Source organism: Scardinius erythrophthalmus, assembly GCF_964197995.2.
Source record: "Scardinius erythrophthalmus genome assembly, chromosome: 25".
Taxonomy (NCBI): domain Eukaryota; kingdom Metazoa; phylum Chordata; class Actinopteri; order Cypriniformes; family Leuciscidae; genus Scardinius; species Scardinius erythrophthalmus.
In genome coordinates, this window is record NC_138245.1 from 29,554,409 (window position 1) to 29,787,891 (window position 233,483).

At 37.2% G+C, this 233,483-nt stretch overlaps 5 protein-coding genes across 13 annotated transcripts in view; 3 read left to right on the forward strand and 2 right to left on the reverse strand.

The window, feature by feature from the left end:
- Positions 1-40,372: 40,372 nt before the first annotated feature.
- park7 (parkinson protein 7) lies at positions 40,373-46,943 on the forward strand. Its single transcript, XM_081357519.1, has 6 exons — positions 40,373-40,568; positions 41,856-41,957; positions 42,349-42,408; positions 42,673-42,742; positions 45,883-45,969; positions 46,478-46,943. Exons 1-6 carry the CDS (start codon positions 40,479-40,481, stop codon positions 46,636-46,638), a joined length of 570 nt encoding a protein of 189 aa, XP_081213645.1. The 5' UTR covers positions 40,373-40,478; the 3' UTR covers positions 46,639-46,943.
- A 286-nt stretch (positions 46,944-47,229) lies between these two features.
- Positions 47,230-154,831, forward strand: kcnab2a (potassium voltage-gated channel subfamily A regulatory beta subunit 2a; the record flags this gene model as incomplete). 9 transcript variants are annotated; one of them, XM_081357512.1, is made up of 17 exons in its annotated part: positions 47,247-47,426; positions 54,786-54,934; positions 88,297-88,468; positions 92,010-92,051; positions 132,739-132,782; positions 133,084-133,121; positions 134,052-134,131; positions 139,492-139,536; positions 140,468-140,512; positions 142,013-142,056; positions 142,149-142,235; positions 143,177-143,262; positions 145,245-145,365; positions 145,458-145,552; positions 147,367-147,487; positions 150,242-150,330; positions 153,480-154,831. In XM_081357512.1, 15 exons carry the CDS (start codon positions 88,392-88,394, stop codon positions 153,567-153,569), a joined length of 1,104 nt encoding a protein of 367 aa, XP_081213638.1. In that variant the 3' UTR covers positions 153,570-154,831. The 9 variants fall into 9 exon arrangements, with proteins under 9 accessions (XP_081213642.1, XP_081213638.1, XP_081213637.1 ...); XM_081357511.1 differs by having other exon boundaries at positions 54,786-54,880; XM_081357516.1 differs by lacking the exon at positions 54,786-54,934 and having other exon boundaries at positions 47,230-47,426.
- Positions 154,832-160,230: 5,399 nt separating this feature from the next.
- Positions 160,231-224,709, reverse strand: megf6b (multiple EGF-like-domains 6b). The gene is made up of 38 exons (XM_081356937.1): positions 224,456-224,709; positions 223,215-223,349; positions 221,527-221,636; positions 215,768-215,872; positions 194,062-194,184; positions 185,378-185,500; positions 184,207-184,332; positions 181,375-181,497; positions 181,128-181,250; positions 179,572-179,709; positions 179,362-179,484; positions 179,136-179,258; positions 177,974-178,132; positions 177,743-177,874; positions 175,711-175,839; positions 175,488-175,616; positions 175,189-175,323; positions 174,285-174,419; positions 174,011-174,136; positions 172,567-172,698; positions 172,363-172,491; positions 172,156-172,287; positions 171,475-171,603; positions 171,231-171,359; positions 170,858-170,986; positions 169,152-169,280; positions 168,287-168,415; positions 167,144-167,272; positions 166,469-166,597; positions 165,720-165,851; positions 164,537-164,665; positions 164,336-164,446; positions 164,131-164,259; positions 163,317-163,445; positions 163,115-163,243; positions 161,974-162,102; positions 161,768-161,896; positions 160,231-161,008 (listed from the first exon to the last, which is right to left on the reverse strand). Exons 1-38 carry the CDS (start codon positions 224,545-224,547, stop codon positions 160,980-160,982), a joined length of 4,731 nt encoding a protein of 1,576 aa, XP_081213063.1. The 5' UTR covers positions 224,548-224,709; the 3' UTR covers positions 160,231-160,979.
- Positions 224,710-226,016: 1,307 nt separating this feature from the next.
- On the forward strand, positions 226,017-231,458 carry akr7a3 (aldo-keto reductase family 7, member A3 (aflatoxin aldehyde reductase)). Its single transcript, XM_081358010.1, has 7 exons — positions 226,017-226,617; positions 227,569-227,756; positions 227,966-228,070; positions 228,199-228,295; positions 228,932-229,031; positions 229,856-229,985; positions 231,064-231,458. The coding sequence occupies exons 1-7, from the start codon at positions 226,332-226,334 to the stop codon at positions 231,223-231,225; spliced, it is 1,068 nt and encodes a 355-aa protein (XP_081214136.1). The 5' UTR covers positions 226,017-226,331; the 3' UTR covers positions 231,226-231,458.
- mrto4 (MRT4 homolog, ribosome maturation factor) overlaps positions 231,262-233,483 on the reverse strand; it is a 6,549-nt gene continuing 4,327 nt past the window's right edge. Inside the window, exons 4-8 of the mRNA XM_081358011.1 lie at positions 233,408-233,483; positions 233,189-233,256; positions 232,817-232,968; positions 232,504-232,580; positions 231,262-231,862 (exon numbers count right to left, since the gene is read on the reverse strand). The exon at positions 233,408-233,483 is cut by the window's right edge and continues 6 nt beyond it. Of these exons, the coding sequence (XP_081214137.1) occupies positions 231,704-231,862; positions 232,504-232,580; positions 232,817-232,968; positions 233,189-233,256; positions 233,408-233,483 (532 nt within the window). The 3' untranslated portion in view covers positions 231,262-231,703. The remainder of the gene's footprint in view (positions 231,863-232,503; positions 232,581-232,816; positions 232,969-233,188; positions 233,257-233,407) is intronic.

Consider the following 233,483-nt stretch of genomic DNA (forward strand, 5'->3'; position numbering starts at 1 on the left):
ATAAAAGACATTCACACTTAAAACTGAATGGAATGTGAATCGTATTGCGTAATATGATTCTGTGCTTCAGATTTTCTCTGCTTGAGGAAGAGCACATTGTGGATCCAAGATGAAATATTGACATTCGAACCGTTTGGAAGCTGAAACTTTGCAATGGAAGTGACCGATGGCTCATTTTAACGGACTGTGGGAAACACAGCAGTGTTTGGTGCTAACTGACTGCTTCTGACTCAACGAATCCTGCAACCAATCCTCGAGCGAACCAGAACTCTTAATGAATCCACCTGACCCAAACCCCGTCCCCTTCACTTTCAGCTGTCGATATCTTCATCAAACGAGCAATGAAACTCAAATCACTTCTAGTATAGAGCATCCACGGCTAACACCTTTGTTAATCAACATTTGGATATTAAAAATATGATCCATCATGCCCCTCTGGGACGTCAAACCGGGGACCTGCTTTCGTTAGCATTTGTGTTTATGCTTTCCTCCCATTTCCTTTCAGCATGTGTGTACGTTACCATGGTATAATTTATTCTGCTGTATGAAGTAGTAGCTTTAGTGGGAACCTTGTATTTGGTATTTACTACCTTCAGCCTGTTGGTGTCTTTACTGTAACACTGGCGTAAATGTTATCAATTAAAGATCTAAAACTGAAATAAGGATCAAACGTTCTGTTTCCAGAGTTTGTCTTTGGTATAAAGTATATTGAGTTTGCTTAACAAAATTTTAAAAGGTTTTAGATAGTATTTTTATGCATATTTCCATGTTTTTATATGGTTTAAATAATGCAAAGAATTTTTGTTGTTGGAACTGAAGACGTCTATGCACAATGTTAACATACATTTTGTAGTTATATGGTTCTTCGTTTCGTCCAGGTGGAGAGTATATGAATAATAATGATCAACTTTGATACAGAGACTGGAAGTTCATAGTATTTTTCAGTCACATGACTCAATTTCAAGCACAATGCTTTTTAATTTCAAGTTTTGGGCACTTGGTCTATATACATCACGAGCTGCCATATTTCAATCATCTAAAACTCTTTTATTAAAAAATGTAAAAGACATGTATAGGCAAAAACATGTTTTATTCATATTTATTATTTAATAAATGTTTAGGTTGCAGGCAACTTTTTAACCAAACTTTCTATAAAGATGATACTCAACTATGTTATGAAAGATATAACAAAATTATTTGATATACTATTTTACTTATTTCATTATGTGTAAACATGGTTATAAATGGGCAGTCCCATTCCATACTACGTATCACTGTAAAAAAAAAAAAAAAATTCAACTTAAAAAGATGTGTTCGTGCTGCCTTAAAATTTTATGTTTAGTCAACTTAAATATCCAAGTTGTCACTTGGTACAACTTCTCATTTCAATTTGACTAAACTTAAACTTTTAAGGCAGCATGAACCCTTACTTTTTTAAGTTGAAACATTTTTTTATTTTTTACAGTTGCATATTAATGTGTTCTTGGGGCAAGGTGTACTGAAAAAAGAAGTGTACATAAAAATGGGAGTAATAACATGGCAACATTTTTTTCACAGAAATTTCATAGAAATATTAATATATATTTTCTTTCCAGATTCACATATCTCCCCAAAATGCCTGATAAACATTCTGTGTAAGTCCTAGGACTTCCAAATGAAATCGATGCCCTGTTTCATAACGGAAAGTCATATTCTTACTTTAAACCCCATAATCTTTTCCTTTTCCTTTTTATTCATGGCAAACAGTTTGTAAAAGAAAAAAGTCAGACTGAAATGATAATTGCAAAATATGATCATAATTCCATAAGAGTTCTAAATGTGATCATTCAGTCAATGTCAGTCATTTTTAAAGACCATAGAGAGGGAGTTGTCATGGTGAAACATCCAAACATTTACAGCACATCCAGAGCTAAATCTGTGACATGTACTGGATGGTCAAATATAACGTCCTCTACAGAGAACAACAGTCTATGCCTGGGTCTCAGAAACACTTAACATGAAACTTTGTGCATTGCTTTTATATTCTGGGTTCGTCTGCTTGCCGCATATCCATCATCAATAAGGTGTATATTTAACTTGATCTTTTAACATCACTCTTTCACTTAATGGTTTTGCTCTCCATGTGGGCATTCCCAGGGTGTGACGTCACGTTGAATTGATGAGGTTTGAACCCTCTGTTCTTTCTAGAAACTATAAGATAACTCCATTCCTTCCAGAAAATATCAGAGTATCAGGTTCCCCTAGATCTGTTCCTTAAATCATCTATGGTCTGTCAGAGCTTCTTAGTTTTCCTTCGGTGGATGCCACCTATACTGTACATATTATACTTAGAATTGGTAAAAAAAAAATGCATGATCATGTGCATCAAGTATGTGCATTTGCATTATAGCACGTGCATCAAGAACATCCCTTAAAATGATTTAAAATCTTTTTTTCTCAATAGGTTCTTTGTGCACATGAATAGACTCTGGAACCCAAGTTACAGTATATGCACAGCTGTAGGAAGTCATTCATTCATTGTCCAGTTATGACATTCCTCCTGAACGTCTGTCAGTCTGTATGTAGTCTGGTTTGGCCTGGACTCATGTGGCAGGTTCTGCAGAATGAATGTTGGAGACGCTGTCACATAGGAACTGCTGGTATGCTGATGGCATGGATGCCGATTCCAAACCGCATGATACCAAAACCAGCTGCTGCCGTCCTAACACCGATTTTACACACACTGTAGGTGATTTCAATTTATCATGTTGATGATCGCTCAATGCATCCATTGTTGCTTTCTGATAAACTTCAAAAATAATGCTGTTTTGAATCTTTATTTATAGAGTTTCACATGACAGAACTTAGTTAAGGTTAGACACCATTCATTTTTGACAGGAGTGAAAACTGTTGATTCTACTGTTTTTTAACAACATATCGATTGTTAATCTTACAAAATGCCTTCTGGAAAAAGAAATCAGTAGACAAAAACTCCATTAAACAGTTTTGAAAGTTGTGAGTTGTGAAAATGGTGTGATCTGGGATCCTTAGTGCTTGCCATTGTAAAGACTGGAAGTCACAGCCTCATTTTCATTTCTGTCAAAAAAGAATTGCCCCGATTAAGGCCTATAGCTAATTTCTAAAACTTTCATAAGCAGCCAATTTCAAGGACAGTATCATATCTAAAATATTTGGAAATAACTACCGTAATTGCACCCATAAGTGACAGATTGATAAAGCTCAACAAAACACTCTCCTTCTGTGATCTTCATGAGACTCAAGTGCTCATAGTTGAATCCAATGATGTTTGCCATTTGCATGTTGGCAAAAAAAAATGCATAAGATACATTGAACATTCAAATATTTTAAACAATAATTCATTTTTATTTAATAAAATGCAAGTATGCATTCCTCTCAAATCATTAAGCTGAAGCCGAACTCGGCCCTTTCCAAGTAAAGGCTGGAATACACTACACAACTAGTTCAAACCAGTCTGAGGATTTTACGCGCGTAGTTTATGATGGGTACTGAATTAAAAATGTTAGCTTCAGACTATGATTCCATCCAGTCAGAGGATATGAAACACGTTTGATATTTTGAGCTGATTTTATAACACATATTGTTTTCATTTTTCATGTGTCTTGTAGTAAGTTTATGGATGATTTTGTTGTTTCCGGAACGGCTTGAAGAGTCTGTTAGAGTGTGATTCTCAGCTGTTTAGTGTATGGGCATCAGTTTTTTCTCTGTAACCGTTTACAAAGTTGGCGCGTACACTGTAAAAAAAAAAATGTTGTTTTTTTAGATTGCAAATAAAACAAAAATACTATTTCAGCCTTTCTTCTTCAAAAATGTAATGTTTAATTCAGTGTGTTTCTTTGTGAATAATTGTGAAATCTTTGAGTGAAAGTACCTTCTAGATCTAGAACATCATATACCTCAGTGATTCATTTGACATTTTATGCATTTGGCAGACGCTTTTATCCAAAGCATCATACATTGCATCCAAGGTATACATTTGATCAGTTCATGCATTCCCTTGGAATCGAACCCATGACCTTGGCGTCGCTAGTGCCATACAGTGATTCGTTTCAATGGCTTTGCACAGCATAAATCTATAGGTTGAGCTGGAGTTTTAACCACTTGACAGCCACATATGATTATGTTACCGTCTTTCAATGAGCTCTTTATCCCAAACGCTTTGTGTTTTCATCGTCAACTTCCCTTGGATGCATGTGTGAGATGTTTCAAGTCTCTTCTGGATTAAGCTAAAGCATGTGTTCTGGCTGTCCCGTCAGCTCTAACACCAATCCTCTGGCCTCTCCGTCACTGCTCTTTCTTCAATTCTCTTCCTCCACGAGGCACCGCCCAGTCGACCGTGTGTCCTCGTCTTTGTTACCCTCTCCTCTCTCCCCTTTTGATCCTGTAATTGATTGACTACAGGAGGAGGATTCAACGAGACCCACAAGAGCCAATTCCCCTCGCTTCTCTGGAGAGGTTCTGATAAAGTGCCGGCCCGTATATGTGGTCCCTACACCAGACGTATGGCCATTGAAGGTGGCTATGAGCCACGGTGGCTTAGCCGCGAGCTTTCTCCAGGGGCCCGGGTTTGTGTCCTGCCGGTAATGGGCTTGTTTAGATCAGAGGGATGGAAATGAAACTCTTGAGCCGCGGAGAGGAGCATGCCGGTGGACTCCTATCTCCCAGGACGCAGGCCCCACAGCGAGAGGCATCTGCATAGACTGAGCTGGCCGCTCGGAGAGAGGACGGCTGATAGATTTGGATCTCATTTAAGAGAGCGAGGGCTCAGGAAAGCTAGCGGTGAGGAAGCAGGACTGGACAGGCATGGAGAATGAGGAAGGTTGATGGACCTGGCCCAGCGAGAGTCAACAAACTGAGGGAAGGACAGTTTAATGAAGCCATTTTTGCCCCACTTTCAGAGTTCTGCAGAAAAAAAGAGCCGAACAACGTCAAAAACATTTCAGAGGTTGCTCATGTAGCACATAGACTTTCATTCAAGTTACTTTCTCTCCGATTAGTATAAAAACATTAAGTCTTGGAAGAATTTGATTTGAGTTCATAGTAAAATCTCTGACTTTCCAAAATTTCATGATGACTTGAGTTCTCAGTTACGTTTCATTAAAGTATGAACTTTGTCTGTTTTTCCCCAGTTGAGTTGGATTTTGAAGAGTTTGTTGGAGTTTTCCAGGTGACCGCTGTGGAGAAGAGTGGAGTTTGTGCTTAGGTTGAGGACGGATAGAAATTTGCATGATGTAATATTTGATGAGCAATAGTTGTGGAAGTTTGATTTGTTTAGTGAGAGTAACATGTTTGAGATGCTTTAACAGGTTTATTGGAGCTTGTTCAATTGAGTTTTGTTTCTGCAACAGAGTATTTTTAGTGTGTTTAAATGGAAAATTGTGTTTGCTTTATTTAAAGATGCATGTCGAAAACAGGTAAAGTCAAATTGGTCAAACACATTGCCTATATTTTTTGAGTAAATCAGGGAAGTGTATTGTTTTTACAGTGTTATCTTTCAGGTTGGTGTTGTCAAATCCGAGCACAATTAAGGCCGCATTTACAATTTTCAAGTGACCAAATTCCGATTTTTTCCTCCTATGTGGCACAGATCGGATATGACCCACGAACGTGTAAGCAGGAAAAAAGAATATGGATTCTGATGTTCTCAGATCAGTTTCAGGCCTCATTCATAAGTGAAAATAAATCTGATATGAATCAAATCAGATTTTCTGCCACGTAAGTGGACAGATCGGATATTCCCGTCAATGCGAGTCGTACGTCATTGAAAAGGCGACGGGCGAATGATTCGACCAGGCTGCAACAAAGGAAAAGTTTGTATTATCATTTCGTCTGAGTCCATTGCAAATAGCGCCATTTTTATTTCCTTTTTCGGAAGCTTTTCAGGGTCAGTACGTCTACCTTAGTTTGTTTCGCCAGTGTAAATGCAGATATGGGTCACTTTTAAAAGAAAAAGTAAGCTGGTAGACAAAAAAATCGGATGTAGTCAGCAAATCAGAATTGGGCATCAAGACCTGCAGTGTAAATGCGGCCTTTGAGACCTTTCTGAAACTCTCCATATGCTCTCCATTCAATCTCATTCCCATTTAGGCGGCACAATTAGGATACTAAAGAGATCTCATATGTGATTTTTTTTTTAACCTAGGCCTATGGATGCAAACAAAACAACAAATCGGCATGATTTCATTTGAACACATCTTGGCAGAGTGCCTTTTTTATATCTACATGTAAGAAAATGAGGTTTTAAAGAGCCACAGAGGACCTGATCCAGTCAGATTACACTGGAGGTGTTCTTCTCCGAGGCTTATGTGTCTTAAGAGAGCTGCGCTGTTTCCGACTGTCATGGCTGTCACAGTGAAAGCACTTACGGAGACCCTTAATTCTCTAAATCCCGTAATTATTCCACGATACATAATGTACCTGCGCCGCGGCCTGTCTGACGTCCTACTTTGACTCCAGCTTTGCGCAGACAGAGGCCTCTGTAAGCTGGGATTTCAGTCTCATCTTTGGCAGCGGGAGATCTCCGAAAGAACATCTTCCAATATTGCCTTTTTATGTAAGGCCTTAAATTTGCAAAAGCAAGTCGAATTAAGATATTTCAAGTCGATTCGTTTTGAATGTGTCATTGTCATCTCGGGCCGGATTGGGATAAGTCTTCGGGAGACCAGCCGCTGTCTTACTTTGTCCCCTCGTTGAAGTCGAGTGCATCTTCAACTTCTAAAGCAGAGCTTGAAGAAGTTCTCCACTTCTCGCGAGCACGTCTCACCTCGAGTTCAGAGAGGAACGTGGCGCATCTTCACGTCGGAATTGTTTATTTTTCCCATTCTGTTCTTCACACGGATGGCATCACACAAGCACGCGCGCTCACACACCTCTCTCCTCTGTAGATAAGCGGTTAGCGTGAGAATAAAGGGCCACTGAAGTTGGGAATCTGAGAGATGGTTTGCCGAGATAACGCCGCTGTGAAGCCAGGTTCGATTTACATATAAAAATCTGCGTGAGCTTGGCTCGCAGACTAATTAATATTAATAACTAAAATGCAAATGAGCTCAGACAGAGGAGGCCCTTACGGAAGAACAAACCGGGGTTTTGTTGGGGATTCACACATAAGCCTCTTCTGAACGTAAGAGGGCTGCTAACAGCCGTGACGCCTGGGCATAGAGCGCAATACACAGAGACAATTTTTCTAGATAATAGCCTATCACGCAGGATACAATTTAAATTAAAAAATGCAATTTTCACCTTGAAATGAACAAATGATTACAATTTCTATACAAATTAAGGCATCCAGGCTGTGGCTCAGTGCAGCGCCGGGGCCATGAAACTTGACATAATTGCCATGAAATACATTTTCAAATATTTGTATTTTGTCCATCGCTTTAAAACATGCCACTCTTGGCTTCTGTGGGTATGTGATCTTACCTTCTGGCGGAGAAAAAAAAAACACATAAAAAAGGAGAGAAAATCATCAGAGATAAAAAGCTCTTCAACGGGGAAGATAAAATGTGTAGGCAAACACACACACACACACACACACTGAATCGGTGCTCTGCAACCCCTGTGGCTATCTCTAAAAGCCAAATTATGGTTTCTTATCAAGGCAATCATATCTAGCAGTTATCTGCCACTATGATAGACACCCTCTCCTCCCGATATCTCATTCTCTCTGTCTGAGCACTTATTTATTTGTGATTAGGGACAGCCTTTGGAAAATAAATAATTTTGGAGGAGAGCCAGACTTTTCCCTGGATTTTGAACTTTAGAGGTTCTTTCAGATGACGGCAGATAAGTTTCTGTACGCTCCAGGCAGATCTGTAACAGGGCCAACATCGCAAGATCTCTTTCTTGCTGCCTCGTTTTCTTTCTCTCTTTTTCCTTTATTTGTTAGTGTGTGCTTCATGTTTGTTCGTTATCTAACATCTTCAGTTCATTTTTTTCCCCTTTCAGAATTTTAAACATGTTTTATGAAATTGTGTAGAGAACCGTACAGGAAGGCACACATCATCATCATCATCAGTTTATATAGTTAATCAAATACATTTTGTCTTCATTTATTAACCCTCATGTCATTTCAAACTCATATGAGTTTATTTTTTAGTGGGAAAAATCTCTGCTCTTTTCCATATACAAGCAAAAAAAAAAAAAAAAACATAATAAAAGTCATCATAAAACAGACATTGTGTAGGCTACTATATTACAATCCATGCGTTAGTGTGAGAAACAGACTTAAATTAAGTTTACTCAAAAATAAAGGTTCCAAAAGGGGCTTTTCACAGCGATGCCATAGAAGAACTTTCTTAGTGAAAACATCATTTTAATAATCTAAAGAACCCTTTTCCACCTAGTCCATGAATCTTAAAGGTTCTTCATGGAACCATCAATACAAATAAAGAATTCAATTCAAAAGAGTCAATGCAGAAGCTCTCAAATATTTGTGCTTGTGTAGGCTTAAAAATAAAAAATAAAAATAAAATAAAATAAAATAAAATAAAATAAAATAAAATAAAATAAAATAAAATAAAATAAAATAAAATAAAATAAAATAAAATAAAATAAAATAAAATAAAATATTACTTGTGAATGTCCATCAATGGAAAAAAATAATCTACCAGCTGGGGTTAACCAGCCAAACCCTGACCCTTAAGTTCCCATGACTTGTAACTAATCCAGATAAAACGTTGTCAAAATAGTTACGGTTCACATGGTTACGCGGAAGCAATAAATAATTCCGTATTATACATTTTTAAGGCCAGACAAGTAATTTGTTGTGGTCTATATGTTAAGAAAGACTACACGCCTGCGCAAATATATATTCAAACACATATACGTATAGACTAAACACGTAATATGCATGTGCACACCATCAGCGTTTTCACAGGTTTGCATTTTTAAAGCTTGCGCAGAGATAAAAAATGTATAAAAAAAAGAGAGAGAAGCATGAAGAGGGAAGTTAGCTAGAGGAGAGATGTCCTAACCACGACTAACGTTAAAATTGTATATTCTTGAGAATTTTGATATGGCCGACACACAACCAAAGAGACGATGTTCCGATGAACAATTAACAAAGAATAGGGAAAAGGAGAAGGAACATGAAGTCCCGAATTTACATCGGAAAAGAAGGAGGCGAGAACTCTGCCGGCAGAAGGGCTTCCAATCCGACATTCAGGTGGCTCTGTTTCTGCTGGACAGGAGGGTAAATCCAGTTTGTTTTTTCTAAATGGTTCATGACTGTTTCAGGAAGCACAGAAGGGAGGGGGGGGGGGGGACGGGATGAGGAGGAGGGAGGGTCGAGCTAGCCTCGGTTTTGTTTGACAATACTTTGAACGTCAACAAGAAGTGACGTCACCCAACATCGCTTAGAGCAGCTTTAATAACTAATGATTGCAACGGAAGTGAATCAATCAAAACTAACTTTAGCTGGACAATAACTTTATTCTAGAGCTGCTGTAAAGCCAAAACAATCTCTGTTACTTTAATTTCCTATTATCACTGTAAAGCTGCTTTGAAACAATCTATATTGTTAAAAGCGCTGTATAAATGAAGGTGACTAATCACGTTGCAACAAGTTTAACAAAATACAAATTAATTTTATTAGCTGTGGCATAAAACATTCTGCTCAATATTTCCATTTGTGTTCCTCAATAGGTTGAAACAATATGAGTGTGAGAATGATTCTATTATTCTTTAGTGCTTTTGTATTTATTGAGTGTATTTTTATATATAAAAGAAAGAAAAGCAGTAGGAAACCACTGAAGTAGATCGCTTTTCCAGTCACCCCTGTGATGAATCTCCAGAAGCTGTGTCTGTCTCCCCCTCTTCCTTATCACATGCTTGGACAAAATGGACTAAAGCTCTGACAGTGATGTGGACAGCGGGCCCATTAAACCCCGCTCCGCTCCCTCCCTCCTCTTTTCTCCTTGTGAAGGAGATTCTGTCGTCCAGAGGTGCACATCAGATTTCAATAGCTGACCTCTTAATGCCCGGGGTCAGCGCCGCACCGGCAACAATTTCACACTGAAGATGAAAGGGAAATGAACAGGCGGGACGCTGGGGTGACGGAGAAGTGCAGTCCGAGCCGCTCCAGTGCACTCGTGGCTCAGGGTGTTGACCTGCTAACATCAGGACAGGACAGACACACGGAGAGGCCTTTAGAGCCACAGCAGGGTAACACACCTCAGGATGGAGACACTATAACAAACAGTGTTGCGGAGGAACTGCTACTAGTGTGCATTTTCAAGTCAAGGTCATGTCTGCCTTAATATATTGACTAAAATCTCTTTTTGCAATTATAGTTTTTATTACTACAATATAGGGGTGAATTGACATCTTTTAGTATTTTGGTTTGTAAATCGAATGGATGTTGTCATTTTATCATGTCACCAACTTATTTCTCACATGAAAAAAAATTAAAGGCATTTTATTACCCTCTAGAGGTTAAAAACAAAACTACATGCATTTTGAGGAAGAACATTGTTTTGGTTGTGCTTGAATTTTGAATGAATATTATTATCCTTCTGCTCATAAAACATTCACTACTAGGCGTAAGATATAACCCGTTTAGATGGAAAGGATCTCAAGTTGACTTGCTGAAGACATTACTGTCGCTTTACCCATTATTAGACAGGTAGGCTACATCCTGGAAAATATAATCCAGCACAGAAAATGAATGAGCCTTCACTATAGATAACTCTGTTAGAGAGATACATATGACAGATTATCTGTTCAATAAAACAATACTCTCCCGTTGAGTAAAAAAACACCATCATCTCGCGTCACTTTTACAACACTTAAGATCCCTCAGTTCTCCATTTCTGAAAAGCCAAGCCGATGTTGATTCTTGTTTTATTACGAGCTCTGTCTCGTTCTCATTTCTCCAGCAGACTCTCCTCTGTTCTATCTCTCTCACACACACACACACACACACACACACACACACACACACACTCGATCTGATGTTGATTCTTGTTTAATTACGAGCTCTGTCTCGTTCTCATTTCTCCAGCTCTCCTCTGTTCAGTGTTTGTTTAAAACGGGTGATTCTCCGGAGGTTGGAGATTTCGCGGCTCCATGTCAACCTTTCTCGTTCTCTAACTTCTGACCTCTCACACCAGACAAACACACTCACACACACACCAGACACGCGTCAAAGCAGCCGGAGCAACTTTTCTTTATTTATATATGACGAGACACACACGGGCGAGTGACGTCACCATAGTACCATAGTGAATCAGGGTAAAACAAAAACAAGTTTTGGAAGAAAAATGTATGGTGTATTGACTCATTATTTAAATGTTGTTAATTTTGAATGAAAAGGTTACATGGCGTATACCTCTAAAAAATACTGTATTTCAGGTGTTTCTTCAAATTTTCCTTTACTCTAATCAAAATGTATATTGAATTGCTAATAATTGTATTTAATATAATATAAATTTCCTGACATAAGGAATATTTTCAATATAAATTGTCATCCTTTTAGTCTTTAGTAGTATTCCTTTAACATAAGACAGTTCCTTAATGACATCATCATCCAGGAAGTGACAACATTTTGGAGAGGAAACATCAACAACAAAAAATCAGTATAAGCATGGATATGATGTACTGTGCGCTGTTTTGTGGCATTAGTTTGTATGCTTGACAAAATGACAAAGCAAACAAAGCACTCGCGTCGCTTAATTAAATCGAGGTTAAACCACTGGAGTCACATGGATTACTTTAATGATGTCATTACTGCCTTTCTAGGGCTTGTCAATGGAGGGACAGAAAGATCTCAGATTTCATCAAAAAGATCTTCATTTGTGTTCAGAAGATGAACATAAGTCTTACGGGTTTGCAACAACGTGAGGGTGAGTAATTAATAAACAGAACTAACCCTTCATCATTGAACATGTGATTCATCTGTCAATAGTGTTCATTCATAGCATTTTATTTTTTCTGTTTATTTTGAAATACATATTTAAATATTACTGTTTCTGTTTATCACTGTGCTTTCAATTCAGTTAGGCCTCTATAAGTCATGATTTTTTTTTTTAACTGAACAACTGAAAGTATTTAAAGAGATTGAATGTTTCTGTAACATGTAGATTATGAACTTTTCCCCTAATTTTATTTTATTTTAAGATGATATGTTTTTTTTTGTTCTGACCAAAACAAATGCTTAAGGCCCTTCAATATGGATATATCCTTTCTTGTTATAAATTGTGTCAGTTATATATATATAAATATATCTTTAATTTAAATTGTCATTGTGAAATGTCTTTAGAGAGAGAGAGAGTGTGTGTGTGCGTCTGTGTGTGTGTGTGTAGCTGCTGGCAGACAGACTCTCATGTAACGGCTGTGATATGCCTGATTCTCCAGAGATGCTGAGGCAGGGGATCTATTCACACGTTTAAACCCTCACGGAGGGGGTCATCAGTCCTCTGAGTGCTGTCAGGGGGCATTTAGCCAGTGATCTGCCCACAACAATGAGGTCAGTTGATTGCTTGTGGCCGGGTTGTTTTGGGGTGTTTTTACTGGATCTGAAGCTTGTGAAATTGCTTCAGTGGTTGTTAACAGTGTTGGGGAGCTACTTTACAATTATAGCTTACCAAGGAACTCTCAAGTCCACATCAAAACAAAAATAAGAAACCAAAATAACCCTACACTCTTAAAGACAAAGGTTTTGTGAATATTTTGTGCAATTTTAAATGTTATTAATGGAACCATCGATGCCAACAAACAACCGGTATTTGTAAGAGTGATTTTGGCATCTATGGTTCCATGAAAAACCTTTAACATCCATGGAAACATTACATTACACAAAAGATTCTATATAGTACAAAAAGGTTCTTTAGATTATAAAAATATTCTTCACAAAAAGAAAAATAATGGTTCTTTTAATAATTGTTGACTGAAAGGTTCTTTTTGATACCCAAAACGGTTCTTCTGTTGCTTTGCTATACAAAAACGTCCTTTTGTAACCAAGGCCGTAACCAGGGTTTGAAAATTAGTGAGGTCCGAGGTGAGGTGCAGGGCCGGATTAAGAATTCAGAGGCCTCTGGGCACAATCAATGTCTTGTAGGCCCCCCCTTAGGCAGGCCTAATGTATAGTTTGTCCAAGGACATTTTAATTTTGCATTAAGAGTTTTAGTTTACTGACTTAAAAGGAACTTTGTTGTACTATGCTGGAGTAAAGTTCATAAATGATAGATCTTTCCCATATAGGATTTTGTAAAACTATGTTGGGTAAACCTCTGTCCCTCTAGGGGGGTTCGGGGGCATGCTCCCCCGCAAGAAAATTTTGTACATTTTAAGGTTAAATGCATCAATCTGGTGCTCTTTGAGAGCTCAAAATTAAGAGCTTCAACGGGCTTCAACCCATGAACTGTGCACAAATAAAAAACATTGACTTGTACCTGGACATTAAAGGGGGCTCAAACATATTTTTTAGTTATGATATGGAGTTTCAGTCTACATTACATTATAACTGGTGTTTTAGTATGCCAAACAATTAGTATAATAATATAATAATGATTTCTATAATTATTCCTATGACATAAAATCCATATAGCCTAATAAATGAAAATGAATATTTCAAAAGTATATTTTACATTACACTATAGGAAAATTACAATACTTTTGTCCTAATGTCTTCACTTGCAAGAAATAAACTCTTTGATCGCGTGAGCAAAGTGCGCACTTTTCTTTAAATCACGCAGCACAAACATAATGCCTATATAGGATACTTAAAGTCTTGTGCTGTTTTATAAAGCACAAAACCATATCACGGTTTCGATATTAGTTCGTTGGCAAAATATAACGCTAGAGACCTTTATGTTAGGCTATACATTTTACATCTCATGTGTATTGGGAAAAGGGAGAAGAGGGAGAAGAGCGAGTTCGGCAAAAGGCGGATTCGAACTCGAGTCGAACGCGTCAAAAGCTACTTAGTTTCAAGCACCTCACGCACGCCCAACGACCCGTGCAACTGTAGCTATTTAGTTGTGGGTGCCTTTTTTGCTAAAAAGACAGGCACTTAGTGCAAATTATACGCGCCATTATCGGAAATGTAAAAGAAAAAAAAGTTTATTGGCACTTTTTGGTCATTTCATGACTTTCAAATTGACATCAACTACGATGCTGTTGCATCATGCTTGTAGTTTCTTTTGCGCTTTATTTATAAATTATAATAAAGTGACATAAAGCGCTCTGCCGCATTTTTTACAGTCTATGCTCACAACACGCTCTCAAGCCCCGTTCACTGATCTACCTTCTCGCAGCGACATAAATTGCAAACACACATATGACGCGGTTTAAACGGCTAATTAATCATTCAGAGAGCTTGAAATTTTATTTTTGAATATAAAAAAATGACCGAGGTCCGGACCTCGGTGACCTCATAGCTGGCTACGGCCATGTTTGTAACCTTTATAAGAGTTTCAATTTAAGGTCATTGATTTGATTTTGACAAATCCTTGACAAATTTCTAGTACATTTCACAATTAATTACATAGAAACGCAAGTAACAGACTGAAGAAAAGTAGAAAGACTGAATTAGTATATTCTTGAAAAAAATGCTCCAATAATATTTTTATTATGCTCAATTATGCTATTTTATAGGTTCTATGTAGTTTTGGATGAGGTTTATATGCATTCAAGGTCAAAAAACACTCATAATATACATTATATATAATTTTTCTCATAATATACATTGCACATCAACTAGTTTTTCATTCGAAGAGTCGTTCGAAGAATCAGTTTCTCTAAACCCCTTGTTTCTGCAAGCCTACTGTTCTCTGATTGGTCAAACGGCCCAGCCTGTTGTGATTGGTCAACTCTGCTCTGATTGGTCAAACGGCCCAGTCTGTTGTAATTGGTCTACTCTTCTCTGATTGGTCAGATGGCCCAGTCTGTTGTGATTGGTCAACTCTGCTCTGATTGGTCAAACGACCCAGCCTGTTGTGATTGGTCAACTCTGCTCTGATTGGTCAAACAACCCAGTCTGTTGTGATTGGTCTACTCTTCTCTGATTGGTCAAACGGCCCAGTCAGTTGTGATTGGTCTACTCTTCTCTGATTGGTCAGATGGCCCAGTCTGTTGTGATTGGTCTACTCTGCTGATTGGTCAGATGGCCCAGTCTGTTGTGATTGGTCTACTCTGCTGATTGGTCAGATGGCCCAGTCCGTTGTGATTGGTCTACTCTGCTCTGATTGGTCAAACGACCCAGCCTGTTGTGATTGGTCAACTCTGCTCTGATTGGTCAAACAACCCAGTCTGTTGTGATTGGTCTACTCTTCTCTGATTGGTCAAACGGCCCAGCCTGTTGTGATTGGTCTACTCTGCTGATTGGTCAGATGGCCCAGTCTGTTGTGATTGGTCTACTCTGCTGATTGGTCAGATGGCCCAGTCTGTTGTGATTGGTCAACTCTGCTCTGATTGGTCAAACGACCCAGCCTGTTGTGATTGGTCAACTCTGCTCTGATTGGTCAAACAACCCAGTCTGTTGTGATTGGTCTACTCTTCTCTGATTGGTCAAACGGCCCAGTCAGTTGTGATTGGTCTACTCTTCTCTGATTGGTCAGATGGCCCAGTCTGTTGTGATTGGTCTACTCTGCTGATTGGTCAGATGGCCCAGTCTGTTGTGATTGGTCTACTCTGCTGATTGGTCAGATGGCCCAGTCTGTTGTGATTGGTCTACTCTGCTCTGATTGGTCAGATGGCCCAGTCCGTTGTGATTGGTCTACTCTGCTCTGATTGGTCAGATGGCCCAGTCTGTTGTGATTGGTCTACTCTGCTGATTGGTCAGATGGCCCAGTCTGTTGTGATGGGTCTACTCTGCTCTGATTGGTCAGATGGCCCAGTCTGTTGTGATTGGTCTACTCTGCTCTGATTGGTCAGATGGCCCAGTCTGTTGTGATGACCTACCTCTTACAGACCGCTTCAGAAATGAATTTCTTATTACCATATCTGAATTTCAGCTCCAGATCTTCCTCAGCACTTGATACACAGTTATACGAACAGTAACAATGACGTCGGATTTTCTGTATCGATTCCAGCGTGAGTCCTCATCCTTTTGAACAGCGTCTTTTCGACATGAGGACAACACAAAACAAACTCTTCCAGTCTCAGCTACAACTATAGAAAGTTGACATCATTTGCAGGCAGCCAATGAAGACCATTATGCAAATGTTACATTGTTATGTTGGTATGTAACAGGAAATGAGACTGCAATACTGACGACTCGTTTCGGCAGCTCAGAATCGATTTTTTTAGAAGACAATAACTTTATTTATCATGCACTTTGATCTTTGAAACTCTGCAGACCTTTTACATTCACAAACAGCTAGGCTATAATACACACTGCATGAAAGGTAATATTCGAAAAAGTATAATTGGGGAACTTTAAAGTTTGATGTGTAACTCATCTTGCAGTGTTTGTGCTACATGCATGAATGCCGAGAAGTGTGTGATGGCATGTAGTGTATATTATTTGTGTGTTTTAGCAGCTCTTCAGCTGTTCCCAACTGGCTCACTATAAACAGACTCAAAAGGCCACGCTGTCTCTCTCCCTCTCTCTCTCTCTCTCTCTCTCTCTCTGGGGGGTAGCGGCAGAGAGACTCCTTATGCATTCATGAGGAGAGTGGAGGATAAATAAAAAGGTTCATTACCACGCTAAAGTGTTACTAATGATATGTACCTGCCACCCAGCACCTCCGAAAATCTAATGTGACACACTAGAATGGAAAATCTATTCCGCCGCGGTGGGCCACCAGTGGTGCCACAGTGCGCCGTATGGAAATTTCCCACAGCCTGCCCCTCCATTTGTGTCTGTCTCTAACTAATATTTACAATTTCGCCGCTATAATGTCCTACCAGGCCCTTTATGCCGCTGTCACGACCTCCGTATTAGCCGAAAATTGGTCTTTTCAAACTTAGCAGGGGAGCGCCTCTCGCCGCTGTAGATGCAGTGCTTGGGTGCACAGCATGGGGGCATCATGGGAAGGTTCCTCGACCCCCTGCTCTAATCTGTTTCTGATATAGACCATATAGATTTCTTCTCTACCTTTTTTGATTGGAAAAACTCCATCTGCATTTAGAAAAAATCTGCATTTAGAAAAGCAAATCCTATAAAGCGATAAGACACAGGAGGCCATGCAACACAGCTGTGCCTTTAGCCTATATGATAAATAACCATGTTGAATGAACTTTTGAACGAAACCATGCTAAACAGAATATGAAGCAGCACAACTGTTTACAAAATTGATAATAATCAGAAATGTTTCTTGAGCAACAAATCATCACATTAGAATGATTTCTGAAGGATCATGTGACACTGAAGGCTGGAGTAATGATGCTGAAAATTCAGCTTTGATCACAGGAATAAATTAAAACTTAAAATATATTCAGTATGTTAATGAATCCAAACTTTTTTGACCAGTAGTGCATGGGATGTTTTTCTTTGACTGATCACAGGTGTGTGTGTGTGTATTTCCTGTTTAGAAACACTTTCTAACTTGCTTCATCCAATCAGAGTTTAGAACTGGAACTCTTCATTTTATAATTCTAAAAAAAAGCAACATTTAAAATGACAATTCAAAAGGCCAAATTTCCCATTTAGATGCTTAACAGTCCTTTATCAGAGCTGCATTAAATGATCCAGCCGTTCAATATTCAAGACTCTCGGCTCCACTCAGGCTGAGCGCTTTACAAAGGCACAAACTAACTGAGGCATTGACTTCTCAGTTTGTCGTAATTAACTTATGTAAATAGGCATCGTTATCCAGTGTTTCTAAACAGCAGTCGGGATGTATGCTCTTGTAATTATCTCATTAATACAGTAGACACGGATGGTGAAGCAACAGCCTGTTAAAAGCCTGTGTGCGGTTGCCATGGAAACCAGGCTTAAGTGGCTTATTGGTCGCTCAAGTGAGCTTGGAGCATCACATGAAGGTAAATCACTACGTGTGTGTTTGTGAGCACATAAGTGTGTGTGTGACGGCAAAAGGCCCTCGAACTGCAAAAATCATCACGTTAATTATTATTTAAATTTGCCCCATGTTCAATTAGAGATGGCAAAAGTGTGTTTGTTAGCAGGATCCGCAAGAATGGCATTGTAAATAGATAGTGTGTACACAATATTTACCTCACCAAACGTTTACTGCTCCATTATTACGTCATATTTAAATATTGATGTAAATATTGATATTGTGAATATATTCTCGGCTGAAGGGCTGGAATGACAGTCCTTAATATATTAAAATTCATTTTCATATATTTAAGGTATTAGTAAAGACTGTCATTTCATTTTGGATAGTACTGATATTTGATCTTAGTCACTTTTTTTATGATATATTGAGATACATACATCATACATTGGGACAAATCTTGCATTAGAAATATACTGACACACTCCATATTGTTAATGGTTGTAATTTCTTCTTTTGGCTAATATTGATCTGGGATGTTAGGAAATAAGATACGGTCAGGTAAAATTATTCCAAAATGACACCAATGATGTTTAGAATCATAATTGAGCAGTGCTGAATGAAAACATGCATAATTCATGTAAATGAGTTGAATAATGAACTTGCCCTTTGGACTGGGAGGAGCTAATATTTAAACCAAGATCACTTTTCCTCATTTATTGATTTTTGTTGGGTAACGAAATATATTACTTGCATTTACATCAGGGTCAGTGATTTGTCAAGTATCCCAAGGGATCTCTTCAGATCATTCACAATCTTTTCCTTAGAAGAACACTGTGTTATTTTAGTGTTATTTATACTATAGTTTATAATCAAGATTTTGAATTAGCATTTATTTATTTATTTATTTTTTCAGTTTTAATTTTCATTTTATTTTATTTTTTAGTTATTTCATTATGAGCTTTTGTCATTTTATTTATTTTAATTTAAAAATATTATCACTTTCATGTCCATTTAATAATTTTAGTGCTTGAACTTAAACTTATTTCACTTGGTTACCAATGCAACATGTCTGATTTTTGTTTAGTCTAATATTTATATTAGTTTTAGAATAATGTTTTATTTCCTCTTTATTTTAATTAACAAGTTTTAGGTAACGATAATAACCCTGGTCAGTCAAAATGGAAAAGAAACATGGAAAAGTTACCAAAGGCAATATTTCTAATTTTCATTAAGTTTGTCATCAAATATTTAATAATATTATTTCATCTTTTTTTAAATAACACAAATGTTTTAATTATTTTAGTTAACGATTATAAACCTGGTTAGTCAAGATAGACAAAGAAACAGAAGAAACTCATACAGGTTTGAAACAACACGAAGGAGTAAATGATGACAGAATTTTCATGTTTTAAGTGCACTATCCCTTTAAATGCATGAGGTCAACACCAAATAAACACCAAATGAGTTTCAAATACATATTGCATTTACCTTCATGCATGTGTGTGTGTTTGTTTGTGTGTGTGTGTGTGTGTGTGTGTGTGTGTGTGTGTGCGCGTGTGTGTGCGTGTGCGTGCGTGTGTGTGTGTGTGTGTGTGTGTGTGTGTGTGTGTGTGTGTACTTGTACAACTATCTTCGTGAGGACCAGTTTGAGTTTTAGAACATTGGAGTGAGGACAAAGAGAGTAAAGTGAGGACATTTTGGCCGGTCCTGACTTTCTGAGAGCCTTTAAAGGCCTGTTTGAGGGTCAAGACTTGGTTTTAGGGATAAGGTTATAATGAGGTTAAGGGTCGGTTTAGGGTCAGGGTTCGGGTTAGGCACTTAGTTGTGATGGGTACGGTTAGGGTAAGCGGCTAGAGATTGCATTGTGTCAATGAATGTCCTCATAAAGATAGATGTACAAGAATGTGTGTGTGTGTGTGTGTGTGTGTGTGTGTGTGTGGTCAAGCAGATGCAGCTGTTCATGTGTGTCAGTAATTAGGTAATTAGTGGGGTTCTGAGTGGGGTCTGAACCCTTCAGTGGATCTGCCTGTCAGCCTGTATTGAACTCCCTCAAACACCTCTCTGTTGCCCCCCTCAGACGGGCTGGTTAAGAGCTCCCTAATTTAATCACGGGCCTCATCAGTCCCCAGGAATGAATCAAACGTCTGTAAGCCCAACATGTCCACCGCTGTTTGACTGATTAATTCATATGACGCCAAACGGAATGTTCTGGCTTGTTTGTCATATTATTGCTGCCCAGAGCTCTGGCTCCCTGTGTTAATTGAACAGTTTGTGGGCCTCCGGTTGGTTCCAGCCGACACCCTGCGAGCGCATGACTTCAAAAGCCTCTTTTCATGATGCTGGCAGCGTGAGTTTCTAATTATGACTATAATAAAAGGTAACTGTGCTCTGGCTGGAAGCCGCTGCCAACAAGCCAAATCTGGCTATGGATGTCTCTGTCTCTTTCTCTCTTTCTCCAGCTTATGGCATCAGTGCCCCTCCTTGGCCAAGCGACACACAATAGGAAGATAATTAGGAGAAAGGGAAATCCGCCTTGTGCTGGTTTAGTGTATTTTTATAATTGCAAGATCATACAACTCATGACTTCCACAATAGCTGGCACAAGAGGGCTCCCAAAGGCCCCGTAAAACCTATTAGCCACTGTATTACAGTGTCTGCATGATACAAACACAGCGGAAGAGATGTCCTGTGATCCCGAATTGTGGTAATGTCCTTTAGGGAAGGGCTGGAGTGCACACGACATTGGCACAACAAATGTCACTTATACATTCCTCAATGCTGACTCTTAAAAATAAAGATTCTTTATCAATGGTTCCATGAAGAACCTTTAACATCCATGGAACCTTTCCATTCCACAAAAGGTCCTTTATAGTAGGAAAGGGTTCTTTAGATGATTAAAGTGCTGTTCACACTAAGAAAAACATGGTTCCTTTTAGAACTGTTGACTGAAATGTTCTTTGGGGAACCATAAATGGTTCAATAAATGGCATTACTGCAAAAAGAAAAAAGAAAAAAAACAGTAAAAAAAAACAGTTTGGAACCTTTTTTTGTGGGTTAGGGTTGGGTTAGGTTAGGGTTAGTGTGAGACTTAAACAAACTGTTGCTAATGATATTGCTAGTATTTAATGAGCTTCCAGTCGGGTTTTCGCTGGTCAAGCTGGTCTACAGTGTCCAAAAGTTTGAAAGAAAATATTTTTTCTTCAGCAAAGTTCAATTAATGTGAAAGTAACAGGATTCTTCTTTCTCGATTCTTCTGTATCAATGTTTCCATAAAATATATTAAACAGCACAACCATTTTCAACATTAATAATGCTAAGAATTTTTTCTTGAGCAGCAAATCATCATATTAGAAAGATTTCGGAAGGATCATGTGACACTGAAGACTGGAGTAATGATGCTGAAAATGCAGCTTTGATCACAGGAATAAATTACACTTTTAAATAAATTCCAAAAGAAAACAGTTATTTTAAATTGTAATAATATTTCACAATATTACAGATTTTTTGGTAATTTTGATCATAGAAATGCAGCCTTAATGAGTATAAGTTGACATTTCACAAACATTAAAAAAAATCTTACTGACCCTCAAACTTTTGAATGATAGTGGATCCATAACCAGCCCAAACATGAAAATTCTGTTAATTCATTTAGTCATAATAATGTCCAGATCTGGCCAAATTATCCATAATTTGCCAATAATGAAATAAGTCCTGGTGCGATGCATCTTGGCAATAGCAACAGTAATTGAAATGTAGGCCTAAATTATATTTGTAAACCGACTTAAATTTCAAACTGTTTCCTTGTGCAAAGCATTTTGGTTGCACTTTATTTTACAGTACGTGCACTTACATGTACCTACTGGTTAATATAATGTAATGGTTTAAGGTTAGGTTTAGGTGTAGGTTAGTCCTTAATACCCAGTTATTGCAATTGAATTAGTACATGCAACTGTAAAATAAAGTGCTGCCAACTATTATGTGGCAACTGAAGATTTGGAATGTAGTTCACAAGTTGTATGCAATACCGTTATGATGATTGATCATGCTTTGTTGTTCTTTTGTATCACTGCGTTCGTATTAAAGAGCAACAAAAACACAGAAGAAGTGTCGGTTTTAAACAACACGAGGACAGAATTTTCATTTGTAGGTGAACTCTAAGTTGCTCATGTTGGCATGTGCTTGTTAAAAGTGTTTTCTTGTCTTTATCCTCGCTAGGCAAAGGTCATCTGGATACTTTGTTCTCAAACTAAACTGATAGGAAGTCGAGCACTCGCAATCGGGTCAGAGCGACAATCCCTTCTCCTCCACAGATAAAGCCAGAGAGCTTAAACCTGTTACTGTCAGCTTTTCACCTGGATCACAATCTCTCCGGCACTCCGCATGCAAACCAATCGCCTTTATGTTCTTTTTTCCCACCGTCCCTCAGCTTACCGAGAGCTCCCTGTTAAAGTGGATGGCGAACGTAACCTATAGAGTTACGGACGGCTAAGCCAGGCTGGCGATCCGCACAATAGCAGCAGGTAATAACAGCACCAGCGCTAACCCCTGTCCTCTGCCTTTCCCCGGGCTTCATTTCCGAACAGCGGCTGCCATTTCACAGCTGTTAAGTGCTGCCTCTCTCTTTGTTGTGATTAGGGCTAAATTAATAGATGCCTCCCGGTAATCATCTTCCATTAGGCCTGTCACATCCCTGCTGTCAGGACGCCGGCTGCAGTGGACAGGGAATGTTCACCCTGTCACCGAGAAGCACATTAGCCGCGTCTTTAGCGCTGGGAAGGGAAGAAGTGCCAGTTAGTGTTGCGGCGTGATCGGTTATCGTGGGAAATGCATTTAGAGTGGTCTTCACTGGCAGGCTTTAATTGACCCGATCGTGTTTAAAATGCGCTGTGAAATGTACAGGGGGTCGAGTAATCGATTTGCCCTCTTAAAGCAGAATCCAGCAACGGGACGTTTAACGGATCGAGCACCAGATCGAGTGGAGGACGATCACAGAGATAACAAACACCTGAGACACCTGAGGTGACTGACACACTAAAATAAACACACGCACGCACCTCTCACTAGAAAGAGTTCAGCTACCTTTAATTAAAAACAATGATTAAAGCAATTGATCAGGCAAGACACTACAGGTGAATAGGGTAAAATCTTACCTTATAGATATCACCATACTTCACAGTTAATTAATCAAATCTAATTGTTTTGTTTTGTAGGCCTATTACAAGTTTTCTGAAATGTTATATTTAAATATGCAAATTATGCATTATCTAATAAAAAAATGCACTCATTTGCATTCATTTCCAGGACATAAATCCGAACATTGGACCACTGTAAAAAAAATTCTAACCTCCCCAACTCAAAATTTTCTAGTGACTGGTCACATCTAAATTTTCTAATTGGCCCAAGTGAAATTCTGTAAATTATAAAATTAAATGTACAGAATTACACTTGGGCCAATTGAAAAATTTAGATGTGACCAGTCACTAGAAAATTTTGAGTTGGGGAGGTTAGAATTTTTTTTACAGTGCAGGTTCAAAAATGTTGTTTCATTTTGTTGACATATTAAAGGGATAGTTCACCCCAAAAATGAAAATTCTGTCATTAAAGCTCCAATATGTAAAAAAATTTGACCACAAGAGGGCGCAGTTTCCAACAATAACAAAGGCGAAGCTTGATGACGCTATGAAGGAGGTGACGATGGAAGATGTCGTTTTTAATGCGTTTTCACCATCTAGCGATGTATCTAAATGGAATTAAAAAATCATGATCACGGATAAGGTCATTTATTTGTTTTTGTATTACCTGTATGTCTGATCGTATTATTTTATGTCATCATAATTAATGAACTGCAAGGAACGTGAAATGTTATGCTATATTATCCCGTTACAACTTACAGCTATTTGTCATTAATTCATATCTATTAAAATCATCTTTACTGTAACTATTACGTTACTTGTACAATAAAAAAATTTTGATTTGCTTACCTGTCTATCAATACACTCGCGAGAGCAGAGTCTCTGTCAAGTCCAAGAATGTCATTTCTTTTCCGGGACGGACAGTTATTTAAAATTGGAATTTCTCTGAAATAAAAAATCTTTGGAGACTTTTGAGATATTGTAAGTACACAACTGGAGGAAATATATCACACCGTGCAAGTTATTTTCGGAAATTTTATTACAAAATTGTTACATATTGGAGCTTTAAATCCAAACGCGTAAGACTTTCACTCATCTTCAGAACACAAATGAAGATCTTTTTGATGAAATCTGAGAACTTATGTCCTTCGATTGACATGCGACTGACACTGTGATGCTTCCTAAAGTTCCTAAAGAGATCGTAAAACAAATCCATATGAATTGAGCGGTTTACTCCAAATTTTCTGAAGAGACTCAATTGCTTTATATGATGAACAGACTGAATTTAGGCTTTTATTCATATATAAACATTGATTAGCGAACATAGTAAATGCATTAGCTAACATTAACTATTGGAAATTTGCTGTAAAGTGCTACCAAACAAAAAAAGTTAAATGAGGTGATTTGATCTTTTAGAGTAATATTTTAATCATCAGCAACACTTTCAAGGTAATATTCACATTAAAACTACTGAAGATCAGATCTATAATACAAGCAAAAGACATGTTCTGGAGCGTTTGACCTGCACTTCCACCCGCCGAAAGCCCAGAGATGAGAACATGAATGAGTGGGAAGTGTTTTCATGCAGACGTCTGTTCCTGGAGTTTAAACCTGTGATGCTGAAGTGTGGGCTGGCCGGCATAATCTAATTTGGGTGGACGGAGCGGCCAAAAAATGACACAGTTGTTCACAGTTGGCAGGATACACATGAAACGAGCCATTTCTAGGGAGACCTCGCTGATAATTGTGAAGAAAATCCGTTTCTTTCCCAATTCAGAGACCACCATTAACAATCTGAAATATCATTATTGAATATATCTTGAGATTTACACTTAGAATTTTGAGATGAAACAAATCATTTCAGCATGTTTATTCGTTTACTTTCTACACTGTTTGGATTCACTACCTTTTTCTTTTCTTTTCAGAACAACACACAGCACACCTCTGAGAAGCATGTAATGAACTGCATTAAATCCATGCGTCAATATTTATGGAAATACAGACGACGTTATTCAAAATAAAAAATATGGGGCTGACACAGTGCGTCTGTTTGCATTATGGGTAATTACAGAAGGATTGGATGTTCTGCTGAGGCCGAGCTTTAGCAGGTATGCCGATATAAGGGATTGACTTTGCCGTTCCTCATTACGGCCACATATGGGAAACCCAGCTGGGATCTGAATTGGTGAGAGGGAGAGAGAGAATCGATTTCATTTGCAGGATTATTGAAGCCACTGAGATGCGGCGTGTATGAAACATAAAGTCTCATTTTCGAGTCCTCCGCAGAGGCAGGAGAATGAAAACGTATGGCTGTTAGGGAGTTATTTTCATGCCGTGGAACAATAAGGAAATTGTGAAGTTTACCAACTTCGGCTGAAGTGGCCGACTTGTCTGTCTTGGATGGTAATTGTGTTCTATCAAGAGGCGACTAGTTTATCTGAGCTGCATAACATGCCTGAGATGAGAACGTGTTAGAGCTGGGTCTCAAATTAAACGACTGCGATTCAAAAGATAAATATTTGTTTTGAAAGGAAAGGAGTGACTTCTGACCATGATTCCCTTACTGAAACTTTATCCTATTACGAAAAAAAGTCTCACTTTATGTCAGAAACACCAAGAGGTCAAGGTTTGGCTGGTGAACATGGTTCAGTTATGAAATTAATACTTTAATTCAACAAAGATGCATTCAACTGATCAAAAGTAAAGACATTTGTCATTTTCAAATCAATGCTTTGCTTTTGAACCTAAAGAATCCTGGAAAATATGAAGCTGCACAACTGTTTTCAACATTGATAATAAACTTGAGGAGCAAATCATCATATTAGAATGATTTATGAAGGATCATGTTAGTTAGTTAGTTAGTATACTTTATTGTCCTTTTTAAGGAAGTTTGTCTTGGACTCAAAGCTGCATTAATACATAACATATACATACATACACATATGCACACACAACCAATAAAGAGCTAAAAGTGTTAACAGCATCAACAGTCACTCTTCCCACCATATAGGCAAATTGAAATGGATCCAATAATGAATTTACACTACATTTCAATCTCAGAAAAAAAAAATAATAATAAAGACATTGAAGATTGGAGTAATAAGTTAATAATAAATTCAATTTATATTAAAAAATATATATATTTTTGGTGAGCAGACTTTCAAAAACATGTTGAGCATTAGAGTAGGCCTATATATAATAAATTTTTGATGCCAAAAAATATATTGTTTTAGATTTGTTTTTCAGTGCCCTATTTGTTTTGGAGTATGAAATGAACTTTTGATGTCACACCTCATGATATAAACAGGAACTGATTCTATAAATCTGAAATGTATTTTTGTTTGGAATCTGTAAAATTACATTGACATGAGAAGCGAAGAGAACAAGCATTTTCCCATGATGTTTTAAATCTAACAGCTGGATCTTTCAGTTTCCTACTTTCTTCATCCGTGGCATGTTGTGTTTTCCCACAACCCTTGTGCCTGTCCGCCGTTCCTGCCATAAAAGCCTGATCCAAAGCTATACGAGAGATGGAAGTTTTGCTGTAGGTTTATGTCACCGCGCAGACCCAGCTGGGGCAGGAAATGATGTCATAGAGGGGCAGCTGAGAGCATTAGTGAGTGTGATGAGAATGGCACGGTGATGTAAGAAGTGGGCGGCCACACAGATCTTTCTGGAACGCCGCCCGCTCCCAATGAGCTCCCATGGCCCGAATCATAGGCATGTTATTGCACATTCTTGTGTGTGTGTGTGTGTGTGTGTGTGTGTGGTAATAATTATTAGTGCTAAATCAAGAATCACTGTTATTATTTCTCATAGTTAGCAAGTTTGTGCTACAGAAATGAATGATGCTTTTTGCATGTATAAGTATATATATGTATAGTAAGTAATTAATTTTATGCAGCAAGGATTCATTAAATTGATCAAAGTATTTGGAATTTATAATGTTTTCTAATTTCTAATTCAAATAAATGCTGTTCTTTTGAACATTCTGTTCATCAAAAAAATCCTGCAAATAGAATGTATCAGTTTCCTTAAAAAATATGAAGCAGTACAACTGATTCAACATTGATAATGATCAGAAATGTTTCATTCTATTAAAGTATTTCTGAAGGATCATGTGACACTGAAGACTGGAGTAATGATGCTGAAAATTCAGCTTTGATCACAGGAATAAATTACATTTTAAAATATATAATAGAAAAGTGTTATTTTAATAGTAGTACTATTTCAAAATATTGCAGTTTTTACTGTATTTTTGATCATATAAATGCAGCTTTGGTGAGCAGAAGACAATAAAAACATTAAACAATCTTACCAACCCTAGACTTTTAGATCATCTTTACATGATAAACGTAAGGAGAGAATATAATAGAGACTAGAGGCCACCCAGAACACCCTTGCATAGGCAAACACCTCCACTTTTAATTCAGAAAATGAAGATCTATTGGTTCAGCAATCACAAAAATGTCTAAACGCATTTATTAATAAAGGAAATGACTGAATTCCAAGATAGTGGACTCCTATTGTGGGATAAAGGCGGGAGAGACAGAGAGCTCTGGCTGTGGGATTGAAAGGGGCCAGTGTTTTGATATGGGCTGGTCGAGGGTCTGTTGTGCGGGGGAACGGGGGCCTCTGTCTGGGAGAATCACTACGGCACCGTTATGGAGCTTAAGTCTCGATCCACTCTAATAAAAAAGACTCAAACCAAACAGGCCCTAAATTGGCGTGGTCCTGGGAGCTACCTGCAGGCCTTCAGCGGTGCTTATTTAATAAGAGACGCTCCGAGGGCGGGACGTCCTGCGTGTGGAAAGCCACTGGTGAGGGGCGTTCTGTCCCGGAATGATCCATCACATTAGATCAAAGACATATACGGATAGTGTATGGTGGCCAAAAAGGAATTTTGCCATTAAACTCAGACTTAAAACTATCTGATTTTCATTGCATTAGATACAAAATTTTCAAATCAAATGTCTTTATGGAATATTGCAGTACAAATTCTTTTTCATGTCGTAATCTTTAATCAAAATAACTTCCCCTGCCTCTTGCAGTGACATCCCTTCTCTGATGATGTGGGCGGGGGCAACTCACTCACATCAGATCCACCAATAGCAAACCACAACCATCCAATCAATTCCCCATTGACAAAATCAAGTCCCGCCCTTCATTTCTCCTCATTTGAGAAGCTGTTTAACTCAGATATGCGTCACAATAGGGAAGAAAGACAATCGTAACTTCTGGTTCATGACTTAAAGCAATACAATAAAGGTTTGAAATGATCAAATAATAAAAAGAAAAATATAGAACACTTTGTTTAATATTTTGTTATCTAATAATGCAATAACATTCATGATTTTAAGAGCAGCTTAAATCGTTTTAGTATTATTTATAGTTTTATTAATATTTTGAATTAGCTTTCTTTTTTTAAATATAAAGTTTTTTGTTTAATTTATTTTTTATTTCAGTTTTAGTTTTAGCTCCATTTAAGGGTGCATTTACATGACAAAAATATAAGCCACTAAAAATCTCTCTTTTTTGTTTTTGGAAAGTTACTTGTACAGACGACAATGCAAATAATTAACACGGAGACGATAATGGTATGGTTTTTAGGGTACTCTTACACGTCAACAATGTACTAAAAACGTAAACGTTTTTCATTTGCGTTGTCAAAAGGATCCCTGTTCACACAGATCCACGAAAATGACTAAAAACGCTGTATTCTGCTGCCAGGCCAGTAGATGGCGATGTCATTTTGTAAAGAAACACTACACGCCTATAGACTGAACATGTAACACGCATACACATGACGTAATTTTTTTCACAAATTCATGTTTTTGTAGTTTACACGGATACGATAACGGTATCGTTTTTAAAAGCTTGCACTTCGAATCCCGTTTTTAAAAGTTTGCGTTTTCAGGCCCCCAAAACGCCATTGCTGTGTAAATGAATGGCCAAAAAGTTTTCTGTTTTTAGTTGAAAATTATGGAAGCTTGTTTCCGCCATTGAATAATAAATAAATAATAATAATTGCGACTTTTTATCTCACAATTCTGACTTTTTTTCTCACAATTGCGATATATCAAGTCAGAATTGTGACTTTTTTTCTCAGAATTGCAAGATATGAAGTCAGAATTGTGAGAAATAAAGTCGCAATTCTGAGAAATAAAGTCGCAATTGCGAGATATAAAGTCGCAATTCTGAGAAATAAAGTCGCAATTGCGAGATATAAAGTCGCAATTGCGGGATATAAAGTCGCAATTCTGAGAAATAAAGTCGCAATTGGGAGATATAAAGTCATAATTCTGACTTTATAACACAATTCTGAATTTATATCTCGCAATTCTGACTTTATAACACGCAATTGCGACTCTATTTCACGCAATTCTGACTTTATATCTCACAATTCTGACTTTATAACACGCAATTGTGAGATAAAAAGTCGCAGTTATCTTTTAAATGTTTTATTCTGTGGCGGAAACAAGCTTCCATAGAAAATAGTGATGTGTAACGGCCCCTTAAAATTATTTCTATTTTTGTTTAGTTTGTTTTTCATCTAATACCTATATTTTATTAGATTTTATTTCAACTTTATTTGAATTAACAAAAATGTTTTAAATAGTTTTATATGTAGGCCTTATGTAGCCCCGCCCCTTTTCAGCGCTGTGCTCCCTGTGTCTTCCTGTTTGTATTTCCACTGCATGAAAGTAAGATCTTACGGATTTATGAATGAATCACTTGTTTTAAAATCTTCCCAATCTACTGACATTTGTTATGACATCCGCTTCAAACATGACAGTGCTCATGATAACTTAGAAAATCTACTAAGTTAATTACTCACTTTGATGCCATAGAAATATACAAAGCTACTGCAAAAATGAAAGTTCAAACACAAAAATTCTTGTTTCTCTGGCGCATAATGTCCAAACACATTTTAGGGCCAGTATATTCAGAAGTAGCTCAGTTTGTCTATGTTTACCAGGTTTAATCTCCTCTGTTCATTCACCTCTCTGTGAACAGATAGACAGACGCACGGAAAGAAAGAGAAAGAGAGAGAGAGGCCACTTAAAAGACTTGTGTTTTCCCACTATGTAAAACAGAATGAAAAGTAACATTTGTTTTGCCGCCTGTTGGATAATGCGCACAATCAAGGCCACAGAGGAGGCTAAATGCATTATCCATCAGCGAGTGGCACCACGCACTTGGCCCGGATCCTGCCGCTGTTGTCACTTTAGGTTATATGAAGAGGAAAGTGCTTTAGCCAAAGACTGTAGCGCTTTTCTCTCTCCTTTGCATATGAAGTGGAGGCAGGCTATGAGAAGCCAAGCTTAAACTGCTACCCTACTGAGAGAGAGAGAGATGCTCTGAGCTCTTCTAGAACTCTGCTTTCACACACCAGGGTGTCAATAGACTTACAACACGCAGATCATTGCGCAATACGTGTGACAGGCGTGTCTAACGGAGAAGTTTCATTATAAACAGAGGCCGTTTGAGGCGCTGCTTGTCAAGAAATCTTGCAATAATTGATTTAATATAATTGATTTATATTTTAGAATTATATTATTTTTATTAGGCCTAATATTTATTTATTTATTCAAGGTTTCCGTATGGTTATGCTATCAATAGAAAGTTTAGTCTAATTCAAGTGGACTGTATTTTTATATTACAGTATCACATTGTTAGCTCAGCATCATGTTAACATCAAATCATATTGTTAATTGTTGTCCTGAAGTGAAAGCCAAGCTTATTGTTAGCACAAATGCAATCTTAAAATGTTACTCATTTAATTATCCCTTAGATTTTAAACTTGACATTTCGTAATAGTGCCACCTGCAGGTCAATCAACGAATCTCACCCTAATTAGTTTGTCTAATAATGAGTCATTATTAATGCTACTTATGCTTGAAATTGGGATTTTGATTTGAGACTCTTTAAATTAATATATTTTAAAATGGCTTGATTTCCAAAAAAATAAATGTTTTCTGAAAAGTGTTGCAAATTCACTGTGCAATCCCTTAAAATAGTATTTTAAACTAATATTTGTTGTTTTGCATTCCTTTAGTAAACCTATAGTTCTTTGACATCAGAGGCTGTTAAACTTCATAAATGTCAAATCAATACAGAGATCCATGCAAGTTTGTACTAAAAAAAAAAAAAAAAAAGCAAGTTCAACCCTCCGAAAAATGTGAGTTTTATTCCATTTCTGAGCCAGTGAGTCCCACACAAACAATCTCTGACATGGATGTACCATTGATTTCACATTCCCCCGTCCAAACTTAAAGAGACGACGGGATTGTGTGTGAATCCTCAAACCTGTGTGCAACCCAGACTCTGTCAAGCTGACACCAGCTCCTCTCTCTGTAAACTGCCGAGATTATTCACTCAACAGGATCTTTCCCCTTTCATCCGCTGAACCGCAGGCCAATCCGTGTGCTGACAGCCCTGCGATAGTATACAGATGGAAATAAGGAGGAAGAGTGGCTCTGTTTGTTAAACATGCCGCTGGTAGATGGTTGGTATTCCTCGCTCCTTGACATAATTCACCTGACCAGCAAGTCAACCGTATAAAAATCATATGACATGTAAGAAAGCATTTAGAAAGCACAGCACGTCAACTAACTCTAAGAATGTTTAAAGTGGACGATCAAAATACTTCAGATCTTTAAAGATTTTATTTTACAGTCCATGTACATACATGTACTATACTTATTATTAATAACTTGGTAATAATAACCCTGAACCTACCCATAAACCTAACCTTAATCCATGTAGTTACCTTATATTAACCTGTACACTCTTATAAGTGCCACCATTCAAAAGCAGGGGTTAGGAAGATTTTATAAAATAAATTAATAATTTTATTCATCAAGGATGGTTAAAAAATAGATGACAGTATAAAGACATACAGTAAAGAAAAATATTTCAAATAAATGCTGTTCTTTTGAACTTTTTTCTACTGTTTTCTACATTAATAATAATCAGAAATGTTTCTTTAGCAGCAAATCTCTGAATTGATTTCTGAAGGATCATGTGACTCTGAAGACTGGAGTAATGATGCTGAATATTCAGCTTTCATCACGGGAATAAATTACATTTTACAGTACATTCAAATAGAAAACTGTTATTTTAAATTGTAATAATATTTCACAATATTGCTGTTTTAACTGATCAAATAAATGCAGCCTTGGTGAGCAAAAAATACTTTTTTCAAAAACATAAATCCAAACAAATTGTGATTTATTGGAAATAGATTGGGTTGCACTTTGTTTTACAGTACTTGCACTTATTTTTTATGTTAAGGAAGGTAAAGAAAGAATTTTGATATCTGTCCACTCTTTACCATATAGTTCCCTGCTTTCTGCCTTATCAGACCCTTTTCTTTTTTTCAGAATAAATGATGTCCTCCTCTTTAAAGGAGGGTGGAGAAGAGGGCTGGTCTGGCCTGATTCATGTCATACACACAGGCTATTATGCACGGAGAATTGATTTCTGAAGCGTCGGGGCCGGTGTTGGATCTTGATGGCGCCGCTGAAATGTCACCTTACTGATGTTACAGTGCGGGAGATATTAAAGAGAGCGAGATTCAAAGACTTCCATTTGTTTCTGATCCACTCCCACTGCGTGCTTGAGGAGGACACTGATCATCTGAGTTTATTTTTTATAGTTCTGATGGTTCAGTTCTCTTATCTGCTCGAGACAGTGAGCCGGCTTCTGTCGCCGCATTGAACATTTCCAATCGAGGACTTGCATCGTCCGTGTCTTTAAAGTGGAAATCCAAATATAGAGTCGGTTTTCTTTCTTCTTTTCTACTTTTTGAAGACATAATTAAGATATCAGCTATATTGTGTGTGCATATGTATGTGATCGAGGGAATATTTAATACCCCAGGCCTAAAGTTAAGTTTTAGCCCTGAAGCGTTAATTATAGACCTACATACATTACAACTCAGTTGAATGCATTTGGATTAGAATTAGAGGATAAAAGATGAGGATTTTAGAAACATACTGTTTAATTAAATGTTTATTGTGGTGACAATATGGTGCAATATGAAAATCTGTGCAAATGCCCTTTTTTATATAGTGCATTGAATTTAAATGGGAAAAAAAATAATTTGGTGTACCATGGTACAGTAATGGTGTCACATTACAATATTTATACCAAGGCTTATAAACCATGGTGATAAAAAAAAAAAATCATTAAATATTAACAAATATTGAAATGCTGTTTTTATTGAAGAACATACAATTCTGTAATACAGAGCATAACTTCTGATCACAAAATTAAACATGGTTTATTAATTTAATATGTAAATAACTAGCTGTGTTATTAATTCGGTACAGTCTATCAACAAAAAAGTTTGAAAATAATAAGCTTTCTTTATGAAGAGTGGCCTTTGAGTCAAAAAGAATATGAACCACTGATCTAAATAAAGTTTTTTTTTAACCTATCTATTTATTTTTGACTGTACATATAGGCCTTAAACCACAGCAACGGTTATATTTTAGGATAAACAAGTGGAGGAAACTAGGTCTCTCCGCCATATAATCAGCTGTGAATGAACATGTAAATATAGCCCAGTATTAACAGAATGATTTCTGTCCATCCTCTCGTATCTCACCCCATCAGATCAGCGTGACTGAAAGAAAACGGCAACAGATTTTAGTCTGAAAGAAATGCCACGTTGAGGGCGGCCGCTGATACACACCATATGTGTTTAGGTTGGGAGTTTTACAGCAAATTATATCAGTCTTAGCACAACATAAAGCAAGAGGAGCCAGCATGTTACATGGCTGAAGACAGCTACCGTGTGATGGGCGTCTGTGTGTGGGAGGGTGATGTCATGATCTGTCACACACTTGGTTTCAGGACACAGCTGCTCGCCTCACCTGCCACATCCCGCACACAGCTGTCTCCAACCCGTCCCAAGCACATCGACGGCTGCGTCTTTATTTTTGACCTCGTGCCATTTTTATTGTTTAGAGAGTGGATTGTTGGCAGGAAATGATCAGGAAATTCTGGATCGGAAAACAACGCACACCAGACTCGAACCTGCATCACCCACACGAGCACCACAGCACAACATGACAGAACTCAAACCGTGAAGCCTTTAATTGTAAAAACATCCCCCTTTCAGGTTGAAGTGTCTTTTTGCTTTGAATCTCAACCATTGTATTGCATTGCATTGTATGTTTTGCCCCCACAATAAAACTACAGACCCCAATATGCTAATTGTATTTATTAGAAGAATTCATAAACATGCACATCTCGTGTTACATTTTTACCCAATCGGTGATGTTTGGGGGCATTTTGACCTCACACAAAAACTGCTGAAATTTACTCATAACAGGAGGGTTAAATATAATCTTGCTAAGATATAATATTGGGAAAATATCACAATATAAAAATCACAGCTGTGCTGACACAACAGTGCAAGATACTCTTGTGGTATTTATTGATTATTATTTTTTAATGATCATGCTTGCACATAAGTGGGATTATATTGCACATTTGCCCAAAATAACAGTAGGTAACATGGAAGAAAATTTAAGCACTTTGGAAAAAAAATCTGCTTTTACCATTTTTAAGAATATAGTGTTAAAATGGACAAAAAAACAACAACATTTTCTAAGCTGACAACCTGGCTAGAACACATGTTGAGGGGTTAAATATTAATACTGGATAGTGTCCGACAAAGTTTTAATATCAGTTTTGGCCTCCTGACTATAAATGGGTCTGGTATTAATAAACCAGGATTAGGACTTAGTTCAATTAGGACATTTAAGTAGCTTTTATAATTGTACCTTAGAAAACATTACTGGTGTGCATCTTGCGACAAAACAATGGCAGTGACATATTTTAAGATATGCCAGTGTTACTTTCAGTTAAACATGCATTTTAGTCTGCTTGAGACTAGGCTTAAACCTTGCCTGTGAAACTGAGGGATAGCACCTCATATTTATATGCATTTTATGTTAGCAGTCTGTTACACTGCCATACACATTTCATTGAGTTACAGTAGGCTACATTACAAGCGATCAGAATTTCATCTTACTTTTTGGCCATATTAATATCAGCATAAGCACCAAATTGCATATTTTTGCTCAGTTTTGGCCTCTGAATAAAGCTAAGCTGAGTTTCATATTCTCCTCCTGTATCATATGAGCCACAAAAGTTAAATATGATATTCTCAACAATGTCTTAGAAGTGTGATCAATAGCAATGAACGTTTTAGCTTATTGACGTGGATGGAAAAGCTCAGATAGTGAAGTCTGAAGAATTTGCTGTTTGTATTGAGATCTCATGTCATACTGAGTTTATCTGAGCTCTTTTCGAGACTCCAGAGAAGAGATCAGGTGTTTTTCTCAGGAGGCCAAACTGAAGCCAAATTTTAAATTTCACTAGAGAAACGATTAAGACATTAAAAAAAGATCTCATTTGCATTTCCCTAGCTGTAAATTTTTCAATAAAACTTTTTTAATGAAGTGACAAATCACAGAAACGTTCCTGGCGACTTATAGATATGTACTCTTGTGCAATTAGTGGCATGTTCTCCCCGTAGCTGTGGATTATCCCACTCACTATTGCCCCTAAAAATCAATAGAAAATCATTAAATAGGTGCTCAAGCAAAAGCCCTGGCATATTCTACACCTCAAGCTGTCTGAACCGGAGGGCCACGTTTGTGAAGATAAGCCGAGGATGGGCTCAGCTGGTGGGCACCAGCGTCAGCCGCTCCACACTCTAATAATCCCCGTATTTGTTACACCCACCTCGGAGCGCTGGCCCCCATATAGGGCCCTGCTTCAGGTCTGCATGTCATCAGCGTGCTGTGTTTGAAGATAGGCCCTGTGTGTTATTATGAGCTAATGAAAGCAAAAGGAGAGTGGAACCTTCAAATCCCACCGGGAGTATTACAGTCTACAGGCCGCGCACGTATCTCCGTGCACCCATGGCCTGGGAGCAGCACATGCATTTGAAATCATGTCGTGTGTGTGTGTGTGTCAGAAAGACATATTAACATATATGCATGGGACGGACAACTGACAACTGTGATGCCACGTTTTAATGCAATGCAATGCACTTTATCTGAACTTACTTGGACTCAAAGCTCTTAACGGTAAATGGCAATGAATTTGTCACAATGTCACAAATTAGTCAAATTCTTTTAGACTGACAATATCTGGATTGTTCATTATGATTACTGCAAATTTAATCATTCACCTGGTAGATATGACAGAAAAGTTTGCAGTGTTTGTAAGTCAATCATCACTAATAAAAAAAATCAATGACATATACCTCAAGAAGTAATGATGTAACATTTGTGCGTAAAAATGTTACCAAATCACATTTTATTGTCTGGTGTCTGTGCAGACCTCAACATCCTTAAATGAAAAGCCTATAGGATTAAAAATGGTTTAATATTACATTTTTTAACTTTGAAGCATTTGTGTTATGCATGATTCCTCAAATCGAGCCAGAACACCAGAAAACCATTTGTGCAGAAATGCCCTGGTAACCAGCCAGTACACAATCATTATGGTTGCATTGAGTAAATAAATATATTTTTTTAAATATGTGTTTAGGTTGGGATGAGAAAATATGTTAAGAAAATGTAAATATGTACTCATGTACTGTATATACATGCACCTGGGCCATTAGGATGTGCATGGATGCCCAAGCATTGGTTGCAATGAGTAAAAAATGTTCAGGAAAATGAGTGAGCTATTTTGACCTGTAAATATGAACATGTAAATATGTACTTATGATATGCAATTGAAAAGTTACATGCACTTTAGCAGCCTGAGATACAGTACAGCACTTGTCAAGCTAACATTGTGTGTATTCCTCCACCGTCTGATGCAGATGTCACACAGGTCTGTCTCCTATAGAAGCACGGTCTTCTTGTGCATGCTCACCCCTCTGGAATAAATAAATAAATAAATAAAAAGGCAAAAAAGAAAGTGTTTATTTTCATGTTTACACCGTTTCATATTCACAGGGCTGGTAACAGGATTACTCAGTGACAAACAAGAATTTGTGGGATTCCCTGACTTCTTGCATCTGTTGGTTGCCTTCTTTAAAGGAAGAAAAAATCCTCAGTATTAAAGAATCCCCAGTGGGAACATTCCAGAAGCCCCTGAGGTTTGAGCGGGAACCTCTGCGCAGCGTTAGATAAAGCTTCAGTCTGCAGAGGGTCTGGCAGATAATAAAGCATGTTCCTTTAATTGCACGAAGGGCCCTTACGCTCCTGCGTCAGTCAGACGATCTCATCGCAGATGAGTAGGAACGTATCAGACCGCTATATCAGAAGGGAATCAGAAGAGCTGTGTTTGCTGCCAAACCCAGATGAAAGGCCCAGCACACTTGTTCTCATCCCTTGTTCTACAGTAAATGTGTTTTGCATTACTCCTCTTAAGCTGTGTGTTTGTGGGACATGACTCTGGGAGGTTTTCGAGAGTGCCAGCGACGCACCATTTTGAGCTTCCTCGACTTCTTCCTGAAGTCCACACACACGGCTAACTGGAACCAGACTGTGTGTGGAAGTTTTAATCTGCTCACATTTCCTTTCCGCTCCTTGCCTGAACCTCGATTGAAAAGTTGCGTCTTTGCAGCCTGATGACATGCTTGTTGAGTTGTAAATCAGAGAAGAGAAAAGCAGAGTTGTTTAAACAGATTATGCGTTAAACTAAAAGTCAACATTAAACTGGCTCTATTTGCTTTCTAAATATGTGTTCTTGGACTTTACTGCACGATTCATATGCTTGTGATGCCAAAGTCTGAAGAGACTTTCCTTTTCTGCTGACATCACCATGGCCTCTATATGTTTTTGGTTTCTGTCCTGTGCAATTTAATATTTGATCCTCTCTTTTTTCACTTGCTGACCAACACAGAACGTTTTTTAGCATTAGTGCCACCATAATGAAGAGCAAAGTATGATTAGGTGTTTAATTGATATTTTAGATGACTGTATTTCATCCTTCCCCTGCTGCCACAGAGACTAATGGGAAATGTAGTTTTGTTGCAAAAGCCTGTCGTGTTGTAAATAAAATCACTCTGACATGAATTTGAATTTCAAAACTTTCTCTCCAGTCCATATTTTGAAAACAAGAATTGGCAAATTATCACTGAAACACACTTTTGAATAGTTATTGAAACATAAACATATGGTTCAAAAGTTTGGGGTCAGTTGGATTTTTTAATGTATTTGAAAGAAATCTCGCCAAGGCTGCATTCATTTGATCAAAAACAGTAATATTGTGAAATATTATAACAATTTAAAATAACAACTTTCTATTTTAATATATTTTGAAATGTAATTTATTCCTGTATTCAAAGCTAGCATTACTCCAGTCTTCAGTCACATGATCCTTCTGCTGATGCTGATTTGCTGCTCAAGAATTTTTTTTATATAGCCTATATATAATATTCAATAATATTTTTAAGGTTAAAAAGAACAGCATTTATTTGAAACAGAAATCTTTTGTAACATTATAAATGTCTTTACTGTCACTTTTGAACAATTTAATGCGTCCTTGCTGAATAAAAGCATAAAAAACTCGACCGGTATATGAGGAGCCAGTCGTAACAGATGTCATTTACATATAGAAATCTTACCTGTAAAATCAGAGAGATTGAAAGTAGTCATGGACACTAAATTAAGACTGTTTTGGTACAATAACCCTTATTTATTTTCAGGGAGAACAATTAAACTCCAAACCCAGCATAAGCACGCATAACTCTGCTAGGCCTGTTTTACAAGGCGACAGCAGAAGCTGTGTTGAGTCCAAACTCAAGGATGTTCTCTTTTGTCTTGAGAATGTGTCAGTGCATCTTAACCAGCGCGAGCGGCTGCCAGCAGAGAGTATGTTGAGGATTGTGCACAGATGGTTCAGCGGGAGACTCCACATCGCCAGTGTTTCAAAGCCTAATCCCTCAGGATACCAGGGTCACCTGCTTTACAAACAACTTTAATTGCCATTTTGTATTTACAGCACAGGCACACTATACACTTCTTGGGTAAAGAGCTGGGGAAATAATTAAATAAAGAGGGAAAATAAGCTAGTGCTACTATGTAGGGTGAGCTCAGTTGATCCCAGTTGCATATGCTGGTAATCACCACTGCCTGCTGGATTTGCACACAGGCACGCAACAAACAGGCCTCAGCCAGGACCCTGCGCAGTGTGTGTCCTTCTGACTGATGCGTTATATATCACGGTCCAAATATGGAATCTCCAGATGCTTTTTCTGTATCAGCTTGAGACTTGTACTTCCTTTAGGCCTATGTCTTTTTAGGGTGTAGGATTTAGATAATTTTGCACTGGGCGTTGGAGCAGTCCAACCTTCATCTACATCTCATTAAAATCAACACATTCATGATACAATTATTTTGGAATTATTGGAAATTTGCATCTGGTGTCAACATTTTTGTTGCACATAGCTGATGATGACGCTGAATGCAGTTACAAATACAATGGTCTATAGCGTCCTCTAGTGGCTCAAGAGCTGCATTTCTCCAAAAAATACATGCACTGGCTTTTAACAGTGATGTTTTACCATTTTAAAAGCAAATAACATTTACTTATGTTACTTTAAGTTTAAATAAATAAACAAATATTAAAGGGATGGTTTACGGCACCCAAAGACTTCATGGCATTTTTTCCCATACTAAGTCATTGGGTGCTGTAAACTGTCTGGTTACCAACATTATACAAAGTAGGCTATATTTTTTTGTGGTTAGCAGAAGAAAGAAATTCAGACAGGTTTGAAACAACTTGAGGGTGAGTTAGTAATGACAAATGTTAAATTGTGGTTGAACTAACCCTTTAACCCAAGTGAAACTCTTCAAATATAACATTACTGTGGATATAGTCCCCTGTTGTTAAAAAGTTAAGAATATCCACCTCTATATTTTTTTTCCCAGGAGATCCAAACAGATATAAAATACACAAGGAACCCTTTTGTTCAGGTACTATCTGTCGTTATTGTTCTAGTTTTCCTTCCATAACTGAAAATATATCTGACAGTGAACACTACAGGGTATATTTAGGTTAATGGGCCTACATTTTCATCCATCTCTATGGTGACTTTTTCTAATAAAATTGATTTTCATCCCTCAGATAATGACACAGTCTGTAGTATTTTGTAATAATTACTCTTTTATTGTAAAATAAAAATAAATAAAGCTTTTTTTTCTTTGTGATTTAATACGCATGATTCTATTTTGACAATAATACAAAGTACACGATTAAACGTAAGAATATAATAAATGAATGCACTAACTGTATATTCAAGAGGAATATAAGATGACTTTTATTTTGCCTGGTAGTTCCCCACAAGGAACTAGACCCGGAAACACATTTTATAATAAATGTGTGATACGTGAGTGGGGTTATATTGCATTGCAGACAGACACAGGCCCTCGGACTCAAAGCAATGGCCGGTAAAAGAGCTCTAGTGATTCTGGCGAAGGGAGCGGAGGAGATGGAGACGGTGATCCCAGTGGATGTCATGCGCAGAGCGGGGGTCTGTACAACACACACAGACACACACACACACACACACACACACACACACACACACACACACACACACACACACACTCACATGTTATATTGAGTGCCACTGAATGCATGTCTGTGGGCATCTAGTTATATATTATGCATGCTCTTCATTTTTGCGGTGTTCTTTGTTAAGTGAATGCAGTGATCAGGTGTTTCTTTTTTGCATGGATGTTGCTCATGTGCAACTGTATTATGGTCACACACACACACACACACACACACACACACACACACACACACACACACACACACACACACACACACACACACACACACACACACACACACTGCTGCCAGACTCTGAGCTGCCACTGTGTAAATGCCAAAGTTTGCAGAGAGTCAGCTGGACTGTGACATTATTACATAATCAGATTTTATAAGTTCTTTTTTGGTAGAAGGTGAAACTTTATGCAAGGAATGCATTACATTGATCAAGAGTGACAGTAAAGACTTTTGTTATGTTAGAAAAGATTTATTTCACTATTTTTTAAAAACGATGCTGTTCTTTTGAACTTTTTCAAGAATCCTGGAAAAACGTATCATAGTTTGCATGTTAAACATAATGATGTTGAAAATTCAGCTTTGATCACAGGATTAAATTACATTTTAAACACTATTTATGTATATATAGTATGTGTGTAGTGTGTGTTTGTGTGTGTATATATATATATATATATATATATATATATATATATATATATATATATATATATATATATATATATATATATGAAGAGTTCAGATGCAAAAGCCTCTAAGTGCCATCTGAAATTGATGATAATTTTTTATCAAGCTCATAAATTTAAGTTCAGCAATTTCACTTAAATGGCAATGAAAATTACCTATTAATTGTCATTTAAGTGAAATTACTGAACTTAAATATACAAGCTTGATAAAAATGATCATTCTAAAAGAAAATTTCAGATGGCACTTAGAGGCTTTTGCATCTGAACTCTTCATATGTGTGTGTGTGTGTGTGTGTGTGTGTGTGTGTGCGCGCAATTTTAATAATGATATATCCTGTAAAAGTAAGTCCTGTAAACTTGCATGTTATATTATAACAAAAAAAAAAGTTTCACATTAGTTTCAAATGTAAAAATATACTGATTAAGAAAAGCTGAAACATAAAATCTCTTAATTATACATCATTCAATCTTAAACAAGTTTCACAATTAGGTTTGGCTTTAGATGTATGATTTTGTCAAATGCCAACTATTACACAGATATGTCCCTCATCTCTCACACACAGATTGCTGTTACTGTGGCAGGTCTGGCGGGTAAAGAGCCAGTGCAATGCAGCCGTGAGGTCATGATCTGTCCCGACTCCAGTCTGGAGGACGCCCGCAAACAGGTTCGGCTTTAGCTTGGTCCCCATAACTTCAAAGTTGTCTAGAGATCATCATAAGTAGCTGCTGTTCTTCTGAATTCAATATCAGTCTGAATCTCAATTCTTCTGTGAACTGATTTGGGCTGAATGAAGATGAAGATGAAGATGAAGATAGAGGGGAATGGAGTGTTGTCTCCATCTACTGGATAAATAATGCATTGCCAGTAAAACCATACCACTGGTTACCATTCAAATTTAATTTAAATTGTTATAACTCGATTTAAACTAGACTTTCTTAAAACATTTTCAGTTTAACCTTGACATGTACAAATGCACATCAGCTGTATAACAATCTTGATAATGAAAACGTTCCTGGTTTTTCGCCGAATGCAGATGCATGTCATTTTTCTGACAGGGTCCATATGATGTCGTGCTTCTGCCTGGAGGTTTGCTTGGAGCTCAGAACCTTTCTGAGGTACAAATACATTTTAATTACGTGTATTTAACAGTTGAACGGATTCCATAGGAGAGTTTTACGCCATGCACATCTTGCATAACATTATGCCGTGTCCCTCAAATAAATACAAAACATCTTTGAGTCATCTGCCGAGGTTAGAAACGCGGACGTATTGTGAAATGCAAACATTGCATAATCATGTAAATTCAAGAGGTGTTGTGACAGTGTGACAGTGATTTCAGTAATGCATGTTATGTGTGTGTGTGTGCGCGTGTTTTGTAGTCTCCTGCTGTGAAAGAGGTGTTGAAGGACCAGGAGGGCAGGAAGGGTCTGATCGCTGCAATCTGTGCAGGTAATCTTCACATCGTGACCTCTGTGCGCACATTAACCTTTCCCTGAATTAACATCATTTATTTCAACTGTTTCAGTGCTGCTCCATTATGCAAAATGTTGGGAAGAGAAGTCGTATATTACCCTTTCCCTCCAGTGTGAATTTCCCTGAGGGCCTTTGCCCCCGTTTGTACACCTGAACCGTCTGGATAATTTCTGGAAGATTTCTGTGCCACATATCTATGTCAATATGATGCTCACAGCTCAGTGGATTATAATTATGACTGCCGATCTGTAAAACTAAAAATCTGAAATACAAATTATGAGGATAATGAGTTGTAATAATTGGCAGTATTAAGCACGTCCATCTTCATTTGGAAGCGTATTGAACACCGAGACGTGTGCTATCGGCTGTTCAAGGGCTTGTGAAGGACGTGCTGAATGAGGACAGTGAGCCCATGTGGCCGTAGAGAGCGCAGGAGAGTGGAAGGCGTCCCAGAAAACGGCAGATGTCCCTAAAGAGATCTGTACTGAAGAGGAAACGGCTTCTTTTAGTGCCGTTGAATACCTTTAAAACGGAGTCTATATATTCGGGAATTCAGAATGCATGATTACATTGTCAAGATTAAATTAGCAGACACAATTTCTCTGGTAATTACACTGTCTAATTTAAAATCTGCATCCAAGTTTTTTAGCTTCAGTCCATCTCTGTAACCTTTATATGCTGAATGCAAGTGTACTCCTAATAGTTGACAAACTAAACTTCTATATTACACACACACACACACACACACACACACACACACACACACACACACACACACACACACACACACACACACGTATCCACATAAATTATTGTTATATGTTGGGAACAATATAAAATCAGATCCAAAGCACGCACATCCACAGCAAAGCAATATGTTGCTCAAATTGGGTGCTCAACAAGGAAATTAATAAAAAAAAGAAAAAAAATCGGCACACCGCTAATCCAAAAATATGAAAAATGTAATGATAGACTCACACATAGGTGGTAACGTTTCGGGCACGTAGGCTCTTCGTCCTTTTTTAGATTTTATATTTTGGGAACAAAAATATATTATGTTGCAATGCCATAATTGCCCAGTGTTTTTTTTTTTTCTTCATTTTTTTTCATTTGATATATATATATCAAATGAATTTTTTTATTATATATATATATATACAGTACCAGTCAAAAGTTTGGAAACGTTACTATTTTTAATGTTTTTGAAAGGAGTCACTTATGCTCATCAAGCCTGCAGTAAAAAAACAAAAAACAAAAACAAAACAGTAATATTATGAAATATTATTACAATTTAAAATAATGGTTGTCTTTTTTAATATATTTTAAAATGTAATTTATTTTTGTGATGCAAAGCTGAATTTTCATCAGCAAGTACTCCAGTCTTTGGTGTCTTATGATCCTTCAGAAATCATTCTAATATGATGATTTGATACTCAGTTATTATCAATGATGGAAACAGTTGTGCTGTTTAATATATTTTTTTGGAATACTTTTTTTCAGGATTCATTGATGAGTAAAACGTTAACAGCATTTATTCATAAAAACAGCATTTATTCAAAATAAAAACATTTCTAACAATATAAATCGTTACCATCACCTTTTATCAATTTAACGCATCCTTGTTGAATTAAAGTACTAATTTCTTAAAAAAAATATATAGTTATTGTTCCCAAACTTTTGAACGGTAGTGTATATTGTTACAAAAGATTTCTATTCTAAATAAATACAGTTCTTTTTAACTTTTTATTCATCAAATAATCCTGAAAAAAGTATCTCGGGTTATAAAAAAAATATTAAGCAGCACAACTGTTTCCAACATTGATCATAAATCATCATATTAGAATGATTTCTGAAGGATCATAAGACACCAAAGACTGGAGTACGTGCTGATGAAAATTCAGCTTTGCATCACAAAAATAAATTACATTTTAAAGTATATTAAAAAAGAGAACCATTATTTTAAATTGCAATAATATTTCATAATATTACTGTTTTTTTTTTTTACTGCAGGCTTGATGAGCGTAAGAGACTTCTTTCAAAAACATTAAAAATAGTAACGTTTCCAAACTTTTGACTGGTACTGTATATATATATATATATATATATATATATATATATATATATATATATATATATATATATATATATATATATATATATATATATATATATATATATATATATATTCCATTTTAAATTTAAAGTTTTAGTGATTTTGTTTTTGCCATTTATATTATTTTTTATAATATGTCTATTCTAAGTTTTTATTTTTTATTTTTTTGTTTTTAGGTATATTATATAGTACTTAAAGTTCAATATACAGTATACTGCCTTGACACCTAGCTAATTTAAAATAACTTTATTTTTTATTTATTTAATTTTATTAATGTTTAGTTAATAGTTGTTTTATTTCAAGTAATGAAAAGGATTTTTACAGCTCTGGTTTTAGCTTTAGTTAACGATAATAACCCTGAACGTGCCCTGTCGTGACATTTTGCAAGCAAGCTTGACTATTCAAATGCAGTATGTTCCATGTAGTGAGGCTTTGATAGCCTTTGAGACTGTGATTGGGACATAAAGGTCTATTATACCTGCCTGTCTTTTATTTCCTTTTGTGCACTGAACTTCTGACAAGCAAGACCTGTAACAGTAGATGCCAGGGTCAGATCGGTCAGCAGACGTCCTGCCAGAGAAAGTGTAATCACTAGACCACACTGGGCGTCTGCCAAAGTGCACAATCAATAGTTAAGAGCTCTCTTTTCATTAATGTTCAGATGAGCTTAGTGCACAGTCAGGGCTGCAAATTCGGCTGTTGTTATTTTTAGACCCTATTTTTACTTCCTTCCGTTCGTTCTTCCAATGCGGATTGCAGAATTAGATGGAAATTGTATACCTGGTTAATTTTGGATAATAATATTTTGATGTTTGGCTGACGGTGGTATGATGAACACCATGTTAAAGTCACTTTGCCCCTCACAGGCACTGAATCATGACTTCAGCCTGATTTTCAGACTTCAGCAACACCACAAAAAATATTATTTCCTTCATTATTTCCTACTTTTAAGAGAAAACAGTAGTGTTTATCTAACTTTATATCATTTTTTGACCTGTTGCAGGCCCGACGGCACTTTTGGCTCACGGTATTGCATATGGCAGCACAGTTACCACTCATCCAGGTGCCAAGGACAAGATGATGGCTGGAGGTAATGCCTCTATGTATACCTAGTCATTTTCTCACAAGCATTGATGTCAGTGATGGAAACGTGCATACTTGAAAGGCATGTCATGGAAAAGATCACAAGATCAACATCCAACAGAGGGTGCTGTAGGGAACCGCACAATGACAAGTGTTGGAAAATTATAAGTAAATTAACAATGTCAGTGTTTGGAAAGGAATTTTACCATGTCTTAATGCATAATATGCACTGTTCACATATTACTGGAAATGTAAGGGCAAACTGTTTATTGCATTGTGATATGTATATAATATTATGTAGGCTACTGCATAATCTATAAATGATGTTGGTCATCCGGGATTTCTGTGCATACTTAATACAGTGCACAGTTTACAAACTATGTTCAATGTAAAAGTAGTATGGCATCTCATGCAGACAAACAGCCAAAGTATTTTGCAGCAGGAGAACAAAGTTTGTACTTGTAGACTGTGGTGATATCTTTAGCCATATGAATTATTTTGTGTTCTTCTTCTAGATCATTATAAATATTCAGAGGCTCGAGTTCAGAAGGATGGAAACGTGATCACCAGCAGAGGGCCAGGCACCAGCTTTGAGTTTGCCTTGACTATAGTGGAGGAGCTCATGGGTGCAGACGTCGCTGCCCAAGTCAAAGCCCCGCTCATCTTGAAAGACTAATCATCAGACTGTGAAGATCCGCACTGATTAAAGTTGCATTTACAATTGTGCTGCTCTGCCAATATGAAAGGGAGTTTAATTTAATTGGCTTAGGATGTGATTTTTTCCCCCTGATGCATAGAAATATGAATATTTAATGAAATTACTTAAATATATTTGAAGAGAATTAATGCAGACTGGCCATAGATTATCTAGATGGCAATTAAAGTAAAATAGTTTTTTTTTTGCAGCTTTCTGTAAGATTCCTAGTTTTCTTGCTTTGCACTTTGTAAACTTCTGTACCAGAATAAAGGATAGTGCATTAATGAAGTCTCAACTTCTACATTTAACATTAATAGAGCTATGTTGCTTGTTAAAATCTTGAGTGTTTTGACGCCACAACAGCTCAGATATATATGTGTGTGTGTGTGCATTTTTAAAAAATCAATTAAAATATTGAATCTATTCGTCTTTAATGCACCGCATAGTTTGAGGATAGTGTATTGATCAGGCCTTCATAACTATTGGTCGCTTGTAACATATTTCCAGTGACGTACTGCAAGGCCAACCAATGAACCGCCGCTGTCTTGTCGCGGTGCGTCTCAACCAGCCAATAGGAGCGTCCCTGCGCAGCGCGAGTGTTTCTTTTGTAGCGCGTGGCGAGATTGTGAAAGCGGCAAAAAAAAAGTCATTCGTTGCAGCTTGACCAACGTCACTCTGAACGAACACGCGACATCCCATAAAAAGCAGTTTTTAAAGGTGAATATCGAAAAAACGGCACATTTAAGGAACCCTTATCCCTCTGCAAGGTAAGAATAAGATATGATATCCATGTTTAACGTCTGTTATGCAAGAAAAATCACGACCAGATACTTTTTTGCTGCGGTAAATCGCTGAATATTTCATATAATGACGTTAAACTGCCGTTATCTATGTAACTTATATGAGGACTTTATGTCAGGCTACAGCTTATAAAGTTCGGAAATGATACTTTCTGTTGTAGTCTATTTTACTATTCGCCTTCTATTTAGCTGGTTTATCGTCTCAGAAAGGTTTGATTTTGATTTTGATGAACAGCATCTGGATCTGCGGGAGTCAGCATCTGCTTCCATATAGCCTAATAATAATAACTAAAAACATTCCAGATTTTTGTTTGCCATCTTTTAAATGTGATTTATACTCGAAGTAGAAATGGGTTTTGTAGAATATCCTTCGCATCACCCTTTACCAGTATTCATCATGGTTGCTATGGTTTACTCTAAAACCCCCTTTTTACTGTTACTACTGTAAAACATGATAACGTTACAGCTTACTTAGACGGTGAAAGAACATTTCATTTAGTTTATTATTAATGTTTGATGACATTGGCTAATACCAAGTTAGTTTAATTAAAATAACAAACACTGTGTTATGGTATTTTGGTAGAAATTATAGTTATCATGGTACTTTATTTGGATGAGGGAACTGCCTTAGAAAACATTATGCACATTAACCATTTACATTACATTTATACATTTGCCAGCTTTTATACAAAGTGACTTAGATTACATTCAAGGATGCATGCCTTCCCTAGGAATCGAACCAATGACATTGGTGTCTAACGCTACTGTTTTGAACTATAGGAATGCATTCAAGGATATTGAGGAGTGTTTTGCACATTTGCTGACGTGATATACCTGGATTTGTTTTAGCAGACTTGAATTAATCTGTCTGAAATGCACTCAAGAGGCGTTCACACTGACAGAGATTTGCAGCAACCGAGCAGACATCAATAATTTTCAGTGAGAATTAAGAATTTGCAATAAGGGTTCTGGAGACATTATCGACACTAGTGATGTGACAGTTATGCAAATGCAAACTTTATGCTAATGAGCAGCCAACATAATCTAGCAATGCCTGATGCAGTTGGATACTGCTGTGAAATAGGAATGCATACTAAAAGATTGCAAACGCTCACACAGCAAGAATGTCTTCACTCTCATTGGTAGTTGCTGGGACAAGATGCTCTGCATTTTGACAATTTGCATAAAAAATACTTTTCCTCGCGTTTCTGGATTCAGCCACATCCTGTCTGCAATAGTTGCTCATATACTGCTAGAAGCTCTCTTTTAAAGGGGTGGTATAATGTCCTATTCACAAAATGTAAAATAAGACTTTGATGTCCCCAGAGTGTGTATGTGAAGTTTTAGCTCAAAATACTTCGCAGATATTTTTATCTAGCATGTCAAAATTGTCACTTTTTGAGGGTGAGCAAAAACGCACCGTTTTTGTGTCTGTCCCTTTAAATGCAAATGAGCTGCTGCTCCCGGCACAGGGGGCGGAGCTACAACTGCTTGTGTCCTTTTAAGTTTCAAAAACTTTTAGCCTTTTATGTTCAAACCGGAGTCAGAAAATGATGGAGAGACTCAAGAAGAAGTGACAACATGTAGAAGCAACAGGACATTTCTGAATGGTTAGTTGGTGAATTTATGTAGCTTATGTCAAATCTTCTAGTCATTGATTAGCATATTCTGTCTTGATAATCTATAAATCGTGTTCCGGGGGCGGGGTTTATGTAAATTTTAGGGTTAGTGATGTCACTAACCAGGAGGAATGTCGTGTAGTCTCTACCAGCCGTTTGTTGTAGTCCTTAAAAAGCTAATTTTAAAAAGAAAATATCTCCCTTTGCTTTGTACTTTGAGCATTGTAACTTTGCAGATGTTGTTTATGCTCAAACAGCAACATTACACACTAACTAAAGTTTGAAAAGTGAAATCATAAAGTGAATGTGTTCTGGTTATTTTGTTGCTGGCAGTGTAGTGTGAAAATGGTCTTTACACAGGATGGATGAATATAATTAGAAGTTATAATTTAACTTTTTTTAAGTTGCTACAATAGAATGCTGTATAAAGTTAGAACATTCTCACTTTTTTTTTTTATTTAATGGTCAAAAATACAGCAATCAGTCCAAACTGTTTGGCAGGTGGAGAAATGCACTTGCTCTGTCAAAAAAATATTTAAAACTGGCTTCCCCTGCTTTCACACTTCAGCTGGTCTGCAGTTATTTGAGACCGCCCCTCAAGCCACATGTGAATGTGCTTTTCTCAACTCGAGTGCAGGAACAGGAAGGTGAAAGAGGTAAAGAGACAAGAGTTCTCCTCACAGGCTGCATGAAAGTGCATTTTTTTTTTTTTTTTTTTTTTTTTTTTTGCGGGCCTCTGCTCCGTTCCACTGCAGCGCTGCAAACCAGTGTATAAATAGAAACCACTGTCTTACTCATCTTTTAACAAGCTGCATTTGGGACTAGAGTACTGCCAGGAGTCATCCAAACAAAAGAGTAACATTGCACACCAATCCAGCACAAAGATTATTGCTGGTACCACAGTGTGTGTGATATATAATAGCTTGCATAGTTGCCATAGTTGAGGATTGCCCTTGAAAAATGCTAGATGGAGGCATTGTAATAATGTGAATTCATCTAGAAAAGATGGACATTTAATTCCACATCTCTTCCTCAAAGATATTTCTGGAATATTAGCATATTTTGCGGCACATTTTCCTGCTTGAGTAGCTGTACAGTACAGAGCTGGCGGCTAGACTCTGGCAAAGAGTGGCGCTATTAGCCAGACTGAGTCATTCATTGGTTCAGCAATGCAATTATGGGAGCATTTACTGACTTCCCTGATTGGATCTTCCCTGTTAACCATATCCGTTGGTTAGGACGAGGCCAGCACTTAAAAGGATAAGTGTCATACTCACCCTTGTTGTTCCAAACCTGTATGAATTTCTGTCTCCTGCTGAACACAAAAGAATTTTTGAAGAATGTTGGAAACCAAACAGTTGATTTCCATAGTATTATTTTCTCCATACTATGTGAGTAAATGAGTGAATTTAGGCTTTCCTGTAGCTCAAACAGTAGAGCATTGGTGCTTGCAATGCCAAGGTCATGGGATCGATTCCCAGGGAAAGCAAGAACTGATAAGAATGTAAATGTGTACCTTGAAATACAATGTAAGTCACTTTGGATAAAAGCATCTGCCAAATGTAAAAAATGATAGAATTTTCAGTTTTGGGTGAACTATCCCTTTAAGGCTCATTCACATCAAGGATGATAACTATACAGTTTAATGATCTTTCTAATTCTGTGAGAATAGGAAAGTCCAAACATCTATGACGTTAACAACACAAGAGGAACTATATCGCTGGAATCGCTTTCAGAAAGTTTTTTTTTTTCAGCTTATAATCACTGACAGCCAATCAGAGTCCACTCAACATTAAAGAGCTCGAGCATTTAAAGCGGCAGACGACAAAACTGCAGCGCGCTTAGAATATGCAACTCTAGCATGCATTGGTGTGGATGCTAATGGAATTATCGTTATACTTATCTTTATAGTTATTGTTTTTGTTGTGAATGGGCCTTTAGATTTCCAAATAGAACAAAAACTTGAGGTTTCAGCATTTTACACGTTTAATAGTTTGACTATTCCTTCTCAGAAACATAAAACCCTCTTTTCAGAAATGAAATAGTTAATATGAAACACTTAACCAGTGTAATGGTTTTATTTTAATGGTGTCTCAAACCGTGAGCAAAGGATCATGTTTGTGCTACTTCAGAGTAAATCAGTTTTTTTTTTTTTGTTTTTTTTTTTAATTAATTTATTTTTTAACTTGGTGTAAGGGACATTGATATTCTCTCACCTGTCCTTCTGATGCCCGTAATGTACGTAGATCTTCCTGGAGTGATGTGATATGCAGTGTTTTCTGAAATATTATGGATAGTTGATTGCTGTAATTTGTCATATTCTATCTCCGTGACATTTTCAATTGCAGGGGTTAATTAGAAACCTGTCAGATGGTACAATGATCATCATTATCATAGCTGTGCAATTGTATATTAGCCTGGCAAATGTAGTTCCTAAATTTCTATTGCTAGAGGGACTTGGACTTTGAACACTCTACACATAATGGGCAAAAATGACTTGGTCGTTCCCAGCATGCGCTTTACTGTTGTATCTTTTCAAGGTCAAGGTTGTGTTAAACATCTTTCTTAGAATTACAGCAATTTGCTGAAAATGAGCTCACCTGCTTCATTCCTTTCTCAAACTATTGTTTTCCAGCTGAGAAATGGACGCAGTCCTGCAGGAATTGAAATAGGCCTACATCTCTTTTCATCACGAGAATGCCAGTGCACATCCCAGTGGGAAGGCTGTGGATGTTGCTTGGTGCTGTGACAATTTATTGCTTTTTCTATGTGATTTTAATCTAAGAGTCAGGGAAAGAACAGTGTAAGTTGTTCAATGTGCTATTATTTGAGAAATGTATTGACAAATGCTTCAGGGCATTCATGTGTAAGCTTTGTTCTTGTCTCATGTAGTAATTGTAGCTGGGGTTTTTTGTGTGGCATTCTGAGGCAAAGAGCGTTTCCATCACATGTATAACTGATAAGATAGTTTTCAGGAAAACCTACAGAATTTTCTGTGGTGGTTCTATTGCAGAAAAAACAACACAAAAGATTTCAATTATTTGAAAGGATTTATTCCTTTCCTGATGTGGCTAAAGACAACCTCTTGAGCTGTTTTGCCTGTGGACCTATTAAAATGATGGCTAATGGATTTCTATTTAAAAGGAAACCTCATTGGTTTTTAATGTTATAACTTGTCCACCAAACACTACTGCATTGAATTTATACACTGAACAAAATTATAAACACAACACTTTTTTTGCCCCCATTTTGCATGAGCTGAACTCAAAGATCTTTGTACACAAAACGCCTGTTTCTCTCAAATATTGTTCACAAATCTGTCTAAATCTGTGTTAGTGAGCACTTCTCCATTGCCGAGATAATCCATCCACCTCACAGGTGTGGCATATCAAGATGCTGATCAGACAGCATGATTATTGCACAGGTGTGCCTTAGGCTGGCCACAGTAAAAGGCCACTCTAAATACACAAAATATACACTTACATTTGTGAATGTTTAATAGACTACTGTGTTCTTCTTCAAGAAGGCATTTATTCTTACACTCTTCTACGTAGCACTCATAGTGCTTTGGCTAAATGTTGAGGTGTTTCCTTTCCTTATGGTCTCCAAGCTGCAAAGATGGGAATAGAAAGGTGGCATAGAGATCTGCTGTAGTATGAATAAACTGGACGTGAGCCAAGGACCAGCGACACAGTAGTTTGCAATGCTAGAGTTGCTGCAGTCCCCAAGGCTCCGGGCAAGCGTCTCATAATAAAGCATGTGCTAATACAATCTGTGTGGAAAATGAGATGATTATCTATAGTGCAGAAACTGAAATAAAGGAAAGGCAGGACCATTGGATACAGTCTATTTTTATAAGGGATTTCGTGCTATAGTAGTAATAGGGATGGTTTAAAAAAAAAAAGCATGTTTGAGCTGTTTTAATTGAACGCAACTTGCACATATCTAAAAATATGTCAGTGCCATTGTTTTGTCTCAAGATGCACACCAGTAGTTTCTTTTCCTTTTTTCTATGGCACGTTTATAAAAGCTACTTAAATGTCTAGGGGTGGGGGAAAAATCGATTCTTAGATGCATTGTGATGTGGACGATTCTGAATCGAATCACAAATTTCAAAAATCGATTATTTAAATATTAATTGATAACGTAATGTTGACGGAACGCAAAAGGCGTGCAGCTGTGCACATAACAGAGACACATGATGGTTGAGCGAGAAACCCGACCGGCACCGTCTGCATTAATATCTAGCGTAACTTTGGCTTCTATGAAGTTATAGGGAAAAAGGACCTGGACAAGAACCACACTTTATGCAAGTAGGGCTCCCGACTGCGACCAAATGGGTGACGAGACACCACGTTGTCCAATTGATAAGAGCTGCATCTTCTGTTACTTACGAGAAACATTAAACAGCAAACGAAACTAAAGTGAAACGAAACCGCCCTATTCGTTTGAACTTTTAGCGCAACCCGAGCTCAGAACAGGTTTACTCGTGGGCCGATCTCAATCACACAACACTGTTATTACACAGCCCTGGGAGATCCAGTATGAAAGCATTTGAATTCACCGCAGAATTAATAACATCACAGCAAGATCTAATTTGGTGCATTCAAATTCGGCGCAGAATTCTGTTATAAACCACACATGTCAGATTAAACCGCGCTGATGTGGAAACCAGGACAACCTTAAAAGCTTCCAACCAACTCGGAAAAGGCTAAGCGAATTACAAACTATCGCAACATTTATTGCCAAACCACTTCCATTTGTTTGATCAATAAAATATATTGGAAGTAAATTCATTATGGATCATAACAAATTCTTTGCTTTAAAAGTAGCAAGTAGTCACACACAGTGAGAAAAAAAAATCTGTATAGAAAAAAATCGTTTTATCATCTCATTGCCCTCTGAATCGTAATCGAATCGTGAGGTGCCTAGAGATTCCCACACTTATAAATGTCCTAATTAAACTAAGGCCTAATCCTGGCTTAATCTAAGCCCTGTCTGTGAAACCATGCCTTTTATTTTAATTAACAACCTTTTTTTTTTTATCTGTCAAAATTACAAAAAGCGTTTAAAATAATGAGTTTTAATGAGAAAATAATGTCCCACTGTATGTTCTTTCCCAACAAGTTCTGTACATTTCTGATTATGGAAGCTAAATGCATTGTAAATGCTGTTTAATGTTATCTTTGAAATTTTTTCGAGAGAAGTCAGTGTCCTTCGACCTAATATCAAGTCCAACATTATGGTGAAGAAATGAGTGTAGAACCATTTCCAGAACCCTTTACCTGTCCAAACACATTGTAGCAGTGGGTTTATATGAAGACATTTTAAACATGCTAGCTTAAATTTGTTTGTGTCTGCTTTCTTCTCTCTCTCTCTCTCTCTCTCTGTTCCTCCTTGCACCCGTTGTTCCTCCATATGGTTATGTTGCGCTGACTGTGCAGAGCGCTGTGTTCGAGTGATGTAAGAGGGAGGGACCCTGCGTTTAATGCATCTACTGTGTTCCACAGTCTCTATTCTCCGGCATTGTCTCGGGAGACTTGCTCACACATACTCGCTGCTTTGGTCTCTCTCTCCTTCCCATCCGCCCCCTCTCACGCGCACTCTCATGCACTCAGGCATACAGGCACACACATTGACAGGGTAGCGTGGAGGATAAACCCACTCACCATTCCCGTCTCATCTCCCCTCCCTCTCTCTCTCGCAGTCGTTCCTGACGCTCGGCGGAGGCAATCTGGCTGCACACACCCAACTCTTCTTCAGCCTCGCCGAGCAGGACACGCTGCATCAGGCATCGCAGAGGTGGGTAGTCAAGCAACAAGACGCTCTCCTTCTCATCCTGCTCCCCACTTAAGCGTGAGTCTGTGTGTGTGTGTGTACGTGTACTGTGCGGGCGAAAGGGAATCTCCTTGTCTTTCGTCTCCTTGTCTCGGCATCTGCTTGCTGCGTTGAGAGGCATAACCATATTGCGCAGGGAGTTATTCCTTCTGCCTGTTTCCCATTGTGCTCCATGATTAATGCATGCTGTTTCTGCTTAAATTAGCATTTGGCATCATAACAATCAAAAATTGTGCCTTGAAAGGAGCGATATCTGTGAAATTCATTGAAGAATAAGCATTTGATGGCTGAATATGAGCATCATGCTCTCACCTGCTGCAGTGCCCATCTGTTGCCCACAAATGCAGGCTTTACGCTACGCAGTCCGACATTGACAATATGTGTACTGTTACAGCTTCGATTATAGCAGGTGCTAGATAATATTGTGAAGATGTGTTATGGTTGTCATGGTATTATGAGTACTGTCTGCTGGAGAGGAAGTGGCTTTTCCTGTTAGGTTGTGTGTGGACGGTGTCGCTCACAGGGCCGATGCTGGTAAACGCAAGGAAGTCGCAGGAATTTGGTGCAGTAAGTTTGTAATGGCAGCTACAGCATTAGAGGAAGAAGGTGCTAGGTCTCTTGTTTTGAAGGTTAGAGCTTGTTTTTTTTGTAAATTATGCATATTTCTTTTGTATTGTGTTATCCCAACCATGTTTACAAGTCGTTTCTGGTCAAAAGGGATAGCACTGATGTATTTTTAACTTTGCGGTGTTAAACTGCATCAGTGATTGGAATGTATAATGCACAGATAGCTCATCATTTTCATAAGACATACTATTTTCCTTGGTAATATACAAAATAAACTGCTGTCATATGGTAAATGATACATATTACAAGTAATGCTTGTCTTATATTCCTCTATGCAGGAGAGCTGCACGATTCTGTGTAAATTGAGAATCACGATTTTTTTGTTTCAAACCGAGATCACTATTCTCCCATGATTCTGAACAAACAACTAAACAAAATAACGTAATCTACCATTGCTTCTGACAAAATGTTAATTACTGCAGTCTATTTAAAATGTTTTATTAATCTGAATTAAAAAAAAAATAAAAATGGGTTTGATTCACTCATAAATACTTCACTTGTTTCATTACTGGACCAATCAGCGTTTTTGAACGAATCTCTTGAATGAAGGATTCAATGACAAATAAATTTTTTAACAGTCACTTGTTGCCATCTGGTCGTTTTAAGCATTATTTAAAGCACCAAGTTACTTTCAAATGGTGATTTGCTTTATTTTGATCGCTACCGTAGACATCAGTGTTTTTATCCAAACTATAAACTTCTGTGATAATAACATTTGTAACACAATTAAAGTCAAGAGAAATAGTCAAATAGCCTTTAATGGTTTTTGAAACATACATGATGACCAGTATAGTCAGATTCCTGAATGAATTACTCACGTGAACCAGTTATTTTTATTGGAATCAGAAACGCTTAATATTTAATCCTGAAAAGTGCTAGAATCATTCAGTTCCTTGTAGTTCACATCCCTAACAATGTCAAAAATCATAATGATTAATATGCATAAAATATTGTTTATTAACGTTAAAATTATAAAGAATTTTGAATGTCACTGATACATAAGATACAATTAAGAATTTCTAGGCACATAATCACTGTAATGCATTTAAGAAGTGAAGGCAATGCTATTCTAAAGGGCCCTTTCACACCTACCTTGTTTGGTCTGGATTTTCTGACTTTTTAGTTTGATCCGAATCAAAATTACAGGCGTGAAACCTCCCCTGGACCAAACAGACGAAATTTGGTCAGACGAAAAGAGGTAGTCTCGGTCCGGATCAAACTGAACAAAGGTTTGGTTCGTTTCTAGTGTGAAAGCATTTTCTGTATGATTCGGACTTTCAGACCATTTACAGGAAGTTCCGGTGGTTCCCGCAGGATTGCCTGCCGTCTTCTCCTCCTTTCCTGCCGGCGACCATAAAATGTTCGCACAACGAGGATGTTCATTTGGCGAATTTGAACTAGCCTCGAGTATAGTTGGTGCTGCAGGGAGTAATGCCGCAATAATAACAGTACAGTGGCAACGATATGCGTCTGTTCATTCATCCTTGTCAAAGTTTTATTTAATTTTTTTCATTCTTGTCAAAGTTACCCACTGAATTGACAACACGCTCACGTCAGACGCACGTGCGTTTACAAACCAATGTCAAGATGCAGCCCACATAGATGATGACGACAGGACGCAAGAATGTCATGTAAAGTGCTTTAGTGCCCTCACATAATTGCAATGTGAAATGTATCAAAACATGAACTTTGGTTCGGATCTTGTTGCAGACTTTCAAGTGTGAAAACGCCTTAAGACTAAAACATCATACAATGCCTTAAAAATTAGGCTAATAATATCTCATTTTTCTGTGTCTTTCTCTGTACTGCTTAATATGATCTACAGCATTGAGAATAATTGAAAAGAAAAAAAAAAGACGGTGATGGTGGACTTTTATGTGATGCTGAGATGCTGTCCAAAGATGGATGTGGATGAGAATGCTAGAGGATGACAAATTTGAGATATTAATTATTTAATGCAGTTGTTTTTCAGCAGATTTGTCTTAAAGGTCCCGTTGCATGCGATTCCATGTTTCAAACTTTAGTTAGTGTGTAATGTTGCTGTTAGAGCATAAATAATATCTGTAAAATTATAAAGCTCAAAGTTCAATGCCAAGCGAGATATTTTATTTAACAGAAGTTGACTACAAAAAACGGCTCGATTGGACTACACCCCTCTACATCCTGCATTAGTGACATCACCAGAACCGTTTCTTGACTAACCTCCGCCCACAGGAATGCTCCCTCAACTCTACTGGCTATTTGCGCACTTCTTATAACTTAGGCTACTGTGTTTACTCAGCTCTTACGGTGATTTTCTGAAGTAAAACTGACGCTTCATCTTTTGTGTGATGTACAATAAACTTTATTATACTCATCAGTATATGTTTGATCATCATTCAGACAGCAGACTTGTAGGCTATTAGTAAGTAATGGATACATAGCCTACAAGCAGATGACAAATACGTTATAATAACCGTAATTAAACTAATAAACCATACCTGTTTCATCTCTATACAGCACTCTGACTCTGTAGGCATTATTGTCCGACTCGAAATGAACACCGTTACTGAGAGTTTCTGATATTATCATCATTCCGTGAGATGAATTTGTCCTGACAGACTGAGCGCGAGCTCATGAAGCTCCGCCCCCTGTGTCGTCCAGCAGCACCTCATTTGCATTTAAAGGGGACACACTGAAACGGCTCGTTTTTCTGAGCCCCAAAAAATGTCAATTTAAACATGCTGTAAAAAATGATCTGTTGGGTATTTTGAGCTCAAACTTCACATACACACTCTGGGGACATCAGAGACTTATTTTACATCTTGTGAAAAGGGGCATAGAACGGGACCTTTAATAGTTACTGGACTGTTTTTCAAGCATGAGGGAAGCTCTGCATGTAGATTTAAGCTTCTCCTCGGAGAGAACGCCTTAACAGTTCTCTCTAACCATCCTGTGGTGCAAACGCAGAGCTGCTGTCTTGCTGCATTACTCGTGTTTGGGAGTCCCACCAGGGAGAAGGTGTGCATTTGCAGATCTGTGTAACCTACGGCATTTATCACACCTGTCTTCATCGCAGGTGTGTGCTAACGTCTGTAGATGTGTGTGTTTCTTTTTTCATTTAGACCACCCAGTCATGTTGCCAAAGAATTTTTAAGCATAGACTATACAATGTCCAAAATGGACACTCGCCAAGTGCCAAATGAGTAAAACTTGGCCTGGTGACAATAATGTTTTTTTTGGGGGGGGGATTGCAAAACGAACACTTTATTGTTGTTTTTCTGACTAAAGCAATATGAACAAATCAAAGTAATCCAGGCTGATTCACTGATGCATATCTTCAAAGTAATTTAGGATGCCAAAATGTTTGTTGTAACATTTTGTGGCACCTTTCTGATAACATAGTTTTCCTTTTTTGTCTTGAAGTCTCTTCTAACTAAAGGGGAAGTTCAGGCATGACATATCGAAGGACTTGGGCCTGGTTACAACAAACCCCTTAAGCTAAGAATTTGTTTATAATTAGGCTAGTTATAATTTAGGTTATAATTAAAAACGAATGATAACTAATTATTTCTTAACTTAAAATGGTCATGAACTGGCTTTTAAAAAAATGTTATATTGTTGTCTGAGGTCAATTTATGACGTTCGCTTGGTTTTTACATTCAAAAACATCTAAATGAATAAGTAATAGGCTATTTTCTACCCTGGTTTTGAGCCTAGCTCCTGAAACGCTCGGTTTATATGGGCGTTCCGCATTGATGACTTGGAAGTAAACGCCCACTGCTATGATTGGATAACAGTTTTGCATATTATAATGAGTTTCATGTAATGCGTGAATCGGTGGGTGGGGCTAAACAGGCAGTGTTGAAGTAGGCGCTGATCTTCTTCTTGTTTAATACCCTTTGACGTCAGAGATCCCTACTTTGAAAAACCTGTCGTTTGCTGTGCCTAGTGTCAATAAAAGCTTTTATTGGACTAACAAGGAAGTTTTCATTTCTGAAACTTGCAGGATATTCTTATAGTATGATGACCTCTTATATGAGACCTCTTTCATTTACTTTTTATTTAATTTATAAAAGTGCTGACATAATAACATTGGCTCAATTACTTACATGAAAGTTGTTGAGGCAGGACTTACTGGACTTGCACTCGTAAGACGGGAGTGTTTGGGGAAACGGTGCAAAACACACATTCATGGTCTGTACATTTTCTCAATTCCCACTGATTTTGTTTGGGTGAATTTTAGACCCTGGGACTATAAGTTTCGCGTCATGCCTATTTAAGAGTGAGTGTGAGACAGACTTTTCTCTCCAGGGGTTCATCATGCAGACTATCCCTCCACCTGTTCCCTGGCTACATGAAGGACAACAGTACTATAGCATCGGCTGATAAACAGGGTTCATTTGCTTTAATGAACAGCAAACGGTTCAGCTGCATTAGAGTTTGGGATCTTGTAAATTTTTCACTGACCTACATTTGGATGTTTATTTCTATCCTAACTAGCACGTTAATTATGTCCAGCCTCATTTGCCTAGAGCCACGTTTCAGCTGAAATCACAGTAGAGTTAACATTAATTTAAAAAAGGAAATGATAACTTGTCTTATTACAACCCAAGCTTGCAGATAGCTAACTTCGGTTGACTCGATTATTGTTTCTACATTGCCTAATTGCCAAAAAAGACAATAATGCAAAAGAGCTGAATACACTAATTAGGCACGACTCCATTCTCTCCTCATTAGTGTTTAACTAAAGCACACCCGTTTGCCCTTTTCTTACTGTAGACAAACATCTTGACCATATAGATTGCGCTATTGAGGCTCAAGCATCGCTATCATGGTTTTCCCTGCTAATCAGCGCTGGGTCATTGTTGCCAATAAATTGTGGGCCTCCTTTCAATAATGGAAGCTCTGGTTCTGATAAAGCACTAAATTGATTATATTTTGTCAGATCGCTGGATTGTCCCCTGGCCTCCCTATTCTTGTGCTGTCAACATTTTTCCTTGGGAATCAAGGTCATTTCATTGAAACATTTTCTTGAAACTTATTAGCATGTTTAATGCATATGAAAGGAAAATAGATCTTGCAACTCAAATGCAAAACAGTTATTGAAAAATGTTATGTAATTTAGGTCATCAGTGAAGATGGAGATGAGAGGGTTAGTAGTGCTAGACTAGTTAGGCTGTTGACATTTTTTTAGCCAGATGAGCATTGAAAAACCGAGCTTAAATTTTTTTTTATGATGTTGATATTAGTTGGAGCATTTTCCATCTCAACATGTTTGGGATTAGGGTTATAAGTCACTTGACAAATGATAAAAATTACACCACTCTGACAAGTTAATATTTGAAATGGTGGGATTAAAATAGTTTTTAAAATGTTATAAATATCTTGTATAAATTACTGTAAAAACAGGTGGGCTAATCTGTAGCATTACATGCAGGTGACGTGATTACTAACCTATGAGCTGCACTGCTCTTCAAAAGTTTGGGGTCAGTAGGTTTGCTTTGAAAGAAATTTACACTTTTTTTATTCAGCAAGGACGCATTAAATTGACCAGAAGCGATGATAAAGAATTGCATTGCTACAGAAAATGTTCAAATACTGTAAATGTTTTTTTTTTCTTACTTTATATTCTTTAAAGAATCCTGCAAAAAGCACCACAGTGTCCACAAAAATACTGATCTCAACTTTGATAATAATAATAATAATAAATGATTTTGAGCACCAAATTAGCATGCAAGAATGATTTCTGAAGGATCATGTGACACTGAAGACTAGAGTAATGCCTGCTGAAAATTCAGGTTTACCAAAAATAAATAGCATTTGAAAGTATATTGAGTAAATATTTTAAATTGTTATATTTCACAATATTACAGTTTTTACTGTATTTTTTATCAAAAAACTTTGAATGGTGGTGTACAAGCATCACAACATCATTGGATGTTCACTGTTTAGATACTTTAGATGCCAATTGTATAAAGAGCATATATCCTAATACACAAATTATAAGGACAACGTTCATTGTCTGCAGCATCCATTAACGTGAATTCAGCTTCATGTGCACCTTTCTAAAAGAAGCTTTTCACCATTTTTATATAGTTTAGTATACAGATGCTACATTATTTTACTGCCATGTGTACAGGTGAAACTCGAAAATTTGTAATATCGTGCAAAAGTTAATGTATTTCAGTAATTCAAATTAAAAGGTGAAACTAATATATTTAGTTATATATAACTATATACGTATACATGATTACACTTTTCAGAGGGCTGACATTTCTGTATTTAAAATCCTTTTTTTTTTTACTGATTTCACATAATATTTTAATTTTCCAAGATTTTGAATTTGGGGAATTTCATAATCATCAAAATTATAACTTTTGCACGATATTCTAATTTTTCGAGTTTCACCTGTATTTGCATTTGTCATATATCAGTGTTTCCCCTACAATGTATTCAGCAGCAGCGCAGCGCCGCGCCACCGCCGCTGGATTTTCAGTGCCGCTGCAAAATCTTCACATGATCAGTAATATCACGCCATTCACTTCATTCACTTACACACCTAAAAACACTGAGACATGGCGACCGGCGGCGCTGCTAATGCGGTGGCTCTGAATCCACTTGTTGACAAGAAAGGATGAAAGAGCCACATATGGAAATATTTTCGATTAGGCTAATATTGCTATAAGGGGCCGTTCACATAGCGCGTTTTTTTGCGTGTGCAAATTCGTTATTTCAAATGTAGTAATTCACCTTTATTTCTAGGTGAAGACAGACCTGAGGAATAGGCTACAAGAACAGCATCTGAAAAGCCCAGAAAAATTAAGTGTTCACAGATTTGGTGTGGCCTTTGCCATTAAGATTGGCAAAAAAAATTTAAATAAATTGTAAAAAATATTTTTCTGGGTTGTGCCGTTTATTTTTCCCCTAACAATTTCTACCTTATAGCTGAAAATTTACACAAAAGAAAAACATGAATAATCCTGTCTAAAATTATAAAATGAAGGTTTCTGTTTGTGACCAGTTCAAGGTACGTGCTGCAATAATCATGCCTTGAATCTGTTGATGGTATGTCTAGGCCTGTCGCGATAGTCGATAAGTCGATTAATCGCACGATAAAAAAAATGAGCTCGATAATTTTTTCGGCCGCGATAATTCCATTTGCATGCTTGTTTGTTTTCCTCGTCTCTCTCTCTCTCTCTCTACCAAAGAGACTGGATGACCACTCTCAGTTCTTTAGCGTATATGAGGAGTGAACCCTCTTGTCAGTTGCATGATCTTTGTGTTGGGAGGCGGCGCCGCCGCACTTGTCAGTCACATGGTCTTTGTATGGGAAAGCGCCGGCGGGACTGCTTGCGGCGACTGCCGGGAGAGAGAGAAGACGCTAGTTGTGAGTTGCGACAGCGAGCCCAATCACATGAAAATGCGTATCTGTACCACGAATGTTATTTCTCGTGCCATTTATACGCCAAAAATAGTTTTTGCGTGCAAATGATACGCTCTTTATGGCGTGTAATACGCACGCAATCCTCACCCCTAATCCTAACCAAGTATTTTCAGTGCGTAGCATACACGCAATAAAGTGCGTCTCCGTCTTCCCGACAGTACACAATCACTCGACAAAGTAACAGGAGGACAAAGTAACAGGAGTAACAGTGCAAAATGGTGCGATACGGCTTGTTGAGGCTTTTTTTTATTTGTTTACAAAGGTCCTAACTGTCAGTTTTGCCTGTTATGGAATGTATCACTATTTATGCCTAATGACTAAAGCCTAATGTTTAATAATTTTTGAAGTGCAATTTTGTTTACATCCATTTTATTTATTAACATTTATTTTGTTAACAGACACTAAGAGTCCATTGCTTTTTGTCATCTTGTTTTTGGTTGTTTTGTTCATTTTTTTTGGGATATTTAAAATGTTTTCCGTTTTCAATGTTTAATATTCTTTAGAAATAAAAGTTTATAGATCGTTGAAAATGTGTACCTGCATTATTATGCCATTATAATTATATTAGATGAAAATGGTCTCAGAACGACAATATTATCGTTTATCGCGATAATTTCTTGGACAATTTATCGGACAAGCAAAATTTGTTATCGTGACAGGCCTAGGTATGTCATATTTGTATGTCTCAAAATGTCCATTTCTATCTACAAAAGTCATGGTTTAAGGGGTTATTTTACAAAGAATTCTTCCGGAGGTGCATGCCCGCGGACCCCCAACAACCTCCGGCACTTAACGGCATCGCTGCTGGAAAAAATTCTAGGGGAAACACTGTATATATTCATCATATTTTTAATGAACCTCTTGGCAGAGGCTGTCCGGTTGGCTTTTGCTGCTGACTAAATGCTGTCCTGTATCAGTATCAGTCAAAGATGAAGAGGTCATATTCCATCAGCCAGGTCTCATTGGACAATCACATGTGTATGTGCTGCAGGGAAGCCTGAGGGAAAGAGGGAGAATCCAAAAGGAAGAGAAGGAGGTAGAGAAAAGAGGATAGGACACACACACACACACACACACACACACACACACACACACACACACACACACACACACACACACACACACACATAAGGATTGAGAAACATTTTATTCAGAAGGGAGAACTGGAGAGGCACAAGACAGGATGACTATTGCTGAGTAAAGCTGCTTCTCTGCTATGCAGTCGGTCTCTAACCAATCGCAGCTTTGCTGCGTGACTGAACTCCCCAATTGGATCAGCGTCTGTTTATGTTCTGGTGTGTGTGTGTGTGTGTGTGTGTGTGTGTGTGTGTGTGTTCTGGTGTGTATGTGTGTGTTCATGCACCTTTGCTCCAGTATGTCCCGTTAAAGAGGTGAGCGAGAAATTGATGTTATCAGTGATGCTGATGGTGTAGCAGATTATGATGATGCACTTTTACACTATCACGACCCACACTGAAACTCTGCAGTTTATGGACAGAACTATCATACTGGGATCAGTTTGTACAGAATGCTGATTCATGCTAGAGATTATTATGTGCCATGTGAGCAAAACATTGCAACTCTTTCAGATCTTCATTTTGATGTTATCAGCATTAGCAAACAACTGTGCCATGCTTGGCTGATTAACAGTCTTTACTTAGCTACACTTATATACATGTAAAAATTAAGAAAATATAAATTAAATTTCTGCAGTTATGCATATAATGCGCATTCATTAGAAAATATTTTCTATTTATGAAATATAGTATGTATCTGCATTTTATTGGCAATCAGCCACCCTGCTTTGTAGATATTGATCATTGAAAAACCCATATTTGTTGACCACTAGTGTACACCTTTGTTTTTTAAATGGTACAAATCAGCATTACAGTATTTTGCTGGGGCATTAGTATGCACACAAACACACAAACACTCCATGCAGTTTTACATTAGTTTGCTTCAGCCCACACAATCTGCACTGCTGCCGTATGTACAACTGCAGCTGACGCCTGTTCAAAGGCTTGCACAATCACTCATAAGTGTCTCTGTACAAAACCCCAGCATGCACAGCAAACCTGAGCCACTTTAAAATCTTGTGTTAATCACTGAACTGTATATGGCTGTTTTTTTTTGCTTCCTAATCCTGAACCTGAAGCTCGTGTTCTGAGCCGCTTTCATATCTATACTGTAATGCGTGTGCATTTCTTGTTGTTGTTTTTTTCTGAAGCATATTGCAAGATGTTGATTAAGTGTGAAGATTTGCTTTTTTTTTTAAAAAGAGCAGTCAGGAAACAAATGTCCTTCAGGCAAATGCATTGAAAACAGCACAGATCTGAGTCACATGTGTGGACATGTATGTAATTAGACAGATGGGCCGTGTTTTTGTTCATGTGTTTATGGATGTTATATATAGATGTTGGGAGGGTCCTTCTGGCAGAGTGGCCAACACATCGCGTCTCTCCGGTTAGGGTCGAGTGTAAATGATGTAACGTGTTCTCATGTGTATAGTAGGGCTGGGTATTAACACAAATTTCACAATTCGATTCGATTTCGATTCAATATTGATTATTTTGGATATCAGGTACAATACATGACAAATTTTCTCAAGGAAAACAAATCTCTCAACTAAAGCTGTAAACTATGGGAGTCAGTTGTAGCCGATCATTAGCCTACTTTATAATATTGAAGGTAAAAATTAACTGATTTGTGTACAAACACTTAAATTACACTTTTATTTTATTTTTATAATAATAAAGTTATTTGAAATATAAACATTTAAATGGTGGCTGTCATAAAAACTTGCTAGATTTATTCAAACATGCATTAAATATTGAAGAACATTAAACATTATAATGAATATGTAATATGGTGCATATATTTAGCAAAATGTTCCTCTGTAGAGTTAATTTTTCTAGCAGACTAACGAGTTTATGGTCACTGGAGATTGTTTTTCTGAGGTAAATGTGACGTTACATGACATTGTTTACAAGCTGTTTTACTGACGTCTTTCCACGGTTGAAACACTGATTGAGCGATTCCATGTGACATGATACGGATTTCGATAATCTTTTAACTCACTTTCAGATGCTCATTCATGTTTATTTCAATCTGTAACTGGTGTTATTAAGGCGGAAGAGAAGATCATGTGCTTCTCTTGAGCTGAGCTGCACCAGAGCGATCTCACGCCACAGCGCCAAAACAGTATTTATGTTTTTGAATCTCATAAGAAAATGGTCGTAATTTGAAATCTGAGACTTTGTTTCATATCAATAGTAACAAAGCACAAAGATTATTGTGATTTATTGAATTGGATGCGCGCTACAATGTTCCATTCATTCATCAACTGAAAACAGGATGACTAGCCTAATCGATTCTTGGGATTTAAGAGTCGATATAGATTCGTAAAAATGAGAATTGTTTAAAATCGAGAAATCTATATTTTTTACCCAGCCCTAGTGTGTAGTATCATTTTGTTCCCTTACGAGAACGTTCTTTCGTACTGCGTTGCAAACGCTATGGGAAAACTCCTTTTCTCGAGAATATTGAAGCCTTTATTTTAAAACGCATTTGCTACAGCACAGGCTAGAGCATCAGACCCACGTGAGTGAGCTGATAGGCTGTGCTGTGGGCAACTGCACGAACCAATGGCGGATAGACAGAAGCGCGCGAGCCAATCAGGGCGCTTGGCGCTCTGTCACTGTCAAGCGCGCGAAACTATACGTGACCATAACATATAAATACAGATAGAATCCGCCATTTGACAGATTTAATCTCCTTCAGCTCGACTCACCTCGTCGCTGATTTTCTCCGGTCGTAAGAAGCCCTCGTCGTGGAAAAGCCGTCCAGCGGAACAGCTTCGCATCCCGGCATCTCGCCAGCTGAGCGTTTCCCTGTGGCATCCGACGAAAAATTATATCCTTTTCATTGCATATTTATCTAAAAGAGCAAACCGCTGTTTTCACAGCGCGGCATAATGCCTCTCTCCATCTGTGAGAGCTGCGGGGTCTCCCTGCATGCATCCGACGGACACACCCAGTGTGCGGCCTGCCTCGGCCCTGAGCACGCCGAGGCAGCGCTCATGAAAGGCGGCTGCCAATTCTGCGACGGGATGCCTGTCTCCATTCTCCGTTCAAGGCTGTCTTCGACGGTGACCGATTCCGCCCACCTTCCGTCTTCGGCGCCCCACGAGCCCCGTAGGAAGAAGCGGCGCGATCAGAGGCGTCCTGAGCGCGGTGAGTTTAGCGAGTGCACGCCGGGCCTTTCTCCTCGTGCCTCGCCCACGCCTTCTTCGCCTGTCCTGTTCTCTCGGAGCGAGCAGCGCCCCTCGTCTGAAGCGGCTGGACTCGTCTCTTTCGGCGCATCTCCGGATGACGTCGATGACGCACTTTCTATGGCGGCATCTGAGAGCGAGGATTGGTCGGGCTCCGCGCCCCCCTCTCAGCTAGAGTTTTCTGATACTCGAGCGAGCATTGACGCCGAACTTCTCCGTGTCATGTCTCGCGCTGTTGACGAGTTGGGACTCGATTGGCTTTCTCCAGCTCGATGAATGGTACCTGCCGGGGCGCCAGCAGGCCCCTCGTCAGCGCGCCGCTCCATTTATGCCTGAGGTTCACGAAGAGCTCACAAAATGCTGGCGCGCGCCCTTTTCAGCGCGAACGCGCTCATCTGCCTCTTCTACACTCTCCACTGTTGACGGCGCTGAAGAGAAAGGATATGTGTCTCTCCCCCCACTGGAGGAAGCGGTCGCTGCACACTTATGCCCCCCCACTGCAGGTAGTTGGAGGTCTAAGACGGTGCACCCTTCTAAGCCGTGCAGAACTACTTCGGCCATTGCCAGCCGCGCATACGCTGCCGCCGGTCAAGCCGCCTCTGCACTTCACGCCATGGCGACGCTTCAAGCCTTCCAGGCCAAACTTCTCCGTTCCATGGATGAGTCAGGCCCGGACCCAGACACATTTAAAGACCTCAGGAGTGCCACGGATCTGGCACTGAGGGCCACGAAGACCACCGCTCAAGCCCTGGGCCGCAATATGGCCAGCCTAGTGGTAATGGAGCGCCACCTCTGGCTAAACTTAACCGAGATCAGGGACGCGGATAAATCTGCCTTCCTCGACTCGCCCGTCACAGCCTCAGGTCTCTTCGGCCCATCTGTCAGCGGCTTCGCCGATCGCTTCACTGAAGCTCAGAAGGCTTCCAGCGCCATGAGACACTTTCTACCAAAGCGCTCCAGCTCAGTCCAACGGCGCCCCAAGAGCACGCCGCGACCTGAGAAAGTGGTGTCCCAGGTCCTCCAGCCCCGCCCAGCGGCTGAGACCAGTAAGCACATGAAGCCAGCGAAACGGTTCCCGTTCCCTAAGCGCCAGGGCCCGCGGCCGAAGCTGACGCTCGATCACGAGCCCAAGAAGCCGTCCTAACCGGCACAAAGAGGGGTCACTGTCCCGCTGCGGCCGGACCAGCCCCAAAAATCGCTCGACTACTGCTCACGGCTCCCTCTTCAGTTCAGGCGGCTGCAGCAGTTCTAAATGCAGTTCATGGGCCCGTCACATGTCACGCACCCCTGCAAACAAACGCTGTTTTAACAGCGACCCACACAAAGCACAAATCGAGCATAATTTCTCACATGCATACATGTCAGTCCGAGCCCCCCACTCTGGGTGTTCCAGATATGATAATGCCTCTAGCTCTGCGGGCTCTAGCTTGGCAAGCTATCCCCGGAGTTTCAGTATGGGTGATGAACATCATAAAGCATGGTTACTCGCTTCAGTTCGCCCGCAGACCACCGCGTTTTCGCACGGTTATACAAACCACGGTAAGGGGCACATTGAGTCATGTCCTCCGCACCGAAGTGTTAAGTCTGCTGGCGAAAGGGGCCATCGAGAAGATCCCCCCTTCTCTGAGCGAGTCAGGTTTTTACAGCCGATACTTTCTTGTTCCAAAGAAAGACGGCGGCCTGAGACCCATTTTAGATCTCAGACATCTGAACAAGGCTCTCATGTCACGGCCGTTCAGAATGCTCACGACCAGACATATCCTGGCGCAGATTCGCCCAGGCGACTGGTTTTTCTCAGTAGATCTGAAAGACGCTTACTTTCACATTCAAGTGAACCCCCACCACAGGCCATTCTTGAGATTCGCCTTCGAGGGGCAGACATACCAGTACACAGTTCTTCCATTTGGACTGGCACTAGCGCCTCGTACATTCACGAAGTGCATGGATGCAGCTCTCTCCCCCCTGAGACAGCGGGGAATGCGCATCCTAAACTACCTCGACGACTGGCTCATACTGACCCAGTCAGAGGCGGAGTCACATACTCACAAAGCCTGGCTCCTCAGCCATCTAGAATGTCTAGGGCTCAGGGTCAATGTTGCAAAGAGTGTTCTGTTGCCCAGCCAACGTATCACGTTCCTGGGAACAGTTCTCGACTCCGTACTTATGAGAGCATGGCCCACACCGGCCCGTGCTCTAACGATTCAGCAGCTCACGGCATCGTTCATAGAGGGCTCTCTTGTACCCCTCAGAACGTTTCAGAGGATCCTTGGCCTGATGGCCTCTGCATCATCAGTACTCCAACTAGGCCTACTGCGTATGCGTCCTCTTCAGCTGTGGCTGGCTCCTCTGGTGCCACCCCACGCCTGGCATTCAGGCCACTTGATTATCAAGGTGGACCAGCGCTGTGTTCAAGCCCTGGCCCCTTGGAAAAACGCCAGCTGGTACCAGCAGGGCGTAAGCATGGGGGTAGTTTCAGAGAGGAGGATGATTTCAACAGACGCCTCCAACTCCGGTTGGGGAGCTCTGTACGAGGGCAGGCCTGCCTCTGGCCTCTGGTCGAGCTCGGAGAAACTACACATAAACTGCCTCGAAATGAGAGCAGTTTTTCTAGCCCTAAAAACATTCCTCCCATACCTGGCGGGACACCACGTGTTGGTACGGACGGACAACATGTCGGTGGTCTCTTACATAAATCGCCAGGGCGGCCTCAGGTCCCGCAACCTGTTTGCCATAGCCTCACAGCTCTTGCTATGGGCTCACACCAATCTGCGCTCGCTCAGGGCAGCTCACGTGCCAGGCACGTTGAATACAGGAGCAGACATGCTCTCTCGGGGCAGAGTTCCCCCAGAGGAATGGTCTCTCCACCCTCAGACAGTTCTCCTACTCTGGGAGGTCTTCGGGAAGGCAGAAGTAGATCTTTTCGCCTCAAAAGACAACTGTCAATGCCCAATCTTTTTCTCAAAGAGCAGGGATGCGTTGGCCCACGACTGGCCCAACCTTCCTCTCTATGCGTTCCCCCCGGTCTCGATGCTCCCTCAGGTCATCGAACGGATCAGGAACACGAAAAGCGCAGTGCTATTAGTAGCTCCTCTCTGGCGGACCCAGGTTTGGTTCCCAGAGTTGATGCAGCTGTCTGTAGCAGACCCGTGGCCAATCCCAGTGAGGCGCGACCTCCTGACTCAGGCCAACAGGACAATCTGGCATCCCCGTCCCGACTTATGGGCCCTACATGTATGGCCACTCAACGGGTACCCCAGAACCTCCCAGAGGGCGTCCTGAATACTATAAAGGAAGCTAGAGCTCCGTCTACCAGACGCCTCTATCTCAGTAAATGGTCAGTGTTTTCCAGCTGGTGTTTAGCTCGAGACCTCGACCCATACACTTGTGAAGTACCAAGAGTACTGTCTTTTCTACAGGAGATGTTGGATGCGGGTCGCTCCCCCTCCACTCTCAAAGTGTACGTGGCAGCCATTGCTGCTTTTCACGTATTGGAAGCCGGGGCCTCCTTAGGAAAAAGCGACCTTATAGTTCGCTTCCTCAGGGGCGCCAGGAGGCTTAACCCGCCTCGGCCACCGTCTGTTCCGGCCTGGGACCTCTCCTTGGTCCTGCGGGCTCTTAAGGGACCTCCCTTTGAACCACTTCAGTCAGCTGATCCTAAGTCTCTCTCTCTGAAAACCGCCCTGCTTCTAGCACTGGCGTCAGTAAAGAGAATAGGGGATTTACAGGCGCTGTCTACCAGCGCTTCCTGTCTGGAGTTTGGTCCTAATGACTCCAAGGTCATTCTTAGGCCAAGACATGGATATGTTCCTAAGGTGCTCTCAACTCCGTTCAGAGCCCAGGTTATTTCTCTGTCAGCTCTCCCCTCCTCCGAGGAGGATAGCGATTCTCTCATGCTTTGCCCAGTCAGAGCTTTGAGAATTTATCTGGAGCGTTCGGCCTCTTTCAGACAGTCTGAACAGCTCTTTGTGTGTTTCGGGGGCCGATCCAAGGGCCTCCCGGTCACTAAAACCACACTGTCCAGATGGATAGTTGACGCCATTGCCCTGGCTTACACCTCACTGGGCCTCTCTTGTCCCATAGGTGTTAGAGCTCATTCCACGAGAGGTGTTGCCTCTTCGTGGGCTTGGTCAAGTGGTATTCCCATTGAAGACATTTGTGCGGCGGCCGGCTGGTCCGCTCCGTCCACATTTGTGAGATTCTATAAGCTGGATGTCCCTGCTCTGCAGACATGCGTTCTTTCTGTCTAGACTCTGGCTCTGTGGATCCAGACTAGTTTTGAACCATGGTCACTTGGGTATTCCCATCTATAGCATATGTGCGGCGGCCGGATATCCGCTCCGTCCACATTGTTGAATTATAGCTTTAATGCCCTTGCTTGTAGCTACAGTTCTTCTGTCTAGACACTGGCTCTGTGACCCAGTCTAGTTGATATTGAACACACGGTTTTCACTTTGTGGGCTAAGTGACTGGCTCTGGCCAGATCCGATGAATTATAACTTTAATGTCCCTGCTTTGCAGTTACAGTCTTTTCAGTCTAGACTCTGGCTCTGCTGACCCAGGCTAGTTTGATATTAAACACACGGCTATCACCTTGTGGGTTAAATGACTGGCTCTGGCCAGTCTTTATTACGGATAATTGATGGGCCCGATGTTCGGTCTCTTTTTATCCTGGCTATTCTCTACTTCCCGGAACTCTGGTGAGTCAGAGCGGCAAAAAGATTAATAGCACGGCGTTTTAAATGGAAACGTTCCCATAGCGTTTGCAACGCAGTACGAGAGAACGTTCTCGTAAGGGAACGTACTGGTTACTTTCGTAACCTCGGTTCCCTTAGAGATAAGGGAACGAGTACTGCGTTGCCTTGCCGTGCTATTTTTCTTATGGCAGGTTTGTCGCTTCAGTCGATTATACCTGTCAAATGGCGGATTCTATCTGTATTTATATGTTATGGTCACGTGTAGTTTCGCGCGCTTGACAGTGACAGAGCGCCAAGCGCCCTGATTGGCTCGCGCGCTTCTGTCTATCCGCCATTGGTTCGTGCAGTTGCCCACAGCACAGCCTATCAGCTCACTCACGTGGGTCTGATGCTCTAGCCTGTGCTGTAGCAAATGCGTTTTAAAATAAAGGCTTCAATATTCTCGAGAAAAGGAGTTTTCCCATAGCGTTTGCAACGCAGTACTCGTTCCCTTATCTCTAAGGGAACCGAGGTTACGAAAGTAACCAGTACGTTTTGCTTTTGTTAACCTATTGCTAACTGATTGTTTAGTCCCCTCAGTAGTAGATGTCATTTTGGGCTGCGTTTCCCAAAAGCATCGTAAGCCTAAGTAGACAGTAGAACTGCCGCCAATGGTCTCTGCGATCACCTAGATAGGAAACACAATTCGGTGTGCGCTGACAGGCAGCAAATGCACGCACAGAAAACCGCAACCAGTCTGGGTAATATGCCAGTACTGAATTGAGTTCTCTCTTATGGTATACAGCACTTTTAATAACTCTTATGTACTATCAAACATATCATACTTTTTATTTGGTCATTCATCAATTTTTCTTGATCGCTTCGCCCGGTCCTTGGCACTTACGGCAGGTGAGAAAGGTTTGCTTTGTTTCACACTGACATCACTGACATAATGTATCCTCATGAAAATAATGCATTACAACTTTCAGTTAGAGATAATTCAGTTAAATCATTCTAATTTATTTTTTGTGAGACCTTTTTTTTTTTTTTGCTATTATTTTTCGGTGAAATGGCAAATTATGCAGGATTGCCATGCGTTGTAGCGATCGCGGAATCGTGAAAAATGGAGGAACTGTATAGTGTTTCCTGAGTAAAAACAAACAAATGCTGTTATTATTCAAAGAACCTGTTCTTTATTTACCCTTGTATACGCTGATTTCACGCAGCCGCCATTTTGAAATCGAAAGTGAGGCTCCGGTGGGAAAAACCCCGGAAGTAAAGATAAACAACAATGCCTTTGGACTAAGCTGCTGCCGCGATTTACACTATTGGATGTTAATAATCAATATAGGATATGTATATACATTGTAGTTCATTCCTGCTTCTTTTTTTACTTTCTGAATTATATATAAAAAAAAAAATTATTTATAAATGAATTTCACTGTATATAGTCTAAAGTATAAAAGAAATGTGTGTACAGTTTTAGAATTGACACAACATCATTAAACACAACAATACGCCATCGCATTCACGACTCTCCTGTGATTAAAGGCGACACTTCCGGTTTTCTTCCCACCGGAGCCTCGCTTTCGATTTCAAAATAACGGTTGCGTGAAATCAGCGTATTGCAGAGACAGTGCCACATTCAGTTTGACTTCATTCATGTTAGAGGCGGGGGTGGAGTTATGAGGTTTTATAGAGAGTTTGAGGATCCAATGAAGTTACGAGGTTTAGTCACATGCTCTTTTTTTTTAAATACTTTTAAAATGGTTAAATATTTGCAAAACCCACAGACAGACATAAAGGGTGACCAATTGTAATGATTTCTGGATATGGAGATGCAACATTTCCACCCAACATATCAGTGTTCTAAACATTTCTTGTCATATTGAACTGAATAAATACAAATAAACTGAATATAATTATTCATGAATATTTATTACAAAATGCATTGCTTTTAAAGCTTATGGAGCGATAGTCCAATGAATTTCTTCTCTCTTTGTTGTTGTTGTTGAATTTATCATTTAAATTAGTCTTTACTGTCCTAAAGGAAAGAGCAAGCTCTTAGGCAGTTCTCATGTGCAATCATATAAAGCACATTAATCATAATGTATCAGCGTGCTTGGTGTATAGCAAAATAAGCCTAAGTGCAATGAATGTCTGGTGATATATAATGATGTGAGATGCATCAGTGTTTTTTTTTTTTTTTTATCCATAATGATGAGCTGGTTTGGTCTCTGTGTAGGTGCCGTCCCAGTGGCATGCATTCGTCTAATGCTCGCCAGCTGTGGGTAAAGCTGCCTCACGTCTCTTCCACCTTCATCACTGTTTGAATGGCTGTGCCTAGTCAGCTCTTTCCTCTAATCTCTCTTCAACTGCAGTTTTCTTTGCTTCCCTCTCCTCCCTCCTCTTCCTCAGTGTGTGTGTATGTGTGTGTGTGTGTGTGTGCGGGACAGCTGCTGCAGGCAGGCTTTTTCTGGGGGCGGGTTTTTCAGACTGCTTACAGCACTCAGCACGGCGTGCTGCATTTGCACCACGTTTCATTAGTAATTCTGGACCATTCTCGCAGCATTTTCCCCCTCAGTTAGCAGCCACATTCGTCAGAATGGTATTTCACTATCCTGAGGGGAAGATTCAGTCAGTTCCTGCTCACACAACAGCTACCAACTGGAACAACCACAAGAACACCAAAACAAAACAAGACCGGGCAATTCTGAATTATTTAGCAGCGCTGCGTTTTGAGAGATACTGACATGTAATTGTAAAAACAGGCTTAAATACGCCCTGACTTTCTCCACCACCCCTTCACCAAGGTTACTTAACATCACTACGCTTATCTGGCTTCACTCCATGTCTCTGTTTATAAGTGCTTTATTGTGTCGAGGACGTATGGATGACGTATGGGTGCTCTAAGAAAGGCTCGGCAGTTTACCCGCATCAGTGTAAATCCTCCTGGTGATTTGACGATCTAAATGTTTGGACAGCTCGTGTTGTTTTGACATAGCCGGAGGTGTTTCATGCACATAAGGAGTGATGACTTCTCTCTTACACACATTTGCACTGGCCTTTCTCCAGCGGTATAGGTGACTTCTCTCTCGCCGGTTTTATATCAGTGACTGTATTCGCCACAATAACATATGTTTTTGTTTTTTTTAATGGGCAATATCTCAATTATGTTAGACTGATATTAGAAGCATATAATTGGGCCTTATTTATTAGACCTTATTCTTTTCTTATATGTATTATTTTTCTTCGCCATGTTTTAAAACAGCAGGAAACCTTTTTTTTCTACACTACCATTCAGTTTAGTGTCTGTAAATGTTTTTGCTCACCAATACTGCACTTATTGAAATATTAAAATTATATTATTTTTTAAATACTTTTTATTTTTATATTATTTTTTATTATTATTAAAATACAGTAATATTCAGAAATATTAAATAACAGGTTTAAATTTGAATGTATTTTTAAAATGTAATTTATTTCTGTAATAGCAAAGCAAGAATATTTTTTTAGCAGCCTATACTCTAGTCTTCAGTGTCGTATGATCCTTCAGAAATCATTCTAAGTTTTTAAAAAAGACGCAAAAGTATCACAGAATGATCCCATGCCACACGTGCCAAATATTTCAAGGGTATATGATAGAGTTTGGTGAAAAACATAACAAAATTTAATGTATTATTTATCGCAATTCTTGATCTTATTCTTGATATATATATACCCCAGATAAGATGGTACATGGGTTGTATTTTATGTTGCGTTTCTTAAAGGATCTTGTATTATTAGTAGTATAAATTCATTTACACAATTTTTTTTTAAGTCATAAATAAAACTTATTAAACTTAAAATTATTAAAGTACATGTTTTACAATAAAATACTATATATATATAATATATCATCAACTAAAGTTTAATATCATTTGTGCATATACAGTTCATTGTGTGTAATGTTGCATCATGAGTGTTTGTGTATTCTTAGAGGAAACCAAGTCAAATTCTTCTGTACTAGAGAATATTTTGACCATAAATGTGAATTTTAGATTGTTTGCAAATCTAATTTTAAAATAAGGCTTCAAGTTGTGTCATCATCCCCTGACTGCAACCACTGCTCAACTGTCCTTCTCATGCCTTTCTCCTCTCCAGACAGAAAGATATTGATCTCAGGGCTATTCTTTACATTACGGAGTGCGCCACAGTGCACAGAGTTATTTTTAATCTTTCCCCGCCTCCTCAAATGCACACCTATGCAGAACCTAATCCCCGCCTTCCCTTTGTATCAGTGATCCCCACATATCTGCATTTCCCTTCACCCTTCATGAAGCACCACAAAGCACATTGAAGATCTGTGACCTTTCAGAGCGCTGCACGCTCAAGTGGACAACCAGCCTGACACAATACATCATGCAGGGCTGATTCAACCCTCTCCTAGATTACCAACAAAGGAAGGCAGTCAACTTTGTGAAGTAGGCGTCGTGGTGTAGCCTAGATTCATCTGAATACCTCACCTTTTCTGCAGTGCTGTTAGCACTATGGCTCTCTGCAAGGCCAGCGGGTTGAGCAGAGCACATCTCTGAAGTCGACTGAGCCAAATGCCGGGGAGTAAAGCTGGCACAGCGTGAGTCTGTGTTTTTGGTGAGATGGAAATGAAACCGAGGGTGAGAGCCAGAGAGGGCTTCCCCAACCTTACTGCCGCAGTACTGAGTGGAAAACATATTGTAGATCTTAAGCCCTATTCGGACGGGATTAACTTTACAAGGGTAGATGGAGTAATGTAATTTTACCACAGGACGTCTGTAATATTAATGGCCAATTTACACGGGATAAGATATCTCAGTAAAACTAGCAGAAGTGGGAGAGTAACTCGATTTGCGCATCACCGTCACTCCTGTCGTCATGTGTGTATTACATTACATCCTGATATCACATGCGCAAACTCATAACTTATATTTATATATATTTATATATATATATAAAACAGTTATGTCCAGTTGACATCAGATTGGATTGTGCTGGTAAAAGGCACAACAACAAAGAGATGTTTCGTGCCTCTAACAAGTGCTTCGATCTTCTTTCTGATCTGAATGGTGTGTGGAAAACGCCACAGACTCGTCCCAGCGTCTAGAACGCAACTGAATGCCTTATCAAGCGTCTCCATACTTGAAAAACAGCGGAAAACTACTTTTAAACAGGAAATGACGAAATATTTACGTACATATTTACAGCGGGTCTATTCGCACGGGATTAGTATTACCTGAGGTCATTTTTCCAGACCTTTTTACTGAAGGTAAAAGTCGCCGTAATCTTTACTGACATTGTCCGTAATGATCACTGAGATACACATTCGGACGGGACTAAAATCACAGAGAAGCTCTGGTAATTATTACTTTACCCCACCTCTCCATGTTAAACTAGTCCCGTCCGAATAAGGCTTAAGCTGAGTAGAGCAGTTACTGATCTATAACCAGCTCTCTGCCGTCCTCATACCATTTGTACATTGAGATGTGAGAGGCATTTGTAATTGAAGAACATTTTTAATGTAAACACAATTGTGTAAGTCAAGCAAGCAGTTGTGTAGATTCACTTTTTCCTATATCCATTTTATTTTACTCAATCATTAATTTATAGTAATGGGAATTACAAGGAATTTGGGGATTTTCCCTTAATTATTATGTTCGTGGTTGAAAAGTAATTTTTTTTTTTAACATATATAATGCAGTTCTTAGTTTTTTTTTGGCAGCTATATTTTGTTTCTGTAAATAAATTAACATTTATTTTTTAATAAATGACAGTATATTTAAGTCTTTCGAATGTAACATAAAACATTAATAGTTTTTTACCTGAACATAAGTAATCATAAGCAGTCCATTGAATAAGTCAAGAGTGAGTCAATTAATGCGTTTGAGTTAGATTTTTGAGTCTTTTGACCAATTTACTGGTTCAGAATTATTATTTGTTTGCAAGTTGTATGACAAGATTTATGCTTGGTGTATGCAATTAGCAGGGACAGTGTAATAGAAAGATGTGTTGTCGAAGTGTTGTTTTGTGCCCAATTTTCTCTGTTATCACAATCATTTGTGACCCTGGACTACAAAACCAGTCACATGGGTCAATTTTTTTAAATTGAGATGTATACATCAATTGAAAGCTGAATAAATAGGCTTTCCATTGATGTATGGTTTGTTAGCATAGGACAGGGTTTCTCAAACTCGGTCCTGGAGGGCCACTGTCCTGCACAGTTTAGCTCCAACCCTGATCAAACACACCTAGCTGTGAGTTTCTATTGATCTTGAAGACATTGATAGGCTTGCTCAGGTGTGTTTGATCAGGGTTGGAGCTAAACTGTGGAGGACAGTGGCCCTACAGTACCGAGTTTGAGAAACCCTGGGATAGGACAATATTTGTCCGAGATTCAACTATTTGAAAATCTGGAAACTAAGGGTGTAAAAACATCGAAACATTGAGAAAATCTCCTTTAAAGTTGTGCATTTATGTTCGCGATTGTGCATTCACTCACAAAAATAAATGTTTTATATATTTACGGTAGGAATATATACGATAATTTTGACCCATACAATGTATTGTTGGCTATTGCCACAAATATACCCGTGCCACTCGTGACTGGTTTTGTGATCCAGGGTCACATTTATATTAGCATTTGCAGAAGAATGAAACTGGTTCTTACTATAGGTACCAACCTTGCTCATTGGTAGATGCTAACTTGTTCACTCTGTCTCAAGATGAAAGTCAGAGGCAATTGCGAGGTCACCTCTGTCTCCAGCGTAGTCAGATAAGATAGACTGAGACCATAAAAAGGGCTATTTATGGATTAGGAGAGCTTTATACGGCATTGCCTTTAGGGACCAGTATCTGGACATCTGTTTGGAGGCCAGCCGTCACTGTCTGCTGCAGGATGAAATCAACATAGATTAGATGTTTGTGTCACACAGACCTTTCAGTGAAGTGATTCAAAGGCACTATGGGACTTGTCTTAAGTTGGAGAGGACATTAACAATGGTTTATGTTCAAGGACGTAAAAATCCACTTTATTAAAGGCATGTTCTGTGTCAGTTAATGTAGAGGAATTTTGACTTGTCCTTTTCTTTGTAAAAATCATGTTTACAGTAATGCATTCAAAGAGAATTTCAAAGCGTAAATATGAAGCTACGGTGGAAACAAATTTCCTCTCGAGGACAAATAAAAAATCTATATCTATCTAAGCTAAAAAAAAAACTATTTTTTTTTTATATATTAAACAGTGGTTTACTGAACAATTACTGAATAATTAAAAGTTTCTTAAAGATAAAAAAAATCTCTGCTAAGGCTGTAAAATATATAGGGAGCTGTTAGCTGTTACACATTATAATATTAAAGGTTAACAACAGAGCCGAAACTATAAGCCTAAATTCAGTTGCTATTTCTTTTTAGATTATTTTAATCAACACTCAAATAACAAACCGTATGCAAACATGTAAATTGCACATATGGCAGTTTTTGCATTAACTTCTAAATTTAATTATATGTTTTTTACTCCAATTCGTTGTTGAAATAGAATCATTTACACACTGGCTGTAAATAATCATTAACATGCATTAAATAATCAAGACAATACTAACAGGTTAAGTAAAATATAATTAATATATAGGCTAATATAGTGTATATATTTAGCGAAAGAGTTAATTTTTTCCAGCTGACTAACAAGCTGTGGACATTTGCCTGAGGTAAGTGAAATGCTACGTGGGATATTGTTTACAAGCTGTTTTACTGATGTCTTTCCGACGTTGAAACACTGATTGAGCGATTAAACGAGATATAATATGTTTATTATATCTTATAAAGTGTACATTTAACCAGTTTCAGTCACAAGATGATTGCTGACAAGACCGGCAACATGACAAATCTGATGAAGCACTTGACAGTGCACGGAATAAACTTAAGAGCAGAAAGTTGCTCCGTCTTCGACTGCAAGAAGAATTGGAGCGTGTCACAAATGAAACGAAACTGAAACATGAGAAAAATGCCAATAAAAGCTATTTTTTCTCGACACATTCATAATCATTAGGCTACTTTTGCCTGTGCTTTGCGGCAAGCTTTATGTGTGCTGAGCGCAAGGCATATATCCCGCCCCCAATTAGCCTATATTCAAGTAAATTCACATTTATTTGTATAGCGCTTTTCACAATACATATCGTTTCAAAGCAGCTTTACAGAAAATGCGTGTCTTCGTGACAATTTACAGTGATCTGTTATCAGGGATTTTTGTAAGTACTGCATTTCAGAAATGTACATATACAAATCACACAGTTTAGCTAACAATATATTAATTTAAACAATGTATTAATTTAAGACAGAAACAATGAGCTCATTGTCTCTGAGTCTCTGAAAAAATAAAACATACGTTTTTTTTTTTTTGAGGTAATGTAGATTTCATAAAATTGGTATAGAAAAAGTATCGTTCAGCAACCGGTATCAAAGTCAAGGTATCGGTATCGGACATTTTTGAACGATACCCAGCCCTAGTGTGTGTGTGTGTGTGTGTGTGTGTGTGTGTGTGTGTGTGTGTGTGTGTGTGTGCGCATATGCATTCATTTGTTATATGTGTGCATGCACAAAGTTTTTTTTTTTATAATTTTTTTTTCCACTGTAGTGTCTGAATTATACCTGCATTACAGTGTTGGACACTTTCCCAGAGCCCTGCAGGGAAGTTATGTAGGTGACACCAGTACTCAGTTTGTTTGGCACTTCTATGGTGACAACCGTCACACTGTTTTGCTCTAACAATTCCTATTCCCCTAAATACGGAACGAGTCCCTCTGGTGATTGTGTCATCCACACTGCTGGGACCACTTCTCCATCAAGGCAGGAGTTCTGCTGGTGACCTTTCTTTCGTCTGGCACACCCTTCGTGTGTCTCAACATGGAGAACAGCGATCAGGCTGTTGCATGCATGCTGAGTCAGCTGACCTTTGCAGTCATGTGCCGTGCTGGATCGGTTTTCATGCAAAAAAAACACTACTTCAGCACTCTATTAACTTTAGGATCACTGTACGTCCAAATCTTATCAAACACATATCCGTGAATGCAGTCTATTTCACATTAATCGATGAATCGGATAAAAACAAACAAAAAAGCATTAATTTCCAACCCTTTTTTCAAAAACAGAACTGACAGTGCAAATTCACAGTGCAAAACATCTTCAGAAAGTGCACAAACAGGTTTGCTCCTTGAATATTTCTGAGCTGTTAAAGTAATAATAATAAAAACAAATGGATTAACACAAAAAACATACACATGTATGCTTTACATCTGCCAAATTTATAGGCTTTTTTTAAATAAAGTGCACAAAAAAGATGTATATTTTTTGTTTATAGGGACTTGAACTGTCAGAACAATAAATAATTTATAAAAAATAAAGAAAAATACAAATCAGAAAACTTTACAGGATTTGTTTGAACGTCAGAGAACTTGTTCTCTACACTACACTCACAGACGCACACACTCACGAACTCTCACACTCACAGACGCACAAACTCTCACACTCACAAACGCACACACTGACAAACTCTCACACTCACAAACTCTCACACTCACAGATGCACACACTCACAAACTCTCACACTCACAGACACACACACTCACAGACGCACACACTCACAAACTTTCACACTCAGACACTCACACTCACAGACGCACACACTCACAGACGCTCACACTCACAGACGCACACACTCACAGACACACACACTCACAAACTTTCACACTCACAGACACTCACACTCACAGACGCACACACTGACAGACGCACACTCTCACAAACTCACACTCACAGATGCACACACTGACAGACGCACACTCTCACAAACTCCCACACTCACAGATGCACACACTCACAAACTCACACTCACAGACGCACACTCACAGACACACACACTCACAGACACACACACTCACAAACTTTCACACTCACAGACACTCACACTCACAGACACACACACTGACAGACGCACACTCTCACAAACTCTCACACTCACAGATGCACACACTCACAGACGCACACACTCACAAAATCTCACACTCACAGATGCACACACTGACAGACGCACACTCTCACAAACTCTCACACTCACAGATGCACACACTCACAAACTCACACTCACAGACGCACACACTCACAAACTCTCACACTCACAGACGCACACACTGACAAACTCTCACACTCAGACACACACGAACTCACTCTCTTTGTTCATTAAGTCAAAAGCACCATGCACCTCATCCATAGTCAAAAGTGTCCTTCATGCTCCGAATCTAGCATGTCATCATGGCACCCCTGTTCTCTCTCTCAAGTACACTAATAACTTCCCCACATTTCTCTCATTCTCTCTCTCCTCATTCATGCAGTTGTCTGTGGAAGTGGAGAGAGTCACTTTGTGTAAAACTCCCAGTTGCTATAATCCGCTGAGTGCACCTTGCTTTGGTTTGACCGTCAGAACAGTAAATCTGAACACAAGCTCTGCTGCAACTTTCAAAGCCTGAGTCTGCTCTCTTTCCGCAGCACTGCAGTATTCCAGCTCTCACGATACCAGCAGCCGGGTTACTGTATCACTTTAGCAATAATGAGCTGCCAACAGAAGCTAGAGCATTTTTTCTCATTCTTACATAAAAGGTTTGATCAGTAATTTTTATCACTATTGATTTGAAGAACTAAAGATGTTAGAAGCAATGCTTTATACTAAGATTTTTGATCCCTAAAATGCACTTTAAATGTCTTCTTAATTATAAGACATGAAATATCAGAGCATAGTTTGTGATGTTTATTTATTTTCTTTTTTATCCTCTCTCTACCATTTCTTCCTCTATCTAGTAATGTTACCATAACTTTTACTTTCTCATTGTAGTTCACAATGAGCAGTAAACATTTTCTGGACATCAGACCTTTAAAAAATCCCAATTGGTGCTCAAGCATGATGGATGTGCCCTTATGTATAAATAAATGTCTTACAAAATCCATGGGGTGCCATAAAGCAGCATTGTCCTCCCTTATAGTTGTAAATAGTTGTATGTTGCATTTTAACTGTAGATTAAAAGCTTTTTGGCACTTTCAGCTGTTTTTAGGAGTGACGAATATCAGAAGGTATGTTGAAAGATACAGTACAACTTGCCGAAATCTGTATCATATCTCATGTATTCTCTCAATCAGTGTTTCAACTGTGGAAAGATGTCAATAAAACGGCTTGTGAACAATGTCACTTAACATTGCATTTACCTTAGGAAAGTCATCCAATGTTCACAGTTTGTTAGTTAGCTATAAAAAGGAGATTTACTGTTAATTATATATGTATGTTTAAAGAAATTTGCCATGAAGACAAGTGCTTATGAAAACTACCTTATATGTGCAACAGAGTTGTATACAAACATTTCGGGCCCTATTTTAACGATCTGAAACGCAAGTATCAAACGCGAAACGCAAGTTACTTTGCCGTTAAAGACAGTGAAGTGACATTGTAAATTCAAATTAGCTTCGGTTAAACAGGCGTATAATAATTTGGGTAAATGTATAAGCTAGATTTATGCCTATTTTTTCACATCCTCATGGACACCGCAATGATTTCCCTCGTGTGGAATATTTTTCCTTGTAATTATGTATGCAAATTATGTTTGCAAAAATGTTAACTGCTGCTGTGTAGATGAGAGAAGCAAAGTGTTGTGCACATGCTACATTATGGCCAAGCATGCGCCCTTAAAATAGCATCTGAATAATGTGCCACTGACTTTAGACTAAGTTTTCTCCTGGTCTGTGGCGGAATTGTTTTCTGAAACTGCAAAATAGCACCAGGGAACGTTTGCGCCGGAACACGCCTCCTCTTTTCGCTGAACCGCCCCCGGGAGCGCAAGTTCATTCCCTAATTAACCAACGTGCGTCTGTGGAGGGAAAACTCCGATGTACGTTGGGTGCAAAATATGAATGATACATGCGTCGGTGTACAAAGTCAATTGCGCTGGGTGCAAGATAGGGCCCTTCAGGTGTAATTATTATATCTGAAAATAAATTGCAGATTAATATAATACCACTGTTGTTAATTGCAACCAATATTATAGTGTACCAAATGAGAGGGTTCTCTGTATAGTTTGCAGCATTATTTTGGAGAAATTGTTTTCCATAAGAAAAAAACTAACTATCGGTATCGGCTTAGAAATTTAATATTGGTGGATCGCTAATATAAAGCTTAGTATCACATTGAAGGTGATTTATTTATAGCCCATCTGAACCACATTATTTGCAACATGAGCACTTTGTCAGCCTGGGCTAAAGAGGACTAACTGTTACGGTCACCTTGTGCTTCTCCTCCTCGCAGTTACTCCTCTGATGTGTGACCTCAGCTTCTCTTTACTACACTGCATACAGTGCCCTTCTCTCACGAGACGCATCCATCCAGTGTTTCCCGCTTAGCGTGATGGAAAGAGGTGGGCAGGCAGCGTAAAATGGGAAATGGAAAGACCTTATTCCTGGTGTCAGAGCGCATGTATGTGGAGATAGATGGGAGGGACAGTCACCTTGATAAGCAGTACAATAATGTGTTCTACACCGTGTCCTTTAGCGGCACTCGTGTAAAGCCCTATTTGGACGGGACTAGTTTAACATGGAGAGGTGGGGTAAAGTGATAATTTCCAGAGCTTCTCTGTGATTTTAGTCCCGTACAAATGTGCATCTCAGTAATCATTACGGACAATGTTAGTAAAGATTACTAGCAGCAGCCAGCAGCCATATCACCCTGTAGCCCAAGACTGGTTGCCCACTGAAGCTAAGCAGGGCTGAGCCTGGTTAATACCTGGATGGGAGACCTCCTGAGAAAACCAGGTTGCTGCTGGAAGAGGTGTTAGTGAGGCCAGCAGGGGGTGCTCACCCTGTGGTCTGTGTGGGTCCTAATGCCCCAGTATAGTGACGGGGAAACTATACTGCTAAAAGAGCACCGTCCTTCGGATGAGACGTTAAACCGAGGTCCTGACTCTCTGTGGTCATTAAAAATCCCAGGATGTCTTTCGAAAGAGTAGGGGTGTAACCCCGGCATCCTGGCCAAATTTGCCCAGTGGCCTCTGTCCATCATGGCCTCCTAATCCTCCCCATATACTGATTGGCTTCATCACTGTCTCCTCTCCACCAGTAAGCTGGTGTGTGGTGGGCGTTCTGGCGCAATATGGCTGCCGTCGCATCATCCAGGTGGATGCTGCACATTGGTGGTGGTTGAGGAGATTCCCCCCTTCTATGTAAAGCGCTTTGAGTGTCGAGAAAAGCGCTATATAAATGTAATGAATTATTATTATTATTATTACGCCGACTTTTACCTTCAGTAAAAAGGTCCGAAAAAATGACCTCAGGTAATACTAATCACATGCGAATAGACCCGCTGTAAATATGTACGTAAATATTTCGTCATTTCCTGTTTAAAAGTAGTTTTCCGCTGTTTTTCAAGTATGGAGACGCTTGATAAGGCATTCAGTTGCGTTCTAGACGCTGGGACGAGTCTGTGGCGTTTTCCACACACCATTCAGATCAGAAAGAAGATCGAAGCACTTGTTAGAGGCACGAAACATCTTTTAGCATTGGGTAAGTGCCTTTTACCAACACAATCCAATCTGATGTCGACCGGACATAACTGTTTTATATATACAGTATACTGTAAGTATAGGTTATATGTGTTTGCGCATGTGATATCAGGAAGTAATGTAATACACACACGACGACAGGAGTGACAGTGATGCGCAAATCGAGTTACTCTCCCACTTCTGCTAGTTTTACTGAGATATCTTATCCCGTGTAAATTGGCCATTAATATTACAGACGTCCTGTGGTAAAATTACATTACTCCATCTACCCTTGTAAAGTTAATCCCGTCCGAATAGGGCTTAAGAGTAATAAGTGCTGAAATGAGAGGTGGCTGTAAAGAGTGTGTGTGTGTGTGTGTGTGTGTGTGTGTGTGTGTGTGTGTGTGTGTGTGTGTGTGTGTGTGTGTGTGTGTGTGTGTGTGTGTGTGTGTGTGTGTGTGTGTGTGTGTGTGTGTGTGTGTGTGTGTGTGTGTGTGTGTGTGTGTGTGTGTGTGTGTGTGTGTGTGTGTGTGTGTGTGTGTGTGTGTGTGTGTGTTAAATGCAAAGGTGTTCGTTAGAACCTCACAAGGGCCAATAAACTCCTCCAGTTTGGAAACAGTGCATTTCGCCCTCCTACCTGCCTGTCCCTGTGCGGAGGAAGATACTCGATGCTCTGAAGCGGTCAGTGCAAACATGCAAGAATTATAGTTATTACAAGCGGTTTTACTGATGTCTTTCCTCCGGTGAAACACTGATTGAGCGATTACACAAGAAATAATACGTTTCAGTAAGTTGTACTGTATCTTTCAACATATCTTCAGATGTTCAGTCAAGTTTCATGGGAAGAGATGATCATGTTATCAAGAATTATTGACGACATTATATATAACCAAAAGTATTTGCTGTTTATTATTATTTCAATAAAGTATAGGCTATAATTTAAGAAAGTTGACAATATAATTTTTTACAGTGCATGTAAACACCTTAATCGTTTTGAATAAAATTTTGATCTGATTGGAAGTGGTGGTGTAGACCTGTAATAATCCGATCAACAGGAAAAAAAATGATATTTTTCTTAGCATAATTCAAAAATACCTTGCGGACATGCGCAGTAACATGACGCTTATGTTTACATGTTTTACTTCATATGAACGTGCATATGTTTATTTATTTGTCTTTGAAGGAGTATTTACTAAACGGTTTCCAAGAAAGCTCTTCTGACATTAATGTCAGCTTTCTTTCTTTTTTCCCTGTATTACTTTCACTTCTCTCTTCTCTACCTTATACAACCCTAGTTCCCTTTTTGTGTCTGTCTTACAACCATTATCTGACTCTCTCTCTGTCACTATCTTTCTGCCTTGCACTATACGTACATACTCTTAATGCAATAGGAACACCTAGCCAGGGCAGGACAGAAGGGTGTCAGAAAGCAGCCTGTCATTCACGCTATCTGTAAGCCGTGGATCTCACTTCCATGTGTGTGTGACGTGTTTAGGATATTATCAGCACTTATGTGGTCTTAACATACTAAACAAAATAACGCTGTTTTGTAACTATTATGTTTTTGTTTGTTTTGTGAATGTGTATCTTTAACTAGGCCTACGATTGTTAAATGAACAACATAGTCAGTAATTGTACTGATTTAAGTATGCATAATACAATTACATTTCTCTATGAAAATTACTGTGACTTGAAGTTATAGTGGGTCGGATGTTAATTCATTATTCGCTTTAGTGGATTTAGTGACAAATTAGTTTGAATGATTCAAACTGATAACTTAACTTGGGAGTTTATGAATCTTTTTGACCATCATTTAAAAAATAAATCATCATTTCCTAAATCAATCTACATTGGTCTTCATCAATCTTCATACAACCTCATTACTCAAGCAAAATATGATTTATTTTGCTCTGGCGCAGTAAATTGTGTATGTGTGTATATATGAATGTGCTTATGTGTATATATATATATATATATATATATATATATATATATATATATATATATATATATATATATATATGTACATATATAGTGATGTTAACTTTGTCAGTTATATTTGGGATTATTGTGTTATATGCAATATGTTACACAAGTTGTTCTCAAACATCTCACACCAAATACCCCTCTTAAAACGCTTGACTTCTAAAGCACCTTCATGCTGAGTCCTAGATTAAAAAGGTTTTGCTTTTAAAGGGGTATAAAATAAAATGTGTTTAGTGGTATACATACCACAGTTTGGGTACCACTGTGGCTTACTTTACTCCATCTGTGGTGGGTGGGGATAGTGAGAGCTTGTGTGCGTGTACGTGCGTGCGTGTCCGTATGGTGCGCGTGAATGTGTGTGAGTGCGTGCGCTAAGGTTTTTTTTTTTTTGTATTATTATTTTATTATTATTATGATTTTTTTGTTTTATTTGATTGTATCTACTCTGTTGTTCTGCTGTTCTATGTTGTTTGGACATGATCCTGAGGACCCCCATGAAAACGAGATGTTTCATCTCATGGGGTTGATCCTCTCATAAATGTTCATAAATAAATAAATAAATTCAGCAGCTCAGCATTTTGTGACACTATCATTACTTTGTATTATGGATTAGCTGCACAAACATATTTCTTTTGGTGTATTGGCCATGTTCTACTCATCATCGTCATCCCCATTCAGCGTTGTGCAGAATCGCCCTCTAGTGGTGTTAATGCATTCTTACAGTGTAATTGCAGCACTGCAGTGCTGCTCAGATTCGTGTTGTATTTTAATGCACTCTAGCATGTACTGAAACTTTCATCTGCGTTTGTGTTTTTCAGAGGTCCTGTAAGGTGAGAGACAGACGTGTCGGTTGACAGGAGAGAGAGAGAGACCCCTTGGCAGCCTGGCCACACCCCCCACTCTCCCGTTCCCCATGTATCCCGAATCGACCACAGACTCTCCCGCCCGCCTCTCTCTCAGACAGACAGGCTCCCCAGGCATGGTCTACAGGTCTGTATGCACTCTCACACACACATTCACACCTAAACAGCTGCTCTGATTGTGCTGTTGCATCATTCATTTGTGTTTTAAATAGGGATGCACCGATACCACTTTTTCCAGATCGAGTCCGATACCGATACTTTCATTTTTGGTACTCGCCGATACCGATACCATAACCGATACCTGTATTTTTTATTTTCAATTAATTTTTAATTAATGTATTTGTAATTTTTAAATGTATTGGTAGAGAAACCAAAAGAATATCAATCATATTAGTTGTTTATTAAATTTAAACTTAATTTGTTCATCAAATATAATTTATTTGTCCTTTGTTTGATTAACATTAAAACACAGCAGCATATTAATTAAACTGCTGCACCTTTAAGACGAACGCACGGACCCCATTTGAATTATACTGTGAACGTTCACTTGAGATATAACAGACTTTGTTTACTAGGATACTCGCCAACAGTGAAAAGTGAATTCATCCGTAGATTCCGTATAAACGCAAGACGTGAAAGACTTCCATTCAGTATCGCGCGCTGTCTGAGGCGATGGTTTTCGGGGCGCGCGCTTTGGATGTTTGAAGTTCATGTAAATTCTTGACCTGCAAATGTCCTGTAATAATGTAGGCAACCACTCCTTAAACACAAATAAGGTAACAGTTCATGTTTTACTTACATATACGATTTAGTTTAATCCAAATAACACGTGCTGAGTGAACGATCAGCAATCAAGAGCATTCAACAGATGTGCTCTCTCTCTCTCTCTCTCTCTCTCTCTCTCTCTCTCTCTCTCTCTCTCTCTCTCTCTCTGTCTATCTCGCTCTCTCTCTTTCTGGCACCGTAAGTTAACGTTAATAATAAGCTCCATGCCTCGTTTTACTTTCTTTGCCATTGACATCCGACTGAACTACAAACATTTCCACTAACGTCTGATGCGCTCGACCAGCTCGCGCGTCTGTTCCGCTTGCGCGCTCAATCCACTGCGCGTTTTTCTCTTATCAGCTCGCGCACCACAGGCGTTACTATATTCTGTTTAATATTTCCTATTTTTTACAGTCTATGAATATTTCACTAATAAGATACATTTACCTCATAGACAGCCTTCTTTTTTATCCCCATAATAATTTCTGTTGTCAGTGTTTCTTTGTCTGGACACAAACACTGTAGACCCTACACACGCTGCCTGGTATCGGTTGTTGGTATCGGGGCATTTTTATGAGTACAAGTACGAGTACATGAGCTCAGTATCGGTATCGGTGCATCCCTAGTTTTAAATCATTTTTTGACTCCATCCTCGCTGCATAAACATAAAGTCAGGGTCTGAAAAATTTGCAGAAACTTATAAATGTGTTTGATGAATAACAGTTTATTAGCACTTTCCATATTTTGAAAGAAAAAATCTTTTGTAAAATTACACTACTGGTCAAAGATTTGGGGTTTGTAGGAATAAAAAAAAAAAAAGCTTTTAAAAGATGTCTCTTGTGCTCACCAAGGCTGCATTTGTTTGATTGTAAATACAGTAAAAACTGTAAAAAAAATACTGTTACAAATTAAACAGACTGTTTTGTTTAATATTTTCAAAATGTAATTTATTCCTGTGATCAAAGCTGAATTTTCAGCATCATTACTCCAGTCTTCAGTGTCACATGATCCTTCAGAAATCAGTCTTAATATGATGATTTGCTGCTCAAGAAACATTTCTGATTATTATCAATGTTGAAAACAGTTGCTGCTTCATATTTTGTGGTAATTTTTTTCAGGATCCTTTTATCAGAAGGAACAGCGGTTATTTGAAATAGAAATCATTTGTGACATTATAAATGTCTGTCACTTTTAAGAAATTATATGCATCTTTGCTGGATAAAAAGTATTAATTTCTTTTTAAAACAAATCTTCATGACCCTATACTTTTGAACAGTAGTGTACATTTCATGGCTTTAAAGCATGACTGAGGGCGTTCAGTGTTGGACTTGTGTTTTTAATTAGACTAATACGTTTCCCTGGGTTAGATGGTATCATTTAAACAAACTTTCTGCCCTCATCAGGTTTATTTAAGTACGTAAAAAGCTATACTTAGTTTTATTTAGGAGAATTTGCAAGCCACCAGAGCTTCAGGCTCTCTCAGAAACTCTGTGTGACTGTGTAGGACGCTCTGAGAAGTGTGACACAGATACAAACGTCATGCATAACACGTCATGTGTGACCTAGCTCAAAGTTTTAGAGAGCAGATGAGAGTCTGAAAATGAGCCGCACTGCAAAAGCACCTACTGATAATGAATAACAGGTTTAAGACATGTTATGGATTATAAATAACAGGGTTAAGACATGTTATCATGTGAACTGAGTCAATTCTTATATTGCCGCAGTACGGATAATCTTATGTCACCAGCCACATTAGTTGTATTACAGTGATCGTTTTTAGAAAGATGCATTTGGACCATTCAAAATCTGCTTTATCCCTGCTGCAGGGTCTGTGTATATGCAATTAATTATTTTCATCTAGCACACCGAGTGATTTAAGCTGCAGTTCTGCTGGGCTTCCCAGTAGAAAGGGCGAGAGTGGTCAAGTGCTTTGCATAATGCCCAGCATCCCACTTAATCAGAGCCCTGACTTCATTTCACCATTGCTGGAAACTTCCTGATGAATTTGCTCTGATCTTCTGTGACTCCTAGTGTTTTCATTCCCCTCAGGGTTTGCCAGCTGTTCTGGTTTTGAACAGCAGGTGGCGCTGCAAGTTTGTTTCAACCTAAAGTGTAATTTCAAACATCCATTAAACTTTAACGCTTTAAAGTCTTTTTAATGTTTGTTAGCTGAAAATAATATTTCTGACCAGACAAAATCCAAATTAGAGTGTTTGCAATAATCGTTCAGCTTTCCATGACAGCTATTAATTTACAATAATAATTATTCTCAATAATTCGCAGAATTTTGATGAAACCTAATGTTAACTAGTAAGAAAAAAAAAACAATGTTTACATTTGTAAGGCATAAAGCACATCTACATGATTAGCGAACATGTTAAATGTGACAGTTCAGAAACAGAAATAGTTTTTTTTTGTAAAAATGTGTTAGCTTTAAGGCCATCTGTATGCAAACATACTCATAAACGAATAAAAAACCCTTTTAGAAAATGGAGCAAAAATATTGATTACTCGTGTTTCACTATTAGACTAAAAAGTAAAAAAAAATATTGTTTTAGAAATAATATAATTTTTTCCCTAATAGCTATTTAGAAAAAAATGGCATTGTGGTGTTCTTATTTTTGATGTCTGGCCATATTGTCCTTTCATTCTAGAACTAAATTCTTCAAATTTCTCTATGTCTTTCTTTATATCAGTGTTGAATCTATTCCTCTGAGCTCATGTTCATATGTCACTGCTGAAGCTGATTCTGCACTTGTGTATATGTGCACGTGCACGTGTTTGTTTAATGGCCTCTCACTGTTCTTTCCCCTTTTGCCTGTAAGACTAAGCTTTCCTTTCGGTCTTGTCTCTCTCTCTCTCTCTCTCTCTCTCTCTCTCTCTCTCTTTCATGCTGCCCTCAGTGCGAGATATGGGAGCCCAAAACGGCAGCTGCAGTTTTACAGGTACCTCTTTTGTTTGCTGATTAATTAGCCATGGCCATCTGATACTGCATTCGTTTTCATCTGTTTTGGAAAGCACTTTCAAGTCATGGGTTCATTCTTAGTTTAGCTGCTCCTTATACCGGTGTGATTCTGTCATTATGTTTCTGAAAGCGTAAGGGAATAATAAGTACATGTGACTAAAATGTTTTTTGCGTGTAATGTTTAACAGCGGATAAATAATAAATGCGACATGTATTGTAGAATTACGGTGGGATGAATTGAGACTAACTGGAGCTTAATATTGTTGTATACTTGTAAAAAGGGATATTTTACATTCAGTGGGAACACCTAATCTCACTTGTAATCTGTGCCTGTGTTTGAGTTGTATACCAGTCTACAGTACAGTGGTGTGTGTCAGAATAATGCCCTCTAAGTAGTGTCCCTAACACAAAGCTCTTAGATTTAATTTCACTCCATGTAGAATTAAAACAGTGTTGCAGGTAAGTCATGGAGTTCAGGTTTCCTTGGCTGTGGAACACTTCTGAAACTCAAAGCACGACAAACACGAGCCCGGAGAAGCAGTGAATGTTCAGTAATCTCATATGAGGAATCATATTTCATCCCAAATTCACACTTGGTTAGATATTTATGCCGGTGTGTGTTTTCTATTTAAACATATTCTGTTTATTGTCTTGGCTTAACCAACACTTGTAGAGTGTGGTAATTTATTCTGTGCGCTTTACAGGCAGATCAATTGTTATAGGTTCAATAATAAAAAATATTTTTTAGTTGAACATGTTCTGTGAATATTATCAGTGGCAACATCTTAAAGTTTTTTTTTTTTCAGGAACTATTTTATTTTTAGCAAAATGTATTTATTTATTTTTTAATATGCCAGCAATGAATATTGATAATTAGATTTTTTTTTATTCATTTGTTTGTCAAAAAAAAAAAAAAAAAAAAAAAAAAACTGGTTAAAGCAAATAATTTAAAAAATAGTTTTTTTTTTTCGTTATAATAAAATAACTATAGCCGGGAATCATTCATCTTTCCATTTAAAGCTATTAATTCATGCACTTGAACCAATTTTAATAAATTATTCCTAGTAATTCATGCAATTTGGCAAAACCTAATGTTAACTAGCAAGAAACAATTACCGTAAAATCTGCAGAATTTACAACCTTTATTAATACAACAAAGAATACCAAAGGCATAAAAAAACATTTACATGATTAGCGAACATGTTTTATGGTGACGTTTAAGAAATCACCCAAAGCACTGACACTAGCCGCGTTTCCATTACCCTTCAAATTGCGCAAATTGAAATTGCGAATTGGAAATACGCCCAATGGAAACACGTCAATTTCTCAAAAACTCCCGTTTATCGCAAAAAAAGTTTTTATGCTCGCATGAGGAGGTTTTTCAGGCAATTCGAAAAAGGAATATTTCGCAAAACTGCAATGGAAACAGTTTTTGTGCATTTACAGTCACCTGACTTAGAAGGTGCGGTGTGTTTGGACAGAATACGAGACAGAGTTCCTTATTAAATTCAACTAGATTCTAAACCTCATAGACGTGCCACAGTCAAGACCTCGGAGCAGAAATGAGTGAAAAAACCCCAGAAACACCTCATATGTGCCGCTCACAGTAAGGGTCTTTCCTTACCATTAATGCTTGGATAACACGTCTACGTTTCCTTCCATTAATAATAATGGTTAATGCAGTGGCTGTGATATATATAAACCTACCAACATCCGTTGCCATGATTTTTGGAATGACTTATCGCAAGAGGAAAAAATGACATTTTAGTCGCATAACATCGGTTATCGGAAACGCTGTCATTTCGCAATCGTTTTTTTATCGATATTTAGAAAAAAATCTCAAAAGTTTTGCGCAAATCTGTAATGGAAATGCACCTACTGTCGCTGGGTCATCTTTGTTGAGCCCTGAGCCAAAATCCATTGCACGTATTTGATTTGTATTATTAAGATTTTCACACTAATTCACTAACTTAGTTTGCATGCTTCGAACGCACTGCAGGTGCATGTATACATAACTGTCAGGCCTTTATGACGTCTGAAAAAGCTGTACGAACACAATAATGGAGTAGATTTTTTAAGTCGCTCTTTGCTGATGGTGTGAGCTCACCTGAAAGCATTTATGCAGCAGCTGCTTTTAGCGATCAGATTGAACGCATCCCTTTCACCCTCATCTGCAGTGCACTTTTCTTCCTGTTTTAGAGAGGGATCATATTTTTATGGGTTGAAAAAAGGAGTTGTTTTGCTGATGGGTTGTTAAAACCCCTGACTCCGAAGCGCTGAGGCTAATGAGCACTCTATTGAATTTTGATTTCACAGCCTTTCACATTTTTGTCCTTTTAAGCTCAAAGTCTTTTAACGTCGCATCACACAGATCCGCTTGACAGGAATTGATCACCATGTTTCACCCTAACACACAGATAGAGTGATGGGAAAGGAAGATTACCTCATTTCAATGCATGTGTATAGCACGCACATAGTACTGTATGAGGATAATATTGTGACTAGTTCTTTGAGAACTGAGATTGCAGTGTGTTTAAACAGATTCAGTGAGTAAACTGGCTGTAACTGTTTGCTCTGTGGGATTTACTGCAGTCCTCCCTGTTAAATGGCACACCCCTCATTGCAGCACATAATGCAGTGACTTCAATGCAGTGTTTTGAGGTCTGAAAAATACCAATCTGAACACACGAATAAGCTACTGCATTTTTTAATCTAGGTTAATTCAAGGTTCATTATTAGTTGATGATCATTTATACATCTTGAAATGTAAAAAAAAAAAACATTAGTTTTTGTCCAAATGAACTTAAGAAAAATATTGTTGATTTTGTTTTTTAGTGTTATTGCATTAACTATATGTTATGTTAACATATAGAACCTTTCTATAAAGCCTTTAAAAAAAAAAAAACACTGCAATCTGAGCATAGCACTACCTCTCTGGAAACCGTGAGAAAAACAAACACAACATAGTCCACTTAAAAGTCCGGATCAATGCAAAGACAATACTGCATTTCTAATAAAAGATGTACGTTGGCATATATCTGCATATAATGTGGAAGACTCATTTAGTTAACGAGTTGAGATTCTCAACGAGTTGATATATATATATATATTTTTTTTTTTTTCAGCTCTTTATGAGTACTGACTCTGGTGATTTCCGGTAAGGGGGCTTCATTGATTTTCAGGATGAATGTTTTAACATTGGCTGTTGAACTTATCTTTCACTTTCATTTAGACCATTTAAGATGGATGTGGAAGTATCGTTTCATGTGTAGGTTAAAGTGGTTTACAGTGATCATACTATCCTTATTAATAGTGATATTAAAACACATTTTAGGCTTAATATTAAGAAATGTGCATTGTGCAATAAATAAGTACTCCAAATAAAGTTTAATTATAATATTTATATCAGTAAGTCTCAAGTGATATGTCAGTAAATATGTTAATGGATTTGTAGTATACTTAAATAAACAGATTTTAAATACATTTTGCTATAGGTTTTTTTCATTTGGTATCTAGTCAGTGGAGAGCCATTTGTACATTAATGTATTTATTTAGTTATTTTTAAGTTATTTTTAAGTCTAATGTTGAATATTTATACCTGGAATATTCATTTTTGCTAAAAAAAAAGTGCTGATTTTGAATTTTACACTGATACGGCTGTGTCTGTGTTTTCCTGAAGATCCACAAGCTCACACAGGCATTATTAGTGCACTAAAATGCCTTTATCTATTATCACATGTGGAACAACAATCAAAAGCTTTTAGTGCAAAAGCTTCTTTGAATAATTTAGACCAGATATTATTTGCTGCGTTTAGCAGAAACAAATTGCTCCCCCCTTGAATGACATAAATGGATTTCCTTCATGGAGTCGGCTGGAGTTAAAGGCGGGATGGGGGTTGGAGGATGAGGGCGATGCACTCTTCTTCACTAATCAGTTTAGATGCTGGCATGTAAGACACACCCAGTTTGGGTGGACCGCTGGATTCCAGCTGAGTTTAAAAGAGCAGATTGACATTCATATGTCTTGTTCATGAGCCGATCTCCAAGACCTCGGGTAAGTTTTCGCGCTTATTCTGTCTCTGGTGCGACTGCCCACCTGTGTGTATGTGCCGGTGTGTTTTAAGGCGTTATTCTGCACGATGTCCTGTATAATAACAGGGACCGCATGGGTGCACCCCTTTAATTTTCATCCCGTACCTTCTTTTGCATTATGCTTCAAATGGCTACACCTGTTATTGTAGCTTCACACGTTGTACATGCAATAGCTGTATTACTAGATGATGTAGTCTTTTAGTTCAGAGGATGTTTTTTTTAGTTGCAGTTTGTTTGAGTGAAGCTCTTTGCGTATGGAAACACTCTGCAGTAGTTGAGTGGTTTTTGCAGCACTGTACATCATTCAGTCAAGATTCATAGGATCAATACAGGCTTATGATAAAGAACCTTCTGCACAGTGTACTATGGAGATGTTGGCAAGTTTTTGGTGGCAGACAGTTTTGCAAAGGGGCAAAAAAAACGGTATCTGACATATATATACTTTATATTATAGTAAGAATAAGAAACGATAAGAATGTAAATGTGTACCTTGAAATGCAATAAAGCATCTGCCAAATGCATATATGTAAATGTAAAATATTACATTATGCAATACGTTAACGCATTCAAATTATTTATTTATTATGGTTGTGCATGTATTAATTTTTCGTATTAAATGACATTATCCTATCCCAGTTCAAGTTGTGTTCACACTGACAGCAATTAAATCTTTGGATTTTGCCTAGTGTCTGTACTTTTGACTGATAGCAGATGTTACTACTTGACTGCAGTATATGTATCACACTTATTTTTCTTGCTATTATAATATTTAGAAATATTTTGAATTAGCTTTTTGTATATTTTTTGTTATTTAAATTTTTGTTAAAGTTTTAGTAATTTTGTTATGTGCTTTGTCATTTAAAAAAATAATTAATATTCTTATTTGGTTTAAATTTATTTTTATTCATTTTAGTACCTAAACTTAAACTTATTTTATTTCAGTTAATTGCCAAGGCAACATTTATAATATTCATTTAAGTTTTTCATCTTATATTTACATTTTATTTCACCTTTATTTCAATTAAAAAAAACTTTTAGTTAACAGTAACAACACTTAATCAGGTGATTGATCACATGAGCTTCACTGTCTTTACTCCTATTGGTAGTTGCTGCATACCTCAAAACACTGTTAGTATGAATGTGTTTGTGCACCAAAAGCTCAAAACCCTTTTATTAACCACTTACATTTTTTACATTTTATTGGTACTTATTTATTGGTATTGGTAATTATTTTCTTTATTTCAGCTGTTTGCTTTGAATGATTGATCTAATCTTGAAAATGTAGAATTACAGAATAACAAAATAATTCAGAGCTGTTGCATCCTGGCAGTATAACAGGTTTTAAGTGAATCACTTTCCCTGGATACACATGAATGGTGTCACTTCCCTCCCAGACGACCTGCAATGCATGTCTGTACATCGCATGTGCAGTCTAGACTGATGGGTTTCTTGCATGTGCCTAATGTGTGTGTTTTGTATGCCCTCTGGTGTTTCTTCTTACCTGAGGCTCATAGCACCTGCCTGAACCCACCTGAGTCTTGCTCCTGTGCCATTGTATTGGTCAGGAAAGAGGCGGGACCGTCTCTGATTACAAGACGCATGTCCAGAGTTCTCTGCCACTGATAGCACAGACCTGTTTTGTTCCCTCCTCACCTGTGCTATTTAAGGCGATGCCTCAACCCAGCTCTCGGCTCAGTCTTGGTCCCAGTTCCCAAGCCCGCTTGTGCTTGGTGCGTGTGTGTGTGTGCATGAGTGTGTGTAACTGGTGGCAGAATCAGACAGGTGCGAGAGCGTCTGTGAAAAGTGTGTGAGAGCGGGGTGGTAGGGGACGGGGCGTAATCATGTTTGCGGGTGGTGGGTATGCGGGGGGGACCGTTGGGCGCCGGAAATCCACTCTCCCTTCCGAAAACCTGCAGATCCCCAAACCGGCGGGGGCGAGCGGCGTGCGTAAGAGCAGTAGTTGCAGCAGCGGAGGCAAGATGTTGTCCATGTCCTACAGCGAGAGTATTCGGAGCGGCATAAGCCGCTACCACTCGGACCAAGGTCTGAACCAGCCTCCGAGGCAGACGGACCAGGCCGAACTCCAGCGGCTCAGGGAGCAAAGAGTGGCTGCCCAGATCAAGAACATGGAAGACTTCCTTAAGATGAATGGCCTGGCGCTGGAGGAGTGTGTATCGTACCAGACGGGCATGAAGTACAGGTAAGAAAGAAACAACGTAAGCCGTTGGGTCCACTGGACTTTGTGGTCATTCGGACAGCGCAGTTTCATATCGAAGTGCGTATTGAGCTGTTTTTCTGATTCTTTTTTTGTTTGGCACTTGATGGGAGCGATTTCGTTTCAGGAAGTTGTTCTGCTTGTGTCCGGTGTAAACACGGTAAACTTGCCAGCTGTTTATGATTGCCCAGCAACGTTGTAACTTGGTGTGGTATGGTATATTCACAATCTTGCAACTGCCTTGAAATGGCTTGGAACATATTTGTAATGCATTACTGTTGTGGGGTTTCTATTTCTAATAAAAGTCTTACATATAAAACAGAATATTTTTATTTAGCTTGTTTTAGTTGAACTTATTTTAATTAGTTTTAGTAATTCTAGTATTTCATCAAACTTATTTTATTTCAGTTAGTTGCCAGGTATATTTGCAATTTTATTTCTGCCTCAAAATGGCTTGGAACATATTTGTAATGCATTCCTGGCTTTTGTTTCTAATAAATGTTTTTGAATTTCTAGCAAAAATTATATAGTTATCAAATAGATTTTGTATATAGTTACTGTGTTGATTTTGGGCATACTGCCTAATACTAAAATGCCCAAAGTAGAACTGTGTGACTTTGGTGACTGTGGTCCATTTGCTCATCTCAATGCGAGCAGCCAAGGTTTATTTTCATCAACTAGGTCGCTGGCATATTTGCCCAACAATGAGGGAAGGACATATCAATCTCTGAGGCGAGGTTGAGGAAAAAGTGCCCAGAGAGAGCATCATCTCAGCATGTGGCAAGATTGTCTTCCATAATACAGGATTGATGGATTCTCAGCATCCTTGCTTCAGGTTAGGAAATTTATATGGATCTGTGTCAGCTCCCTGTTGCAGAAAAACTTCAGTGTTTTGAGTTTTTACTCATGCAGAATCATTGACAAGTGATGCTGCAGTATTCATGCATGCATCAGGTAAAAACAGTACTTTTGGCATGATATGTTGAGTTATTATGCAATGGATAGTGTTGTCATGTGCTGGTGTTTAGCTGTCTGGTGTTGTGTATCAGGGACAGCAGTCGGTCAGCGTGTCTATTGTGCTTTACTGTAACGCTCGCTCAGCCGACCGTTAACATCTGATCTGGTATCAGTTCTGAGAGCGGGGCTCGCATTACAAGGCATATGTTGGTTCTCCCATCATATTCAAAACAATGGGTCATAGAGAGGGCTGTAGTCAAGACCACCTTTGTCGAGTCCAAGACAAGTCCAAGACCAGGACTAGTCGAGTCCAAGTCAAGACCGAGTCCAAAGAGGTTCGAGTCCGAGTCAAGACCGAGTCCAAAAAGGTTCGAGTCCGAGTCAAGACCGAGTCCAGGACAGGGAAAAAAAGTCTGCTAAAAATTTAGGCTAGCTAGCCTATAGAAATTAAATCATTATGTAATAATGAATAATTTTAATTTCATTTAAAATAATTGACTAATTCAAAGAACAACAAAAAAATTATAATTATACAGGCCTAAAGGAGCACACACATCGTTTCGACTGTCTGATCAGCCTTACATTCTGTTCCTGTCAATCATACACGTGATGTCAATTAAACTGCATGAGGGAGGACCGAGACAACTCACAGACACACACACACACACACACACAAGAGATGCGGATAAACCACGGATCGGGCGGATGACGTGACGAAAAATAATATTTTAATTAAATTCGGGCAGGTGGCGGCTAAAGCAATCAAATGAAAAAAGTTAGCCAATAAGCAAACCTGCAAGTTATGAGCTGGGTTATTTTGTTTCGATATTAGCTATATTTTAAAACAGCCAATCATTGCGCCTACCACTCGTGGAGGCAAAGAAAGAAAGGTAAGAAAAAAAGTCGGAAAACTTTGCCCATTAATTAGATGTGCAAGGCAAGCAGGCTAGTTTTCGGGGTGTTATGGACAATTAAAAATATGAATATTCACGTTGCACTAGCGGTGGACTTTCAGCGAGTTTATTTAAACATTTATTTTTTAAAGAGCCGTTTGTGAGTCAAAAGAGCCGGCTCTTTCAGTGAGCTGAGTGAAACGAGCCGGCTCACGAAAAAGAGCCGAAATGCCCATAGTTATTAGGTGGCCAGTGTTTCACTTTCCCTCCAATAATATATTGTTTTAATATCGCGGCGACGTACTGTATGTGTGATTAGTAATCACACATACAGTATGTCGCCGCGATATTAAAGGTTACTGGGTAACCTTTGATTAAGCATGTGCTTAATCAATAATCACTGATTACTGGGAACATCATAAAGAAACCTGGACTCGGTCGAGACCAAAAGCCATATTTGGCAAGACCAGTGGCCGAGACCGAGACAAGTCCGAGTCCGAATACCAGCGAGTCCGAGACAAGTCCGAGACCATAGAAAAGCGGTCTCGAGTCCGGACTCGAGTCCAAGACCGGACTCGAGTACTACAGCCCTAGAGCACATACACATGATGAAAATTAGTGCCATTGACAAAAAACACAGTTATCTCTATTGCACATCCAGTGTCTTTTTGGCTGAAATGCAGTGGCTTCAGGGCTCGAATTTTGGCACATGACTGCAGGTATTACGCATAACTTTGCTCATTCCTGCTGGTTTCACACTTAAAAGGCGGGAAATTCCCGCAAACATTTATTCAATTAGCTTGTTGGTTGAATGAGCAAATTAATCCACACAGATTATCAGATCAAATTAGTAATTTGAAAACTTTGTGAGACATAATTTCACAAACAGTGAGAGTGATTCTGCGTTACCGCGTCTTCTCTCTCGCTTTCAAAATGCGCACATGGCTTCACATCAACACATCGTCTGTTCAAGTGAGCTGCACGACTTTTGCTTGTGTTTTGGGACAGAATTTTCATCGTCACTAAAGTTTATCATATTATTCAAGCAAATTTTTTTTTTTGCTCTCTCTGATGGGCTGTTTTTGAGCGTCGGCCGACTTAGTTTTTCCGGTGTGTCCCACACCGTTGGCTCAAGTTGGACGCCGTTAGGTTTTTTTGGTAGAACGTGCATGCTAGTTGACTGTCGGCTGTAGTTCTCTCGGTGTGTTCAAGTGGAGCTTTTTTGCCCCATAGTGAGGCAACAACACAGTCGGCTTTCATCCGCTAGTTCCTTGGCGTCAGTTTGGTGTATCCCTACCCTAACACCGTGTCCTAACCAGACGCGATGCGATAAGATTCCAGCGACAAATAATGTGTCTGTCCACACTAGACGCGACGCGACTGCGAGATGTGTCAAAATCAATCAAAACCCACAGCCAATCAGAACAGCGTGTGGGCGGAGTCTCGCGGCACCAGAGAGTAATCTTGACGGCACTCGCAAGAAAATGGATGAGGCTACATAATCAAATTCACAAATATTACACCATTTAAACATTATTAAAAATACATAGGCTACTGAGTTACTAATTAATCTTTGTCAAAGAATACACTTGTTTGTTCACAGTTTGAACATTCTTGTTTTCATTTGTTTAATTTCAAGATCTGAGGTGAATTATCCATTGTTCCTTTTACAGCTACAAAGCTGGAGCACTAAATGATATTCAAAGTCACATTACACACTTTTAACATTAAATAAAGCACATAAACAGTACCTGAGATTATCATCGCCACACTTTGTGTTTGTTGTTCCAGCGCGACGTCGCAGAAAAATTTATTAAATTATTATTATTATTAAATTAATATTAAATTTAATTTGCCCCGCTATAATTTCATAGCACATCACCTCATAACCGACGTGCTACAGGGGTAATAAAAGATTAGATTGATTAGCTTACTTCTCATTGAAAATGTTTTAAAAACATTTATTTACATAGTATTCAATGAATTATGTAATTAAAATAAAAAAATAATTGTATGAAAAAAATTTTAGCGGTCAATAATAGGTCTGAACACTTAAATAATTATTCATCAATGAAAATTAAGTGCAGCTTTATTTCAAACACAGACTTTTAAAAACAACTTGTTTAACATTAAATACTTGTAATTTTTTTTGCAGTACTTACGAGACGGTTATATACAGTTATCAGCAAATGTTGAAGTAGATTCATCTTTCGTCGTCAATATGCGCTGTTAATGCAGTGTCAGATGCCGGAAGCTTGGTCAGTTTTTACCTTCACTTTTTATAGCGAATAATTGAATGTGGTTCGAGACCTCTTCACTACCATAAATCTCACGCAGGGTTTGCACATTGCTTGTGTGATATCCACTGGCTCGCCTTCATGATTTAAAACTGAAAAATTTCCAATATTGCAACGTGACATTTTTCTTTATCACAATTTCATCTTTGCTCGCAAAATGATGAACGACGATTCACATTTCACGTGCATAATTTTCCTTGATAATAAAAGTAAGTATAATTAAGTGAATAAGTAAATAAACAGGTAAATTAATGATCCAATAAATTAGCAAATATGCTCCCCGAAGATAATATCATGTATCAGTGATCTCACACGCTGACGCAAGAGGATTTGACTATGAGTGTCGCCCAACACTAGTGTCTGTATTGAATGACCGGTTTAGTCAGCATTTGCATTTGCATAAATCTTCTCTTGAAACCATTTTGTGCTTTAAATGATTTTATTAGATTAACAGAGGGGAGTATCTTCCATCATTCCTTGATCTTCAATGCAAGCTGCACCCGGATCAGGCAGAAACATGCATTTCCGATCACACTCATCACTAATTTAAGGATGGAGGGATAGATGGACACTGAAGCTGCGAAAGAGAATGCCTCTCATGCCTTATTGCATGTCTCCTTAAGCCAGACAATATGGTACTTGTGTAACATCAGTACTTACTAGGTTAACACGGGCAGATCTGTTATCAGTGTGCACAAGATTGGGCTTTGATTGCAGCGCACTTAAGTTTGACAGTAGAGTTAGTAGCCCATGCATCCCAAATCTGCTTTATTTATTTCACTTGCCTTAAAACAAAAGGCTGAATTTCAGTGTGCACATCAGCCATATATATATATATATATATATATATATATATATATATATATATATATATATACATTACCACTGCAATGCACTGTTTTTTTTATACATTTGATTACTTTATACAATTTATGTAGTAGGCCTATTTCTTATTTATAGTGCTTGAAGTTTTTCGGGTAAGTCTGTTGTTCTATTATAGTTTGTGCCATGCCGCTTGAGCAAAGAGGACACTGACAACACGCTGACAGACAGGACAGACCACGTTACTTTTGATATGGAACAGTCTCAACTTTCAAATTTGGTCATTTTTTAAAGAAATTTGAACAATAAATACCGTTTTGTGGCTCTTTAATGTGTCTGACAGATCGCTCAGTTAAAGCTCCTCGTGAACCGATCATCTATTCCTTCTAGTTAATTTATAGCATCAAATAAACATGAATGAATATAAGGAGGAATGTTGTTTTAACCGCGTAAAGATGTCAGTACACACCGTTTTTCAAGGTCAAATTCTCCGACGTTAATCTACTAACTCTCCTGACTGGTTTGTCGGACAAAAATGGCGGTTGGCGGATTATGATTGGTCAGATCGCCTGTCAATCAGACTCCCTGCGAAGGGTCAATTAGTTAGTAAACAATCACTGTTTACGTGTCTGTAGTAAGTTTTTTTTTGTGGTATTGAAAATGGTGATAAGAATTCTGACATTTCAGTGGTATAAATATTTTAATATCATAAAAAAATTATTTAAAGCAAAAATAACTATATTGTGATATACATCGTTATCGTGAAATATAAGATTTTGGTCATATTGTCCACCCCTATTTCTTGTGATCATCAAATCACAACAGTTGTGTTATAAACATATGTAAATATATAATCTAATGTGCTGCATGTTTCAGAGTGGAGTACAGCACTGTGTTTTTGTTTCGATAAGATATTTCTTTAATCAACGTTATCAAAATATTTCACTAATGGGGGGGGGGTCTTTCTTTTTTGTCTTTAGCTGATCACATGCATGTAATATGAATGTTGAAATTCACCCTTTGTGCTCCATTTTGTAAATTGTAAGCAAATAATTATATCTTTGTTGTGCCCTACATGTTGTTGTGTTAGAGTGTAAGGTGTATAACCTGAATGTTTTAGGTGATACGTAGAACACACACTCCTCTCCTTGACATGCATCCGCCAGGGCAGCACTCAGTGGAATTACGTTTGACCCACAAACGCGATTTCATTACACCTGCTAAAAACCACCAACTATCAGCTGTTGCATTTCAACCTCCAATTTCCTCCCCAGACATTCATAGTATGTTTTACAGTGCTTGCACGAGCAATTTTAGTGGATTTTCACTACTTAATCTTTTAAGTCTTCATTTAAATTTTTTTTATTAATATCTTGATTTTTTTTTCAAGAGAATTTCATGCTTAGATGAGCAATTTGGACTAGAATGTTGCATTACTAGAATAGCAATTATGCTATTGTAATAGTTGCATGCTGAATTGTAATTGGTCTATTCTTTTTGTTGCATCTATTTTCACCTTTGCAATGGAAAGATGGCATCATATGACATTTAATTACGTAGCTTAGCCGAAACCTAAGTTTACCTAAATGCTGATCTTTTGCTGTCTATCAGGTGCTGCTCTTTCCTTCACAAAAAGAACATCTAATTGACATTTCAACATTGCAATATCTAATTTGTGCAATTTAACACCATTCCTATGCACATATTGGTGTCTTCTAAGTTTCAGTTACACATTGACCATAGTGAATAACTGGACATAGCCAGATACAATCTTGTGGTCAGTGCTTAATGGTTTCCTAGCCATTCACTTTTCCATTATAACCCCAAGTAATGACCTTCTGAAGTCATGAGCCTTGATTTGACAGCGCTGTAGCTCTGGATGATTGTTATTACCAGATTTGAACACTAGGTGGAGATCGAGTTCTGTGAAGACATGATGTCAGACTCTCTCAGACACAGATCAGCTTTCTCTCATCCATCAGCTCAAGACATTAATGGATGTCATGTGATGTTAGTGTGACGTCTGAAGGAGAGCAGGTCAAATTTCTCAGTGTGATGAATAAAAAAAAAAACTAAAAAAAAAAAAAAACAATTAAATATTGACATTGTTTTGAGAAATGAAGTAAATCAATCTATTAAATGCTCTTTAAGTAGTCCTATAATGCCAGGGATGCTTACTGGAACAGCTTGTAGTTTATCAACTGTGTGAGACGCTATAAATACAAAAGTGTTTGTGATGTGTCGTGCATTTCTTTTGTCGGCCAGCAGGGGGTGGTGTGTGTACAGGACTGACTAATTGACTAAAAAGCAGGTTTGAGAACAGCTGTGTGAGGACCACATGTTTGCAGATTTATATAATTGTGTTGTTCTGCAGTTGCTGTGTGGATATTAGTCAGAAATGGTGTATTTGCAGGTTATTAGTAGCTTTATTGATCATAACTGTTTTTAGTCTTACTGAGAAATGAATGAATCTGAGCCAGCAAAATAATCGAACTGTAATGAATGAGTTCTGCATTGTGCTTTATTCCATGTACCTCATTAGTGTAGCTTTCTTCTCTCATGGATCCATTTGCTTGTGTTTTTCTTCTATATTTAAGAGCTTTTTTCTCAGTTTTCTTTAGATTTCGATGTTATTGCCGTTATGGCGAACAGTGTGCATCTGAATCGTCTCAGCTGGAGGAAATAACCCATTATTTATTGGCTTTAATATATCGGCCTAATTTTCCTATCAAGCCGATAACCATAACATGTATTGGCTGATACTGATATGGTGGCCGATATATCATGCATCCCTAATTTTAAAATATATTGAAATAGAAAACAATTATTTAAAACAATTTACTCCATTTTTGTTTTTATGCCCCTCAAGACACCATTAGATCAGCAGGAGAAGTTCTTACTGAGAGAAATAGCGCAGCTTCTACACAACCTTTAACCCTCTGAGGTCTGAGCTGTTTTCTGGGCCCTGGAGGTGTTCTGACATGCTCTGACATTTGTGGTTATTTCTGTTACTTGTGACATTTTCATGGCTAAAGTCTAATTACACTGTATTCAGCACAAACTCTGCTACAATAATATATCAGCAGCATGTATGTAAAAGTTTGTAGTTTTGAGATAATGACATTTATGCGTGGTTTGTGAAAATACAAAAATAAATTCTCACTGAAATAAGGTCATGAAACCCATACTGATTATTTCTTCACAAGACTTTTGAAAATTGTATCACGTAGCCTAGAATATTTGCTCTAAAACTATGTGAGAATCACCCTGACTGCTCATTCAGAGAAGACAATATATTGATTTAAAAATTTTACGACGTGTTTTGTGTTAGAAAGCAATATGCGAAGGGGCGGATCACCTCATTAATATGAAAGCTTTCCACACCTGAGAAAGACAAAGAACCTCCCTAATGGCCCTATTAGGAGCTTATCAGGGCCCATCATTCTGACCAACCTTGCACAAAGAATGAGGAGATTTAAAAAAGAATGGCTTTTAAAATTGTTTGGATTTATTTACAACACAACATAATCTAAAGATACACAACAAAAAAGCACTTATTGAAGAAAGAGACCTTTGTGCCATTCCTAAAAACATTGTACATACCTTTCATTTTCTAAGGTGTTTGATTTTCACTTTACCATGTTCATGTACAGAGACATGTACTGTGAATGTTGAAGTCAGCAGGACTCAGTGGCATCTGGGCCCTGAAAAAAAAAGTGAACATACTGATATCAAGAGAAAGGCCTGCACGATTTTGGGAATACATTTTAGATTTTTCTTGTTAAAATTGCTTTTTAAAATTCACAGAATACACACACACACTCACACAAATGTTTCCAACAATATATAATGAACACCAGGTTTGTTGTGCCTTGTAGGTATAGGCTATGCGCAGTGCTGCATAAAATAATAACAATATAGCAGCCTATATATATTTTCAAAAAGATTTCAGTAACAACTAAGCTAGAGAAAAATATATTGATTATCATGTTACTTCAAATGTTTCCATTCGTTATGATGATATGAAATGAGATAATAGTAAAAACATGAAGCCGTTTGGAGCGTTTTGCTTTTCCAAAATATGATACATTCAAACGCGATCGCGATCAAAAATATGATACATTAAAACGCGATCGCGATCAAAAATATGATACATTAAAACGCGATTGCGATCAAATATAAAACATTATGGTTAGGCCTACCATATACATAGCCTATCTACGTTTGAGCAGATATCCACAAACACAGTAACAGTAAACACGGGTCTAAATATTATAATATTCACCATATATCTAGCAACAGTTCAACTGCAATGTGAAATTTATGCAACAATAGCAAACTAATATGTAAGAATTTCTTACCTTATCTTTCTTGTCTTCAAATATCGTTCTTCTTCTTCTGATGTAAATCCAATGTAAGCTCAGGCACGTCTTTCAAACTCGACGAAAAGTGAAGTGAAGTGTTTTGTTGTTGAGGTAATGAGGGCGATCGCGTTCCATGTGGAGATTTGCATGTGAATATCTTTTGCGCGAGTGGGCGTGGCCGAATTAAAAATAATTAGGAAGCGTTTGAGAAGCTGGAAATCTTGTTGGTTTTATACAAATTACTTAAACAGAGAATAATTGTTTTCGTTTTGAATCCGATCATTTAAAAGTACACACTTAAATGTTTATAAAGGTGTATGGCTCATAAATGTGTAACAAGTATTCGCTGAGTTTTGTTTCAGTTTATAGACGTGCTCAAGAAAAAAAAGTTCACCGCGACGGAGAGGCAGAACGCACACACTGTTGATTTTCTTTATTTTACAAAAGCACAATGTTTTGATTTGATTGGAAGTGGACACATACAAAAGTAGAAATACCACAGATTCTTTTTTTATATTTATTTTTTCTGTATGACCATAAATGACGGAGAAATTTAAGTTTAAAGTGCTACAATGTGGAGAAAATCCAGCAAAACGCGCCGGCGCGTTTGTCGACCTCAGAGGGTTAATTTGAGGACAGCGGTCTGTGTCAGGGCTCTCCAAATCAATTCCTCGGCCCACATGAATATGGCAGCATTACGTAAGAGGGCTTCCCCCAGATCTTTCATCACTTTCATGATCTTGAGACAACCAGACATCTTGCTTATCGAGGGGAACATCAGTAGATACATCGCTCATATTCTTGTCATTTATATGATTACTTTACAGTATTCTTCGTTCAGCAAATGCTTTCTTGTCCAAACTGACTTACAGTAGGTTTGTACTTTTAAGGAAACCATGGAGCAACACTTCGGCAGTAACCCGAGTTATATTCCATACGAGTCAATGAACAAAAAAGACATTCTTCCAAAAGTTTTAATTTTTACTGAACTATTACTTTAACACAGGGTAAACGGTTTTCTTCAGATCCTAAACCTTGTGTATGAGTGATAGTAGCATGACTGATTTCCCTTCCTAAGATTTTCATATATTCAGAAACCATTGTACTGAATAAAACGAGCCCGATGATGTAACATGTTTCAGTGGCTGAGCGTTCTCTAACAAACCCAGAGGGAATTCAGTCTAACTATACCTCCGATCTCCCATTTTCCTCATCCGTGCTTTGGTGGGTTTTGAGATTGAGCACTGATTGTCTCTTCGCAGCATTGCTCGCTGCGGTGATCCCTCTGTGCCTTGTTATAGGACAACAAATGATCCGCAAAGCGCTCAATTCTCCAGTTAAATAGAATAAAAGTACGAGACCTCTTTATATGTGTGTGTGTGTGTGTGTGTGTGTGTTTTTGCTGATTTTTGTGTCAGTTTTAGAGTTGAAGAGTCCAGTTATGTTGGCAGGATTCGGCTGGTTGCTGACAGACTGATAGTGTGTGTTTCTGTGTGATTGAGGGAAGCCTTCCGGCAAAATTGTGAAACCCTGTCACTCCAGAGGAACATAAATAGCGTTGTGCAGGTGAGGCCCTCGCCATCTTTCAATCATCATATTCTTCCTGGACATGTCGGTCTAACAATGTCATTGGGTTTAATAATGATGGATCAGCTCTGTCAGCGAGCCATTATGGGCCACCTGTGAAAATGTCACTTAATTTGAGGATGTTAATGCCTGTCCTTGTAGTTTCTTACGTTTGAGGTTGTTAATGTCCCTGTTAATCACGTCTTCACCGCTCAAGTGTGAGTTGGGAGTCATATCGTCTTGATCACTCTGAATATGAGCTTCTTAGGATGTGATTTTCACCAAGTAATAATAATTGTAACGGTCTCTTTCACGCCAGGATAAGAGCTGGATATTGTGAAGTCAGCACAGTGTTCGAGGAAGCTCAGTAGATTTTTAGGATGAGAGTGAGAAATGAAGCAAGAAGCTGCTGAGATGGAGTTTGCAATTTTACCAAAGTGAAAATGAGCATTATAATATAAAGAGAGAAGAAGGAGTAAGGCTTTTCTGGACCAGAAAGAAGAATTTTTGTTATCTATATTAGGAATCTGAATGCCACTCACTGCAATTAAAGGGATAGTTCACCCAAAAATGAAAATGCTGTCCTCATTTACTCACCTCATGTTGTTCCAAACCTGTATGACTTTCTTTCTTCTGCTAAACACAAAAGAAGATATTTTGAAGAAAGTCGGTAACCAAACGACTGATGGACCCCATTGACTTTCATAGTAGTAAAAAAAAAAAAAATACTATGGAAGTCAATGGGGACCAGCAACTGTTTAATTACCAACCTTCTTTAAAATATCTTCTTTTGTGTTTAGCAGAAGAAAGGAAATCATACAGTTTTGGAACAACAGGAGGGTGAGTAAATGATGACAGCATTTTCATTTTTGGGTGAACTATCCCTTTAACATGCAACATAAAAAGTGCATCTGACAACATTGTTAGTATCAATTTCGGGTTATTATTATTAAACTATAAATACATCCAAAAACTATATAGAAAATAAAATAAAAATGACAAAAACACATTTCTATTTAGGGTTTTTTCTATCTATCAATGTTTTCCATGTTTGTAGAGTTAGTTCACGCAGGAAATATATTGGCTACAAACTGAGTGTTTACATGGCTCTGTTTCGTGTGTGTTCGGCCAATCAGTGTACACTTACGTCACTGGTAACTCCTATTGTGCGAGCTTAGACCGACTCTGAAGTCAGAGCTAATTTAGTTTCCCTAAAAGGCGTTCCTAGAACTAAAATCATTCCCAGTTCCTGCGGTGCAAACACGCCAAAAAAACTGGTACTTCCGGCATTAGTTCTAGGAACTATGAAAAGGTTCCTCTGGTGCGAAAGCCACTCATATTACAAAAAACTTAAACTAAAAGTAAAACAGAAAATGTGAAAATAGTCTAATTCAAAATATTAACAAAAACTATAATAGTATGTCAATAATACTAAGAAAACACTGTTATCATTTTGGAAATAAATCCTTTCTAACTTTTTGAGAAAATGTGTGAAAATCTAGTTGCATTTTGAGTTAAAGGTCCCATGACATGCTATTTTTTGTAGGCTTTAATATAGGCCTTAGTGGTCCCTAGTACTGTATCTGAAATCTCTTTTCAAAAATTCAGTCTCAGTGCAGAATTATAGCCACTATAAGCCAGTCCCAGAATGAGCTTCCTTCAGACGGGCCGTTTCGGTGTCTGTAGCTTTAAATACTAATAAGGAGGAGAAAGGCGGCGCAAGGTGGAGGGTGGGTGTGGCCTTGACCATCTGCGGCAACGGTAGACCATGCATGTTTACATTGGATATATTGCAATGGCACGGAGACACGCAGTCGTTCAAGCATTTCAGTTTGACCCAGAATCTGATCCGGATGGAGAAGCAACAACTCAGCGGTTCCAGCAGGACATTTCCGAATGGTTAGTTTAAAATATTATGTCTGGATACGGTACTTTATTCGGATGGTTTACAGTTATTATCATGTAGCTAACGCGAACCTACTGTTGCCTTTTCATGAGAGATCTGTAACATCTGTAATTTATCTTATTACAATTACATCATCAAGCTCTGCGATCTTGAAATGCGGATATCGCGCGCGCCGTATAACCAACAGGAAAACGGTTATCCAAATAACAAAGAAGTGTACAACACTCGCGTTACAGTGTGTGTATTCACACACATAAACTGCATGGCTGCATAGCTAATGTGACAGCCACATTCTACGTGTAACAGTCTAGGCAAACATAAACAGTAAAGCAACACACTTATATATCATTAGTTGACTTACTGTTCCGAGGTGTGTAGCTGAGCCAAAGAGAGTGATCCAGACTTTAGTTTCAGACGTTCAGCAAGCCCAGCTCTGTATTAACCCTTCGGTGTTCATTTGTACATCCAATTATTGAGCAAGTGTTATGCTTCGCTCGCTCAAAAGCCATGATATCTCTCGTGGACAAACTAAAATCGCGCGCGCGTGTTCCTAAGTTACTTCCTTCCTAGCTCATTTTCTCATGGGCGAGAAATATTCTCTGGGCGGGCAAAGCAGAGACAGGGGAGGTAACATTCCTCCTTATAACGTCACAAGGAGGAGATTCAAGATCAGCGCGATTGAGCTTCCATTTTCTCAAAGGCAGAGAAAGATAGCAAAAGCTCGATTTACACCGATTGAAATTTCTAGAAACTTGGGGACCATATACAGGCTAGGGGAACTCATATTAATGTTAAAAAACCTCAGAAAGTGAAAATTTCATGTCATGGGACCTTTAAGAAAAGTTTTTAAACATCCCAGTTGATGTTGCTTTGTTTCTTCATCATCAACTTGATTTGATGCACTGCATTATGGGACACACTATTTCTTGCTTGAATATGACAAAGCAGTAGGTCATCCAGGTACTCTTTGCATACTGAAGATATGCATGTATACTGTGCAGAGTACATGCTGCAAAAGTAGTAGTGTAAAACTGGAGTAACCATTGTGTGTGATGTACAGTAATGTCACTGTCATCACCTTAGTTTATACTTGCCTATAACGTCTATGTAAACAAATGAATTGAGTGTCACTTGGTCACCTGGAAGCCTTAAATTATGTATAGGGTTATCTGCTTCACCCAGGCAAACATCTGATTCCTGTACAGAGACACGGAAGTGAATCTGAAGTGACATTTGTCATGTTACTGTGTTCGGGTCTGGCCTGAACTGCAGTCTGTCCCCACTGATGTGAGTTTGGGAAGGGAGGTGGGGTGTGTACTGAAAAAGCCTTTGGTTGAGGAAAACCATTCTGATCTTCAGCGTCAGTGCCTGTTATTTCTTCTACCCAAGAAGTCAATGGACAGCTATGTCAATGTTGCCGTATATCACTGTTGGATAGGGAGTCCAGCACAACAAGCTGTTGAAAAAAAAATAAAAAATTGTCCAGTTTAAATACATTTTAAGTGATATACCTCTCTGTTATGGTGTGTTTGCATGTATATACACAGTTTATTTTAAATGCTGTACATGCAAAATTTATTTGAAAAACATTTGATATTTTTCCCGTTTTAACATATGTACAGAATTATAAATATAAATGCACACAATGTTCATTTTATTAGCAAAAACATCTTTAGGTTATACAGTTATATTTAACTACTTTGTAAATTCACTTTTGCTGGAAAAATTATAAAATAATACTTTTATAGTTTTTAACTCATTCTAACTGAAAAGACTTGAAATTTCGATAAAGCTTTATCTTTTAGCAGCTCGACAATGTTACCATGGTGACATATTAACATCAGCTGAATTCATAGCAACAGTGTTCATTAATAACAGAAATATGCATATGTTTTTAAGGCATATGATCTGCATCTGAGATGCTGTTCTGTCGACTGGACTGAAACAACACACTGGTTACTATCCTTACTTTTGAGCCCTGGTCTTCCTCAGCACAGATAAGCTGCTTTAATGTGTTTTCTCCATCACAGCGGTGTGTAGCACAGCTGTGCGTGTAGCAGCTGTTAGTTAAGCATGATTTGCATGATTTGCATAATGGCGTTTTCAGTTCACAAGAGTCAGCGTGTGCTCGTTAGTGTGTTTTGATATGTGGTATTGCTTGCCAACAACTGGAAAGCTTCATCTCCAGGTCTCTCTGGAGAATCAAGTGTTTGTTTGATATTGGAACAGTCCATCAGGGAATACTTCAGTGTCACACCAAATCATCCAATTTTTTACAGGTTCAACAAAATGACACATGGATCCTTGATTTCAACTTGCACATCTTGATTTATTTATTTATTTATTATAAATCGGCTTTGTGATTTTTCCTGAATTTTCTTCTTTGCTCAGCTGTTTTGGTTCAGCCCTAATCAAAAAGCAATTTGTGTTCTGCCATTCGACGTTCCACGGGAGACTGTTGAACCTGCACATCTTCACAACATTAATTTCACGTTTGATGTCTTTGTGCTTTACTGTGTATCCCAGCAGACACTGATTGGTCCAAGAAGGGGTAATAAAGAAAGGATTGATTGGCAGTTGAATTGGATGGTACATTTACAGGCATTTACCTGAGAATAAATTACATTGTGCTTCACTCTTCCAAAATCTAGAGTCATAACAACAATATGTATAGTTTTACTATTTTGAGTGTTTTGTTTTTTAATGCGAGTGTCACATATATACATGTTATACATTTGTTTTATGAGATTTGTAAGACATTTTCCATAGAATTTACAACAAAAATAACTTTTTAATATACGCTGCCATTCAAAAGTTTGGGGTCGGTAAGATTTTTTTTTAAATGTTTTTGAAAGAACTTAGTTACAGTAAACATGAAATTCTGTAAGGACCACTATCGTCAAATACGATTGACAATTAGCATACAGTTTGGATTGGCGGTATGGTTCTGTTCTGGACAAACCTAGCAGGAGAGCAGCGATAACCCCCCTTAGGGTAAACAGAACAGAACCAACATGAATATATTGCAGATATCATTAATTCAATATTTTAATGTACAACATAATTTAGAATTTAGTCTGATTCAAGGGGAATCAGAATGCCAAATCCTGACTGAAGAGAGGTGGAGCTGGGGAGGGAGGAGGGTAATTCGCTCATAATACTATGCATAATACTAGCATATTGCTAATAATACTGAAGGAGCTTATATATGTATACAGCTTATATATGTATACAGTGATCTGATAGGCGTCGTATGTAGGTAGACGTGGATAAGCTGAGAGTCAGCTGATGCGAGCTTGACTAACGTGAACTCAAGTTATGTTTGATTATTATAAGATTGTTTGATAAATAGAAAGTTCAAAAGAACAGCATTTATTTGAAATAGAATTCTTCTGTACTGTCTGTACTGTCACTTTTGATCAATTTAGTGTGTCCTTGCTGAATAAAAGTATTCATTTATTTAAAAAAAATCACCTTTTGAACAGTAGTCACTGGTACATGTTTACTTGTACTGTGATCCTGCAACAAGATCTTTTCTTAATCGGTATTAATGTCTTGTTTTCTAGGTAAGATTTCTCAACGAACATCCTTAAAACATGAGATACAACATGATATTCATTTTGTTTTAAGGATGTTAAGATATTCCTTCTGGAAAACAAGCTAACCTTGCAGCAGGACAAAATTGTTGTATCTTTGAGTCATGGCCTTTTCACACGCCTAGTTTGAGAATATCCATTGAATCTGGCCCAGAAAGACATCCTTGGACATTGTGTGGATGAAAACTTCAGTTGCCATAGAGATTGCACATCCGCCTTCTCAAATTCACAAGGACTGTGACCAGTCAGTGTGGGAAGAAGACTTATAGGTTTCTAATTCAGTAAAATGGCACTATACATCATTTCCATCTTGTATTAATCAAGCTCTATGCATCATTTCATTGGCATCTTGCACGTCACAGGCTTTCATTGATCTCCCATTATCACATTTTACCAAATCATGAACCAATATCAGCCAGCCCGATGAATCGATGTGCTTACTGAGGCATGATGGTTATGAATCGTTTGTTACTTGGCAACTGGAACCCACACACACAGGTCAAAATACAAGTGCTTAAAGCGAGCCGGTTCCCAGATGGCTCCGCTCATCTGTTGAGGGTTGTGTGACAGTGGTGTGGGTTTCACTTTGATACTGTACGTGCAGATACACAATATGATTAAACCAGGCCCTTGGGTTTGTTCGGCCTAATACACTCTGTGTTGTATTGTGTCACAGCTCCTGACGTGCCGAAGCAGGCATCGGCTTTCCAACACGGTCACACGTGTGTGTGTTCTGGATGTAAGCCACTTTTTTTTAAAGGGTAACTCTCGCCAAAATTGAACCTAGGCTCTTTTTGTTAATCTACCCGAGTCAAACTTTCATGTAAAAGCATAATTAGAATGGAAACTCCACTTTTAAGATTGACCGTATTTTGGTTTTAGGTCAAAATGCCTTTTGAATGGGAGTGCATGGGGCACTTCTATGATAGCATCAAAATCGCTATTTTTAAAACACTAAGAAGGCTCGACACAACATGAAACTGTGCTGGAAGTCTCACCAGGGGCTCTACACATGAACTCCAGCATTGAGAACATTGTTTGTGTACACAAAGTTTACTAAAAAGAAAGGTTTTGTACGACTCACTTTATCAGTTTGTGTTTCCGGTGGCTGGAGTTTTGTCAGTCAAAAGTAGTCGATCTCCGAATGCTACGTAATGAACTGACTCCTTATGAGGAAATGTCATGAACTTGTAATTTCAATGAAAAGCTTGAAGTTATGATAACTTAGATAAAAAAATTATCATTGAATTTATATGGAAATAAGCTTTAGGAGCTTTCCATCTTTACTCTCCACATGTTACGTTGCATTCGGAGATCGACTACTTTTGACTGACAAAATTCCAGCCACCGGAAACACTAACTGATAAAGTGAGTCGTACAAAACCTTTCTTTTTAGTAAACTTTGTGTACACAAACAATGTTCTCAATGCTGGAGTTCATGTGTAGAGCCCCTGGTGATACTTCCAGCACAGTTTCATGTTGTGTCGAGCCTTCTTAGTGTTTTAAAAATAGCGATTTTGATGCTATCATAGAAGTGCCCCATGCACTTCCATTCAAAAGGCATTTTGACCTAAAAATAAAATACGGTCAATCTTAAAATTGGAGTTTCCATTCTAATTATGCTTTTACATGAAAGTTTGACTCGGGTAGATTAACAAAAAGAGCCTAGGTTCAATTTTGGTGAGAGTTACCCTTTAATCATTAGGCCTTGTAAATAAATGGTGTATTACATTTTAAAATTCACTCTGTACGATGCACTTGTGTCCGTGAGCACATGCACAAAGTTTGGTGACCCTGCTGTTTGATCGTAAGAAGAGCTGACATAGACAAAGCCTCTCGCTCCACTTGAAGAGTTCTGCATCGTCCAGGGTTGCGTACGGGTGACAAAATTGCTGGCTGAGTTTGAATAAGTGTGGCATGTGAGCCTCCCACTGCCACTTTTTCATTTTTGATTCTAGTCAAGAGCCTGGAATGGTTGTTGCACACAGAGATGGACAGTTTAGTGGTTCACTGGGTGGTCTACTGATGGAGATACACCTGTCTGCTTGCACATCTGTGTTCTTAATTTTAATGCAAATATACTAAGGATAAGCATCAAGGTCCAAAATTAGCATTCGCCAAGCTGCGAGTAATTGGCTGAATAGGAAAAACTCGCCAGTTGGCCGGTAACTTTAATAGGATATGCAACATTACCTGGTTAAGTCAAATTGTAAGAAAGGTCTGAGAATTAAAGGGATATTTCACCCAAAAATGACAATTCTGTCATTGTTTACTCACCTTCATGTCGTTCCAAAGCAGTGTGCATTTTTTTTTCTCCAATGTTCTTCAAAATTAAAATATTTCGAAGAACATTGGAAACCAATTTCCAATTTATGGACAAAAAAACATTTCTCAAAGTATCTTCTTTTATGCTCCACCAAAGAAAGTAAGTCATACAGTTTGGAGTGACATGAGGGTGAGTAAATTATGACAGAATTTCCTTTCTGGGATAACTACCCCTTCAAATCAAAGGCATACAAATGGTTTTCTAAGCAAAATATCTGCTTTTTCAACCAGCTTTTTCCTCAATGTGAAATTCATTAAGCTTTTTTGATAAGCTTACATTTAAAGTAAGCTTACATTTGCAAAAACATTTTTAAAGAATAGTCATCGTTTACACACACACACACACACACACATATATATATAATTTTATTTTTTGCTGGGGTTAGGCCATACAATGAAAATCAATGGTGTCTAATGGTGTTAGACCCCATCAGCTTTCACTGTATCAGCAAATCATCTTTCAGAATATATTTTTGTGTTCTACATATTTGGAACAACATGGGAGTAAATGATGACAGATTTTTCAATTTGGGGTGAACTTTCCCTCCATATGGTGATACACAATTCCTGGCATTAAGCCAGCAAACAGAAATATGTGGAACCGTATGTTTTTGTGACAGTTTTACTATAAAGCCAGAATGATTTATCTCACATTTATATGATGCTCTAAGTGACAAAACCACCTGGTTTGCATATGTACGATTAAAAAACTGCTATATATAAATATATTTGTATTAAAAAAAAATGCAAAATACATTTTCATGGTGGGTTAGAACTATTTATGGCTGGTAATTTTTCTCAGTTCACAAACTGTTGGCAGGTCTGGCAGAAAGTAGGTCTTCAGTGGATAAACTTCAGCGTGCACCATCAGCATGTACTTTATCCAGTCCTGTGCCCACTCACAATTACCACTAAATTTCCTTGCTCTGGCAATATTATTTTCCAGCATCCTATGTCGTTCCTGTCCACATTGATTTCCATAACACAGCTAATTGGTTTCTGCTGTGTGCTTCCTGTCTTTACCACATCAGATTCTGCTGATACTGACATAATTGGACCACTAAACCACGCTTTCAAAACTTTCGAGATGCATGAAATTTTCCCCACATTTTAAAGGGTTAAGAGTGCTGTCATGGTATTAGTTCGGTGTGCATATTCCCCAGTGTGCATCTGTTGTCTGACAGGACAGCAGGCAGGTGAACTATAATGATTTAGCGGCTGCACTGTAATGTGCTCCATCCTCCCCTGACTTTGATACACATTCAGACAGATCAAGTTGCATAATGAATATTTTACACATGCCTGCACTGCATGCGTGTATGAAAGATCCTGCCATGCACAGGGCGAAATAATTTTTGCCTCTGCTCTTTTATTCTCGTTAATTGTCGACAGCTTGAAGTCAGAGTGGACACCTAATAACACATGAGCCGCTATGGTGGCATCAGCTGCAAGCTGTGCAAATAAACCTCCTGTTGTTGCTTTCAGTCTTCCGTCTTATTCTCTATCTTGGTAAAAAAAAAAAAAAAAAAAAAAAATTTTTGAGGTCGATTGACATTGACCACTGACCATTAGTAGCTTCTTTAGTATTTTTGCTATACATTTTTTCAAAATACATTATTAAACCTTGAGCTAAACCATCCATCTCCAGTATGATTCACAATTTGCTGGTTTTTGAAACTCAGCAAAAAAAAAAAATGGTACAAAACTGTATATTTAACATTTATGAAGCAATAAACTACTCATCCTATGAAGCGTTGGAAAATTATATAATGATTAAAAAATCAACAGTACAGTATGATACAAGTGACTATAATTAAAGGAGAACTCGGCAACTCTAGCGAACTCTAGTCACTTCTTCGCTGATTTTCCCTTTTGTTGTCGCATGTTTTCCCCACGAGCTCCCCCTACAGCTGTGGTGGGGCGTATATTTCACAACACAGTCGTAAAAAACTCACTTGCGGCGGCCTCCTCCCCTTCTCTACCGCTGCTCATGTGCGTTTGTTTTGATCGGAGCAAGCCAACTGTATCGCGTGGAGCTATGTCTATCGAGGTGGGTAATCTGGTAATACATCATACATGCGTGTGTGTTTATGTCAAATTGCCGTAAAGCGATTTGTGTTTCGCGCTCGTTCTCGTTCTCGCTTTCGCTTCTCACGAGACTTCCAATTTCTATCTTGCCGGGACGGTAGTGAACAAGTTGCAAGGTTGGTTTTCCGCCTGGGAACGCTGGGGGGAGCGGGGAAAGTCACCAATATCACCAGAACAGGTTGTTTAACCATCCAAATGATTTCTAGACAGTTTTATTAAGTTAAAAAAGCTACCAAGTTCTCCTTTAAAGTAATTCAAAAGTATAAAATACCTTATATTGGAAGTTTATTGTTTAATAGAAGTTTTTTTTTGTTAAATATACACAGTGACTTGATTACATAATTTACATTGCTTTATGGTAATGGCTGCTCACTTCTGAGCTCTTTTGCTATTATTTTAATTTCATAGACTTCTCTGATTGATCTCTCTTCAGGAATTGTAATTCTTCACTGAAAGTGCTGAAATTAAACGTTGTTGTTGAAATCACATTGACTTGATTTTACCAAAGCATATGTCATCGCTTAACATCATCGGATTCTTGAAAGCTGTATACACTAGCCTTCAAAAGTTTTTTTTTTTTTTTTATTGAAAGTGGAAAAAAAAAATCGTTACAAAAAATTTTTTATATTTCATAAATGTTCTTTCTATTCATCGAAGAAAAAAAGTATTATTATAAAGTATATATATTTCTGTTTTTACTTTATTTTTGATTAAATAAATGCAGCGTTGTTGAGCAGAAGAGATTCTTAATGTAGTGTACATTATCGGTAAACGTGTGAAGAAAAATGATTTTTACTTCGAAAGTAAAACATCTGTTGCCAAGCATTTGCAGCTTAGCCACGTGCAATTTAAATAGTGCAAAAATAAGAAATATAAATTAAAATAATGTTGAAAGTACAGCAAATATTAGTATAAATAGGGCTGCACAATATATCGAAATGATCAAAAATGTATATATCGCGATATGCATATCGCAACAGCTTGCAATAACTGGGGTCATGAACAAAAGACAAAGAGAAAATCACTCGCTGCTCTTGGCTGAATAACTTTTGTAGCTTTAATAAGAATCAGTATATATTTAATTCATACAGTGAAAACTAAGCAGTGTTTTATTTTTACATTTGATTATTCAGTTTCTGTTGTTAAATAAACCTAATGTAGGATAACCTGAACCCCTGAACCCCGAGGTTTACACTGATGTTAAAATAACACTTCTTATGTTTCAGTAAAACACTGATGTTCACTTTCAGAAGTTGTAGGGATGTTTTCTTGTCACAAAAAGAACGTGAAACTTGTAAGGTATATGATTTTAAAGATAATTTAAGTTTATTTTACACACTTTAAGCATTATCGTATCGCTTATCGAATATCGCATTATTTATTGAGTTATCACGTCGCATTTTTCTTCAATATCGTGCAACCCTAAGTATAAATATGAACAAAAATGATCAGTGTACAGGTTTCTGTACTCTCTCTTTCAGCTCCCCGTTTGCTCCTCCCACCCTCTCGTACTCGTTCTCTCATGCTCTGCCTCTTTGTGTCTTGTGCTCTGAATGCACTTGTAAGTTTAATCTCCACTGAGGAGGAGGAGGAGGAGCGCAGATGCATGTTAGGTATCTCAGTAGCTGACAGATACAGTGCTCACAGGGGGAGGCATGAGAAGACATCGTATCCATTGATGCATCAATTTGTTGCTTTATGTTTAAAGTCTGTTTGGCCATTTTGTGTGTGTGTGTGCTACCACTGCCAAGTGATCTGAAGCACTGAGCTGAGATTACAAAGAAACCAGCTAGTGTGTTTGGATACGCGCTGTCTTTGATTAGGGCTGAAACAAGGATTTGAATGCAAAGAAAAAACGTTGAAGGAATTAAAGACTAGGACTGTGGACATTGTACTCTGTTAAAGCCTCTTACGTGAGACTATATCTGACATGGAAGCCGTGCAGGTGGTCTTGAGCAGAAGCCCGTTTGATAATCGAGCTGTGAAGTTCTTGTGCCGGTCGGGGAAGCAATGAAAAAGGATTCGCGGCATCGCTGAAGACGGCTTCATCAGGTCTTTGCAAGTCTAGTTGAGCAAGTCAGGCTTCAGTTTGCTCAGCCCTCATGTTATTCGCCTCTTAGTGAGGTTTCTGAGTCAAACACATTGCACAAACCAGTAGGACTGAGAAACTTTTAAGATCTGGATCTGGCTGACTTCTCTTTGTTTTTTGGAGACTCTACTCTTTCACTGAATTTTCTCTGTGATAACCGTGCATCCTCTGAGACAGGATGCAGGTGTCATTTGTTTGCACGGACCACCGGTCCATGAGCCGCAGCACGGATGACAGGCTCAATCGACAAAATGCTAACAGTCCGAGCACTGGTACCCGAAGCAAGTTCAAAGCCGTGGCCATGGTGGCCAGAAGCCTAGGGCAGCTGTCCGTCCAAAGCGTGCCCTCTTCAAGCGACCAGAGCATGAGAACTGGCATGAAATATAGGTAGGAAAACTAATATAATGAAAGAGTTTGTGTTGTGACTGTGAATCCTGTTGGATAATATCCAAGAATGAAATTTGCAGAAAATGTTAAATGATAAATTTTGGTCAATGTAATTTTATGTAATGATACAATTAAATCGTTTTTATGTAAAAATATAATTTGTACACATTGGAGTTAACATAACATTAAACATAATTTTGTCATCATTGAATGCTAAATGGTCCTATCAGGATTAATAGCATTATAAATGACATATGCTGGTGCCTGTATATATACTGTATATGTGCTTTGAATGCATATAATGAAATCAGCCCCATCAATTTGGCTATTACTCTTCAAATCATTCTGCAAATGCAGCTTTAACTGTTGGAGGATAATGGCTACTGTTTTTCTCAGTCATTTTAACCCAATTGAGCCTCTGGCAAAATAGATTCATGCCCCTGCATTGCTGCTATCCGCTTTTCCATGAAATCCCCGGAGCTTTTTGTCCTCATAGATTGACTGCACAAATGCTGACACATGTGTTTTATAATCATTCTCTTAGGTGTTCATGATATATAATAGTATTATATAATTTCATTATATAATTTGATGCCGGTTTTGTATTTCCTTTATTTCCAAGAGTTCCAATTCTTCTGTGTTTCATTAAAATGCAGAGCAAATTGAAATTAAACATTTTCTACATTCATTAGCAACAAACCTGCAAGTATTTGTTAATTTGCATAATGACTGCTACAAAAACTGCCAGATTGCTTTCAGCTGTCATGTTCGTTTGCACACACACACACACACACACACACACACACACACACACACACACACACACACACACACACACACACACACACACACACACAAATCCTGATAACAGCTTTTAATGGAAGCATGTGATCTTTCCTTCCTATTTGAAATCAGGATTGCTAAAGCGATTTTGTTGTCAGAGGCTCCAATTTATGTCAGGTTTAATACTCGCTCATGTAGAGCGAGAGAGTTAGCTAGACCTTATTAAGTTCATTTATTCATTTATGCATTCATTCTGAGTTACTTCATGCACTGTCACTGTCTTGAAGCCTTGTCTTTCCATTTTAAAGAGATCCTCATTTACAGTGTTGTCACAAATTTTCTATGGAACACATTAAAAATAAAGAAAGAAAGCTCTTTGCACAGCTCTTTATGTTCAACAATAATGGACACATCTTTCAAGCTCCAAAAAAGTAAATAAACACCATGAATAGAATAATAATCTTATAGAAGTAGTACACGCTGTATTGTAGGGGTTCTGAACCTTTTTTTTTTGAAACAATGAAATTCAAGTTGTCATTCATTGATAGTCCTCTGATAGTTATTATTCTATCTATATATGCACGTGGTTACCATAAACTAAAATGCCTACGTACAGCATACTGGTTTAGAATGATTCAAGAGCAAGTAAATATAAGAAAAAATTAATTTTTGGGTGACCTATGCCTTTAAGCGAGAGGTAACATTCTTTCTATTGTTTTAAATTCTCCAAGGCAAGCAGTATTTGATTCCAGCGCCTTCTGTTGTCTTGAGATTGAGATTGTAGAGCGATTCTCCCCCGATGCCAATAGTCAAAGATCCTTCCGGCTCTTAGAAGCCCCCCATATTGACTGCAAGGTCAGCATCTGATCTTCTGCCAGAGGATGTGTGTCTGTGCATCGCTTTGAGCTGATCTTCTCTAATGAAGCTCGGGGCGTCCGAATCGAGCCCTGCCAGACGCTACTGTCAACGTGTTCTTTGTGAGTACATGTATATGCGATGAAAGACTGTGAGCAGTTTCTTAGAGTTTCTTTGAGTGTTTGTTTGTGTGTGTTTGAGAACTGTGCCCAAATACCCAGAGGAAGAAACAGCCCGGGACGCACTGCTCTCTTGTCATGTTGAGTTTCAATGATGTGCCATATTAAGTCCCTAGAGCTGTTGGTAGCAGAAGTGGGCCATTGCACTCAAGGTTCAAGAGTCTGAAACTTTAGCACCGGAAGTTACATCACTGGCCACTTTTAATGCGATATAATGAACATGCTGTGAAGTGAAAACAAGCTGCTGGCTTACGAGAACTACAGGTGAAGAATGTTCATGCCACATTCCTGGGAAAATAAATTCAGTATAATTAGCTTTTAACTCTGTACTCTCAAAGGGATAAAAGTCCCTCCAGTCCTGTTTTCCGGGATTCACTCTGGCAGACCGGCACCTTTGTCTCACCTAATGTCATTTTCTTTAGTCAGTTTCAATCACAATCTCATTCTGCCCAGATGAATCGAAGCAGACAGGGCCATTGTTAAGAGAGAAGAGTGGAGGGGGGGCTTTCAATTAACCAGCACCTTTCCCAGTCCAGCTCAGTATTACTCTGGTCTCTCTCCACCGTTAGATAAAAGCATTGTACCGGTGGGTGTAGAATTGGGAATGATGCCATATCGTAGATTGAAGTAGCTTATCCTCACTCTATGTGGAGATGCTTCAGTTTAGCTGTGTGGACAGTTTAAATGGCTCCGGTCAGGATATGATTAATGATTTACGTAAAACGGGCTTATGATTTAGTTGGAGGAGATCCTATTACACTAGGTGCTGCAAAATGAGCTTGTTTAGATCAGTGCTTTTCAACCGGGGGGGTCAGGGACCACTAGGGGGAATCAGAGATCCTCTGGGTGGGATATATTTAACTTGAAATTAAATATATTAATATAATTCATTAATTTTATTATTAATACGATAAATTAAAAAAAATTAGCAAAGCACAACCTCTCTTGTACAAATTCTGTGATATGCCGTTTCTCATCGCACTGACTGAACGGCGACTGAAAACACCCAAACGCTTCATGAACATATGATACGCAAACTACATCTCTCAGTTGGATAAAGAAAACCAGTGCCGCTAATAAAGTTTTGATGGATGATGATTGTAATGAAGGTAATGACGATTACAGTGACATACAGGAGTCGTACATTAGGCATGCGCGAGTCCATTATTATTGATGCACAAATAAACCGTGTTTGTGCGCTCTCGGCTCACTGATCGCTATAACATTGTACAATATATTCGTGTATATGTTCAATATATTCGCAGTTCAATATATTCGTGTACTTGTCAAAATTAATGTAATTGCGAGTGTTTTACAATGGATGCTCGCCGAAGATGTGTGATAATTGTTTTTTTTTCATGATATTTGAATAGAACGTTTACAAAGCATTTTTTTAACATTATAAAAAAAATACTGTCACTTTTGAGTTAATGCAACTTGATTTCAACACAATTTAATGCATCCTTGCTGAATAAAGTATTCATTGAATAAAAAAACTAAAAGTCTTACAGACCCCACATTTTTTAACTAAACAATATAGTTATGATCCCATAGAAGGGAATTAAAAAAAATTAATTCAGTTAATTTAAATGTACTTTTAATGTTATAGTTTCCCTGGAAACATTCAATGTCTAAAGTGTTTATTAGATGACGCACCAAACACACTTAAATAGCATGTGCGAAGCATAATTGGAAGTTCTGAGATATAAAAGTGTTGAGATATATAAGATGGCGCAGTAAGTGTTAAAGTGTTCAGGCGTTAAAGAGTAGGCGTGTTGAGAGATTTTATTGCACTTCTGTATCACTTTAACTGATACTACCTTCAGTTCAGACTCACTCCCACATTAAATAATGCCTGATGAATGTTTGTGAGGAACAAACAGCAGCCTTTGCTTCTACAAAAGCCACACAATACCACTATAAATGCTATAAACGTCTCACATGTGCATTTCTATTTAAGGCTGGAGGAGTGTGTGTGTGTGTGTGTGTAATCCTTCACTCTGATAACAGACTTTTCTTCTCATGCCTCTGAACTAGGGATGGATGGCTGTATGTTCTCCTCTCTGTGCAGTGCTGATAGCTTTTAATTAAGGCCTGCATGTTTGCACTTTAAAAAACGTGTGGATATTCACTGGCAGCCGAATGTCTTCGCGTTCTAGGAATAGATTTATTAATCCCGGCAGGGCTCTACCAGAAATAAATGCTTTTGTTCATCTCCCTGCTAATTTGTGTTGTGGTGGACTACATGTTTTTGCCTTAGAAAAGGTTTGAATCCTTTAGTTGTTTACTTTTTGTTGAGGAATACTCCTGTTCAGAGAATAAAATCTGAATAAATCTGAAAATGTGCTAAGAGAGGAAATATCCTTTCATTCAATAACGGATCACATTTACAGTCAAAATTGGCTGTATTAACTTTTTAAATGCACGGTTCTGGTGTTATTGAACACAATACACAAGTGCACATATTTCTAAAAGAAAATGTTTGTTTTCATAATCTTTCATCAAATCATTGCTGAAATGATTTCGGTTTAAGTTGACGTCAGTTTCAGCCAGTGGGTTCCAGCAGTGTTGCCTACTAGTTAGTAATAGATTAGTTGATTAGATTAGTAATCCCAACTAATCAATACTTACAGAAGTTAAATGGGCTGCAAACAGTTTCATGTTGGCTTCCAGTTATCTGTGTTGGCCATTTAGCATGTAAGAAACTGCTGAGATTAACTGTTAAAAATGATGCTGTTGGACTGAATGAAAATATTTCGTTCATGACCTTGTATGGGTGTTATTTGAGGCCTCCATAAAGTGTGTTGTTCTTTAAATTGAACGTAATAAACTGAATACAAGCATGCATCTCTTAAACGTTATGTTCTTTATTTCAAATGTTCTTTTATTATTTCTAAAAGCGCATTTCAGATTGTAGATCTGAGTATTAAATACTATATACTTTATATAATACTAAATATCATATACGATACATATAAACATACTATAAAAATACTAAATGCAGCCTTTGTGAACATAAAAGACTTCTCTCAAAAACAAAACAAAAAATCTTACTGACCCCAATCTTTTGAATAGTGTACATTATTGACACACACATACATAAATAAACGAATCACATCAGTGAGAGCCGTAAGTGAGTGGCATGGCAGCAAAATACAAAGGCCTTTTTTTATACATGGGTTTGTCCAACCTATTTATCCTGAAGAGGCAGGAATTGTGTGGAAGTTTGTGAATGATGGGCGTTCCAGTTCTGCAGATCTCCAGAGCTTTCTGTGTTATTGGGCACGTGCAGATTCTGTGTGGGCCACTTCATTATTCTGATAATGGTAACGTGAACTCGTATTCACAAAGTGTGTGTGGAGGCTGTGGAAAAATGGGTGATGTTGGTGGAGAAGAGGGAAAGATGAGGGATTTGAGATGGACTAGAGCTGAAGCCGTTCTCAGGTAGAGCTACTGCTTTTAGATCAGGGTGTAGGAGGCTTGCTCACAGTCTGAATTGCTCTTACATAAACACAAATTTCATAGAACAAATCCGCACGAGGCAACCATCAGAGTATTGTGCACGGATGAAAGAACGGTGTGCATATAATTCAACACATTCCCCACTGTAGGTTCCTTCAAATTTATTTTGTCTTCCATGACCTTTTAGCCTTCTCCTTGCCATTAATAACTCGTACAGTAACAGCAAGGCTTGTGCACTACTTCGAATAATGCTCTCATTTTCTTTTGAGGACCAGTTGGCTACCATTTGGTCATGTGAAATGCATTCGCCTTAAAGGAATAGTTCACCTAAAAATGAACATTGTCATCATTTATTCACCCTTTGGCATAAAAAAAGTTGGCAATATGACTTGTGCACTATATTTCAAGTCTTTTGAAGCCATGCAAATGTCTTTATTTTAAACATGGCACATCACTACATTTTGCACCAAGGATTTCATGTCAATGACAATTGGAACCAATAGCATTTCTGCCATCTAGAAAGAATCTGCCATTTAGAAAGACATTAAAAAGGGTGAGTAAATTATGACAGAATTAAAAAAATTTTGGTGACTTATAGGGCTGTGCAATTAATTGAATTTCGATTTCGATTTTGATTTTGGCTTCCAACGATCACCAAAATAGTACAGTTGAATAAAAACGATTATTTTGCCATGTTCTGTTTTGCAAGAGCACTCTTATTTTGCCTTGTGTTCTGAATGACGCGCGCACATCCGCCCCTCCCGAAGCCATAAACTCTCTCAGCTTGAATGTTTAAACTGATAAAACTTAAAAAGAAGTAAAACTGATTAACTTTAGTTACGATGCAATACTGGCCCGATTGTGCAAGTGACAATTCCGTCATGTCCCGACTCCTAAACGCGAGAGTGTAGTTTTGACACTTGCCTTGTCCAACTCATTTTGAGAGACAGAGAGAGAGAAGACGCAGCACCGCTGAACACTCACGCGGTTTGTGAAATTGCGTCTTGGAGAAAGTTTTAAAATTATTGATTTGATTTTATAATCTGTGTGGATACATTTAGGCTACTCATACAATCTACTTGCTAAAGTGAATCAATGTGGTCAACCTGCGGGAATGATTAAAATACTTATTGAAGTATTATCTGTTATATTGTTTATTTTAATAGTTCAAAAAGTACTATAAATGTTAAAATTTCTATTTATTTTAAGAAATGTTGAAAGGTGTCAACACGTTCCCAAAGTCATGTAAAATAATCGTGTTACATAATCATGATTTCAATACTGACCAAAATAATTGTGATTATGATTTTTTCCATAATTGAACAGCCCTAGTGACTTATTTCTTTAATGCCTGACAAATGTGTGCTGGAAAATAAAATTGGTGCAGAAACAATTTTTACTCAGTAATACATTTTTGCTAGTATTTTTAAATGACAAAGAAACAGCAAGTAGCACATTGAATTAAATGGGAAATTAAGTGGAAAGACTGAAATAGTATTTTCTTGTAAAATGTACTGCAATAATCTGTTTTATTTACAACTTTGTAAATAAAATAAAACATTTACACTGTTTTGACAAATCATGTTCTACTTTTAGAGTGAGATGTCCTGATCTTTTGAGTTCAGAAGCTGACTGAAGCAGGTGGCGGCAGTCACAATCCTACAGAGACCGAAGTCACCTGAACTCTGAAAAGTTGAACTCCCTCTGCTTCGTAAACAAACCTGACCGTCCGTGTTCTCTGCATATCGTTAACCTGACTAAAAGACACAGGTAACATTTATTGACCTCTGGCTTGATCTCTGCTGACTCCTGGCAAACCCAATCTCCAGCGCTGCACCTGGGTCCAGTTGTGACTGGGCAACTGTCCATCATGCAGTATTCAGATCCAGCCTGTGAAATATTCAACACAACACAACACTGACAACAAGGAAACAGTAAGATGTTACTGGTCCTGAAAACACCAGATTGTCTTTCGATTTACTCGTACCTTCAGTCCATCACTCTTTTAACTGGATCTGCTTATTATTTGAGCTGCCTTGACACAGTTACACAGTCGTACGTTTATTGGTGTAGACAGCAGTGGAGTTCCAGTTTAATCTGTACTAATCAAGTTGGGGATGTCACAAACATCAAACAACGAAAGGAGCCCTCGCCTGATCTCCATATCTCAGATCTTATTCACTGTACATATTATCAGCAAGGGCACAACCAATGAATGAATCATAAACAGCCTTGGAATTTATCTTTGGCATATTGTTTGTTTCCTACTGGGTGGTGTTTGCTGCGTATAATGAGAATAATACACTCTTCAGGCTCATTTTTGGCAGCTTTAGTTGAGATAAGAAGTCTTTGAAAAGTGCCTGTTTTCATGTTTTACACAACTCAATCACACCAAACAGTGCAATCATTTATTGAATGGCTATCATGCAAAGACACAATTATATATTTTTTTGTTTGTGTGTGTGTGTGTGGGCTGAAACATCTCAACAGGGTGCAAATTATAGGGAGTTTGGAAAGAAGTTTGGAGGGTCTTAAAATGTGCATCTTAAAATAAGTTTAACTTTTTAACGACAGTTTCAACAGCATTTTCAAACCACAAAAGTTGGATTACAAGTATTGTATTTACATACAATAGATGCTCTCAGACTGAAGTCGAGTTCGCCCTTAGAAGGTAACCATAGCAACAGAGTAATTTCCATTAGGATCAGTATTGAAAGTATATTGACGAAAAATAAATACTGTTATTATGTATCACTTTGCTATTACAAATAAAAACTATCGCTCAAAAAATATTTCTTTGTAAGGTTTCATGGCACTTATTTCAGCACAGATCAATCATCATGACTGATTTGAAATGTTGAAAAAGTAGATGAGGAAAGCTGTGGAGTGCAGAGAAGAAGAGAAAACGACAGTCAGTTTTATTTCACCTATAAAGGAGTTAACAATGTATCAGAGGTTCACAAACGCACTCTGCAATGTATAATTGCATGCAACAAAATGCACACATTTTGTTAGCTCACTGTACATTGCACAAATATCTGAAATTCAATGCACAAAAAAATTTGCTTTTGCATTTTTAATAACTGTTTTTTTATGACAGTACATCCTGTGATTTGATATTGATTTCAAACCCCTCAAAAAGTCAGTAGTTTTTCACTTATAAATAATAAAAAAATATATCTAACTTTGTCTTCCGTCAGGTACAACACATGCATATATTTTATTGTCTAGGAAAGGTTTTGTGTGTGTTTGTGTGTGTGTGTTTCATGACCCTTTAGAGGCAATGCTATTATTGTTTTTTCCTGTCCCAGATTAATATGCAGCAATTTGGTTTAATTCCCTAAAACACGTGAACACTGTGGCTCTGTGATGCTATAAAGACACTGCTCAGAGCATCTGAACTCCACACAGCAACATTGGCTCAACCAGGGCTCAAGTCTGATGACTGTATGGTTCAGAATTGACACTCTTCGTATTTAAGATATTTTGTCTGATTGTGCTATACAGCGGCAGAATAAACACTAGATGTGTTTGCGCTGAATTAACTGAACCATGTTGCATATGTTCTGCCCAACACAGGGCAATCTGTCTCACCTCAAGCCCTAATTAAAAAGTTATGAACTTTTTGACACTGACCTGCCCATTGTTGATTAACCACATGCTCTTTACTTTTTTTGCTCCATGTTAATTGCAAAACTAGATTTAAGCAGATGCTCATTCTTTTTCTCCTAGTGAATTATGCCATTGATTATTAACTTCAAGATTCCTACATATCTACAGGAACAATTTACCAAACATTTCTATTTGAGCTTTTTGTGCTGAGGTGCCTTGAGAAATTGCCAGCCATAATAACGTTCTCAGCAAATGCTTCTATGAATAGGATCTCATGAAAAGAAATGTCCCGATCGGCAGGTTACTTTTCAGATCCAATGCAATGCGTTTCCTTCTGCGGTCTGTCTTTCATTGAGTTCTGCCACCGGACACCTACATGTTTCTAATCCAGCATAGACACCCCCCCACAGACACACAAAAACCCCACACACTCTTACAGAAACACGCATATACATGCCTTGCACTCCTACACACACACACACACAGACAGCTTGTTATATCATCTATAATCCCAGTTACACACTTCTGTATTCATGTACATGCTTGTGTACAGACACTACAAACTAGGGCTGGGTTATATCTCTCAATGTGCCATTTGTTGCCAAGTACATTCACAATATATTTTAATACATTTTTCAATAAATATTTATATATGCATTTCAGTAAACAATCAAAATACAGAAAACTCTATTTTTCATATTAAGAATGATTTTTTTTACTAATATGCATCAAAATATTTACATTACATTACATTTACATTACATAGCAATATTTACTTGTTTGTATTTTTGTAAAAAAATGTTTCAAAGCTTTTTAAATAGCCATGTGGAGACTTCAGTGAACATTTTAAAGTAATGGCACTACAGAATTGTTGAACAGAATTATTGAAATGGGCATTTTGAATTTGTTGGAAAGAATTTCGAATGTTTTCAAAAATTCTAAATATCCCCTAGCCCTAGTACACACACACACACACACACACACAAACATGGAGAAAAGTTCAAGTAGTTCTGTTGTTTTTCTCATTCCAGAAGTCCGTGGCACAAATCCGTTGTTTTATGTGTTCTTGTTTTGTTTTTCTACTGTGAATCTTTACAAATCTTAAAATCCTCTTACCATCTTTTTGGCTTTTTACATAATACTGTTCTGTTTGGCGCACAAGTATTCTTGGGAAAGCTAAAACAACAAATAAAAAGTAAACAAAAGAGAGCTGGGTCCAAACTCCTGCAGTGTGAGACCTGCAGCACCTGAGCACTGTAGGACTCTCTTCCAGAGGATGGTAAACCTCTCTCATGTGGCTCTGTGACTCTGAGCCTGTTCTCTTCATTATAGCTCCATACTCTCCCTCACTCCCAGAAGCCCCTGGGCTCAGTAATCTGCCCTCAGGCACTGCTAAGTGTCATTTTCCCATGTACCAATCAGCAAACTCCATATGCACCTCTGGCAGCTCCAGTGGCATCCACAAGGCTCAGGCTGTGGCCATTGAGGGACCTCAGTCCTTCTCAGTGCTCTACTGGTTTGATGAAGACAGTAGCTCTGTTCTAAAACCTTGCTGTCTACAGCCTGCATGGGCCACATCTCAACCGTGCTTGACTCACAATTGATTCCAATTGAGTTTGAGTTTAGAATGTTGCTAAGCCAATGGTGTGAAACTCTGAGCTAATAAACATGTAGCAAATTTTGGGTAAAATATTGCATCGTATTTTTAGCAACTTTTTTTTGTTGTTATTTTAATTTATAAATAATTAATTGATATAATTTATTTAATATTTCATTTCACATTTTTATATTTCAATTATTTCATTATGTTTATAATTGAAATATGATTTATAATTATATAATATCTTTTGACTTGTCACTGTGCATTCTCTGTGAAACATACATGCAGTGCTTCCTTAGATTTTGTACAAAAGAAGATATCTTATAAGGCACCAAAAGTCTGACTTTGGGAACAAAACTTTTTGTTCCCAGGTTTTTTTCTTTTCTTTTTTTTTCAGTCTTGATCGCAAGGTTTTGGAACAGAGCTTTTTTTTTTTTTTTTTAAGTTAGGTTGAGACGGCCAAAGTTGACAGTCTCATTTAGTACAGCAATGATCTCACGCTGACTTCTAGATTGAACAAAGTGATAAGGAAAGCAGGGTAAAACCTATTAATCATCGTCTTTATTTCCTTTTTTCCAGAAACTTGGGGAAGTCTGGCCTGAGAGTCTCGTGTCTTGGATTAGGTGAGTTTACGGGTTCTTGATCAAGGCCTATTATAAAGTAGATAAAGAAACCTCCAAAAGCTTTTGTAGTTTCTTTTTCACAAGATTATTATTTGTTTTAAACTACCAGATGCTATTATTGGTAGACAACCATCCAGCTAGGGTTTTTCTGTTCTCTTCAGCTGGGAATTAAAGATTATCCATGTTATCTGTAGCTTCATCTTAAGGCTTTACTCTTCAGTGTCATTGGTGGATCAGTGATAATCATTTAAACCTGGTTTATCTTGTGAAAAGCAGCGACTGATTCTAGATCTCTTTACAGGAACATGGGTGACGTTTGGAGGACAGATCACAGATGAGGTGAACTTTTATATTCTTGTGAGAACACTTACAGGGACACTTCACCCAAAAATATCCTGTCAGCATTTGCTCACCTTTATATATTTCCAAACTGTAAAGCATATTTATTTGTTTTATTTGTATTTCTTTCATGGAACACAATGTCATTTTATATTGTTAAACCTTGAACAGCATCAAGGTAGTCCATAAGATTCATGTGCTATATTCCAAATAATTTGAAGTATGTGAGGAACAGATTGAGTGAAAATCAGCTCTCAAATCTCATTTACGCTTGTGGTCATTCAAACATGTTTGATACCATTGACGTAAAAAGTCTCATGACTGCAGCACAACACATTTGAATGTTTTAAAATAAATATGGAAGAAAAATATACTGGTTTAGAATCAGAAATAATGATGGTTGATAAAATGATTAAACCCTTTTTTGGGGTAAATTAACCCTTAAACACAATGTCTGTTGATCCTTAAAATGTATGAAAACATCCTAAATTTTTCTTTTTAAATTTAAGGCTGAAAAAAACACAAAGTCATAAAGTTAAAAAAAAAGTTATTAAATGCACAATTTAATGGTGTATATTCCCAGATTCAGATTCTGTGTAAGAAAAAACAAATGTGATTACATAATTTTGCTCCATGAACCACAATTCAACTGAACTTATTGCTGTGTTAATAAAACATTTTTTAACAAAACTATTCGGTGGATGTATCAAAATGTTTTTAAGTGCTTTGATATTAAATATTAAATAATAGATGTTATTTTTCTCTGCTTATGCCCTATTTAGCATGCTGTAGTGTTTTATTGCCAGCATATACTGTAAATGTACTATTAAAGATGACTTATAGACTGGCACAATGCAGAATCCAGCTTTTAATAATTGAATAGACTGCAACACCTTGAATACTGTATTCCTCTGTCTTCAATCCTGGCAGATGGCAGAGCAGCTGATGACTCTGGCGTATGAGAACGGGATCAATCTGTTCGACACGGCAGAGGTCTACGCTGCTGGAAAGTGAGTGCGCCAAAATGAACACACAGCTCACCCCATCAAAATATTATTTGTAGACTGTAGTATTGCCATGTGCTGAAATATGTTCTTTTTGTTTATCTTGTGTAGTTATTAAAAGGCACATAACACACACAGTTTCTGCCAATCTCATGTTAATCTCGAGTACCTATAGAGTAGGATTGCATCCTTCATATCTCCGAAGAGTCTTTAGTTTTATCAGATTTATAAAAGACAGTTTTTCCGAAAACAGTGGAATGAACAAACACACTTGCACAACTCCGTTGCTGCCCGGAAAAACAAACTGAATCCACTGTTCCCGTACGCTGGGTTCTTTGGGAAGCTGAACAAGGTTATCTTTCCGTCACAATCAAAAACACACTTCTGTTGGTGACATTGATTTACAGTCTAAAAACAAAATGACAAACCATTCTTGAGCAAGAAGTGCCCATACAAGGTATTTCTGCCTTTATGATGTTATACAAGACCATACTCGGAAAAAAACGTTCCGAAACTTATACGAACCCTGAAGGAGTACATTTGGCACAGAAATACTCTGTCATACGTCCAACTCGTTTTTTTTAAACTTTTCTCACGTTAAAAATTGTTTACACATCAAAAAGAAAATATCAGATAAATAATCCAAGAGAAAAAAAAGGGACGCAATTAGTGAAGCCAAAGAAAAGAAAAGAACAAAACAAAACTCATTCTAACTTGTAATTAAACCTCTAATCTAACTAAGAAAAGAAAATACATCAATTCTTCAGCGTCAACGCCCTAACTAAATTACTCTGACTAACAAACACAAAACATACAGAGGGTGGCGTTCACTTTCTTACCTGGGGTGTATATATATATACATTGCGTTACCTAGGTGTTGTATTATGTAAGTCACGTGACTTATAACCTGTCCACTTTTTACTCTGGGTCGAACAATGCCATCAAAGGGCAGAAAGAGAGCGTACAAGGAACCTCATATCACTATTCAAAAACGAGATGGCAGCAAAAATAAAACAAGGTTACGACAGTAACAAAAAGAATAAGCGTACAAAAAAAGAGTGGCAGAAAAACAAGTTGCTTCCTCGCGTTCTGTTCCGCGTCTTTTATTGCTGCTGGCGGGAAACTTGATTGGCTGCGGGGGAAGTGATGTCACGCCATTGATAAAAACTGACAGCTCCCCAAGCCAACAGCATACCAGAGGTGGAGCGAACTAATCGAATGAGATCTAAGAATATCTCAGATAGAGAGATACAGACACGCACAAGCACAGGGACGTAACACATGAGAGTCCAACTCTTTAACAATGTAAATAAGTCAGAATGCATGAAATAGCATTCATGAATTCATGCATTATTACACCCCCATTAAGTAATATAATAATAATGTTACACCTATTTTACAGCTTGTGTTTTATTCTTAGAACTTTTTTTTTTTTACAGCACTTTGGTTGTTTTTAAATTGTGCTTTATAAATAAACATTATATTGTATTTGAAGAAAGTTACATAACATTTGCAGACCAGCTTTGTGTGATTTTTATTGGTAGCGTTTGCTCACACCATAGCAACTCTTCACAGCACTGTAGCATTGTGGTGCTGCTCTTTAGAAAATGTCAAGTCTAGTCGTCAGTTTTCATTTGTGAAGTTCTTTTGATTCTTTTAGCATGAACTCTCTTCAAGTTTTCTTTAAAACTAGGGGTCATTTCAAAAGGTGAATGAACATTCAAATGGCAGCTGACCCAGAGCATCATTGGAAATGGTGTTCCTCGTCTGTCTTGCGTGGGAGTTTGTGTTGAACTTGTCATAAAGACTCAGTACAAAGCCTCCAGATCAGGGAACGGCTGAAAACTGTCATGTGCATTTACTTTTATGTCGAATATCACAGTTTTCAGACTTGAGTATTACTTCTAGTTGGATCTTGAAATGATAGCATCTCTTAATGTTTCAAACAAGCGAGATTTATCAGATGTAATCTGAGGGATTATTTGAGGGATTATCCAGCTTTGACAATGAATACGATTAACTGACCTAAACTGATACTATGAGCAACATATATGTCAATATGTCAGTAGAGAATGAGGAAATAACAAAGATATGTAGTGACCCAAAAATAAGATTATAAAATACTTAAATGTATTTATTTTTCATTTATGTGTTGGTCCAGAGGACCATTTTACAAAGTTAAACCACTGTCTCTCGCATATATAATATATTTTAATTATATATATAATAGAATAATATTACATTACAATATTATTTTTATTACATGTACTGTGAAGACTTCAGATGCAAAAGCCTCTAAGTGCCATCTGACATTTTCTTCTAAAATGAGCATTTTTTTCAAGCTCGTACGTTTAAGTTCAGTAATTTCACTTTAATGACAATTAATAGGTCATTTTCATTGCCATTAAAGTGAAATAACTGAACATAAACATACAAGCTTGATAAAAATGATCAATCTAGAAGAAAATTTCAGATGGCACTTAGAGGCTTTTGCATCTTCATATTTTGCATCTTAAATATTGTTTTTCAAAGTTTTAGTTTTGGCGGCTTCATCAAAGAATGTTCCCTAAATGTTAGGGATCCTAGGTCAACATCTGATGTAATTTTTGTCTTAATTGTGGACCCTGCTGCTGAGAAACTCATATTTCCAGTTTGAGAGATTTGTATCCTGACAGTAATGCGCGTGTAAATCAATGGGTTAATTTCAGCTGTTATTCCCTACAGTGCTGTGAATCCATATTAGAACACACACATTTTCTCTAAACCTCTACACAAGGAAAGTTTCCTGACACATGATGTTTCATAAATAAACTGAGGATAGCAGTTCGCTGTCATTAGCTCAGTGCTGGGCGTGGGCATCACTGATGGGGTGAGAAGAGTGGGAAGACATGAGAGTGGGAAAGTCTGCTTTATTTATCCGTTAGGAATAAACACGGCTCTGGCAGCGTCTACCATACAGCTGCGGTCAATGCAGTGTGTTGAACCCACGTGCCGTAACGGGACAAACACCCCTGCTTAAATATATCTCACCAAACTGCTTACATCTGCAAATACACACACACACATGTGCTGGCACACACGCGTGTATCTGCCCTGGCATGTGCACACATCAGCTTCTGTCACCTCTCTCTCTGTCTTTCTCTCCCTCGCACATAAGCAAACAAAAACACAGGCTGAATCGCCCCCTCACGCATCTGTGTCCGTCTCTGTTCCACATGCTAACACAAGAATACTAGCATTCATATTCAGAGATCCTCATGAAGATGAGCAACTCACATTCACAGCTTTCTGCCGTCTCAGGAACCTCCTTTGAAGTTGGGACTTGTTTTTAGAAAGTGCGGTGTAGCGGTGGGCCGTACATTCATGTGGATTAATGACCCGCTCTTTTCAGCTAATGACCACTAAATCAAAGCAGCACAGCTTGCTATTCAACAGCTTTCTGTTTTCATGTGAAGCCTGGATCAGTTAGAAACGCTGAATCAATGTTCATCCATTTTTTTGATCGATTTACTTCACAACTCTGGAATGCTTGATTCTGAATGGTCAGTCACAGCTTTTCTGTGATCACATATTGTTTATAATATTGCTTAATTTCTTTATTTATATGCACACAGCCATTCATAAACATTATAAGATGGATTATTTACAGTGAGCAGGTTTGCTTTATGTTGGTGTTGCTTGGGTTTATTTTATGATAATGACCATTCCTTGTGTGCAGTGAAAAACATACATATTTTATATTTGTGTTTAGAGCTGTTTATTCATAAGAAAATACATGGAGATGTTGGTTCACCTGATGACTGTTATTTTATTGTTTTGTTTTTTTAAATACTGTTATAGTATTTATTAATAATTTGAATTAGATTTTATTTGTATATATATTTTACTTTAATTTTAGTTTGTTTTAGTAATTTCTTGTGTGTGCTTTTAATCATTTTCTTTTTTAAACATTTCTATATAATTTTAATTTACATCGATTTCAGTTTGAGTGATTTTAGTAAAATTCAATTAGTTGCCAAGTTAACATTTCTAATTTTGGTTTAAAATGTTTTAAGTTTTTCATTTAATATTTATTTTGTTATTTTACTTCAAATTTATTTCAATTAATGAAAACATTTTCCCCCAACTTTATTGTTGAAGGGTTAGTAGTTAGGGGATGGATATTGTAACATTTGTTGTTTTTGTTGTTTTCATTCACTTTCACTATATTAAAAGTATTCCTTTTATATTCTCTGTCTTCCCATTACATCAAACATTTGAAAGGAAAAACAAGATTCCAGAAAGATTTTTAGACTCATTGACTAGTGTTCATTGACTAGTGTTTGGTCTGGGAGAGATCTCACTCACCGGGAAATTCTCAACCCGATCTGTATACTCATTGGGCCCATTAGCACCTTCAGCACCACTAATGGCTGCCAGAGAGCCTTTTAGTCTCCAGGGAGTTACTGACACTCCTCCCTGTCTGCAAATATAAAGTAGGCACACTTCTCAGGGAGTTAAAGATGCTTTTAGCACCCAGGTGTTTGTTAATTACTCGTCTACATGCCTTATCGCTTTAAATGTCTGCACTCTCTCCATCTGTAACTGGAGATGCGTAGCCTCAGATTTAACCAATGCATGTTACAAAGCAACCAAAAGTTATTGAGCACCCATACTTTCAGAAATTGTGTAAAGCCAGCCACACTTGCTGTTTTAAGAAAACTCTTGTCATTTTTTTTTTTTTGGGGGATAAGGATCAGACAGTCCATGAATAATCCATGAACGTGCTGTCTGAGGTTCACAGTGTGTTCTAACCAGGAGCGTTGTTTTCAACAATTTGCCTGTCCATGCTGAATCCAGCTTGATGCATGACAATCAAAGCCAGATGAAAATATTGGGTATTTATTATACAGCTGTTTGCATCAGGGATCTATAGATCGATAGCTAGAAAAATAAACTCTAGAGAGGAGCATTAGTTGAAAGAGATTTTTTTTCTTTGAAAGATTTCCATGTGCTGTACCTGATATCAAAATTAATTAATATTGAATTGAATCGAGATCAGAATTAAACCTACTCGCAAGTTTGTAATTTAAATAAAATCGGATTGAATCGTGAAGTTTGTGTCAATACCAAGCCAGAGTTTTTATTGCTTGTTTATGGCAAGGAACCACCCTGTATATGAACCTGGTATGTTTTCATAAAAAGTATTGGCAGAGTCTTTTGTCATTGAAGTGTGGTTTTTAATTTACATGAATTGTATTATATTGCTGTCTTAGAAGAGGTGATTTACAGCACTTTGAAATGTCCCTTCAGTGGCCTGTTTTGTTGGCTGTAGATGTCAATAAGATGACGGATTAGTCCGATAACCGTCTGGTTTTCTGTTGCAGGGCGGAGATGGTGCTTGGCAACATCATAAAGAAGAAAGGATGGAGGTATGTTCATTAACCGCTTCATACAGCTTTTCATTTCCTTCGGCCGTCTCTTATCTTGTGCTGATAGCTCGGCCCAGTGCCTCAGAGATTGTGCCACCGCAACCCAAGACAGGCACAAGTATAAATTATTAAAGCCCATCTAGATATTGAATTATAGATCGTGTCGTGTATGTGTGTTTGTTGTGCAGTTGATGTCCTGATATATATTTGTATAATGTAACGCAAGCTAAAGGACGTTCATGGTTAATAGAAACCCTTGTTAAGATGTTTTAATTTAAAGCAGGATGGGCTCTCACTGTTTCTGCATAATGAGATGAAGCGTAACTGAGCTCTCTGCTGGAAAGAATCTGTGTGTGTGTGTGTGTGTGTGTGTGTGTGTGTATGTGTGTGTGTGTGTGTGGTTGTGATGCTTAGTCATCCTGCTAGTCAGTGTGCATCAATATCAGGGCACATAACCCCTCACATAGCGTGTGTGTGTGTGTGTGTGTGTGGGCTTTCTTAGTGATAGTTTGTGAGTGGAAGTGAGATAAATCTGATAGACCTATCTATATCTATCCATCTATCCATCTATCCATCTATCCATCTATCCATCTATCCATCTATCTATCTATCTATCTATCTATCTATCTATCTATATATATGTATGTATCCATTTCATATATACATGCAGCTTTACATAAAACCAGTGGATGTCTGTTGCATGTCCTTATTTAGACAGCCATGTAAACGTGTGTGTGTGTGTGTGTGTGTGTGTGTGTGTGTGTGTGTGTGTGTGTGTGTGTGTGTGTGTGTAAATGCATTCCTTTGAAATTAAAATTGTTACCGCAAGCTGTTACTCAGTTGTAATTATTTGCAACTTCTTAGTTGCTTCCTGAAAGCCTTTTAAATAATGTGACCTAATTTAAAATAATTTTCCTTTTCTTTTTTGCAGACGCTCCAGTTTAGTCATTACAACCAAAATATTTTGGGGTGGAAAGTATGTATATTTATTATTTATTATAAAATTAATAATGATATGATATAGAGCTGCGTGATTCTGGTTAAATTGAGAATCAAGATTTTTTATTTATTTCAAACAACAGAGATTACAATTTCCACGATTCTGAACAAACAACTTAACAAAATAACATGTAATTTACCAGAGGTTCTGACAAAATGTTAAAAGAGAACTCCGGTCAATTTTAACATTGAGCTCATTTTTTTGTACATTTGGAGTGCTGTCAATACAGAGAACAACGACAAAAATCGGTGTTGCCTACACCGAGTTATTCTATTTTTAAAATTTGCACCCTGTTGACTTCAATGGGGCAAGTACTAAACCTGCTTTTAGCCTCTTAACATCCTTGATGTGTCATTACAAGTGCACAGAAAATGTGAGTGATTCCTTCTGAGTGAACACGAGTGGATCTGACTGCAGTAGATGCGAATAAAAATGATGTTAATTCAGCCAGCGCTCATACCTGTATTTACTTGCTGTTTTCGGTGGAAGTCCAAGTAGTCGATTGTTGAGTTCACGCGCGTGATCATAGGTAACTGACTAAGTGCGTGAACTCAACAATCGACTACTGTGGACAGGTTTAAATATTGCCCCATTGAAGTCAACAGGGTGCAAATTTTAAAAAGAGGATAACACGGTGTAGGCAACATAGATTTTTGACGTTGTTCACTGTATTGACAGCACTCCAAATTTACAATGTTAAAATTGACCGGAGTTCTCCTTTAATTGTTGCAGTCTATTTAAAAATGTTAAATTAATTGTAATATATTTTTTAAAGAAAATCGGTTTGAATGATTGATTCTGTAAAGACTTCACTTGTTTCATTACTGGATGAATCAGCATTTTTGAACAAATCTCTTGGCTGAATGATTCAATGACAAATCATGTTTTTTATCAGTAACTTGTTGCCACCTAGTGGCGGAGCTTCACCTAGTGAAGCGGCAAGTTACTTTCAGAAGGTCATTTCCTCTATTATGATTGCTTCCATAGACATCAGTGTTTATATCTGAGCTATAAACTTTTATCCCAGTACTTCTGTGATAATTTGAATATTTGTTACAGAAATTATGATAATGTGTGACCGTTTGTGAAGCTGTTTCCTTTACATGATTACCGCTTTCTCTGGGGTAACGAACTGAATGTTCTGTTGTGATTTCTTCAAAGGTTTAATAGACACAGGCGAATCATTGTTATTTAGGAATGAAATTGTTTGGTTTTTAATCGAGATTGTGATCTTTTAATGATCAATCGTGCAGCTCTAGTATGATACAAATAATACTTTTGAATTATGATTGAATGGGTAATGTACCTCTATTAGTTTCGGTAAACAACACTTAACTCTTTGTGTTAAATTTTGCATTGATTAAAATATAATGGCCTCAGTTCTAATATCAAACCAAGTAATGTGTTTTTAATATAATTTACTAAAGATGGCATCAATGATAATTGCGTAACATTACATATCCTGCTGTTTTCTAGAGCAGAGACAGAGAGAGGACTGTCAAGAAAACACATTATAGAAGGTGAGTAGACCACAAATCGTATGCATTATACAGCAGTAGTTGTCAGAACTGGTTTAATTGTGTGCTGGATTGATTTGAGCTCTCTTCTGTAGGTTTAAAGGCATCATTGGAGAGATTGCAGTTAGAATATGTGGATGTAGTGTTTGCAAACAGACCAGACCCCAACACACCCATGGAAGGTACGTCTCAATCTCAATCCATTTGTTCTACTGTAACTCATCCATTCTGTTTGTGTTCCAGATATAATTGATTCCTCAAATCATGTGTCTTTTTCAGGAGAGGTGATTACACTATTAAAAATAAAAGGTTAAGAATCTTTAGCATCCATAAAACCTTTCCATTCCACAAACGATCTTTTTAAGCACTGTTCAATGAAAGGATCTTTTGGTTGTTTCTGTGCGAAAAATCCCTTTTACAACCTTTATTTTTAATTGTATAAGCAAGATGCTACTTTGTGGTGCTCACTTTTAAAATGCGAGGCGATCTTTTCGATTTGCCCTGTTGCCCTGTTGTCCTTTTGTAAGTCGCCAAACTAAATTAAATCTCAACCAATGTTTTTAGGTGAAGGGGTGGCTGATCTTTTAAAACCAAGACAAAGATGTTATTTGATCTTCTTTTATTAGCCTAGTTGCCCTTTAGAAAGTTCACACAGTTCAATGGTTGAAACACAAACAGCTCGGGGGTCTGCAGACATCTGCTGTTCTTGTCATTAAAGAGCTCGACATTCAGTAGTCAGTTTCTTTCTCTCGCTTTTAGACCGATCTCATTTAGTCAAGCGAGAGCCGTAAATGACTGTCTAGCTCATAAGACTGATGTTTGACCATCGCTGGCGTGGGTTATTAGGTACCCAGCCCTCATTTGAAGCTTTGTTTCTTTGAGCCGTGATTCATATTGACCTGAAGCACGAGTTGTTTATTTTGCCTCACATATATTGATTAAATTCTCCAGGCTCAATCCAGAAGCGATTTATCATTTTAACTCCGCGACCTTGCATTAATCGAGCTTCTTTTCTTTTTCTCGTTAACATTTCACACGTTCATCCAAAGTGACGCGTTCTAATGGCACCGTGACATGATGTATTGTGCGGTAAATCTCTGAAAATCTGCCGTCTGATTGGCAGAAACGGTGCGGGCGATGACGCATGTGATCAATCAGGGAATGGCGATGTACTGGGGCACGTCACGCTGGAGTCCGATGGAAATCATGGTGAGTCACAGTCTCCTAACTTTTAGATGCACACACCCCTGTAATCAGCATCACCACTGACTGCTTTTGTTCCCGAAGAGCCTTTCAAGAGCTCATTAAACGCTTGATCAATCTAAAGATGCTTCTGTTTAAATAGGTACTGTCAGTGAGGTAGTCTAAACTTACATACAGGGTGGATCGGAGACCTAAAACAGCACCACACTGAGTCAGACAAACAGTTGAACGCTCTGTTGTTCATGTTCAGTGACGCCTCGTCAGTCAACGCAAGTCACTGTCTAAGTTATGCTTACTGGTTTTCTGTCCCTTCACCTCATAATTGGTCCTAACCATTAACCAGTGTTATTTTATATACTATAGTTTTTGTTACTTTAAAAATTCGATTTTGTTTTCATTTTAAATTTAAAGTTTTTTTTAATTTTGCTGTTTTTTGTCATTTTTATTATTTTTTAAAAATGTCTAAATAGTTATTTATGTAGTATAAAAACATTTCCACAAAAGAGGATGCTAATAGTTATTAGAAGTAAAGAAAAATGGAGAGAATAAAGTTATAAAGTGCCACTGTGAAAGTAGACCAAGAGATGTGAGTGAGGTGTCACTTTAAAAATTTATTTGCTACTGTATTTTACAGATCAATGGCATTAAAATGGTTCTCCTATTTTTGATTCTAGTGATTTTGTTAATGAATTAATAAATCATTCATGATTTTTTAAATCTTAATTAATTTCCAGTGTAGTCTATGATTTGTCAATCCAGGCTGTTAAGACTTTAGACATTAGATTCAAAGAACTGGCTCATTAAAATGATTTGTTTGTGAATCAGATTCATAAACCTGGCTCATAAGAGTCATTTATGTTTGAATGGGGTTCAAATAACTTTCTTATAAGTTAAGAGTAATTTGTTTATGACTCAGACTATAAATGCATGATATCTATTTGTTGTCTTTGTATTATTTCTTTAAGGGGTTTTCTCCCCCATTACATTCATTTTAGACTAAAAACTTAAGGCGAGACACTACAGGTGAATAGGGTAAAAATTTTAACTAGCAGATATCACCATGAAACTTTCCCAGTTGATTACCTACATTAAGATGAGAAAAAAATGTATTACAAGTTTTCTGTAATTTAATGTTTAAATATGCAAATTAGGCAATATCTAATTAAATATGCGCTAATTTGCATATATTTAAAAAAAATAGCCAGGTTAAAAAATATTTTTTCATTGTGTTCACATATTAGATGGGAAAAAAATTACAGAGGGATTTATGGATATCTACTTTTGTTATCCTGTAAATCAGAAAATACTGTCAATAGCCTTAAAAAATTATTTTCGCCATGTTTTTTGGAATAAAATGTTATATAAATCAGGCTAGGAATTATATATTTACAAATCCCTCTGTAAATATCTTCATAATATAACTAGGTACAAGACTGGAAAGTTTGGTGTATATAGGTGCTACTGAAGTGGAGATTTCAGACTTTCGGAAAGAATCGGAATTTCGGAAAAGTCATTTTGAGAAAACGGGCTTTAAAGATTTATCATCAGCCAATGAGATTGCGCATTCAGCCCTTTTACTTTCACGATTGGTTGCTGATAAAAAGGAAATTACCATATTTGGATCCGACAGGATTGTACAGGAGAGAGAGAGAGCTTTCTAACGGTGTGTGTGATGACGGTGCAGACAGCGGGATGATTTACAACGCCAACTTTTGTTGAATTTATGAGAAATCTACAGACGCAAACAGACAAAGTGTTGTAAAATTTCAGACTTTTTTTCACCACAAGTCTGAAAGAAGACATGTTATTGAAGACAAATATCGGTCCGGGTGGACTGGGGATGGAGATTTGAGTTTTGTCACTCACTCAACACAAAAGAACGAGAAAAATATTCTCTTCTGTTATATGACCCTTTTAAAATTGAGTTTATCTGCACTGCATTCATGCTTTCAGAACACTAACCTCATCATTTGACTCATGTTTTGTAGGAAGCGTATTCTGTGGCCCGACAGTTTAACCAGATTCCACCAATCTGCGAACAGTCCGAATACCACATGTTCCAGAGGGAGAAAGTGGAGGTGCAGCTTCCTGAACTCTTCCATAAGATCGGTCAGTGATGCCGCCGCCTGTCAATCCCAGAGAAACAGCGTACAGACGACAACAAACGTACCGTTTCAATTGGTTTCGACCTGTCTTCTCAGGTGTGGGTGCGATGACATGGTCTCCGCTGGCCTGTGGGATAATCTCAGGGAAATACGACAGCGGGGTGCCAGCATACTCTCGTGCCTCACTGAAGGTACTGCATATCCCATGAGTCTCTCTGTGTCCTCCTCTTCCTGGTCCTCTGGAAACATTAGTGACCTCATATGTGATTCCTTTGTGTTTGGTGTTCTAATGTGGATGTGTTCCGTGTGTTCCAGGTTCTGTAGTTGGGTGTTTTCCTGTAGATGTGTTTGTTGTTGATGGCATGAATCCACACGCCTGATCTTCAACATTTATTTCTTTATGTGAATGAGTTTCTATGGTAACTCTGAGGAGGATTGGCACTTGTTTTTATCTGTGTATCCATCTCTTTCAAGCACACTAAACCACACACACAAGTGCACTTTAAAATCACCCGTTTCCCGAGCTGTGTGTTGGCGTAGTCGCATGTTTTGGCTCATTGGTGTTTTTGTGACCCATCATCTTCCTCCTGTAGTCTTGTGTCACACTGTTAAACATTCCTGATTTCTTGTTACCTCTGTGTAACGTACGTGTGGATTGACACTTGACTATAACAGAACCGTGCTGGTGGTCTGAACAGTGATGGGTCCGTTTGATTCGGAGACCCATGAGTGTTTAGATCACTAGACCACACTGGTCCTTTTCCACTGTTAATTAATATTTACTAATAATGGACCTGAGCCTGGATTATTTATCCTGGTCTAGCACACGCACAAACATTCGCTTTTTGCTATTTGGTACAAGTTATCCTCTAATTAGTTTGTACTTTAAAGTCAACATGAAGTCAAAATATACTAGTTTCAGACATTTACTTGATGTACTTCATCATTTTTTTATCATCAATAACTTCAATAACATCAATAGCATGACCAATAGCCAAGTAGCTATTTAGTATATTTTATATATATATATATATATATATATATATATATATATATATATATATATATATATAATTATATATTATATATATTATATAGTGCATTTTGGCATTATTTATATATACTATTTTAGTATGTACTGTATGCTGTATGATCTGTACATTTTTATTTTATTTTGAATTAGCTTTTATTTTTATATTTTTTGTTTTCATTGTAATTTTTGTTTTAGTTATTTTGTTGTGCCTTTGTCATTTTTATTACTTTCTTTAATATTTATTTTTAGCTTTAATTTATTTTTATTTCAGTTTTTTTTATTGCAGTACTTCAACTTAAACTAATATTTACATTTTATTTTATTTCAGCTTTATTTCAATTAGCAAAAACACTTTTTTTAATAGTTTTAGTTAACAATAAGAACACTGGTCTGTTTTATGCTGTTATTGTAGGTATTTAGCCTTTCTAAAACATTACCATTTATCACAGTAATTGAATGCACACCAATTCCATAAAGATACAACAAAAATAATAATACCTTTTGGAAATGCTGTTCATTTCAATTATAAATATTCATTCATATGTTTAACATTTATATTAAATCCCTGATTACACTTATCAATATCCCACATTACCAAATTCAATGAGTTGCAAATGTTTCATGTTGGCTTTAAATTTATAGAAATGTGTTTTATATATATATATAATTTATACTACATTGTACTGCAAAAAAAAAAAAAAAAAAGTGTCATTTGTCAAAACAAAAGTCATGTTATGTTTGTGTGTGTGTATAAGATCTCTTTACCCCCTAAAGTTCTCCGAGCGAGTTCATCTCTGCTCGTCTGAGCTTTTGGGCGGACAGAGTCACGTGTTTAAAAACAGGCCCTCGCCCACACAGGTGCGGTTGTTACGTGTCCGAGAGCGTGTGTGTTTCTGTGTTCTGTGTGTGTGTCAGTGCACCGCTGTAGGCGTGGGCCCCTGTTTTTGAGCAGGTGTGCTGTGTTGTTAACAGGGCTACCAGTGGTTGAAGGACAAGATCTTGAGCGAGGAGGGCCGACGCCAGCAGGCGAAGCTGAAAGAGCTGCAGGCAATCGCTGAGCGGCTGGGCTGCACGCTGCCACAGCTAGCTATCGGTACGCCTAACCCAAAGACACACTGCCGCTCTCTCTCTTTCTGTCTGTCTGTCCGTCCGTCCTGTACCTCGCTCATCCTCTCCCCCTCTCATCCTCCCCTTCCTCAGACCACCGGAGCGGAAGCGGATGAGTTCAGGAACAAATGCGATTCGTTTGTGGCTTTTAGGGAACTGTTAATTGTTTGATTGTTACTCGTAGTGTTGTATTCTTGCTTAAATGTAGTGATAAATATATAGAGCTCTTTAAAATAGTTTAAAATTGATTTTGCATAGTGTTTTATGATGTTCAGTGTGGTATCTGAGATGGAAAGTGTTGTGTAATGCTTTAACCGAAGTCTCATCACAGAACAATTTTACATCACTGTATCAGTGTATAACACAATATATTATTTCTTTTTGGTGGAAATTCAACAAAAAACATTATTTCTATATCAAATGATATATTATATAATTATGTGGTAACAAATATTTCGGGACAATCCAGTCAATTTAGTTAATTTAGAAAGTATTTTAGATGAGGTACTTCATCTCATCTACTTATTTTATTTAAAATGTAATATACATCTACCAAAATCATTTTATTTAAATAATAATAATTTTATTTGTTGTATTATTTTATTTTAGTTTTTTGTAGTAATTATGTTATCTAAATTATTATAACAAATATTCCTCCAAAAAATATGCCTTATTTTATTTTTTTATTAGTTATTTTTATTAGATTTTTATTTGTAATAATTTGAACAAATAGTCCCAAAAAAAAGTCTGTCCCAAAAAAAAGTGCAAAACCTGCTTCACATTATAAAACAGTAAACAAAACTGTAAAACTTTAGTTTTACTTTAGTATTATACTAATGTTTTTCACATTACTTGTGTTTCCACCATCTTACCTGGTATAAATGGTATAGCAAAACACATCGTCATACCTCTATACCACCGTCACACCGCGGTCGAATACCCTTCATTACTCGGGTCCATAAAGTTTCAGGAAGTCCCTCATCTTTCCGACCTTTCCGAGTGGTAAATTGGCCCTGTATGTGACAGCACACGCTCCGTGATTCATCGACTGCGGGACGCAGGGTAATACAAATCTTGACAGGACCTCAATCCCCAAAGCAGCGGCCGATAGAATCATGTCCCCTTCCCTCACCTGGCCTTTAATGCAGTCGTACATTACGTTTCGCACCTCATTACTGGGATGCCAGCCCCTCCCAAACACTGCAGATCCCACTTCCTCCGCACAAGCGTGTCCAATCGATTCACAGCCGGTATACAAGCCACCGCTGCTCATTTAGACGACTGCCAACGAATGTAAAAATAGTGCTGCGGGTCAGATCTGCTGTGAGGGTTAATGAACTGCACACGGATGTAAATGGGCAGATGATTTTGAGGGATGACATCATCCAGTGTGTTATTGACAGTGTTGAGGAGGCTGGTTTTACACAGTAAATTATGAGTAGCTTGTAAAAGTAGCTAAACTACAGTGAAGCTTTCCCTTTTAGTTAAAGTTGTTCCATTAAGATGCTAACAAAAGTAGATAACAATATTGAACATCTTTGCACTATAGATATTTGAAGTGTGTATATATATATATATAGTGCAAATATCTATAGTGCAATAATTAATGCGATGGGGTATTTAACTAAATTATTCTGTTACAGTGAAGTGCAAGTGAAAATTATGCACAGGGACAGTTATGTTATAAATTGATGAATCTGCCTTTAAGTAAGTTCATTGAAACTAACCATCTGAACGAATCGATTCGCTGAAATGAATCATATTTCCCATTGCTACTTGTGAGAGAGGATATTCTAGGAGAGTGTTTGGTTTTAGCCTCACTTGCGTACAGTGCATTGTGATGTAAAAACTGCTGATGACGTGTTTTGTCAGGTTACAACATACTAGAAAAGCTACGTCGTTTTAAAAACCTGAAGAAAAACAAGTTAGTTAATCCCCAACACTAGTTTATGCAATTTAGTTTATTCCCAGAAATCTGTTGTTACAGTGTCGGCGTGAATGTATACCATTTGCATTTGTGTGTGTGTGTTCAGACAAAGCAATCTGTTAGGGCTAAATCCATTAAAATCCACTGTAGTCTGATTTACAAAGAACATCAGAGCTGACACAGTGTAGCCTTGAAAAATAAGAACACACTTCCAAATGGCTGTCGTTTTACAAACACAACCACCCACACACACACACACACCAGTACAGTAAACACACTGCAGAGCCAACACACGGAATGCCAGCGCAACAGATGGAGCACACACACATACACACACACACACAAACAAACTCCCAGGAGGGATTGAAATCCCCACAGAGTTTCCTTCCTGTCTGTGTGTGGCGCGGTGTTTGCATGGACCGTGTTTAGGGAACGGCAGCGGTCAGCATGGCTCCTCTTCACCTCCTCTGCGCTCCTGCAGATATCACTCCTCTTCCTGCAAATAAAAGATCACGCGGCTCTGATTTTGAGCGCTCGGTGTGTCCTGGTGCTGGGAGCCATGGTAACAGAGTGGTCTGGCAACTGCTGTGTGTTTTTTGAGATGCTTCAATGTGTGTAGGAGTGGGAGAACTAGCTGCTTTAATTTTGGAAATGGCTTAATTTGTGTATATATATATATATTTCATGTTTTGTTTTAAACATAACATTTATCTCTTCGTGATGGGTAGATTTTGCTTTAAGGGTGGGGTGTGCATATGTTGTTAATGATATTATTTATGCTATATGTTCAACATATTTGCTGCCTGTCTCCAGCGTGGTGCCTGAGAAATGAAGGCGTAAGCTCTGTGCTCCTCGGAGCCTCCAACACGGACCAGCTCATGGAGAATATAGGAGCAATACAGGTGAGAATGCAAATGAGTGTGTGGCAAGTGTCAATCAAATGCTAAGCTCCGCCTCAAACCCATTATTGACCAATCTTAGTTGACTGCAACTTGCAGCCATATGGACTTTTCATATTTCCAGGGTTCCCAGAAGCAGAAGTCATTATAGTTGGGCAAACTTGTATTGTGGTGTGTGGAAACGACAACAAATATTATTTTTTGTGTTCCTTTTGCCTCAATAGCGAAAAATATATAAAATACGATAGCATTTCTATGACTTTCCAAAAGAGGAAAAAATATATATCTGAGAATGATTACCTTGGTCAGATGAGAGAAAGATGCCAAATTTGCCTTTACACCTTCAACCGTTGTAATAATTAAAGAGAACATTGTGCTTGTTACGGTTTTCATCTTCAAACCAAACTTGGGTCGTCAGCCGACAAAGTTTAAACCCCGTCTGTCTAGAGCTCTTCTCATAATGTTCATGCTTTAGGTCAGTAGTGGAGAGTGGGTTCTTTAGTGGCTGTTTGAACACTTTCGACCACATGAGCGTTTACACTGCGAGAGCAATCCGGTCAAATGCGTTTTCAACTACCTCTGGAAGTGGTTGAAAGTGGACAAGCTCAAAACATTTTAGACCTCATTTACACCTGTATTTAGCGTCGTCCAATTGGGATCCAATCGACCAAAACTCCTTCTTAATACCAGGTGTAAACATGGCATTAGATTTCAAAAACTCTCTCAGTCTTTATTTACAAAAACATTTCTGCTGAAAGTTTGAGTTCGATTAGTTTGCAGGAGAGCGATTCTAAACACAATGAGGATGTAAAAGCGACGAGTGAGTAGATGAGTTTTCCTGTTCAAATGATGACGTTCAATGTCCTGACAGCCTCTGTAGTCTTATTTAGACTCTTGTTAGCAATCGCCTTTTTCAAGACAAGTAAAAACTCTTTAAAAAGTCTCAAGGGGGTATTACTGAGATGTATTTTGAAAATATCTTGATTTTATGTTAACCACAGACCTTATTTCAGGCATTTAATCAAAAACCACTTTCCAAAACCCTCTGCTTTCGGGACTACGGAGCACACAGTGCTGAAATGCTAACTTGTTTCTGGTTTTCCATGAATGTGAAAACCCTGATTATTTGAGTTTACAGAAATAACATTTCACAGCCAGCAACTCAGCCTTTGCTAAGCTCCGCCCACCCAGAGTACAGTCGCTCGCTCGGATGAGTTTTACAGAACGTCCATTAGGAATGAACCGGAGATTCCTGTGAACAGCATGATATGCTGTAAAATGGGCTCATAAAGCGATTAAAATCGAACGGATTATTCTTATGAGATTGGAAAGCATGCTGTTATATTGTTTAACTGCACAGTAACATGGTTAAAATGCCAGTTTGATTCAGAATGGATGCAAATGCCTCTCACAGCCAACTGAAAAGAGAAAAACCTCATTTGATCGCCATTAACTAAAACGTTTGTGCAAGAATGATCAAAATATAAGTACCTTGTGTTACTATGGGTTGAGTTCTGTAAAACTCAACCCATAACTGAACATACACACAATGGACAAAAAACCCCAGTATCCTCATACACACTCATACACAGTGGCTGGACCACCACTTACAGCCACATGCACTTTAATATTACTACTGTATAAATTATTCATATATATCTTACTGTAAATACTGTATAGACAACCATGCTGTACAATACAATACAATAATTATAGTTCTACAGCTGTTATTAATACTTGCATATTGTATATTTATAGTCTGTTATTTATATCCATACGTATAACCTGTTCATAGCCTGTACATAGCTTGTACACTTACTAGAGTTATAGCCTGTATATACTTATAGTTATAGCACTCATAACATTCCTTCATACCGTGTACATTGTAACATATCTAAAATATATCTATATTTTGTAATATATCTATATTCTTGCTAAAGCACTTCTGGATGGATGCAAACTGCATTTCGTTGCTTGTACTTGTGACGTGCAATGACAATAAAGTTGAATTCTATTCTATTCTATTCTATTCTATTCTATTCTATTCTATTCTATTCTATTCTATAAGTGCTTTTCCAATGTTTTATTAGGCTTGTTTTATGAATAACACAAGTTTAAATACAATCGACAGAGGTAAACAGATAAATGCAGACATCCCAAGTCTCCCGGAAGTTCCGGGAGTCTCCCGCATGTCGATAGCGGCTCCCTGATGCCCGCAAATCAGTTAAAATCTCCCGGAACCTAGGGCGAGCGAGCAAGAGCGCGCGCGCGGCAGAGAGAGGGAGCGAGATACCTTGCGTGTGTGTGCTAGTGTGCCCCATGAAGCGCATGTAAGGACCCAACCAATCAATTGTCATTGCGGGGGGTGCTTTTATCTATACTACCGAACCGAATTAATCCAACCTCCACCCCCCCCCCCCACCCCCCCGTTGGAGATTTCTTGACTCCCGAACAACCCGACTGCATTCACTTACAGTCGAAAATAACTAAAACTATCTAATAATAGCGTGCTGCAGGAATGAAGCATTTTTGCAGGCCAAAACCCTGAAGATATCGAATATAAATATTTTGAACAGGACATTTGAAAAAAGGAATTAGTGAATGCGAATGTAAAGTGTTTAATCAGCTCGAAATTGATCTTTTTAAATGCTATCTTTATAAAAATGATTTTTTTAAATCCTAATCTTGCTTTCATGAGGAGCAAGAAAGTCATGCAAATTCATTGATCAAAATGTCTGGGAACCCTGATTAGAAATCATTAAAAGTTTAAGTATTCACCTTTATATAGTGTGTATATATATATATATATATATATATATATATATATATATATATATATATATATATATATATATATATATATATATATATATATATATAAGTTTTCTAAATTGATAATTTGGGACTAATCGCATCCAACATAAAAAAATATGTTTATATAATATATGTGTATATATTTTATTTATATGTATGTGTGTGTGTATAGTGTGTGTGTGTATATATATATATATATATATATATATATATATATATATATATATACACACACTCACACACACACACTTCCCCCTTGTGGCAAAGGGTTAATAATGTTTGACCTCACTCTTTATATATACATGGAAACCAGACTCAGTTTGCAGCTCTTTCTGCAGGTTCTTCCAAAGCTATCCTCCTCCATCGTGCACGAGGTGGACAGTATCCTGGGAAACAAACCCTACAGTAAAAAGGACTACCGCTCCTAGTGTGGAACCAGACGGGACCGGATGCTCCGCACTCACCTTTGCCTGATCCTCCGTTAGCTTCAGCTTTTACTGAATGAGTACCGGCCGCATGAGACGGGCAAGCACCCACAAACCCTGGAGAGCAAGACTTTTAGAACACAGAGGGCAAGAAACACGTGAAAAATACACAAAACAAACACATTCACTGACAGAGGGGTTGAAATGCAGCATAGAGAGCGATGCATTGAAGATATGTGCTTACGGATTCATCCGTGTTTACTCTACAGTCAAGGTACTTTAAAATGAGATCACTAGGGTAATTAAGAACAGAATATGCTTAAAACATTTAAAAAATAAATAACATGCTTGCTTGGTTGCTGGAAATATACAATTTTTGTTTGTTTGTTTGTTTGTTTTTTAAATATTGAATGCATAATAACAAAAATGGAGCTCAAGCTGAAATAGGTAATCAGTTGCACATGATCCATAGCCACTCATGTGATCCATTTGGGTTTGCTCACCTCGCTCACATCGTCGAGGTGTCCCGGCCCAGAACTCTTCACTGTGTCGTCTGCGTTACGTATGCACACGCCCCCTCCGCAGGCAAACCAATAAGCACTTTAAGGGAACATCAGAGGGAGTGGCTTTGTGAAAACTGATTCAAACGCAGCTCCTCGCTAGTGTGGAACGGGGCAAAAATCAGTGGCTTTCGCTTATTCTGCACAGGGCATTGCATCGTCTCGGTGTCCGCTCTTCTCTGTTTAGCCTCAAAAGGCGGCCCTGGCTTCTCATGTGTCATTTCTTTGCTAACAGTTCTGCAAGAGACCTTCTGATGTCAGATCACTCCATCAGATGTTGTGCTTTTGGAGGGCAGCGCTCTGTTTGGTTGTTGAAGAACGCTGGAAACTGACGGCGATGAGCCTCCGAGGTCTTCCTTCCACAGTAACCTGCTCCTAGCACACACCTTTAGTGTACTGATATTACAGTTACTCTCACTGAGTTATTAGATTTTAAGTGTAGATTGAATGATCTGAAGTATTAATGGGATACGCATGCTTCAAAAATATTTAATGCGATTACTAGTTTTCAGTCTGGAGAGTGAATGTTAGGAAACATGTCAAGAATATGTTTTGGTCATATTTCACCTCAGAATCAATATCAAAATGAGATATATGAAATTATGTAAACCATTACAATTTTTTTTTCTTGCTTTGTGACATTATTTACCTGACAATTAAGCACATTTCCTTCTCAAATGAGCAAATATGTATATAAGTATGTTTAAGTTTAATTGTAAGTAGATATGGTAGTGTTTATTGTACCGATTTTAATGTAAAAAATTAGTAATAAGTATTTAATAAGAATATATATATATATATACAGTACCAGTCAAAAGTTTGGAAACGTAACTATTTTTTATGTTTTTGAAAGAAGTCTCTTATGCTCATCAAGCCTGCAGTAAAAAAAAAAACAGTAATATTATGAAATATTACAATTTAAAATAATGGTTCTCTTTTTTAATATACTTTAAAATGTAATTTCTTTTTGTGATGCAAAGCTGAATTTTCATCAGCAAGTACTCCAGTCTTTGGTGTCTTATGATCCTTCAGAAATCATTCTAATATGATGATTTATGATCAATGTTGGAAACAGTTGTGCTGCTTAATATTTTTTTATAACCTGAGATACTTTTTTCAGGATTATTTGATGAATAAAAAGTTAAAAAGAACTGTATTTATTTAGAATAGAAATCTTTTGTAACAATATACACTACCGTTCAAAAGTTTGGGAACAATAACTTTTTTTTTTTTTTAAGAAATTAGTACTTTAATTCAACAAGGATGCGTTAAATTGATAAAAGGTGATGGTAACGATTTATATTGTTAGAAATGTTTTTATTTTGAATAAATGCTGTTTTTATGAATAAATGCTGTTAACGTTTTACTCAATGAATCCTGAAAAAAGTATTCCAAAAAATATATTAAACAGCACAACTGTTTCCATCATTGATAATAACTGAGTATCAAATCATCATATTAGAATGATTTCTGAAGGATCATAAGACACCAAAGACTGGAGTACTTGCTGATGAAAATTCAGCTTTGCATCACAAAAATAAATTACATTTTAAAATATATTAAAAAAGAGAACCATTATTTTAAATTGTAATAATATCTCATAATATTACTGTTTTTTTTGTTGTTTGTTTTTTTTTACTGCAGGCTTGATGAGCATAAGAGACTCCTTTCAAAAACATTAAAAATAGTAATGTTTCCAAACTTTTGACTGGTACTGTATATATATATATATACATATATATATATATATATATATATATATATATATATATATATATATATATATACATACAGTACATATAGCATTACAATATACAATTTGAGAAAGAAATGTGCTCAATTGTCATGTGAATAATGTCACAAAATAAAAAAATATAATGCAAAAATAGTTGATTTTATGGTGAAATATCTGGAAATTTATTCATAACGTAAGGCAAATTCTTTGATGAGTAAAACGAGTAGAAACATGGGGTGGTGTGGAAGCCTAATGGTTATAAAAAAATGGACCGTTAACACAAAAGTTGAAGGGTCTATCCTAAATAAAGTTAAAACACAGTTCTGCTTTGCCACCCCTACAATTGGACATCTGTAATTAGCACCAAAATATATATAAATAAGAATCAGTTTGATAATATTCCCTTACAGCTGACGTCACCTGTGGCCTTCACCAGCACAGGGATATGGCAGATGTTTTTAGCCAATAGAAAAGCGGACTGTTTAAATGGCATTATCTCGCCTGCCCAATAGGAGCAAAGACCTGTTTGTGTCAGCAGCTCAGGGACTGCAGTAGAATGTCTATGTCTGCGTGCGTGTGTGTGTGTGTGTGTGTGTGTGTGTGAGAGAGAGAGAGAGAGAGAGAGAGAGAGCTACATCGTCTAACATCATTAAGAAGCAGAAGTTGCTGTTTCTTCATCTCATTTCTGGACACTGGGCATTTCTTGTATGTACTGGTGATGATACATGTGGCTGAAGCCAAAGATTTATCCCACATCCCGTCAGTAACGTGACTCCCGTGTCCTCTTTCGGACGGAGAGATGATCGGTCATTTAGCAGCATGTATCTGGTTTTTAAACTGCGCATCTTTCTTCACTTTGTATTCACTCTTAGCAGCGCTCTAGAAATATAAGTACATATATACATACTTAGTGCAAGTATACATAGTGCACCCAGTATGAATGATAAGCAGTCTTTAGATCTTTTTTAAATGGAGGTCGGTCACCGAACATCGATCAATAAGATATTACTGAATCCGAGCAGTGTTTAATCAAACTGGCCCTGATCGAGCACACGGGAAATGCATGAGATTCATTTGGAAAGCATGCTGGATCCCGGATCAGTGCTCACTGCTCTCAGCGCACAATCGGCTAGTGCTATCGTCATATCCCATTTTCACAGATAATATCGGCAAGACGGAAATTACGTGATTTTTTTTTTTTTTTTTTGCAGTTCTGAAAAGATGAGCTTGCTGTTCTTCATGACAGTGATTAAACTACTTTACAGATCAGAATCAAATTTAAACAACAAAACATGGACGCTGTGTGCTTATGGGAATTAAATGTTAAATGTGATATACAAAAAGCTCCATTCATGACTTAGATCAGCTTTAAACACAGTTGAATGTTGAAGTTGGTGTCCGTCCATCTCATCTGTGCGTTTGTGTCTGTCTGAAGAATAATGAACTGAGCGCTTGAAGCCACGTACTTTAACTGTGTGATGATAACGGTGCAGTTATTCCTAAGATTTGCACTTTATTCATTAGGCACTTATTAATTGGAGATGATTTACATTTATTATGTATTTATTATTTATGTGTTAATGTCTTCCTTTTACCCCTTTAAAGGAATGTTTCAGTTTCAGAAGTTCAGCTGATGCGTGTCGATTACCACAGATGATCTTTTCAAACAAACAAATCTTTTTTTACAGTATTGTGCTTAAAATGGAAAGACATGTTAATAGCAGAAATGTGCAGCTGTTCATTGTTTTGTTCAAAGAATCTGAAGCAGATTGACGTGTGGTTGTCATCATTTCTGAAGGTAGTTATGTTTTTCTGGTTTCCTTGGTGCATATTGTGTGACATTTACAGGGTTTACTTTTTTTCATTACAATAATGAGAATTTGGGAAGAATTTTAATGGGGATAATTTTATACAATTAAGCATACGGATAAAATATAATAGATTTTAGGGTCAAATATTATCTGGATTTTTTTTTTTTTTTAGTCAGATTCACTGAGTAAGGCAAATAAATTAAATAAAACAAATTAATTGAAAATTAAAGAAAAGTTTTTTTAAAATGGGGTGGTGTTAGCCTAATGGTTATAAATAATGGGCACGGATAGTATTGTAAGCAGTTTTGTCACACTAGTATCAGTATAATGTTGAAGTCTTCACAAACAGTGTATTTTAATATTGTCTAATATGTTTCAAATGAGAATTTGGGGAGAAAATATGATTCATTTTCATGAAGATAGTGTCACTCAATAAATCATCCCTAAAGCCATGTTTTTTTCTTTTATTTTTTTTGCAAAATAGAATTAGTCAAATAAATAAAATAAATTAATCGATGATGATTAAAAAAATGGTTATAAATGTGTGACAGACGTGTTAAGTAAGCATTGTTATTATTATTTTTTTGGTAACACTTTATTTTACAGTGTCCTTGTTATATGTACTTACCATAGTAATAACAGTAAATTATGCATAATTACATGCAACTAAGCCTCAACCAAACCCCAATCCTACCCTAACCCTATAGTAAGTACATGTTGTTAATTAATATTACTCAGTACTTAAATATACTGTATAATTACACTGTAACACAGACACCTTAAAATAAAGTGTAATCATTTATTTGATCACACTGGTATGCTAATACTGTATAACGTTGAAGTCATTATGGCTTCACTTCACAAACAGTGTTTTAATGTTCTTTTGCCTCGTAGACTTTCATTGTAAGCTCATTTCTGTCAACGCCATTTCCCCAAACTGAGTAACGAGTGGAAATATATTTCTGTCCCTAGAGCTTCAGTTCATCGAACCTGAAACATTCCTTTATATTTCATTGTGTATCGTCAGCAAAATATTAGTGCACTGAAATATCATCAAAGTTGAATTGCATCACTTAAAGTGTGTGTGAGAGAACTAATGTGATGAGCAGTAGATTTGTGAATAAAGGCTTTAGTTTCAGGCATGATGTGTTAGTTGTTGATGTGTTTTAGACACTAGATCTGGCGGAGCGGCTTTGAATGGATCGTCATGTTCAGTGTGTTCTGTTGATCAGTGTCGTACACGTCAGAGTCTGTTTCTTAGCAGTGTTGTTCCTTGACTAACTTTAAAGGCACTTATGTTGTTTGCCGTCTGATAGCAGCTGGTGATTTCATCAAGAAGGTGTGAATATCATTGACAGAATTGTTTCCATGCCTCCAAGTAGTGTGTAAAACTGGCGGAATTTTTAGTAGCGACATTTTAAGTTGTTTAAGAAAAGCAGGGGAAAGTGTATTTGCTATTAAACCTGTAATTATCAGTGCAGCCATATAGATGAACCCTCATCTACAATCCATATTTTACAGGTCAGAGGTTATGGATATGTGTGTAGAAGTTTTTTTTTTTTTTTTTTTTACATACCATACTTCAGTTCCCAAGGAAATAATTTTTAATGTTTAATATTTTGCAAGGATAAAGACAAAAATATGATTTTATTTTTTTACCATTCTTCGTTGCCCTTCGGTGGTACTGACCTGACGATGATGACGATGATGATGATGTTGATGACGGCAAAGAATACAAAGAGCAATTATTTGCACTGAATATGCATTTTGGAGAATTCTGTGAAATGTATACAATGGCAAGCTACATATCCACGCTTTGTGGAGAAATACTGTATGTCGAGTCAGATTTCTGTATATAGTTTGACCTTTGTACATATATATACATATATATATATATATATATATATACATAAGAGTATTCATGGTCCTGATCACTCCAGCCTTTGGTTCTTTATTTTCATCGAAAGGCATTTGCTGACTGCATTGTGCTTGAATCTGAATTTAGACATGTACAGCGCCAGTATCTATGAAATGACAACTATAAAATGATGACAATGAAAAACAGCCCGTTTGTGTATTTGTCTTCTTGCTGTGGAAGAAAATATTACTGCTGAAATTTAAGTTTACAAAACTGAGGCCAGAGTAAAAAAGTTCTTAACTCTTTCCCTGCCATTGACTGAATTTTCCAGGTTTCCATGTTTTTACTATCAGCAGAGTGTCTGTTCTTTCTTTTCAGATATTTCATGTTCAGATATTTAGAAACAAAAATGTTTCAAGGCCCCCAGATTATTGTAAAAATGATCAAAAATGCTGGCGGCGAAAGAATTATGTAATTTAAGAAAATATTCTATGAATTTTTTCAAGACTTGCACTCAGGAGTATTAAGATACTCGCCGTTTCTCTGCAAATATTTGTGAAGTTTAAGTGGGAAAAAATATTTTCAGGTTCTCAAGTTTTGTCTTAAGAACAATCTCAAGAAAATAAGATTACAGATTATATAATACAACATTACCTTTTTTTTTTCTTTTTTTTTTTTCTTTAAAAAAGTAAAACAACATCAGTTTAAAATGGCAGTCTTTTATTCTGAAATAGGTTTCTAAAATCTGGCCCCTGGATTTAAAAAACTTTGAAACATTTACACATAACATGCTTTCTTAAATAATCAAATACAAGTCTAGCATTCCAGAATGAACTTTCTTGGGGCGTTGAGTAAAAAGTATTTCTGTAAGAGGGTCACACGTTAAAGAGTTTGCATAACATTTACAATTGTATATTTGTATATTGTACAAAATATATAAATAACTCAAACTTTATACAAAACAATCAAATGCTAAACAGAAAATGAAGCAATGGAACGGATGAAACACTGCACCAGTTCCCGATGTTTTCTAATATAAACATATTTCACAAACAGACCCTCGTTTAATAAAACAACATCATGAAACGTCATTTCATGTACAATATCTTGACATCCACATGTTTTTTAATCAGATATATACAGTAAAACAAACAGTTTGGGTTCAACAATATTAGTAAACAATGGGTGACATAATCTGGGATTGTTTTGAAATTTAAAAAGGCACTTTTCTCCGGTTTACAGTCAGATGTGAATCCTATAACACAACAGTTCTTCAACACAGACGATGTTAAAATCCCCTGAAAGAAGGAGGAAGGATCAAGTATGCAGTGTTAGCGTGAGTTTGAACGATCACTTCTCGTGTCTGCGCTCCATTGCCAACACGACCTCCTGCTTCTTACACACACTCGTGCTTCCATGTAGTCTTTATGGTGTGTGTGTGTGTTCCTGCTACGAGGAGTCGAGCTCTGGAGCTTCACCTACAAACATTCAAATCACAATATATTGCATTACTTTGCTTATTAGAGATAACTAAAATCATCAAACTACTTTTTTGTTACTTGAAATAATTTCAATAAAATAAAAGATTAAAAAACTCAAACTTGTTTTATTTCAGATAGCTGCCAAAGAAGCATTTCTCATTTTCATTTAGTTACTAAAATAACTAGGTAACACTTTACTATAAGGTCTCATTCATAAACAGTTAATGTATTAATTAACAGTGAACAATATCTTTTACAACATTACAAAATACAGTTGCTCACGTTAGACCATTAATGTTAACAAAAACTTTTGATTTAAAAAATGTATTAGCACTTAATTTAAATTAATATTAACTAAGTGTTTAGTTTATTTAAGTGTTTTTAACATTAATAAATGTTCATTATTATTTAATTTTAACAAACAAAACCTTATTGTAAAGTGCTACCAATAACTAAAAATGACAATTTAAACTACTTAAATTACTAAATAGAAATAAAAAAGTTGAAAAACACAAAATTACCAAAACTGCAATGAAAATGGAATATATAAAAAAAAACTAAGTCAAACTATAAATTTATATATATATATATATAAGAATAATTTAAATTTCAAAAATATTTTAATTTTTAATTTTTGTTTTGCTAGTAGAAGTTCTAAATAGCCGGTAACTTGAAAACGTTCATATCCAGGTTCAAACCCTGATTATATTATATAATATTATACAATATACAGCTGAAAAATAAGCACTACTTTACGTTCTGAACACGTGAGACCAATCCAGCCGTTCACACACACACAGCGTCCGTTTCTGCTGTCGCACTGAGATCCGTTCTCACACTCACACGTGAGCGCGCAGTCGGGCCCGTACCGGTTCACACTGCAGTCTGTTGAACATCACACACTATCAGAACATATTCAGATATAATAATCATCAGAGTGCCACTGAGGTTCACTGACTCACCGCTGTCACACCGGACTCCTGTCTTTCCCGAGGGGCAGATACACCTGCCACTCACCGGGTCACATGGTGCGTGTCCCGCACAGTCACATGATCGAGAGCAGTTCAGACCGAACCAGCCACGCTCACATTCTGAGGAAGAAGAGTAGAGTTTATACGGTTAGAGGTTTTGTTCAGATTTTCTGTTTTCATTTTAATTTGGGTCAGTGTTTTAGTTGTTTTATTATGTTTTTGTCATTTATATTCATTTTCTTTTTAAATGTGTCTATACAGTTTTTAGTTTTAGAAATATTGCCTTTGCAACAAGCTGAAATAAAATGTTTGTTTTTTTTTTTGTTTTTTTTTCATTTATTGTGTATCCTATTTCAAATAATGAAAATGTGTTTTATGGTTTTAGTTTACAATACAAATAACCCTGCAACTGGATGATTTTACTGCGTGAAGCATCAGTCTGAAAATGTGCACAGGCTCAATGAAATATACATCACGTATTAACTCTATTTCCCTCCGGCTTTCTGTGTTTTCACTGTTATACGGTAGTACACATCTACTGAAAGAGTACAGAAGCTGAAGAAGAAACAAGCCATCTCATGTGTAACCATATGCATAAAATAATGCGATCATCAACATTAAACAGCATATAAATCAAAACAGTTTTGTTTGTTTAAAAGCAGAGGCTCTGTTCTTACTTTTGACATATTGCATGTTCAGATTTTCATACAACCAATTATTCCGGGGGCCATGAAACTTGATGATCAAAAACACTGGCTGGCAACTATTTTCCCAAAAACTTGGTGAAAATGTAATTAGGAAATGTCTGAAATTTTGTAAGCAGTCAAGAATTACCTTTTTACTTGAAAAGTGTTACTGATTAATTGATTTAATTAGACAAAAATCTAATTGAAGAGTCCAAATCATTTATATCCCGGTATTAACTCTTTCCCCTCTTTCTACAGTGTGCATAAGTAATGTATTCATCGCTTATTTCTGCGGTTTAGATTCTGCACTCTTTCAGAGATGTGTAATAGCGCCCCCTATCGCACAACAGTGAAAACACAGAATCCTGGAAAATTCCATCAATGGTGTGGAAAGAGTTAATTATGAGATCAGATTAATTCTGTTTAATAACTTGACTGATTCTCACCTCTCTCACAGCGAGAGCCGTGAAGTCCAGCGGGACACACACACTGTCCGGTTCTCGGGAGACAGGACGCCCCGTTCCCACAGTCACACCGATGCTGACACCGAGGCCCGAACACACCGGCAGGACACGCTGAAACACACTCCGGATCAGAACGCATTCGGTCTGAGGTGTGAAAGCTTTAACTGTGTGTTCTGGATCTCACCGTGTTCACACAGATGTCCGTAATATCCCGCTTCACACTGACACGCTCCTGTTACTCCGTCACACGTGCTGTTGTTCACACACGAACACTGAAACACACAATCGGGCCCGAACCGACCCTCGGGACATTCTGCCATCACACACACACACACCGATTATAACACACTCACAGTCACAGATTTAGAGTTTAGAGTCTCAGCACAATAAGCACACATGCAGAGACAAATGTGTGACACTATGATCTTCTTTATTTACAACCAGTAAAACTGAGCCTAAAACTATTTTAAACCTGAAATAAAGTATAAATATTCGATTGGAAAAAACAGACTTAAAAATTAAAAAATACTTTCAAATAAATTGACATACTATAATTACTAAAACATTTATTAAAATAAATTGAAGTTAAACAAAAATATATATATATAAAAAAATAAATAATAAAACCCCCCTGATAAAAGCACATAACAAAAACTAATAAAACTAAAATCAAAATGAAAAAAATGATATAATATAAAAAATCTAAAAATATAATATAAATTTACAAAAGTCCTTTTTGTTAACTGAAATAAAATATAAAATGTTAGATGAAAAAAAATGTACAAAATAAGTTGATTAAACTAAAATTTAACTAAAAAATTTAACTAAAAGTTGACTAAAATTGAATTAAAATAAATTGAAGTTAAACAGAAATATAAAAAAAATCCCAAAAATAAACAACTAATTAAAAATTGGTGGAACAAGCCTCTCCTAATCGACTACTGTTTGCTCTAATCTCTATAGAGGATGATGAACACACACACACACACACACATCACCTTTCTCACAGTGTGTGCCGGTCCAGCCGAGGCCACATGAGCAGTTTCCAGAGACGGAGTCACACACACCTCTGTTCCTGCAGTCACAGCGCTGAGAACAACCAGGTCCAAACCAGCCCTCAGGACAGACTACACACACACACACACGTCTGTCAGAGATACACACCTTCACACACGTCTAACATCAGAGCAAACAACGGCTCACCTCGATCACGCTCGTCTCGCACACATCTGCCTGTGACTGGCTCGTTTCTCGTCCCGTTCCCACATCTGGACACGTGAACACAGTCCAGCCCGTAGCGTCCAGCGGGACACGCTGAAGAGGAGAGGAGAGAGTGTGTGTGTGTGTGTGTGTGTGTGAGAGGTAAAGTGTGTGTTTCTCAGTGATTGCTGTGCAGGGACTCACTGAGGTTACAGCGAGCTCCGATGAATCCGGCTGAACATTCACAGGCGCCCGAGACTGAGACACACACTCCTCCGTTCACACACTGACACTGACGCTCGCAGTCGGGGCCGTAGAGTCCATCAGCACACGCTACACACACACACACACACACATCCAGAGGAACATGAGCATCACATTACACACATGCACATTCTGTTGAAAACACACTTCCTTCTTCTCAGACAGAGAACATCACAAAGGACACATTACAGTGAAGAAGCGTTCAGAGAGTACAGTACAGCAGGATTACTGTAACAACAGAAAAAAATACATATAAAAACATTTGTGTTACTTGAATTAAAATAAATGTTAACTAAAAAAAATAATTTGAGCTACTTGCCATTGCAACATTTCTCATTTTCATTTAGTTTAACTTGATGTACTCAAATAACTAAACCTGAACTTAAAATGAATTAAAACTACATCGAGATATTCAAAAATAACAATACCTAAAAAAAAACTAACCCTAACAACACTAAATCACTAAAGCTTTAAATAAAACACAAATGAAAACAAAATATACAAATAAAAACTAAATCAATTTATTAATAAAAAAACTATAATAGTATCTCAATATAAAATATTAGATATTATACACTGAAGAACTCTAATGTTGGTTTATGGTCACATGACATGCAGGTTAACCCATTTTCAGTAAGCATTTTATTTGGGTTTTATTTTAAAATGATTTATTTACTTTCATTTTAGATTTTTATTGAATTTTACTCAGTGTTTTAGTTTGTTTTTATTTTAAAATGTATTGTTATAATTATATTATTATTATTTTTCATTTTTAATAAATGTTTAAGACTGTTTTGATTTTACATTTTATGATTTTAACAATAAAATTATTAAAATCTAAAACCATTTAATAATATGATAAACATAAATACATTTTAAAATAAAAACTATCAAATTAAAACACTAATAAAAATGAATAAAATCAAACTAAAACACAGACTAAAATGGTTCATCATAAAAATGTAAATCTTTTCAGTTTGTTTTTACTTTAAAATGTATTTATTTGAATTTGAGACGTTTATGATTTTCTGAATGATCTTTTCATCAGCTCATGAAATATGTGATGTAATATGATGTAAACCGCAGACATACAGTTAAAGTAGTAACCGTGAGTGTGTCTCACCCTGATCACACTTGTGTCCGGTGAAGCCGGGCGCGCAGTAACACACTCCGGACACCGGGTGGCACAGCTGGTTTCTCTCTGAGCACTGACACACCTGGTTACAGCTGATGCCGAACGTGCCGGCCGGACACACTGCTGGGACAGAGGCAGATGATGCTACTGTACACACATGATGGATGCATTATTCATGATAAAACATCACGCTGCACTAAATCAATGAGCAGAGAACAACTTGTGTCTTAAAGTCGCCATAAAATATAAAACTGACCCCATTCGTTTTTTCATTATGAACAATTCATTCACGCAATTATTCTTTTTATACTGTACATACACACCACCGTTCAAAAAGGTTGGTTAGGGTCGGTAAGATTTTTTCTGATTCACCGATCAAAAATACAGTAAAAATAGTGAAATATAACAATTTAAACTATGATTTGCAACATTATAAATGTATTTACTGTCACTTTGGATCATTTTAATGTGTTCTTGCTGAAAAAACCTGCAACCCAAACCTTTAAACAGTACAGTATTAAAATAAATATATATTATATTATTTAATATGTCACAATACAGTAGAAACAAATTCTGATTCTTGCCGACTTTAATTTGCCATATATTGTGGTTAGTATATATTATTATTGCACTGGTATTGTATCATATCTAAATAAAGAATATTGTTGCCACATGTTTTTATTAATAACCCTTTTCTGCAGTAATTGTGGATGTGATTTGTGGGCTCACACACTCACTGAGCTCGCAGCCGTTGCCTGTGTATCCAGGAGAGCATCCACACACTCCGGTCACATGATGACAGGATGATCCCGACGGACAAGAGCAGATCTGATCACAGTCCTGACCGTATGAGCCCGGCAGACACGCTGACACACACACACATTTCAAATCAAGCTCCAGTTTCACACTTACATATTTAATAATTCATCTTTATTATGTATTAAATAATTAACAATAATTAAATAAACATTTAATTATTATTTACTATGGGTGATACCAATATGACAAATATTATACAAGTTATAATACTGATAAGTTAAATTGCACTTCAAGTAAAAAATACTGGAAGGTAAAATGTAAAATATATCAAGTATTTAATAATAAGTTATTTAATAATTATTAAATAAATTAATAATTACCAAATAATAATTATTTATTAAATAAATAAATAAATATTTAAGTCAATATTTGATCATTATTTAGGCCTATAATGGGTGATAACCAATATGACAAATATAATACAAGTACAATTATTCATAAATTAAATTCCTTTTCAAGTGAAAATACAGGAAGGTAAAATGTAATATCTATTATTTAATAATTATCAAATAATATATTATATATATATATATATTACATCATTAAAAAAATATTAAATAAACATTTAATTAAATATATAATAGTTTGAATACCTTTCTCACAGCGTCTTCCTCTCCATCCTGCAGGACACACACACTGTCCACTCACATGATGACAGGGGGCGCTGTGCTCACACTCACAGAGTTCCTCACAGCCGACTCCAAACCGCCCCGATACACACGCTAACACACACACACATCATTACACCCTCGCCCTTCCTTACACACACCTAATGATCTTTTTATATGTGGAAAAATACATTATTTAGTTCCTTTATTACAGATTTTCAATACAGGGTCATTTGGTCACCACATGGATAGACAAATACAAAACACACACACACACAGGCTGGATTTATAGGCATGTTCAATCATTCTCTCAGTGTGAATATGACTAGTGAACTCAGGATTATACTCTAATATCCTGACAGTCAGTGAGACGGTCCTCACTGCAGAACATGTAATCCAGGGGGAGGAGTTGGATCCAGGTCCAACTCCTCCCACCTTACATATACCTAAACCTACCAATCTCCACCCCTTAGATCTGGATCCAACTCCGCCCCCTGGATCTTGTGTACTGCAGTAAGGTGCTACTGCAGTAAGTCTTTATTAAAATACATCAGAAAATAAATATATCTAACCACTAATAGGAGCCAAATCCTCTGTATCTTCTACAGTTCAAAAGTTTAGAATAATTAAGATTTTTTTTTATGTTTTTGAGTCTCTTCTGCTCACCAAGGCTGCTTTTTTTAATAAAAAATACAGTAAAATAATATTACAATTTAAAATAGCTGTTTTCTCTGTTAATATATGGTAAAATGTAATTTATTCCTGTGATCAAAGCTGAATTTTCAGCATCATTACTCCAGTCTTCAGTGTCACATGATCCTTCAGAAAACATTCTAATATGCTTTTTTCCCCGCTAAATTATTATTAATGATTTCTGAATGATGTTTCACAATACACAGTACTGTTTTTAATGCATTTTTCATCAAATAAAAGCATTCTCAGTGAGCATAAGAGACATCGTAATTATCATAATTATTTGAAACTTCTAATGGGTAGTGTATATGGACAAGCTCAGTTTATGTCCTGTTGAAGTATTTCCTATCGATGTGGGACAGATTGAAGCGCTGCATTTCCTGAAATAGCCAACAGCCTGTGTGTGTACGTCACACAGAGTTCAGATGACCTTACCGTTCTCACAGCGTTCTCCTGTCCAGCCCGGCTGACAAACACATCGACCCGTCTGTCCGTCACACTGACCGTCGTTCTCACACGCACATCTGTCCTGACAGCCTGACCCGAACCGACCCGCTGGGCATTCTGGGACCACAGGGATACATGATGCTTTGTGTTGTGACTTTACATGAAACACCTGAATCTGTGACTTTCTGCTTTATTTTTCGCTTTAGCACAGAGGATAAATGAACCTGCATGTGAACAGTCACGTCTAGTGAGAGTTCACTGCGTCCATGTGCTCTTCTGAAACATGAGGAAACCTTCACCCTGGAGTTATGAGGTGTGAGGAGAAGAAACCAAGATCTTACATGAGGCGAACGTGTCTGCAGTGACGACTTAACAAATCCTGGAAGACCAGCACGACACTAAACATATGATGTAATGCCTGGAAATCGGCAGCTCTTTTCCTTCCCGACTTACACTGGACCAGTGACGGTCAGCATGAGAGATCCGTTACTGGAGCTGAACATCCAAACTTATCAAAACGCAACGTCATAAACATTTTGCACAATATCAAAACTCAAATTTTGCTGTGCGGTTGCAGATGACGCAAGTTCAAATCTGGCTTGTGACATATCCAGCCGTAAAAACAAAAGCAGAGCTTTCACACTGCCAATCACGGTTTCCTCTCCAGTAAATGTAGTGTGTAGTCAGCACTGCGGTTAGCAGTCTCGACAGCACACTGCACACACTCAATTAAAGTGTATTACATATTGCTTTGAGTATTTACTTGTGATCACGAACAGACCGACTGAATATTCCAGGTGTTTCCCCTCACAGTAAATAAAGAAACTGAAGCGTGAAGATCAGAGTCACTGACCCAGGTGACAGGCGGATCCCGTCCAGCCGCTGGGACAGACGCATCGGCCGCTCGCAGGGTCACACAAGCCCCCGTTCTCACACACACAGATCTCAGAACAGCCCAAACCGAAGAAACCTGGAGAACATCCTGCAAAAACAGCGACACAACTCTTGAGATACAACACCATCAATAATTCAGACTCACAGAAATATGATTCATCATGAAGTGAAAAACACTGACGTATTTAAACGTTAGAATGTCCATATTGTTGTCATAGTGAGTCTTTTTATGCAAATTAATATGCTTAATTACTTCTAGGTACATAGTTGCACATTGTTATGTTGTTATTTCATTGTATTGTCCAACCTAAATTTCCCCTTAGGGGATTAATAAAGTTGCATGAATTAATTCATTCATTCATTCATTAGTGAATATTGATGAAATGTTAGAGGTCAGAATTCTTATTTTTAAAGAAATTAATACTTTTATTCAGCAAGGATGCATTAAATTGTTCAAATGTGTTGGTAAACATTTATAACGTTGCAAAATATTTCTAATTCAACTAAATGCTGTTCTTTTATTCTATTAATTAAAAAATCCTGTAAAATATGTATCACAGGTATTCAACTGTTCTCAACTGATAATAATCAGAAATGTTTCTTGAGCATCAAATCATCATATTAGAATGATTTCTGAAGGATCATGTGACACTGAAGACTGGAGTAATGACGCTGAAAATTACACAGTTTAAAATATATTCAAATAAAAAATTGCTCTTTGCTCTTTGAATTTTAATAATATTTCACAATATTACTGTATTTTTGATCAGATAAATAGTGAGCAGAAGAGACTACTTTAAAAAACAGGAAGTGTTTAAATATATTTCAATCATGACAACTCTCAGCATTTATTGATGAGCACAGAATGTACACAGACTTAGTACGAAGAACACTGCAGAAAAAACGCGCATGAATACAGTGAATAGAATACGAGCTTCTGCAAGGAAAAGTAAGGAGATCTAGGCAGGTGGAGCTGGGGAAGGGGGAGGGCAAGGAAAAATAAATATACATTTGGAAATAAATAGGCCAAAAATGTCAGCTTTAAGGGAACCAATCAGCTGCTCAGAAGAGTTTCATGACTGAACTATGTATATGTACTTCAGCATTGTACATGTATATAGTCAGCTAGTACAGTTTTTTAAAGGTCCCATATTGTACGCCTTTCTGAAGTTTTATTTTAGGTTTCGATGTCCTTATGAATATATATTTGCGGTATAAGTACCAAAAACCATCTCAATATATTTTTACAGCTCCTTTCTCAGGAGCTCTGCCAAGAACAGGTCGATTTTGCCCTGTCTACTTAATATTCATGAGCCTCTCTTCTGATTGGCCTGTCTACTTAATATTCATGAGCCTCTCTTCTGATTGGCCTGTCTACTTAATATTCATGAGCCTCTCTTCTGATTGGCCTGTTGTTTTCAGCGTGACCCACCATTGGTGGGGGTGTGACTGAAGTTCTGACATCACATTTATACAGAAGTCACAACGGCTTGTGAAAAGGCACAGCTACTTCATGCAGGCTGTGAGCATTTGTCTGTGGATTGACTGTTTTGAAACTTATATGGTAGTTTCATCACCGCTAGACCTCTGCTATCATGAAAAAAGCCAGGAAATTTCAGTTTTGATAATATGAGACCTTTAATGAATGAGGTGTCCGAATCTTACGCTGTGAGCAGGAGTGTCCCGTCCACCCAGCGCTGCACACACACTGACCGCTTACGGCATCACAGCTGCTGTTATTGTGACACACACACGTCTGAGAACAGCTCGCTCCATACAATCCAGCAGGACACGCTATAGACCAGACCACAACAAACATCACTCATGGGAAAACTGGGACAGAAGTGCTCAGAAAAGAATAATAGATAATCATGCAGGGTTTTGCACAGATGAGCAAGATAAAAATCCTCTTTGCTTGACAAGGCTTTATCAATTTCACAGGTGAAGAAGTTAGCCAGTCTTTTCCACACAGAAGTCTTGAAGGTACAGTAGCAACGCATGAAGATAGAAGTGATGATAAAATGCTACAAAAGCTCACTTTGGTCACAGTGTGGACCGATCCAGCCAGGCCGGCAGGAACATTCACCATGGACATGATCACAGAGACCCCCGTTCATACACACACACTTCTTTTGACAATCCAGACCATAGAAACCCTGCGGACAAGCTGAACACACACACACACACACACACACACACACACACAAGCATTCAGTCAAAGATCTGATCATCAGTATCCGATAGCGTGTTAATAAATGTTAAGTTGAACAATCACACTGTACGTTTTTCACAGAACGTTCCAGTCCAGCCAATCTTACAGGTACAAGCTCCGCCCACATGGTCACATGATGCCTGGTTTTCACACTGGCAGCGATGCTTACAGCCCGGCCCAAATGAACCAGCAGGGCATTCTGGGATAGATGTACGACACAGATCACGTGATAAATACTGTAACATTTATAACAGATATAGATATGCATTTAATATAGAAGGACCGTCAAATCTAAAATAGTCCCACTCTACAAGGAAAAATAATTCATATTTATCATATCATATATCATATATCCATCAAATTATTTTACATGGCACATATGAATTGAGAAATTACATGGAATATCTGTACATTTATAAATTACTTTCTCAAAACGCAAAACCATTAAAAATAAGCAAGTTAAGTCAAAAAGGTTTTAAAAATGCTACAAGATTTTAGATATACATTTTCCCTAATATATTCATGTATATTTTAACCTAAAATGGTGATCCATTTTATTTGTATTTTTTTACATTGCAAAAAATATTATGGAAGTCAATGGCTATCATCCGCTATCATCATGAAAATAATATTAATATTTTTAGGACAGCGCATACTGTGACATGTGTCTTTAGCACACTTTACGTTGTTGTACGTGCATGTGTGTGTGTGTGTGTGTGTTTAAAGTAATGTGTGTATATGTGACACTCACTCTGGTCACATCGAGGTCCAGTGAAACCTGCCTCACACTGACAGTGTCCGGTCTGAGCGTCACACACTCCGCCACTGTTTCGACAGTCACACACACTCACACAGTCCAGACCCCAGCGGCCCGTGTCACAGGCTACAACACACACATTACCTCACCGTCAAAAAACAGACATTTTTTATTACATAATAATAAAACCATGAAACGTACCCTTCCTGCAGCTGTGGCCCATCCAGCCGGGAGGACATGAGCAGCGTCCGGTTACAGGATCACAGCGTCCTCCATTCTCACACACACATCTGAGCTGACAGCCCACACCGAAACGGCCCGCGGGACACACTGAACACAGAGAGACTCAAAAACACCGGATCCAGGAGAAAGCACAGACTCAGAGATCCTGACGGATTTACTCACTGTTCTGGCACAATCTGCCGATGAATCCAGGAGCGCACACACACGTGCCGTTACGCCGGTCACAACGGCCTCCGTTCTCACAAGACGGACACGTTTCCCGACATCCAACACCCCACTGACCCTCCACACACTCTGATGCACAAATCAACATTTATAATTCAGATAGTTATATCATTTCACCCTTATATTATGTCCCGGGTCACTCCAACCAGCAACATTTTTATGGCTGTCGGAAATAATGGAGATCATGAAAATGAGCGACTTTCTCATTGAGGCTCACGAACATCCCTGCGAAGTGAGGTGGTGTGAAATTTACATACTACATTTCTATTAAGACTGTGATGTTAGCAACCCTAAAGTTTCATGGTTGAAGGAAGCTGCACAGACACAACATTATTCAAAAATGCATGTATTTTGTCATGTAAGGGTATTAACATTTATGCATTTGGCAGATGTGTTTATCTAAATAAAATGACATTGCATTGATGCTGTACATTTATATCAGTTCACTCGTTAACTGAGTCGAACCCGTGATCTTGCTAATCTACTATTTGAGGAAAAGCAATATAAATTCAGGAAAGCAATATAAATACAGTATATTTAAATCAGGAAAGCAATATAAATACAGTATATTTAAATATTATTAAATTTTAATATTATTTAAATATAACTCATTTAAAAATCAAATAAAAATCACAATCTTGAATTTTAAATAAAATACACACACCCATATATATATATATATATACAGACAGACAGACAGACAGATAGATAGATAGTACAAAATCAATTAAAAATCATATATTCTCATTCTCATTTCACAATCTTGAATTTTAAATAAAATACACACACCCATATATATATATATATATATATATATATATATATATATATATATATATATATATATATATATATATATAGATGATAGATAGATAGATAGATAGATAGACAGACAGACAGACAGACAGACAGACAGACAGACAGACAGACAGACAGACAGATAGATAGATAGTACAAAATCAATTAAAAATCATATATTCTCATTTCTCTGTTTGAGAAGTTTAAATGTTTACTGTTTTTACCAGAATTTTGTGTGTGTGTGTGTGTGTGTGTGTGTGTGTGTGTGTGTGTGTGTGTGTGTGTGTGTGTGTGTGTGTGTGTGTGTGTGTGTGTGTGTGTGTGTGTATTGTATTGTACTGATCCAAACTAGGGTCAATTTGACCTGAAACATAACGATCGTACCCAGAATTCAACATAATACAAGGGTTAAACAATATCATGCAAACTTGCAGATTTTTCATAAAGGATAATTTTGTGTCTATGAGCCACTAATGCAGCTTGTGTTTTCAAAATACTGTAAATAGTGCATTCATTTTTATCATAAGAAAAGAGTGTAGCTCAATATAAGCAAGACATGTTGATGTCAGAATGACAATTTCACCTTTTTCACAACGTTTTCCAAACGTTCCAGCAGGACACATGCATTGGCCAGTGATCCTGTCACATGATGCTCCAGAACAGTCACATGACTGAGAGCAGCCAATCCCAAATCTTCCATCAACACAATCTATCACAGAAATGAAACACTAATCAAAGTCTTGGATCACATTAAATTTCCAAATACCGTTTTATTGCAATGTAGAATGTAGCATCCTATGGCCTTAATTGGCCTACAGTACAGACATATTATACACCTGTAATTTGACCGATCATACCTTGGTCACATTTGTCTCCTCTCTTTCCTGCGGGACACTGCGGTCGACAGGCTCCAGTCACATGATCACAGGTCACTCCATCGGGACAGGAGCATTTCCTCTCGCAGCCAGAGCCGAAGAAGCCTGATCCACACTCTACAAATACAATCAATATTGATCATATCGTATCATATATTGCCATCTTTTTAAAACGTCTTTCAATGCAAATTAAAAATGCAAAACAATGTTAAAATTATGTTTTAACATATCCATTTTCTTTTCTTTATTTTTGGACTTTTTTTCAACTCTTTTCCTGGTATTTCTTTAACACATTTCAATGCAAATGAAAAATTATAATAAAAAAAAAAAAAAAATATATATATATATATATATATATATATGCAATCCTAAAATAAATAATAATAATAAAAATAAATAAATAAATAAATACAATTTTATATATATATATATATATATATATATATATATATATATATATATATATATTATGATTGCATGTTTTCCGATTCAAAGCATTTCAATGCAAATAAACTTTTTACTAAATATTAAAATGCTATGTTTTAACAGATCCAATCTCTTTTCATTTCTTTTGTTTTCTTTTCATTATTTTTAGATTGTTTTCCAATTATTAAAAACTTAAAACTATTTCAATGCAAATGAAGAAGGTTTATTTAAATGCTTTGTTTTAACAAATCCATTTAAAAAAAAAAGAATTTTTTTTTTTTTAGATTGCATGTTTTACTATTCTTTTTCTTGTATTTCAATGCAAAAAAAGTACATTTATTTAACTTTTATTTGCACGTTTTCTAGTTATTTTCATGGTATTTCATAAAGCATTTCGATGTAAATTGTTCAATGCAGTGCAATCTTGTATGAATACACTTCAGACGCTCGTCAGACGCACCGTCTTCACAGCTCTCGCCCCGATAACCAGGCTTGCAGACGCAGGCACCGTGATGACGGTTACACTCCACAGTGTTCTTCTGGACACACACACACTCTTCAGAACAGCCTGGACCGAACATCCACTTCGGACACACTGCAAGAACACAGAAGAAACAAAGCGCACAAGTTTTTATAAAGAAAGTCACACTCATAAGGTATGTGTTAGTGTTGAACTGAATGCACATTTAAATCACATCACAGCACAAATGGAGTTGTTTTAAAAGCAAAGTGTAGTTAAAAGGGTAAATCCCGACTCACATAGATGGCAGAACCTTCCGTACAGTCCCGGGTCACACAGACACGCTCCATAAGTGCGATGACACCGTCCATTATTAGCACAGTTACACTTCTTATTACAGAACTTCCCATAGACACCCTTAGGACAACCTGGAGTGAGTGCATCAAATAAACTCTAGAAACATGACATGGTGCACACAATACTGAATATGTTATATATGATTTGTAGTTGACATGAACTGACCGTCCTGACACAGCTCTCCACTGACCCCTGGTGGACAGCGGCAGCTCCCCGTGACCGGATCACACACACCACCGTTCTTACACTCACAGCTCAACGAGCAATTCCTGCCGAACCAGCCCTCCGCACACGCTGGATGACACACACACAGGAGGAGAAAGGTCATGACCTTTGAAAGGCGTGCAGAACAGTAAGTTAATAAATGTCTCTGGTCACTGGTTTATTGTGCATGACTCATCAGTCTTTTCATCATCTGATAAAAAGTATTTATTCTCCGCCTGTGAAATTTGCCTTTTCTGTCGATGTAATCAAGCCCTCATTAATTCATGCTGAATTGTCCATTTCTCTCAAATGGATTGCATTTAATCTTTAATGACATATTTATGACCAGCCTTGAGGACTTGAGGAAAATTAAACATCTTTTGAAAGGTCTATGGGCTTAGCATCAAGCGTTTTTTGTTTTTTTTACAATATACACTTTTTGTCTCCAAAAGCATTACATTTTGAGATTTATTGATGTTTATACTATAAGACTGTTGAATGCTTGAATCTGATTGGTTGACGAATGTTCTAAGGTGTGCAGTTATTTTCAGGAAAACGCACGGCTGAAGTAGTTCCGGCAGGTCTTGACCGCATCACAGTTCCATATCACTTCACCAAATGATTTCTGTCATTTCAAAGGCAGACAACAGCAAAAGAACCAAAACCCACAACAACACTGACCAAGCAAATAAATATGGTACACAATAGGATAAAACCAAATTATTTCCATGTTTTTTCCCACAAAATTACATTTTATTATGTACGAACTGTCTTTCTCCCGCTCTCTCTCCCACTCAAACACACACATACTCGCACAGAAACGTGTTGTCAGCGCCGCTCTGACGATTTTAAAAGTTAAATAGTTCAGGAACTTAAAAGCTACATGACATTTCTCACTAGCGAGGTAATAACAGCGCTGTTCTTGAAGCAGATCAACTTACAGTTTCGCTATAAGTAGAGACGCTGATGCTGAACACTGTTGAAGGGATATTTCACCGCTGGAAAGATGAATGTGTATTTAAACTGGGTCATTTATGTAGTAGAAATGTGAAATTATTTTAGAAGTTGGTGCCTTCTAGACTGAGAAAACTCAGAAAAATTATTTTTAGCTCATGTGGATGAAAGACAACAACTCCCAGAATGCACTTGCTTCGCTGCCCTACGAGGACACTCCCAAGCCACGCCTACCGGTTACAGAGGGCAGTGTCGGGAGAAATGATACAGCTAGGCTACTAGTGACTCGAAACTGAAAAGATGGTGTTTTATGGTGAGATCCCCCTATGGGCGGGTTGAAGACATGCGGGACGAGCTCCTCCTACTGGCTGGAGTCTCTCGCCTCTGGACTAAAAAGCCTCCGATGATGACGATAAATGATGATTTTTGCGTCATCTGAGGTTTTTCTCCAGACACACAATACAGAAATCTCTCGTCTCAGGGGGACATGAGGGAGGGAAGCACGGTCACTCGAAAATACCATCGGGTTTCTACTGATACAAAGCTTAATGTTTATTGGTGAAGTATCCCTTTAAGAGACGCACACACTCGGGTAATTCACACACACTTAATTTCTCTCTCTCTCTAATAACTGCATTACATCAATGGCTCAAGCCTCTGTTTCTAGCTCTAAAATGACATTTCGGGATTATGAACGGAGGCGTGGGATGAGAAATTAGTCCTACACACAAGAGCGTTTTGAGAACAAAAACCCTGACAAATGTCTTGAAATGCAATATCTGAACAATGTTAGAGATGTGGTAACTGTAGTATAAGCAGAGTAATTGACTCCAGCGTTGTGGCCGCATTACAACCTCGGGTGTGCATTATTTTCTAATAATTGCCCGTCGTCAATTATTCCGTACATTATCCATTATTTATGTCTTAAAGATAGACACCTAAATGATCAGCCCTCCAATTGTTCTTCAAGAAATGATGCAATCTTAAAAATGATTACTGATAATCATGTTAGTGTTGAGGCTCTTTCGGAGAAACTCACTCTCATTGCAAACGATCCCCGTCCATCCGTCAGGACAGTCACAGCCGTTTGTGTGTTTGTTACACACTCCTCTGTTAGCACAATCCTCACACGACAGACTGCAGTCGAAGCCGAACGAGCCGTTCAAACAAACTGCGCAGACAGGAGGAAAAGAGTTTGCATTATGATATATGTTATCCTACAATATCTAAAATGACAGCACTGGTACAGAACAGAGTGAGGTTTTCGTACTGAATTTCTCAGTTAAAGTGCTCTCAGCGCGCAGTTCCCCCGCGTCGTCCTCGTAGTCGTCGTATCGCTCCAGGATCTGATCATAGTCCTGAAGGATAGTGAGATGAGGTCGGGGTTTCTCTACACCACTGCTCAACGCCTCGACAGACTGCTCCAGCACTGACACACACACACACGAATGCAAACATCCAGTTTAATTACATTCATTTAAATGCACTGTATATGGATCTAAATAACATTACATCACATAAACTATACTTATAGAGAGAATCGGACCCTAATCTAAAATGTGACCATTAACTACGACTTTTGCCTCAATAAACTCCTAATTACTGCTTATTTATAATTAGTTAATTCAAATTTATGTGTAATAAATTGTTGAATCAAAATATTTCTTTATGAAGCCAATATTTATAATGTCTATTCAATGCTTTTCTCACCTAACACAATAATGACTTTAAATGATCATTTCTAAGCCAAAATTGATGTGCGATTAATTTGTGATTCATTTTATAAATTAATTGGCACATCATATAATTAATTAGAATAAAAATTGTAATCACTTAACAGGCTTAAATATAATATAATATAATATAATATAATATAATATAATATAATATAATATAATATAATATAATATAATATAATATAATATAATATAATATAGGTTCTGAGAAATATATCTATCAAATAATATATATATAATTATAATATATAAATATATTAAAAAAATTTTTATAAATACATAAAATCTATCCATCTTAAAATCTCTTTTAAAACTAGAATGACTCTTTTTAATATAATATAATATAATATAATATAATATAATATAATATAATATAATATAATATAATATAATATCTATAAAATAATATATAAATAATTATAATATATAAATATAAAAAAAATATTATAAATACATAAAATCTATCTATCTTAAAATCTCTTTTAAAACTAGAATGACTCTTTTTGAAGCCTTTCTTCTTTAAAATCCTTCAATCGGGGAGAATATTTCCCCTATTTGATGAATCTCTCTTATACAAGCGGGTTTCTGTGCATTAGGTTACTTCAATTAGCTCACAAATCGTTGATTGCTCTGCATTGGAAATATATTTTTTAAATGATGAAAAGAAACCCAGTTCGTGACAGACTGAAAACTCACATATACAGGAGCGTCGGTCTTCATCGAGGCGATACCCGCGTCTACAGAAGCACTGGAAGGAGCCGGCGTTATTCTGACACGTGTGATCACATCCTCCGTTAGCAGCCAAACACTCATCGATATCTGTGATCAGACCATTCACTCAACATATTTCTGATATTTACACACTTTACACACTGTCGTTGATATTTGTAAGGTGAAATCTCTGTATGTTTGAGTGTCATACCGTCACAGCTGCATCCATCCGCGTTCAGGCGATATCCGGCTGTACAGTAACACTCATAACCTCCAGCATAGTTTGTGCAGTCGTGCTCACAACACGAGCTGCCGTCTGCGCACTCGTTTATATCTGACAGACAGAACACACACCTTTACCTTACAAGATCACCATGCTTGTGCAGTAAAACAGGTAATGGCCAGATCTAGTTTGCTGTACCGATGCAGGTCTTGCGGTCGTCGGCCAGATGATAGCCTTGGTTACAGCTGCACACGGGTCCAGTGGTTGAATGTTCACAGTGATCAGAACAACCACCGTTACGATGCTCACAGCTGTTGATGATCTCCATCTCAATACCTAAGGGACAAAAACAGACCGAAATTCAGGCAGACATGTTTAAAAGCGTGTTTAATTAATATATATATATGTGACCCTGGACCACAAAACCAGTCACATGGGTCACAATTTTGACATTGAGATTTATACATCATAAATAAATAAGCTTTCCATTGATGTGTGGTTTGTTAGGATATGACAATATTTGGTCGAGATACAACTATTGTAAATCTGGAATCTGAGGGTGCAAAAAAATCGAAACATTGAGAAAATCTCCTTTAAAGTTGTGCATTTATGATCACGATTGTGCTGCATTCACTCACAAAAATACATGTTTTATATACAGTAGAAAATTTACTAAATATCTTCATGGAACATGATCTTTACTTAATATCCTCATGATTATTGTTGGCTGTTGCCACAGATATACCCGTGCGACTCGTAACTGGTGACGTGATCCAGGGTCACATATATGCTAGTAAATAAATAAATAAACTAGCACATATGTGACCCTGGATCACAAAACCAGTCATAAGTCGCACAGGTATATCTGTGGCAATAGCCAACAATACATTGTATGGGTCAAAATTATCCATTTTTCTTTTATGCCAAAAATTATTAGGATATTAAGTAAAGATCATATTCCATGAAGATATTTAGTAAATTTCCTACTGTAAATATATAAAACATGTATTTCTGTGAGTGAATGTAGCACAATCGTGAACATAAATTAACAACTGTTTAGATTTTTTTGCTCACTCAGATTCCAGATTTATATATATTTTTTTTTACTATCATATATACTAAATATATTATATAAATAAAAAATGAGCATATAAATAGATAAATTAAAATATATAATAGGAATAATTTATTTTTTCTATGCCATATGCATTTCAGAGCCACTGTATTATAAATGTATAATGCAGTATATTTTGTTTTGTCTGTCCCATTACAAATTTATATATTTAGATGAACATCTACATTACATACATAAATATACTGTATAGTTAGCTACAGGAAAATTATATATTTCATACCCATTATATTCTACTGTATTTTACATGTATTATATTCTATTCTGTTCTATTCTATCCGATTACATATGTCATACCTATTCTCTATGCATTTTTGAGCTATTCTATTCTATTCTATTCTATTCTATTCTATTCTATTCTATTCTATTCTATTCTATTCTATTCTATTCATCTATTCTATTCTATTCTATTCATCAAGAGCCAACCACATCTGAAAGAGGCTACAGAGAGAAACAAGTGATTTGATGGACTTTTTCTCATTTTTACCACATATGTGAGATATGTTGTGTGTTGCAATTCTTTATAAGAAAGAATTACATTAAAAAAATGAGAGAGTGAGGCTACAGAGAGAAACAAACGGTTTGATGGAGCTGTTTTCTGACAGGCTCAGGTCACACTCACGATAACACTGCTTGCCATCCACACCCAGCTCATAGGCAGCGGGACAAACACACATGAAAGATCCTCTAGTGTTCCGGCATCCATGAGCACAGTCCGCCTGGCCCGTCTGGCACTCATCAATGTCTGATGCACAGAAAACACACGCATGATCACTGAGTATGAGGACATGAATGTGCCCAATGCAACAGTAATGTAATATCATCTTTCTGTTCTAGAAGCATGTGACACAAACTCTAATATAAGTTACCTTCACAGGTCTTGGCATCTTCAGCCAGCTGATAACCTGGACGACATTCACAGCGGGCCTGATCTCGATCCCTGAGGCACTCCTGAGAACAGCCACCGTTACGCTCCGCACACGGGTTCTCCACTGAAGACAGGACATGATCGTGTCACAGATAAGACAAAATATATTCAAGGAACATGATCTTTACTTAATATCCTAATGATTTTTGCCATAAAAGAAAAATGGATAATTTTGACCCATACAATGCATTGTTGGCTATTGCCACAAATATACCCGTGCGACTCGAGACTGGTTTTGTGATCCAGGGTCACATATAAGCGAGTAAATAAATAAACTAGCACATATTATATATATATATATATATATATATATATATATATATATATATATATATATATATATATATTTTTTTTTTTTTTTACTATCATATATACTCAATATATTATATAAATGAAAAATGAGCATATAAATATTCAGAAATATAAAATTGTATAATCCAGACAGTTATCAGGCTGTTGGGTCTAAGTGGGTGAAATCATGTTTCACCCTAAAATCAAAAAAGACTAATTATGGCAAGACACAATAGGGTAACAAATTAACTAATAGATTTAACTAATACTTTAGTTAGATTTAAGAAATGCACACATTTTTTGCATTACAAGTTTTGTAAAAATATTATGTTTAAATATGCAAATGAGGTAATATCTAATTAAATATGCATGCATTTATAAATTTGCATAAATCCAAGCACAAAAATCTGAACACTGGATAAAGCCAGGTTCAAAATTATTGTTTCATTTTGTTGACATACTGTATTAGAGATACAGATTTTCACCAAGAGGATTTTTAGACATCCCTCCATATCTCCAAAAATACATTTTCACCAGTTTTTTTTAGGAATAAAATGTTGTACAAAAATAAGACGAATGTTATGTTACATGAACAAACCTCTCTGTAAAATAAAAAAAAAGGAATAGAAGTGTAATGTTTGGTGTATGTAAGCACTGCTTAGTCAGTGTGGGAGAAAACAAAATCATCATATTGAGAAAACGGCCTTTAAAGGTATTTTAATATAATTGAAATGATGCAATAAAATAAACACTTAAAAGTGAATTTTTGATGTTTACACAAGTCTGAAACTACACATTATAAAAAGCCAAAAAGCATCAAATCTCAATTGACCCGTGGTTTTGCCTTAAAAAAAATGATATTTGGCATAAATATAGAGTACATATATATTTTTTTCCATTGTGCCATTATTTTAAAGACAATTAAACACAATTCTCCTTGTTGTAGCAGCAAGACAATGCAAAGTATATATTATTTACATTGCATTTTAATAAGTATTTCTACATTATGGTAGCAGGACTTATTTGTTGTACTGTCTTTAAGTTATGCTGATTTAAATAAAGAACACGAGAGAATGATTTTAGTGAGAATATGAGAAGAAAATATGACTTGAATTGTCATACAAAATGATCATTAATTATTTGCGGTGAAATGTGAGGTGTTTTGTGAAATCATCTATCGTGTGTGTGCATCCAGCTGCTCTGACTAGCTCTCACACACTCGGTGTGTTTAACTTGCAGTGAAACGATCTGTCCACAGCCAACAATTACACTTTTACAGAAACAGAATGGCAGAAATTATTCTGCAATCACGATCCTTCATCAGAGCAAGACTTCAGATGTGTTCAACTTCAGATGACCTCAGAGACGGGGTGAGAACGAGACACAAAGACATGTCCATGCTGAAGTCACCAGTTTGTGATATTATGTCATCCAGTGAATCAAAGGGCAACTTCATCCCAAAGACCAAAATCATATTTTCCCTAAATCTCCTTGAGCAGTTCTTGTGATTCTTTGGGAACTTCAAAGGATGAGAGCGCTTGGCTTCAAATACATTTGAGCAATAAAACATTGAAAAGGTTGTGTTAAATGACCTGCACAGTTACACCTCCGGTTAATTCTCTGTCGTTAAGACACTGATCTGTATTTTCAGGCATCCGGGAATACACGTTTTTTAAACGGCGTTTAACAAAAGCTTCAACCTTACAGCCAACAGCTCCACTGTGACCTGTCAATCAAACTTCAGAGAGAAGACACATTCATATCCGATCGCTTAAAACTACTAAAACAAACTCTTGTCATCATTTATATTGATATAAACCTTACTTTCTTCATGTAGAATGTCAAAAGGATAAAAATTCCTGGTTCATAAAAGCAATTTTTGCGCTTCTTCTCATATGATAACTTGGTTCTCGGCAAAACTTCTTTAAACAAAAAAGTTGTTTAAAGCACAAAAATCCATCCAATTCTATTAATGGGGTTTGGCATCAATGATGTTAAGCTTGAAGCATTATTTGTGAGTAACAACTTTAAATTTGGTCATTTAAAGCTATAGCATGGCTTCCCAAAACTTGCAATAGAATTTTGTTACTACTTTTGTGGTGTTTTTGGAGCTTCACATCACAACCCCTAGTCACTATATTCTTGTTACATATAAAGAGATGCATTACTTTAACTTCTACTTTTGAGTTCCACAGGAAAACAAAAACACATGGGTTTTGAACATGACAAATAAATGCGTTTTAAAAGGAATACACATCTTATTATTTCTTCTTTTTTTTGTTCTAAAATAACAAAATAGCATAGACTAAACACAAAATGGCACATTTTCATGATGCATTTGATTGTAAAATATTCAGTCAGTCTTTGCATTTCACTTTGGCTTAAATCCCAGTGTCAACAAGAGCTGTAAAACTGTGGTAAATGTGTCTTCAGGGTCAGAAATCTGCAATGCTCATGGGAAAGTCCAACATCAGTGACTCACATTTGCAGTGTTTGCCGTCCTCGTGGAGTCTGTGACCGGGTCGACAGCGGCACTGGAGACGACCCGCCGACTGCTGGACGCAGAGATGCTCACAGCCACCGTTCCTCACACTGCAGGAGTGGACGGCTGAAAACACACACACACACACACACACACAGGTGGAGATGCTTTGAGAAGGGTTGATATTGTTCAACATGAAGATCAAACTAGTCATAATAAAGCAGACTCTTCTGTAAGTGTGTCGTGTCCTGTCAGCATGACTCTCTCAGTCCCAGATTCGACTCTGAACTCAAACTACATTAATGACTGAACCGACTGAAGCATGAATGAAGGAGTCACTCTCTATAAGCACACATACAGCAGATCATAGTGCATGATCATATTCACTGCTTCCTTCCTCTGTCCTCTGATTATCTGTCTTTCTTTCTCTCTTTTGTGTCTTTAGAGGAGGACTACACTGTAAAATACATTATGTCAGTATCAGGTAAATTAAAATGTTTTCTCACATGGTAACATCTAAATGAACTAGTTATATTCAAGTTAATGAAATTATTTAAAGGAAAAATTCACAGACATTTTTTTTTTTAAATCTGATGTCATTTACCCTCATGATGTTTATTTAAAATATTTATACAATAGACAGACTGACAGACAGACCATAGATATAAAGACAGACAGACAGACAGACAGACAGACAAAATAGGTTTCATTTCATGTGTGTGTGTGTGTGTGTGTGTGTGTGTGTGTTTGTGTGGTTTGTGTGTGTGTGTGTGTGTGTGTGTGTGTGTGTGTGTGTGTGTGTGTGTGTGTGTGTGTGTGTGTGTGTGTGTGTGTGTGTGTGTGTGTGTGTGTGTGTTTGTGTGTGTGTGTGTGTGTGTGTGTGTGTGTGTGTGTGTGTTTGTGTGTGTGTGTGTGTGTGTGTGTGTTTGTGTGTTTGTGTGTGTGTGTGTGTGTGTGTGTGTGTGTGTGTGTGTGTGTGTGTGTGTGTGTGTTTGTGTGTTTGTGTGTGTGTGTGTGTGTGTGTGTGTGTGTGTGTGTGTGTGTGTGTGTGTGTGTGTGTGTGTGTGTGTGTGTGTGTGTGTGTGTTTGTGTGTGTGTGTGTGTGTGTGTGTGTGTGTGTGTGTGTTTGTGTGTGTGTGTGTGTGTGTGTGTGTGTGTGTGTGTGTGTTACCGATGCAGGTGCGTCCGTCCACATGCAGTCGAGATCCAGCGTTACACTGGCAGTGATACGAACCCCTGGTGTTCACACACACGTGCTGACAGCCTCCGTTATGCACCTGGCATTCGTCCACATCTGCCGGCAACACATAAAACACACAGTTCAATATTGTGTTATGAAACATTCATCAGTTCAGGTCAGTTCTGGTACCAGTACATCTTTAATCCACCGCGAATCTATGCACACAATAATGTTGGTCCAAATTCAAAACGGAAAAAACGTCTGATATCATGAGAAAATAAATATCCAAACTCCTTTTCTACAAACTCAAGCTGTCAGATTACAAACAAACAAACAGAAGTGGCCATTTGTTTAAAATGCTTGTCATGAAGATTTAGAACAAACTACAAAAAAGAGAAAACAAGTCCATTCACGGTTCACTGAACTGTAGGTTCTCAAACAGTTTTTACGCTGCCCACAGAGATCAGAGCTAATAGAGTCACGGCCTGTTGAGAAACACACTGTTACTGCTCTGAGATCAGCTTTCAGACAGACACGCTTCACTGACACAGCTACCAGTGTCTTTCCCATGGCGCTTGACTTCATCAGTGTAAACGCATTTAAGTTGCAAGGGAAATTGGTCATATGTGTGTGTGTATTTTTTCCCCCCAATAAATCAGTTCAAAAGAAATAAAAGCATATTAAATTGTATTAATTGTATTTAATGCAAATTTATCTGTTGACATCCGAATTGTAAAAGTACTATATTTACATACAAATAATTTTATATTCAATATACTGTATAAATATTTATAATAAAGCTACTCATAATTGAAAGTAATTGTGTGCGTGCGTGTGTGTGTGTGTGTGTGGGGGGGGGGGTCCTGGTAAACACATTATGGGGATAAACACTACCCCAAAAAGATAGCAATATCCGAAATCTTTGTCCTTGTGGAGAACTTTTTTGGTCCCCATGTGGAAAACTGTTCATAAATCACACTAAGTGATGTTTTTAAAAATTGTAAAAATGCAGAAAGTTTTCTGTGACGAGTAGGTTTAGTGTAAGGGGAGAGAATATACAGTTTGTACAGTATAAATATCATTATGTCTATGAAAAGTCCCATGAAACATGAAAACTCAACGTGTGTGTGTGTGTGTGTGTGTGTGTGTGTGTGTGTGTGTGTGTGTGTGTGTGTGTGTGTGTGTGTGTGTGTGTGTGTGTGTGTGTGTGTGTGTGTGTGTGTGTGTGTGTGTGTTCTGAGAAATTACAGTTTCTTTGAAGTTTCCCAACTCTGTAAGTCACAGCTCAGAACAGTTCTAGAAATACATTTTTATGTTAACTTTTTGCTGCTTGATTTACAGTAAACAAACATGAAATGCAAACACAACCAGTGGACGTTTGTTGATTTTACCATAAAGTGGATTTATCTGAGCATCAAGGCGAGTGCGGAGCAGATTGGCAGGCGCTCCTGAGGGTGTCCTCTCCTGCTAAGAGGAAAAATCCTAAAAATTCACAACGGTCTAGATCCATATGATTCCACAGCGGGTCTCTTTAGCGTGTACACTGCTTTCTCTGCAAACAAAACCTGAGAGACGCCGCCAACACAAGCGCCGCCGACTCCAAAAAGAACAACTGAGATTCGTGTTAGAGTGACCTTTGACCTCTAATAAACTAATGAGCAGCTTTATGTTACTGTCACCTCATGACATCACCGCAGGAGATGTTTTCATTGGCCAGTTTTCCATTAATAGCTGCAATCCCGTAATATAGCCAAATGCAGTATACACTTTTCCTTTATAAAGATTCATGTGCGAGTTTAATCTAAATCAGGGTTGGGCAGTTCTCCTCTAGTTGAAGTTTGACTAAAGAAGTTCTCTAAACCTGGTAACAATCTATTGATACACTTCACCAGCTGAGCTCAATTTTGACTCTCATGGCACTATGGGAAAGCTGGCACTTAACTCATCTGGTAATGGGAACCAGCCGGTTGTTCACCTACATAAAATCTTAATTACCGACTGAGACGCCAGGAGGCCAAAATAATCACAGGCTTCCAGCAAAGCATGAAGATGTTTGTTTTGTGCTGCAAATATATAAAAATAGGCCAAATAATAATAATAATTGCATTGTGACATTATTTTAAAGACAATTAAGCACATTTTCTCACATTTATTTTGAGTAAATATACATCTAGATGGTATTTCTCATACTGACGTTAATTTGATTTGAATAAAAACTGTATATTTATGGATAAACCATACATAAATGAAAACCATACATATTTTGAGTTTGAGATAGAGCTGCACGATTCTGGATAAATTGAGAACTTTTTTATTTAAAACAGAGATCACGATTCTTCCGTGCTTCTGAATAGACAACTAAACAACTAACATGTAATTTACTAGAGGCTCTGGCAAAATGTTAATTGCTTAAGTCATTCATTTGAATTAATTATTTAAAAAAAAGGTTTAAAAAATATTCAATGACTCACTCATAAATACTTCACTTCATTACTGGATGAATCAGCGTTTGTAAACAAATATCTTGAATGAATGATACAATGACAAAAACATTTGTTTAACGGTCTCTTGTCGCCACCTACTGGTGTGACGATGTAATGATACAATCATCATTTGAAGCATCAAGTTTCTTTCAAAAGCTGATTTGCTCTATTTTGATCTCTACCGTAGACATCAGTTTATATCAAAACTAAATCCCAGTACTTGTGATAATTTGAATTATTGTAAGACAGAAATAATGATACTGTGTGGTTGAAAAGCTGTTTCATCCCTAAACATCCCTCTAGTTTGACACATTTACATTTCTGCATTTGGCAGACGCTTTTATCCAAAGCATCTTGCATTGCATTTTCAAGGTACACATTTACATTCTTATCAGTTCTTGCTTTCCCCGGGAATCGAGCCCATGACCTTGGCGTTGCAAGCGCCAACGAGCTACAGGAAAGAGAAAGTTGCGATCTCTTCTGAAACTCTAGGAGAGACATGCAAAAGTCTCCATTCGCTCTCCCTGCTTCTTTCAAACAATTAAATTGCGATATTCTTTCCAATGGTAAGAACTTCAAACGAACCTCGAACTGATTGAACTTCTCGAACAGTCTCTTTTTTTGATATTTAATTTCCCACTGATGTGGCATCTTTCAGCAAATCACCCCAGATTCTGGTTATAATAACAGCCTGGAAAGCACATCTGATGTTGCCAATAGCCTTTGCCGTAGCCAAAACACAATATTCACCAATTTGTCTGATTACTTCAGCCCACTTAGCTCCAATATCTGGCTTGGCTCTTGAGAGGTTAGTTCTGGTTCATCTGTCACCGGGATCAGGGTAACCCACACGCAGAAGTAATACTGGAAGTATGCGTGCTGATTGTGAGCCACTGATTCATGCGTGTGCCAGAAAAGAGTCTCCAGCCAGAAAAGCTGGCAGACTAGCACTCGCTTTCCATCTACGCTGCTGTTTGGTTTGGGTTTTAGTTAAATGACCAAGAAATGTTTCCCCACATTGGTGAAAGCATTTGGTTTGGCTTGTATTGAATATGTTGGAAGACTTTAACAGTGTTTATAGATGTACCTCGAGGCTCGCTGAGTCAGAGGAGGAAGTTCCCGACTGTGTTGTGTCTCTAAAACACTGGTGACAGATGAACTCACACTGTAAACAACATATTCTAGTGTAATGACGACTTTGTAAGACTGTAACATTTTATAATTACCGCGGTCTGCAAATCAGTTTAGCGATAAAACACTGATAAAAAAAAAAGATTCTGTGGTGAAGTCAATTTTACAAAATACCTGAATAAGTTAGTTCAGGCAATAATTTAAAAAACAAAGTAAATATTATTTTAATACTCTATTTAAACTTGTGGAAATTAAAGCATTACTATCAACATTATAAAATGAAGTACTCAACTTCCTGATAGTGGTATTCCCATCATGCACTGGGGCATGAATAATTACTAAGGCTGCGTTTTCACTGTTTTCCAGCTGTATTTACACTGCTTTTGTTGTTAGGTTTAGTAACTTGTGACATCGGGAGTTCGTTTTCAACTCAAAATGACACATTCACACTCTCAAATGATCCAACGAATGTTGCCGTTATTGTGTATTAAGTATTGTGTTCAGGCATGTACTGCGTTACTTATATTTAAAAGCTGGCTTAATTCAGTGTTATATTGTAATATTAAACCAAGCATTGCAAAGTAAACTTTAACTAGAAATTACTCAACAACCTTTAACTGGCCAAGTTACGCATTTTCTTTGTTCATTTTACTTAACTAAGTTAAGTAGATTTGATTAAATTTACTTAAAAATCTGCATACAAAAACTTGTTTTGTTAATGTTGACGATAATTAAAACAAAAAAATCTGAAGAAAAAAAATCTAGATAATTAAAAAAAATATTTCTTGGCAACTATTTTAAGTAAAATAAGTTTAAGTTGAAGAATTAAAATTACTCAAACTAATCTAAAAAATTATTATCTAAGAAATTAAAAAATATATAAATATTTCTAGACGTTTAGGACAACCTTTTCCATTATATTTCTTACGATGAAGATCCCTCTGCAACTTTAAATGGACCAATAAATGTTCTCACCTGGTATCTGGTATCCCATAATGAATCGGTTGTATCCATGGAAACAGTGTGGCCTATGGCAGTGTCTCAAATTATGCCAGTTGCCAGAATAATAGGCCACATCAACCGGATGAAAATGAATGCAAATGAGACAAAGCATGATCCAGCCTGTCATGATTTACTAGATATTTAATCATAAATATCTGACTGGAAAAGCAGGAGATGTCTCATGAACGTTCAAGCCGTCTGAGAGGGAAGGACTGAAACACAAGGATTTATTCCCTCCTTCCCTGTGAAATACCTCTCTCTCACTCTCTCTCTCTCTCTCTCCTCCTTTACACTGTCTGCATCTCTTACTCATGTAATTCACATCCTTTTTTTTTTACAAAGTTTTTTGGACTGGCATATACTGTCCTCATTTTGTCTACCATAAAGGTCCTTGCACACTGAATCTGAAATTCTCCGTAGCAACGAATACGAAAAACGCAGAAAATCGAACCCGATCCGAATAGTTTTTTGACGGACGAAAGTTTCGGAGGCAGTGTGTAAGCGTGATTGACATAACGTGAGGTCGTATTTATTTTTTAACGTGTGAAAATTTCGGACGCGAATTTCAGACTCAGTGTGCAAGAGCCTTAAAGGGGCAGTAAGTAAGAATTACTCCCATCTAGTGGTGAATTTGTATTTTGCAATCAAACTAATTTTGCTCTCCAGCGCCTCGCGTTTTCAAATGCGCGTTGCATCTACGGTAAGCGATATGTACCAAAAAGCTTTGACAGGATGTCTTCTAATAGCACCTCGTCGAGTTTTCCTTCTGGTGAACTGGTTTGTTATTTCAAACAAACTACAACTTGACACAACGAACAAACGAATGTTACAGTTTTGAACAAACAAAACTTACAACCTTGTTTATAGGACCATCTCTACTTTACTCAATAGCTGCTATTCATCAAAGAGCCTGTTTAACTTTTAACTATGTTCTACTGTCTATATCAGTGTTTCCCAAACTTTTTTCAGTCAAGGCGCCCTTTGAAATTTAAAAAAAATGTGTGGCACCCTACACAAGTGTTGTCACGATACTACTTTGATACTATACTTTGAAATGTGCTGTTTTTTTTTTTATTATTATTATTTTTGATGTGCACAAATAAATGACAGGTAGGCTACCATAAGATTTTCTTCTTCCTGTTCCTTTTTTTTTCTTCGTTCATGCATGTTACAAATGAATGAATGAATTAAACATTTTTAATTTTATATAATATATAATTTTGTTATAATTGCACAAGATAGCTTGTTTTTACTATATTTTATGTAGCCTAATAATTTCACAGTAAATCTCCAAATTAATGTAGAAACATCATAAAGACAGTATATTTCAAATAATTGTTTAATGGCATCTTTTTATGAATGAAGTGTTATTTGATTCTGATGTCACTGCTGCACTGTCACATGTGGATCCCACAAGCGTCCCATTTTCTCACAACTCTTAACGTTCATTTAAGACTTTATTTAACTAATTTAAGACTGCTCTCATGAGGATACTCAAAGCGAAAGCTCGAAAGAGAAGTCGAGTCTGGCGTGCGTCGTGTCAGCATCACAGACAGCGCATTCTCTTTTGTATTTTCTCGCTTGCATGGTTAGAAGCATTTGCATGAAGAAGAACGTGATTATATAATGTAACGCTAGCCAAAGGATGACAGAAAAAAATGCTGCTTTAATTGCGTTAAATATTTTTAACGTGTTAAATTGAAAAATATTAATCGCACGCGTTGCGTTGACAGCAGCACAACCGATGTGAATACGCGGCAAGACGGACGTTGTGACAATTCGTGTATTTGACTGTAAGCGCATCAATGAAAAATAGGCAGCTTTATGTGGACGCACTGGGAATGAGGCACGGGAATAAAATCACATGCAAGCGCAACCTCCGCAATTCAACGCCAAAAACTTATGATTTGCATTTGTATTATAAATTTGTGCGCATTATTTGTTGTTAGAGACTTCCGACGATCCGAGATTGATGGTAAAGATTTGTTTTTGTTTTTTACACAGTTTCCCGCTGGGAAACGCTGGTCTATATAGGCTAATAAAAAAACAAAAAGCCTGTAATTAAGACCTTAACCTTGACTTACCTGTCGAGAAGAAAGCAGGCAACTTCAGCGTCTCTTTTGAAAGCTTTCTCCTGCATTAGCTATCCCGACATTATAGCTAATAACCCTTGTTTTTGTAATCTCCGATCACGTTTCCTTTTACGGTCTTATTGTGGAGTTTTTCGACTAAGAGGACTCGTTATCCTTTGACTTAACCGTGCAGTGCAGCCTTTTAAACTTGCCGGGGCAGTGACAAAAGCGCCTCTCACTGCTCTGCTCCGTTTCTGCTGGTTTCAGTCACTTGACGCGGGCTCTGAACGAAAACGCGTTGTGGAAACGCGTTGGCCTAGTACTTTTTGTCCCTCTCTGCTATTATAGTTTTTCAAGATGGCGGAACTACATGGAAGCCTCCGTGGACCTACCCGTCCCATGTATATAAAGATAATAAATTCTTCGTTTACGAGGATAAGTCAGATCATTGGCAGAGGTATTTGGACACCATTGAGGACATATTTATGAATAAAAATATTGATTTTAGATAATAAAATACCTAAAAAGTTACTTATTGTCCCTTTAAGGTTATATATAAGGATTATGATGTCCGGCTTGATTCTGATTGGTCAATCTGTGTATTCTGTGGTCCAATATTTTCCTGATCATCCTGTTCCTTTACATAATTCAAATGAGCAAATTACAGTATCATCTGAACACATAAACAATGTGTTGTCATATAAACCTGCGCATGAAGCGTGCAGTGTTCATATCAAACCGAATTCTGGCATTCAAATACATATCAAATATGTGAAGCAGGAATTGGTTTAATATGAAAGAGTTATAAGATCTAAACCATCTGTAGGATGAATACAATTTATATCTGAAACATCAGAAAGATGAATAAATCTCTAAATGGCATGTTTCAGGTGTGGATATGAAGAACCAGAAAGACAGAAAGAGAAACTGTCTCCTGAGGTCAAACACATTACAGTTAAACACACACACACACACACACACACACACACACACACACTAAGGGTTAAAGTTTGACCAAATTCCAGTGTATTTGGTGACTTTCAGAGCCACGTGATTTAACCAGTGATTAGACTGTGGCATAAAATAACAGAATAAAATAATGCAGAATAAATAAAGACATATTCTGTTTTATCTATCCATCCATCCATCCAACCAGTCAAAATGGCATAAGTTAAAGTCATAATGACAACTCTCAGCTATTTTTTTAGTTCATCTCTTCTGCTACATGTGTTACATGTTAAACTGCTGTGTTCATGGGAATTGGTGTAGTTTAAGCAAATGCAATCAGCCACTGTGCTATAGTGTCATTTTGCGGAATCCCTTTAAGGACGGGCTTTTCCCAAATCACGGAAGTGATCTCGACGTCTGGGTTAGCAGTAGCATTAGCCATCAGGCAAGTGTTATTTAAATAAATTCCTGATGTATTTACAAACTTTCCAATGTCTTATGATTTATCGTTCCTCGTTTTATGAGTACAGAACCTATTTGTACTACTGTAGAAGTTTGGTCCATTCTGGGCATTATTAGTGGGGTAATTTACTAGATACAACCTTGGATCCATTAGCGCCGGGGGGGGTGGGGGGGGTGGGGGGTGCAGTGTTTGGCTCGAGGTCATGGTGCAAAGGACCCTAGGTTGAAATCACTCCAAACCATCCCTTTAAAGTTTCAGACGTAAGGTTTCGGATCTGATTAAATGCACACAGTTAAATGAACATGAACAAAAAAAAAAAATTCTGGAAAATCTGACAGTGGACATAATGTCCAATAAACCAAGTTTTGCAATGATCAACAAAGAGGGTCTCTGTACTTTGCACATCTGTCTCTTCAAACGTTTAATAACTCAATTGGAATTCCAATATTCTGAATTTCCAAGCTGGAAATAGAGTTTGACTCTAAAGCTGGAATGACAAGAACCTTTAGATAAAGCAGCTTTGCTGGAACAGCATGAATGGCACAGAGAAACCGAGAGAGAACAGACGGGACTCACCCTGGCAGGTCTTGCCGTCCTCCTTGAGCTCGTGACCGGCGGGACACTTACAGTAGAAGCTGCCGATAGTGTTACAGCACAGAGCTTCACACCCTCCATTGGTCTCTTCACACTCGTTCACATCTGACAGAGGGAGAGAACAAACACACATTACAGTCTGAAATACAGATGCAGATCCATCACAGATTTGGACAATCGTCTCCATGTGTTTCCAGATGTTTACAAATTGGAGACATATGAATGCATTCGTAAAGACCAGTTATGAAACTTCCCCTCTATGCAACTAAATCAAGCATTTGCAAAAAAAAAAAAAAAAAAAAAAATGTTGCATGCTGTCTTCAAAAAATGTACAAATCTAGAATTATTTGTACTAATAGTACCAACCTTTTTATATAGGGGCCAGATGCATAAGAAACTCTCAAACTCACTGCAAAGGTGATCTAAGGTCTCAACAAGCGCTTGTGGAAATTCATTGCCAAACTAAAACATAATATCTTGTTTCCATGCACAGTTTTCCATCTCAAAAACAACCTTACATAGTCGGAATAAATCATGTAAATCATGTGTTTAATTAAAGACACATTTAGGCGTTCTTCACTATAACTGAATTTGACAATAATTTTTTTTGATTGTTTAGTTGAAGCTCCTGAAAACTGAGTTTTCATTGGAAAGTGCTCATGAGAAAGTTGTCACTTTGGCCATTTTTCAGTTTCCATATCTTTTAACTTTATGAGCATATTGATGCTTGTAATGTCAGATGGTTTGATGCACTTTGGGTATGAGAAAATACAAGTATTATACAAGTATTAAAGACAAAGATTCTCCTTCAAAATGTGGTCCAAAAAAAGTAGTAAGAGCAGAAAGTGCTTTCTCTCCATGTTCAATAAAACCGCTTCTTTTTTCCAGTGGACACAAATTATCTCAATGGGATGGTGAGGGATGTTCGGCATTCAATTGGCACACTCACTGACCTCAAACCACAGAAGTTTATCAAAAAAGCAGAACAAAATTAAACTGCTGAAGAATTGTGTCCTTCAACAACCTCACAGCGAGAGGTTTTACCATTCATTCAGGATTCAGCACAGATGTTTAACAACCTCCCATCACACATCCAGCTCTCACACACTCATACACATGGAGATATTTATGAGAAAATTGGTTTGTCGGTTTCCCAAAACATTATTTCAATAAAACCCTCGCCACAACAAATTGGCCCCTGAAGAGCCGAGCGATGTGTGCAGGAGGAGGGAATTAAACATAATGAATGAGTGAATGGGATTCCTGCCGGACGTGATCACACCATTACACATGTGCACAACACAACAGTCAAATCTGCTCAATATGTTATAGTTTGATGTGCAAAGGTAGAAGTACGATTCACAATGGAAGTTAATGCATTATGGAAATAAAGACTAGGCTATGGCCCAAACCACACCTCTTATGAAACCTCGTACCTCCAAAAACTCAACTTTTCAGGAAATAGAAAAACCATATTTAAAAAAAATTATAATAATTAAACACCTTGTGGTCTTGGTTGATACTGTGGCTTATATGTGGTCAGACATTTGACAACATTTTACTGAAATCAAGCTGAATTTTGGTGAATTCCGGACATACATGTGACAGTTTGAGGATCCAATGAAGTTACTCGGTTTAGTCACATGCTCTTTTAAAAATACTTTTCATTTGTTAGATATTTGCAAAATCCACAGACAGACGTAAAGGGTGACCAATAGTAATGATTTACGAAAGAAAATAAAAAATGACCAAAAATGGAGATACGAGGTTTCCACCCAACAGTCATGAAATGCTTTATGCATCAGTTAACAATGAAAAAAAAAATATATATATATATATTTTACATCACTCACCATTAGAAATAAACTACTGAAAAAAATTGTATTGTTAGTTTAAAATGCTAATTACTAAACTTAATGATTAGTAATGAGAATAAAACACATTATTGCATTTTTAAAAAATTACTTTTTCTTTGCATTTTTCATCTTTTCTAGCTTTCTATATAAACCTGGCATTGTATATTAGGAATATTGTTGGCTTTTTGATGAATTGTTTTTCTTCCTGTTTTATTTAAATCACTTTGGATAAATGTGTCTGCAAAAATGCATAAAAATATATGTAAAATATTTTATTATTTTAGTAATATAATTAAACACATTTTTTTAAATTAATATGAACTTAATTGATCATTTTAATGTAAAATTTAGAAATGAACATTAACCAATAAATAAGAGTTGTTAATCGTTTATGTAACTATTTCATTAACTAATGGCTAATGTCTACAACCAATATTGTAAAATGTTAAAGCTTCAGCTGTCAATCCTGCAAAACATAAATTATGTCCGATACTTTCCATTATATACGACCATGAGAATAAAATGAGTGACAGATCAGTAGTTCATAACGTCAACCTTCTCATATATTCATCAACTTCCAGACTGGAACATCAACAAGGAAATGGAGACGAACAACATTCCTTCACTGAGAGGTCATGACCCCTTTCATGACCCGAGGTCGACCTGCCACAGACCTGCAGGGAGACGCGGGTTTGAAGGGTGTGACCGGCGGTGTGCGGGGTCAGTGAGGTCAGGGGTCAGGGGCAGAGCCGGATTAACGCAAAGGCAAACTAGGCACGTGCCTAGGGCCCGATTGGCGGGATGGGGCCCAGACAGAGGGACAAAAAAAAAAAAAAAAAGTACAAATGTCCTATCTACAATTTATTTCAATATTTATTAATTCACTAAAAATAGTGACGATGTTTATCTTAACCATAGACTGTTACATTACTGCAGTTAAACCAATTAATGTGTGCCGGCTTCTGAAAGTATGTGTAACGAACGCATCCATCAGATGCTGCGAGGCTAAAGCCTAATAAGCACACAAAGAAGCACAGCTAATAATGCAGGTGTGAGAGTTGTCGTCATCTATTTTGGAGTGATTGCAATGTATTCTAAATATAAACTTGTACTGTAGATCAGCGTCATTTCTGGAAAAATCATTCACCGCTTTACTACAAGTTTAAAAGAGCGCGAGCGTCATTAACGTGCCCAGACGCGACGCTTTGAATTTGCGCGTACAATGAATAACATCGCGTCGGGAGCTGACTAGTAAAAAAGCTACAAAATTAAAAGACAAGACGTCTGTATTCTAAGTTAAAAAGCCAACACACTACAACATTTTTAAATGTTTCAAATAGTCTAAAGGATCTCATATCTATGGGTCTATCTTCTAAATTCTGCTGATGATTAGATTCCTGACATTACGCCAATAATTTCACTTTATATATTTTTTTCTGCTCAGTAGCGATCGTGTCTTTCTCTTCCACTTGATTTGTGTATAGCATATTTAAGGTAGCAATGCAATATAAAAGCACTTATGCTCATCTACTGAAGTGGGATTCTGGAACTGTGAATAAATTGAATAAAACAGCAAAATAACAACAACAACAATAACATCTTCATTAAACAAAAAAGAGATTACCGTAGATAAAGTTTGATTAATATGTACAGTACCGGTAAAAGTCTGGACCCATTACTATTTTTAATGTTTTTGAAAGAAGTTTATTATTATGCTCTACAAGCCTGCATTTATTTGATCAAAAATACAGAAGAAAAAAAAAACAGGAATATTCAGCAAGGATGTGTTAAATATATAAAAAGTGATAGTGAAGACTTTTTTAAAACAACTCTTTAATAATCAAAAATCCTGAAAAAAAGTATCACAGACAGGTTATAAAATAAATATTAAGCACCATTTCTAACATTTGATAATAAATCAGAATGATCACGTGGCACTAAATTCAGCTTTGCATCACAGAAATATAAAGTATAGTAAAATAGAAAATCATTATTTTAAATTTTAATAATATTTCACTATATTATTTTTCTGTATTTTTGATCAAATAAATCCAGGCTTGATGAGCATAAGAGACTTCTTTCAAAAACATTAAAAATAGTAATGTGTCCAAACTTATGTACTGTGTAAGTAAAAATATACTGCTTTTAAAATTAAATGTTGTATAAATAAAAAGGTTAGGAATCATATTTGTTTCAAGTGTTTTTTTATTGGGGGTGGGGGGCCTCCAACATGAATTATGCCTAGGGCCTCCTAATGTCTAGAACCGGCTCTGGTCAGGGGTCATGTCCACATAATGAAGTCTGGCAAGTATTATGAGCACTGTGTAACATACACTGAAAATGAACTAATTAATCCCAAAAAAACTGAAAACCTACTCAAACTAAAGCACAAAAACAGCTCATTTAGAAACCATCACAGTATTCATCTCAGTATATTCACTTCATAATCATATGACCGCCAACTTTGATATAATCAACACCTCCTCCATGGTTAACACTATTGCTACTATAGAGTTAGAGAGTGTCCCCTTTTCCAGCAGTGTCCCCATTTTGTCCATTCATTTTTCCCTTAGGGATTTTTTAAAAAGTTTCCATTAAAGCATTATAAGCCATGAGCCAAACCAATCAGCTACGAGGAACATCACAACACTACAAAATTTGATTTGAAGCAAAAATGTTTTTGAAAATCAGATAAAAAGACAAAGCTACAAGACTGTGAACTTAACAGCTTTAATGAGGGCAAGAACTAAATGGAATCGAATTAAAAATGGAGAAATATAAAACTACCTATTTACAAATATATATATACATATATATACAAACAATATATTTCAATTTTATTGCTAACTATGCATATGGAAATATTTCAGTATTTTGAGAGCGTAGAGAAATCGACTTTACATTATTCGCAGTGTTAATGGGCGGAGCTATCGAGCTATTTTGGCATATATTGCTCGTTTCGACTCTCTGATTGGTGTATTTTTCTGCACAGCATCATGGGTAATGTAGTTTTTCACCAGGAATTTCTCAATTAAACACAATCATTTAAAAACTAAGTTGAAATAATGTGGACTGACGGATTCAACAGAAGCAAATACCATCGATTAACAACCTCGTAGCTCACAGACGGTCTGTCTTTAAAGGTTAACTAGTTGTCGCTCACAATCAATTTCCCTATGGAAAAAATGAATGGAGTTTTTACTTCCGGAAGCCGGCTGTTGCAAAGAGGTTAGCCAATCACAACAGACATCATTTACATATTAAATATACTTGCCTGCCTAATTCTGAGGCTCAGAGAGGGTGAAAATGCTCACGAAAAACTAAATCATTACAAAAAAATATTGACTTGCACTACATGTTTAGTTACATTATTTATTTAAAATTAAAATTAATTACATTTAATTAAATTGCATTTTAACTGTAACTTTTCTCACATTCTGCATTTTCATTGCATTGCATTTAAGTGTATAATAAGTTGTATTTTGAATCTTTTTTAATCAGTTTTTTTCCTTTCCTTTTCCCCATTCATTTTCAACTGTGAAAGACATGATTTAATCTTAGAAATTAAATTTCATCCTTCCGTTCTTCTAGAGCACAACATTCAGATGCAGTTTGTGCTGAGACAATGTGATGTTCAAATTTCGTTCTCGGTTTTGCACAATGTGAATTTGTCTTGACAGAAAACTGGCAGGGCATTTGATGTTGTGGGTTCAGTGATGTTGGCGGGTTCAGACACGAAAGAACTCTGACATCACAAACACAAGCCATAAACAGAGCCAGCTAATGTTGAAATTGATTTTCATCAAATTCTTACTCGAAAAACACATCAATAATCTTTATGTTCATGTTTCATAGCTACAGACTTGTTGTGAAGTGTGTTTCTAAGCAAAAAACAGACTTATGGAAGCCAGGCTGAAAGAGTAAACGATGACAATCTTCATTTTACCTATATATTTAAACATTTGCAACCTCTGCAGGAAAATAATTCATACGGAATGTTTCTGGTTCTCTAAGTTATAAATCTATTATCCCGAACACACACAGACGTGCAAATATGCACACATAACACACACATAAAACATGATATATGTTTTACAGCCCATAACATCCAGTGCTTGAGAAAATCTGTTCAACCTCTGGTCGGTGCCTTTGCCATATGTTCAGATCTAACGCACACAAACCTATGCCAAAAGTACAGCATTTCTTCAATACTCGTGTTTTCAAACATGCATACACTGTTTCTGAAGAATGAACATCAAAATAAAAACTATGCAACAGGAAAACCACATTTATTGTTGACATTCCATCAGACCACCAGCAATCCTTCAGAGCCTTTTACGTGTCAAACTGTGCGACTCTCTGAGAGATTTGTGTGTTTGCATTCCAGATGTGCATTGTGTGACTTCCGCTCCTGGTGTTTCTGTGCAGACGGGGGTCCGTAGCGTAGCTTGGCACAGCTGGTGGATCCTACGGGTCAGACGGAGCCAGAGAAAACCCTCCGAGGGTAACCAACAGCACAAAGATACAGCCGTCCAGCACATAAATACACTCATCAGCGAAGCCAAAGGCTCAAGCCAAAATCATATCTGGAATTGCAGGACTGCCTTCCATTGCTTAATGCATTTATAGATAATTAACAATGATTCAGCAATAAAAAGTCCCTCCAGCGAGAGTTCGTCTCTATATCAGTGTCAGTGTTTCTGAAACGCCTCCATTGTAGTCTTGAGTTTCTTCCGGGAACGAACACGTCACAATATTCCTCATTTAAATAATTCATACGCAGAATAAAGGGGCGGGGCCTGGTTGAGTTAGTCAGTAGTGTGTTAAACTGGTGGTTATGGAAAGGGGCGGGACATTTCCCAAACACACTCAAAGCGTTTGACCAATCACAACACACCGCTCCAGCCGACTGATTTATTTCTCACAATGACAAAACAAAAACAAAAAGGTAAGAAGAAAAATCCCATGCATCATCCATCACCATTGACACTGTAGAGAGCACACACTGCCCCCTGCTGTCTACATAGTGCACTTAAAAGAAGCCTGCAGACAAAGAAGGTCACAGTGCGAGACGTATGATATAATGCAGCCACGCATAATCTATAACAACTGCCACTGTCATAAGCAACCTCTCCAAACAAAACCATCTACCACATCTGCTCACAAGCATGAAGAAGTGGGAGTCTCATTTATCTAATGTTCATTTTAAGATGGATCTCTTTAGACAAAGAACGCCAAAATTGTATAAACACTTCATGTAACTGAACCGTACAGTCCAAAAGCAGATTTTAAAACCATGCAAAGGATTTGTAACATGAGTTATGGGACGGTATACAGCTGTTTGTAGAGCAGCGTGCAAAGATGACCCTCTCTAACACCAGTGCATTCAAAATCACTGCGTATAAACCAGTCAGAGTTCCCCGTGCATGCATTACTTTGATTCATCTCCTTCTGATAACAACAAAGCATATTCATGACATGCAGATATCAAAGCATAACTTCCCAGCTAATACCAGATCTGTGCAGACGGCCTCCAGCGCCGACCGCACGTTTATTTAAAGCAGAGAGTGAGTAAACCACAGCATCTCTGTTCTCTCGACCAAATAAAACTCCTGCTGTGAATCTATATCAGAGACTTTTACAGCTAATCATTTGTGTTTATGCTCAAACATCTGCAGCTGCTCTATAAATGTATGTGGCTGTGTAAATGAATCTATAGTTGACAGTGTCATTTGATTTGTGGTACAAGCACATGGAATCTGGGAAACTTGCAAAGCCTTGGCCAAGAGTTCGTGTCTGTGTACTTGTATAAAAGATATTTCCTGTCTTGATGTGACCACATCTGTACACAGACTCACACACACACACACATGCACGACTAACATCTGACAGGCAGCCGTGGATGTAGAACCAACAATTAACTACTTTATGATGCTTTAATTAAAAGCTTTTTTCAGCAGTTCTGCTTTAGAAGACTGTGGGGTGAAATGAGATGTTATAGAGAAAGGAAACATAATAAATAAAATGAATGAATAGAAAAATATATAGAAACATAAATAAAAGAATAAATAAATGAATTAGAATAAATTAATAAAAATAATAAATAAATAAAAGAATAAATAAATAACTAGCAAAATAAATAAAAAAGTAAATACAAATAAATTAATAAAAGAATAAATAAATACAAGAATAAATAGAAAAAAATATTTATAAATTAATTAATAAATTAATAATAAAATAACAAATTATTAAATAAAATAAAATAATAATAATAATAAATAAAATAATAAATAAATAACTAGCAAAATAAAAAGTAAATATGGATAAATTAATAAAAATAATAAATAAATAGAAGAATAAATAGAAAAAAATACATTTATAAATGAATTAATAAATTAATAAGAAAAGATTAATAAAATAATAAATTATTAAATAAATTAAAAATAAATAAATAATGTAATAAAGACAGCAATGAGATTACATGGAGAGAAAAAAAAAACTTTTGCTGACATCTTATGCTTCTCAGATGTTTCTCCTGAGAAAAAGACCCCAGTAATCTCACATGTCTCCTGTACAGTTTCAGAAGAAATCTCAATAATGTCTCAAACTGTGCTCAGATTTGCCTATATGAATGTCTGCAAACAGAAGACAGAATCTCGACATGAACTCAAACATTTCTCATCAAAATGCTCCCAAAAGCTAATTTTCTGAGCAGATTTCCACATTCATTATGTAACTCTAAACTCTTACTGTATGTCAGCAATCATCTCATTTGTCTCAATTTTGTTTCGCGGACAAAGACTCCAATGCAATATTTAATTCCTACTTTAAATATTTACCATCATGCCTATAGCAAACTAAACTTGAGTATGTCGTCCATCCATACAAAGAATGACGGATTATTACAAACACTATCTCTGAGCGATTATTTTATAAACTCTCAAAATCACTAAACCTTTCCAGAGAATTTTTTGCAATGAGTTCAACTAGACAAAAACCATTCGAATTCCTCACATATCAGTCTTTGGAACAGCTGTGTTTTGTTTTTACTCAATTCTTCTTCCCAAGGTGTGTGTTGACAAGACACGTTCAACTCTGAACACCTCTGAACAGACACTTTGAGGACAGACAGAATTCGACAGAAAAAGACCTTTTCAGATTATTTTCAGTCTTTTAAACACATTTGAGCAGCTATAAGGGGGGTTTAGACCTCTGAAAAGTTTTCAACGTGATGTTTCAGAGGTATAAACACCCCTTATAGCTGCTCAAATGTGTTTAAAAGACTGAAAATAATCTGAAAATGACTTTTTAAGAAGACCAAACGCCCTCTGAGCACATCTATGGAAATGCTCCTTGTTTTATGGTTAAGGAATCTTATGACACTCAGAATTTGTGTCAGTTCTGTTAATGATGCTTTGACATTTTTCAAACTTAATTAGACGACCTCCTGGCCCCCTGTCAACCCGGAGGATCTGGCTTTGTGCATTGATGTGTGTGTGTGTTTGTGTGAAATGTGTTGTCAGATCCGCACTGTATGTACACACACTTGTGCGAGAGAGCGAATTACAGTGCATTTCCCGACAGCCCCGTCTCAGTTGGATGCCCACCGCATTCGTGAGAGACTTAACAGCCGAGCAGATTTGCTCCGAGGATGCTTTGAAAAGACTAAGCTCAACCAGACGCCACACATCCCAGTGCTTCTTTCTCTGGGTCTCTAATGGTCTCTGCCTGGGTTGATGTCTTTTCAAAGCAGCTCCAAAAAAAGTTGACATCCAGACAAAAGATTTGTTTTCGTTCGCTCTCAATCCCGTCTGGTTTACAAAGCTCCTGGTGTTAACAAGAGACAAAATATGTTCCCCAAACCCCGCAGGGCTGATCTTTAACCTGAGGGCTACCTGTTCGGGCCTGACGGACTTGGGAATGTTGTGTTGGAGCCTGCAGGGATACGAGGAATGTCCAAATTACTGCCTAATTTCTGCATGAGCTACTCGGTGTACGTGGATCACGCGAGTTAACTATGACTAGGGAATGTGCAAAGTGACTCACTGTCTACTTTGCTTTAGAATATATATTAGGGCTGTCGACTTAATGAATTAGTTATGGGAAAAAATAACGTGTTAGAATTATTAAAGCATGTAACGCAGCAAAAAATAACGTGTTAAAATCATGCATGTAATGCATGTGTTTTATGCATTAACAAGCATGTAATGCACCCGCCTCGCCCCAGACATACTCATGTCATCTACATTTCATATTGTTGTTAGAATCCGACTAAAATTCAAGATATCAGGGGGAAAAAAATCCCTTTTGTCTCATATTTTTATCATGATATAGTTAAGCAACATCACATGAGTAACGAGCGCAACATCACACGAGTGCTGTTTTTGTGATATTATAAATGTGATATTGATTTCAATAAATAAGATGTTATTTTACTTTCATTTTTCTTATCACCAGTTTATCAGGAAGTGACGATTTTGTTCTCTTTGACTGACTGGATGAACATTTGCTTTATTCGCAAATGTAATTGGCAAATGTCACATAAGTGAAATTCGCAGCTTTGTATGGAAACATAGCTAATGGCTTTGACTCGACTCGTGAGTAATGCAGGTGCAGATCAAGGTCACTGCGTGAGTGTGTAGTGCTGTGATCACATCTCAACCTGTCAGAGCTGCCTCCAGGACACACAGTCTGCTGATACACACTCAAACATCACACGTCATGTCTCACGGAGAATATAAAGAAGATATTAAAGATGTTAACTGCCTACTGCATATACTGATATTAAACATATTAACTGCATAAACTGCATATTAAACATATTAACTGCATATACTGATATTAAACACATTAACTGCATATACTGCATATTAAACATATTAACTGCATATACTGATATTAAACATATTAACTGCATATAGTGATAGTGATATTAAACATATTAACTGTATATACTGATATTAAACATATTAACTGTATATACTGATATTAAACATTAACTGCATATACTGCATATTAAACATATTAACTGCATATACTGATATTAAACATATTAACTGCATATACTGATAGTGATATTAAACATATTAACTGCATATACTGATATTAAACATATTAACTGCATATACTGATATTAAACATATTAAATGCATATACTGCATATTAAACATATTAAATGCATATACTTGAAGTTAACGAAATCAAAATGGACTCTATAAGAACTAAGTTCTGTATTCTTATTGTGAGTGATTTATCAGTGCACATTATTATTTGCCCACAAAAAAACGGCATCTAGGCCACACGTTCACCAAAAGTCATCACTATTTAGCCATTAATTACAAAAACAAATCTTCAAGTAAAGGAAATGTCAACTTTTCACAATCCAGTCAATTCCTGATGCATAAAACCAAACCCCATACTACCTTATTTCCTTATTTCCTCACTTCATAACACCAATTATAGAGGTAGCATGGGTTGGGAATGCAATTGTGTGTTTAAACTGAGAAATGACACTCAAAATAAGAATCCTAACGCATAAATATTGTTTTGGTGTCCAGCATCACAGAATGAAGGCTCTCTGTCTGTCAGTGCGGTAAAGACAGCTGGATCGCTGTCACCTTCAAGTCTTCATGCAGACGTCCGGGACACAGAGTGACCATTATGGAGCTTTCATCGGTCCAACGCAGTTCTGGAATTTCAGCTCAATTAGGAAAGATTAAGGAATCAAACTCCAGCAAGAGAAACGCACAAACACGATTAAGAAAACTCATTCTGACTGGAGGTTTTCAGCACCAGGAAACTTTAAAGACCCGGGCTATATATATTCTCTCCTGGCAGCAAAATAAGGAAACCAACAGGAAGAAGCCAGACAGGAAACAGGGATTGTGGGATTATCCAGAGGCAGGTTTACAGTGGCAGTAATGAGAGAGTCACACTGGTTATTTGAGTTATTTACAGTTATTTTAAAGGGGTCCTATTACGCTTTGATTCATTTTCAGCTTTCTTTAGTGTGTAACGTTGATGTATGAGCATGAAAAAGCTCTGCAAAGTTACAAAGCAAAGTCCCTCGAGCGGGAGTTCTTCTCTATATCAGTGTCAGTGTTTCTGAACTCCCTAGTCTTGAGTTTCTTCCGGGAACGAACACGTCACAATATTCCTCATTTAAATAATTCATACGCAGAATAAAGGGGCGGAGCCTGGTTGAGTTAGTTAGTAGTGTGTTAAACTGGCGGTTATGGAAAGGGGCGGGACATTTCCCAAACACACTCGAAGCGCTTGACCAATCACAACACACTGATCCAGCCGACCAATCAGAGCACAGTGTGCTTTTCAGAAGGAGGGGCTACATCGAGACAGGAACTAAACAGAGCGTTACTGACAGACTGGGAAGAGAGGAGCCGCAACAATGGAGATTATGAGGAAAATAATGTGTTTTTGAACAATCAAGCATATATACCTATTCTAGTAGAGCCCAAAAACATGATCAAGACTTTGAAAAAATTGAGAATATATATATATATGGTTAAATCACATGAAAACATGCCCAGGTCTTATTTCAGCCCAAAATCAGAACATTAAAATAAGATGTTACAGTATGTACGTTAGATTAAGAAAATCAGGCCTTTTCAGGGGGTTTTCATTACATTATTTTAAAGACTATTTATTTATTTTCCCATTTTTCATTATTACAATTACAATTCTTCTCAATAGTGATGATCATTGTTATAGAACAAATGTAACTATCAAAAAACTTTTTTCAAGATTATTTGCATTATAGTTATCAGAATTCAATAACAATCTTATTAATTGTCTTGAAAAATTTCAAGGCAAGGAAAAATATAATTTACTTTTCCCATGTATATATTTTGATTTTGGGTTGAAATAAGAACTAAACTTGACAGGTTTCATGAGATTGAACCTTAAAAATGACTAAAAAATAAAAACGTAAAAAAGTTAAAGTGACATAATTTTTCACAATTTTTCATTTTGGGGAAAACTTAGTTTAAGAATGAGAAAGATATTTAAAAAAAAAAAAAGTGGAGGAGGGAGACTTCTAATGACAGACTGTGAGAAAGTGCAGCAGAGGACTCCGGCGTATCGGGACCATCTATTCACGCTCGCCTCTATTGTCCGGCTGTGGCCGCTTCACCCGTGGAGAATTTTCCGGGTCATGGAACGCCACACACTAACCAGACTTTTTAATAACTGATTAATTCCTTGCAACACACAATGTGGCGAATGCGCCGGGAATGTCAATGAGTGAGTCAGTCTGCTTAAAGGTGGACTTTCCATTGGAAATATGCAGTGTGACATCATTACATTACACGTGCTGAAAAGGACTCAGGGAACGTTCCCAGATCTCCGGAAAAGGCAGCTCAAACAGATGTGCAATGACTGGAAAAACTGTAAAAAAGGATAAAATGTGTGACCGCGAGTGGCAGATAAACGTCTCTGACGAAGTCGACATCAAAACGTAAAGCGAATTTCACTCAAATTTCAGGCAATGGTTTTCAGATTATTGTTTTTTAACCAGAACGTTGAATCTAGAGTGATATTTCACAGATTCATCGGCCGAATTACACACCAATCATGATGATGGAGCATATGCAATGTTAAACACATGTTTTACAGATACGAGAGTGTCGTGACCATGGAGAAACTGTAGCTCAATTACCGTAAAGCCACGTGGATGAGTTACTACTACAACACTACAGGTAACAAGGATCAGGTCACGCTCAGTTTCAGCATTTATGTTCAGTAAACTAGAACACAACCAAAACCAAAACTATTTCAAATGCATTTGACTCTAAAAACATCAAATCAAATCAAATCAAATCAAAAATAAAAACAAGGAATCTGAGGTTTAAACAGAAGTTGTGTGACTTCTAGTTTTCATTCAGTCTTTAAAAACCTTTACATTATTGTGGCGTAAAAAGTCCTGCGGCCACAACTTCACCATCGTGTTTTACATTCCATTAAACCAGGAGGGGCCTGAGGACATTTTCAGCACAAAAGGTGACTGGCCTTGAGCTAATGGCCCATTAAACGAACTTAAATAAAGCTCAGCACACAGGATGTGAAAGGAGAAATTAGCCGAGCAATTCACTTGGATTATAGATTTCATTTATGTCCACTTTAATAGCCTGAAGACGGGCTGATTAATGAAGCATATGCAACGGCAGTGACCCGTAAAGTTGAGTAAAGTCATTCCTACAGAATATTAGTAATCAGTAGTCTAGAGTAACAAACTAAAACTACTAACTTACAGTAACTACAGATTTCTACTATATATGCATGCAATTAAATGCCTACTTAGTCATATTTGTGACTCAGTTCATTCGGATGGTGCAAATCAACCGATTCAAATTTGATTCAGTGAGTCAATAGGCTTCATTCATGAAACATTAGCAGAATAAATTAGTGTAAATGATTTGTTGCATGCAATTAAATGTCGTTATCTACTTAATAACAGAATTTACCCAGTAAATAATTCTACTCATATGATACATGTTTTACAGATTCTCACTCAAATATGTGAGGAATAATTCAAAACCTCACTGATTTCAAATTATTAAGCAACTTAAAGTTATAATTGGGTGTATACAGACAAACACAATAATATAATTTAAAGTTTCATCTTTGTGAGGAAAGTTTTACCAGTGTAACACAATTTAATTTCAAATTTGATTAAAAAAAAAAAAAATAGAAAAAAGCTCACTGTCCAACAATCAATAACATGAATCAGTGTTATTTTAGTATAGTTGAGATACTATTAGTTTTTATTAATATTTTATATTCATTTTTATTTTTATATTTTCATTGCAATTTTTAAAGTTTTAGTCATTTTGGTGTTTTTCTTTTCATTTGTTTATGTCTATATTATTCAGTTTTCCTTTTAGTTATTTTTATTACATTAAGTTAAATGAGAAAATGTTGCTTTGGCAACTAGCTGAATAAACTATAACTTTTTATTTCAATTTAATTTACTTTATTTCAAGTTTCTTTACAGCTATAGGTGACTATAATAACCCTGCAATGCACAAAATAAATTAAAATTAAAAACATGCGACAAACAAAAACACGATTCCTTCATGTTTTCCGCATCATGACACAATATATATATATATATATATATATATACACCGTCTTTATCATTCATAAACCTTCGCCTCTGTAAGTCCAACACCTGCTAGTGTTCATTACCTCAGATAACTGACTGACTCCTCTAGACGTCAACTCTATCAACTCTATCAACTCTCTTCTCTAATGGTTTAGCTTCATTTCCACAAACACGCTGTCGTCACCGTTGCATTCCGAGAAACTGCTTAAGAATATTTATCATTCCTGCATATTGTTCTTGTCTGAACTATGTGCTAAACTCTTGATAAAAGCCTTTTCCACCGAGTCCCAGGGGTTTCCTTGTCTAATCCGGTCTCCATAAGCAAGTAGCTTGTTTCTTCAACAGCCAAAGTTTGGATTCCATCAGGAAACACAAGCCAACTAGAAGACGTAACTTAGAGAAGCCTCCTCTGATCAGAGCTAAAACTGAGGTATGAGTCATATCTCTCCATGTACAATTAGAAAATGACCAACTCATGAATTCCATAAACTGAGGAAAATCTCATTTATTTTTGTCTAAAAACTGATCTAATTACCTTTTAGTTATTTCTTTTCAAGCCCAAAATGACCTCAGTGTTGCAGATTCAACATCCAGACGTGTGTCATGAAATAAACACATAAAAACAGTTTTATTTTCTGATATTTCCCTGTTTTTCATGTCTTGCAATTCAGCCGCACTAATCCAAGATTCTGTTCCAAAACTGTTTCAGTCATCATCATTTCCAACTGTGATAATAATCAGCAAATCAGCAGATTAGAATGATTTCTGAAGGATCGTGTGACACTGAAGACTGGAGTAAAAATTCAGCTTTGCATCACAGGAATAAATTACATTTGAAAATATATGCAGAACAGAAAACAGTTCTTTTAAATTACAATAATATTTCACAATATTATTTTTAATCAGATAAATGCAGCCTTGTTAAAAAATCTTTTAGTATATATTTCCCTCAGATCCATCTGGCTCTTTTCACCCACAGTGAATTCTGAGATTGCCTTATTCAAGAAGGAAAAGATGTCTCTAGAGGAGCTCATAGTCAGCTCAAGCAGAGTTGTGTCCAGCAGAGGTTAAAGTGCACGGACAGGTCTGTATTAATAGCTCAAGGCCACAGTTGATGACTTGCATGACCTGCTATAAACCTGACCCTCCTGCAATCGCAGACGTCCCCCTCCATTAGCATCAACTACACGAGTTCAACACCACGACGTTCAGCTGGAAACCTCAGATCCACAGACGCCCCGCAGCGGACAGAGAACGAGACACTCTGACCCTCATAGAGATAGAGGAAATAAGTGTGAACTCAAAAGAAGTGACAACTCAAAGGATTCGACTCATTTTTTAAATAATTCGTAATTAAACATTATTTTATATATATATATATATATATATATATATATATATATATATATATACACATACATACACACTCAATATTATTATATTTTTATTGATATATTAATAATTAATTATAATAATAATAAAAAAGAATAATCTAATAATTGTATTTATAATAATAATTTATTTATTCTAAAAAAAATTGGTATATATTAATTAAATATTAATAAATGATAAATAAATTATAAATGTATGTAATAATAAGTTATAATATCTCTTAATCATAAAATAATTAGTATAATACATATGATTACTAGTAGCTACATAAACATTATAATAAATATAATAATATATTTTTATATTATTATATTATTATTATTATTATTATAAATAAAATTATAAAAATTAAAGGTATGTATTGGTAATGATATATTATTAGTACATATAATTTATTATAATTATATATAAAAAAAATATTAATCATCTAATAATTGTACATAGTAATGTTCATTATAATTTACTAGCGCAAAATGCCTGTGCAAAATCAGTTTTTGTGTGTGTTTTAGTATTGTTGGTTTGGTGCCCGTGAAAGAGACTGTGAACGCATTGAATTCAGGGAGCAGGCTAGGTTACTACAATTGATGGCCGTGAATAAAATATAATATTCAGAAGTAAACAGTGTATCTGACTGAGAGTGTTTATATCAGAACGTTTATTTTTAAACCACAACCTTCTTAGTGCTTCTTTTACTGGTATTTTTAACGATATCTTTTGCATTTCTAATCCAAACAACGTCAAACTTGGCACTGCACTTACTCGTGCCCGTAGCGAGACACCCGTCGAGTTTGAAATCCACCGGTCTAACGGTTCGAGAGATATGCGAATAACAGGCACACACACACACACACACACAGACGATTCTGTAATTTATAGATATTTTGCTTGTATATATGAATTAAATTAATCATCAAATAATTATTATTATTATTATAAATAAAATCTTAAATATAAATTATTAATATAAATTGTTAATTGAATTGTTAAAACAGGATACATATATACATATATATCATACAGTATGTTCTGTGAAATCAGATTTTGCCCACACCTGGCATTCCATCAAGGATTGATGTCCGAAATGTTTGCTAACTGTGTCCTGTCACAACAGTACTTCTCGAGCAGACTCTGAGCCTGACGGAGCAGTCTGGCATGTTCTGACCTCCGCCTGCGCCAAGACATGAGCTCACGGCCCAGAAATCATTGTTTTATCAAAAGAAAGAGACACAATTATTCCACAGTGAAAGAGACCTTTCAATACGGACCCTGAAACGCTGAACTGACAGGAATATAACAAACATGTGACTACGACAGAATTGTGTGCATGGATGTTTATCCAATTTTCCTGAAATTTGAGATTTATCTGCACGTGCAAACTTTTATTCTTTATCCAAGCTGTCCGATTCTATAGAAATCCATGAACTGCATGTTTTCCATATGCAAAAAATTCTGCAAAATCATTTTGACATGTTTTGATTAGTTGCCTTTGCATTTGCCAAGTTCAGTAGCTTTAAAAAGAGACTAATACAACACAAATAACCTCTTTTTTAGCTACTGAACTTGGCAAATGCAAAGGTATATTAGTATTGTTCTCTTTTTAAAGCTCCTGAACTTCAGCTCTCAGATTAATAGGTCTATGAGAGGAGCTTGAAGAGCTTTCAAAAGCTGTATTCCTCTTGTGATGACAGGCGAAGCTGAGAATACAGTGATCCTCACCACAGGGGAACGTGAATCTCAAACAGAGGTAAAGATTCTCCACGCCGTGACACATTTGTGCTGAAAGCACAACATGTCAAACATCATCGCCTGCTTCACCAGAGTCATCATGGGTCGCTGTCAGGGAATCATAAACAATCACTGACTTGATCTGACAAAAATCATCCGCCAGCTGTGGATTTTAAGCACAGAATGATTTTCCTTCGTCGATTCACAAAGACTTTCATCCGCAAGGCAGATGTGCTGCAAACAGCTTCTCTCAGTGTGACATTTGATTCACTGATGGATCCAGAGGTTTCTCAGAGGCTCGTACAGATGTTTATGTTCTATGGTTGTCCTGATACTGTAAGCATGTGTTATGGTACAACAGATAATGTATAATGATATCATGATGACTCGTATTTTTTTTGATGTGCAGCTCTTTATAGAGAATATGTTGGGTATTCTGTTGTCCTAATAATAATAATAATAATAATAATAAATAGTATAATTTTAAATATACTGTAATGTATATGTGTGTATATAGTAATATAAAAAGTAATATTATATGAATATAATATCACATTATTACATTATGAGTAATGCAGGCAATATATTGTTTTAAAAATAATATACAATATATAGGGTTGTATAATTTTTATCCAAAAACATATCTTTCATGCATTATTATTATTATTATTATTAATGCAACAATATCATAAATAAATTATTATGCATGTATTAAAAGTGAAGAAATATAATAATAATGCATGGAAAAATATTATACAATATATAAGGTTATATAATTTTATACAATAACATATTTTATGCATTATATATATTAATATGAAAACAAATGAAATTAATGAAATTCATGAAAGTGAAAAAAATAATAATGTATAAAAATAATCATAATAATGCATGAAAAATGTTGTTAAAAATATTATGTAATAAATAATGTTAAATAACATATATTTCATGCAGAAATAAATAAATATGCAGCATGCATGAATAAAATAAAATATTTCCATGGCTAAATTGATTATATTATTTTAACAATTACAGGCTTTTTTTTTTTCTTTAGGAAAAGAAAAACATAAATTACTTAAATAACTTATTTTCTTAAAACATAAATTACTTTTTGATTTTGATTTTGTGATGAAATATGACCAGGACATGTTCGTGACAGGTTTCGTGAGATTCACCCATATTTTCAGGATTATTTATATTGACATGAAAACAAACAAAAATAATAAAATACATGAAAGTGAAAAATGTCATAATGCATGAATTTAAAAAAAAATATATATATATATTATAAAATAAATAGTGTTATATAAGTGTTATACAACAACATATATTTCATGCATAAATAAATAAATAAATAAATATTTCCAATGGCTAAACTCTGATTATATTCTTAATCTATAACTATTCTTGCCTATTATTTTGATTTTGTGATGAAATATGACCAGGACGTGTTTGCGACAGATTTCGTGAGATTCACCCATATTTTCATGATTGTCTTTATTTTCCAGGTAAGTAGGCGTCAGATTGTGGCTGTTAGTGTTTTCGTGCGTGTTTGTGCATGCCGACCGACTCAATCAGCATCACTCTTAACAACACACATAAGGAACTGTCCAGAATAAATGACCAATGGTTCCCAGCTGCACATCTGAGTCTCTGTCCTGAAGACATGGCTGGTTGAGGCAAACAGATTTCAAAACGAAACAGAAAACAGCAGACGAAAGCCATCAGGTCACGCTACTTCAACACGCAAGCTGCAACATCTTAGACGTTAATGTCGCTGGAAGCTGCGTAATTAATTGAATCTGCCCGCAACACAAGCGTCTCTCGGATTACTCTTGATCTTAGTGCAAAACCAGCGTCTGTTATCACTCCACGAGACACAGAGGAGACCACAGAAACTGAAAAAGTAGGGCAAGATTTGTGAAGAATTTCCTGTCGTGTGTATATTATCACCAAAAAACAACATCCTCCATTATTAGCATCCTCTCTCACTGGCTACAACTGCCCATGCAGATAAAATTCTTGGCTCGCAACATTAGAGACTCAAACAGCCAGAGAAAACACTCTGTTGGGGGGAGACTCGCATTCATTCAAGAGGAAATGCTGTCAAATCATTATAACAACACTTTATATTTTCTAAAATGCACAAAGTTTAGTCTTTCTCCGTGTTTCCAGGACTGAAAAATTACCATTTATTTGTCAGCAAAAGTTTGTCAGATGACGCAAAACACATAATCCGGCAGACTTTTGACAGGTCAAGGGCTTTTGTGAAAACTATGGAAGCTTGTTTCCGCCACCGATTAAAACATTTTAAAAGATAATTGCGACTTTTTATCTCACAATTGCGAGTTTACATCTCGCAATTCTGACTTTATTTCTCAGAATTGCGAGATATAAAGTCAGAATTGCGTGATATAAAGTCAGAATTCTGAGATATAAAGTCAGAATTGCGAGATATAAAGTCGCAATTGTGTCTTATAAAGTCAGAATTCTGACTTTTTTTCTCGCAATTGCGACTTTATATCACGCAATTCTGACTTTATATCTCAGAATTCTGACTTTATATCACGCAATTCTGACTTTATAACACATAATTGCGAGTTTATATCTCGCAATTCTGACATCTTTTCTCGGAATTGTGAGATATAAAGTCCAATTCTAAGGGGGAAAAAAAAGACTTTTTTTTTTTTTTTTACAGAATAGTTTATATCTCACAATTCTGACTTTATAACACGCAATTGCGACTTTATATCATGCAATTCTGACTTTATATCTCGCAATTCTGACTTTATTTCTCAGAATTGCGTGTTATAAAGTCAGAATTCTGAGATATAAAGTCGCAATTGCGAGAAAAAAAGTCAGAATTCTGACTTAATAAGACGCAATTGCGACTTTATATCTCAGAATTCTGACTTTATAACACGCAATTGTGACTTTAAAACACGCAATTGCGACTTTATTTCACACAATTTTGACTTTACATCTCGCAATTCTGAGAAATAAAGTCAGAATTGCGAGATGTAAACTCGCAATTGTGAGATAAAAAGTCGCAATTATCTTTTTTTTTTTTTTTTTGTGGCGGAAACAAGCTTCCATAGAAAACTACAGATTGTACTTCTGCATGTTTTTATTCGACAGCTCTGGATCCTTCCCGAAAATAACTCACTCCTGCTAAACGATTACTCTTTATATTCTTGCACCCAGGAACAATACAAGTCGACACTATTGTGACCAAAAGTTTGCTAAGAAGTATTTTCTACTCAAGCAAGGCGGTATTTGACTCTGGTCAAGCCTATCCAATAGGAGTAGACTAGGTGTGGCCTTGAACGACAGCATGCCCAGTGCATTATGGGTGTTGTAGTTTTCCTACCTATTTAGCAAAACGGAAGACAACAGCAGATTTTCTCTGTTTTCTCTAGTCAGGTAGTAACGATTTCAAAAAACAATTCGCCTTTCTACCGCATATTCAGCCAGGTTTTACTGAAAGCCCATTTTGGATACCCCATTAATATCAGCTGACCCCATTTAATATTTTCTCAAATATTCAAGGGAATCTAAAAGAGATTAAGAAACTGTTGGGTCAGTTTGGACTCACCGTACTGGCAGCTCGGACCACTGAAGCCGGCCGGACAGTCGCAGAGTTGAGCAGAAGCTTCTCTACACCGACCTCCATTAAAGCACACGCCATAACTGCAAACAGCTGTGAGAGACCAGAGAAAGAGATGCTGGTCACATGACATTAGAACATGCCGTTTCATCAAGTGTTTCTGCTTTACTGTCAACACCTGAAGAAAACACACACCTGAAGTGTGCAAAGCTGAGGTCAGAACACCAAACCCTTGCAAATAAAATAGACAGTAGGCCTACATCACGTCTGCCAGTTGTCGGACAATCTTAGATTAACTATCAGGGACAGTTTCAAACCCACATCACCAACACGAGCACATTAGTGTTGTTATTAAACTAATAATTACTGTAATAAGTAATAATTACTGAAAAATAAAATAAAATAAAATAAAATAAAGATCACAAATGTTGCTTTGGCAACTAAATAAAATAAAATTAAGTATAAAATTAAGTTGAAGTTGAAGCAAAAAAAAATAAAAAAAAATAATAATAATAAATAAAATGGACAAACGTTTTTATATTAAATCAAAGCTATAGAAATGTTTTAAAAAAACTAATAAAAATTACAAAACTAAAAGTTAATACAAAATATTAATAATACTATAATAGTTTATAAATAATACCAAAATAACACTGAAGTACATGAACTAGCATTGATATGTACATTTAGGTTGTCATATGATGATTTGAAAAATATATAGCAAATTTCCAAGCCTTATATTTAAAAAAAATATATATATATCTTATAGCAAGACCTGTCGCCCAGTTGTTCAAAGTCATTGTCAACATGCATTCAAAACTATCATGCATAAAACTGAATTCAACATTTACAAACTAAACATTGTGAAAAGGGGTTTTACTGAACCCAAAGCAAATAATACAAGTCAGGATCAAAACATAGAGCAGAATCAACATATCTTAATGTGAATAAACCTTTTGCAAAGTACAAGTGCATAATATTCCATAATAAAAGCATGTGTGAGGAAGAGCATGGGGAATCCCAGCAAACCAACATGCTAGCTGTATTATTATATCAAAAATAGTTTAATGTGTTAGAACTCATGTTCATCAAGACAAAAAAACATGATATGAATCTTCATAAACACTGAAATACCTTGAAATCCACATGTATAGACGAGCTGTTGTGAGAGAATATCTGAGCTTCACCTTATATTAACAACTGCACTAATTCAAGATCACATTCCCTTTCAAAACCTCAGCAGATCTGAAAGAACAGGTCATGAAACAGCATTTCTACCCCTGGGACGGACAATTAACGGTCTTTGTAACAACAGGCATCGTTGGTCATGTGGACAGACCACCCAGGACATTAGTTACGCACATTCCTGGTCCTTGTTCAGGACATTCCCGTCTACAGCAACAAAGACCTGCTTCCATTCACTCCTTATTGCCACTATTACCAGTTCTGTTTCAGATCACCTTGTCAGCATCAGTCAAAATAACTGGCCCCTTTCTGCTCCCAACTTTCCTGTTCAAACTCTGACTTTTGCTCCGTAATGAAAAGAAGAGGATTTTCAAGTGCACGTTTTGTTAAAGTGGAAGGAAGTCTCATGAAGCACGCTTCAAGCACCAAAGGCACTTCTACAAAAAAAAGAATCAAAAGTCATTGAGTCAATTGGTATACTTGAGAAACAAAGAAGTAAACAGGGTTAGCGCACCCCAAAAGAGCCCAGTTGTAACTAGCTTCAAGATTAAGTTTTACAGACTAGAATGAGAAACAGAATTTCTTTGTCCTAAATAAATCCAAAGCAATTCTCCGAAAGCAGCCTTAATGTGTGTTATTCTATGGGTTCCAGTTCTGCAAAGTGATGCAAATCTCAAAAATGATTTTTCAAAGAAGTTTCATCTGGTGGTTTGCAGACTGTCAGGTCAAGCAGGGAAAAACAATGCAAAATGCTAATAATTAAAAATGCATTAAAAATTGTGCATCGTTTGGATAGCAAAATAAGTTATCTTTTTAACTTTTAAAAGAGAGGAGAAATTACACCCATTTTGAAGCCAAAGGTCATGTGTCTAATAAAACGTTTCAGTATTTTGGCACAAAGTCATTATCACTTGGTAGAAGTTATCCAGACGCCCACATTGACAGGTTGCGTGACATGCACTCATCCTTGACAAGCACACAACTACACGGACTACTTTAAATACATGCTCATTTGTAACAAGAATAAACAATATGGTTTGTATGCTGAGCACAGTTTGTTTTATGCAGTGAATTATCGGCTCCCAAAAGCATCAAACCATCAAAATTCAACTGGCATTTCGAAACCAGACACTCATACTATAAATACTGTAATGTGTGTGTTTGCTGCTGTTTACGTTGTACTAAATCCACTCAGCCAATGCCAGGTTAATCATTTTGCACGTTGTGTCTGTGCAGGTCATGGTCATATTAACCAGTTCTAATGTTTGAGTTTAAAGGCATTTGTGTTTGCTTTTGTACAATAAACAATTTTCGGTTCTGTATTGGGTCACCATTGTGTAAAATCTGGGCCCTAAGACCAAATATTTGAGAACCAGTAGATTTTTCTAGCTATGTCAAGCTCTCCAATATTCTATAAATTAATTTTACTATTTTATTTATTTTATTTTATTGGCAAGTCAACATTTGTAATTAAATTAAATTAAATTAAATTAAATTAAATTAAATTAAATTAAATTAAATTAAATTAAATTAAATTAAATTAAATTACAAATGTTGACTTGGCAATTTAATTAATTAAGTTGAAGTTGAAGCAATACAAATAAATTAAACTACTAAAAATGAAATAAATTAAAAATTAAATCAAAGCTATTTAGAAATGTTTTTAAAAAACTAATCAAAATTAAAAAATTAAAACTGAAAATATAAAAATAAACGTACTATTGGGTAAAAATTGCTTAAAACCAAAAGACTAGAAAAGTTGTAAATCCTAAAGAACATTAAGTTATTGAAACTTAAATGTAATTATTTATAATTATTTTATTTACTTATTTTAAATAAATACTGTCATACATATAATTTCTAATATTTAAAATAATATTTAATTAAACTCATTTAAATTACCACTTCTATTTTCTGTAAAGTCAATTAAAAGTGTAAACCCTGAAGAACATTCAGTTATTTAAAATTCTGCAATTATGGATTTTTATGGAAAATCTTCTTATGAAAATGTATTTATTTTAATTATTTATTATTATTTAATTTACTTCTTTTAAATAAATATTGTCATAAATATATGTATTATATTTCTATAAATATTAAAATGACACTTAAATTACAATATAAATCCACTTAGTTTCTGTAAATGAAAAAGTTTTGTCAGCTTTGTCATTACAGCCAAAGTACCGGAAACATCTTCAAGACCTTCAAAGTCTTGGATGACTGGAGGCTTCAGAGTCAAGAAGAAAACCCTAACCGCTACATTAGACTAACTAGCATTTAAGTGAAGAAAAGCATCACTGCACGCTTCCTTTTGTCAAGCAAATCACAGTATGACGGCAACGCCTCGGAGACGACCTTTCAACTCCTCAACAAGTCCCAAACTGCCACACACTTTACTGCCACTACAAATCTAACAGCGTCCAGATGGTCCATCCCAGCCGGCCAGTGGATCGCGCTGAACGAAAAGGTTGTGAAGACAGACGCCAGTACGTGTGCCAGTCAGACGGCGGGATTTCTGGTGTGAGCATCAACTCATGTTTTGTCCATGTTCAGTGGCTCAGAAAAAGGAGTGATTAGTTTAGTCCCATTTCTTAAAGTGCTTCCAGGTCTCAAGTTGCAGAGATAAAAGCCAAGCGTGCAGTTTGAAGACCACAGATACCTCCAGAGAAGAGGAAAAGACGTTAAGCGGTGTACAGGAATGCATGCTGGGTGTGTTTAAAAACAAACCAAAGCTGGATCAGGGACAAGGCCTAAATCTCGCAGGTATAATGAGTCGTTTCACCTTCTCGGACAGACAAAGGCGTCTTTGAGGATTGTGTCGGCTCTAGTAATGAAACCCCGGAGAAAATCACAACTTGCGGGATAAACTGTTGTGCAACTGTCAGTCATTCTGGCATGAGACCACTCGAGCCGCCACGAGTCCGCCATGAAAACCATCAGTGGATGTTAACTTGATTAACTTGATTTTAGAGAAGGATTTAGTTCGGGGGGTTTTGGGTACGAGGAACAGTTTTGACCGAATGTGACCCTGAGTCTTAAAACCACTTCTGGGAACCTTAATTCTCTATCCAAATGAGAACAACAGACCCAATGGACCTTTGACGCCAGCTTTGATTTGACGATGTGGATCATCAAGTGGACAAAACATTGAACATGTCATGAACAAAACTCTAGACGGTACAAGCTGAACGGACTGTACTCTCTCGACCTCATATTCATGCATGCCAAATGAGTTAGTGAAAAACATGCTCACCATTCCTGATCTCTAACACACACTCACAGCGTTCGGCTGGTCTTGCGGCTGTCAGAGCAGAAACTAAAGCTGATGCTCTCTGTATGTTTGTCCGTCGTCTCCGTGTGCGTTCATATGTAAATTGCGTGAGCTTATTTCATCCATTAGGTCAAAAGATCTGAAAAAACCCATACATTTACCCACCCCTCGAAGAAATCAGGACAGAAGTGGGCGAGAGTGGACAAAAGAGACGGATTAAAACGCCAGGAGTAAACGGGAATGTGTCTGCCTCGTTTACTTGTGATCCGATCAACCAAAACGCATCTTAGTACCATAAACCAGGCCTTAGATCAGATGCATATAAACATCTTCATCTAAACACCTCTCCTGAATGATCGCTAACAGTAAACCTCTGCAAAGGTATTTTGAACTTCTTTTTACCCCAAAAAAGCTCAGTTGTGAGTATAACAGGGTCCACAGCTATAGGCTTCTCCTCCTCAGGGTGTGTAGACTACGACCGTCCTATAAAATCCTATCAAAGGATTCCCATCTGCTCCATTTAGGCACAAAAAAAGACAAACCAGAGTCTCTCGCTGCCTAACAATTAGAGGAGCTCTTTTGTAACCAGAACAATGAAAATTACGAGACCCCACCCAGAGCAGACAGCAGACGGGACGAGCTGCTGAAATCCAATTACTGACCGGGACTTCTGGCTTTAGAAAGTAAAACAAATTCAGACAAAGTGAGATCAGTGCTTTGTTGCTGAGGCCAGCATGACTATTACAATCGTTTGAACAAACCTCCAAACCTAAGGATTAAAACGTGGTGTGTAATTTGCACCGCATAATTTGTACTAAATGATGATACCTCACATCATGAGGTTTTTGAGGACATTTCTGGGCAAATTTCACCATAATACATCAACTCTACATAAATCCAAATCCATAAAACAATACAGAACCCACAGCCAAGAGGATTAGAGCGAATCTTGACCCTAATTTCCTAATTCCACTTTTGTTAGTGTTATAAAAGGGGACGATGGAATGTGAGATCAGTTCCTTCTCGTGTTTTGACATCTACAAACTTGCAGAAAGATACATAAACCTTCATGTTAGCGTTCGAGCATTCTCTGATCTATAATCTGGACACATTTACACCACTCTGTAACATTAATCACCTGGGGCCTAACACTCCACCTGTTATTCTACCTTTAAAAATCTCTATAGCTGCAAACTCAGGAGTCACTCCCTCAAAAAATCAGCATAAATATGGATTTCTGTCACTGATGTTCACATGCTGTTACATCCCATGAGATTTAAAGGAGACTTACGATACAGGCACCCGGCCTCCCCGTTGAGCTGGGACCATCCTGAGCAACACTTGTAAACCGTCTGGTGTTCCTGTCGATACACCTGTCTATATGCAGTGTAGTAAGCCGTTCTGTGGAGAACAGGAGAGAGGAAGATCTCTTTAGCATCTTTATTGTTTTATATTGTCTCACACACTCTACTGGTGCAAAAAAAAATGACTTTCTGTCAGACAAACACTGGATGGTACAACTGTATAAAACACACTTTAAGAATTGCAAAAAGGTCAAAAAGTCGATATATACACATATGTATTCAGCGAATAAAATGCATATCTTAGATTGCACACTACTGTATGTAACTGAAACAGATCAACTAGAGCAGCAATCGTCTTCGTAAATGTAAACTGAAGGCCACAAAAACGTATTTCTTGTACAATACATGAGCCATAAAAGAAACCAGTCTATCGTTTAAAAAATAAGAAAAGAAAAGAAAAATAAGACATGTACACTGAAAAAATTGATTCGTTGAATTTAACAAATTCAAACTAAAATTGATTAAGTTCAACTTAATGCATGTGTTTAAATGTAGGTAAAATCAATTGAACGCAACCACTTACGAATTTTTTTTTTATTAAATTCAACGAATAATTTTTTCAGTATACATGGATATGCATGGTTTCTTTTATATTTCCATTTAGCACACAGGTAAAGATTAAAACCCTTAAACATTCTTTATGAGTATACACATTCTGTCAGTCTGTCATCAGCCACTTTTAGTGTTTATCAGCGTTCTCTCTGAGCTAATAAAGGCCTTTCATTGTGAATGAGAGAGATGATGCTTGTGGATGAGCTCCGATGTGTGAAAACACAAACATATGAGCTCTGTAATCAGCAACGCTTCTCTCTCATCCAGCCTTTAATGACGCTTTCTGCAAGGGTTTCTCGCTCCCTGTAGTTTAGAGCCCTGCAGAATCGTAACCCTGCGCTCTTTGTTTAACGCATGTAATTGCAGGGCCTGGGTCTCGTACTTGCTAACTATACGGAGGAAAGCGAGCCAGTGCGAGGAACACAGGGCTGTCAGAGCGCGAGTTCACGCGTTTGCCTTCTATCTTGTAGGTATGCGAGAGCCTCTGGAGATGCCTTTCAAATTGCTGCTTTCGTCAAGAGCTTGACTACACCTTACACTTAAAAGAGTCAAAGATACTGTAAAGCATGAGAACAAAATACACTATTTTAGACGCTTCAGAATGCTTGGTAAGGCAGCATCACCATTACTACTGCATAATAAGGGAAACGGATTTGAACAAGTGCATACTGCACAGCATGTGGTTTATACCGGATACTAATGTTTTATAGTACGTGAAACAGTAGTGCAACAATAAAAATTTCAAGCAGACCGCATGTGCATGTCAGAAATGCTTTTTCACATTTTTAATTCAGGTGCTTTTGCATTAAAAGAAATCACTTTTTTTCAGCAATATCAAAACAGATTGTGGTTCATTCATCACACTGTAAATGAAAAGGCAAAGTTGAGCACATTGCATTGTGGGATACATCACCCAGCTGTAGAGCATCATCTGAATATGCATGCATGTGGGAAAACTTGTATACACATCATATGCATGCTATATAGCACAGAATGGTTGTACAGTTGGTTGATCAGACATGATGTTTATGTTCGTGTGATTATGTGTGAATATCAGTCCCACCTCCTCTCGTAGCCCATGCACCAGGATTGTCCCTGGCATCCTTGTTTCCAGGCTTTAACCATCCTTGTGAAGGTCTGGACACACGGCTGCATCTGGGCCACAAGCTTCACCTCCTTCTCTGCACACACATTTGGCCTGGAGATAACACACACACACACACACACACACACACACACGTTTACCTGCATGTTCAGTCAGCTGGAATCATGCGGTTTTAATAAACTGTAATGAATCTGACAGGGGAACAAGTTGTAAGACTCCATGTCACATTGAGCAATAGTGATCATTCAAATAATGAGAAAAAGCCAGTAAATCATTTTAATCATCTCTGCACGAACAGATGACAAGCTATGCATGATTTACATCTTAAATTCCCAGACTGATATATTAGTCACTCTGTAAAAATGTTCTATGTATTTCCTCAAAGATAGACTGATCTCCACGAGTCAGTTTACAGTTGAACCTCCAGGCAATTATTTTCATGTGTGGAATTATTGGCAATACATTTTTGTCAGAGACGTGAAATTGTCCTTTGCCGTGTTATTTTTTTGTTTATCACTCATATTAATGCATGGCGCAATTAAAGGGAGAGAAATGCTCTAAACTGGCACTAAAAATAGGTAGGCAACTCAATGGGTTTCCCGTTTACTATGATTGCCATGAAAACATTATTTCTGAAAGTTCTCTGAACAATCAAAACGTTCAATTTTTGCAAACATTAAAGAAACGTTCCATTTTAAAAGTTCTCTAAGCGTTCTAAAACAAGTAGTACGTAATAACGTTTAAAAATGTTTTAGAAAATAAGCGTTCCATGAACGATCGTACAAATATAGAAATTGTATTTTTGTTATTATAGAACGTAAATAAAGACCAGACAACTTTAAACGCAGGTTCTATTAATGTTACTGGAAGAATGTTTGCTCATTACATTGAAAGAACCTTAGCAGAACGTTGGCCAAAGTTCTGCGACCGTTCCCTGTTAGCTAGATTGACACTCACAGTCTCCCACGTGTTTAATTAATACGCGTAAACAACTATACGCGTCAAAGCGAGTCTCCAATTTTAATACAAATGTAATTAATTACAATAACGTAAAAGTGATATGATATAATATAAGCACGCATGTGAGAAATATAGCCCTATTCGTTCATTAAATACATTATTTATAGTGGTATTCAAAGTTAAGCAGCTCATAATGAGAATCTAAGCGCGCGCAAAAGATCTCCAAGACAGTTACTCACATGTGCGGCTTCAGGTCTTTTCCAGAACGGGATGCTGCATTAATTCCATGAATTAGAATGATTAAAGAATAAAATAACATATCCATCCTCATACGCAGTCCTGCACCTAAATAACACACCTAAAATGTTAAAACAAACTAATCTGAGTCCATATTAATCCGCGCTCTGGAGAGGACTGACAGAAGGAGAAAACTCTCAGATCCACCTCACACACCAGCTGAGATCCAAATGCCCTCAGGGCACTCGCTCTTCCTGTAGGAGCAGTGAAGGGAATGTCCTTTGAGAAGAACAGGACAAATACGGGAACAACCTAAAGCAGCAGAAGAGCTGACTGACCTCCTTCAGGATCTCTTACTCCAGCTTGATTTACTGCGACACTTCAAAGTGCCTAATTCAGAGGAAACACTCCATTAGACAGATTTCAGAGTCAAATGAAGGTCACTTTGCAATCTTGAACAGCTTCTAATGTAAAGCAATGGAGATATAATGGATTATATAAGTCTGAGAGAGCATATTTACACATTTTTTATTTGCAAACAAAGTTATAGTAAAATGATTTCTGTACATATTAAGTTATTTGAAAGGCAATTCTAAAATAGTGATTTAATTATAAACAGCATTTCCACTTCAACCTTTCCTCAAATTTGCAATATTATTAGCATAATAACTGCAGGTGTTTTTCATTAATAATAAAAACTTTTTGGGATGCCACTTTATATATTTATCTTACACTAAAAACAGAACCTTTACCACGTGGCATCAGAAGTTATTCTCTCACAGGACAGGACTGTCGAGGGGTCGCCGAGCCACAGCTGAGAGCAGAGGATGATGGGTCACAGACGTGAGGTCAGCGCTGGGATCAGGGAATCTGGCACGACAGAATCCGGAAAACATTCCCTAGCAGCACTGATCCTCCTCTAGGGGTCAATGCCAACCGGGTTCAACGCCTCTGCCATGATCAGAATGTGCTTAACACGCTAAAACACACCTATGAAAACATCTGCTGTATTCTGAGGACATGTGGACGTGACACTCCAGGAATCTTATGTGGGAATGTTTAACAGAATTCATTAAAAGTGGGATAAATACTTATTACACTGTGGAACAAAAATGTCAAGAAAGAATACATCTGCATAATGTATCCTAGTATAAGAGTTTTTCCGTAACATTTCTCACACAACTGTCACGACTTCACGTCACGAATATAGAAATGTTACTATATTTTGACCATAAAGTTTGCTGATGTCCCCTGGGTGAGAATCACTGCACTACAGGACTGTTCAAATTAAATAATGCTAATTTTAATAGTGAAAAATTAGGGTAACACTTACTTTTTTACAGTGTCCTTGTCACACATGTAGTTTCTATATTAATTATAAATTATGCATAATTACATGCAACTAACCCTAAACCAAACCAAATACTAACCCTATAGTAAGTACATGTAGTTAATTAATATTACTCAGTACTTAAATGTATAATTGCAACAAAGACACCTTAAAATAAAGTTGTAACTAATTTTAGTTTCACACTTAAATATATAATTTCCCCATCAAATTTTGATGCTGACAAAAGGAAATGTTCATTTACGTTTTTCGGTTTCGTTGTGTGTATTCTGCTGACATCTTCAGGATACAATGAGAGTTTCATGTGCTTATACGATTGGTAGCCTAAGTGATATTTGAAAAAAACACATCGTTATTTTGACAAAGGTGATGCAAATGACCTTTGAACTTTCAAATGTCCACCTCCTTATGTTGACCAATTGCATGCATTCCTCTACGTTTCGACACAGATCGGGCACTTTCCCCACAGTCCCTCAGTCCACGCGCGTCCTTCGCCCTGGTAGTGCTTTCCACACTACAGGAAATTTACTATGATGAACTTTGCTTTCATAAGAGGCGTGAGTGGAGTTCGCCACGGAATCCGTACAATTCAAAAACAAACATTACACTTTAACCAACTCCGCAATATGTCTCAGTCCAAACTCCCCGTCACCCTGCTGGGGTCCATGGCGTTTGGTGGACGCGCAGACGCGCACACGAGCGCGCAGATGGTGCAGGAGTTCTTAAAGCGCGGGCACGATGAGCTGGACACTGCGTTCATGTACAATGACGGACAGGCGGAGACCATCATAGGAGACATGAAGCTCCCTACAACAGGTACAGAGATTCCTCAACAGTGTGCACTGTGTAGTGACCACTGCAGCTATAGTGGGTAGATGTAGATCACATGACACACATGGCACGTGACATGTTTATTTGTAAGATCAAAGTTTTTTTTTTTTAGAACTAAACATATTAAATATATATAAGAAAATATTCACAGAAAAATACTAAAATACTGTGCATAGTAAACAGCTGTTTAGGTCGTATTGTTTTTAATTTTTTACTTTTAGATATTGTTTTCAAATTTTTTAATAGCCTATCAGTTTTAAGTGGCACTCTTTGATTCCATTTAACTTCATTAATGAAATAACGAACAATGATAATAATTAAATCAAATAAAAAAAACAAGATCTTTATGACCATCAAATAAAAATAAATAAAAATAAAAAAGACAAAATTAAGCTTTTATTTGTAAATCATTTTTAAAAGTTCAAATCCAAAAAAAAAATATCTTTGGAGGACACTCCCAAAATAAAATAATTAATATTCTCAGGGTTGTTGTTTGTTTGTTTGTTTGTTTACAAAAACACCTTTTCCTTAAAATAACAATTTATTGTTTATCTTAAAGCTAACATTTTTAATTATAAAATGAATTGATGTTTTGTATTTATAATTTGTTATTTATTATTATATTATTGTTGTGTATTATTGTAATGATTCGTTATCATTTATTTAATTATTTAGTATTTTAATTTATTATTTGTTATTATTATTATTGTTTTAATTTAGAGACCAATAATATTAAACAACATGTCAAACAGCAATAAACAAGAAAAAAGGGATTAAAAATGACAAGAAACAATACAAAATAAGGTATTTAAAATAATAATAATAATAATAATATATGAAATTATATTTTCACTCATGCCTGTGATTATTATTCCTGTATGGTCACATAATCTAAAAGGGAGTATATTTTGAATCATGTTCGCTGTGTGTTGACAGTTCGAATCGCGACTAAAGCGAACCCCTGGGAGGGGAAAACACTGAGACCGGAGAGTGTGATGAATCAGCTGGACACGTCTCTGAAGAGGCTGCGCACACAGTGTGTGGACATCTTTTACCTGCACGCGCCGGACCACCAGAACCCCGTCCAACACACACTCGAGGCCTGCAACCGGCTCCATCAGCAGGTGCGTTACACACACACACTTCTACAGTACAGCTCAAGAGATCTAGACTTTGTACTCTGATAAATGTCTGACAATCAGTCGAGTTATTGATCTGACCGAGATTTCTCTTGTCTTTAGAAAACAAAAGCCTTCAGAATGACACAAACAAAAGCCTTCAGAATGACACAACTCAAGGCCTTTACTAAACTAAGCTGTGTGTTGATGTTTAGGGCAAATTCAAAGAGCTGGGCTTATCAAACTATGCATCATGGGAAGTGGCGGAAATCTGCAGCATCTGCAAACATAATAACTGGGTGATCCCTACTGTATATCAAGTAAGTGGATAGATGGATAGATTTATGTCAGTCTATGTCTAAGGACTAGTACAGAACTAAGATCTTAAATGAAGTACTGCTATTGAGTATTACTTCAGAATGATCAGCGTTGGTGTTTTCTTCTGAAGGGCATGTATAATGCAACCACACGACAGGTGGAGACTGAGCTACTGCCGTGTCTAAGATACTTTGGCATCCGCTTCTATGCATACAATCCCCTGGCAGGTAATGCGTTTAATATTGCTTTAAATATACTTGCAAACACAATAAATCGGTTCCTAATGAATTTTAGACCAAAAGTCAACACACATATCTATCTATCTATCTATCTATCTATCTATCTATCTATCTATCTATCTATCTATCTATCTATCTATCTATCTATCTATCTATCTATCTATCTATCTATCTATCTATCTGTCTGTCTGTCTGTCTGTCTGTCTGTCTGTCTGTCTGTCTGTCTATCTGTCTGTCTGTCTGTCTGTCTATCTGTCTATCTGTCTGTCTGTCTGTCTGTCTATCTGTCTGTCTGTCTGTCTGTCTGTCTGTCTGTCTATTTTTTAACCCACAAATTTCATTTCTATCACTAAGCTCTCAAATCACCACTTATTTTGCACTGTAAATGACATTTTAAACATTTTTGGATATGAGATCAACTCTAGTCTTGTCAATACTCATTTCCTAGCTAGCATTATATGGTTTTTGCACACTTTTTGCGTAATTTGATTGGAAATGATCGCAAAAATACATACTAAGCGCAAGTAAAATCCAGGGAATTGTCACTTGACTTTTATGCATTTCTTCACACATTGCGTGTCTCATATTTGATCTGGAGCACTTCTGACTCTGCTCCTCTCACAGGTGGGCTCCTCACTGGGAAATATCACTATGAAGATAAAGACGGCACTCAGCCCGCGGGTCGCTTCTTCGGGAACAGTTGGGCTGGAGCTTACAGGGACAGGTGCATTATCATCATAACTCACTCAGTGATTCATGTTCTTTCAATCCTATCTGAGCTCAATCTCTAGATCTAGTTAGTTGGGCAGAAAGACTTTACTATTATTAAAGGGGTGGTATAATACTATTTTCACAAGATAACATAAGTCTTTGATGTGCCCAGAGTGTGTGTGTGAAGTTTTAGCTCAAAATACCCCACAGATATTTTTATATAGCATGTAAAAATTGTCAATTTTTGAGGGTGAGCAAAAACACACCGTTTTGTGTCTGTCCCTTTAAATACAAATGAGCTGCTGCTCCCGGCACAGGGGGCGGAGCTTCAAGAGCTTTTACCTCACACACACATGCACTGAAAATTTCAAAAACTTTTAGCCTTTTATGTTCAAACCGGAGTCAGACAATGATGGAGAGACTCAGGAAGAAGTGACAACATGTAGAAGCAACAGGACATTTCTGAATGGTTAGTTGATGAATTTATGTAGCTCATGTGTAGTTATCTTCTAGTCATTGATTAGCATATTCTGTCTTGATAATCTATAAATTGTGTTCAGGGGTTTATGTAAATTGTAGGGTTGGTGATGTCACTAACCCGGGAGGAATGTGGTGTAGTCTCTACCAGCCGTTTGTTGTAGTCCTTAAAAAGCCATTTCTTCAAAAGCAAATATCTCCCTTTGCTTTGAACTTTGAGCGTTGTAACTTTGCAGATGTTGTTTATGCTCAAACAGCAACATTACACACTAACTAAAGTTAGAAAAGTCAAATCATAATCAACCACCCCTTTAAATGTGATCAGTGTTACATGTTTGTGGGGCACGATGTGTGTTTCAGATACTGGAAGGAGAGTAGCTTCCAAGGCATCGACGGCGTACAGAAGGCTCTGGAAGAAGCGTACGGCTCAGAGAAACCCACTCTCACATCAGCCGCTATTCGCTGGATGTATCATCACTCTCATCTCAAGGTGGGAGACATCATGAAACCATATCATGCACATTTTCATACATTGCATTATTGAGGATGTTTACCGAGTCTTTGAAAGCCCCTTGTAACAGACCTTAATCAGGGTAGTGCCATATTACATCTCTGACACAAAGGAAGACAGGCTGTGAGGGAGAGAATACAGTGTGTTCAGTTTAATATCAACATATTGATTGAAAGTTGTGAGAATTACATGATCAAGGTCCTTTACACAGTGTGTGCCGCTGTAAAGATTGCACGTCTATCCCTTGTTTATCCGCATTAAATTAAATATGTCATCTTTCCTGACTACGGTCTACTAATACAAGATTTTATTAATACTAAAATTTGGTCCACATAAGATCAAGGGTCCCAATTTATATTAAGTGCATTTAACTACTACATACATAAAAAAAAAAAAAAATCAATTGGTCAGTAAAATGTGTCTTGCAAAGTATGTTTTATAGGTTTTGTTGTATGGTCACATTAATTAATATGCATGCATGTTTGGACGTTGCACTTATTTAAAAAATGGTTACACTTTATTTTAAGGTGATATAGTTACACATTACTACATGTACTTACTATAGTAATAACGGTAAATTACGCATAAATACAAGTAACACTAAACTAAAACCGGTAACACTTTTATTTTACAGTGTCCTTGTTACATATGCTACTTACTATAGTAAAAACAGTAAATTACGCATAATTACATGTAACCCTCAACTCAATAGTAAGTACATGTAGTTAATTAATATTACTGATTTGAGTAAGCACGATGCAACTACGTCACCTTAAAATAAAGTGTAACCATTTTTTAAATAAGTGCAACGTCCAAACATGCATGCATATTAATTAATGCATTGTATCAAATTACTAATTTTAGTGCAATTAGTACATAAGTTAAAGACACTTAATATATAAAGTGAGACTAAATCAAATGACTTTCCAAAAAAAAGTTTTGCAATCTGTCATAATGCATTAGTTTGTTTGTCGGTCATTTGACTAGCATCATGACCACAGCCAGATTTCCTAAATTTACTCAACTCATTAAATGGAGATATTTCATGTGTTTACAGGGGGATGAGGGGGATGGGGTGATCATCGGGATGTCCAGCATGGATCAGCTGCGGGAGAACCTGACGGCAGCAGCAGAAGGTCCTCTGAAACAGGAAGTCGTGGACGCTTTCAAACACGCCTGGGATTTAGTGGCCCACGAGTGTCCCAACTACTTCCGCTAGACAGCCCGTGACAATTAGAGAAAACATGAAGCCTGATTTAGAAGAACTAATACAGAAATCGCTTTATTTTTCTATGATCAAGTGACACAACAGTGATAGAGTTGGACCTGCTTCCTAATAAACACAATGACAAAATCAAACCTCTTTCTGAGCTCACCAGTACTTAATGTATTACATTCCCCACGTTTACATGAGAATGCAATAAAATGAATGCAATAAAGGCGTCTTGATGGATCACTGCGTTGTTTTCCTCCTTAAATTTGCTAAATAACTTATATTTAACAGTAAGAATAACACAGATCACCGGTTTGCCTCAGTCCCGTTCTCTCTGTTCAGTACAGTCATGCAGAACCTTGTATTCCAGTATTTTTGAAACAAACAGTGTGCAGATGACTGAAAGAACACTCAATAAAAACATTGTACAGGTTAAATGTTGGATCAAAACAAACAAATGTTCATGGCAAAAAAAGTCCAGGTTTTATTCGCTCCCTTCTCCTTCCTCTGAGTCTTCATCTGCTGTCTCTTTCCTGGTGTCCTCGACGTCTCCATCCGTTAGCTTCTCGAACTCCCCGGATTCTGAATCCCACATGCACTTAATCGACAGCTTGAACTCCGCCATCTCGTTTCCAAAGAGTTTCTGATTTGAAAGGCCAAAAATACATCGGTTTAGGATAATGTTATTAAGAATTTAACATTGAATCCCAATTAGTTTGGGACATACGGAAGCATATCACGGAAAATAAAAAAGGTAATTGCGACTTCACGATCTCACAATTCAGACTTTTTCCCTTTCATTGACTTCGCGATTACCTGTTTTATTTTTTATTCCATGGCAGAAACAAACTTCCATAATGAAATAAAAGGACTTTTTTTTAAATGCATTTCAATCCAAATAAAAAGATGTGATATTTGTGAATAAGCCATTCAGCAATAAATACATTTCAAAATTGACTAAGTTTTAATTTAGTCTTTTTGTCCTGTTTTCTAGCTAAAATATCTAAAAATAAATATTGAGAAGCAACACTGTGCAAGTAATTACAACTTAAATATAGTTGACTTCCATAGTATTTTTTTTTCCTTCAATGGGGTCCATCAACTGACTAATTCCCAACATTCTTCAAAATATCTTCTTTTGTGTTCAACAGAAGAAAGAAACTCATACAGGTTTGAAACTTGAGGGAGAGTAAATGACAGAATTTTCATTTTTAAGTGAACTACTTTAAGCTAATTCTGAACAAAAATAGGATTTTTAGCAGTGTATTAATGACACAAACTCACCAGAATTCGAGCCTGTTCGGGTGTGAGTGTGTCTCCCTCTTTACACACTTCAAAATCCTTAATCAGCGTCACCACACCTGCACATGGATTGATATATTAGTGCGCACTACTTTTTGTCCAATGCAATTTCAAGTACACTTATGCTCCACTGATAATAGACCATTTTAGATTTCAGTTACGGTTTCTTTTCTTATTTATATTAATGCATTCTGTCTTGTTATACAAAAAACACTGCAATAATGAGTATGAATTTGTCAAAATGACATCAGAAAACCTCATCCGAATGCTTTGTTCCAGTGAAGGAATGGTTTACCTTTCTTCAGAGCCGTGGGAAGGCCGAGCTGTCTGAGCTGAGGCTCCATCGAGTGCGGGAACTGTTCTAGCGGACCCTCGTCCAGCGTCACTGCCATCGTCGCTACGCTTCCCGCTCGAGCGTAATCCATCTCCTTAAACTCACTGAAATATCTGTGCGGGAGAACAAACATGTGATGAAAAGAAGAACACATGAGTTTTTATTAGAATTCATGGTAACACTTTATTTTACAGTGTCCTGGTTACATATGTTGCATGTACTTAATAACAGTAAATTATGCATAATTACATGCAACTAACCCTCAACCAAACCCTAATCCTACCCTAACCCTGTAGTAAGCATATGAACTGGTGTCCGAGGTTCATTACTTACTCTTGCACCTCGTCTTTGGTTTTGTTTGTGAATAAAACACCGACTTCACCTCTGAGAAACCTGCTCAGCTGTACAACAAAACACAGCATTCAGTCAGTCAGTTATATACTGTGTGTTAGCCAGAGTAAGCCAATGTAGTAGAAAAAAAAAAAAGTCATACAATTTGTGTAATCATTCATCATGTATCAATTAAATCACTGATGACGTGCACTGACATACTTTATGCAGATTATCTTTGTATTCGTCAGTCGGTCCTTTACCCAGCGCAATCATCATGACTTTGTTCTTACCGAAG

What these genes read in the sequence shown, in the direction of transcription:
- park7 (XM_081357519.1), top strand. Translation starts at nt 40,479, where the DNA reads ATGGCCGGTAAAAGAGCTCTAGTGATTCTGGCGAAGGGAGCGGAGGAG. An exon ending in TGGAGGACGCCCGCAAACAG is followed by an intron (nt 41,958 to 42,348) that starts GTTCGGCTTTAG and finishes TTTTTCTGACAG; the next exon opens with GGTCCATATGATGTCGTGCT. An exon ending in GGACAAGATGATGGCTGGAG is followed by an intron (nt 45,970 to 46,477) that starts GTAATGCCTCTA and finishes TTCTTCTTCTAG; the next exon opens with ATCATTATAAATATTCAGAG.
- megf6b (XM_081356937.1), bottom strand. Translation starts at nt 224,547, where the DNA reads ATGAGGATGGATATGTTATTTTATTCTTTAATCATTCTAATTCATGGA. An exon ending in GGGCGAGAGCTGTGAAGACG is followed by an intron (nt 174,420 to 175,188) that starts GTGCGTCTGACG and finishes TTGTATTTGTAG; the next exon opens with AGTGTGGATCAGGCTTCTTC. An exon ending in CGGTCCACACTGTGACCAAA is followed by an intron (nt 170,987 to 171,230) that starts GTGAGCTTTTGT and finishes TCTGGTCTATAG; the next exon opens with CGTGTCCTGCTGGATTGTAT.
- akr7a3 (XM_081358010.1), top strand. Translation starts at nt 226,332, where the DNA reads ATGATGAACTTTGCTTTCATAAGAGGCGTGAGTGGAGTTCGCCACGGA. An exon ending in CATGAAGCTCCCTACAACAG is followed by an intron (nt 226,618 to 227,568) that starts GTACAGAGATTC and finishes GTGTGTTGACAG; the next exon opens with TTCGAATCGCGACTAAAGCG. An exon ending in GCAACCGGCTCCATCAGCAG is followed by an intron (nt 227,757 to 227,965) that starts GTGCGTTACACA and finishes GTTGATGTTTAG; the next exon opens with GGCAAATTCAAAGAGCTGGG.